The sequence below is a fragment of the Serinus canaria genome, chromosome 20, assembly GCF_022539315.1.
Source record: "Serinus canaria isolate serCan28SL12 chromosome 20, serCan2020, whole genome shotgun sequence".
NCBI lineage: Eukaryota > Metazoa > Chordata > Aves > Passeriformes > Fringillidae > Serinus > Serinus canaria.
In genome coordinates, this window is record NC_066333.1 from 2,653,476 (window position 1) to 2,941,833 (window position 288,358).

At 49.0% G+C, this 288,358-nt stretch overlaps 1 protein-coding gene across 1 annotated transcript; it reads right to left on the reverse strand.

Moving 5' to 3' along the window:
- Positions 1-5,645: 5,645 nt before the first annotated feature.
- Positions 5,646-173,534, reverse strand: TOX2 (TOX high mobility group box family member 2). The gene is made up of 9 exons (XM_030233377.2): positions 173,389-173,534; positions 105,173-105,238; positions 74,521-74,766; positions 31,533-31,772; positions 27,590-27,817; positions 16,811-16,891; positions 14,085-14,492; positions 12,165-12,295; positions 5,646-5,909 (listed from the first exon to the last, which is right to left on the reverse strand). The coding sequence occupies exons 1-9, from the start codon at positions 173,488-173,490 to the stop codon at positions 5,873-5,875; spliced, it is 1,539 nt and encodes a 512-aa protein (XP_030089237.2). The 5' UTR covers positions 173,491-173,534; the 3' UTR covers positions 5,646-5,872.
- Positions 173,535-288,358: the final 114,824 nt, after the last annotated feature.

Here is a 288,358-nt window from a genome sequence, read left to right on the forward strand (position 1 = left end):
CTGCCTTCCCTCCACAAGCAGCAGCTCTGAGGGAGATGGACAGCCCAGGGCACGCATGGCTCTCCTGGCTTTGCACAAGGCACTGACCTTTGGTCTGCACCCCATCTGAATTAAGTGTCATTTTATAGCCATGCCCACCTCCCGTGACCAAAAATGCATCTGGGAAGCAATGAGATGTGCATTAATTACACACTGAAGAGCAGTGGAAGTGTTACTCTCTCCCACAGACTCGCAGTACAAGAGGCTTCATTCACCATAAAATTTTAATGGGATCACAGGCTGAGGAATTGCATTTTGACTCTGTGACTGAGTGCATTCACTGACTTCAGGCAGCTGCAGGTCCCCACCTGGCTGGCCTTAAAGGCCATGAGGAGGGAGAGCACTGCAGCATCTCCCAGTCCTTGCTGCTGTCTCTGGGTGAGGCATCCTGTGTGTTCCCAGCTTTGGTGCCTCAGAGCCACAATGGGAGCATGAGCACAGGGAGAAGAGCAAGGCAGGGTGGGGGCAGGAGCCTTGGAGGTGGAGAGGGGGAGGCTGAGCTCTGCTGAGGGCACTCAGCTGCACAAACACCTGAAATGAGCTCACCAGTCTCATCTGCACAAACACCACCTCCTAAGCCCTGCTTTATCTGACCTCTGTCCCCACAATAATAATGGCAGTGCAACAGAAAGTTCTCTAATGTGATTGAAGCTGTAATAAAGTAACCCCACTAGGAATAAAATGTCCAGCAATTACCGTGCCAGGTATTGTGCTGATTTATCAAATTGCAGTTGAAAGTCAAGAAGAGTTGAGGAGACAGTGATAAAACATCTGATCTCAACTCTGACTCTCAATTACCCTCCTGGCCAGAACAGTATTTCATCCAGAGCAATTGTTATTCCTCTCTTCATCTTCAAAAATCATCACTCAAACTGGGAATTTTTCACTCCTGCTGAATTGCCTGCACTCTGTGATGAGCTGCCAAGGGGATGCTGAGTTTTTGGGACTCAGGCTCACAAACCTCCTGCTGCAGGGTGGAGCACATGGGGTGAAAGCAAACTGCCTTTGCTTCATCCCTGAGAGACACAGGCTCCTTTTTGGGCTCTCCAGTCTGCAGAAGGATGGCAAAGGTGCCTCTTGTCATGTTTGCTTGGTGGGCAGAGCCCTTCCAGCCCTTGGGGACAGCAGTGGGCAGAGGGCAGGAGAAGCACAGCTGGTCCTGCTGAGGAGGTTCCCATCCCAGCCCTTGTTCCATGCAGCACAGAGCCCAGCTGGAGCACTGGGTGCAGCTCTGGTGCCTGGATAAGGAGGATGTGGAACTGTTTGAGCAAGTCCAGAGGAGACCATGGAGTTTCTGGGGGCCCTGGAGCATCTTCCCTGTGGAGAGAGGCTGAGAGAGCTGGGGCTGTTCACCCTGGAGAAGAGAAGGTTGTGTGGAGACCTCCCAGCACCTTCCCAGAGTGTGGAGGAGCTACAGGGAATGGGAGAGTGACTCTTCCTCAGGAACTGCAGGGACAGGACAAGGGGAATGGGATCAAACTGAAAGAGGGGAAATTTAGATCATATGTTAGGAAGGAATTGTTCCCTGTGAGGGTGGGCAGGCCCTGGCACAGGGTGCCCAGAGCAGCTGGGGCTGCCCCTGGATCCCTGGCAGTGCCCAAGGCCAGGCTGGATGGGGCTTGGAGCAGCCTGGGACAGTGGGAGGTGTCCCTGCCATGGCAGGGCTGGAATGAGATGAGCTGTAAAGTCCCTCCCAGCCCCAACCATTCAGTGATTCTGTGATGCCACGCTTGTCTCTGTGGGCTGGGCCATGCCACAGTGGCAGTGTGGATGTTCTGGTGGCCCCACCTTGGAGAGGCACAGGAGGAGGAGCTGTGCAGCCTGTGCTGGGTCTGACACCCAACCTGTGCCTGGCACTGCCAGCCTGAGGGTCCTGGTGCCCAGAGCCAGCTCCCAGGGCTACAGCTCCTGTCCTTCACCATGGACTCGCTCTGCATCCAGACTCCAGCACCTTTGGGAACAGGGACACTTGCCAAGGTTCAGGTCTGCCCTGGGTGAGGACCAGGACCAAGGCAGGCACAAGGCTCCTGCTCCCAGCACGTGCTGCAGCTGTCAGGGACCTGCCTGGGGTTTGTCCTTTCCTTTCCTTGATCCTTCTCTCAGTATTGTTTGTCAGGGCTGTTTTCCATTCCATCACCTCAGCAATGATAACACAGATGTAGCAAAGTGTCCTCCCAGCCCTGCTGGGGCATTGGTGCCCACACAGCTCAGGGTGGTGCCACAGGAGGATCCACAGGTGGGGAGCAGACTCTCTCCACACACCCTGGCCCTGTCCTGGTGGGGCAGTGGGATTTGGGTGGATATTCCCCATTTCTGTGGGAGCCACCTGGGGCAGTGCTTGAAGGGTTAGCAGCACTGAGATGCTGCTGCTGAGCTTTGTTAAACCCCTTATTACACCCTGCAGCCCTGGTAATTACATGTTAATAAACCAAAGTCAATTAGCCAGGGCTCTCCCTGCTCCTGCCTCTTCAGATCCCTGTCCATCACTAGCCCAAAGTCTGGGAATGCCTGCCTTGGTCCTGCCCCCTGCCCTGCAAACCCTGCCCCCAAAGCTGTTCAGAGCCCTTTGAGGACCCAGCCCGTGCTCTTGGACTTGAACTGGGAGCTCCACAGCCCATTCTGCCCCAGAACACCACCCTGCCTTTGGGGCAGCTGGAGAGGAGGTGAAGGGGAGCCAATATCCTTCTTCAAATATGGAAAAAAATTACCGCAACAAGGAAAGCAATAAATTCTTCCCCACGTTCAAAAGCAAGGGATTTGCTTTGTAGGGAGAGAGATTTAGGTTATCTGCCTGGAATTTAAAGGTTTTTAAAGGGAGGTTAGGCACACAGGCAGGGTTTAGAGAGAGCTCACCCTGCCCTGAGGCTTCTTGAGACCCTGCTACTGAATTTTCCAGTGCTGTTAATTACAGACCAAGGGTTCAGAGCAGGGGGAAGCTCCCCCAGCCACACCAGCCCTGCCTGGCCTGGGGCCCCAGGTCCTGACCCTCCAGGCTGGGCTGAGCCCTCTTGTTGAGCTGGATGTGTCCTTCCAGCACATGAACAGGCAGGTAAAAATGGAGAACAGCTAATTGGAAAGGCAGAGAGTGACAGAACAAGTGGGAATGGATTTAAACTGAAAGAGAAGAAATTTAGGTTGGATATTGGGCAGGATTTTTTCCTTGTGAGGGTGGGCAGGCCCTGGCACAGGGTGCCCAGAGCAGTTGTGGCTGCCCCTGGATCCCTGGAAGTGCCCAAGACCAGGCTGAAGTACCCTGGGATAGTGGAAGGTGTCCTGCCCATGGCAGGGGGTGGGATGGGATGAGCTTTAAGGTCCCTTCAACCCAAACCACTCTGTCTCTGTGATGGTGGATGGCAGGCTCAGCTCCCAGTCACTTCCCTGGAGCAATTCCAGCTCCATGACAATTAGCCAACAGCTGGAATACCATTAAAGCACAGCTGCCATCATGCAAATTTAGATATTAGTAGGGATTAAAGTGGTTTGGAATGCCCCACAATTTCTCATTAATGCTCTGGGCTCTCTAATAGCCAACTGCCCTCCATTCCCCAGATGGCTGCACATGCCCAGGGCTGGAGCTGGGTCACTGTGCCCTCCGTGGTGCCCCAGAGCAGCCACCAGCCCTTGGAGAGAAGCAGAGGCACCCTGCAGGAATGTAGGGAGGTGGCCAGAAAGCTGTCAGAATGTGGTTATTGCTTTGCACAGCTGCCCCTAAATTGGCAAGGTCACCTTTCAGTGGCTCCCTGCACTGCTGCCCCACAAAGCTCCTCAGTGGAGGCCCCCAAAGGGCTCCAAACCCACAGTGGCCACAGTGACCCAGGGGTGACAGAGCTGGGGTTGGACATCAGGGGGATGGACATCATGGGTGGCACCTTCCTTCAGAGGGGACAAACCACAGGCACCTGGTGGCACCAAAACCCCCTGTGAGGATCCCTTGCAGACTTTCTCCCAAGGCTGGACACCTCCTCCCTGTGATTTCAGAGTCTCAGGGTCACTGACCTGCTGTCACCGACATGTTCTGTGAAAAATCCTTTCCTTAGGATTTTTCCCTCCTGAGTTGCCTCAGGAACAAACTGCAAACAATTCTTATCTGCTCTGTGGGATGCAGCAGGTGGGGCTGGGATTGGTCTCTGTGGTTGTTTCTCATCAATGGCCAATCCCAGCCCAGCTGTCCAGACTGTCTCAGTCACAGACAAACCTTTGTTATTCATTCCTTTTCTATTCTTAGCCAGCCTTCTGATGAAATCCTTTCTTCTGTTCTTTTAGTATAGTTTTTAATATAATATATATCATAAAATAATAAATCAGCCTTCTGAACATGGAGCCAACTTTCTCATCTCTCCCCTCATCCTGGTACCCCTGTGAACACCATCACAAACTGCCACACACACAAAAAAATAACATCTCAGAAGCTCTCCCCAGAGGAAATCCTGTCTCCTTGCCATGACAACTCCAGGAAGGTTTTTATAATATTCTATTTTCCCTCCTTATTTTAATCATTGTGTATTTATTATAAAATTAATTACTTTAATATTGATATTGAATGAGAAGAGGGCAGCCAGGTGAGGATGTGGTGGGAGAGGAGAGAGGGTTGGAAAGCTGAGGAGGACGAGGCAGAGGCCACATCCAGGATGTCCCCCAGAAAAAGGAGAGACTGCTTCAGCTCTACTTTTCAAATGTTTTATTATAAAGAAAGGTAAGATAAGCATTGTGAACCGAATGTGCCAGGTGCTGCCAAAGCAGCGCCCTCAAACAAAATAAAAAATAAAAAAAACCCCGAAAATGCACCTCATGAGAAACTGTAATTATGCTCTCTAATTTTTCATAAATAGACAAAAATCATTGTCAGCAATTTTTTAAATAGATGGACATATGGCCAGAAAAAAAATAATAATGCCATACAACATGGATATAAATTGTCCATTTCTTGCTGTACAAATAATAGAAACAAGTTTGGCAGGCTTTTTTTGTTGGTTTTTTATACACATCTCCCTTCTATGTATAACTAAAAAATGTGCTACAATAATATAAAATGCTTTTACTATAAAGTAAACTACTAATTTCTTTCACAAAAAAATCTTAAAGATGTCTTTAGCACAGCTCTAAAACACTTAGTAAACTACTTACAACTATCCAACAAATTATATTTTCATGATCTCTTTCACATTTGTCCTCTCATAGTTTGCCTTCTGCTCTCTCCCCCACCTACCTAGCAATAGTTTTTATTTATTTTTGTAATTTTTTTTTTTTGCCAGACCATCCAAGGCCTTTGCATGTACAATATTCACACAAACTTCACATTTTCTTGCACAAAGTTTAGTGCTGTTAGCAAGTCAAAAGAGTGCATCCTCCTACTGAGCTGGCCTAATGCTGCAGGACACCAGACCTGGGTTTATGCTGCGTCTAAAAGCAGTTCACTAGGAAAATAGTCCGTAGCTAAGCTGATGGCAAGCAGGAAAACGGTGTCCTTAGTTTAACTTCATCATTTTTTTGTTGGTTTTGCACTTATTTTATTATTTTTATTTGATTTTTCTCTCTTTATTGATTTTTTTGTTCTTTGCGATTTACGAGGTGGGGTATTTTTTTTTTTGTTTTTTGGGGTGGGGGGGGGGGCGGGAAACTTCCACAGAAAGTAGACTTATATATTTTTTTTTTAGAGTTCAAAAAGAAAAGGAAAAAAAAGAAAACTGCTCTTAGAGCCTGGAAACGAAGCCAGCGCCGAGGTGCGGCGGCAGCGGCGCCGCCCGTCCGACCCGCTCGTGCCTCCCGCGGGGCTGGAGCATTGACCCTCTCAAGTGTCCTTCTTCTGAGCCTCCTCCCAAAGGGGTGCTGAGCCTTAGGTGAGGTAGAGTGCCTTGTCCCTTGGCAGCATGCTGTAAGAGAAAGCAGAGGCAGTGAGACAGCAGGGAAGGGGCTGGCACAGCTGGCACAGCTGGCACACGGTTGGTGCCACGCCGTGGCTTTCAGGGTGATGCCCTTTTCATTTTTACATTTTTTTCTTTCATATTGATGCCTGAAGTGTTTAGCTTTTATATTTTCCAGATCCTGCATTAGTGTATAACTCTGAACTCCACGTGGAGTGTCAGTAAGCTCTCTTCACATTTCGGTCAGACAGAACAATCCTTTTCCAGATGGGAACCAAGGGCATGATTGCAGCATCAGGCCCAAAAATTATGAACAAAAGTGAATTGGGGGGAGCAAACTGGGGGAATGTGACTTCATTACCTGAAGCTGTAATTGGACAATTAACCCCTGATATGCAATTAGACCAAACTTAAATCTGTGTGAAAAACTCATGACCATCATCCGTCTTGGGTCTAGCCTCAGCCAGGCTCTTGCACAGCCCAAGATGTGTCCTTTGAAGGCCTTCAATAAATACCTACTTTGTTCTTGTAACTCTTTCTAGGTAGCCTCTCCAAGGCATCAATATGTTCTCTGTATTCCTTACACATGTTTTTGTAACCTGTTCTGTTAGTGGCTAGTTTTCCCTGTAGTTTTCCAAGCCCTTTCCCTAGGTAGAAAGACAAAACAGATTCCAAAGCTCCTGTCCTATCTTGGTTCCCCCTGGCAACCAAGGTAGAAAAACAGCTTTTCAGACACATTTTCATCAACAAAGTACCAATCCCATGTGAGGGAGGGGGAGACTTAGAAGGGGATTGATCCATGGACGGGAATTGCACCACCACTCGTGCTCCTAATTGGTGCTTCTTGTCAATTATGCTAATTAACCAAACATATAAAACTGCCTGCACCCCCATGGGGGTGGGCTTTTGTGGTTATTTTTCCATAACTGCCCTGAAGGCCTCCAACAAAGACCAGCTTTCATATCTCCTCCTGTACCAATATCATCTCAAATGTGAGTGTTGTTTCATGTGCAGATTGGAAAAGGGCACAAAACACTGAGGGACCACAGCAGGATCATTCAGGTTGGAAAACCCCTCTAAAATCAAGTCCAACCATTCTCCCAGCACTGACAACCCATGTCCCCAAGTGTCACATCCACATGGCTTTTAAAACCCCCCAGGGGTGGTGTCTCCACCACTGCCCTGGGCAGCTCTTCCAATGCTTGGCCACTCTTTCACTGCATATTTTTTTTACAAATACCCAATCTAAGGAGGGTACCCAATACCCTGGTGCAACTTGAGGCTGTTTCATCTTGTCCTGTCCCTTGTCACCTGGGAGAAGAGCCCAACCCTCACCTGGCTACACCCTCTATCAGGGGGTAGCCCTGACCTAACCCAAACTCTGGGGGGTAACCCTAACTCCAGCCCTAAATTTCAGGCTGTAGAGAGTGAGGAGGTCCCCCTGAGAGTTGGATGCAATTTTATTTCTGCTATAAGGGCTGCAACATCAGTTTCTTCCTCTGGCTTGGTGTGGCTGCAGGGCAGGGCCAGCTCTGGGGGTCCCTGCAGATCCCACCAGCAGGATGTTGGAATGCTCTACCTGGGAACAGCCCCAGGGCCACCATCCCCTGCTTCACCACACCTGAGGCTGAGCCAAGGAGATTTAGAGAGTTAATTTTGGATCAAATGTTTTCATTCTCACACTACAGAAGAAGAGCCCAAAGAGGGAGCCCAGACACTCTTTTATTTGGGACCTAGTAGAGAGAGAAGTGGCTGAAGCCCCCCTCCCCTGGCTGATGATCTGTGGAGGTTTTGCTCTGAGATTCAGGACTTTCAGTGGGGTTTATCACTTGCACATACACAATGGAAACCTCACCAGCTCCATAAAGACATCTTGGCCTTAAAAAGTGCTAAAAGTTAAAGTTAAAAGTCTTGGGAGGCTCTGGTGTGGGTGTGTTTGTGAGGGGAATAATAGGGAAGGGGCAGACAGCAGAGCAGGGCTGGTGTTGATAGAGCTGTCTTCTGAGAGAGTCAAGAGCCCCCCCTCTGCTAATCTCCACATTTTATAATCTGCATTTAAAATGCACAGTCTTCCCTCCTGCACTCAGAAAAGATTTAATGCCATGAGCAGCAGCGAGGTATTCCAGTCCTAAAACTTCATTAATTTTACACAGCACGCTGCAGAGCATTTCCCAGTTCATTACAAAGTATTACCATAAATAATTGAATCCAAACTAAGTGCAGTTGTGATGGGTTATCTCTGCCTTTTCATAGTGTTTGCTCATTTAGCTGCTGATTTGGAAAATTCCCCCCTTTGGAGAGGATCAGTTCATTGTTGGAAGGAATTAGGGAGGTTATAAATGTCTGGGTCTAGTGGCTGTACATGGGTTTTTGTGCCTGGACAAGGTGTAATGGACAGTGCCCCATCTTTTAGCCTAAATCAGAGTGGGAAAAGGGGGGGAAAGTTGCTAAAGGATGACAAAAAGGACCTAATCCATGCCTTAAAACAAGAGGAAATTCATAGAAAGATGAATCCAGTTCAGTGGTATCCCAAAAATACCTAAGTGTGAGGAGACAAAGGTAAATCATAGAATGTTTTAGGATGGAAAGGACACAACCCCCAGAGAAAGTTTTTTTTTGAGAGATTTGTAATCAGAAGAGGGATTGTGGAGAGATTTGTAATCAGAAAACAAGGCAGGAAAAACAAGGGAGGTGCTTTGAGGAGTTAAAATTGAATTGGGGATTAAGAAAGGTTTGCACGTGATTGTAAACCAAGCTGCACCTCTGGTGGAGGTGAGGCAGCTCCCTTGGAGAAAACCACTGTGGAACAGAGGAATTCAGTGTCTGGGAAAGAGCAAGTGCCAGAATCAGGCTGTCAGGTGAGGGAGACAGGGGACTAGGAAAGGAGTTTGTGATGGGGTGGCAAAAAAAGCATTGGAATTGTGTGCTGCAGTCACTTGTGGGAAGTGATAGTCAAACAGCAAGCAGGAGCTGAGAAACGCTCCCCATGTCTTTGCTCACAATCTAGGACAGCTTGGGCTTCTGCCCAGAAAGAGCCAGGAAAATTGGATGGAAGTCAGTAAGCACAAAGCTATTAAGAATAGGGAGAGCAGGAGGGAAGGAACATTTAAAACTCTCTCTCCAGCATGGCTGAGTTATGAATTAAGGAGTGTCTGCTCACAGGATCCCAGAGGTTGCAGGGCATGAGGGAAGAAGTGTCATTTGATGGCTTTTTAACTAGCAAGCATAGGCTGGGAAACAAAAATCCCTGCAGCAGTTCCCTTATTAGATAGAGGACAGAGAGAGAGACAACCTTGTCAGTTTTTCAGAAGTTATCTGGATGACAAACACAAAAGAAAACGAGGCTTGGGAGGTTTTACCCCAGCTAACCCAGTGCCAACAGATGTTGGAAGCTAAAAAAATATCAAGGTTGGACATGAAATAAAATTCATCACCCAACAGGGCTGTCTGTGTGCTGGGGAGGTTGGGATGATCCTCTCTTCCAGGAATCTGGGGCTCTGCAGCTGAGTCACATCCCACCAAGGAACAATCCCTTCTCTTTCCAGCCAGGCTTTGCTCCTCACAGGGCTGCTATAATTGCCATTAAGCTGAATGCACTTCTGGGGTTGAAATGGGCCATTACATGGTCCAGAGACTTCCCAAATATACCTAGGGCAGCACTGATGGACCAAACCCATGGAGACAACATCCCTTCATCACTGCTGTGCCCAAGAACTGCTGAGGGTTGGACCCACCCAGCCAATGAAAGGTGCTGTGGAGGAGCCCAGTGACAACTTTGAATGTCACTTGGACATTAGTGCAAAGTTCACTGGAGAAAGGAGAAGAGTCAGGGAGATCATGGAATCCTAGGGTGGATTGGGTGGGAATGGGCCTTAAATCTCATCTCGTTCCCAGGGACACCTTCCTCTGTCCCAGGCTGCTCCAAGCCCTGTCCAACCTGGCCTGGGACACTGCCAGGGATCCAGGGGCAGCCAGAGCTGCTCTGGGCACCCTGTGCCAGGGCCCAGTATCCCATCTAACCCTGCCCTGGCAGTGGGAAGCCATCCTCCCCTTGCCCCACCCCTCCTTGCCCTGGGTGAGGAGCTCCAGATCATCTCTTCTCTTGGCTTGTGAGCAGCCTTGGGGCACAGGAGCTGCGTCTGTCTGGGGCTGCTCCAGCTGATGCAGAGGGGACACTGAGGCTGCAAATCCCAGGGCAGCAGAAGCAGGAGGGGAGGGCACTGCTGGCACACCAAGCTTTACAATACGTGAGAACAATCCAGCTTTGGGCCCTGGCTGCCAGCAGCTGCTGGGCCTTTGGTCACAGGAGATGGCTCCTTCCTCAGCATACACTCTGACATTTTCAGTGCACTAAGCACTTTCTGCAGGACTGATCTCAATCCATCTGAGTTCCTTGCTATTATCTACTCTAGTAATTATCTGGAAGTCTCTGCATAATCTGTCTGGTTTTAGAATGGTTTCTTTTTTTTTCCAGGAAGCTGTGATAAACCCATGAAATTTGATATTTCTGCTGTGACAAAGGCATGAAATGCATGAGCTTTGATCAAGAATTGCATGGGCCCTCTGCTTACAGTGTGGCACTCCAGCCAGATGTCACAGAGCTTGTTTCAGCAGCAGAGGACTCAGTCCCCACAGCTGTGGGAACATTTCACCTGTTTCTGGAGTGCCCTGGGCTTCCTGCATGGGACCCAGGCAGTGGGATTTGCAGAGGGAATCAGATGTTTTCCCAGCTGATCCCTTAGAAGTGATGCTGATTTCAAGGGGAGTTCATTCCTGGGGTCTGCCCAGCACCAGAAATTGGCATCCATGTGCCACAGCCCTCCAAGCACCTTCAGCATTTTGCCCATGGCATGTGAAGTGACTTTTACAATCAGGTCCTGGTCATGTTGCCTCTTCCAGGCTGTCTGCAGAGACTTCAGGGAGGAGCATGCAAAGGTCAGACCTATCCATGTCCCTGAGCCCCTGGGGCAGGCAGACAGCAGGGATATCCTAATGGATCATGCAGTTATTTATTGCCCTGGAAGAAATAAATGTCTGTACATGCTGTGCCCAGCCCAGCAGTTGTGAGTGCTCTGCTGGCACAGACAGAGCTGTGCTCTGAAAAGCCTGGGAGCTGGTTATTATTTCTGGTGAAAGCACTGTGTTCCAGCACTTGAAGGAAATCAATACTCCAACCACATCCAGCCTCCTTCCCAGCCTGCTCCCACAGAGAACTCCAGGAATGTTCTAGAGAGCACAACAGAGCCTCCAAACCATTCGAGCTGAGCCAAGAGCAGGAGGCTAGGCAGAGGTTGGAAATGGCTTCCACACACTCCCTGCTCCCCAGCTTTGAGACCACCCTGATATTTTCATTTACTGGGGATTTCCAGAGGACCTTCATGCTGGCACATTCATCCCAGAGCTTGTAGGGCATAAGGAGAAGATGTGTGCAGATGTCAGTGGGGCTTTCCTGCACAGTGCAGGGGGATGGAGCATTGTGTGGCTCTTGGGAGGATGGAGGATTTGTACACCAACCCCAGGAATGGTAAGGGTCCTGCTGGTAGAGACGATTCCGGGAGGTTGTGGCCTCAGTGATAAGAGCAATTGCTTTAGGAACAGAAGGACATTGCTTATCATAGAACCACAGAATAGTCTGGGTTGGAAGGAGACTTAAAGCCCATCTCAATCCATTCCCTGCCATGGACAAGGACACTTTCCACTGTCCCAGGGTGCTCCAAGCCCTTTCCAGCCTGTCCTTGGACACTTCCACGGATCCAGGGGCAGCCACAACTTCTTTGGGCAGCCTGTGATAGGGCCTCAGCACCCTCAGAGAGAAGAATTCCTTCCCTTTCAGTTTAAAGCCATTCCCCCTTGTCCTAGAACTATCTGCCTTTGCAATTAGTTCTCTCCAGCTTTTAAATAAGACTCTTTAAGCACTGGAAGGCCACACTGGGGCCTGCCCTTTTGGACATGGCTGCTTTCAAACCTCTAGGAATTCTGCTGGGGGATTGCTCCGGAAAGAAATGTGTCTAACTCTCCCATGGAATGGAAATAAATAAAAAAGGGGATATAAAGACAACTTTTCATATCCAGTGAAGAATTTATCCATGATTTTTAAGCTACCTGCTTCCATAGCATCACTTCAGTGAGCCCACAGAGCTGAGGGAGCCTTGAGCTTCCCTGGGCACAGCTGGCCACACATTTTAGGGCAGGCAGTGAGCTGTGGGGCACTGTCACTGTCACAGCCCAGGTGTGCATGAGCAATGAGCTGTTTTGTCTACTGGCCTGCAGTGGTTGACCCCACAGTCCCTGCTGGGGTAGTCGTTGTCCCACTCAGTGCTTCCCGGGGGGTTTGATGCACCAGGAGAACGGGGTCCAACACTGTTCTGAAACTCAGACGAAATGTGGGAGAAGTCCTGCAGGGTGGAGAGGAAAAGGAGGGTTACAGGGGCATACAGAGCAGGAGAAGTGCAGATTTAATGACAGTGCACAATCACATTTACAGGCATTGTCCCCAGAACCTGTCACTTGAGAGCACAGGAGGAGCCCCAGGGACAGAGGGAGGTCCAAGCCCAGACATGGTGTCAGTGTAGCAGCACATCTGAAATCCCTTTTCCCTGCTCTTTTTGTCAGGACACCCCTCCTCGGGGCTGGCAATGGCTGTGGAGGGCACACAGCCACAAAAGCCTTTGGGTTTTTGCAGCCTGGCCACCAAAGCAGTGTCCAGTGCAGTGCTGAATTCCCCACCCCAGTCCTCAGGAACAAGGGACAGCCACACAAGTAACACTGTCCCCACGAGCTGCCACTCTGCAAAGACACTGAGGGGCTGCTCCAGCTGAAAGCTGATCAGTTTTCCCCATTTTTTTGGGTGGGTGTAATTAAATTTATATCCATTATGTATATAAACCAGATTCATGATAGTTACCTGGCAAAGAACTCGATTTTTTCCAAAGTACCCAAATTAGGGCAATGGGGGTATTTTTTATTTTTTTTAAATATGTTATTCACAAACTATGTGGAATGAGGTTTCACAAAACACTGCCCTCAGCAACAGCTCCTTCCCCAATGAGTGAGTGTGAGGATCCCCTAAAATGCTCTCACCAAATTACAGAAGCCACTTTGGCTGTGCAGAGCTGAAGCCCAGTCCCTGTGCTGGAGAAATCAGGATGATTTAGGCTGCAGAAGACTCCAAGATCATTGAGTGCAGCCATTAAGCCAGCACTGCCACCCCACCACTAAACCCCATCCCCAGTGCCACATCTACACATTGTCTGAATGCTTTCAGGAATGGTGATTCCACCACTTCTCTGGGCAGCTGTTCCACTGCCTGGTAACCCTTTCAACAAAGACATTTTGTTTAATTTTCAATCTAAGCATTCTCTGGCACGACTTGAGGCCGTTTCTTCTTGTGCTGTCCCTGTTCCCTGTGAGCAGAGCCCGACCTGGGGCTGTCCCCTCCTGACAGGGAGTCACAATGTGAAAAATGGGTATTTTATGATGGGCTTTTTGCAAATATTAAAATGAATATTAGATGTGTTCTGTTAGAAAGGTATGCTGTATTAATTTATTTAGTAGTGTGTTAAATATAGTTTTAGGTTATAACATAAGGTTAAAATAGGAGCTATGTGTGTGGGATATTTTTTTTTAAATAAAAGACTCCCAGTGAGACAGCAGCCACAGGACACCTGAATCTTTCAGAGTAAGAGAATTTATTGCCCCATTATCAGGAGAAATGAACTTCTTCCTGCCTCTTCAGCCCTGAAGATGCTGTCAGGATTCAGAGGCAGAAGCTGACACTGCCCAGACAGAATCCTGTGTTTGAATGGAATTGATGCAGCATGGATGAGGTGCATGAATATGCAGCAGGCTGTTGCTTTTAAGGGTTAATCCTCTGTTAATGTGGGGCCTTTTTGGGCTTATTTTGCCCAGAAAAAGCTACCCAGACTGTCCATAACTCTTTGTTTTTATTGTCTTGTATTGTCCTAATCCAAATTGTCCAAATTATTATTACTCTAATTGTATTACTATTTTAATAACCATTTTATTATCATAAATCTTATAAAATTTTAAAACCCAATTGATTGATGTTTTTCACACACAAGCTCCCTCCTGAGCCTCCTTTTCTCCAGGCTGAGCCCCTTTCCCTGCTCCCTCATCCCCTCCCTTGGGGACAGCCCCCCAGCCCAAGGGATCCCCAGCACTGACCTGCTGGCCGGGCGGCGAGGCGTTGATGGGGGGCTGTACCTGTAGTGCCATGGGGGGGGACAGGAGGGGCTGCTGGGGGACCTGCTGCATGCTGAGGGGCTGGGGCAGGAGCGAGCTCTGCGGGTGGTGCAAGGACAGCTGCTGGTGGAGCGGGGGGCTGATCTGGAAGGAGGGCGGGGGGGAGGCACTGATGCTGGGCAGCAGGGGCTTGGAGGGCAGCGTGCGGGACAGCCCCGCGTGGGGGTGCCCACGGTAGCTCTGCAGCTCCGATGGGGACAGGAAGGAGCCCAGGCCGGGGTAGGGAGAGGATGCCTGAGGAGGCATGGGGTACATGGGCTGCTTGGGGGGGATCATCTTGGAAGGGGGGTTGCTCTGGGTGCTTTTCGTCTCCCCCTGGTCGGCAGAGCTCTGTGGGGAAACAGAGTGGGAGGTGGTGAGGAAGGGAAAGAGGAAACATTGATATGCATCCCGAGGAATCCATCAGTGCAGACAGCCCCCCACGGATCCTGCTCCTCTCCCACCTGCCCCATGAACTGCCAGCCCTGCAGCAGCTGGGTGCCCACAGCCTGGGTGCAGCATCCATAGCTGGAAAATTAACCCCAGTAACTCAGCTGTGCCTTTGGCAGAGCCTGGAGCATCAGGGGGAAGGAACCCAGCGCTTCAGGTTTAGCTTTTATATTTCTCACACTCTGTGCTGCTTTAGTGTGTTGGTCTGGGCTCCATATTATGGGATGGTGAGCCCTGTGCACAGAGCAGGGAGACAAAACAATTCCTGCTCCAGCTGGGCACCAAGGACAAATGATCCAAATCTCAGCCCAGGAGCACAAACCCCGTGGGCTGGAGAGAGAAAAACAAGCAGGGTGGGACTGGCTGGGCTAAAGCTGGGCTGGGACAATGAACTGCAAGGTGGGAATGGAGCAGAGCTGATCCCAGGGAGAGACCCCGGGAGCGCTCGTGCATTTTGGGGCCATTTTGGTTCATCTTGGGTTCATTTTGGGGCCATTTTGGTTCATCTTGGATTCATTTTGGGACCATTTTGGTTCATCTTGGCTGCAGCCCTGGCTGGGCTCTGGTGCTGCCCAAGGTGGATCCATGGAGGCCTTTTAATAAATCCCTGCTTCATTCTTTAGCTCTGTCCAGCCTCTGCTCCAGCTCAGCTCTCACAAGGCATCAAGCCAGTGCAGAGGCAAACTGCCCCCCAGCAGCTCACTGCTCTGGGTGGCTGACAAACCCCTCCTGCCTCCAGCAGAGTACAAATGGGTCTATAAACCCTCTTTCCCCATCCTGTGCATCCCTGCAGCCCTGGTGGGTCTATAATGCACAGGACAATCGTTTTGGCAGGAAGGAGAGAAGGACAAGGGGAAATTTTCTGGCTTGGACAATCAGGGTTTTGTCCTGTGATGGGCCCTGTGATGATAGTCCTGATCCTTTCTCACCCAGCAGCCAGGATCACACTGTGTTGCTTTGCTCAAAACCAAGTTTTGCAGAAGAGCCAACTGGAGAAATTGGGAAAAACCCAAAGCCATAGAGCACATGCCTCCATGACTTCCATGCCTTCCACGGCTGCTGCCCCCCACTGCTGAGAGGGACGTTCAAGACAAGATCTTCAGAGGCTTCCAGAGAAACCAACAAGAGTTTTAAATCCTCAGCAAGCTCTTCCCATCCCATTTTTCTGTCCTTGCTGCTGTTCTGTTGAGAAGTTGGCAGCTCCTGGTCTGCACAGGGGCTCTGAGCCTTTCCAGCTCCCCATCAGCACAGGGATCCTGCAGCTGAGGGGTGGTTTGGGGATCACTTGATTTCCCAAGGCAGCTGGGTGTGATGATTAGGCCCTGAGGATGTGGTGTAGGACCAAGGAGTAGTTTTAAAGGGGCACCCCTCACTACCCAAGGGCAGCATTACCCCTGAGCCTGGAAGATTTTGTGCTCCACAGGAGCCCCCCCCAAACTCCCAGGCAGCAAATGCTGTGTCCCCTCTCTGGAGGAGGGTGAGGTGTGAGGTCCTTTGGGATGGCATCCCCATCGAGGAGGCTGGGCCCATCACTGCTCCCCAGGGTGGTCCTGCAGCTCTGGGAGCTCCTGTCTGAGCCTGAAATGCCCTGAAATGTCACTGTGAGACACTGGAATGGGCTCTCTGGGTTCAGCCTGGCTGCAGTGTGGTAAGCACCCACGTGCCCACATCTCATCAACCCACAGTTAAGGGGTTGATAAACTCCTTAAAACTCTCTAAAAACTCCCTAAAACTCCATAAAAATCTGGTCTAGGCTGAAGAAGCAACACCTGGGGTTCTGAGCAGGTGGGACAGCCCAAGTGCATGGAGCAGGGTGCAGCAGCATGCTGCCACCAGTGAGCCCAGCAATGGGTGTCACCTTCCCCTGGGCCAGTCCCTGGTGCCACCTTCTCCTCCTGACCCCTTTGCTGCACTCACACCCCAAAAGCAGGCAAGGCACAGTGGGGACAAGCAGCAGGAACCCCTTGACCCCACACAGGGACACTGATGAAACCCCCCTGCTGCTGAGCCCATCCAAAGTGGGTCTCACTGCAGGGCTCTAAAGGCAGATGACAGCCCAGCTGCTGCCCTAACCGTGCCACAGAGCCCCTCTTGCAGCCCCTTGGAAGGGGCTAATGCTGGTATCAGCTCTGATCTCACAATCAGACAGCATTTCTGATAAATGTGCTCCTCCCTGGAGGCTGCTGTGAGCTGTGCCCTGTCTGTGAGCGTGGCTGTACCTTGGAGACGAGGCTGGCCCGGTACGCAGCCAGGGCTTTCAGGTACTCCTTCTTGGCAGCTTCTGTTTTCCTCTTGTATGCCTGGAAGGACCAAGGGATGGAAAATCATTAGCAGAGGGAACAGGGGGCTGCTGGGCTTGGCTGCACCCCACCTGCTCAGTGGGAACCCCCTTCAGGGGGCTGTGTGCATGACAAACTGAATTCTGCTGCAGAGGAAATGACACAAAACCAAGAAAATGAAGCCCCTGGATTGGACCATGCTGGGAGTTTTGATCTGATCCCGTGCTGGGATCTCTGGTCAGAGTGGTCTGTGTGTTTAGACAGGGATTTGTAAGAGACACAGTCTGATTTTATAGGGTGAACTCCCTTCCCAAAAGGGAGCAGAGTAAAGAGTGATCCAGGCTCTTGGGAGAGCAAGACAAAAGCCCAAATCCTAAATGACAGGACTATCTTTAAAGTCCCTTCCAACTCAATCCATTCTATGATTCTGTGATGATGACCAGCTTAAAAACACGTGAGACAGTCAGAATTCCTAAATTATCCATTTGTTTTCTTGGCTTTCCCAATATTAATCCTTTAGAGCTCAAAACCCCAGCTCTTTCCTGCAGTCTGGACAGCTGGGAACTGCTTTCTGATCTTACAAAAACTGAGATTTTTGCCTCTTCTTATGACTTGGTGAGCTGGAGCTTGCAGGGAAGCAGCAAGTACCAGGAGAGTTTGCTTCCCTAAGGAAAAAAAAAATTTGGAAGAGTGAATTATGGTTTATTTTTCCCCATAATGAGAGATGCCTCTTGATCATGTCAGTGCTGGTCCCCTTCCTGCCTGGATCCTGGTTCTCCACATGGAGGTGAAGACCTTCACTAAATAATGGTGTGATCCAGTCTGCCCCCAGCAGTGAGTCCCCATGGGATTACACAGATTAAACATGCAAAGGAGTATTTTACAACTGAATAAATATTTCAGGATAAAAGCAGGAACTCCCATGAAAAATACCCACCAACCTTCTTCTCCACTGGAAACCCAAAGCCTTCCTCAAGTGATGCACTGAAAGTTGATTTCAATTAGAACAGATTTGCATGTATTTAATTCAGCTTTAAAACCAACAACAGCTTTCAGCAGTTGAAATGCTGAAGCCTGGTGAGCACATTCTCTGCTCAGGATGATTTAGATTGGATACTGGGAAGAATTTCTCCATGGAAAGGGTTGCCCAGCCCTAGAGCAGGTTGCCCAGGGAGGTGGTGGAGTCACCATTCCTGGAGGTGTATAAAAGACCTATGGATGTGGCACTTGGGGGCGTGGTGGCTGTGGCATTCCCATTCTCTGGAAAAAATCCTTCACTCAGGGTTTTTCTCCTGGGAAGCTGAGGATCCTCAGAGAAAAGGAAAACAATTCTGATCTCATTTGCTTCTCCTGTGCTGTGCTCACATGTGGAATGTGTTTGGAGATTGTTCACCCACAGGTGATTGTTCCATTGCATTCTGCTGGGAGTTGTTTTCACTCTTTGCCCACTCAGGGCCAGGCTGTGTCAGGGCTCTGGAGAGAGTCACCAGTTTGCATTGGTATCTTTTTAGCATTCTGTCTGTATCCTTTCTCTATTCTTTAGTGTAGTTTAGTATCCTTTAATATGATACAGTATCATAAAGTAATAGATGAGCCTTCTGAGCACATGGAGTCAGATTCACCATGCCTGCCTTTGTTGGGGGAAACCCAAATACCATTGTTGGCCATGGCAGTGCTGGGCTGACAGTTGGACAGGATGATCCTGAAGGTATTTTCCAACCAAAACAATCCCACAATTCTATGATTAACTTATTCCCCCTGCAAATTCCCATGGCCATGGCCAACTCCCTCCCAACGCTGACCTCTGAAGGGAGAGGAAGCTTCCAGCAGTTGAACTGAATGTGAGTTTAAAATCAGTACAGATAAATTCTATTAAAAATGGATTGAAAGCCTTATTTTCATTGCTAAATCACAGTGAGTCCTGTAATGAAACGTTTTGACTCGACACACTGGAGGTCTCAGATGGCAATTTTCTGAAATGGAGCATTTCTCTACGTTTGTCTTTGGCTTTATGGCATTCAGGAAATATTACATTTGCTCCATTCAGAACAAAATTACTTTTCAAAATGTCAGCCTGAAGAAGAGTTTGCCTGTGAAAAGTAACTATTTCTTCAAACAGTATCAGTTCCCTTAATAAAAGCTATTACCTTTCTCCACAATCTCCAGATCTTTTATTATAGACTCAAAGAGTGGTTTGGGTTGGAAGGGACCTTAAAGCTCCTCCAGTTCCATCCCCCTGCCATGGGCAGGGACACCTTCCACTGGAGCAGGTTTGTGCCCATCACAGCACCACAGAATTTACTGTGTTCAGCTGCAGAGCTGGTGGGTGCTCTTAAATGTGGTACCTGATGCCCTCACAGCAATGAAATAGGAATTCCTGTATCTCAGTGTTTTAGAGAGGCCACAGCTGGATGCTGCTCTATGGAGAACATTTTTGATTATTTTTCCTCTATAACAGCAAAATAAGAGTGGTTTTACCTTTTTTTTTTCCCAGTATGGTGGGAAAACAAAGTATTCAGAGCTATGCAGAGATAAATTTAATTATAGCAAGACTTGCCTGGAGCAAAACCTGCAATTTCTGGACAGTGAGAGGACAAGTAAATGAGACTTCCTAAAACTAAATGCAAATAAATAAAAAACCAATAAAGTCTGTGCCTATCTTCATCCCCATCACTTGCTTTTCCTCTGAACTCTTTCTTTTTTTATGCCACTCTTCATCTGTCCCTGTCTCTTTTAGAGATCTGGTATTGGGATGTGCTGCTGGGTGGGGTCTGGGGCAGGACTGGGCAGGGGCAGCCAGTGGCTCATTCTGCTGCAGGGAGGGGGGATTGCTCCAGGCAGGAGCCTCTGTGCTCCCTGGGCCAGCCCTGGCTCAAGCCTGGCCACCACAAGGGTGAGCTCAGGCATTGTGCTCTCTGATGTTTCTCTGGTGAACTGGAAGTTCTGGAAGATTCCTGGTGGATTATCTGGGTTTTGATCATAGAATCCCAGAATGGTTTGGGTTGAAGGCACAGTTTTGATCCACCCCTGCCATGGGCAGGAACCCCTTCCTCTGTCCCAGGGTGCTCCAAGCCCTGTCCAGCCTGGCCTTGGACACTTCCAGGGATCCAGGGGCAGCCACAGCTGCTCTGGGTGACCTGTGCCACCACCCTCATTGCAAAGAACCATCCCTAAGGGTCTCCTGTTGGGAATTTTGCAGTCCTGCCCTGCACCCACACAGGGCTCCATCAAGGACACTGAACTGCCTGTCCCCAGGAATCACCACGCTGACGTGGGATCTGAACAAAGCTCCTCACAAATCCTCTGTGTAAAGGCAGCTCTAGTGTAGCATTTATAACCTTTAAAATTTTAATTTAAACATTGACAAAACCACGTTACTTTCTAATTAAATCCCATTTTCTCCCAGGGATTTTAATTTTGAAGTAATTTATCAGATTTAAGGATCCTCAAAACATTTTGCATGTTTTTCTTCCTAACCTGCCATGCCCACTGATTTATTTTCCTTATTCATTAGCAGGAGGATTCATTAGTCATTAAGTGAGTGGGAGGGTTGGAGGGAAGGAGGGGGGAGGAAATAAAAATGGTTAGTGATTATGAAAACAAAAAAATCAGAGCTGTAAGAAGCATATGTCGGGATCGTAATCCTGACACCTCTGTGTCTCAGCAAAGCAGCCAGTAATTGTACCATAATGAAATGTTCTTGTTTGATAACAAGTTAATTAGAGAAGACAATTATTGCAAACCCTGCTGACGCCCACGAGCGGCTCCGTGTCGCGCAGGCACTGAGTGACAGCCGGAGCTCTTCTCTGTCACCTCTGCATCCCAGCCCTCCTGCTCCAGCAGGAATCCTGCTTCCCAAGCCTGGGGGACGAGGGGAAGGGCTCAAACTCTCCCCCAAAGAATCGAGGGGTGCACTGACCCCAAGCGGGAGGGTCTCTGCTGCAATCCCAGGTGGGGTTTGGGGCGTTTTGCTTCATAAAAAAGGTGGAATGTCAGGACAGGAGAGATGGGAAGTGCAGGAAAGGTGTCCAGGAGGAAAGCTGGGGGGGAAAGACCAAGAGGAGCCACCATGATGTAGCAAAGGAGGCACGGGGTGATGCTCTGCATGTAGGAAAAGAGGCAAAATGGGCTTAAATTGCACCAAGGGAAATGTTGGATAAGCACTGGGAAGCCTTGGGAGCAGTAAGGATAATTAAGCACGGGAAGACATTGCCTGGGGAGATGTGTAATCTCCACCACTGAGGGTTTAAGAACAGATTAGGAACACATCCATCAGGAATGGCTTAAGTAGAGATGATCCTGACTTCAGGCATCAGTATGGTCTGGCTGACCTCTTAAGTCTCTCCTTGCCCTTCTTTCTATGATTCCATGACTGGTTTTTTCTTCTCCTAAATGTGTAAATGTGGTTTTTATTCTGCTCGTAAGTCTGCAGGGTTTTTCTTGTAACTATTATACACTTTCCTGCAAGATATGTCTTCAGATCACCCTAACTTGTGGCTTATGCACAAGATGTCTCAAAGCACGTCCTCCCTTTCTCTCCACACATCCTTACCACAGCCACTGGAGAGGCAAATGGGAAACATGGACAGGTTATCCTTACTTCTTCCCAGATCTTCCTTTCCTCCTTGCATCCCATTCTGTATGCCCTTCAAGACTTATTCTGTCCCTCCCACCATTAAAACCAACTAACCAACCTACATTTCCAGAATAAAGCCTGTGGTCTGCATTGTAACTCTTGAGGTCAACATCCCTGAGGGTACCTCCAGGGAAGACTCTGGCTGTGGGAACTGTTTGAATGGTTTCAGGAGAGCTCCTGCTTTATCCTGGTGGAGACACAGTGCTGGGAAGCAATTCCTTTGGAGAATGTATGGAAGAGCCTGCAATGAAGCAGGAGATGCCATTGTTTAAAGATGAGAGAGATTCCTGCTCTCCACTGCCTCAACTTCATGGGGTGGCTGTGGCATTCATATTCTCTGGAAAAATCCCTTCACTCAGGATTTTTCCCCTGGGAAGCTGATGATCCTCAGAGAAAAGGAAAACAATTCTGATCTCATTTGCTTCTCCTGTGCTGTGCTCACATGTGGAATGTGTTTGGAGATTGTTCACCCACAGGTGGTTGTTCCATTGCATTCTGCTGGGAGTTGTTTTCACTCTTTGCCCACTCAGAGCCAGGCTGTGTCAGGGCTCTGGAGAGTCACCAGTTTGCATTGTTATCTTTTTAGCATTCTGTCTGTATCCTTTCTGTATTCTTTAGTACAGTTTAGTATTCTTTAATAGAATATAGTATCATAAAATAATAAATGAGTCTTCTGATTAGATGGAGTCAGATTCATCATTCCTTCATCAGGGCACCCCACAAATACATCAGGGTGGAAGTCATCCCCCTCTCCATGTGAGGGCACAAGAGTATTCCCAGGACAATCCACTGAAGAGTCCAAAGGGAACAGGAGGGTGACTAATCCAAACCTGAACCTCCAATGAAAACCACACACCATTGGCCTTCCAAACCTCTGATCTTGCTCTCCAGGAAGGACAGTAACACTCCTGGAGCTGTTAAAAGCAGATCTGACCTTTCCCATGCTCCCCATCATTATCCTGCTCTCCACCAGATCTCTCTTGAAGCCTTGTTTGGGGTTGGTGCTTTGATCCCTCTCTGGTGCAGGGCTTTCCTCAATGTCCAGAAGATGCTGAAACCTCCTTCCAGGTCAGGGTAACTGCCTGGACCCTTCCAGCCCTCACTGCCAGGGCTTTGGGGCTGCAGGAGGAAAGTGCATCCTGCTGTGGCTCTGGCTCTGACAGCTCGGTGCAAAGCTGCAGTTGGGCAGTTTGTAGCATGGCTGTTCCTGTAGGATCTCTCCCCTCTGGTGGCTCTTCCATGAAACAACTTCACAGCTGGTCCTCAATGCCTCTGTCCCACCACAGACCCTGCAGTGTCCAGTCAGCAGCTGAGGGTTCAGGTTCAATGAGCAGAGGGATCTGAATAAATGGGTGATCTATTACTTTCTGCTGAGCAATTCTTCTGCTGGGTAGTTTACCCCTGGAGTGTGATGATCCCTGGAGCTGTGTTGTTCTCCAGGCTGTACATTTGTGCCAGAAAATCCCATTTGTGTTTGGCCATGGAGTCACTCAGCATTACTGAACTGGTTCTGGTGAAGTATGAGCAAGAACTCATCTCTGGTACCTTTGTGTCCCAGTCTCAAAAACTCAACTGAAAATGCTGGCTTTGCCCAATCTCTGCTCATTTCAGATGGGAAGCTCTGGGTCAGCCTGGGATCACCCAGCAGATTGCTTGGGAGTTCCTTGGTTCCTCTGCTCTCAGTTCCCAGGGCCTATGGAAGCACCTGCCCTGGGCTTTGACTTTGTGGCTGGATTTGCTGACAAAAAGAGTCCAGAGACTCCCTCAGCTGCCACCTTGGCATTGATCTCTGTGGTCTCCACCATTCCTTGCCTCCAATCCAACCTCCTCTTCACCAAAAATACTGCAGGGAACAGAGAGGTGCTCGGAGAGGGAAGAGCAGAAATTGGCAGAGGAGAGTGAATCCCACCAGGCACTTCTCTGCAGTCTCCAGGCTTACCAGCCCCAGGAGATGCCCCTGAGGGAGGCAGTCACCAGGGCTGCTGTCACCTGCTCTTGAGCAGATGTGGCCCATGGTGGCCCTGTGGAGACAGAGGAAGGGCTGTGGGTGGCACAGACCGGGACCGGGCTGTCCGTGCCAGGGGAAAATCCTCCTGGGGAATTAGCAGAGCTTGCTCCAATCTAGAGCTCAATTTCTTCTAATTTCTGTCAAATCAGGCAGCCCTTTTAAACCTTGCTGGGGAACTCTGCTTGAGATCTGCTAACGGAAAAACTCCCACGGAGGCACAGGATTCTGGAGCTGGGACCTGGAGGATTCCTCTGACAGGAACCCCACTGGATGCTAATGGCTGAATTAGCATTTCACTCTGCAGCAAAGTCGGAGCTATCTCTGCAGGAACAGCTGCTAAACTATTTGCAAAGTTCAAAGAGGATGTATTCATTTTTAAATTTTTTTTTCCTCGAGTCACATTCTTCAGATTCCCATGTAAGCTCCTTAGGAAGGGCCACGGCAGCTGTTGAAGAATGAAGATTACAACGTCCTGCCAAGGCAGCGCTGGGGATATTTAGGGTATTGTTATTTATTCCTATTCTACAGCCACACTGGAAGGGGTTAAAATGGGGAAGAAAATGGTGCTTTGCCGAACAGGTGTCCTTGAGCAGTACCCAAGGACACGGAGATTGCTAATCCTGTATTCCACAGCATGATCAAATCACCAGGCAACAGATATAAATAAAAAAAGGCAGGAAATAAGGAAATTTAGATACAAGTGTGTCAGAGGGAAAATGAAGATTCATTGTGAAGAGGCTGAGAAGAGAAGAAGAAGAAGGAACAAAATGACAAAGCCACAAATGATAAACCAGTAAGAACAAAAGAAAGGGGGGAGAAAAAAGCCTCTCTGTGAAATGCATGTCTGTGACAGCAGCAGCCAAATCAAAGATGCTGCTAGATTATATGGTTTCTTGCATAATATGCATTCTGGTTCCCTTTCTGTGTTTGTCTTTCAGCTGGTGCACAGGGAAAAAAAAAACCATATCTGAAATGGGACGTGAGCAACCTTTATTTTCCTTGTTTCATCAGGAGGAGAAAGCAAATTTGCTTTGTGGGAGCAGCAGCACCTGCTCAATGGCAAATAAATAGCTCCAGCTTTGATATTACAGTGCATATAATCATTAGCAGCACAAATGGCAGAGGATTAACCCCCTGTGTGCTGGCCAGGACTACCTGGCAAAGGGCTGGCACGTCACTGCTGCCAGCAGAAAAGCTCCAGGAGGTGTCTGTGGAGAGGGGCTGGGGCTCTGGAGGGGGCACAGGACCACCCTTCCCTGTCTGGCAAGGCTACAAGCCACCAGCACTGGGCTTCCCCCAGCCCTTTGGCCCTGGCATGGGGGCCAGCCCAGCTCTGTGCACCCCAGATCTGTGTGCAGGATGGAGCAGGGCATGGCTGGACACGGGGCAGGCACAGCAGGAACGTGTCAGGGGCTGCTCACACGTGGGGGAATGACAAAGTGCTCTGGGTTTATGGAGCAGCTCCCCTGGAACCCCCTCCCTGCTGCTTTCCCACAAGGTGGAACCAAAACACCCCCAGGACTGGGCCCACTGGAGGGCAGAGGGTAAGGTTTGTAAACCTTCTCTGAGGAGAAACCCCAGGGATGTAAAGAACTGCTCAGTGACACCTTGGGGCTGGGCTCTGCTCCTCTGGGGATCCAAGTGTGGGACCAGCTCCAGAGCAGATCCCACAGCCTCACATCCACCCCTTCTCCAGCCAGGGAGAGGGGAACTGTTCTCTAACTAAACCTTTGGTCACAATTTAGCCAAAATACCCAGATTTGGCTCTTGCTTGCCTGCTGTGCCACCTCTGTGCTGGCTTTTCCCCAGGTTGCTTTCTGCAGTGAGGACATGAAGCCACAGTTGTCCACAAAGCTAAAAGCAGGGTCCTTGGTGAAACTCTTCCCTTCTCCAGCTTTTCCACCCCTTCTCAGAGCACAATCCTGCCTGCTGATGGGCTGGTGCAGCCATGTGGCAGGCTGGACCCCCAGGCTGCAGCAGGATTTTGGCCTGTGATGCTGCCTGTGCTGCTTGGACACCATCCCCTCTGCAGATGTGCCAGGAGAGCCCCTGGAATGCCTGCTTGCCTTCATCACAGGGAATGTGTGCACCACATCCTGCAGGAAACACCTACAGGACAGCCCCGGCACTTGTTTTCACTTGTTCAAGGCATTTCAAAATTTTCTTTTCCTTTTCCCCTTTCCATTGCGTTGCCTTGTGGATCTAAAAAAAGCTTCACCAGGGGTGTTGGCAGAGGAAAGCAAACAGGGGCTAAATAAACTCTCCTCCAGCCAGACACTTCCCGAGCGAACGTGCCACATCACACAAACCAGCCCCAGGCTGCCAGAGCCAAAGAGAAATCGTGTCCCTGCAGCCAGAGTCCCGAGCTAACTGTTGTGGGAGAGAAGTATCCAGCTGGAGACAAAGCCAGGAAGTTAATATTTAAGCATTCAGACAAGGAACAAATGACTTAATTAAATCAATTACAGTGGGAGAAATGGAGCCACTTAGAAAGCGTGTGTAAAGAGACGGGAGGCTGCTGCGAGCTCATGAAAGAGAGGGAGGAGGGAGAGTTAGCAGGGAAGATAAACGGGCTGGTTTAATCCCTGCTGTTAATTAAGAGCTGAGCGTTTGCACTGCGCTGAGTCAGGGCGGCAGCAGCGCTCCCCGAGCTGTGCTGGTATTTGTGACCTGGTGCGGTAAAGGAGGGCCAGGCTGAGATGCTGGGGGGATGCAGGCAGGAGAAAGGGGTGGCACAAAGCTTTTCCACACTCCTGAACCTCCCACACCCTGAAGCAAGAGCAGAAACCAAGCCCCCATCCTGCAGCTTGCCAGGGCTGGGGTCGCCCTCCTGACCTTCCTCCCCTCTTCAGATTTCTCTTTCTCTTTCAGATCCTGCCTGCATGATCCTACAGTGATCCTCCCGAAGAGGAGAAAAGGGAGCAGCAAAAGGGCTTTCATCCCTGGGGATCCTCTGCTCTTACTCCTGACTCAGTGTGGGGTGGAAATCAAGGTTCTATCCCAGCAGAATTTCCAGTTAAATGTTTTTTCCCCTCCCTGCTGCTCTCTCCCCAGATGAAGCTGCTTCCAGTGCTGGCCAGGGACACCCAGTGACACAAAGCTTTTTCACACTCCTGAACCTCCCACACCCTGAAGCAACAGCAGAAACCAAGCCCCCATCCTGTAGCTTGCCGGGGCTGGGGTCCCGCTCCTGACCTTCCTCCCCTGTTCAGATGGGGAATTTCTGCCTGCATGATCCTACAGTGATCCCCCCAAAGAGGAGAAAAGGGAGCAGCAAAAGAGCTGGAAACCCCTGGGGAGTGGAAATCAAGGTTCTCTCCCAGCAGAACTTCCAGTTAAATGCTTTTTCCCTCCCTGCTGCTCTCTCCCCAGATGAACCTGCTCCCATGCTGGCCAGGGACACCCAGCTGGAAAAGAGCTCCCAGCTAAAGCCTGTTTGGGTGCAGGACACATCACACACCGAGCCAGGTCTCACCCTGCCTGACAAACAGCCCTCCTTGCTCTGGGAAGTGTTCCCTGGGGTTCTCTCCATAGGAAATGAGCAATTACAGCTTTTGTAACTGACTCAGCAGCAGCCAAAGAGGGAAAGCAGGACCTGGAATTCTCCACGTGAAGCAGGCAAAGTGGCTGACAGCTTTGGGGCAGCAAGGTTTCCTCTGGGAGGCCACTTCAGACATCTCCTTCTGAAGCTTTTAAAGCCTGACTGCTGGGTTTGAAGCCAGCAGCACAGGGAGTTAATAGTGTTTAGCCTGTTGGCTGTCACTCCTTGTAAGTAAATAAGCAAATACAAACCCATCTCCTACCTCAAGCTGTAAAGCCCCACGTCAGGGAAAGGCCACTGATGGCTGTGCAGAGTTTGAGCTTTTCAAGAATAATTAGTTGTCATAAAAATTTGCTCTTCCCCATGCAACAACAGCAATTTTGCACAGTGGGCACTTCAGCACTGCTCCTAAAAACAGCTTTTCAGCTGCACTCCAGCCTGTGGAAGCCCCTGGCCATGCCCTGAACAGGCCTGCACCATGGAAATACACATTTCAACAGCTGAAAGACAAAAATAAATAACTCAGTAACTCACTTGCTTTTGTTCTTCTCCCAGGCTGTCCCACATGGATGCCACGATTTTCGACACGTCCCCGAAGGTGGCGTTGGGGTTTTGCCCTTTGATGGCTGCTTGTGTGTCTCTGAAAAACAGGGCATAGGCTGACACGGGCTTCTGGGGCTCATTGGGGTCCTTCTTCTTCTTCTTCTTTTGGCTTTTGGGCTTTTTGCCCAGGTCTGTCGAGGGTCTTTTCTCTCCAGTAGCCTGCAAAACCAAGAGATGAAGCTTAGCTAAGGTCTGATGCCAGCCCCTGCTACAGCTGCTGAGCCAAGGAGATCAGAGGGAATGGGAAGTGGAGATGTCCCAGTGTGGAGAGGGGGGCAGCAGCTCTGGAGGTCTCTTTGTCCCCCAGGAGGAAAACCTAAATACACCAGATGGTAGAGAATGAAAGCACTGGCTGGATCTCTGCATCCTGGAGGGCAAAGAGCACACCAGCCCCTCCACCTGCAGCCCTGAGCTCAAGGCACCACCATCAGCTGCACAGGTTGTTGAATTACTTGGAAAGACACAGCTCTAAACATCAAGATCTTGTGAAAACAATGCCTCCAGCTGAGCTGGGGACAAACAGCCCCTTCTCCTGATGGATTGGTCACTTTGAGCATGTGCCTTGGCCATTTTGGTCAATTTGAGCACGTGCTTGGCAGTGCCAGGATTTAAGAGGCTTCCCTTCAGCTGGCAGAGGCCAGGCATGGGGAGGAAAAGGGCAGCAGCGTTCCTGCTCTGCACTCTGTAGCTCTTGACTGATCATTAATTTCAGTATCAGTGCAGTGACATTTGTCAAACAGACAGTGACCATTAGTGAATGAGCAGAGAGACCACACAAATTGCATTTAATTTAAAATTGCCCAATTGGGCTTGAATGGGAGGCCTGGAGGTGAAAGGCCAGCTTATTAGGAGGGAAAAAAAAATGCATGACAGGGCTTCAGCCCATTAGGAAGTGAGATGGTATTTTAACTAACTGTGACTGAGTGGAGTGCTGTGGGGAACCTGCTCCCACACAGCCAGTGACCAAACCAGGAGCTGGAACAGCAGCAGCACAACCCCAGCTGCATTTACAGCTCAGGCAGCACCAAAGAGCACATGGGATTTAAGGAAAACAGCAGCAGGGAGCAGAGCAGAGCAGGATTTGGTATTCATGGGGTTTTCCAGGTGTGACACACCTGGGATGAGACAACAGCCTGGGCTTGGACCTCAGCAGGATTTTGACCAACCCAAGCCATGTTCATGGCTGAAGTCAACCCCCAGAGCCAGTGCCTCACTGCCCAGAGCATCTGCAGCCCCAAGGGTCATCCCCATGGTCAGGGGGACCAGGGAGGCTGGCCAGGGGGATGAAGACTTGGCCACCTGCCCATGGTGGCCACTGGCATTGGACCTGCCCTGGAGAGGCAGCAAAAGGTCAGTTTGGTGGCAGATGTGGACTGGGGCAAGGATGTGATCTCAAAACTTGGTGTCTTCTTAGATGTTGAACCCAGGAAGAGCTGAAACCTCATGGACACTGTGATTTTAATAACTGTGGAGAGTGGCCACTAATCCAGCTGGAATTTGGGCTGTACCCACCTGTCCCTCCCATTCATGTGCACCCACCCCCAAGCTACGGAGCAGGTAAATACACCAGTGAGGCTCAGACACCTCTGAAATTCAAAAGCCCCCTGGCTCAGAGGACCTGAAGGACTCATTTCTTTAACCTGTGACCTTCTAGCTCACAAGATTATTTTCTGCTTGTTAGATGTTGTTTTGATGCAGAAAAGCCCTTAATGGTCAGGTGGAAAAGCGACTGATGGGTGAAGGCAGCAGCTGTGCAGACAGAGAAAGCAAACAGAAACCTGCAGGCCACAGCGTGGGTCTGCTGTGATTTCACTCAGCATCTCCTCCTCCCTCAAACATCACTCCCACCTGCCTGGGGGGTTTACAGGGCAAAAAAATGAGAGGGGTTGCCTTAAGGATAGGAAAAATTCGAATCTCTGCAAGCTGTCATCATCTGGACATCTCCAAATTTCCTGCCCCATGGGCACCACTGGCTCAGGAAAGCAGAAGATCCAACCCCAAAGCTGTGCCCTGCTCAGGGACTCCTGGTGGCTGACAGGAAAGCTGGGTGATGCAGGTGGTGGAAGAGAGACAGAAGCTGGTGTGTCACTACCCTGAAACTCATTTTCTCCTGACATGAAAGATTTCAGCTCCCAGGTGCACAAAGCCTGGAGCTTTGTGACGCAGCCTTTGGGAGATGGCAGGCTGTGGGATCCAGCAGCACAACCCTCCCACAGTGTTCCCTGAACATGGAATCACAGAGTTTGAAAAATTCCATTTGTTTTTAACCTCATGTATCCCTTCTTTTTACAGTTTTATCCACTGAAGCTCTGTTTCCACCCACATGAGCACTCTGCTTTGAAATGCCCCAATCTGAAGTGAAATCTGCCAATGGATGAAAAAACTACAGGGTTGATGGGAATCCATTTTCCTGGATTTCCATGAAGAGAGAAAGGTTTTTGCTCAGTCCTATCATTTTCCTAGTTTTCCAGCCTGTGCACTGTTTGCTGCTCTGGTTATACACTCAGACCCTGTCACAACATCTATTTGGGTGGGACAAGGATGCAATACCAGTGCCTTCAGGAGAAGGTTTTCCATGGAAGGCTTTAACCAAAGTCCCCAGGGAGCCCAGTAATTCACCTGCAGGCACAGAGGCACTGTGTGTGCAGTTTGCCCTCAGTAAATAACAGCCACAGATTCCTGGAATATGGCACATGTTGTTTGGCTTTGCCGGTGCACTTGGAGAGAGATGGACAAAAACCAAGGTGTGCCCAAACCCCCAGGAATTCCTCGGGTTTGTTGGTGCCACAGCAGCAGTTGTGTTGGCTGTAGAGACCATTTGGGCACTGCTGAATACTAAAGACACCACCTTGGTGAACTAAAAGGCAGAAGACTCTTTGAATTCCTGTTTGCTTTCCTTAGCACATCCAATGAGCTCAGTTAAATCCCACCACGAGTTATTTTCCTTCCCTGTTTCAGTCTCCTCTAACCACCACCAGAAATCTAATTTAGCTCCAAGCATTTGCAGACTCTTAGCCCTGAAGCTGCTTTGCTCATTGTGATCTTCATCCCAGGAAATCCTGTGGCCTGATGGGACTGGTAAAACGTGGGGGCAGAAGAACAGCTCTGAGCTCCAAACCTGCTGTGTGAGTGCCAGCCTGCCATGCTAGACTCACCCTAGGCTGGCAACAGTGTCCTCATCCTTGGGAAAGTCTCTCACTACAAATGTCAAAACAAGGCTGTGGGGATACCAGCTGGTTTCTCTGGCTCTGGACTGAGGGTACTTGAGGCAGCAGTTCATGTTCAGACTCAGGTGTTTATTATTTCTTATCAGTGAAACAGTCTCACTGCTGTGAGTTCAGCAGCTTTGCATTAGAAGGCACAAAATGCCCAACAATCTCTTGTTCCAAGGGCTTTTAAGACTAAACTCCAATTAAGAGCTGACACCTGGATTATTTCCCCTTTTAACCCAATAACTGATCCCACAGAGCTGCAATGGAGACTTTCCCACCCAATTACAAAATGCCACCCAAACCCATGGAGAAGGAGGAAGAAGAAGCCCAGGATGACACCCTCTGCCCTCCATCTTGTCTTGCTTCCATCCACAACATGTTAAAAATCCCAAACCCTCAATTTCTCACCCAGTGACACACCTGCACTGCTCTCTATAATCTATTGCACACTTTTGTAGATTCTGGTTTATCTTGAAGTCTGGGAAACTTTCTCCATGGATGAGGGTCAGAGTCAGTGCTGCCCTGGGGATCAGGGCACCCCAGTGCAGACAGAGAAATATTCCTGTGCCCTGGGTTTGCACACAAGACCAGAAGTCTGTGGTTTTATTTAGCACAATTTGCCCCTCCCTGAAAAGCACCAAAGGCGGCGCGGCCGCGCGTACCTTGTAATGCGACTCGGTCTCCTCTTCCTGAGTGGAGCTGGAGGGAGATGGCGTGGCAGACTTGCTTCCCGGGGGTGAGGGGGAGCCATGGGTGACCCCGCTCCGGATGCCCATCTGGGAGATGAGCTGGGACTGGCTGAGGGCACCCATGGGGCCGCCCAGCATGCCGGGCCGGTTGAGCAGCGGCACTTGGCGGTTGGACTCGTAGGATGCGGCGTCCGAGTGCACCATCTCCTGGATCTAGGGGAGGAGGAGATCACTGTCACTGCAAAACTCATTCATTCATTCATTTGCCATACTGCCAAATCACTTTAAGGCTGATTTATTGTTTAAATTGCTCTAGATGGCTGGGAAAGTCTTCCTTGAGCTGGCTCCCAAGCGAGGTGAGGGCTGAGCACTGTGCACCCATTGCTGTGCCCATGAGCCTGACAGAGAGGGGCTAAATCAGCTTGGTGTGTGGGGCTGTGTGCCCAGAAGGTGCCCCTGACTGCCTCAGGGACCAATGGTGGCTGGCACCTATCAGGGATCTGGAAATGGTTCACAAACAAGTGATTTATGGCAAAATGACCAGGAGAAGGGAAGCACTTCCAAGCGTCATCCAGCCTGGCCTTGGACACTTCCAGGGATCCAGGGGCAGCCACAGCTTCTCTGGGTGACCTGTGCCAGGGCCTCAGCACCTTCACAGAGAAGAATTTCTTTCTAATATCCCATCTAAACCGACCCCCCTATAAATGAAAATCATTCCTCCTTGTCCTGTCCCTCCATCTCTTGTCCCAAGTCCCTCTCCAGCTCTCCTGGAGCCCCTTTAGGCACTGGAAGGGGCTCTAATGTTTTCCCAGAGGCTTCTCTTCCCCCGGTGAACACCCCCAGCTCTCCCAGCCTGGCTCCAGAGCAGAGGGGATCCAGCTTTTGGAGCATCTTCATGGCCTCCTCTGGACTCATTCCAGCAGGTCCAGCACCTCTACACCAAGAAGCAAATGAGAGATGAGAATGAGATGAGATGAGATGAGATGAGATGAGATGAGATGAGATGAGATGAGATGAGATGAGATGAGATGAGGACAAACCCTGCTGTTTTCTGCATAAAGACCCCATTCCCAGTTTGAATCGTTTTCCCCAAACCCCCATTTTCCCCCAGGGTCCATCCTTGCTGATCTGGTAGAGCTTGGTTCCTGCACAGCCTCATCCAACCATGGAGTGGGAGGGAGGCAAACCCTGCCTGAAACACTTGCCAGACTTTTCCCCTTTTACATTGATCTGATGAATGCTAGCACGAGTGTAAAGACCTGAGCTCCTGATCAGCCCACTGAGGTGCAATCCCTCGTTACCAGGGGAGCTTTGCCAGCTCCATCAGCAGCACACACAGAAGGAAACCCTGGGAAGACCTGTGAGGCCTCCAAAGGCTTCAGAGGACATAAATCCAAACACAAACCCAGATTTACTGCTGCAGGTCAGGAATCAAGAGCTTTACACCACACCTATACACAGATAGAATGCTCTGCTCTCCTTAGGACTCTCCAGCAGAAGAGAAGCAGTGTCAGCAGAGCAGCTTTCCCTGGATCTGCCCTTTTCCTCTGTTAGTTGTGAAGGGAAGGGATTGAACTCACAGGAATTAAATATATTCCTGCATTTCAACAGCACAAGTCAGACTGAGGCTGATTTAGGGGCCACACTGAATTGCTGCCCTTGTCTTTGGTGGTGTCAAGGAGGCAGCAGGGCTGGCTTTGCTTAGAGGCAGAGGGGCACAGAGCTTAATTATGCTTTGGTTAGGGGCATAGAGATTAACTATGGCAAGTGTTGTGTGCCCTTAAAACCTTATAATGTGCCCTTGAAACCTTACTGTGTGTCTTACTGCAGAGCTCTGGCTGTCCTGGTCATAAAGACATCGAGGATGAGGCAGCCACGGAGACAGACACCAGGCTTGGCCAGCACAGGAGGCACCAGAGATGCAAATTTTGCATTTAAACCGAATTTGCAAAAGTCATAGGAATGGTCTGGGTGAGACAGGCAGTGTCAGGGACTGTGCAAGGTGGGACACCGCTCCCATCTGCTGAGCAGCCAGCCATTCCCAAACTCCAGCCAAAAAAATGTACATTTGTCTTGGGTTTTGTCAGTTTAATCCAGACCTTTCATGTTGGAGAAGATCTGCCAGCTGCTAAGGAAAAGAATAATTTATTGTCCTTATTTTAAATTTAAATGAAGGGAAAGTTTAGAAGACGGGTGTTGGAGAAATGGGGCAGGCTATGAGATGTGGCTTAAAAAATTCTAAAATTTAAAATAGCTCGCTCACGTTTCAGCCACAGTAGTCTCCTGAGGAAATACTGTATTAAGACAATTTTTTTGAAACTTTTATTATGTGGCCAATGGACCACAACAGCTCTGTTTATCCATTAAATATGTAATCACACATTTTTCTTTACAGTGCATGTTATTTATGCATCAGAGCAGAACAAGTCCAGGAGTGCAATTATGGATATGGGCCACATGCTGTAAATGCCTCTGAAAATTTGTAGAAAAAACCAGGAACCTGAGCTTGGCTCAGAGAGCCCCTCCAGAAGCCCCATGCTCACAATAACCCCATCACAGAACCCTTTTAGTAGCAGAGACACAGCATTTTTCCTGGGACATTGTTCTCCAAGGATATCTTGGCCCAGATGCCTCCTCCCAACTTCTTTACATCACTAAAGGGACCCCAGAAGAAGGATGGGGACAGACCTTTATTCAGGTGAGAGGACAAGGGACAATGGTTTTAGACTAAAAGAGGGTTGGTTTAGGTTAGATATAATGTAGGAGGTTTTTACAATGGAGCTGGTAAAACACTGGCACAGATTTTCCAGAGCAGCTGTGGCTGCCCCTGGATCCCTGGAGGTGTCCAAGCCAGCAGGGACAGAGCACCCTGGGACAGTGGAAGGTGTCCCTGCCATGGCAGGGGTGGCACTGTGTGGCCTTTAAAGGTCCCTCCCAACCCAAAGCATTCTACAATTGTATGATATAAAAATGGTTTTAATTGAATACTGTTGGTCCTTCTCACCCTCTCCCACATCTCCATCTCTTCTCCCCCAGTCCAGGAGGTTCTGCAGGACATGCACAGCTCCTCACATGCACCCTGCTGGCCAGGAACTGCCCCCACCATTTGGCACTCACTGCATTTCTCTCCATTTCCCTTTTTTCCCTTTTTTTTATGCAATTTTAGAAGCTGGGCTGCCACCTCCCATCACTCCTGGTGACGACTCCTGGTGTCCCCAGGAGTGGTGGAAAAGCCACCTGAGTTTTCCAGCTGTGAAATATTTGGAGTGAAAATGAAGGTGGGTTGTCTGTGTGCAGCACTGGGGCTTCTTAGATAGGATTAAGGGTGAGGATGGCTCTCATTCCAGGCAAGGAAAGGGTTATTCCTGCTTCCCACTGTGGGATCCTGCTGACACTGGGCTATTTCAGGGGCACCCAAAGCAGGTGATCCCTCCAAAAACAGACCCAAGGAAAGAGAGACCTCCAGGAGCAGGATTTTGAGATGATTCCCTGCAGCAAACATCCTAATTAGCCAAGGAAGTGATGAATGAAACTGTGATCATGGCAAACCAAAGTGAAAGGAGGTAATGAATGCTGTGTGGAAGAAAACAGCCTGCTCCTGTGGGATGCAGTGCCAGCCCTGGGCTCAGTGGGGCTGTGCCATGCCTTTCCCTGCCCCAGAGCACTCAGCAGACCCACAGATGGAAACACAGGGGAATTAAACATCCCCCATAAATGTGATCAGCTCCTTCCCCGGGAGCAGAGGCTGGGAGAGGCAGGTCAGCTCCCCCTCCATCCCAGGAATTCAGCACTGCCAGCTCACCACGAGGTGCTGCAAAAGGCCCAGGATGGGTTTGCAGCCTGTGCTGGAAAGATGTTTTGCATCTCAGAGGAAACCCAGAGTGCAGTGTGATACAGTCATAGCTGAAGTAATTAAGTGCATCTTACTTAGCAGATTCCCAAAGGCTGTGCTAACTCAAAGACAGCTCCTTTTTCCCACAATATTTCAATTCTTTTAATGAATATGCATATCAGGCCCAGAAATGCTCCAGCTAATCCAGAGAAGGAGAGAAAAACAGGCAGACAAAGAGCACATGGTCCATGTTCCCTGTTCTGGGGAGAAGGGGAATTCAGGAGTGACAAATGCCTTGAGGAAGAGCCCAGCTGGGGACTGGGGTGCTCTGCTAACACAGGTCATGCCTCAAGCGTGTCAAGCCCAGCTTCAAGTGCACTGTTCCCCAAAATTCTGATGGAAAAAGCAGCTCTTGGGGCAGAGCCCCAGCCAACAGGGCTCAGCTCCCAGGGCCTGGCAGGGATGGCTGTGCCATGGAATGGCTTCCTGCTAAATCCTGACTCCCAACTGCAGCCTCCAGGCAGGTCCCACCCTTAAAATCACCTTCTGCCTCTGCTTTCCATGGGGTTTTTCTCCTCTGTGGGAAATGGATTTGTAAAGAATGCTTAAATTTTGATAGAAAGATTATATAGCATGTATTTGTATGTAAACTTTGAGGTAAGAAATGTTAACTTAGAAATATTATAGAAAAAGGTAGATATTGTTAAAAGAGAACTAGAACTAAGTTTTGAAAGATAGTTTTACAAATAATATTAGATAATTTAGAGAAATATAATTGCAAATATAACTTTAATATAATTAAAACTATAATTTTAAAATAGAACTATAATACTAAGTAGTTAAAATATTAAAGTAATATAAATTATTATATAATTATAAATATTAACATAGTATAATTATCACTATTTATTATATATAATTATTATTAATATTAAATAGTATAAATATTATAAATTATTATATAATTATAATATAATTACAAAATTTTATACTGTAATATAATTATATTGTAGTAGGATTTATAAAGATGTTAGATGATCAAAAGATCATAAGGCAAGAAATGCCTATAGTGTATTGTAATTAATAAATAATTAGCTTCTGGTTGTGATGGTGTGAGTTATAACATCTGTATTGCCTCACCCTTCACACGAGACTGAAAATGGAATAAAAGCTTTTTAAACACCTCTCAGTTGCCCCATCTCTGGGTCAGAAAAGGGCTTCACCATTCACTCCTCCTCCTCCTCCTCCTCCTCTCCCCTTCCTTGGTCTCAGGCACACCCTGCTCAAGCCCTTGCTCAGGAGGCAGAGGTACAAGCCCAGAGGTTCTGTGTGACTCCCCGTGGTGTGCTCTGCCCTGGGAGCAGTGATGCCCCAAATTCCCCAGCTCTGCTTGGCTGGGCTGCAGCCCTGGCTGGGATCCGTGCCAAACCACGTGTGCTCTTATCCAAGGGGCAGCAAAAGGAGGAATCTGGCTGGAGTTTGGCACACAGCACTGCACTGCATCCCCCTGGGATAAAGAGGGATGTGCAAAAGACAATGGCCAAGGTGAGCAGGAGTGGGCAGCCCCACTGAGGGGCATTGCTCCATGTGCCAGGCACCCAGCACCAGGCACCACCAGGCTTCCCTGTGGAGAAGGACCCTGGGGTGAGGGGCACGACCTGGGCTGGGCACTGGCAGCCCAGAAATCCAGCCCTGTCCTGGGCTCATCCCCCAGCGTGGGCAGCAGCACAGGGGGGTCCTGCCCCTCTGTCCCACTCAGGTGAGACCCCACCTGCAGAGCTGCCCCAGCCTGGGGGCTCCCAGATTCAGAAGGATGTGGAGCTGCTGGAGTGGGTCCAGAAGCCACAGAGATGCTCCAAGGGCTGCAGCACCTCTGTCATTGAGACAAGCTGGGGGTGCTCACCTGGGAAAGAGAAGGGTCCAGGGAGACCTGAGAGCCCCTTCCAGCTAAAGGAGCTTATCAGGAGGATGGAGACAGGCTTTCTAGCAGGGCCTGTTGTGACAGGACAAAGGGTGATGGTTTTAAACTAAAAGAAATGATTCAGAGTAGATAATACAGAATAAACTTTTTATGGTGAGGGTGTCAAACACTGGCACAGGGTGCCCAGAGCAGCTGTGGCTGCCCCTGCATCCCTGGCAGTGCCCAAGGCCAGGCTGGATGGGGCTTGGAGCACCCTGGGACAGTGGGAGATGTCCCTGCCATGGCAGGAGGTGGAATGGGATGTCCTTAAGGTTCCTTCCCACCGAACTCATTCCATGACTCCCACCCTGTAGCATTCCCATTCTCTGGAAAATCCCTTTGCCCAGGATTTTCCTCCTGGGAAGCTGAGGATCCTCAGAGAAAAGGAAAACAATTCTGATCTCATTTGCTTCTCCTGTGCTGTGCTCACATGTGGAATGTGTTTGGAGATTGTTCACCCACAGGTGATTGTTCCATTGCATTCTGCTGGGAGTTGTTCTCACTCTTTGGCCACTCAGGGCCAGGCTGTGTCAGGGCTCTGGAGAGAGTCACCAGTTTGCATTGTTATCTTTTTAGCATTCTGTCTGTATCCTTTCTGTATTCTTTAGTGTAGTTTAGTATTCTTTAATATAATATAGTATCATAAAGTAATAAATGAGCCTTCTGAGAACATGGAGTCAGATTCAGCATTCCTGCCTTCATTGGGGCATCCCTGTAAATACAATACCACCCTTCCCAGGGTCAGATAACACAGGTGGGCTGAGCTGTCAGAGCCTTCCTCACCCAGGGTCTTCCTCTCCAGGCAAGGCAAACAGCTACTCCAGGGGCAGCCACCAGGCTCATCCCCAGCACAGCTTCCCTCTCCTTGCTTTGTTCCCAAGAATAAGCCATTATAATCACAATCAGCCAGGGAGAGGAATTATCTGCTGAACAGCTTTGAAGCAAAGTTTTCCCAGCAGGCTTTTTCTGTATTGAAGTTTCAATGTAAACGCATCACCATAGCTGAAATACTTAAAGATGATTTACTTAAAAAGAGAGAGAGAGAGAGAGAGCAGGAGAGAGAGGAGCTGATAAGAAAATATATCCCCAATTACCACCCCTCCTCTTCCCGATTTGTAACTGCTCCTAATAAACTTTCATGGTCTGTGTAAAATGCTTTAGTGCAGTGACAAATTTCTGCTGGAATTTGAGATGTCTTGTTCAGAGTAATAGCTATCTCACACAGGTGCCCAGCTGCTATTGTAAAATCAGTAAGCATTTAATTGAAACAAATGACTATAATAATAGTACATTATCCCTGCAGGCTCATAGCCATAACAGTTTTAATTATTGAGTTAAGAGTCAAACTAATTTATCCTTTAAAGTAACAGCCACATCTTTGGTTCCACCGATCATCCTATTATGAACACGAGGGGAACAGTTGGAAAGGATTTAAAAAGGAAGTAATTTATTTTGGAGGAGGTGGGGGGGCATTTATCACATGGCAGAGGATTTCCCTGTGCACTGGCATTCCCAGCTGTGGTTGTCACTTCCCTCCTGGGTGTGTCCAGCTCCCAGAGGGACCAAGCACCCCTCTGCCAGCTCCTGGGGACCTGTACCCCCACCAGGATGCCATGGGGGGGGCTTTGCTGGCCCAGCAGCAGCACAGGAGCCCATGGGAACTGCTGGTGCCAGCTTAGGGGGTTTGGGCACACGGAATTTTTTTGGATCTATTCTGAAATCACAGTTTGTCTTCATTGAACCCAGTGGAAAAAAAAAGGTTTTACAGGTTCAAGCTCGCAAACATGACCTGAAGGAGCATCTCTGAACTCAGAGTCAGGCAGCAAAGAGGAAGAATCCACATCTATGGCTTTAAAAAAGCACTTCTGAGGCACAGACATGCCCTGGGGCAGGTTTGAAGGCACGGCTTTCCCCTGCCCTTGGTTTCATGAGCCTTCCTGCTTTTATTGTGGTGGCTGGGACATGGGGGATCTAAAGCACCTCTGAGAGCCTGTGGGGCACCACACAGGGAGGGGATGGGGAGAGGAGGGTGGCAAGGAGGTGGGGAACCCCTCCCTGTGGGGTTCAGAACCTGCCCAGGGGGTGGATTCACTTGTCACATCCCCCTGTGGGTGATCCCTGGAGCAAGTCCAGAATGCAGCCTCCGTGGAGCTCCATGGCCCAGCCTGGAGCTCCCAGCCCTGGAGCTCATAATGGCACTGGAGCTCACAGCCCAGCCCTGGAGCTCACAGCCCTGGAGCTCATAATGGCACTGGAGCTCCCAGCCCAGCCCTGGAGCTCACAGCCCTGGAGCTCACAGCCCTGAATCTCACAGCCCTGGAGCTCACAGTCCATGCCTAAAGCTCCCAGCCCAGCCCTGAAGCTTACAGCCCTGGAGCTCCCAGCCCTGGAGCTCATAGCCCTGGAGCTCCCAGCCCAGCCTGGAGCTCCTAGCCCATCCCTGGAGCTCCCAGTCCTGGAGCTCATAGCCCTGGAGCTCCATGGCCCAGCCTGGAGCTCCTAGCCCATCCCTGGAGCTCCCAGCCCTGGAGCTCCCAGCCCTGGAGCTCATAGCCCTGGAGCTCCATGGCCCAGCCTGGAGCTCCTAGCCCATCCCTGGAGCTCCCAGCCCTGGAGCTCCCAGCCCAGCCCTGGCCAGGCTGGAAGGCTCTCACAGTTTCTCCTTCCCCAGAGCACTTGTAGAGCCTCATATCTTCCTGCCCTGGCCAAAGACAGAGCTTTGCCCTCTCTCATGCTCCCCACCCTGCTCATTGCTCTGGATGCTTTTTGCACATCTCCCTCAGCAGCACTCACCCAAAGCATCTCCCAGCCCTTTTCCAGAGCCACCATCTCTAAGGAGAGGAATTCTCACCTTGAAAGACCTTTTGTGCTCCTGCAAAGGGGGCAATGCTGTTTTCCCAAACACACATTCTTCACTGGGGGTCAGTTTACCAGGCCATGCCAAAAGCTCTGCATCTCTGCCCTCTGCCACCTTCCTGCTCCCTGCAGCATCACCTGCCAAATCCACTGGCAGCTATTTAATGTTTCCTTTGGCAGAAACATAAAAAACCCTCCAGCAAGACAGAGTGACATCCAGCCCCCAGACCTGTGCAACACTGGGTTTGTAGTGTTCAACTTCCTCAAAGGATTTTGTGCTTCCAAGTCAAAAGCCTTGCAGATGTCTGGGTGTGTTATGCTAACACTGTTACCTCTATCACCCAAACCTGTAATCTCATCAAAAAAGATATCAAGTTAGTTTGACAAGATTTGTTTTCCATCAGCCCATGTTGATTGGCATTAATTATATTACCTTCCCTTAATTCTTTATTAATTGAGGCCTGGATCTGCCACTCCATTATTTTGCTGAGGATTGATGACAGACTGACAGGTCTGTAATTACCAGGGCTGTTCTGTTTCCCTTTTTAAATATTTGCACATTAGCTCTTTTCTAGTCCCCCAGAGCTACCCCAATATTCCAGGAATTATTAAATACCAGCATTAGCAGAGCTCCTCAGTTATCAGAAGCCATGTACAGACAAGCTCAGCCTGATGGCTTACAGGGAACCTGAGCAGACAAATTTGAGAAAAGAAACTTTTCAGCTTGAAGCTCTTCAAATAAAACCCAGATCTTTCCAGTGAATGTTGGCAGTTTCAAATGCAATGCTCTCAAACATGAAGCTTCACCTTAAAGCCACCCAGTGGCCCCAGACAGGGCTCCCAGGGCTTCTCCCAGTTGTGTTGATGTGGGAATGGACTGAAAGCAGCCCTGAGGAGGACGTGGGTTCCTGAGAAGCTGAGCCTGACCTGTCCATGAGCACTGGCAGCCCAGAAGCACAACTGCATCCTGGGGTGATCCCACAGGGAGGGCAGCAGGACAGGGGGGCTCCTGTCCCTCTGCTCTGGTGAGACCCCACCTGCAGAGCTGCCCCCAGCTCTGGGGACCCCAGAGAAGGAAGAATGTGGAGCCTGAAGTGATCCAGGAGGCCACAGAGATGCTCCAAGGGCTGGAGGCTCATGGCTCTGGAGCCAGGCTGGGAGAGCTGGGGGGGCTCACCTGGAGGAGAGAAGGATCCAGGGGGAGCTCAGAGCCCTTCCAGGGCTCCAGGGGCTCCAGGAGAGCTGGAGAGGGACTGGGGACAAGGCATGGAGGGACAGGACACAGGGAATGGCTCCCACTGCCAGAGGGCAGGGATCAGTGGGATAATGGGAAGGAAATGTTCCCTGGCACAGGGTGCCCAGAGCAGCTGGGGCTGCCCCTGGATCCCTGGCAGTGCCCAAGGCCAGGCTGGACAGGGCTTGGAGCACCCTGGGACAGTGGCAGATGTTCCTGCCATGGCAGGGGATGCAAGTGGACAGTTTTTAATTCTCTTCTAAGCCCGACCATTCCAGAATCCAGTGATCTGGAGGAGCAGGGGTGCCCCTGGCACTGGGAGAGCAGCTGGGCTGTGCCCGTGCCCCATCAGTGCTCCTGCAGCTCCCAGCTGGAGAACTGTCTGTAAATAACATCTTCAATAAACTCCTTTTTTTTTTTTTTTTTAAAGTACATTATTTTATGGATAAAGAACAAGCCTGATAACTCAGTGAACATGTTTGCAAATAATCTATCCCATTAATTTCCAGCCTGTTTTCTGAACACATTATTTAGCGATTTTGCAAAACCCATTTGTAAGAGGAAGGGAATTGATACTCATCCAGGCAGAACACCATAACACCACCACCAAAAGCTGGGGCAGAATTCCCTGGAATGGGCACTGGGAGGTAATGAAACAGCAGCAGACCCTGACCCCCCCTTTTTTTATAGCCCATGGGGGGAATAAAATGTAATAAAATTGTCACAGCCCGTTCATGTCTATTGGAAAGACAGGGAGAAGCAGCTGTGGAGGGGAATGGAAGCCAAAGGGGCAGATGATAAAAACTTCATGGGTGAAGGTGAGGGGCTGAGGGGGCCAAGAGGGTGCTGGGAGCTGAGAAGGGTCTGCACCAGCCCTGGAGCCCATCCAGAATGATTTCCTTAATCTGGATTTCTGTCTCCACACTCGAGGTGGATGGAGGAGCAGACAAACTGATCATGGAGTATTTTTGTTGCATTATTTTAGTGTAATGGTGAAGCAAAACCATCCCAAGCAAGGGGGAAATATCTTTCAGTATCAGACCTGTTTATCCATCAGATTTTCTTTCATTTTTGTTGTTCACCTTTGAATCCCAAAGGCACTGGTGAAACGTGGAGTCAGTGTTAAAACCTTCTGCAATAAGTACCCCTATAAACAGAACTTGCTGCTTCCAAGGCTGGGGTGAGACTCCACAGGTGGTGTGGGGCTAGAGGTGGTCCCTGGCCACATGTCTGTGGTGCCCTTTTGCTCAGGAATGGGAATTTAGGATCCTGCTGAGCTGTGCACTCCGTGGGACCATCACCTGCCCTGCAAAGCCATCCCACAGGTCAAGGACAGGATGTGAGACACAAATAAACTCCTGAGAAGCAGAGATCTGGTGTCATGTAAATAGCCTTAGGCATTAAAAGACAAAAGGGAAAGCAGGAAAACACTAGAGACAGAAAGATTTCCCCATCTTCAGCTCAACAGACATTCTTTGGGGGGTTTGCTTTTCCTGGTGAGTTGCCACATCCTTGGTGCTATTAGATATTTAACATCCTGTGTTACAGCTCAGCCTCCTCACAAGACTTTGAACTGCTGGGATGGACTAAAGTTCTGCTCCAGGTGGGTTGGGGGCCAATGATTTAATTTAATTTTTGTGGAAGCATGGGAAGGGCCAGAGAGTGCTCTGCTCTGTGTCATGCCAAGGCAGGATCACACTGAGCCCTTCCCCAGGGAGAGCACCCTGGCACACCCCTGGGCACCCCTTGGTGATCACCATGGAACTCTGCCCAGCCTGGCAGGGCAGCAAGAAGCTTCCCTTTGGCTGCAGAAGATGCTGGATTGTGTAAATCCAGGTGTTTCCTTCTCAGGGGGATGAGAACTCACATTGGCCAGAGCACCTCCACCTGCCATGGGACCCATCTCCCCACAGCAGCACAAACACTCCCCCAGCCCAACGCTGGCCCCTCTTCTCCCCCAGCATTTCTGCCCTCTCCCTGGGCTTGTGCAGCTGATTGAAGCCTTCCTGCACTCCCAGCTTCCCTTTGCTTTCTGTCTCTCCTGGCTCTTTTCACACATTTTAGATATTGCATTCACATAAAGCAATAGACCCACAGGTAATGAGAGACCTCCACGTTTTATTGCATGGAGCATTAAAAAAAAAAGGAGAAGGAGAAAAAGGCAAAAAGAAGCAATTTTAGAACACAACAGGAAACTGGGAAGACTAGATAGAAAACTCATCCCGGTGGGATTAAACTCAGGGAATGAATTTTAATAGGTTTTTTTTTGATTGCAAAGTCTCACAGCCCACTTTTCAAGCACCGTAAGAAATGCTGCAGCATTAGAAAGAGTTGGGTCCCCAGTGCTGATCCCACACAAACCACAGCTCCTCTGCACATCTGCAAGGAGCTGCTCCCTTTTTGCCCCCACTCAGTTTCCCTCTGCAGGCAGATATTGCTGGGATTATTGTGTTAGTTTGGGATAAGTGTTTCATAAGGGCCTCTTAATACCAGGAATACCAGCATGCAGGGAAGGATCATGGCTCTGTGGCTGGATATGAGTTGGGAAACTGTAGGATTTTCAAAACCCAGCTCTGCTGGAGCAATTTGAGACAAAACTGAACCTCCAGCCCACCAGTTGTCCACCAGCACAGTGATGCTCCTGCCCTGCAGGAGGGAACCTCAGAACTGCAGGATGTGCCTCGACCTTGCTGCATCACCCAAGCTGCTGCCAGGAGGCACAGACAGTTATCTCCCTGCCTTTAATTACAGCAAATGCTGAACACTCTTAAATTAGGTGGGAAAAGCCCAAATGACTCTGTACATACAAAATTAATTGCAGGAGGGAAGAGGGAAGGGAAATCCAGTGCTGACCCCACCACAAGAGCCAGATGCTGTAACTTCTGTTCTGACTCCTGACAATGGCAAACCCTTCTCATTTCTTAGCCAGCCAATGCAACTGCAGCTGCTCTTCCAAGTTACAGACAGGCCAAAATCTACCTCAATGCAGAATTGAAGCCATGCAGGTTGAGGAAGTGCTCCCTTATGTTCCAGCACAGCATTAACCTGAGCTGCTGCTCTGCCTGCCCTGTGCAGTGCAGTTTATCAGATTAAAGGTAGTGTATTAAGGGAGACCAGGGGAAGAATATTCAGTCCAGCAGCATCTCTGTCCTCTTGGGCTTCCTCATAATGGATAACAAACACCTCAGAGATTCATTTATTTCCTTCTAACACCCAGACAGGCACTCAGTTCCTGGAGGTGAGATATGCCATGTTAAATGAGGTTTGGGTCTGCCCACGACTGGGTTGCCACAATAACAAGTGTTCCTGCTGCCAGTCCTCATTTAATCCTGGTAACAGCAGGGACTCAGGCCATCACAAACACTTCCTTCCCTCCCAAAACACATAACCCCAAGTGGTAAACCAAGAGTAAAGCATGACCACATTACAGGCTTGATTCTTTCCCCTGGGATTACACAGCAGCACTGGGAGCTTGATCAATTGAGCCTTGAGGTTTAATCAATACGTGCCAACAACAACATTACTGCATTCCAGCCATGCTCTCCATTCATCACCTTAAGTAACTCCAGTCACCCAGAAGACAGAGGCACTAAAGCAGCAATTAAAGTCTTGGGGGAAGTTTGAGTGTGTGGTGGTGTTTGAGGGTCCCCAGCACGAGGGAAGAGATGAGAATCTTGACTCTATGTTTCAGAAGGCTGATTTATTATTTTATGATATATATTATATTGAAAGAAAATTATATACTAAAACTATACTAAGGAATAGAAACAAAGGAGACATCAGAAATTTAAAAAAAAATTAATAATAAAATCTTGTGACTGACTAGAGAGTCTGACACAGCTGGACTGGGATTGGCCATTGTTAAGTAAAAACAATTTACATGAGATTAATTAAAGATGCACTTGCTACATTTTACAGGAGCAGATAATTATTGTTTACATTTCATTTCTGAGGCCTCTCAGCTTCTCAGGAGAAAAATCCTGGCCAAGGTATTTTTCAGAAAATATCACAGTGACAGGAGCACAGACGGCAGCTCCTGGGACAGCCCTGGGTGTTCCCTGCTCCTGAAGGAGCTTCCACCTCCAGCTCAGGCACATCCCCCTCAGTGCCAGGCTGTTGATTAGATGGATATGGCAGAACTCAAATGCAACAGAAGACATCTCAATTAAAAAAAAAGTGATGGTTATTTTGTCTTGCACGTTGTGTCACCAAAACATTTTGGATGGCGCGCCACGCTCGGCGCCGCATTTGCATCTCCATCTGATCAGACACCGAGGACACGTGCCAGGCTCGTGTTTACATTCCAGATAAAGTCACAAATCCCAGCAATCTCATTAACCTGCTGCCCTGGAATTAAACAAAACCACCTGGAAAGGCAGGGCTTTCCTCCCCCACGTGCACCACAAGGCACCTTCGGAGCTTCCCAGACAGGCTTTGAGCATGGGTGGCTGCATGGAGGTGTGAGGATTTATGCTCCTTGGAATACTTCCCAAGATTTTTCTGGCCAGGGAGTTTCAGCACAAGTGTTGAGGTTCTGCAAGAGCTAAACTGTGCCTGTCCATATGGACAGGCTTTGGGGACAGCCAGCAAGGTGAAGGGATGGCTTAGGGAGAGCAGGCGGAGGGGAAAGAAATATTCACACTTTCTAGGGGCTGAGCATCAGCTGATGAGGAGCTCAGGCCTCTCTGCTGCTGAGGACATTGCTGTCCCCTTGTTACCCAAGGGGTCAAAACCACATTGCCAGTGCAGCCCCCAGCCCCTCACCCCGGATATGGACAAATGGCAGGGACTCTGCAGCCCTGTCCCTATGGGCAAAAGGGCCAATCTCCCCCAGGAAAAAGCCCTTTATAGGCTTGCCAAAAAGAGACAAAACCATCCCTGGTTGGCTCTGAAGAATGCAGCAATCTCAGCTCCAACTCTGAGGTTTACACTTGTTATCTACACACATCCTCCTTTCTGAAACAAAACCCTAAAGCTGCTTATAGGAGACAACTGCCAAAAACTTCCATCACTGTCACAGACTTGTTTGCCAGGAGCAGACAATACTGCCCAAGTAGCCAGGAGTGGATCAAAGAGGATGTGCAGCAGCACACAGATCTGGGAGAAGCTCCAGCAGGATTCTGGAATCCTTGTAGGAAGGGATTTGATCTCATTGGTCTCAGCCTCCAGAGCTGGAAATGGAAAAAAGGAATTGCTGCAGACCTGAGATGGGCAGGTACTAATGCTGTGTCATGATGGATGAGATTTGCAAAAATTAAGTCATTCCATACTTGCAATTCTCTCTTATTGAGATGCAGAAGGTGAAGAAGAGCCAAATATATTACCTTGGAAGAAAGGGTTACTTTTCAATCGAAAATTAATGCACTGAATTCTGAATTAACATGTGGGATAATTAAAACCATCTTTCCAATGAATTTATTATAGGATATACAAAGCTAATTATAAATTCTCTGTTGCTTAATCCCTTGCAGTTTGCTAATGCAGCGTTGAAATCTCTTTGGCCACACTTGTTTAAATTATTCATTAGACACAGCAACAGTTGTGAACTGTAATTTAAATTGGCATCTCATGAATATTCAATCAATACAATAAACATTGGAATGTTTTACTGCACACTGCTCGATAGTTTGTGCTGGAGCTTGTGTTGACACATTTTTATTAACTCTTTATAAAGGTGTTACCTATTTATGTCACTGATTACAATGAGAATTAAAAGTCCCACTCATAAATATTTGTGTCGTTTTCTTAAGAGAGACAAAGTAATTAGGCAAAGCTTCAAAAGTCATAATTAATGTTGGGTGGCTCTTTCCCTCCTGGTTGCTCTGAGCACGTGGACTGGCAGGATTTCAAAGCCTGGCACGTGTGGCCACGTCACAGCTTTGGCACCACAGCTCTCCCAACTGCCCAGAACAAATCTGGGTGTGTGAAAAATGCCTGTTTTATGATTGGCTTTTAGCAAATATTAAAGTGAATATTATCTGTGTTGTGTTAGAAAGTGATGCTGTATTAATTCTCTTAAGTAGTGTGTTAAATATTTAGGTTATAACACAAGGTTAAAATAGAAACTATGCTATGTGAGATACTTTTTTTAAGAGAGGACTCACACCAGATAGCAGCCACAGGACACCTGAATCTTTCAGAGAAAGAGAATTTATTGCTCCATTATTAGAAGAAATGAACTTCTTCTTGCCTCACTCAGTCCTGAAGACACTGTCAGGATTCAGAGGCAGAAGCTGACACTGCCCAGACAGAATCCTGTGTTGGAATGGAATTGATGCATCATGGATGAGGTGTATGAATATACAACAGGCTGCTGCTTTTAAGGGTTAATCCTCTGTTAATGTGGGGCCTTTTCGGGCTTATTTTGCCCAGAAGAAGGTACCCAGACTGCCCATAACTCTTTGTTCTTATTGTCTCACATTGTCCTAATCCAAATTGTCCAAATTATTATTACTCTAATTTTATTGCTATTTTTATAACCATTTTATTATCATTAAACATTTAAAATTTTAAAACCAAGCGACTGGCATTTTTCACAGGTGGCACTGTGTGGTGGCCTGAGTCTGAGCTGGCACCCCAGCAGTGCCTGCCCTGCTCCCACTGCACAGGAGATGGAAGCACAGGGATAACTGGAGATATTGTGAATATTTGCTCTCTGCTCGCCAGCCTTTGGCCCGTCAAAATTAGGAAATAATTGCAGCCACCATAAAATCCCTACATGTGGCAGCCTGATGGCTCTGCAGAACCTTATAGGCTCTTAATGGGGCATTTTTAGCAGCAGCCCTAAAAAGCCATTCTCAAGAGGCTGTACAGTTCTGTGTGGGTTTCTATTTTAAGCCTGAACGTTTTCATTTCAAAGTGAGATCCTGCTCTGACCAGAGACTGTAAAAATGACACCGTGGGACTTGGTGGCTGTGGCTTCTCAGCAGCACCATGTAACACACCAGGTTAGTTTAGGAACTGAAATATTCCCCCCCTGCCAACGGGGGCAATATTCCCTCCTTGCAAACAGGGCTGGTGCCATGAGCCCAAAGGTATCGGAGGCTCAGGCTCTCCCAGTGCTCCCAGCACTGTGGTGAGCTCCAGGAAAACCTCCAGACTCAAATGTTCCCTCCTGTGCACTGATTCCACCCTCTCAGATCAGAGCTGCCAGGTGGGAAATGGCAGCAGCCACTGCCTTATTTCCAGAAAAAAACAGGAATTTTCTTCCACCAACCCTGCTGCCTTGCTCAGGGGACAATATTGCTGTCCCTGAGTGGTGTGCAGTGATCTCATTAGCACGAGGGTGAAGGAAGGACCAGAGGCCAAGCAGTTTATCCCAGCAGGAGATGTGGCTGATGCTGCTGTGCCCAGGAGCTGCTGAGGGGAGCACGGGGAGAGGCACAGGAGGGTCCCCAGCAGCTCCCTCCAGACAGCCCTGCCAGGGGATATCCCTGATCCCAGATATCCCTGCCTTCACCCCCGACCCCTCCTGGATGCCAGGAGTGATTTTCCTCTGCCAGGAGGGCTGGCAAAGCTAATGAATATTCACAGAGTGTTTAAACACTAATTACCGATGGCTCAGCTGAATGAACAACTTCAAAAATCAGAAGTTAAACGAAACAATGTTTTTGCAAAGTTGTTTCTGCATTTTTGTGGCTTGGGATCATTTGAAGGATTTCAGGCCCAGCTTCAAGGGAAGTGAGGTCCACAGGTGTTTCTTCTCCTCCAGCACGGTGTTTGGATGTTCCTAACCCTGAAATGCATTCATGGTACCTGCTGCAGACACCCACAGGTATTTCACACACAGTTCTACTTCCACCCCTGGAGACAGAGGGTTGTTGCTGACCACCCACGGCTCCACTGGCAGTACTTACACTGCCTAATTTACACTCCACCACTGATCCTACTGAAAGATTTCAGGCACTAAGGTGATTTTGTATCTGCTCCTTTCCCCATGTTATGCCTCTGCCACGGGACTCAAGGTTCTGTGCAGCATTTGCCTGCTGGAATCTGAATGTGACTGCTGGTGGGGAAGATGATTTCCTCCTCTATTCCCTTGTGTGCACGGCAGGAATCACCATCTCCTCTGTGATCTTTGCCTTCCTTTTCCCCACCCCCTTGGAGGACAAAAGGCTGTTTTGGCATCTCTTAATTACGGCTTTGAGGCTGGCTGGCAGATCATCTGTTCACCTCAGCCTTTATTTCCAGTGACAGAAAGCATCCGACTGCTCCTCTCCTCTGTTGTGATCCCTCTTGTTCCAGATCAGCCGCCTGTGAGTCAGCTCAGGGCTCTGCACCCGCTGCACTTCCCCATAAATTAGTAAGTGATACCTTGGCTTCAGTTGCAAGGGTCTTTCAAGACTAATCTGTGCATTTTTTGTTGGTGTTTCCTCCAGCTGTTTCTCATGTACCACAGCTGGATCTCGTTTCAGCCCCGCCGTGGAACACAGACAATCCTGACACTTTGTACAGCTAATGCCTTTCCTTTTTTTGATCCATGAATAATTTTCTCTGCCACAGCAGCAGCAGCTCTCCCAGAATACCAAGAGCCACACACTCTGCTGTAACCATATCAATCCAGCTCTGACGGGAGTCGCTCCCAGTGATGTCAATGTGTGATTCAGACATGTTTTCCTGTATGCTCCCACACCCAGGGCTCCTTCTGCTTCCCTGAAAAATGAGGACCTGGCCGGGCTCCTCTCGGGACTTCTGCTGCTCACAGTGACCTCAGATGAGTTAGAAAGTCTCTTTTTCCAGCCTGGTGGTAGAAGAAGGAGTCAGAGCTCTTCAGTTCTCAGTCTCAAGGTTGTTTATTGTTCCTTATCTATGAAATTCTTTCTCCTGCCCTGCCAAGGTCCATCCAGCAGGTCAGACAGAGGCACTCTGCCTGCCCCCAGAGCAGTGTTATCTTTTTATACTAAAAGCTAGGTGTACAATATTTACCATAACTTCCCAATACCCATCACCTGTGTTAGACAGTGAGCTTCTACTCTAAACCAGGCTAAAAGTGCCACCATCCCAGCAGAAGATGGAGGTGAAGAAGGAGAAAGGCTGGACACGCCCAGATTCCTCCACCTTGCCCCCTGAACCCCCATTCTAAAAACTCCAAAAAATCTATTTTTCACCTTGTGACAAACTAACTATTATTCTACTTAAACTTTCGTGGCTTGCAGATCCTCATATAAGGTTGGTAATTTTTTCCATGGGTCATAATCAGTCACAGGTATCTTGGGCTCTGTGCCAGGGTCTCTGAGCCCCCTAGCAGGGGTCCTGGCAACCCAGGACAGCCAGAGGGATGGCCTGAACTCTGACAGGATCCTACAGACTCTGCCATCATTCACCCAGCCTTGCAATCTACACTGGGAAAAGGCACCTTGCTCAGCTGGAAGCCCTGAGGGTTGGGAGTGGGTGGATTCTTGTATCCAGCACCCTAAATGGGGTGGGTCATTCCTGTGTTCCCTTTGCATCTCCTCATCTCATGGCCCAAGTGAGACTGATGGCTTTAAGAGCTGCCTCCACCCCAGAAGCAGAGTCTGCAGAGGCAGGAAGGACAGTCCATTGAAAGTGAAATCTGCCAGGTTTTAAATGTAGGAGACAGTGGCAAGGAAACTCCCACTGTCCATGGATGAATTTTGCTCTTGAAATTTCAGTGAACAGGAGTGTCAATGTTTGCCTCTAAAAGTCTCCCTCAGCTGGATGGGATTGATGCACAGCCCCAGGCACACCTGGCACACCCAGCTCACCCAGGAGGGCTGTGCTGCCCCACCATGGTATGGACGAGGCTCTTGGCTGTCCCAACCCTTGAGAAACACGAGGTGAATTCAGGAAACCCCCCTTGCTGCAGAGCTGCAGGCTCGTGTCCTGCTGCTCTGCCTTTGCAGGGGATGATGCACCAAGGACTGTCCCTCAGGTGGCACCAGCAGGAATGCTGCCAAGATGTTTCAACTCTATTAATGGCAAAAGGCAGGGCAGAAATAAAGTCAGTGGATTCCAGGATGGGGAGGATGATGTCCCCTCTCAAGCAAGGACATGGACAAGGCAGAGGTGTTTCCTGCATTCTTTGCCTCTGTCTTCACCACAGATTCCACACTGAGACCAAGGGGGCCTTGGTGCCTGGAGCTGGAGGATCAGGACTGTGAGAATGATCAGCTGCCAGCTGATCTGGAATTGTGCAGGATTGGCTGCTCCAGCTTAATCTCTACCAATCCATGGGGTCTGCTGAAATTCATGGGAGAATCCTCAAATTGCTGCTGATGTCATCACAAAACCTCTCTCACTGATTTTTGAGCACTCTTGGGAATCCAGAGAGATGCCAGCTGACTGGAAGCTGGCAAATATCACCCTGATTTTCCATGATCCTATGAAGTTCCTTTCTTGTGTATCAGGTGAAGAGGTTGCAAATCACAGCTGTCCTCTGTCCCTTCAGCCCCTTCCCTCCTGCACCTCAGCCCCTGCTCATCCCACCCCACCACTGCCTTGCCCTCTGAGGACCAGGATTTCAGTCCCAACTCCACCTGTTCCTTGACATGTTCATGTCCACTCACATCTCTTCAGTGTGCTGCCAAGGCAGAATGTCAATTTTTTACTAACCTTCAACTCCAACATGAAACTCTTCCTGGAAAAATTACCATGTGTGCAAACAGAGCCACCCAAAATGTGGGTTAATGTGCCAGAGCTGGGGGTCTGGTCCTCCTCAAATCCCTGCAGGGACATTTGCTCCATCCCAGGGAAGGGATTTCAGACAGTTCAATGAATCACACTCCAGGAGAGCTTCTTACTGTGAAAGAAACCAGGGGGACTCATTCAGGCCCACCCTGGGCACCACTCCACAAAGTGGCTTATTTATGTGGTGTTTTACACCTCTGGAATGCTTCTAACAAAATACCCAGGCTCAGTACTTAGTATTTTTTATAGTCTACAGTAAACACTGACAATGCCCTGCACTTGGGAGTCCTGACTTTGGCTGCAAACCCTGTTTTTTTCAGTGTGATTTTTTTTTTCTAAGGACTCTGTAAGCTGCTATCTCTTAGAGATTTCTCATAACTCAGGAAGGGCCCTGGCTGTACTCAGTGCCTCTGGCCAAATTCCACCAGGGCAGGGGATTTCTCCTTCTTTCCTCTCTATTTCTTGTTTTGCACTGAAGAAATCCCCTAAATGTACAGTGACCTGGTGGCCTCAGGTCCCCATGGTGAAGAAACATCCTCAAGCACTAGAGGAGGCACAGGTTGGACAGCAGGAAGAATTTCTTCTCTGAAAGGGAGGGCAAGCATGAGAAGAAGCTGTCCAAGGAAATGCTGGAATCACCATCCCTGCAAGTGTTCAAAATCCAGATAGATGAGGTGTTTTGGGACGTGGGTTGGTGGTGGGCATGGCAGTGTCAGGTTAATGATTGGACTCGATGATCTTAGAAGTCTTTTTCAACCCAAATGATTCCATGATTATCTATATGTGGAAAATGGGAGGGACTTCCCAATTGCAGATTTCCATGGGCAGCTGCTACTCATGAAAAACACTGACAGCCACGAGAGAACTGTTATTTTCTTGTGGAGAAGTCTCCATGACATTAACAAGAGGGACTTCTCTCCCTAAGTGAACTGAAGAAAGACTATTCTAGAGGTGATAAAGTGACTGAAGTTTTAGGTTTTGTTTCTTGACCTTGTCAATGGGAAAAAAAAGGTTTTGGAGGAAGGAGAAGGGTTCTGAAGGTTTTGTTCTGATTCTTATTAATCTTTTAGTTACTGTTAATACATTTTTGCTTATACCCTTTTAAAGTTTTGAGCCTGCTTTGCCTTTCTCCTACTCCCATCTTCCAGGAGGAAGTGAGTGCACAGGTGATTGGCAGCACTGGACCCACCACACTCTTTGGGACATTGGCCAGGAAATCTCAAAATCTGCAAAATCTCAAATTGGCAAACTAAAACCACTAAAACAGTGAAATACTTGCATTCCTATTCAGTGATAAACACAGAGAAGAAGGGAACTAGGAAAGGGTTTCTTAGAGGAAAGAGTGAGTCCAACCTTCCCTGTGTCCTGTAACTTTGGCTGCCAGCTTTGACAGGACTGACATGTCTGTGAGAGCTCCCAAGGTCTGCTTGCAACATGTATTGATTTTAATGATCCACGATTTTAAATTACTGTAGATGATGGACTATAAAGAAGCCATCTTGCTACAGCCATAATTGCAGTTATTCCTCTAATTTGTCCCTGGTGAACCTTCAGTGTGAGCTATAACTGAGAGCCAGTTGTTGTTATTCATGGTGTACATGGCATCTGAGTGTGCCAAGTGATTGATTGGGTGCTAAAAATGTCACTGGTTGTTTCCTCACACCCATTTATAGTGATCATGTGGCAACAACAACACAAGCACTGCAGGAGTGTAAATTCAATGGAACATGATTAAAAATCACTGCAAGAACCCCAGTCCCAAATTGCAGTAACCTCCAGCCACATCCACTTCCACCCATGCATCCTCCAAGCACAGCTGGATAACTGAGTCCAGCATCACTCAGGGAACACCACAGCAAAAAACCTGGTTGTAATAACTAAAACCTTTGACCCCTCATGGGCAAGAGTAAAAAATCAACGTGAAATCCACGGGCACCAGCACTTCCAGAGCAGGGCAGAACTTCTCGGTGAATGGCTCAAATAAATCAGCATGGCTGAAATGCTGCTGACTGCACTAAAGTCATTGTACTGTTCATGACTTTTCTACTTCAGTGAGAAAGCAAAGCAAAAAGGAATGAAGCAAACTGTCACTCAGGAGAATTCCAGCTCCCATCAACCATTATGGATCAGGAAATCCAAATTGTCAAAGGGGCCTCAATTTAGTCCAGGATTTTTGAGGCGTAAGATGCAAAGCATAAAGTCAAAAGGCAGGGTTGGCACAGAGAGAAGTTCTTCTGTGCATGCCTGAAATCAGTGCACAACAGCCACGTGCACAGGCAGGCACACACAAACCAGCCCTGAGCACAGCTGTGTGTGATCCTGGCAGATCCAGGCTCTTTTCCACCAAATTCCTTGGAAATCCACATCAGGGAGGCTCTATCAGGTCTCATTTCATCAATGCTCTGAGACTGTGAGAAGCCAGAGAAAAACCACATTTAAAAGAAGTCCCACTTGCTGGAATTGCTGGCAGAATTCCACACGGGAGCCCTTCCACAAGCAGATGAATTTTACAGATCTTGACTGTAAAACGAGGAGCCACGGGGTGAGCAGGGGAAATGTTCACCTCATGCTGCTCAGCAGTGGAACTGCTCTTCCACTTGGCATCAATGCATTCTCCTCACCAGGGCAGAATGCTTTGTGCTGAACTCGGGCTTCCAGCCCTCCAGGAACTGCATTTCTGCCTTGTAAACCAGCATGGCCATGGCAGAACTACATAGAAAAGAAGGACACTCAGCATCAGCCATACCCCAGGTGGGACAGGGATGTCTAATCCACCGTGTGACGTTCTTGGAATTTCTTGGAATGAGTTGTAGGGACTCCTGGCAAAAGCAGGACTCCACCAATTCAGCATTTGCTTTGCTGGAAGGATTTAGCTCCCTTTTTTTTCTGTCTTGGTCTCTGCTCTTTGGGTTTTTTAATTCTTAAGACAACTCTCAGATTCTCTGTAGATGCTGTAGAGCATCTCCTGGCCTCCACGAGGGGGCTGAAATCCTGGTGGAACAGGCAGAAGATGAAGAAGAAATGAACCCCCTGAAGAGGACAAAGCTGAGCAAGAAGTGCTGGGTCCTCTTGGCGAGTTGATGGAATGGAGGCAATAAGGGGATCCATAAGCACAGATCTTTCTGTCCTTCAGCCTGCAGTGTGGAGGCCTTAAAATCAACCTTCTTCTTCACTTACAGCTGCCTGGCATCTAAGGCATCCCAGGAGAGCCCTGGAGTAATTCTCAGGCCATGAAGACATTTCTGTCACCAGCTGAATGTCCACAGAAGCTCTGATCTCCACAATGTGGTTTATTTCTGGACCTGTCACCTCCCACATCCCACAGAAGGGCCTTCTTGTACCTTCAGCTCTGTTAGGGAAAAACAACCCCAGATGTATTTCCTTATGGGGCAGTTGTAATGGCAGCGAGGCTGTGGTAGCCACAAATCCCACCACAGAATATCCTGAGCTGGAAGGGAGCCACAAGGACCACTGAAGTCCAACTCCTGGCACTGCACAGGACAACCCTAAGAATGCCACCCAGTGCCACCATGAGACATGAGCTTAAAAAGGAGCAGATTTCCCCACAGAGAGAATCAGCCAACACCACCAACCAAGCTGGCCTCAGCTGGCTGTGGAGGCTGAGCAGTGACCTGCCCCTGCCTCACCTGCTGGGTGAGGGGGCAGGCACCTCCACCTCAGCAAGGTGCCAAGCCATGGAAATCAATGCAAAAGTTACTGATCCCAGCTTTGGGTTGGGCAGGGACTGTGTCCCAGCTATCCCATTTTCTTCTCTCACCAGAACTGGATGTTGTTGGTTCAGCTCAACAGGAACATGAAAGTTGACAGCACTCATTTTGCAAGGGAAGTGATTTTCCTGCAGGTAAATGTGCCTCCTCCTCCCCCAGATTATTGCCAACTGCCTGCAGACTGCTGCTATGAAACACAGACTGAAATAATCTGAGAGCCTCTGGGACAGACACAGAGAACTGATTTAGAACTGGAAATGTGCCACGAAAATCCCAACCAGCGTGAAACGTGGAACTGTGTGCAGGATTGTCTGCAGCACTGGGCAGAAACCCTCTGTGGTGGAGCAGGAGGGTTGGCAGTGGCAGATGGATGTTTTGCACCAAGAGCACAAAACTTGTGCTAACAATTCAAGCTGGGCTCTTCCAGAGGCCAGTCCTGCACGTGCTGATGCCTTGTGAGGGCTGCCCTAGAGCAGAGGCTGGGCAGAGCTAAAGAATGAAGCAGGGATTTATCCAAAGGCCTCCATGGACCCACCTTGGGCAGCACCAGAGCCCAGCCAGGGCTGCACCCAAGATGATCCAAAATGGCCCCAAAATGCCCGGCCGGGCACGGGGTCTCTCCCTGGGATCAGCTCTGCTCCATTCCCACCTTGCAGTTCATTGTCCCAGCCCAGCTTTAGCCCAGGCACTCCCACCCTGCTTGTTTTTCTCTCTCCAGCCCACGGGGTTTGTGCTCCTGGGCTGAGATTTGGATCATTTGTCCTTGGTGCCCAGCTGGAGCAGGAATTGTTTTGTCTCCCTGCTCTGTGCACAGAGCTCACCATCCCATAATATGGAGCCCAGACCCACACACCAAATCAGCACAGAATGTGAGAAATATAAAAGCTGAACCTGAGGTATCAGTGCAAGCCTGGCCCATGTGGAAAGTGCACCTTCAAAGAGGTGGTTCAGGAAGGCTGCTCTGTCCCAAGGGGTTGGCAGCAGTGGGAACTGGAGAAAAGATATTGGGACAGACCTTCTCTCCATGTTAGAGAAGGTGATGTTGATGAGATTTATTAAAAATGTTTTGAGTAATAAGGAGTTATTAATACTATGAGGTTTAATTTGGGAATGCACCCCTACCCTGTCAAGGAAAAGAGGATCCAGGGCTTGGATGCACAGGGAACAGCACATTGCTTGCACTTCTGTGTAACACTGGTGCCAGAGCTGATTCAGCCACTGGTTTTTAACAATATCCTCTGGCAAAACCAGGACATATAAGGTGCTCCCAGCAGCCCAAAGCAGAGATAGTCCCATTCCAGCACACCTTCCCTGGAATGAGACACAGTACAGGTGAGATGGGACCTGGTGCTCAGCTTCAGATTAACTCCAGCCAGAAATCAGCTCTGGATTTATTGTGTATAACAACTACCTCCACCTCTCCACCAACCCACATTTTAACATCTGCTACAGCACCTCCCCATGTTTTTGGTAGATCCATGGACATTTTCAAAATATCTTTTTGGCATTTTCTTTTTCACCCTTAACTCAGCAAGTCACAGTGTTTATCCTTGCTTGTGTGGACAAAAGTATTCCCTTTTATTGCTCTGAAATTCCAAATCTCATTTCCCATGAAGCTTCCTGATGTAGCTGCTTTCACTTGTGTATTCCATGCCCTTTTATGCTTTCAGTTACTTTATTTGCCTCCCTCTTAAACTGAGCATCTGCCCATTATAATTTCTGTTTCTATTCTTTGAGCCTCTTTTTGCTCCTTCTTGCCTGAGAGGGGATGACCAACACAGTACAGAGTGTACAGCTCTCCAAACCACCCCCCTCCCTGAGGTTCTCCTGTCCTCTATCCCTGCACAAGGTTTTCTGAGGTTCTTCCTGGCAGTCAATCCAGAGCACTGCAAGCTTTATGAACAGTGAATATTTTTCTCCTCAAGATGCATTAATTCCACATTTATCAACACTGAACAAACTGCCTTTGCAATCTTGCAGTCCATTTCCCTCCTATGCTTACATCTCTATGAGCTTCCTTTCTCCTGTCCCAAATATGTCCAATTTCTTTGTGTCACCCTCCAGTTTTATCCCTCACTGCCTCCATTCAGCATCATTAATGCAAAAACATAAACAACAGAGCATCCAGGGTAATGACAAAACCTGGAGAGACCCCCCACAAATCATGAGGTGCACGAGTCTTTAATCACTGCTTTTCCTAGTGTTTGCAAATAACATCAAAAATGGAAGAGATTGGCAAAAACCACTTCTCCTCTACAGAAACTGTCCTGGTTCAGGGCAGACACTCCCTGACACTTTGCTAGTCCCTTTTTTGGTGGCAACACCTCAAAGTGCCCCGATTTCATCCAGCTCTGCCTCAGGAGGAGCACAAGGAGAAGAAATGTTCCTCCCAGTTTGCCACTTCCACTTCCATCGGCTCCACCTGCCCTGCTGCCCATTCCCACAGGGACCAGACAGGTGTCCATGGGGGGAACCATGTCCAGCACGTGGTGGGACAGGTGGGACAGAACTGCCCACATTGGTCACTAATACCCACCTCTGGGCTCTGTAACTCCAAACTGGTTCCCAGGCTTTGGACAAAAACACATTGGGGCCAGCCCTGGGAAAAGGGAGCAGATCCCACTCCCTCCAACAGCACCCTGGTGTCCCCCAGATGCCTGCTGCAGGTTCCAGGACAGCTGGGTCCCTGGTGAGGAATGCCCAGAGCAGCAGGGAGGAGTGAGAAGTACAGCAGGCGATCGCTGTGGGTGGTGAAGGATTGCAGCAATACCCGGCTCCCTCCTGGTGCTGCCCTCAGCAGAGACCAAACAATTTCCACTGTGTAAACTGGAGGTTCCTAATGGGATCCTGCAGAGCTGGGAGACAAATGGAACAGCCAGGCAGAGCATTAAGGAATGTTTTCCTGCCACAGAGCCCGAGTGGAACACTCGGACACATAACATTACAACTGGCTCGCTGCCATGCATCAGATGCAGAAATATTTTTCTCTGACAAGCTGCATCTGTAGCAATCATTATAATTTCTCTTGACATTGCATCCCACACCTCTTCACAGAGGCAGGACTCAAGTAGCACTCTTCATTTAAATGATAACTTTGATTTCTCAGGGCTGTGGGGATGTGAAGTGGTTCAGCCTGTACCACTCAGAGGCAGGGGCTGCCAGAGCTTTTCCCAGGGTGTGCTTCCCACACTCAGAGCTTTCAGTCCTCTGGGGTGGGGTCCGAATTTGGCAGCTGGACCTGGCCAGGTTCACGGCCAAAAGGCAGGTAGAGATGGGGAGTGTTTGTTGAAGAAAGGGAAATCTGCCTCAGGATTGCTGTTCGTGCTCTCCCTCGCTCTGCACCATCACTCACACTCACAGCAAACCCACCGAGGCCACTGGCAGGGGAAAACTCCTCTGAAAGGGCTGGGATTACCATTTCTATTTACCAGCTGAGGAAATGTTACCTACCAATTAGGGACCATTCCTCCTGTCACTCCGGGCTCAGCCGAGGGGCTGATGTGGCTCTTTGATCTCCTCATTGCATAACAAAGCCTGTTACAGCCCATTATTTTTATTGTAAGCCCTTTCTGCTATTTGCCTCTAAAAACGGCTCCCATTGAAATAATACAAAGAGACTCAGTCAACGTGCACACACCTACAGCAGTGAACAGTCATCATAACTTCTACAGCTGAAACAAAAGCCGTGGAAATTTCCATCCTTTTGTGCTCTCCTGCCCCAGGCAGGACAGGAATGGAAACAACCCCAGTCACTGCAAGGCCATTGGGGGCTGAAACTTCCAGAAAATGGAAAGCAAAGCAGGTGTGGGATTGGGAGTGAACCCCAAAGTTCCACAGCCCCTCCTTGTGTGGGGCAGTGAGTGATTGTGGAGCAGGTTAATGCACCTGGTAACGTGCAGAGGGGAGGACAGTGACAGCTGTGAGATAAATATGATTGATCTAAGGGATAAGGGCAATTAAAGATGGGCTGCAACATTGATCAAAATGCACAAGATGGATGGCAAAGAGTTGCCAGACACGCTGCTTTGGTTTTTCTTGTATCAGAGGTGACGCTGGTTAAAAAGTGGCAAGAAATTGTTCTGTTTACAGCTGCCTGATGCACTTCAAGGAAGACTTTATGTCACATTATGATGTGGGATATGAGCACACATGGGAATGTGAACACTTGATGGTGTGGCAGAGGTTATGATGAGAATTAAAACCCTTCTCTTGTCTTTTGGAGGCTCTTTGCATTGGCACTGACTCACAGCCACCCCATCTCATTATTCCCATGGAAATGAGAAAAGAGGGGAAAAAGGTGGGGCAGAAGGGACAGAAACAAGGGGGGCAGATGGTGCAAGCTCCAGGAGGATGCAGGAGCTCCCTCTCCTTGGCAGAACCACCTTCCTCACATTAGGGCCCTGCTGTCAGTCCAGAGGGGGCACTGAAAGCCCAGCTTTGTTGGCACAGTCAGGGAGCAGGGATGGGAGGCAGGAGAAGGTGCAGGGACATGTGCCTGGGGGATTATTCCTGCCTGGAAATGCCTCTGTTTGCCTTTCTGTGACCCAAACAAAACCAAGTCCTGGGATGACCTGTGCCATTGGGTCACATGTACAAAATAAGGCACAATGGCAGCATTTTGGGCAGGCTGAAGCAGCTTCTGGTTAATCAGCTGAGGGAGGGCTGAGTACATTCAGCAAGAGGCAAAGGAACCACAGAATGGCTGGGGTTGGAAAGGACCTTAAAGCTCATCTAGTTTCACTCTCCTGCCATGGGCAGGGACACTTTCCACCAGACAAGGTTGCTCCAAGCCTTCAAGGAAGGAGGAAGATCCTGCCTGCAGGTCTCACAGGAACCTTTTGCAGTCCCTGGCTGCTGCTGAAACCCATGTCCTGGTGAGCAGAGAGCCCCTGGAAACACATAATTGTTCACTTTACCTACTGTTCCCAAAGGGATTGGCATCCCTGAGGTTCAAACACACCTAAAGCTGCTGCATCAAATACAACCAGTCTTTAAGCAGAGATGATCTGGCATCATTTAGCTCACGCTGCAGCTAAAGGCAAGACATTCCACAATGCCCCAGATTAGTCAGCATGAACAAGGGTAATCCCAACACTTTCTGACCATCATTTGCCTATTCAATTTGTTTTTCTTTCCTCATGCCTATATTTGACATAACTTCCTGTGTTTTTATAAATTGGAGATGGTCCCACAGTACCCCAGAGCCCAAGTGGCTGGGGAAAAACCCATCCAGACACCAAGCCCAGCTCCTGGGGCTGAGTTGGCAAATCCTCCACCAGGAAATGGGGAATTGCCCATGCTGGCACACTCTTTCCCCAAAACCACATCATTGATTCCACAGAAACTCTTTTCCACATTTCAGTTTTGCAAAGCATGTTGCACGTTCTCATTTGCAGGATTGTTTTGATGGGGGCAAAATGGATTTTTAACCTCACTCAGGAAAATTGCTGAAGTAGGATTTTTTTTGCTAAGAAGGAGGAAAAAATTTCACCCCAAAGGTGGGCATGGCCTAAACTGAAAGGGTTAAAACTGGGCTAAGAACAGACATCCACCTGCATGTCTGTGCACTAGAGACAAATGCACCTGAGATCAGAATCAGATCTTAAAAAAGATCCATGCCATTCCTTGAACATATTTACTGAAGTTATTTGATATTGTTCTGCAAACCTCCTTCACGCTGCGTTCATCTCATCTGCTCCCATAATTCAGAGATTTTATTTTCCACTATATTTTTAATTTATATCATGTTTTATTTATACCACTGTCTTTCATGAAACCCCAAATTTCAAAACTGACACAGGCATTACGCACATAAAATAGACTTCTTATTATCAACATGGCAGAGGAGACAAAAAAATGACAGGAATAAATCTCAGGTTTTATGCCGGCGAGACGTTCTGCAAAGTAAGTGACATTTCTCAGCAATACAAATCGTACATTAAAAGATAATTTCCAGAACATGATACCAGCTCTGGAGCACGGCACCATTGCACAAAGTAATATCTCAGCTGGGCTTTAGCAAGGCTGGGCTCGTGTTTGGCACCACGACTGAGTCAGGTCTTGCAAGGAGACTTTGCAGTGATGAAGTTTAGTGCACACACCAGAGGCAGTTCTTTGGCGCCCTGTCAACACGGCGTAATTGATATTTTAATTACACTGCTGATACACAGGCACTGCTCACAGTGAACCTCCTCCTCCTCCTCCTCCTCCTCCTCCTCCTCCTCCTCCTCCTCCTCCTCCTCCCTGGCCTCACAAGACCTGACACAATTGTCCTATTGCTATCTGAAATTGTTGCGTTGTGATTTTGGGGTTTACCCCAGAACCTCGGGTCCCTCCCCTGATAATTCCCTCCCAGGTGTGTCAGTCACCTCTCCTTTCCCTTCCCTGACCCCTCCCAGCACTGTCTGTCAGTCCTGGCATTCCAGAAGGGCATTGAGTGATTGGCAGATCCAAAGGATGCCCTCTACCCCTGGGGGGCATTGGGCCATCCAGGTGTCCTCTGTCCCTTGAGACCTCCCCTCCTGTACCTGGCTGGTGGCTCCCTGCCCCATCCCTGCCCTCTCCCTGGGGTTAAAAGGAGCAGCACCCACGGGGTCAGGAGTTCTGCTGGAGCTGGTGCTGGGTTCAGAGGCTGTGGGCCAGAACAAAGCTCTGGATCCAAACCCTCCATCAGAACCCACTCCTTTCCTTCCCCATCACCTTAAAGCTTCTCCACAGAGGGAAACCTGAGGAGGGACCCTGTGATGGGGGGAAGCTCCATCCCAGCACCACCAGAGCTCCTGAACACCTGGACTTGTCCCCACGTGCCAGCTGGAGCACCCAGCCAGCCAAAAGTGTCCCTGGGGTGAAACACCACAGAGCCATGGCCAAAAGTGTCCCTGGGGTGAAACACCACCCAGCCATGGCCAAAAGTGTCCCTGGGGTGAAACACCACCCAGCCATGGCCAAAAGTGTCCCTGGGGTGAAACACCACACCCAGCCATGGCCAAAAGTGTCCCTGGGGTGAAACACCACCCAGCCATGGCCAAAAGTGTCCCTGGGGTGAAACACCACCCAGCCATGGCCAAAAGTGTCCCTGGGGTGAAACACCACAGTGCTGCTGTTGGGTTCAGCACCAAGGGCCAGACAAGCTCCTGTCTGGCTATATTGGTATTATTCCAATATAAAAGTCTAAAAGTCTATCCCCATATCTTTTATAGGCTCCTTTAGGCCCTGGGAGAGGCTCTGAGCTCTTTTGGATCCTTCTCCTCTCCACGAGAGCACTCCCAGCTCTCCCAGCCTGGCTCCAGAGCAGAGGGACTCCAGCTCCTGGGGCTGAGCTGGCAAATCCTCCACCAGGAAATGGGGAATTGCCCATGCTGGGACACTCTTTCCCCAAAACCACATTCCAGACCCCAGGGAAACTCGCTTCCAAATCTCTAGTTCATTTGCAAAGCATGTTGCACGTTCTCATTTGCAGGATTGTTTTGATGGGGGCAAAATGGATTTTTAACCTCACCCAGAAAAATTGCTGAAGTAGGATTTTTTTGCTAAGAAGGAGGAAAAAATGTTTCACCCCAAAGGTGGGCACAGTCTAAACCTAAAAACTGGGCTAAGAACAGACATCCACCTGCATGTCTGTGCACTGGAGACAAACACACCTGAGATCAGAATCAGATCTCAAAAAAGATCCATGCCATTCCTTGAACATATTTACTGGAGTTATTTGAGCTCCACGTGAGTTTGCTGGAGTGCAGCTTTAAGTGCAGTTGGGGCTCTCTGAAAGTGCTGTGAAAGCAAAGCAAATTGTGTCACAGGGCTCAATGACAGCTGTGGCAGGTACAGGAGGGACAAGAGGGACTGTCCCACTCTGTGCCCTCCCTGAGGATTGTAGGGCTGATCAGGGACTTTCCCTGCTGGGACTGTCCCCAGGGCACTGGCTTATCAGAGAGAGAGAGAGTGACCAACTCAAGGAGAGGAAAGTTTAGGAGGGTGAATTTTCATGGAATAGCTAAAAGGGGGAGTGCAAACAGTGAAGAAGAAGAGCTGCTGGTTCATTGGGAGCAGCAGGTGCACCTCGGGCTGGGACCTGCTGGCTTCTGGCCCAGAGATGAGTGCAGGGAGATAAGGACCCAGCTGGCAGCCTAAAAGCAAAGGGACACAGGCAGAGAGACAATTCTGCAGCCAGGCTTACACACATGCACACACGTTGGTTCTCTGTGCAGGTGATGCCTCAGGTTCAGCTTTTATATTTCTCACATTCTGTGCTGCTTTAGTGTGTGGGTCTGAGCTTCATATTATGGGATGGTGAGCTCTGTGCACAGAGCAGGGAGACAAAACAATTCCTGCTCCAGCTGGGCACCAAGGACAAATGAGCCAAATCTCAGCCCAGGAGCACAAACCCCGTGGGCTGGAGAGAGAAAAACAAGCAGGGTGGGAGTGCCTGGGCTAAAGCTGGGCTGGGACAATGAACTGCAAGGTGGGAATGGAGCAGAGCTGATCCCAGGGAGAGACCCCGTGCCCGGCCGTGCATTTTGGGGCCATTTTGGGTCATCTTGGGTGCAGCCCTGGCTGGGCTCTGGTGCTGCCCAAGGTGCATCCATGGAAGAGATCCTTTGGATAAATCCCTGCTTTATTCTTTAGCTCTGTCCAGGTCTGTTCTAGGGCAGCCCTCACAAGGCATCAGAGGGACCTTCCTGCAGGTGAGATGTGGTGCTGTGGGTAAGAGCACAGCTGAAGGCTCTCCTGCATCCCCCTGCTCTGGGACATAGACTCCTGGGGTGGTTTGGGTTGGAAGGGCTCTCCTGCTGAGGAGTTCTCCTGCAGGGAGGTGGCTATAAGGGGTTTCCAGGAGAAAAGGCTGGAAAATCCCATGTGAGATTCCCACCCTGGCAGGTGACAGTCACCCCCTGCCAGTTCAAGTGACACCTTGTCTTCTTCCTTTCCCTTCTTTAGGTATAAATTCTTTCATTACCAAGCTAAGCCCACATCTGCTTTGTTTCTCAGCTGTCACAACAGTTCCCTTGTGTGACAAGTGTATCATGACACCCTGGTTATTCAGATCTCAGAAATGGGATACCCACGAGTGAACCTAAAGACCAACCACCCAACCATCCAGGCTGCTCAGGTTCCCTGCCCTCCTGCACAGCCCAGTCCTCACAAGCTCTGCTGTTCTCTCAGCACTCACAGAGCCACGTCCTGAGGGTGACCCACATCCCCCCAGTTCTCTCACTTGGCAAGGCACCAGGCAGAAGCTGCCTCAGCCATGTGAAAAGAGGGGCTGCTGCTCCACAGGGAGCTTCTGCTGCTGTCCAGGATAACTGGGAAACTCAGGGAGGACCTCTCCCACAGAGCAGGACCTGTATTCATAGAACTGCAGAATTGTTTGGGCTGGAATGGGCCTTTAAAGCCCATCCAGTCCAACCCCCTGCCATGGGCAGGGACATCTTCCCCTGTCCCAGGATGCTCCAAGCTCCATCCAGCCTGGTCTTGGGCACTGCCAGGGATCCAGGGGCAGCCCCAGCTGCTCTGGGCACCCTGTGCCAGGGCCTGCCCACCCTCACTATAAAAAACTTCTTCCTTGTATCTAATTTAAACCAACTCTCAGCTTGAAATCTTTCCCATTTGTCCTATTGCTACAAGCCCTGACAGAAATTCATCCCCATATTTTTTATAGGCTCCTTTAGGCCCTGGAAGGAGCTCTGAGGTCTTTTGGATCCTCTTTCAGGTGAGCCCCCCCAGCCCTCCCAGCCTGGTTCCAGAGGGATTCCAGCCCTTGGAGCATCTCTGGTGCCTCCTCTGGGCTCTCTCCACAGCTCCAGCTCCTCCCTGTGCTGGGCCAGGGCTGGGGAAGCTCTGCAGGTGGGCTCTCACCTGAGCACAGGGGCAGAGGGGCAGAGCGCCCTGCCCTGCTGCCCACGCTGGGGGATCAGCCCAGGGCTTGGGGGGTTTCTGGGCACACACACCTGTCCAGCTCTCACCCACCAGCACCCCCAAATCCTCCTCCCAGGGCTGTTTTCCATCTGTTTTTTCCCAGCCCCAGCAGTGGCTCCTGCACTCCCTGGCTGTCCTGAGCACAGACAGCCCAGCCACCACACCTCAAACTTCAGAAAACACCTCTCCACACCAGCCCCTTGCTCTGAGCAAGCAAGTTCTGAACACACACAAGAACAATTTACTCTTTGATTGGGGATCTTGTCTCCCAGGCTCCGACCTGGAGTGAAATTTTATGACCAAGCCCTCCAGCTCAAGGAGGGAAGGGGCTTCCAAGTGAAAATGCCAACAGATACTTAGAGCCAGAAGTGCGTGTGGGTGTTGCTAAATTAAGCTCACAAGTAGGTGGGGCAAATGCCTTAAACGAGTTTGTGAAGGTAAAATAATGTTCATTAAAAATAGAAAAACAACTGAAAAAATACCCTTTGTATTCAACTTCACACTCGTACATCATAATGTTCCAGTAAAAGCCCATTTTCCCTTGAGATAATAAAAGAATTGAATTTTTCCTTATCGGTCATCTATTTTTCTAGCTAAAGCTATTACTCCCTCTCAGTGGTTGCCAGGCAACAAGAAATATTAATAGCAGCTTTTATTAGCTTAGCTTTAGCAGTGGAGTACCAGAATGAGAAAATGGAAAACATAAATGTGTTACATAAATCTTTCAACCTTTCAGGGTTTGTGTTAGTCTCTGTTTTCATAATGATTTATTGAAGTGATGGTTCATTTATGAGAAAAAGGAGTGTGAAATAAGAAAACGGAACATTACCCTGAAGGACTGTTTGAAAATAAATAATTATAGAAGGTGAAGAAAAGCTGTTTAAAACCATTTTTCTGAGTTTTATAAAATTTAAAAAGACATATTTCTTTCATTTATTGCCTCTGAGAAAAACACTAGCAGGGAATTGCAAACAGGGCTCTGCTTAATACAAAGAACCCTTCATGTAGGGTTGTGTTATTATTATTTTTCACCTCATGTTTGGGAGTTTAGTTTTTAAATACTGAACCATTAATAAACAGAAAGCCAAATTAGTCAAAACCTCAAAGCTCACAACACAAAATTTCCAGAGAAAACTCATCCAGGTCTGAAACAAGGGGAACTCAGGGAAGTTTTTGCTGTTGGTGACACAAGCAATGCTCTTGTTGGTTTGTTTATTTATAAAGGTTTTTCCGAGGAACAGGAACTTGCTTTGGAGGGCAGTGCTGCCTGTACACTGCACTGGGGTATGGATTATTTTAAATAACTTATTTTAGCAGGCAGTGACTCAAAATTATTGAAATATTGATGCATTGGAGGGATTTGCCCACAGCATGTAAACCACTCTGCCTGCTGGGATCGTGGATTTCCAGAGGCCTGCAGGAAAGGCTGGCACAGCTTCCTTGGTCTTTGTGACAATATTTAATTGACATAACGAGTGTTTTACAATGAGGGTGGCAAAGTCTGCCCCAGGTTGCCCAGAGCAGCTGTGGCTGCCCCATCCCTGAAGTGTCCCAGGCCAGTTTGGATGGGGTTTGGAGCAACCTGGGTTCTGGCCTTGCAATCTTCCTGCAGGACTGTGGTGTTTGTGAGGGTGCCCAGGACAAGGTGAGAGATGAGAATTTGACTCCTTGCTCACTGATTTATTATTTTATGATATGATATTATATTAAAGAATGCTACACTAAAACTGTATTAAAGAAAGAGGAAGGATACATCAGAAGGCTGGAAAAGAATGATAAAAAACCCCCATGACTCCTCAGAGCCTCGCCACAGCTGGACCATGACTGGTCATTAAATTAAAACAATTCATGTGAAATTAATCAAACATTCACCTGTAGGTAAACAATGCCCAAGCCCCATTCCAAAGCAGCAAACACAGGAGCAGCAATCAGATCATTGTTTTCATTCCTCTCTGAGGCTTCTCAGCTTCCCAGGAGAAAATCCTGGGCAAAGAGGATTTTTCAGAGAATGTCATGGTGACACAGGACAACCTCACTCTAGGCTGGTGAGCACCAAGCTTGTTCTTGGAGCCTACAGCATCCCAGGAATGCCCATCCCAGCTCTGGCAAAGGGCTACATTTCCTTTCCATATCTCACATGGGACACAGGCAGCTGGGCTCCTGCTGCTTTATTTTACTGCTCTCCTCTCTGTTCCACACCAAAGCCTCATTGTGTTGGGAAGCAGCTGTTCAAAGTCAACTGAAACCTTGGAAATTCAAACTGAAACCTCTGGAATTTCTGGGTGGCACTCACCTTTCTTCTACAATTCACCCCCATTCACCTTTTTACTCTCTCACCTCTACCTAACCACGCTCCCCAGCTCACTGGAAATGTGACATGTTACACCATGCATGTTCCTTTTTGCCTCAGAGGATTTTCAGTATTTTTCAAATAATTCCCTTCTACTCAACAAACTGAAACGAAACCTTTCAGGCTGTGGCTGAAGCATTTCTGCCCTTGCAGCAGCTGGCTGTGAGCATGAAAAGGCACCCCAGTGTGCTGAAGGAAATGCTAGTGCCTTTAGAGGAGTCACAAAAATCTCTCATCGTGAGGAGCAATGGGAAGAGCGAGACACAGGGAGAGGTGTCAGTCTCTCCAACCAACTCCATACACCTACAAAGCTCATGTTGGCTCACAGGAGCAGCCATGCCCAAAGGGATGCAGCCAAATGCCCAAAGGGATGCAGCCAAATGCCCAAAGGGATGCTTCCCACATGCCCTAAAGGATGCAGCCACATGCTCAAAAGGATGCAGCCACATACCCAAAAGGATGGCAGCCACATGCCCTAAAGGATGCAGCCACATGCCCTAAAGGATGCAGCCACATGCCCAAAGGGATGCAGCCACATGCCCAAAGGATGCAGCCACATGCCTAAAGGATGCAGCCAAATGCCCAAAGGATGCAGCCACATGCCTAAAGGATGCAGCCACATGCCCAAAGGGATGCAGCCACATGCCCTAAAGGATGCAGCCACATGCCCAAAGGGATGCAGCCAAATGCCCAAAGGATGCAGCCACATGCCTAAAGGATGCAGCCACATGCCCTAAAGGATGCAGCCACATGCCCAAAGGGATGCAGCCACATGCCCAAAGGATGCAGCCCCATGCCCAAAGGGATGCAGCCCCATGCCCAAAGGGATGCAGCCCCATGCCCAAAGGGATGCAGCCACATGCCCTAAAGGATGCAGCCACATGCCCAAAGGGATGCAGCCACATACCCAAAGGGATGCAGCCACATGCCCAAAGGGATGCAGCCACATGCCCTAAAGGATGCAGCCACATGCCCTAAAGGATGCAGCCACATGCCCAAAGGATGCAGCCCCATGCCCAAAGGGATGCAGCCACATGCCCAAAGGATGCAGCCCCATGCCCAAAGGGATGCAGCCCCATGCCCAAAGGGATGCAGCCACATGCCCAAAGGGATGCCAGCCCCCTGCAGAACTGCATGGCTGTGCCCTCACTGCCCCTGGCCAGGGCAGAGCAGGAGGGAGCAGGGTGGCTGTTTCTTGATGCATCCTGTGGCCAGGCTTGGGGGAGCACAATTTGGGGGTCCTGGAGCAGTGCTGGATGGCTCTGGGCATTGCTGTCCCCCAGTCAGGGGCTCCTGGCTCCCCCCAGCCCAGCACAGTCCCACCTGATAAGCAGAGGCACCCCCAGCCCTCTTGGCTGCTAGCCAATATTTATGGAAATATTTTTGTGCTGCGTTGGAGATTCCTGGGCTCTGACCTTGATCGCCCTTTGTTTCCATCAAAAATGTTCTGCCAAATCCACTCTGAAATCTCATTTATTCCCAGCAGCTCCTTAACCCAGAGCTCACCCACCTCCCCACTGATCCACAGCACATCTCTGCCCCCTCCCCTGCTTTCCCCACAGCCCCACATCCCAGCCCAGTGAGATCCCAGCCCAGCAGGACTCCCTGTGGATCCCTGGGAGGCTCAGCTGCTGCTGGGATGTTCACAGTGGACAAAGTTATTCTTTTCCCAAGGAAAACATGGTTTTTTTCCTCTTTGATTACTTTTCCCTAATTACTCCCATTTCTCAGTGACAGTCACACCTCTCCTATTTTCCCTCCATCCTGACATTCCTCCTCTTTCCCATCCCTTCCCTTCCTTTTTTCCCCACAGGAAAAGAGAGATCACTAGAAAACTCCACTGCAGTAAGAATTTTCTCTTTGTTTCTTGTCATCAGCACAAAAAAACCCCCCAAACAAGCCAGCTCTGCCTCCTCCCCACCCCTTCCAGCAGTTCTTCACTCCTCACATCCTGTGCCAAATCTTTGCCTACTCTTGTCCATCCATCCCTGCTTCCCTGCTCTGCAGCTCCCTGTGCCCCATTCAGGGATTGAAAACTCCTTTAACTTCTAAAATCTCATGGGAAATGAAGTGACAGAAAGAGCAGTGAAGAGCCATGAGATGGAAATGTGGAGCTGGTCCACGGGCAGATCCAAGTGGTGGTGTGTGTGTTTGAGAGGGTCCCCAGGGTCAGGGAGGAGATGAGGATCTGACTCCAATTTCTCAGAAGGTGATATAGAATATAATATAATATAATAGATAATATATAATATAATAATAGATAATATAATATAGATAATATAAGATAATATAATATAATATAAGATAATATAAGATAATATAGAATAGATATAATATAATATAAGATAATAAATATAATATATATCATATAGAATCACTATAATATAATGAATATAATCTAATATCATATAATATAAGTCTAATATAATTCCAATATACTATAGTCATATAACTAGAATATAATATACTATAATATCTCTAATATAATATACTATAATATAACTCTATAATATCATATCACTATACTACATATCGAATATAATCTATCATATAATATAATCTATATATCCAGCAACCTGCAGCTGGATTTTTTAAATTCTGAGCTCTCAGGAAAAAACACCAATCCTATGGCACTCGGTGAATCCTGGCTCATGTCTTAGCAGCAGTTAGAGATTTGTTCATTTTTTAATTTCTTTTTGACTTAAAAAAATCCTAAAGCTCAAGTTACATTTTTAGAGCAAAAGTCTGGCCAATGTCTAAACATTTTACCATGAATTGCTTGTTGTTTCTCATTGTATTCAAACATACAGACATGGCAACCAAGGCAGGAAAAAGCTGTGTGTGCAAAAACCTGCGTGAGCTACAGCGGGGAGCAGCAGGGAGGAGAGAGGGTCCAGGATTTGTGTCAGCAGTGCTGGTCCTGGAACAAACCCAAAACCCCTGCATGCTGAGCCACCTCCTCTGAGCTCTGAGCAGGCAAGGCTCACTCCCAGACTGGCCTCCCATCACTGCCTGGGTGAAATCATCCCTCTCTTTCTGGAAGTGTTGGCAAACAAGCCCCAGAATGGTTTGGGTTGGAAGGGACTTTAAAGATTCCACTCCTGCCATGGCAGGGACACCTGCCACTGTCCCAGGTGCTCCAACCCCTTCCAGCCTGGCCTTGGGCACTGCCAGGGATCCAGGGGCAGCCCCAGCTGCTCTGGGCACCCTGTGCCAGGGCCTGCCCACCCTCACAGGGAGCAATTCCTAATTCCCAATATCCCATCCATCCCTGTGGCAGTGGGAGCCATTCCCTGTGTCCTGTCCCTCCATGCCTTGTCCCCAGTGCCTCTCCAGCTCTCCTGGAGCCCCTGTGAGGGGCACAGGCACCTCTCCCTGCCCCTGCACTGGCAGGGTCTATTGGGTGTTAACCAGATGAGTTCACAGTGTGCTTCCTCTCCAGGACTCTTCTGTGCCCTGATGTGCACGTGCTGCTCCCTCAGCACCCCCAGGAGCTGCAGGTGTGCTCTGGGATCAGCACTGCCACTCTGGGCTGCTGCTGATTCCCCACCAAAAGGCACAGAAGGTGTCACCCTTCCGTGGAAATGAGGCTGTGATGGGAGCATAAGGCAGGATTTAATTCAGACCTAAAACTGAACACAGCTCCCTCCCTGACCCCTTTGCTGCTGGGACCTCTGAAGATGTATCATAGCTCTGAGGGTTTCCAAAACTGAACAGCTTCAGTTCACTCTCACCTGGGAAACTCAGGGTTCACTGGACTTTTTTTATTTTCATGGTTAAGGGGCAAAAAAAAATCTTAATCTCTCTATTCTACATTTACAGCCCACTAAGTCCTGTTCTTATCTTCTGTGGCTGAGCCCTGATTTATCATCACTGAGCTGCATGTGTAAAACAGTTCCATAAAGTAGGAAAGAGAACATTTCCCAAGGACTACTCCAAAATAAATTATTTCAGACACAGAGAAGCTGCTTAATAAATCCCCCTCTTCTTTTTTTCTTTAGGTATTTTAGAAAGTGATTTATAAGTGCAATATCACCCCTCAAAAATGAGACAATCAACACGGGATAAAATTATCCTGTTATGAAAATAAGGGTCAGGCAAAGGGGCTGTGCTTTAAATTAAACCAGGGAAAAATATTTCATCTGAAATTGACTCTTTCTGTCTCAGAAATGAATGTTTTAATCACCTAAGAACCTAAAAGGTAACACAGAGCCCTCAGTAATATTTAATTCCATAGAAATATGCCTCTGTTCAATATTGATGGGCAGAACATGATATTTCTCTTAAACACACTAACAATGAAACTCAGAGTCTCATCAAGACTTCAGAAAGCCTTGGGATTTTCCTAGACTAAGAGATAATATCCCATTTAAATATTTAAATATCACTACCTTTCAGACCCTTATCTATTGAAGCAATCAACACCAAGCCTTCCCCAGCCAGGCAGGGCCAGGCTCCCAGCCAGGCTCTTTAAGTGAAATTAACTCTGTTTGATATCAATGGCATTCAAGATCAATGATCTTAGAGAGAAACCACGTCAAAAACCAACCACGAGGCTGAAGCTGCTGGAGAGGAAAATGGTATTTAACAGCAGCAGTATGAATTCAATATCACTGCCAAAACCAAGCCCTTTCCTCGGTGCTGCTGATGAAGAAGCCCTGTGAGCTCTAATTAGCCCTGGAGTTTCTTCCCAGAGCTTCACTTTACTTCATTATCCCTGCCTTGTTTATCCCTGCACGAGTCATTTGAAACTTTGCAAGGTATCCCCTTCCCAGGGCGTGGGGCAGTTTGTGAGGGCAGGGAGGGATCCTGTTCCCCCTGGAATCAATAGCAGAGCTTCCCCTTCATCCCTGCTCCTCCTGCTGGTGCCACCCTGCCGTGGGACAGGGGGACAGGGAGGAAAACAAAGGGCACTGGGGCTTTGGCTGGCCACCCTGCCATGGGGGATGGGGCACATGCACTGTGCTTGCTTCAGGGAGTGATGCTGCTTTGGTTTTGCCTTTTTCCTTCTATATTCTCTATACTCTTCACACATCTATGTCACCATGATATTTTCTGAAAAATCCCTTCTCCAGGATTTCTTCTCCTGGCAAGATGAGAAGCTTCAGCTTCTCCCTGCTTTGCTGCTTTGGAATGTGATTTGGGGAATGGTTTACTCAGCATGGGAATTGTTTTAACTTCATGACCAATCCCAGTCCAGCTGTGTTGGGACTCACGAGTTTTTATTATTCATTCTTGCCTAGCTTCTGATGTCTCATTTCTTCTATTCTTTGGTATAGTTTTAGTATATCATTTAATATAATATAATAAATACAATATAATAAATATAATAAATATCATATCATATCATATATCATATATCATATCATATGTAATAAATCAGCCTTCTGAGAACTTGGAGTCAGATTCTCATCTCTCACCTCCTCCTGGGGACTCCTCACAACACCACAACACATATATTCATAGCTCTGTAACCCATTGTATTAGTGACTAGTTTTCCCAGTAATTTTCCAAGGTCTTTCCCCAGGCAGAAAACCCAAACAAATTCCAGAGCTCCAAGCCCTGAGGGGTACAGGACCCCAGTTCTGCCTTGGTTCTTCCTGGGAACCAAGGCTGAGAACAACTCTTGGAGATCCATTCCATGGACAGAGCACAGCCAGTGCCAAGGGGGGGACTCCAGAGAAGGGGCTTGACCTGGGGGGAGTTGCCTCACCACTTGTGCCCCTAATTGGTACTTTTTATCAATTATGCTAATTTCCTAAAACCTATAAAAATGTACTCACACCTGGGGGGGTGGTGGGCTTTTGTGGACACCTTTCCATGACTGCCCCTGAAATCCTTCAAATAAAAATCCACTTTTACATTCACAGAATTCATAGAATGGCCAGGTTGGAAGAGACCTCCAAGATCATTGAGTCCAACCCAGCCCCAAGCCCTCAACTCACCCCTGGCACCCAGTGCCACATCCAGGCTTTGTTAAACACCCCCAGGGATGGGAACTCCACCACCTCCCTGGGCAGCCATTCCACAACTTTATCACCCTTTCTGTAAAAAACATTTCCCAATATCCAACCTGTATTTCACTTGGTGCAGCCTGAGACTGTGTGCTCTGGTTGTGTCAGTGCTGCCTGGAGAAAGAGCCCAGCCCCAAAATATTACCTCCTTACTAAAATTACCTCGAGCTTCATTTCCAAACTGGGGAAAAAAGGGCAACAGGAAGATGTTCCACACAGGGAGGGAAAACCCCTTTGCCCTGCTCCTGAGTGGTTGATGGGGCTCAGGAGGACAGCAGAGGAAGCATGAAACTGCCACCATGAGCGCGGTGACCACGCTGACAGCCCAGCTCCTCCCACCCCCCATGGCAAACAGTGATGAGCTCAGCTCACTGCTGGAAACACAGAGTGCTTGGGATGGAAGGCAGAGGGAGGGGAGAGGCACTGACCGTGGGCAGCTGGCTGGAGAGGAGGTGCCCATCCTGGCTCAGCATGTTGGACACCATGATGGCAGGCAGGTCCATGTTCTGGTAGGGATAGGCTGGGATCAGGCTGTTGGGAGGGAGGCTGTGGCACAGAGAGTGGTATCCAGTTTCATGGTCCACCAAGTGCAGGAGGGACGGGTCGGGGAGATTGGGAGGTGTTATGGGAGGGATCTCGTAGTCCTCGTTGTTCTCACTCTGACTGTTGTATGTCTGAAACACCAAAGAGACAGTTTGCAACGTGGCACTGAAAATTCATGTATGAAAATCAGAATTTTAGAAGCATATAATGTACTTAGGCAGGTGGAGGAAAACAGAAATATATTTCACAAATTCATTTAACAAATCTGCTTATTTAACAAATCTGCAAAAGTACAGAACACAGTTTGCAACATGAATGTAACTTGCTAGGTAGAGAAACTTGTAACAGAACACATAAGAATTTAGTTGCTTGGTAAAGGCCATAAAGATAAGAAAACTCAGTAAAGCAAGACTTGGGTATTGTTGAAACCCATAAAGCAGAACCTTTTCCTTAAGGAGCTTGCAAGAACCAGGCTCCTGTTTTTGGCCAGCACAAACTGACCTGAGAGGAAGCCAAACCTCCACTGTGCCTGCCCAGAAGAAAGGGTCGAGCAGAGAACATCGAGGAAGATGATGTTACTTCATCAAAGATGCCCAGCCACGACCACCAGGAGGTGTGGCACCACCCAAGACTCTGGGCAGGGAATGGGTGGGCAGGGAGGTGAGGGCTTGGAGGGTCAATGTGTATTTAAACCTGAGATCTGTCTCACCAGGCATGCATGTCTTTGGTGGAAATATCCCATGTCCTTGGTGGAAATACCCACTGTGTCCTTGGTGGAAATATTCCCATGTCCTTGGTGGAAATACCCCCATGTCTTTGGTAGAAATATTCCCATGTCCTTGGTGGAAATATTCCCATGTCCTTGGTGGAAATATCCCCATGTCCTTGGTGGAAATACCCCCATGTCCTTGGTGGAAATATTCCCAAGTCTTTGGGGGAAATACCCCCATGTCCTTGGTGGAAATATTCCCATGTCCTTGGTGGAAATATTCCCAAGTCTTTGGGGGAAATACCCCCATGTCCTTGGTGGAAATGTTCCCATATCCTTGATGGAAATATTCCCATATCCTTGATGGAAATATTCCCATGTCCTTGGAGGAAATATCCCCATGTCCTTGGTGGAAATATTCCCATGTCCTTGGTGGAAATATTCCCATGTCCTTGGAGGAAATATCCCCCATCTGTCCCAGCTGGAATAAAACATACCTGCTTTATAATTTTTCATTGTAAAGTCCTTACTCCTCAAATCATCACTGCCTCGCTGCTTTGGCAAAGAAACAGGACTGTATCTCTAAGAAATACAGATTCCAGTGGAAATGGGTTTGTTGGGATAAAAAGGCACCTCCAGTCCTGCACACCAGGTTGTAAGGAGGTAGGAGCCAGGGTGTGAGTGTGGCAGCACTGCTCCATCCATCAGGAACACACCATGGAGCCCCTGGAGGCATCCCCTCACTCCCTGCTCCCTCACTGCATCCCTGCTCATCTCTGAGTCCCAAAGACCTCAGCAGAAACCCCCACATCTGGATCAAAGCCATGGAAGGGCAGGGCTGCCTCCTGAGCAGCTGCTGCCCTCCTAGCCCAAAGTCTCTCTCTGGGCACCCAGCTCAGCTCTCAACCTACTGCAGGCATTTTAAAGAGCTTTTCTGAGAATTAGAGCTGTAGAAATAACAATTACTTAGGATCAAAATTCACAGAATTATGAAAGATGTAACCCAAATTATGAAAATTTGGGTTCCAAGGGATGTTAAAGCCCTTAAAGCCCTTCCAGTCCTCTCCCTGGGATGGCAGGGACACCTTCCACTGTCCCAGGCTGCTCCCAGCCCTGTCCAGCCTGGCCTTGGGCACTGCCAGGGATCCAGGGGCAGCCACAGCTGCTCTGGGCACCCTGTTCCAGGGCCTGCCCACCCTCACAGGAAAGCATTTTCCCCTAATATCTAATCTAACCCTGCCCTCTGTCAGGTTAAAGCTGTTCTCTCTCATCCTAACTCCCTGAGAAGCCTCAAAAACTCCAGCACAGGAGCTACAACCAGGGAGGGGGATTTAGAAACACAGCCATCACTTTTAAAAACCCTTTGAAGAAAGCCTGTGTGACTCCACCACACATGGAGATTTGTCCTTCCTTACATCCCCTCCCAAATTTCATCTGGAAAAGCATTTCCTCACCTCCCTCCTAACACTCCCTCGAGGTGACACCAACATGCAGAGATGTTGGAACTCTGTCTGCTCCCCATGTTTTCTCATGGCTTGTTTACTTCTAAGCATTCCCATTTATATATTTTTATATGTTACCGCACCTGTGCAATCATTTTCATTTCAGACAAAACCATTTTTTCTTCATAACATGTGAATCTATCCAAAATTATTAATTACCCACATAGAATGTAATGAGTCTCTGGCAGAGGAGGCTTATTCTAAACATCTACTGTTTCACCCATTATTATAGCATATGAAATTCTGATTAGCTATAGCATTACACACATGCTAAAGCTAAATTTCCCAGATCACCTCGTTTCATGGTTGGATTTGGACTTAATACTTGATTTAAGAGCAAAACCCCAGATGTTAAAAAACCAGTTAAGCACTCTAGGCTTTAATAATGCATTGTCCCAGAGCTCAGCCCTGGATTCGTGCTCTTCATCACCACCCACTGTGGGGAGAAAGCCCTTAATGAAATAAAATAAAGCCAGTGTTTAACTGGAGCACAGCAGTCAGTGGGAGAGGGATCTGTGGATTGGTGAAAGGGCGCTGCCAGGGAGAACCATGGGGTGCCAGAGCAGGGGGCACTCCTGCCTCACCCCACAGCTGGGGCTGGAAGAGGCTCCTCCTCTGCTGAGGTGAGCCCACACCTCTCACCTCCTGCTGCAGAATGGAACTGGTAGAGCAGAAGGACAGGCTGACATCCAGGGGGACCTGGACAAACTGGCCAAGTGTGGCCACAGGAACTTAAAGAGGTTCAACAAGTCCAAGGTCAAGGAGCTGCTCCCGTGCCAGGGCAATCCAGGCAGTACAGACCAGGAGAGGTAAACACTGAGAACAGCCCTGTGAGAGAAGGACTTGGGGATTCTGCTGGAGGAAAGGCTGGACAGGAGCCAGCCCTGTGCCCTGGCAGCCAGAGCCCCCCGTGTGCCAGGCTCACCCCACACGTGGGCAGAGAGGGGACCCTGCCTCTCTGCCCCCCTCTCTGTACCTGTGGGGCTGCCTGCAGCTCTGGGGCTCCCATGGGAGAAGGACAGGGAACTGTTGGAGCTCCAGGAGGCCATGGAGATGCTCCAAGGGCTGGAGCCCCTCAGCTCTGGAGAACTGCAGTTTTTCAGCCTGGAGAAGGCTCCAGGGAGAGCTCAGAGCCCCTTCCAGTGCCTAAAGGGACTCCAAGAGCTGGAGAGACAGGAAGGAGTGCAGTGGCTTCACACTGAAATAGGGCAGGGGTAATATTGGGAAGAAATCCTTCCCTGTGAAGGTGCTGAGGGCCTGGCACAGGGTACCCAGAGCAGCTGTGGCTGCCCCTGGATCCCTGGGAGTGTCCAAGGCCAGGTTGGACATTGGGGCTTGGATCCACCTGGGATAGTGCCCATGGCAGGGAATTGGAATGAGGTGAGTGAGCCTCTAGATCCCTTCCAACCAAGTCATTTGATGATTCTGTGATTCAAGGGCAGGTTCTGCATATCTGAGCCAAACCTTTACATTTACCTGAGGTTCCCACTGGCTGTGGGGGAACAAGAGCACGACAGAAACACAAGAGAGAGCCTGGACCATGACAGCTCTGTACCCTCTGTCACTGTTCAGGGGAAATTCAAGCCCAGCTCTTTTTCCAGGCATCTTCTGTCATTGTTATGACACAGGGAAGGCAGTGGGCTGAGGGGATGTACTCAAGGCAGACAGACAGATCCCATTTAATACATCTCGTAGCTGGTTTCCATTTGGGCTCTGCTCCTCGAGGTACACTGATTCTTTCCCAGTTATTTAAGAGGATTTCTCTCCATGCTTTACAGCAAGGGATTTAAATAAATCAGCTCACAGCAAACTTGTTCCTCCAACTGGTTTATTTTGGTATCAGGTATATAAGCAAGTGGCTTTGCTGTACTTAACTAAATTATGTAAAACCCACTCAAAGTTTCCTAAAGCTCTCTTCCAAACTACCAGTCCCCTGTGTTGCTGCAGAGCAGCTCACCCAAGGGCTTTGAGGTGGTTTTGTACAGGGTGCCAAAGCCCCAGCACTCTGCTCACCCCCGGGCACGTTTCTGCCTCTGTTCTATTCAACCCAGGGGGAAAAAAAAAAAGAGAGAAAAGAAAAAATTAAGACCTGTTTAAATCACAAAGCTTTCAGAACAGCTACAGCATTTTGCAGACGTATCAAAATTACAATCAAAGCTGTACACAATCAAAATCAGATTAGACAATATCCAATCAACATAATCAGCGTCGGCGCCTGCCAGCGTTCACACCCTGTGCCACCCAGAGCAGGCTGCCCTCACTCCAGCCTGCTTGAAATAGATGGCCAGAGAGGTAAGGGAGGGAGATGAGGCAGACACTCAGAAGGCTGGGAAAGGGGTGGTTTATTGTCACACACGGCACATGTTGATGTGTCCACAGTGACACCTCTGTCCCCACAAGGAGCGGCATGCCCAGAGCCATCCCTCAACCCCTCTGCAGCAACACCCAGCTCCTCTCCACCACCGTGTGGGCTCTGTGGCAGATTATATTTCCTATTCTTATGTTAATTTGAATTAAATTAAACAGCCAATTATAGTTTCTAAGGGTACATTACAAATTAGATTAGCGGGCTGGTCTGAAGCCATTCATCCCACCAGGACTCCGAGGGTGGAGCAGCTCGTGCTGCTGAATGGCTGCCCATTTACTGTGCACAAAAAAGGATCCAGGATTTTCCACTGTCCAACAGATGACAGTTGTTGTGATTACACACTATTCCTCTTCGAATTAAAACACTGAAATCAGCTGAAACAACAAGGCTCTTCTTGCAAAGCCTCTCATGGCTGGGGCTGATGCCGGGGGCTGCTGGGAGCAGGGGAGCCCTGCAGTGGGGTGGGGACACAGGATGGAGCCTGGCAATGTCACAGAGGGGACACTGTCCCTCCTCTGAGTGCTCCCCTTGCCCTCAGCCCCATAGGGGAGCCCTGCAGTGGGGTGGGGACACAGGATGGAGCCTGGCCCTGCCCCAGAGGGGACACTGTCCCTCCTCTGAGTGCCACCCTTGCCCTCAGCCCCACAGGTTTCCCTGAGCACCAGCTGTAGGGGTTGTATAGGATTAAACTGCCCTGAGCACGGCCCCAGGGTTATCACAGAATCATAAAATAGTCTGGGAAGAGACCTGGAGGATCATCTCATTCCAAACCTCCTGCCATGGGCAGGGACATCTTCCACTCTCCCAGGGTGCTCCAAACTCCATCCAACCTGTCCTGGGGCACTCCCAGGGATCCAGGGGCAGCCCCAGCTGCTCTGGGCACCCTGTGCCAGGGCCTCAGCACCTCATAAACCTGGTTCTGCCCCATGCTTGCACAGGATGGCATCACACCAGGTACCACCAACCTCCAACAGCAGCAAAACTGTGCTTTAAAAACACTTTTTCCATCTTGAAATCCAAGTCTGAGCAGGAGTCCCTGCACCATCTCCATCCAACAGCAGATTCAGGGTCAGAAGACAGAGAACTGGAGGGGAGGTGGTGTGGGGGGGCTGTAATGGGGAGAGAGGCTCTGGTTCCTGGCAAGGTGACACCCAGGCCATGCCCAGGACACCCAGGCCATGTCCAGGACCAAGAGGAGTCAGAACTGAGCTCCCTCCCAGCTCACAGCACAGGGTGGGACATGAAATTGGGAATGATTTGAGAGGAAAGGCAGAATTCCTGAGGCCCTGGCAAGAGCAGGGGCTGGCCTGCCCAGCCAGGCCCCACTGCTGAGCTGCCAAGAGCACCTGCAGCTCTTGGAGACACCCAGCGTGGTCTCCTGCCAACACTGCTCCCCAGCACAGGGACAACCTGCCCAGATCTCCCAGACTTGCTACATTCCCTGATGCTTTTCAGGAGAGAGATGGACAGCAGGCATGTCCAGGAGCTGCAGGAGAGGGCTCTCAGGTGGGAGGCAGCTCTGGGGACATGTCTGTCCATGGCAGGTGGCTCCTCTGCTGCAAACACAGAGCACATCTGGGGCTTGTGGCCTGATGGGCACAGTGACCCTGCTCGCCCTCTGCCATGGACCCAAAGCCACCCTTGATGCTGCTGCTGCTGCTGCTTCACCTTTTGCTCCTGTGCTGCACCTCCTCCTGGACTGTAAATGAAGCCAAAGCCCAGCAAGCTCCCAGCAGCCATCCCATAATAGAACCCCTGAGCCTGGGGAGCACTGCAGCAAACAGGAGGATGGACCAAGGGACATCCAGGTGTCTGAATGCCACACAGCTCTTGGGGACCAGCTGAGACCCTGCTGGGACCGGCTGTGAGCCAGCCAAGGGATATCCAGGTGTGTGACTGTCACACAACTCTTGGGGACCAGCTGAGACCCTGCTGGGACCAGCTGTGAGCCAGCCAAGGGATATCCAGGTGTGTGACTGTCACACAGCTCTTAGGGACCAGCTGTGACCCTGCTGGGACCAGCTGTGAGCCAGCCAAGGGACATCCAGGTGTCTGACTGTCACACAGCTCTTAGGGACCAGCTGTGAGCCAGCCAAGGGACATCCAGGTGTCTGACTGTCACACAGCTCTTAGGGACCAGCTGTGAGCCAGCCAAGGGACATCCAGATGTGTGACTGTCACACAGCTCTTGGGGACCAGCTGTGAGCCAGCCAAAGCCATGTTCCAAAGGACACTGCAGATCCTCCTGCAGGTGACTCAGGAGGGAGGGACAAGTGCTGGGCATGTCTTTAATTGATGCCTTCAGCTTCCTCCTGCCTTTCCCTCCTGTCCTCCTTCACAAACCACCCCATGCCAGGCAGCACCATCTCTGTCTGCATGTTGGTGTTCATCACAGAGGACATGGCTTGACCAAGCACCTGGGAAACCTTTCCCTGGCAGCATGGCAAATGTCCAGTGACCCCAATTCTCCACTGAGCCATGTTCTGTGTGATTATCCCTCAGGATCCAGGAGTTGCAGCCAAGCATTGATTCAGAGAAATGTTCTTCACAGTGAGAGGGATAACGATTTGTAGTATTATTGCAGGTAAATATTTGCCCTGTCAAAAAGCATTCAGCAGTAAATGTGAGCCTGAGAGAGAACATTTGTTCTTGGGAAGGTACAAGGAAACAGGGAGGCTGCTGCAATCTATCCAGGTGACACAAACCACCACGGACTCTGTGCCATCCCTCATCTCACTGGGCTTCTCCTGAAGCTACTGCAAAAGCTCAGTGACACTCCTGACACTTTAGGGATGAGATGGGTCTAAAGAGACCCAAACCAGCCTGGCAAGTCTGCAAGTGAGGAAAACATTGATATTGGTGAGGCTGAGAGGTGCTGCAGCTTGGGCTCCTGGTGTGCACAAGGAGCACAGGGAGGTTATGGGGTGCCCACCCCATCCCACAAGCTGTGATGGCAATCCCCCCAACCCACTCCCTGCAGGACCCCAGTCCCAGGGACAGCACTGCCACCGGCCCCACACAGGGAGGGAGCTGCAGACAAGCAGCCAGGTGGTTTTGGGGGTATCCTGATTTATCCAAAGCTGGATGATGTGTCAGAGGGAGTCAGGAGACAGAGAAGCACACGGATGGATTTGCCATACACACACATTCCCTGTTCCCTACACACATCTCAAAGGTGCCTCTGGGCACAGCAACTGCAAGGATCACCAGGCTGAGAGAACACCTTGAGAGCCACAGAAAGAGTCCAAACACAAGGAAAAAGGTAAAATCCAAGCTTCCTGAGGACCAGCTGCCTGTATTTCCTCAGCAGCCTTTGGTCTCCTCTCCCACTGCACCCATTGCTCACACAGGCACAATCCTATTTGCAGGAAGGGGATTTTGGTACATTTCTCCAGCACAGAAAGCAGAGGGGGTTTCTGCTCATCTCATGGCACTGAAGCCACAGGGACAGAAATGTCAGCTGAGGTGGCAGGAGAAAGTGGAAGTCCCTTGGGACATTGCAAACTCCAGAGAAATGCTCTGGGGCCAGCACAGAATGGATGGGTGCTTGCTGTGGGGTGAGTCCTCCCTTCCATCACCCCTTCTGCAGGCAGGGATGGCAGAGGGCTCCTGTCCACACCTGGGATCTCCCAAATCCGGGCACTCTTGCCAAGAAGTGAAGCAGGGCTGATTTTCTGCATCAGCAGCTCTGGGTCTTAGGAATGGAAATTGATTTGCCTCATCCTCACACCCAGAGATCTGTGTGAACACCAGGGTCAATGAATTATGTGGGGAGAGGTGGATAAATACTGGAAAGAAGTATTTATTAACAGCCAGTCACATGCAATCTACAAATTGTCTTTGAAGTGTTCCCAGCCCCTGCTACATTAATTTTCACATGCTCAGGTTTTTTACTAGGGGAATGCTGTTGAAAAGGGAAAATGAGTTCTTGCCTGAACAGAAAAGTGCCCTGGAAGTGTCTGCACAATATTCAGCAAGAGGCTGGGGGCACAGCAGAGCAGCAGGGAACCCGTGGGAAAGTGGGCTCTTCCTCCTGTGTGTTCTCCTCTTCCATATCCAGAGTAGAGGGGTTTAAAATCATAAAATCACTGAATGGTTTGGGTTGGAAAGGACCTCAAAGTTCATCTTTTTTCCAAACTCCCTGCCATGGCAGGGACACCTGCCACTGTCCCAATTTGCTCCCAGCCCTGTCCAGCCTGGCCTTGGGCACTGCCAGGGATCCAGGGTCAGCCCCAGCTGCTCTGGGCACCCTGTGCCACGGCCTGCCCACCCTCACAGGGGAGAACTCCATCCCAATATCCCACCCATCCCTGCCCTCTGGCAGTGGAAGCCATTCCCTGTGTCCTGTCCCTCCATCCCTTGTCCCCAGTCCCTCTCCAGCTCTCCTGGAACCCCTTCAGGCCCTGCAAGGGCTCTGAGCTCTGCCTGGAGCCTCCTCCAGGTGAGCACCCCCAGCTCTGCCAGCCTGTCCCCAGAGCAAAGGACATTCTCTTCCAAAACCCCAAGCAAGTGCTGGTTGTCCCAAAGATCCAACCCCCCCTCCCCACTCCATGGGCACTGCTCTGCTGCAGACTCTGCACTGTAACTGCAGCACAAATCCATTCCCAGCTCAATCCCAGCTCTTCTGGATGGCTTCACCTTTGAATCAGCAGCATGTTTACACCTTTAAACTTTCCATGAGTGGAACCTCTCCCATCTCCTGTAGATCCCATGCAGTTCTGGAGCCACAGCTCTTCCCAAAGCCTGGATGGTTTCAACCAAATCTGACAGCTCAGACAGGTCTCTCTTGTACACATTTTACAAAAATGTCTGTTTCATAAAACCCTTTGTCCACAGAGGGTCCTAAACATCCTTGCTTGTCCTAATAACCTTGGGTGTCCTTGGGAAGTTGCCACAGTGGCAAAGGGAAGGCTGTGGTGTGTGGTGTGGTGCTCAGCAGGAGGGGGCTATGAAGGGAAAAATATCCACAGGGAGCAGAAAATCTCAGTTCACATCAAAATGAAATAAAAAATGTGGAGGCTTTCATCCAATTCTGCATCTTGGGGGGTTATTTTACATGCTACTGAGGCCAGAAACAACATTGTCAGGACCCTCTGGCCTCAACCTGGCTGCTGTGGGGGTGGGAAATGAAGAATAAGGTACCAATTATTTATAATTATCTGAAGGATGGAAAATCCCTGAGATGCAGCCTGGCCATTCTGCTGCATCCCCTCCCATGGCACCAGAAGCTCACAGTCAGGTTTGATATTGTCCAAACTGCTCTTGACCTGCATCACCACTTCACCAAAAAAAGCTAAAAATAATGGAGTTCTATGAACAATTTACAGCAAAAGAAATCAGCCTTATTGTAGGCTTTTAAAAAGGCTCCCAACTCTCTCTCTCCCCCTCTATTTTTTTTAATCAGTATCTTATCCAGAACTGGAATCCTGTCAAGAATAGTGGATAGCAGGGAACTATAACTTCTTATTATGTGTATAGTGATTTTATGAATTCAGTGGGGAATGAAATGCAATTTTGTCAGACTTGTCTGTGTTCATAATGACCAAGTCAAATTAATCATCATGGATAATACTCCTGTGTCAGCCATTCAAGAGATTTTTTAATAGAATTTTTCTGATTCATGTCTTGCAGTACATCAGATCTGTAGTAATGCAGGCACTTCTAAAAATCAGTGCAATTATGGCTTCTTGTTGGCCTGTCATTTTCCTGGAATAAAAATGTCTCTGCAGAAGTCATATACTGTACATAAACCAAAATGGAAAACAAAAATATAGTTACAATTAGGCTTGATTTTTTTCTAAAGATTTAATATCTTTTTGAGGCTATTATTTATAGGCAGTCCATAAAGCTCCAGAGCACAACGTGAAGATGGACGGGTTTATCACAACACAGACCAATTTTATCCTGCTTGTCATTCCTCCTTTGATTGCCCTGTGAGTTAGTGGCTTTTGCAGGCATGGAAATGACTATCCCATAGAACAAACAGGGGATAGGTAATGGGTTTGCAGTCAAATTATTGTGTTTATTAAAAATGTATCCAGGAAAGCCCACTCAGATCCCAAAGGGCTCTTGTTCAGGAAAATCTCTGGTTCAAGCAAAGGTTACGGTTTCCATAAAGGCAGATATGGATGGAAGGGGCAGCAGTGCAGCAGGCAGGGGTGCAGAGAGGATTAGGAGTGCTGTGTTTGTCCTCCTGAGGAAACAGAGACAGACAGACCCCTAATTCCCTGGTGACACAGACAAAAATGAGCTTTGGTAGTGGATACCCCCAGGAATAAAGAGGAAGGAAAATGTAATCACCCATCTCAGCCTTTCCTGCCTGCATGGCAAGGCAGCAGCTGCCTCGTAGGAGAGAGCAGGGCAGGACCCTGCCAGCACCCCACATGTCCCAGAGGCAGCTCCACAAGCTGTCCCTCCAGAGCCACCTCCCCATGCCACCAAGTGCCACCTCTGTATGGCAGCACAGAGATCTGCAACTGCTGGGCACAGAGATCCTGGGATCACCGAGGGGTTTGGGCTGGGACAGACCTGAAAGCTCCCCCAGCCCTGCTCCCTGCCACAGGCAGGGACACTCCTGGTACCCCAGGCTGCTCCAAGCCCTGTCCAGATGGGATATGAAGGCTCAATTCCTGCTGACAGCGTTTGCAGAGGAATTCAGTGTTGGTTTACACAAACATCAGCAATGCCCAGGGCTCTGCAAACCCTGGGTCGTGCTCCGTGTGCAGGGCTGGGCTGGGGGGCACCTTTGCTCCTGGGTGACCCAGAGCAGCAGCTCAGCTCACCCATGTTTTCCTTACCTCCCCAGGCTGCTCAGGGAGCTGTTTCCTTTCCCTGCCTGTTTCCTTTCCCTGCCTCTTTCCTTTGCCTGTTTCCTTTCCCTGCCTCTTTCCTTTCCCTGCCTGTTTCCATGGCTTTTTCCCCATGCTCTCAGGGCCAACGTGGCAGTGCTCCAGGCAAAGCCAGGAGATGTGCAAGCTCTGCTCCACCTTGGCAAAGAGCAGCCTCTGTCATCTGCCTCACAGTCAGCCTCCTTAAAATTGTTTATAATGATTTTTGCCTGGTTTTAAAATGTATTAAAGGCGCTGTACATCCAGTGAGGCAGCAGCCAATGGGATCTAAAATTAGACTGCCTAGGCCAGACAAATAGAAACCCATTTTTTTCTTTCCTAGGATCTCTCCTGGAAGTGAACACAAGGAATATCATATTCTACTCAAGAACATCACGCATTTCAGGGAATTATTTGAGTACAGGTTTTACATAATTGGCTTTTTTGTCTCATGGCATACTGAACTTGCATAATGAGCTCAGTGCACTCACAGCAATCCATTGTTGGGCTGGATGGATTTGGTGGAGGGTGCTGAGCCCGGCGTGTGTTACACAATGGTGGAAAATGCACTGTAAGCAGGTCAGGAGATAAGGCAGCCCAAAACCAGGCACAGGCAAGGAAGAATTAGCAAAAAGCACTCTAAGAAATTAATTCAACCTGGCTTCAGCTGAGCCAGAAGGACGCAGAGCAGGAAGGAAACTACACTCTGTACCCTTTCAGATTTTGTCTTGGAGTATTTCCCTTGTGCTCAAAACTGAAGGAGTGGAGTTTAGGGATTAAACAAATCCTTCGTGCCACACTTCACATGGATGATTTTTTTGCACCACATTTTCCAGAGTTTCATCTCAAAAGATGTCCTACGTGTGGCACGTGGCATTCACAGCCATGCTCTGCTCTGGAGCAAGGCCCCTCAGCAAAGCCACAATGGCAACACAACCCTTCTGTGGGGGGTCTTTCCTCACTCAGGGCCACCATTTGTGATGGTGCTCACAGGGGTCCCAGGATGAGGGGAAAGATGAGAAAGTTGACTCCATGTTCAGAAGGCTGATTTATTATTTTATGATATATATTATAATAAAAATGATACTAACAGAATAGAAGAAAGGATTTCATCAGAAGGCTGGCTAAGAATAGAAAAGGAATGAATAACAAAGGTTTGTCTGTGACCCAGACAGTCTGGACAGCTGGGCTGGGATTGGCCATGAATGAGAAACAACCACAGAGACCAATCCCAGACCCACCTGGTGCATTCCACAGCAGCAGATAAGAATTGTTTGCAGTTTGTTCCTGAGGCCTCTCAGCTTCTCAGGAGGGAAAAATCCTAAGGAAAGGATTTTTCATAAAACATGTTGGTGACACCCATCTGCAACCCAGACATTTTGCCCCAGACATCATACCCTGTTTGGGTTTTTTTCTCTCATCAGCAAAGAGGCATTTCCCAAAGAAGCCCTGCATGGCCCTCACCCCCCAGGGCACACCAGAAGTGGTGTGGGCAAGGCACCAGAGACACCACCAAGAGCACATCAGCAGTGCTGAGGATCCCACGCTGGAGCTAAAGGGACAGTTACAGTTTTTTCCTAAATCCCCCACACTACCCCTTGCTTTGCTCCTTCTTCCCACACAGAACCAAAGTCCTTAAACCCAGGCTCTGTTTCTAGTGTGGGAACTCCACAGCTCTTGGGATGTTGGTCCTGCTCATGGTCCCAGTCCTGTACCAGCAGAGCAAAGAGCAGGAGCAGCTCTTGGTACCCTTTCCTTCCCAGTGTGTGTATCAGCCAGATGAAATCATCACCAGCTGGGTCAGACCTGGTACTTTTGCTAAATTTCTTGTTATTTCCTGTTGCCAACACCTTTGAAGTACAAAGCATCATCACAAACCCACTCAGATTTGAGCTCTCACCCTTCCCAAGCCAGGCTTGGGACCCTAAAGCAAATTGACAGGAAAACTGTAGATATTAAAAATCCAAAAGCAATAAAGCCCAGCAGAAGCAGTGCCCCCCTTGCCACCAGCCAGATCTGATGTGTGTGATTAGCACGAGGAAGGCAGGGGTGTGGGGATGGCTTGCATAATGTGGTGCAATCTAGCACCTCCCCCAGGGTGCCCAGCTGCTGCAGAAGCAATTTCACAGCTCATCATCCATTATGAGATTAAAATAATTTTTTTTTTCATCCCGTGAAGTATTAATAAATTGTGCAGGCAGACCAGAGTTAGTGCCATTTACACAAATGGTACTGAATCACCCACCTAGTTATTTCTTAATGGACTGAGTATCTGTGTTCCTCCTTAGCCTGTAATTTAAAAACCTAAATACACAAACCTGTTTATTTGTCTCATCAGGCCTCTAGCCAGCACTTAGTGAGCCTGGGGACAGAGGGACAAAGGCAGAGCTGCTGCATCCCCTGGACCTGTCCCAGCCCTTTACAAGGGAAACAAAACATCCACATCCATGGATGGGAAAAGGGAAATGCACCACAAGAAAAGCCCAAGCCCACCCTGAAAGCCCTCCCTTCTGGGGGCAAAGCTCACTGAGGCATTGCTGATGCAGTGCAGGTTCTCTGGTACACGAGGGAAGACGTAAAGCTGCAGTCAGAGCACCACTAATGGCTCTTTGAACATCCCTGCTTTATTATGGTATCAGACGAAGAAGGCATGTTTAATGTTTAAACTTCCAACAACAAATGCCTTCAGCAAATATGTTTTATGTATTTATTCAGTGCTTCTTAAGTGCCTGTCACCTCAGCAGCTGAGGTGCTGCTTACCTTTTTTTTTTTTTAACATTTATTTTATTGAAATTAAGAATGTACCACAGCTTTGTAAAGCCACCTTCTTCCCTCCCTTCTCTGCTCTTTACCCCCAAGAACAGCTTGAAATTCTTCACCCACCCATCCACTGCCAAACATTTCAGGCTGCCAGGAAGTTGCTGAAATGGGGAAAGGAAATGAACTGAAATCACCAGGGTGATAAATCAGCTTCCCACGTTATCTCAAAGACCCTCAGCCCCCGAATCTGTTCTGGCACGTGGGACATGTGCCAAAGCCAAACACTCCTGAGTCAGCTCTGCCAAAGCAAACCCTGAGGTGGGACAGACAGAGCATGGACCCAGTGGCAGTGACAGGGTGTGGGTGGCCAAGGGAGGTCTGTGACAGATCAACCACGGGGCTGGGATGTCTCACCCTGTGCAGATCCTAAATATGCACAACTCAGCACAGACTCACAGAATCACTGAGGCTGGAAAAGACCTCTGAGACCATCAAACCCAACCTCTGGCTGCCCATAGCCCCTGAACCCAGTACTCCCAGTAGTCCCAGTACTCCCAGTCCATGTGATGTCAAGGTAAGAGCAGCTGTGGCTGCCCCTGGATCCCTGGCAGTGCCCAAGGCCGGGTTGGACAGAGCTTGGAGCAGCCTGGGATGGTGGAAGGTGTCCCTGTGCATGGCAGGGCTGGAACTTCAAGGTGAACTTCAATATCCCATCCCACCCAAAGCATTCCATGATGATCACACAGGATCTCTCTGTACCTCCTCTGCATTTGCTGAGAGCCACAATTATGACTCTTCCTTCACAACCACAGCTCCAAGAATTTTGTTCTTTTCCTCCCTTACCCAAAGCAGAAGCTGTCATGTCACAGGAGCACAAAGGTGCTGGGGCTGTTAGGGAAAGCAGGAAGCACCAAGAGACTCGTGACAGAGCTGTGAGAACTGGAATGTGGTGCATGGCCAAGCATCCAAATCCCCAGAGTAGGTGTGAAAATCTCAGCCCTAAGCCTCCAACATGTGAATTTTGGAAAACAAACAGATTTTATCTTTAACAATTTTAACAACTTTTTTTTTTTTTTTCCTTTAATAAAGCCAGGCTTATGTATGGTATCTAAAAAAAGGCAGGAACACACACATGGCTGGGAGAGGCTCATCTATGCCCTCAATCAGACACTCATCAAATTCCTTCTAAGGCATTAAACAACCTGGACAAAATGAGCAGTGAGAGTAGGAGCCATCCTTTCAAGAGGAAGGTAAAAAGGAAAACCACCACAATAATAATCAAAACAGCAATGTTTCCCTAAAGGGAGGACAACTGTCCATCTAGGAGGTCAGCCAGGGCATCAGACTGCTGCTCACAGCCAGGAGCTCCAGCTCTGGCAGATCCAGAGGCCATGGACAACATTTGTGCACACAGGGAATGGCTGTGCAGAGGAAAAGAAGGTGCAGGAGGGCTCACATCCACACCAGCCCAACCCTCATCACAGCACCAGAAGGCCCAGCCAAACACCCAAGGTCAGAAGAGAAACCCAGCCCCAGCTCCCCAGAGGCCAAACCACCTGAAACTCTCATTCACTGAGCAGCTTCAGAGGTGTTTCTGTTATTTTCACTGGTTTAGAAACACCAGGTAGAACCTGAACTGATCCAAAAGACTGGGCAGGAGTGGAAGAGTCAAAAAGAGAGGGAGAGATGCTGATGGAGAGGAGGGGGAGGCTCTGAGCACAACAGGGCTGCACATAACAAAGCCAAAACATCAACCCCATGGTAAAAATTCACATTTTCCCGGTGTACTCAAGGGCTGCAGCTGCTCTCTGTCAAACCCAAGCCCACACAAGGCCTAGATATTTCCACAAACCTGGGATGACTCAGAGCCAAGTGCTTCTGTTGCCAGTTCTAGCACCAAACTGGGCACCTCGAGTCCCACTTGGTGTTACCAAAAAGCATCAGCCCAGTCTGACCCCAAAACCAACCAAAAATGGACACATTGTCTGCAAGCTAGGCTGCATCAGCTTTCACCAATTCTTCTCTCATCCCTATTCTTGATATCAAATAACAGGAATCTCTTTCCAGACTGAAACAGAGTGAGAAAGAAATCAAAAATCAGGGATTGCATGGACAAAACGGGAGGAAAGCAGGTGTCTCTAACAGGGATATTGCAGCACTCCTCCATGCACAAGTCTGGAAATCAGGACAGCAGAATTCCACTGCATGTTCCACTCGCTGTGTTTCAAAAATTAAACACCATCACATGAGCTGCTCAGAGCACTCCAGAGTTTCCTGCACTTTACAGAGCATCTTTCCTTTTCTATTTTTTAAATTGGTTTTGGATCTCCAGCATCTCTGGATGCATCTCTGAGCATGGTAAGATCCCTCCTAGAGTTGCATTCAAGTGCATTCAGTAACTTGCTCTCAGTACCAGTGTGGGTTCTCAGCCTTGCAGCACCTTGGCTTGTACCCAAAAAATGTGACCTGTTGCTCCATCTGCTTGCCAAAGTGATGGGCATTGTCCTGCAGTTGGATCCAGCCTGGAAACAAGCACCTTTTGGATATTTGCTTCCAAAATGCACTAGGAATTCATGAAGCCTGGGAAAGAAAGCTTCTCAGGAGAAAAGCAGCTCCCATGGGGAGCCTGAGCCCTCAGCACCACGTAGGTGTGTGGTTTTGTTTAAAGTCATCTGGAACTCTTAAAATAAATTTGCTAAATTGTCTTCCAGAGACTGATGGCTTTTTTTTTTCTTTTTTCTCCCCTGCTTAATAAACTTTCAGGGGTATCTTTATTGTTATGTCTAATTTTAGCGAAAACTAACATTTCCTGAGATTCAATTTCTCTCATAATTGTTGGAAGGAAACTAAACTGTCTGCTGTAAACATTCACTGTATTGTGTGAAAAGTATCTTTATTACAGCCCACTGGGAATACTGATAAAATTCCCAATCCTAGACTTTCCTCACTTTTTTTTCTTGGAGCTCACTCTTTTCTCTTACATACCCATTAGTGTCAGTTCAAACATTCTGCAGGCGAGATATGAGAACTTAAAATATATTATTTAACAATCAAGGGTGGAATAAAGACTTGTGAGCAGTGAGATCCTTTCTGCCTTCCCTTTTGGTGCTTTCTATTATAGAAAATGAGGATGGCTATTCCATTTGTCTGCGTTCGTGCTCAGAGTTGATGTAAAAAATCTCATTAGTTTAGTCTGACATATATTCAATACAGTCTATGTACATATTTTTTTTTCATTCTATTCTACAGCTGCAAAATGATACTAAATTTCATCAGATTGGAATGAAAACTGTGGTCTTGGAACATTTCCCTTTAAGGGCCTTATATTTATTCAGAATTCATGAATCATTTTCCAGTAATACAACTATAATTATTCTTAAAGTGTTATGTTTGAAGGTTTAATATGAAATACTTGCAAAAAGCTCTTTTTCACTTTGATAGTTTGTAATCTTCATGGTAATCAGATCAGTTAGCTCCTTCCCACAGCAGCCAGGAAAATACAATTTAATATGAATCTCATACTCTTCACTCATGTTTTAATTAAAGTAATAAAAGCCAAGTCATATTTTGCCCTTTACGGTGTACACAGATCTATAGACCTGAGCCAGACAGCCTCAGACCCAGCACTCTTGATGGCAGCTGATGGATTTGCTACTTTGAGATAAGTTTAATTCAGGCTGGCTCAGGGGCTGCTGATCGTGGTGGCAGTGATGGGTGAGACCCAGCTCAGCCCCTGGCAGAACTGCCCAGCAGGTGATGGAACGTGGGCCAAACGTGGAGCTCATGGAGCTGCTGTGACCACCAGCCCTCAGCTGGGTCCTGTGTCACAGCTCAGCTCCCTGGCAAAGCTGCCTGCCCTGGTTTTTGGTTCCCACCATGGCTCTGACCAGCCTGGCCTGGTGTGTCACCTGAGAGGGACAGATCCCAGCCTTCCCCAAACACCTAAATAACTGTTTAGTGCAATGCAACATTCCCCAGAGGAGCAGGAGCACAAGGGCTGGTGGCATTCTCTCCCCAGCCAGCTCATATCCCCTGCCCTGACTTTTGGTTCTCACCATGGCTCTGACCAGCCTGGCTTGGTGTGTCACCTGAGAGGGACAGATCCCAGCCTCTTCCCAAAGGAGCAGGAGCACAGGGGCTGGTGGCATTCTCTCCCCAGCCAGCTCATGTCCCCTGCTCTGCCCAGCCTCGTGAGCGAGGGGAGGTTGGAGTGAACCAGAGCCTGGCTCTCAGCTGAAGGAGCTGGATGGCTGCACTTGGGATCCACAGCCCTCATCATCCTCCAGGGCCTGCAGGGCCCTGACATCATGGAATCCTCCAGGGTGGAAAAGCCCTCCAATAACATCAAGTCCAACCTTTCATCACCACCTTCTCCCCAGCCCAGAGCACTGAGTGCCATGGCCAGGTGTTCCTGGGACACCTCCAGGCACGGGGACTCCAAACCTCCCTGGGCAGCCCCTGCCAATGTCTGAGCACCCTTTCAGTGAAGAAATTCCTCCTGATATCCACTCTAAATCTCCCATGGCACAGTATGAGGCCATTTCCTCTTGTTCTAATGATGATTACCTGGAGCAGAGGCCAACCCACACCTGGCTGTCCCCTCCTGGCAGGAGCTGTGCAGAGACACAAGCTCCCCCTGAGCCTCCTTTGCTCCAGGCTGAGCCCCTCCCCAGCTCCCTCAGCCCTTCCTGGTGCTCCGGGCCCTTCCCAGCTCTGTTCCCTTCCCTGGACACTCCAGCCCCTCAATGCCTTTCCATGGGGCCCAGAATGGGGCACAGCACTCGAGGTGCCCCAGCAGTGCCAGCACAGGGGACAATCACTGTCCTAGTCCTGCTGGCCACTCTGTTTTGGGTACAGATGATGGTCCTGCCCTCGTGGGGCTGGAATGGAGCCCAACCTGCACGTGCCCAGGGCAGCCTCAGAGCTGGCACAGAGAGAAGGGCTCATTCTGTCACCAGCCAAGGCAGCAGAGGGGCTTTCCTTTCTGCCCAGGCCTTCATCCAAATGATGAAGTGGAAAATAACATTTTCCTGCTGGAAGTAAGTGGCTCCTCAGTTAATCACTGTGTTGTGACAGCAGAGCCAAACACCAGCTCGGGATGGGTCTCTGATGAGGAGGGAAGAAGTAATCAATCAGCTGGGAAAGGAAATCCCAAGAGCAATGGGCTGGGTATTTTCTTCCACACTGCTGCAGCCCACAGAGCTGCATTTCCACAAATAAACAGAGTTTTCCAGAGCAACTCCCCAGAGGTCCATTAGAGAAGCAAACCACCCTGTGCAGGAGCCAAACCCAGCCCCCCAACAGGACACGGGTGTAGGAGTGTCAGGGGTAGGAGGGTCAGGACAGACGGACACGAGAGATCTCTGAAGGCAGGTCAGGAACTTGGGGTTTATTGCAAAGGGCCTGGGGGCAGGGACCTGCTGGGAGCTGCCAGCCACAGCTCAGAGCAGGACTGAGAAGTAAAGAGAGTGGGAGAGAGGATGAGAGCACGAGGTTCCCATCACAATGCCATAAATCTTCTCCTGTGTTGAATATTCTAATTCTCACCAACCAATCTAGGACAAGATACAAATCCTACAGCATTTACATACAGCCTATAAGAATCATTACATCACCACACTGTGTTACATTTTAAACCCTAAAAACTCCTCTTTGGGCCCCTTCTGCCAGGCCAGCGGGGTCTGCTCTGACCCTTGGAGCTGCCTGCAAGCAGAGGGTGTTGTTCCATCAAAAGGGGATTTCCTTCAGCTGGCCATGCCATTGTTTTCCAGGTGTTCAGTAACTCAAAGTTCCAGGTATCTCAAAGCTGCTTTCATTTCAATCTCGCTTATATTTCCATATTCTCAAAATCTTTTGCCAGACAATCATATTTATAAGGCTTTCCTGTTTCACCTTCCCCAACACACAGGAGGAAATCCTTGCTGATCACAGCTCCCCCACAGCACTGGGGCTGTGCTGTCAGAGCTCAGCATCAGTCCCTGGCAGGCACAGGGCTCCCTGTCACGCTGTGTCACAGCAGGAATTCGGGACACACGCTGAGGAATCAGCTCAGCACAAGGAGCTGCAGGATCCAAAGGCACAAACAGCTTGTGGTGAAAGCTCTGGGATTGCCTTTGACTGCCACCACTCCAGGCCAGCCCAGGAGCAGCAGGAGTGGCCCTGGTGAGGGTTTAAAGCTCACATAAGCACCATACCAACCCAAGAGCTGTGCTTTAAGGGGGGTCTGCTCTCTCCAGGGCTGCTCCAGGCTGTCCCCCAGGCAGGTCTCCACCTTGCCCTGGGCCATGCTGACCATCAAGGACAGTGGCTCTCTTTACACCGTGTGCAGCCCCTGCACAGCAGTAAAAGCACATGGGGAATCCTTGATAAAGTGGCACTTTCTTGCCTAAAGAACATCACCTTCCTCTATCATTTGCTGCTCTTTTAGGATCCATTGGCTTTACAAGCCCAGCACATTGCTGGACAGCCAGGCCACTGTCCTCATGCCACAGGAGCCACCCTGCATTCCAGCAGACCCTGTGCAGTCTGACCCCAGCCAGGCCCCACAGTGCTCTGAAGCTGTCCCAGCCACCCCATCTCCTTCACCCTCCAGCACACAGGGAGCACTCCTGGACTCTGGGATTCACCTTTCCTGCAGCCCCACTGGTGGGCAGGGTGGAGCTTTGGCACCAAGAACCACCATGTCCAATCCTCTATCAGAACTCATCTTGGTTCCAGTATTTTCTATGTGGAACCCTTCAGATCAGGATGCAGCAGCAGCAAAGGCTGTTTCTCAGGGGGATGGACAGGGTCCTGCTGCTCCTTCTCTGCCACCCCCAGGTTCCCACCACCTCCCCAGCTCTGCTGCCTCCAGCCCTGGGCCAATCTCCTGCACAGACTGGATTTTTATTATTAACTTTTGAATGTTTCACTGCTTACAGACCTTTTCACTGCAAAAGAAATCCCAGCTCTGGCTGAAGATCCTTAGGCATGTTTTGATTCCTCATCTCACAGAGCAAGGGCTACAGCCAGATGTGCTGCTTAATACAGACACTCTTTTTTTGGGTCAAAAACATTCTCTGAGCTGATTCATATCCCAGAAAACCTTGGAAAGACAGGGAAAGGTAATTGCTGGGGCTGGCCAGAGCTGGCTATGGTCTCCAGGGGACCTTGGAGAGTGGTGGGTGCTGTGGCCAGCCCTCAGGCTGTCAAGTGTGGTGTGTGTCCTCTAGTGAGGATCTCCTGCTCCCTCCTTCCTTTGGCCCTAAACCTCTCAGCAATTTCCTTGATGAAATATCTGCACATGAAATCCAGCCACCACAACAGTTTCAGTGTTTGCCATCCCTACCAGGAGCTCTGTGCCACCTGACAGGTGACCTCAGCTGTTTGAGATGCTGTTTCTTTTTCCCTTTTTCCTCTGATTGGGTGCAGTAGAAGCAGAGACCATCCAGTTTGGTCTAGCAATGGCTCAACTGCATTAGTTTTTCACTCTGGGATGCTTGGTGGCTGTTTTTCAAACACCCCATTGCTAAAAACTTAGGAGTCCCTTGAGACCAAGGGTTGAAGATGATGTTCACTCTGCTTGTAATACGAAGGGATTTTTATTATTATTTTATTTAAACACTATAGCTGGCCCTGCACCAGCAGTAAACCCTCCTCTTGCTCTGACTAAGCTACAGGAATCACTTCCTGACTGCACCTTTGAAAAATTTTGCTGTCACACAGGAGTTCATGCAAAATTCACAAGCCTGGATCATCAGCTGTAGTTGTGCTCAAGTCCCAAGCCCCTCCTGGAAGGGTTTCCATTAGCTGCTGATTATAATAAATGACATGTAACACTCTATTGTTCATTCTAAAATAGCACATGAGATTCTTCCTGAACTGTCTGCTGAGAAAGGCATTTAGGATCTATCAATGTCTCCCCTCTATTTTTTCCTTCTCCAGCACAACATATGAAATTATACAGTATTACTCAAAGAACAGCAGGGAGAGAGCAAAAATCTGTATCTTAGCATGGGGGCCTGCAGTGCACACTCCCAAACTCTGTGTAATCCTCTTTCAACTCTGAGTCTATACAAACCTCTCTCTTCCCTTCACCAGGGGTCTTTTATACTCATAGATCTGTATGTTCCTGCAGGATTTGCAATGTATCCTTGTCAAGGGAGTGGGGAGTCAGCAGTTATTTACTGTCAGGTGTGCTCTGCCCCTGATGGGGCCAATTCCAGACTTCAAAAATACAGATTATTTGCAGATTGGAAGAGACCAAGATTCTGCAGGGGCACAAGAGAGTAAAGTCCAAAGAGCACAAGGCAGCTGGAGATTGAGGAGCACCAGAGCTCTCAAGCCAAAAATCAACAGAATATGGAGCCCCCAAGCCCTGCCTCCTCAGTTATTCACTCAGAGGGTTGTGAAACACTGGCACAGATTTCCCAAAGAAGCTGAGGATGTCCCATCCCTGGGAGCATCCAAGGTCAGCTTGGACAGGGCCCTGAGCAACCTGACCTCATGGGAGATGTCCCTGCTCCTTGCAGAGACTTTTAAGGGTGCCTTCCATCCCAATCCATTCTGTGAATCTGTGAATGTTAAAACAAGTTTCTTCACGTGCAAAGATTAATTAGAAACACCAAAGTCATTCATGGGCTTGAGTGGAAATTGCACAAAGAATAACCTCACCATAGGCTCTGATTTTCTGTGCCGACCTTTCTATAAGACTCAAGAGAAGGAGACCCTAAGGAATTGCTCAGCCAGGTTCAATGATCTCCTGGGCTCTTCCTGCCTTTCTTCCCAAGCAATTCCAGGTTTGAGGCAGTGGCTGTGGTGACCTTGAGCAACCTGCTGCACTTAATGGGACAAACAAAGTGCTGGAAGCTCCTCCAAATACACACATCTGGTAGACTAGGGTCCAGCTGCCCTAAGGACATCTCACACCTGAGCACTGCATGGTGTTGCTTCACTGTCAGTGGGAGAGCAGCACCACCACTGATGGATTGAAAACCACCTTGGTTCCAGCTCCTGATCTGGAGGGAGGAGCAAGAATGAGGGGAGGGTGACCCCACATTCAGTTACCCTCACTCTGCCCAGGGCTGCACGGCCACCTCAGTCACTGTGTTCTGCCTCCGTGGTCCCCAGCAGGGATGGGGAACCCCTGCACTCACAGGGGTCTGCCCCAGCCCCAGGTTTATTTTATCAAGTGTTGACATTTTGCTGTGATTCAGTCAAGACTGGTGGGAACAACACGTCTGCCAGTATTGTGACAAGGTTTGAAGGCATGTTTTATAGCAGAGGCTGCCAAGATGAGCTCTGTCTCGTCTGGAGCGTTAGCAGAACATGAGGAAGGTATCCATAGCTTCCCACACATCATTAATTTCTAATTATCCTATCTTTGCTTTCTGCATTATCACTTATTTACCAAACAAAGCTTTATTGGACCGCCCAGTTCCTTATAAGCAGCAGAGCCATTGTTATGTTAAAAGCAATGTTCTAAATGTTATTTATTATTTGATAAACCTCGTGTAACCCTGAATGAGGACATTAAACGGCAAGAACACTACTTCAAAATCCCATTTTAAATAAGTCACCAAGACAGCTGTGCCTTTATAAAACACATTAGAGTGGCACTCAGAGCACATATGGCTCAGGGATATATACAAATTATACAATTTCTGTCATTCGATCAAATAAGAGGGATGTTTTGACCCCAGAAATGAGTCAAATGTAAGTTGTAATTCCAGCCCCAGCAGAGGCCCTGGTGGTAATGGATCCTGACGGCTGATCAAAGAGCCCTGACCATTTGACCCACCAGATCAGTGACTCACTGTATCTATTATGGCTAATACAGACCCCAGCGTGGAGATATACAGAGGCAGGGAGGTAAAGGGCAATGGATACAGGAGATAAATGTTGATTTATCCACGTGCAGGCACAGGGGGACACCCGCAGATGGATCCCACGTGGGTGGGAAGGGATGGCCATGGCTCACCCCACACTCAGGTTCATACTGGAGCAGGGCTGCAGACAGATGCTGGGGATCTCTGTGCACATGATCAATATAATTAATCTCTCACAGCTGCATCTCCCTCAGGGTGTCAGCAAAGCCCCTGTGCCCAGCAGGGCTCCCCGAGTCACACACAGCCAGGGAAAATCCACCTTCTGTTTTACACATATCCACAGCCCCCAGAAACACATCCCTGCCCATGGATTTGATTTCTTGGCAGTGTAAGAGTTAACAGCCCATCCAAGAGTTACCCAGTCTCACCCTTGATGTCACCTGCAGCAGGTGTCTCACCAGGCTTGGGTGAAATCCTGCCTTTTTCTGTGTTAGGATCCCAAAATGGATGGATAGGAAAGGACCTTAAAGCTCATCCCATTCCACCCTGCACAGGCAGGGACACCTTCCACTGTCCCAGGGTGCTCCAAGCCCCACCTGATGCCTTGTGAGAGCTGCCCTAGAGCAGAGGCTGGACAGAGCTAAAGAATAAAGCAGGGATTTATCAAAAGGCCTCCATGGATCCACCTTGGGCAGCACCAGAGCCCAGCCAGAGCTGCACCCAAGATGACCCAAAATGGCCCCAAAATGCACGGCCGGGCACGGGGTCTCTCCCTGGGATCAGCTCTGCTCCATTCCCACCTTGCAGTTCATTGTCCCAGCCCAGCTTTAGCCCAGCCAGTCCCACCCTGCTTGTTTTTCTCTCTCCAGCCCACGGGGTTTGTGCTCCTGGGCTGAGATTTGGGTCCTTGGTGCCCAGCTGGAGCAGGAATTGTTTTGTCTCTCTACTCTGTGAAGAGAACTTACTCAGCCTATGATGCCCAGACCCACACACTAAAGCAGCACAGAAGGTGAAAAATATAAAAGCTGAACCTGAGGTATCCCCTCCAACCTGGCCTTGGCCATTTCTAAGGGGCAGCCACAACTTCTCCAGCCCTCCTGCTCTTTCAGTTGTAGAATCCTGGAATGGTTTGGGTTGGATCTTAAAGACCATCCAGTTCCTTCCCTGCCATGGGCAGAGACAACTTCCACTCCCCCAGGCTGCTCAGTGCTGCTGGGCAAACCTGGCAGCCAAGACCTGGCATTTTTGACACACAGATGGGCAGCATGAGCATGAGCCAGCAGGAGCTACACACAGGAACAGCTTTGGGAGGAGGAAATGATGTGCAAAGAACTTTGTCAATTTAACTCTCCTATTTTCAATTGAACTCTCAAATTTTCAACACTTCATAGCAGTGGGTCCTGTCAGTGCCCTCACCTCCAAAAGCAGAGCTGCTTTTACAGTCTCCCTGGCCTGAGCAAACCCCAGTGCTGTTGAACAGCCTTTCCATGAGGAGTCACACAAATTAACTTGTTGGGACAAACAACACTGGGCTGGTTGCTCAGCTGGAATAAGCCATGCACTGAAATCTCCTGGGATTAGGCAGGGCACAGGATCCCAACTGTCCTGTGATGAATAATCAGCTCTTTCCTTCTTCAAGCTGCCTGATGCCCTGCTAGCAGCCAGAGAGAATCATGGAGGGAGGGGAAATGCAGCAAACCCTCCCCTAAGGCTGTCCATAATGCCCCTGCACTGACCAGGGACACAGTCACCTCCCAAAGCCAGGGGACAGTGGTCCCCAAGGCCATGCCAGGGCCTGGCAGTCCCCACAACCTCATCACATCACCCCCAGCTCCCTGACAAGGCAGCTCCTGCATTTCTTCACCCAGAACGTGGGATGATGATCCCTTCTCACAGGGGATTCCCAGGCAGAATTAATCCATGTTTTTAAGGCACCCATGGACTCCTCCTGCAAGTGCAAAAGTCTCAATGCCAAATAAAACCAACCTCATTCCTCAACCTTTCCCTTCCCTGATGCTACTCTCCTTATCACAATGACCTTAATAAATATCTTTTCCCACTGATTTTGCAGGTGTTTTTATTTCTTTTGCCAGCACCATTGCATTTTTACTGATCTTTCAGAGCACTTCATATCTGTGTATTCCTTGGGATTTTTCACCTTACTTAATTCCTTGCCTTTGTTTGGGGAGGGGGGTGGGAAAGAAAGAAGGAAAATTGACAGGGGTGAGGAATGATGCTCTGCTGACTCCACAAGACACAAGAGATACCTCACTCATCTCGAGGGTCAAATGTCCACGATGGTTTGATCAGATGTCAGCTTGCATTTATACCCTGGCCTCTGCTGGAGGTTGAATTACATTTCACATTTGACTCACTTCTGGGGTCAAATGTCCCTCCTGTTTGATGGAACAAGAGGAATTATTTTCCCCAAGCAGGTTGTGCTGGTGTGAGCTGTCAGTGCTCCCATTATGTTTTAGGCTCCTTTATTTCTGCAGTTTGTCCTCAGCTGAGTCCAGCCCCTCTGGCATGACAAGAGCTGCAGCCATGGCACAAAAGCCATCCCAACAAGAAAGATCAGGGGAAGGAAGAGGGCACCTGGCTTCCATATGTTTTGGATGGTGTTTTGTGGGGGTTTTATTTTACACGGGCTTTGTTGGGGGGTTTTGTTTCTCCTTCCTCTCAAGCTGGCAGCTAGGCAGGGAATAATGAAGGAGAGGCAGGAGGACCCTGATCCTGGCTTTACCACACTCCTGCCATGAGAAACTGCAGAAACCCAGAAAAGGTTGGGTTGGAAGGGACCTTAAACCTCATCTCATCCCACCCCTGCCATGGCAGGGACACCTTCCACTGTCCCAGGTTGCTCCAAGCCCTGTCCAACCTGGCCTTGGCACTGCCAGGGATCCAGGGGCAGCCACAGCTGCTCTGGGCACCCTGTGCCAGGGCCTCAGCACCTTCACAGGGGAGAATTCCTGCCCAATATCCCATCCATCCCTGCCCTCTGGCAGTGGGAAGCCATTCCCTGTGTCCTGTCCCTCCATCCCCTGTTCCCAGTCCCTCCCCAGCTTTCCTGGAGCCCCTTTAGCCCTGGAAAGGCTCTGAGCCCTCCCTGGAGCCTCCTGCCCTGGGCTGAACAGAGCTTCCTGAGGATCAAAAACCAGGCAAGGGGCTGAGACAAAGCTGCTGTCAGGGAGCTGCAGGATCATGATGGAGATAAAACCCAACCCACCAGGCTCGTCTGCTGCAGAGTGATGGCTCCAGCCCTGAGTCTGTACAATTTGCCTTTGCCTTGAAGGAACCCAAGGGCTGTTGGATGTCCCTCTTGGGCTGTAAAGGAATCTCTCCAAGGTGAGATTGTGAGACCCCCCTCCTGCTGTTTAATGTACTCCTTCAGGTTATAACAGGTTTAGCAAACAATAAAAACCATCTGGAAGGCCGATTTAAATAACAGAGTTGTGTCATTAGTGCTGAAGTCATGGCTGGGGCTGTAAAACCAGTAAACAAATGCTGATGTGCAGGTAAATAAAGGGGGATGGTGCACTGAGGAGGGTGAGGAGGAAGCTGCTCCTCATCCTCCTTGGCCAAAGCTCATGCTGGGTGTGAACCACATCTCTGCAGGGCATGAACTGGGATCCTCACCTTCCCTCCTGTGGGAATCCACAAAATCAGGGGGTTTTGGGAAAGCTGCAGAAAGCAGGCTCAGAGACAGCAGAGCTGTGATTGGAGCTATGCAGCAGCCATGAGATTGGTCAGCAGGAAAATTATGTAAGAAGTAGAAAAGCAAGGACAAATAGAACAATGGTCTGTGTATTAATGCTTGTCTGGAATAACTCCCTAAGCTGCAGAAAAGTTTATCCAGGGAGATATTGGGGAGGTCTAAGCTTGATAATGGAGCTCTGTGCATTGTGTTTGAGGCTCACAAGCAGGTGTTGGATTTGAAATAAGCCAGCATTGTTTAACCAAAGGTACCTGTGCTTACAGTGGTGGGATGGAACCACTGTCAGTGTGCTTTGGCTTGGTGTGATTGGTCAGAAAACTCATAAAGTGAGTTGTAACATTGAGTTCTTGGTCTGCAGCCTGGGATGTGAGCTGATGGCATCTTCCCATTGCCATAACCATGGAATGAGAGTGATGCTGGGAAATCAAACAGCTCAAGGCACGTTCCCAGCAGTGCTGTCCTGTTTGGGATTTGTACAGAGACCCCTGGCTGGCAACACCTCCCAGCTGCACTCCTGCCACCCCAGATGAGGTTATGGGGGTCACTGCAGCCTCCCACGGAGCCCAGGTGCCCCCCTGCACCCTTGTGCTCCCAGCTCCCCTCTGACTGCCCCACAGCAGCCCAGGGAGGGAACTGGGCATGCCAAACAAGGCAAACACCCCCAGTCATTGTCCATGATACTCTCTACAGTGCTTTTGCTGGTGGAGAAAGAGCAGCACAGCCCCTGTGCACCATCTCTGCAGTGGGGGGTTCCTGCCCTCCTCTGCCAAGGGAAAGAACCTTCCTCCCTCTCCCCCCTCCTCCAAAATAAGAACTAGCAAGTAAACAGAGAGCAAATGAAGAGTGAGCTCCTCTTGCCCAGGTTACAGGGATCTAAGCTGGTTTGGTTGATTCTTCTCCAGGATCAACTCAGGCCATGACTCCTCTCCCTGCTTTCCTTTGGGAGCCAACCCTTCTCCCTGAGGGGCAGCAAACCATTCCCAGCCCCACAGCCCCCCTGCTGACCTCCCTCTCACGCCCACCTTGAGGGAAAAGGGGAAAAAGCTAAGCAGGAAACACCAGTGGCTCATGCTGGCCATGGCTCTGCCCAAACCCAGCCTGGTGCTGCAGGCACATCATGGCCAGGGACTGTGGCTGCTCCCTGTGCCAGTACTGCCAGCCCTTCCCAGGGAAATCCTGGCTGCTGTTGGAACTTTTGAGAGGGTATGAGCACACCTTCACCCCAGTTATTGCAATGGGATATGCTAACACAGCATGGAGGTGGGATTTTTTCAGTGAAATAAGGAAGGAATCACTCCAATTCAAAGAAATAATCCAGGTGTGTGAACCCACAGATCCACCCTGCAGCAAAGATCACCCAAAAGAAGCTGTTGCTAAAATTCCTACTAAACCATCAATCTGATATAAAAAGCCAACTTCCATCCTTGGGAGTTTTAAAGGCAAAGTATCTACAACATCCTTCCATCCTTGGGAGTTTTAAAGGCAAAGTATCTACAACATCCTTCCATCCTTGGGAGTTTAAAGGCAAAGTATCTACAACATCCTTCCATCCTTGGGAGTTTTTAAAGGCCAAGTATCTGCTGTGAACATCCCCAGCATGAGGCTCTGCACAGCTGGGGCACAGGGCTGACCCCTGGATGGGCACTCAGGGATCACCCCATTCTTTCCCTTATTTACTCACCCTCTGCCAATTCCTGGCTCTAAGGATCACCCCCACACTGTTGTTGGTTGAACACATATTTGTTTCTGCTGAATCACTCAGCAGCACAAAGTTTGCTGTTCCTTCCCCACCCTGGAATTCCTCCTCATGCAAGAACAGCCTGTCCCCACGCCACCATGGGGACAGCTGCCAGTGCCAGCTGCCACAGCAGGAACACCTCTCCTGAGCCATGAGCCAGTGCCCTGCCCTGCTCCAAGAGGCAAACTGCAGGATTTCAGCCCATTCCCAGTGTAACATGGACAGAGTTTAACCCCTGCTGCCATTGGAGCACCACAGTGTTGTCCCAAATCCCAGGCACTCTGTGGGGCTGGGGTCAACAAAACAGCCCAACACACCCAAAAATGGGGTGCTGGGATGTGTCACCCAGGAGCTGCCACCTCCCCTCCCCAGGCTGCATGGGATGAGATGCTTTGTGCTGAGGGTGCAGCACCTCTAAACATGCCAGGCCACCCCTGAGGGTGCACAGGGGACCAGCTCTCATCTCCAGGTCAGGGGGACAGAAAAAGAAAGAAAGAAAAAAAAGAAAAGCATGTGCTGAAGTCCTCCTGTCCCAGCAGGACCTAAATATGGACTTCACAGAATCACAGAACTGGGCTGGAAATCACCCTAAAGATCATATTCCAGCCCATACACAGCTTTAGGACCCCACTCCATGTATTTTCCATGTGTATCCAAGCCCAGAGAAGGCTCAGGCACCTGCAAGCCATGACTACTTCTATTCTGGTCCCTCCCACATGGGTTTCTAGCTCCAAAACAGGAACCCTTGGATTCCTTTTTCTCCCCTGTTAATCTATTTAGCTACAGGAAATACTCCACATGAGGGAAGGAGACACCTGAACTGCACACAATACTTGGAAACTTCACTGTGTCCAGAAACATTAAATGCACCTTCATTTGGAGTGAGGGATGCTGGGGCAAAGCTTTTCAGCAGAGCTTTTCAGCAGAGCCAGGCTCCAGTGGCAGGCAGCAGCAGGATGGAAATGCATCCCAACCCTTCCACCAAGTGCTGCATCTGGGCTCTGACCTCCTCCATGGACACTCCTGGTGTCCCAGGAGGGCAGAGTCACAGAGACCTCCTAGAATTTGTGCTTTAGTTCCCCCAAAAATCTCACCCCAAAAACAACTCTTACCTGATTGGCCGATAGAAACTCCTGGGCGTTGTCGTTCATCCCCATGTACATGTTCTCCCCATCAAACTAGAAAGGCAAAAGAGAGAGTTAATAAAATGCCATCTGCACACCATGCTGCTGTGCATCCCAAATACCTTCCTGGCTCTTCACATCAAGAGCTAGAATTTCCAAAGGAAAACCCTGAGCTGCTGTTGGAACACTTTGGAGAGGGTATGAGCACACCTTCACCCCAGTTATTGCAATGGGATATGCTAACACAGCATGGAGGTGGTTTTTTTTTCAGTGAAATAAGGAAGGAATCACTCCAATTCAAAGAAATAATTCAAATGTGTGAACCCACAGAAGCACCCTGCAGCAAAGATCACCCAAAAGAAGCTGTTGCTAAAATCCCTACTAGACCATCAATCTGATATAAAAAGCCAGCTTCCATCAGAGGAAATGTCCAGACTTGGGCAGGTCCCATTCAGTCCTCTTACAGACCTCAACACCAAAGCAAAGCTCCTGCAGCAATGCAGAATCACTCTGGAGCTGTGGAGGAGGTTTTACAGTGACTTCTGTCAGCCAGAGAGAAGTTTGAGAAGAGGATCCATGTTTACCCCTGAAAGAATTTTCTTCCAAGGATCCATGTTTACCCCTGAAAGAATTTTCTTCCAAGAATCTTCTACCAAGAAAATTTGGTCAAGAGACCAAGAAAGAAAGGAGGATAACTACAGAGAAACCTGCAGCTGTTCCAATGAGCACTTTGTCATTCCTGACCAATGAGTAAAGTGTCAAATTTGAAGTTCTGTAAGAGTGTATAAAAAGCAGGCATGGTATAATAAAACCAGGTTTGAAGCCTTCTGAAAATGGAGTGTTGCTTTGGATGGTGACCATCTCAACTATCCATGGAGCACTCAGGAGGTGTCTCTGTGCACAGCCTGGCACATCCATCCCCTCTTCTCATGCTCTTCCTGCTCTGCCAGGACTCTGCTCTGGGCAGCCCGAGCCCAGCCCATCCTCCTGTGCCCCCCAACTCCAGCACACACCCGATTCCCAGCTGCTAATCCACTTATCAGGCCACAAAACCCCCATGGAGAGCTACAACTCTTCTCACTAATTAGCTGCAACGGGAGCTTTTCACGGGCTCAGATTCCAAAGGAAGGAAAAAAGCCCTCCAGGATTGTCTGTGGCTCCAAGTACAGCTGGGGCAGGCCTCAAGGCTGAGTTCACAAATTAATTATGGCAATAAAAACGGGCTGAGCCATAAAACACTCCTGAGACGAGGGTGGAGGCACCAGCTGTGAGTGACACCTTGCACTTCACAAGAGGAAGAGCCAACCCTCCTGCCCTTACCAGCAGGATGATGAATTGGAGATTGTTCACCCCTCACCTGTCCTCCCACTCTCTGATACAAAGCTGGTTCCAGTTATGCCTGAACAGAAATTTGCCATATTAAGAGCAATAAAAGTGAAATCTAAATAAAGCCAGGTGAAGATTTTCAGCCTAGACAATTAATTCTGCTTCCATTTCTTAGAGTGCTGCAGGATTAGCTATTAAAGGCAGCAGAGTTAGTAAAGCCAAGTGGGGGTAACATGGCTCTGCTTGGCCTCAGACACCCTCTAATTGCCAAACTGTCCTCTGGCACAGCAAACCACTTAAAAGCTGTAAAATTGGAGCAGCTATTGTGGCATTCATTAAGCAATACCAGCAGCAGGTGGGAGAGGATTCCTGTGCAACTGCTGGATTCTGTGAGATCCACCAGGGAGGCAGGAGCTGTGGGATGCAGTGAGCACTGGGACAAACACCTCCCCCAGAAGGCAGCTGGGTACCATCCACTTGAACTGGATTTCCCTCCACCTGGCAGGTGATCACTGGCACAGCTGGAGCTTCCAGGAGCACAGACCCAACCAACTCTACAGCCTAAATACCCTCTGGCCCCACCTAAATACCCTCTGACCCACCTAAATATCCTCTGACAGCCCCACCAACCCCAGCAGACACACCTGGGCTGGCAGCAGAGGTGCCAGATGTTGGTGGAGAATCACAGAATCTCCAGGGTTGGAAAAGCCCTCGAGGATCACTGAGTCCAACACTCTCCCAGCACTGCCAAGGCCACCACTCAGTGATGTCCCCAAGTGCCACATCACCTCTCATGGATCCCTCCAGGGATGGTGACTTCAGCACTGTTCTGGGCTACCTGTTCCAGCAGCTGGCCACCGTTCAGTGAAGAAATGTTCCCTAATATCCAATCTAAACCTGCCCTGGTGCACTTGAGGCTGATTCCTCTCATTCTACCCCGGGTTCCTACCAGAAGACACCAACCCACACCTGGCCACCACCTTTTTCTCCAGGAAAAAAGAAATACCTTGAAAGTTACATTCAGCAAACCAAAAGTATCACTCAGTGGGGAGGCCCAGAGCAGGACAAACCCTCCCCTGCCTCCACATCCTTTTGTTTGTCAGAATGTATTTTTTTATGGCTTTCTACTGTTCCCCCACCTCCATTCCACAATTCCTTCTGCCCTTGATGCCTTCATAACAACTGTAATGAATCCTGCCTTCAAAATTACTGTTTCTCTGATTTCCAGGCTGAAAATCAGGACTCAAAATGCAATGGAAACTTTGGAATTTCCCCAGTGCTGATTGGATTTTTTTCCCCCTCTCCTCCAGGCTGTGAAGGTGCAAACAAATTTATTAGAATTTTTCCCATCAGGATATTTTTTCAGTTAGATGTTTGCCAGTTATGCAGCAGCCAGGTAGAGCAGATAAGTAATGTTCTCTCCCTCTTCTCATTATTGTTTTGCTACAGAATGCACTTCAAAACAATCAACACCATCACACCAAGTAGATTTATGATAGAAACAGAAATTTTAATATTTCCCCTTGGTTATAAATGCCTCCTCCCTTTTTCCTTCACTCCAGCTCCTGTTCAAACCTGGATAGAGCCCTTCATCACCCTCCTTACCCCAAAACCCAGCCTGCACTGAATGATGTGGCAGGGATCATTTTCAAGCCCTAACTCAAAAGAAACATCCTCTTGTGCAGTTGTCTTAATCACTTTATCACTTTTGCTCCGTGGCAATTAGTTAATTTTATTATTCTTTGGTTAATAGGAGCAGCCTGTTAAACAAATCAGTGCCTGTGGCTGATTCTCTCCTGCATGGAATGAGCAGGAAGCCAGGGAGGGAAGGGGAAAGAAAAGGGGGAAGTGAAAGGGAAGGGGTGAGAGAGGAGGGAAAGTGCCCCAAATTCCACCAATTGTGGCAACAAAGTCAAATGGACAGCACTGAACTGCCTTGGTGTGCAGGTGACAGGAGCTCCAGGCAGGATCCCATCTCGTGCCACGGGAGGTGGCTTTGCCTGGCACTGGGGGATGAGGACAGGGATGCTGCCAGCCCCATTCAGAGAGGGAGCTCCAAGGACATCAGAAAGCAAGCCACAACTGCACCTCTCCATGGGACAACCCACTGAGTATTTTGGGTCCAAGCAAAAGACAAAAGTGTGAGAAAACACCCTCTGAAATTCAGTTTTTCACGGAGAATTTAATTAAAAATATAATTCTTTTACTACAGCTCTTCCAGGAGAGCTGCAGCTGGCACTGTTCTATCAGCCCATACACGGATCTCAATTCAGATGTTGTTGTACAAAGCACTTTTAAAATCTTTACTGCTTTTCTAGACTCACTTTGGTTTGTTATTTTTGCTCCACAGCATTATTTTCAAACCTGTAAATGTGCCTAGAGGTCTCATGGGTCTCCTGTTAGCCAGATGAATATGAAAAGGAAAAACAAATGCAGGCAGCAGGCTGGGACAGACCCCAAAGTGCAGCAGCTGTGGGATCTCCAGCTCTGTGCAAACAGGGAGAACAAATGTTTGCTAACTGGGAAGGACCCAGTGGAAAGAAACACAACCTCCTGCCAAGATTCCAAGAAGGTGTTACTTTTTCCTGGATGGCACTGCCAGCTTGCACAATTTTATTATGAATCTCATCACATCATTTTTGTTTTGTGCGAGCCATGAACTGAGATGGAAACTTCAGCTCTGTAAGAAAATGTGGAATCACAGCTTGGTTTGGGTTGGAAGGGACCTTAAAGATCACCCAGTTCTACTCCCCTGACATGGGCAGGGCCACCTTCCATTAGACCAGAATAGTGGGCAAAATTCATTCCAGTAATACTTGCAAGATCTCAAAAGCCTTCCAAACTTTTTATGTAATTTTATTATATGTGTGGTGAGTTTGGTGGTTCTTTTGTTTTGTTTTTTTTTTTTTTTTCCTTGGAGGAGTTTTTCCTGAATTTTGACACTCATTTTTGGCAGGACTAGACCAGAGCACCTTAACTGCAAGTCCACTGAGGTTCTAGGGCTTGAAAATGTGACCTGTTAATACAAACCCAGCAGTAATTTAGAGCCATCACCATCAAGAAGCTACTGAATGACCAGTTCAGAACAAATTGGATGCCTCCACTGGTTCCTACTGCTCAGAGCTACAAACACTTGCCAGTGGTTTGCCCCCCTGTGCCAGGACACAGGAGATGGGCAGTGGATTCCCTCTCATGACAACCTCACTTCCAAACTGGGTGCACTGGGAATGCCACATTTCACTGGAAATTCTTGGAGTGCATCTGGGTTTGTTTCCCAGCAAGCTACAGCTCAGCCACCACCAGCACCAAGACAGAGTGACCTGATGACCTAGAGCAGAGGCTGGACAGAGCTAAAGAATAAAGCAGGGATTTATCCAAAGGCCTCCATGGATCTACCTTGGGCAGCACCAGAGCCCAGCCAGGGCTGCACCCAAGATGACCCAAAATGGCCCCAAAATGCACGGCCGGGCACGGGGTCTCTCCCTGGGATCAGCTCTGCTCCATTCCCACCTTGCAGTTCATTGTCCCAGCCCAGCTTTAGCCCAGCCAGTCCCACCCTGCTTGTTTTTCTCTCTCCAGCCCACGGGGTTTGTGCTCCTGGGCTGAGATTTGGATCATTTGTCCTTGGTGCCCAGCTGGAGCAGGAATTGTTTTGTCTCTCTACTCTGTGAAGAGAACTTACTCAGCCTATGAAGCCCAGACCCACACACTAAAGCAGCTCAGAAGGTGAAAAATATAAAAGCTGAACCTGAGGCGTCAGACCCAAAGAAATGCCATGCAAGGAATGCCTTTAGGTTTTTAGTGAGTAAAAGTTAACCCAAGAAAACTTGTGTAACACAGTTAATTTGTATTTAATACTCCTCATAAAAAAAATAAAATAAAAAAAACCAAATTGCAGCCCATGTGTTGCTGGGCTTCACTCAGCTGCTTCCAATTGCAGCATTGGAATGCACCATTCCCATCATGGGCAATGGGCATTGCAATGGCACCATTCCCATCATGGGCAACGGGCATTGCAGTGGCACCATTCCCATCATGGGCAATGGGCATTGCAGTGGCACCATTCCCATCATGGGCAATGGGCATTGCAATGGCACCATTCCCATCATGGGCAATGGGCATTGCAGTGGCACCATTCCCATCATGGGCAATGGGCATTGCAATGGCACCATTCCCATCATGGGCAATGGGCATTGCAGTGGCACCATTCCCATCATGGGCAATGGCATGAATGGCACCATTCCCATCATGGGCAATGGGCATTGCAATGGCACCATTCCCATCATGGGCAATGGGCATTGCAATGGCACCATTCCCATCATGGGCAATGGGCATTGCAATGGCACCATTCCCATCATGGGCAATGGGCATTGCAGTGGCACCATTCCCATCATGGGCAATGGGCATTGCAGTGGCACCATTCCCATCATGGGGAAACATAACTCTCCTTTAGAAAGTGTTACAGGAATAGTTTTATCCACAATTCATTTTTATCAGTATTATTTGAGTGGCACAATCTGCTGTAAGCTCACTTTGGCCATGGTGTTTCCCAGGCCTGCATCCCCACGATGCTGCTGCTGCATACCAGGCTCAGGGATCCACAGCCAAGGATGCTGGTCCTGGTGAGGATCTGTGGAAGAGGTTTTACAGTGACCTCTGTGAGCCAGAGAGAAGTTTGATAGGAGGATCCATGTTTACCCCTGAAAAAATTTTTTATCAAGGTTGTTTAATAGAGACCCAGAAATTTGTACCAAGAATTTTTTACCAAGGTCATTAGTAGAGACCAAGAAAGAAAGAAGGATAAATAAGAGAAACCTGCTGCCTGTTCCAATGAGCTCTTTGCTTGTCTTTCCTGACCAATGGGCAAAGTGTCAACTTAGGAGTTCTGTAAGAGTGTATAAAAAGCAGGCATGCTATAATAAAACCAGGTTTGGAGCCTTCTGAAAAGGGACTGTTGCTTTGGATTGTCTCTGTCTCAGCTATGACAAGGATGCTCTCTGTACACATCTCTGGGATGTGAAATCCTCACCTCAGCCCTGCCCCTGCTCCGTGGCTGAGCTGCCACTGCAAATTCCTGCAGGAGAAATTCAGCATCCACCTCTTCAGGGAATACACGGCTGAGGTTAGCTTAATCTCTTTAACTGCAGTTCCCCCATTAAGGGCTTTACACAACCTCTGGCCCGCAGTGATCTCCTTAGCATTATTTATTTGTGTGCTGAAATGCTTGGGTAGCCCCTGGGCTGATCCTGTCAGGGAGGGTCAGGAGTTCAGCAGGAGATTTACATTCCCCCAGGAGTGCCCTGCAGGGGCAGTCAGCGTGTCCATCCCCAATTTGTTTGGGGACAAATGGCATGAACAGGGAGCACGACCCCACAGCAGGAGTCAGAGGCACAACACAAACCTGGCTTTGAGGGGCTGGGTTTCCTACAAACACTGAATATTCTCACACATTACCCCAGGGGAAACTCAGCTTGATACAGTTGGAATCTTGAGGCTTAAAGCCTTACAGTAAAAGGTGGTTTGTTTGGTTGGTTTGTTTGTTTTAAGAACAGTTTACAAGTAGGATAAAAACCTGGTAGGAGTTTTTTTTTTCTCAATACACCAGGAGGAGGAAACCTGCAGAGCTGGTGGGGCCAAGGTATGGTAGAGGCTGTCAAGAAACTACAGCCAGGTGGGAAGGAAAGGAGTGACCTGCACCAGCCTGATGGACACTGGTGGAGTGAGTATTCAGAAATTCCTAAACTGGAGCATCTCCCTTGGAAAGACCCATCTGAGAAGAAGCTCTCACACAGGGATGGACAAAAGGAAAACATAAAACCAACCAAGGAAATCCTAAGGAACTCCCATGATCCACCTGCTCTAAAACAGTGTGAGGGAACTTTGGGACCATTATACAAGACAGACCTTGAGGGGCTGGAGCTTGTCCAGGGAAGGGAACAGAGCTGGGGAGGGGCTGGAGCACCAGGAGGAGCTGAGGGAGCTGGGAAGGGGCTCAGCCTGGAGAAAAGGAGACTCAGGGGGACCTTGTGGCTCTGGATAACTCCTCACAGGAGGGGACAGCCAGGTGAGGGTTGGGCTCTGCTCTCAGGGAACAGGGACAGGAGGAGAGGGAACAGCCTCAGGCTGGGCCACATCAGGTTTAGATTGGAGATTAGGCAAAGTTTCTTCACTGAAAAGGTTGTCCAGCTCTGGGACAGCTGCCCAGGGCATGGTGGAGCCACAATCCCTGGAGGGATTTAAAAGAGATATGGATGTGACTCTTGGGGACATGGGTTAGAGGTGGCCTTGGCAGTGCTGGGTCAATGGCTGGGCCCAACAATCCCAGAGTTCTTTCCCAACCTAAATGATTCAGTGATTTTAAAGGTCTGACCTTCTGTCTCTGTGCCCAAACAAACAGGAGTGGGAAGGGGAAGGTTCCAAACCAGCATGTCCAGCTCCCTCAGTGTGAACCCATCACACTCCAACACACCCCAAGGAGACCCAGAGGGAGCCAAGATGAGGGACCTTGTTCCTCACAGCCCCCTTAGACCTTGCTGAAGGGTCAGCAGGTCCCTAGGAAAGATGAGCTGAACTGTCTGGTTGAACTTCTCACAAGGCTCCTCAAAAACCAGCTCTAAACCCCAAAACCCAACACAGCATGGGACCCAGGGGAAGGCTCTTTTACTCACAGCCAGACACTCAGGAGGTTTTAGCAAGCAGAAGATCATGGTCCATGATCCATCTGCACTAAAATCTCCCCAGCTCACCATATAACTGCTCTGGAAGGGCTCAGTTTATTAATGAGACAGAAATTATTCAGGCCAGCCAAAACTAAAAGTGACTTTGAATAGCTCTGCAGTAGGACTCTCACTGCACTAAGTGGCACCAAGGAAATGGAAGATTAAATTTAATGTCAATAAATGCAAAGTAATGCACTGAAGAAAAGCAATCTGAATGACAGACATGACAATGAGCCTCAAAGTTGATGTTGCTGTCCAGAAGAGACACTTTTCTAGAGAGTTCCCTTCCAATTTTTTTCCAGTCCTCAGCAGCTGCCAAAGATGCCATTCGGGTTTTGGAAGCAGTCAGGAAAAGAGCAAAGAGGGAAAGACCAAGTGTTATTTTACCATCTGTACTGCTAGAAGGAGAGAGGGCAACTGTGAGGAGGATCCCAGGTGTGGGATGGCACACGTGGATGAGGAAGAAGGGGTGATGAAGGGATGAAGAAGGGGTGATGAAGGGATGAAGAAGGGGTGAAGAAGGGTGTTAGGTGGACTCAACAAAGACATATGTGAAAAACTGAAATGAGAGCAGGGCTCCAACAGCCTAAAATCAAGGAGACAGACACTGAGACTATCAGCAAGTGAAATTAAACCCTTCCAGAGAATTTCTTCATACTGGACCCAAAACCAAAACCAAAAGCCTGACCTGTGGGCTCCTGGAAGCACTGTAGGCAGATATAATCTCATTTTTTAGCATGTGGCTGATCAAATATCATTGTGGGACCTCCATCCCTGGAGACACTCAGAGCTCAGCTGGACCAGGCGCTGCACAACCCCACGTGGGCGGCCCAGCTTTGCCTGGGGGGCTCAGGACACACAGATGTCTCTCAGGACTGGCAGGATTTGGGGTCTGGGGGCTTCTGTGATATGTGACCATGTGATACTTATACAGACCTCCACCCCAAAAGCATCTCCAGCCTCCCCTTTTATTGTCCTGCAATGCCACCACTATTCGAGTGACAGCATTCATTTATCTGAGAGACTGGCTGGCTTTCTGTCAACACTGCACGCAATATTATTGTTATTACATTATTTGAGGGGGGACGAGGCCTTAAACTCATTTACCTGGATCTTTCAGAGCCTGCAGAGGAGTTCAAGCTCTTCACATACACACACAAAAAGCCCCGTCCACTGAAAGCTACAGGGAGCAGCAGAATTTAGTCTCAAGACTGACATGGAAATAGATTAATTTTTTTTTCCCATCTCATATTCTAATTACAATTCTTCTCCCCCTACTATTTTCTGTTCTCATTACAGTCTTAAAATTGCTCTGCAAATTCTGTACCTTATTCTGCTCTTCCTACCATCTTTGTCATGGAAATGAGAAACAGAATGTATAAGCATGAAAATATTGCAGAGATCAAAATTCTGCTTAACCCTTTCTTGTGCGACTCCAAAAAAGAAGTGAGAGCAGCACAGAGCAGCCAATCCTCCACACACCCAGCCTCCTTTTCTCCTCCCAGCTGCACTGAGGAGAAGGATGCTCAGAGAAAGGTGATTAATTTAAAGGCCAAAGTCACTCAGGGTTACACCTCGCGGTGCATGGAGGAGGGGTTGGGGTTTCAGCTGAGCAGGTTTTGCTCCTGAGGGCAGATGTTGATCTAATACATTTTGACTGTGCTCAGATGACTGTGTTTAGCTTTTAGCCTAGTGTAATAGTGCTGCTGGGGAGAGCTGGTGCATTGAGCTGCCCTGGTGCACACAGTGCTCAGCACATCTCCATCCATCTCCGTGGCACCGAGAGCTCACCAGAGCTGCAGCCAAAACCCAAATCCTCTCAGATTTCTCTCCAAATCTGGGCATGGAGCTGAGATCAGGCTGCTGAGAGGTGGGCAGCACCCCCTGCTCTCAGCCAGGAGCTCCCCAGCCCATTGCTGACCAGCTCAATGCTGTTTGTGTGCAGCGCTGCCGCTGCACGGCTCTGGCATGTACATCACTTCCTTCTCAAAACCAAACAACAGCCTCATCTGGAGCTGTTCCTCACAGCTGCTCAAGGAGTTTATCTGCAAAAAAAGTATAAATACCAGGAGGCTCTTGCTGAGCTGGTCCTTCAGCCATCAGCAGCTGAGTGAGAGGGAGAGCTGGGGAACCTGGTGAGGGGAGGGAGGAGGGCACAGGGATGCAGCACCATCCTGGCACCGGCCTGGTGTGTGTGAAATAAATACAGCAAGTGCTAAGGAGCAACAGCTGCACTGCCTGCCCCTCCAGCAACACTTGTAACACACAGGAAACCAAGAGAGACAGAAAACACACAAAGAGCTAAAAGAAGCCACAGAGACTCTGAGCTAGAACAGCCAAAGGCACCGAGAAACAATGTTTTCTGCAAGATAAAACCTCGGGGCTGAGATAAAAATAGAGCTGATACCTGTGTGCCTGGGAAGCAGCCACCAGCCTGGCTCTGCTCTGGGAGTGCTTTATGGAGGTGCTGATTTGCACAGCAGAACAGCAGCCAGAGGAAGCACTGCAGAGGGGCTCCACACAGCCCTGGCACAGCCCAGGAGGCCAGGGAGCAGCTGGGAATGAAGAAACCTTAAGCAGGGAAGCTTTCCCACCCTGTCATTTGGTTCCCTTTGCCCAGGGAGTGTGCAGCACAGGCAGTGATGCTGAGCCACACACCTGAGGTGAATTCCTGGATGGAATCAAAGCCATTCCCTGGGGAGTGAGGCAGCAGCAGCAGGGGCTGGGTGACGGTGGGTTTGACGCACACGGAGCAGGAATGGGTTTGGAAATCTCTGTCTTTTCTTGACTGCATGGTGAGTAAATAATGATGTGAGGAACAGAGCTGTCAGAGGAGTGAGGAGGGGATGCCTCAGTGCTGGGCACTTTTTAAAGACCATGTTTTTTGTTTCCAATGCCAATGCCTTGCTGGCAGCTGCACAGGTAAACAGCCTGGATCCCAAGGACCTCCTAACTCACTCCATAATTCCTAAAATCAGTTGATATTCACAAAGAAAAATAGGAGCTTTAATTCACCCCACAGCCCCTGCCCTTTCAGCACAGATTAAATATAACAAGGGAGTTCTTTACTCAGAGGATGGTGAAGCCCTGGCACAGGGTGCCCAGAGCAGCTGTGGCTGCCCCTGAATCCCTGGAAGTGCCCAAGGCCAGGTTGGAGCAACCTGGGATAGTGGAATGTGTCCCTGCCCATGGCAGGGGGTGGGATGAGATGAGCTTTCAGGTCCCTTCCAACTCAAACCTCTTTCCAAGCAAAAGGACATTTCTGCCCCCCAGATTCAAGATCTTGCCTATTTTCTTCTCTTGCAAAGCACAAGGGAAACGAATAATTGATTTTTCAAGACCATGGGGAACATTATGCAAAACCAGCTAGTTGGGAGGGAAAAAAAAATAAATCAGAGGTCTTCCATGCCAGTCATTTAGAAAATAGTTTCCAAGACTCAGATATCTGGCACCAGCAAAAACCTGCTTTCTGTGATTCTGCACTCCACTTTGTATGCAAATATACTCTTGCAGTGGTGCTTAGAATGACATGGGAAAAATAGAAAAAAAGGGCTGACAAAGTAAAATCCATTTCACAATGTCTGGACACATTCTGGACTCAAAAATAATAAAACCAATGAAAAGGGAGGTCTTTAAAGACTAAATAAAACCCAGCCCTAAACCAAGGATGATAGGAAGGTGGTTCCTGCTCCAGAGGAACCATGTGTTTCCATGTCCCTGAGAGGGGCAGAGCCCTGGGAAGCAGGGATGGAATGGTGTGGCCAGCAGGGGAAGCAGGGATGGAATGGTGTGGCCAGCAGGAGCAGCAGGGATGGAATGGTGTGGCCAGAAGGGGAAGCAGGGATGGAATGGTGTGGCCAGCAGGAGCAGCAGGGCTGGAATGGTGTGGCCAGCAGGGAAGCGGGCTGAATGGTGGCCAGGGAGCAGGGCTGGAATGGTGTGGCCAGAAGGGGCAGCAGGGATGGAATGGTGTGGGCAGCAGGATGGATGGTGTGGCCAGCAGGAGCAGCAGGGCTGGAATGGTGTGGCCAGCAGGAGCAGCAGGGCTGGAATGGTGTGGCCAGAAGGGGAAGCAGGGATGGAATGGTGTGGCCAGAAGGAGCAGCAGGGATGGAATGGTGTGGCCAGAAGGGGAAGCAGGGCTGGAATGGTGTGGCCAGAAGGGGAAGCAGGGCTGGAATGGTGTGGCCAGAAGGGGCAGCAGGGATGGAATGGTGTGGGCAGCAGGGATGGAATGGTGTGGCCAGAAGGGGAAGCAGGGATGGAATGGTGTGGGCAGAAGGGGCAGCAGGGCTGGAATGGTGTGGCCAGCAGGAGCAGCAGGGCTGGAATGGTGTGGCCAGCAGGAGCAGCAGGGCTGGAATGGTGTGGGCAGCAGGGATGGAATGGTGTGGGCAGCAGGGGCAGCAGGGCTGGAATGGTGTGGCCAGCAGGAGCAGCAGGGCTGGAATGGTGTGGCCAGCAGGGCAGCAGGGATGGAATGGTGTGGCCAGAAGGGGAAGCAGGGATGGAATGGTGTGGCCAGAAGGGGCAGCAGGGATGGAATGGTGTGGCCAGAAGGAGCAGCAGGGCTGGAATGGTGTGGCCAGCAGGAGCAGCAGGGATGGAATGGTGTGGCCAGAAGGAGCAGCAGGGATGGAATGGTGTGGCCAGAAGGGGAAGCAGGGATGGAATGGTGTGGCCAGCAGGAGCAGGGCAGTGATTTTCCCCCTGTGCTCAGCACTGGTTGGGCAGCACCTCAAGTGCTGTGTCCAGTTCTGGCCCCCCGAATTTGGGAAGGACATGGAGGGGCTGGAGGGTGTCCAGAGAAGGGAAACAAGGCTGGTGAGGGGTCTGGAGCACAAACCCTGTGGGGAGCTGGGGTTGTTTATCCTGGAGAAAAGGAGGCTCAGGGGAGACCTCATCCCTCTCTACAACTCCCTGACAGGAGGGTGCAGCCAGGGGGATTGGTCTCTTCTCCCAGGCAACCAGCATCAGGACAGGAGGACTGCATGAAGCTGCACCAGGGGAGGTTTAGGCTGGACAACAGGAAAAAAGTCTTCCCTGAAAGAGTGATTGGGCACTGGAATTGTGTGCCCAGGGAAGTGGTGGAGTCGCCATCCCTGGGTGTGTTGAACAAATGCCTGGATGTGGCACTCAGTGCCACGGTTTTGATGCTTTTTTGGGACTACCTAGAAACAGGTCCCAGACAAAGTTAAGGGAATAAAAAAGCAGTTATATTTATTGAAGGGCCTTCAGATGCATTTTGGGCAGACAAAGTCCCCCAGGTCCACCCATAGAATGGATCACAGGTTTTCACACATTTATAAGTTTGGTTCATTTGCATATTGGGGGTTCATCTTCCAATTACAGCTTCAGCTAATGAAGTCATTTACCCCAAGTTTGCTCCCCCAGCTCACTTTTGTTCCCATCTCTGGCCCTGAGGCAGTGAGGTGTCCTTGACTGCCAGGCCTGGAGAGGAATTGTTGTGTCTGCCCAAACTGGGAAAGCAGCAGCTCCCACTGTGTGTGGGGTTTAGAGCTATGCACTAAAGAACTGCAGGATTGTAAATATATAAAAAATAGAAAATCTCAAATCCTAAATCATCAGTTTAGTTGATGAGATGGTCTTAGGTCATAAGTTGGACTTGAGGATCTCAAAAATCCTTTCCAAGCTGGTTCATTCTGTGATCCTGTGATTCTGTGGGGCAGGACAGGATGGGCAGGTGCAGACCTGGGGATGCACAGGCTCCCATCACTGCTGGCAAGGCTGAGCTGGAGCTGCACCAGCCCAGCTGCAAACACAGCCCCAGGCTGGAGCTTCACACCCTGCAGGAGACCCAGGGCAGGCAGGGGCAGGGTTTGTCAGCAGCTCAGGCTCAGCAGGGCCTCCCCAGGCAGCAGCACCACATCCTTGTGGCCCTGTTCCCTCAAGTGCTGAGCTGGGCTGCTCACACAAAGCTGCTGAGCTGTGTTTCCAGGGGGTGTGCACGTCACAGCCCCAGCACCCCACTGCCCTGCCCTTAGTCCTCCTGTCACACCTAAATCTCCATTCCCAACCTCAGCTATTAAATATGAAAAAAACCCCAACCATCTCCCTCGAGCACTTCTAATTTCAGCTCCTCTTCCTTTTTTTGCTACCTGTCTGTTCAATTTATTCATCATTCCACCAGATTTTACTGCCCTCTAACATTTTCATTAGGGCTAAAGGTATTCTGTGCTTGCTGCAGCCAAGCTGACCTCAGGTTCACTTGTTCAACATCTCCCTTAGTGCTGAAAACTGGCAGCATCTTAAAAAGACAGTTAAAAACTCATTAAAATTAATGAAACTAACCAGAAAAAAGCACCTCTGATTATTATTATGCCCCTGCCTCACTGTAAATAATTGAATAAAGATATTATTATGACTATTATTATTACTATTATTAACCCTAAGAAGAAGTTTAGAGCATGTTGATGAGAAAGAGAAAAGACCAGCTTTGCTTGACTAATTAATGACTTAAATAAAAATAAACAAAGGGAGTCTTCCTGATTTTAGCAAAGTCCTGCCTTTTTCCAAGCAGTTAAAAGCAAGACTGACAGCTTTATAGATAGGGAAATGGGCAGATAAGATAAACACACACAATACAAACTTGTCCAAAGCTCTTACAGTCTTTCTCTGCACCACTTCCAGCTCATTAAATTACAGTATTACTATAGATTTGCAGCAAAATTATCTTTTATCCCGTCTTCTTTTAAAGCTATTTGGCATTTGCTGGTATTTTCTATTATAAATCTAATTGCAGATTCCAAACAGACAAGGGCTCATTAAGCCTTAATTATGCACATGTTGTTTTCAACAAACATTTTCATTTGGACTGCTGTGAGCTGTAATTGTTCTGAAGGCACTGCAGCCTCCCATTACCCACTTCCCTGGGATGGCAAAAGCTGCTTTCAAGTAGGTCAGGGCTGGGCTGGAAAATCCATTTGGAACCTGTGGAGTTGTTTGGGCTGTGCTGCTCCTGTGGGAGGGTTGGCAGGGAGCTGGTGGGATGCCCAGGTGATGGCTCCCACCTGCACCCAGCCCTGGGGTGGGTTAACCATGGACTCATGGAATGCTTGGGCTTGGGAGGCCTTTATTTATTTCCAACAGCTCCATCTTGGGCAGGTGGGGAGCAGGGAGGAGCTCTGGGCATGAGATGGGGTTTTGTCAGAATTCAGGCCATCCCTCTGGCTGTCCTGGATTGCCAGGACCCCTGCCAGGGGGCTCAGAGACCCTGGCACAGAGCCCAGGACACCTGTGACTTTGATTATGACCCATGGAAAAAATTACCAACCTTGTATGAGGATCTGCAAAGCACAAAAGTCTAAGTGGAATAATGGTTAGTTTGTCACAAGGTGAAAAAATAGATTTTTGGGTTTTTAGAATGGGAGTTCAGGGGGCAAGGTGGAGGAATCTGGGCATGCCCAGCCTTTCTCCTTCTTCTTCTTCACCTCCATCTTCTGCTGTGATGGTGGCACTTTTAGCCTGGTTTAGAGTAGCAGCTCACTGTCTAACACAGGTGATGGGGATTGGGAAGTTATGGTAAATAATGTACAGGTAGTTTTTAGTATAAAAAGATAACACTGCTCTGGGGGCAGGCAGAGTGCCTCTGTCTGACCTGCTGGATGGACCTTGGCAGGCCAGAGAAAGAATTTTATAGATAAGGAACAATAAACAACCTTGAGAATGAGAACTGAAAGTTCAGACTCCTTTTCTGACAGCCAGGCTGGGAAAAGAGACTTTCTAACTCATCTGGGGTCACTGTGAGCAGCAGGAATCCTGAGAGGGATTGGGATGGATGCCCACTCTTCATGGGCAGTAAAGCCAGAGGGGGGGTGTGCCACAGCTTGCCTTTGGCTCCAGCTGGGGAGCAGGACTGGAGCTTGGGAGCTCCTGCTGGGAGCAGCTGCCAGGGCACAGCTGGAGCCCCATGGCTGGGAGAGTTAAAAACATGAGAGATGTGGCACGGGCCAGGGTGGCATGTGACACTGTGGCATGTGCCAGGGTGGCATGTCCCAGGGTGTCATGTCCTAGGGTGTCATGCCCCAGGGTGGCACATCCCAGTGTGGCATGTGCCAGGATGGCATGTCCCACTGTGTATGTCCCACTGTGGCATGTCCCACTGTGGCATGTCCCAGTGTGGCATGTCCCAGAGTGTCATGTGCCAGTGTGACATGTGATACTGTGGCATGTCCCAGGGTGGCATGTCCCACTGTGGCATGTCCCATTGTGGCATGTCCCAGGGTGGCATGTCCCACTGTGGCATGTCTCAGTGTGGCATGTCCCAGGGTGGCTTTGTGGGCACGGTGGTACTCAGTGGATTTGATGACCTTGGAGGTCTTCTCCAGCCTTAAAGATTCCATGATTTGGGCACCTCTGAGGCTGCTGCCAGCTCAGCCCAGCATCTGGCCACAGCTGGGCTCCAGCCCAAGCCCAGCTCCTCAGGCAGCCACAGTCACAGCACGGCCACAAGCACCACAGGACAAAAAGGTTTCAGCCCAGCCCACAGCAGATGAGGGTGGTGAGGAGCCCTCTGCACTCCTTGTTGAAGCCCTGGCTCTGTTGTGTTCTGTTTGCACTCTGAAATAAGTGACCCACAAGAAGAGCTGAGCTTTTATTAGCAGCCCAGGCTTCCTCCCAACAGCACAAAATCTGCCTTTGCTCATGCTCAGGAGTTACCAGGGCAGGAAGGAGCTCCAGGATGACACCTTTGGGTCCTTCTAGCCCCAGCCACCCCTGTGGCTCCCAGGCTGGAGTGTCCAGGGCAGCAGAGTGTGGCTCTGCCCCACCCCAAAGCTCCAGTGAGGAGCCATCACATGCCAACCTCACCAGCCTCCTTTGAGCCTCTTCAGGGCAGAAAAAGCTCCTAATTAACAATCTCCCATCTCATGAAGGATTAGGGCTCCAAAGGCAGGCTGGAGGTGTGGTTGCTGCTGGACCCAGGAGTTTGAAAGGTTTCAGCACCACTGGAAACAGCACAGTGTGAATACAGTCAGTGTTGCAACTTCTGCCCTGAATTCCTGCCAGCCAGGTATCCAACATTCTGTCTCAGGACAACAGAGGTGGCCAGAAAAGGTCTTGCTTCATTAAGAAATTAGTGCCCCCCTTCTTCAGGTTACTTTCTTTCTTCTCAGTGTAGGACATGACAAATCCTGTCCTGAAGACTCATGTTGCACTTTCAGAAGGAAAATGTGTCAGAGTAAGCATGAAAACTTATGGCCTTGCCTTTGAGAAAGAGAAGTTTTCAAGCAATTATTTGACCTAGAAAGGTTTTCTAGGTCATCTTGACTTGGCATGTATATGTCTGACCCACTAAATCTCCCACAATAAAATTACAGAGTTCGTTCCAGCCTGTCGGTGTCAAATCATTCATAAATTCAGATGCACTGCTTACCCAAGTGCTATTCATATATTCACAGGGAAGGTCTTGCCAGGCTCCTTCTGGGGGGAAGGATTTGCCCTGTTCAACGTTAGCTCACGCTGACAAAGGGAAAATGCAAAAGCTGCCCTGACAAGCTGAGCTCCCATCTCCCTCCCACAGCCCTCACCCTCGGATCATGGAGGATTTCTGGCTGTGCCACCTTTCCAGGGTTGGTGACACTCCCCAAAGTGCCTGCTGCGGATTTGCCATGGGGAGGGGACACCAAGGCCTGGCTGCTGTCACCTGGCTGGGCGCAGGCACTAATCAGCACAGCCACCCTAACGAGGAACAATTAACCCCTGCTGAAATCCTTGTGCTCCAACGCTCTGTGCCTGCCTGAGAAAGCACAGAGGTGACACTGGAGCTGCCACCAGGATGGCCCTGAGGAGCCCAGCATGGGCTGTACAAGAAAAGAAGCTCATGTTCAGCCTGCCAGGACACACAGAGAGGAGCTGTGCTCAGTGGTGCTGGCTGCCAGTCACAATTACCAACACCAAAGGGTTTTCTTAAATCCACTTTCTAAAATCCACTCTAATATTTATTAATTCTTACAAATAATCCAAGCAACGCCTGTTAAAGGAACAATTGTGAGGAGTATTATGGGATATTGCTGCCCACCCAGTCCATGGCTGTGTGGGCTGGGTTGTCAGAGCAGTCACCTGCATGGCCTTCGTCCCCTCTCCAGAGGAGAAAACATCACCTGAGGAGCCACGGGGACTCCAGGGCTGGGTCCTTGCCAGGAGCCTTCCCCACCATGGGGCACTTCCCACCAGCACACGTGAGGGATGCTCTGTATGGACTTGCTGGGGCTGGTTTTCATCCATGTAGGCAAAGGTTTATCCTTGGGTTGGATCCTGGCCCCGAGCACACCTGCAGATAACAGCTCCAAACAGGGGCTGCAGGCCTGAGGAGATGGGTGCCCAGCCCCACTGCCCACCTCCCAGGGGGTCCACCCTGTTTGTGCCAGTGGGGTGAGCAACAGGGACTGCCCCATAACTGCTGTGCCCATGGCACTGCCCCTGTCCCATAACTGCTGTGCCCATGGCACTGCCCCTGTCCCATAACTGCTGTGCCCATGGCACTGTCCCTGTCCCATAACTGCTGTGGCCATGGACTGTCACTGTCCCTGTCCCATAACTGCTGTGTCCATGGCCCTGTCCCATAACTGCTGTGTCCATGCCCACTGTCCCATAACTGCTGTGTCCATGGCACTGCCCCTGTCCCATAACTGCTGTGCCCATGGCACTGCCCACTGTCCCATAACTGCTGTGCCCATGGCACTGCCCCTGTCCCATAACTGCTGTGTCCATGGCACTGCCCCCTGTCCCATAACTGCTGTGCCCATGGCACTGCCCCTGTCCCATAACTGCTGTGCCCATGGCACTGCCCCTGTCCCATAACTGCTGTGCCCATGGCACTGCCCCCTGTCCCATAACTGCTGTGGCCATGGCACTGCCCACTGTCCCATAACTGCTGTGTCCATGGCACTGCCCACTGCCCCATAACTGCTGTGTCCATGGCACTGCCCCTGCCCCATAACTGCTGTGGCCATGGACTGTCCCTGTCCCATAACTGCTGTGTCCATGGCACTGTCCCTGTCCCATAACTGCTGTGTCCATGGCACTGCCCACTGCCCCATAACTGCTGTGCCCATGGCACTGCCCCATAACTGCTGTGGCCATGGCACTGTCCCTGTCCCATAACTGCTGTGCCCATGGCACTGCCCCCTGTCCCATAACTGCTGTGTCCATGGCACTGTCCCATAACTGCTGTGGCCATGGACTGTCCCTGTCCCATAACTGCTGTGGCCATGGCACTGCCCCTGTCCCATAACTGCTGTGTCCATGCCCCACTGTCCCATAATTGCTGTGCCCATGGCACTGCCCCACTTGGTCAGCTTTGACATCTCATGAGATTATTTTGATCCCCATGTTTCCAGAGAAAAGGACTCTCTGCTCAGGTTTTCACCCTGCCCAAATCAGACACCTGAAAAAATCCCATTTACTAGCTAAGGATTAGTATCCCACACTTTCTCCAAAACCATTTAGTGGGGGAAAGTGATTTCCACCAATACTCTGCATCCTGATTCAGGAAGTCACACCAAGACTTCAGGCCCTCCAGTGAATATGTTCCATTTTGTATTTCACCTGCACCTCTGTAAAAAAAGCTTTTTCTTCCCCTTCCAAAATTTTCCTAACTGTCCAGAGAAAGAATTCTCCTAGTTCTGACAGAGAGCAGGAGGAATGATACCAGTGCTGCATTTATGTGGTACAACAGCCCCAGACTCTGTTTTGGTTGTACTCCTTTACATCAATGAAGGTTTTCTTTATTCAAATTTGTATTATAGAGATTTGAACATCCTGGAGAGATGAAAACACGTAATTTGTTACTGTCTGGGTCTAATCTTTGTTTCCCTTGGTGGCCCTGTAACCTGTCCCCTCTGATCCTCTAATGCTCCACGTGCAGCATCTTTTCCACCTGCTAATTACAGGCTCCATTGTGCCAGATAATTCAGCCCCAGTGAGGCTGCAGGGTGGTTCTGCATCTCCAGCCTGTGTTTTGCTGCAAAACCAGAGGAAATAATCACCTTCTCCAGTCTGTAAGTGGGATCAGACACTTGTGTGCTCATTGGAAAGGAAAACAACTTTGGTTGCTTTCAGCAAAACATAATGAATCTCCCAGAGAGCAGGAAGCTCATAGTTTATATTTCTTGGAAAAGAGTGTATTAATATATTAGGTCTAAAAATAGATCTATAAATCTTTGCAAGTCAGAGCGGAAACAAGCGGCAACGTGGCTGGCTCTGAAGGAGCTGCAAGTGCTGACACAGATGAGCCCCCAGCAAACACTTTCTGTGCAAATCACATTCACCTTTGCTGCCTGCCAGGGCTGGAGTTTAAACCTGCTGGAGATATTTACTGCAGGCAGCCCAGAGACCATCATTTTGGTACATGATTTCCATCCATCCATCCATCCATCCATCCATCCATCCATCCATCCATCCATCCATCCATCCATCCATCCATCCATCCATCCATCCATCCATCCATCACCTCCTGGCTCTCAGAGCAGTCTGGGCCACAGCACCTGACAACCCCCTGACACCTGAGGGCATTTAATTATTCCTGAATTCAGAAATGAGGCTCCTTGTGCCCCTCCTAGGGCGTTTCTGCTCTCCCACCACTGCTAAGCCCCAGTCCCATCAGCCAGTGAAGAGGATGACAGCAATCACATCCCTCTGCCCTTCTCTGAGGCTTCCCAGCCAGGGTTTGTGATGATGTTGGGGGATAGGGATTCACACCACCCACCCTAAATATCCCATTAGGACCAGCATTTTATCACCAGCCTAAACTCCAGCTAATGTCACAGCAAGAGCATCTTTAGCTTTGCCTCTCCAAGCACAGCAGTCCCAAAGGAGCCTGTAAAATGTGACAGGCACAAAATCACCAGCAAAAACAGCTGCTCTGAAAAAGAGCTCAGGGTTGGCAAATGCCACATCTGGCCCTAAGAGAGACTTGGAGAGCAAACTGAAAATAGGGACAACTGTGGTAGGGTCAGGAAGACTGGTGACAACAAAAGAGAGCCAGAGGAGCTGTAAGAGATCACAATGGTCCCAGAGAGCATCCAGGGGCTCACCCTCAGCCATGAGGGTTTTCAGAGAAACACTGTGTTGATGCTTTCCAAGGTTTCTTCTCAGAGTTCTCTACAAAGAAAGGGTAAAGCTTTGAACCCACCTCCATTCGAATTTCAGCCCATTTCAATGAAGGTGCATTTTCCACTGCCGTGGGTGCTCTCAACTGAAATTTCATTTCAGTACAGCTGCTCTGAGAGGAGATTACTTAAGCCTACGATATTACCAGGCTGATCTCAGCTGTGTGAAGACTTCCCATACCAAGCTGAGCTTTGGTTTAACCAAACTGGGCTTTAGATGTGGGTGACACTGCACACAGACCTGAGGGTGCTAAGGGCCTTGACAAAACTAAGCCTGGGACTTGTTTTTGGAGAGGGTAATAATTAACAACACACCAGCAGAAGTATTTAACCAGGTCTCCTGTTGCTCAAAATCTTTATTAATGACCTGAAAACTAGGCTGCAGACTGAAACAAAGTTTGCAGATGAAAAGAACATTATTTAGGTTAATTAAAAATGATGAAGTCTTGGGAATTTCTGAGCCACCTAACCAAGCAGAAGGGAACATCAGAGCAGGAGAAACCCTGTGCTGACAAATCCAAAGCAGTCCATGCAGGAGGGAGGGGTGTGAAATCCTTCTAGACTTTAGCAGGGGGTAAATTCACTGAGCAGCAAGTGGTAAGAACAACATCATGTCAGCTGCCCCACTCAAACCTGCACTGAGAGCATGGCAATATCGAAATGATAGAGAGCAAAAATAACAGGTCAGAAGAGAACACAGAAAATCCTGTAACGTTGTTACCCAAACTGTCAGCACACACTTGCTCCAGGTGCTGAATTCAGTTCCACTCCCCCCTTCTCAGCAGAGAGAGATGAGAAAACAAGGGAAGGAAGACAGGAAACCAAAGCCCTGGGGCGAGAGAGGACATTTGAAACACGGAGGTGTTTCATGGAGAAAAAAGGAAAAGGCTTTGTTTTCTCAAAAAAAGGGGGTGGCAGAGACCTATGACAAATATGAAATAATTAATTTGGGTAAATCATTCAATGCAGGGATGCAAGTCCCCAGCATAGGGGCTATTCCTGGGAAAGGGTGGCTTGAGGAGCTGGTGGGGGTCCCAGTGCCCCTAGGAAAAACTGGTCTGATCTTGCCCTAAATGGGATCATTTAGAAATCATCAGTGTCCCCCCGTGTGAAATCCAGATAACTGTGTTTATCTCCTGCACAGCCATCAATCCCTTCATGGTGCTCCAGGGGGGAGCAAAGCCTGGGGGTTCACTGGAAGAAGCATCCCCTGTCCTGCACTTCAGCCTCCCATCTCCAGTTTTGTACTGCAGGTGCAGCTCCCACTGGGGGCTGGGGCAGAGCCACAAATCACAGTGAAACAAATCAGGGCTCTGTACACTGACAGCAGAATTTCAGCCTAAAAAACTGCTTATACATCTTGAAGCAGAAGGTAATACTTATAGGAAAGCAAAGAGGGAGAAATTCACCTCTGGCTTTAGATTTCTCTCTATGAGCAGTTTCGCTACGCCAACCTAAACAACCAAAAAACCCCACAATGTTTTCAAGACAGTTTCATTTTGGAGCACTAAAATCACATTCTGAGCCAAGAGGCGTGAGAAACTCAAAAGCACCATGAAACCATCCCTGCCTCAGGTCGTTTTGGGGTCTTTGTTTCCGTGGTGGTTTCCTGAGCTTCAAGAATACAAAGCTCTTTGTTCCCACCGAGTGATGGGGCACCTCACACTGGGGAGCAAAGCCTAACTAGGAGGGAGAGGACAGGATCCAGGTGCCCAGCAGGGACACATGAAATCCCACCATGAGAATCAGGCTCCTGGTGCCCAGCACCATCTGCTTCCCCCATCCCAGGTGTGGGACAGAAGATGGAGCAGTGCAGGGTGATATCACAGAATCCCAGCATGGGTTGGGTTGGAAGGGACCTTAAAGCTCTTCTGGCTCCACCCCTGCCATGGGCAGGGATACCTTCCACCACACCAAGCTGCCCCAAGTCCTGTCCAACCTGGCCAATGGTCCTTGGAGACCAAGGAGCTGCTGGCCAAGGTGACTGTTCTTGCACCAACAACGCTCACACATCTTCACTCAGCGTGCCAGGGTGAGGAGCAGGGGCTGGGCCATGGCAAAGAGAGAGAATGCAAGGCAAAAATCCAGGGTTTAACTGGCTTGGCCAGGTTTCCTTGCACTCTTTCCCATGAGGACACTTTGAGAGTTCAGCCTGGAGGAGAGAAGGTTCTGGGGAGAGCTCAGAGCCCCTTCCAGTGCCTAAAGGGGCTCCAGGAGAGCTGGAGAGGGACTGGGAACAGGGATGGAGGGACAGGACACAGGGAATGGCTTCCACTGCCAGAGGGCAGGGGTGGATGGGATATTGGGCAGGAATTGTTCCCTGTGAGGGTGGGCAGGCCCTGGCACAGGGTGCCCAGAGCAGCTGTGGCTGCCCCTGGATCCCTGGCAGTGCCCAAGGCCAGGTTGGATGGGGCTGGGAGCACCCTGGGACAGTGGAAGGTGTCCCTGCCATGGCAGGGGATTAAAACAAGACCTTCAAGGTCTCTTCCAACCCAAACCATGCCAGGACTTCCCCAAACAGGGCAGCTCTTCCAGCATCACCCAAACACCTCACACCAAACCAACCCATCCCAGTGGCACTTCCCAAATGTGATTCCAGTAAAAACAAGGGGCAGGAGGAAAGGAGCAGAACAACTCAGTCCCACAGAGCCCAGGCTGCTGCTTGCAGGCTGTGCAGGCAAACCCTTCCCTGCACCCTGCAGTTGCAGCAGACTCCTGCCAGCTCCACATTCAACTTTCCATCAAGCAGCAACCTGAGTATTTTTAACAGACTCTTCTGTTTGAAGCTTAAATTTGCAAAACCCAACAAAAACAATGGCAACCACAAAAAAAACCCCAAACAAAACAACAAAAACCCAAAAATAACAAAGCACCAACACCCCAAGGAAGCACCAGCACCCTGGAGCTCAGAGACTGCTCAGCTCCTCAGCAGGTGAAAGCAAAGCCTATGTTTCCAAAAAAACCCAAACCAGCCTCCTGTCATTCAACTGGTATTTGAAAGTGAATGAGCTGCCAACCAATCAACTCCCTGTCAGGAATCAAAGAACAGCCAAACCTCAGGGCTGTGGCCAAGGGTGTATTTGCAAGGCAGGAACAGTGCAGCAGCAGCAGCAGAGCCGTTTGCAGGAGTAAATGAGGTTATTTTGGCAGCAGGGCGGATGTAGCAGACAAGCCACTTTAACTGAATATGGTAAACAGAGATGGAGTGATTATAGGAAGAATGAACGTAATCGGGTTCCGAGTTGCTCTGAATTGCCTCGACTGACCACAATATCTGATAAAACCAATGGAAAAAGTTCTGGTTTCCTCTTGCATGTAATTGATTATCTTGCTGAGATCTACTGGTTTATACACACACACACTCACAGCCCTCTGAAATTCAGTTACTTGGTGGTGCTGCCAGAAATAACCCAAAGCAGGAGCAGTTATATGCTATTTATTTTTGTCTGGGGTCACAAACTCCAGAAGTGAGAAAGGATGCAAAGCCCTCTCCCAAAATAGGCACCTGGGAGGTTTGCCTTGAGGAGCTGAGGTGTAACTGCTCTGATCCTTGCTCAGCCAACTCTGCTCCCTGCTTGCTTCTGAGACAGGGAGGGGGGAACATGCTGAGTGCCATTAATCAGATCTACCTCAGGGCTCTCTTCTTGACAGAGAAATGCTGTTTTTTTGATTTATTAAAAAACCTGGACAAATGTCTTTGGAATTTCCCCAGTCCTATGAGTGGGCAAATAAAGATGGTGGAACAGCCCTGTGCCTGGAGAGGGATGTGGGACACGGTCAGGGTGAGCTGTGATTTGGGATGCAGAGGGGACAGCAGCAATGGGCCATCCTCTGTCCTGGCTATTAGATTCCTTTCACACAGCTGTCTCAGGCCAGAGTTTTGTGGCATTCCCATTCTCTGAAAAATCCCTTCACCTAAGATTCTTTTCTTGGGAAGCTGAGAAGCCTCAGAGAAAAGGAAAACACTTTTGATCTCATTTGCTTCTCCTGTGCTGTGCTCACATGTGGAATGTGTTTGGAGATTGTTCACCCACAGGTGATTGTTCCATTGCATTCTGCTGGGAGTTGTTTTCACTCTTTGGCCACTCAGGGCCAGGCTGTGTCAGGGCTCTGGAGAAAGTCACAACTTTTTTTCATTATTATCTTTTTAGTATTCAATAAGTATCCTTTCTATATTCTTTAGTGAATTATTGTATTCTTTAATATAACATAGTATCATAAAATATTAATTAGCCTTCTGAGAACATGGAGTCAGATTCATCACTCTGCTATTGTCGGGACACTCCCTGCAAATACAATAGAGTTTTGCAAAGACCAGGTTGGATTTTTGCAGCATCCCACGGCTGCTTCCACCTCCTGCCCCAGACAGACTCAGCATCTCTTGCCTTGGCTTCTGCCAGAAGTTATTGAAGAACAAAAACTAAACGAAAACAAGCAAAAGAAAACCCAAGGGGACCTGCAATCTCTTCTTGCTGTGTTGACAGTGAATCCTGAAGAAAAATGTGCCAAAAAGTCGGGCAGGGGGTGGCTGGGGCTCAGCAGGGCGTCGGGAAGCACGGCGAGCTCGCCTGCCGACAGCGGGAAGGAGCCAAATATCCACAAACAAGTTTCCTGTCTGAAATTAATTTACTTACTGAAACAGCACTCAGCAAAACCTGTGATTAATATTTTCCTCCCCAGGCTCCTAACATGACAAAACAATAATTAATGAAATATGAAACTGAACCCGAGTTACAGTAAGTGTAAAAATATTATTGTTTCTTTTATCTTCCCTTCTCTTTATCCCTCCCAGTGGTGGGAGACACCGAGCCCTGTGCTCTGCTTTCCAGGACAGTGCTCTGCACTGGCAGGAACATGGGGCTGATTTCATGGCACCTGTCCCTGGTCACCTGGCATCCTGCTCGACAGGAAATCCAACTGGGAGCTCAGGAGGAGGGTGTAGGGACAGGTGTAGGGAAAGCAGCATGGTGGGGAGTGATCCCGTTCCTTTTGGTCATCTCCATCCCAGTGGGATAGTGATTAAATGCAGTAAAGCAGCCAGAAGGCAGCTGGAAGATTCAAACCTAAATGCCAAGGGCTGTGTAATTTTGCCCAATGTTTTCAACACCCACCTTCCTTTAATCTATTCCCAGCTATGGCACAGCACTCCCTGGCCCTGCTCGGGTCCCACGCTGCCTCCATCCCAAAAGCACTCACAGGCAAAGCAGCCTGTGGTTCTTAAGGGATCCCTCACAGCTGGAATTAACCAGCAGAAGAGGGTTTTAAACAACAGCTTTAGCAGCACAAAAATTCCTCTCTAGAAAGCTGAGAGGGGACATGCTGGGAGAGAGTGCCAGCCCCAGGAGAGAGTGGTGGCAAGGTGCCCACAGTTACTCCTGCCATGATGGATGGCAAGGTTGGGATGCTTTGTCCTAAACCCATCCTTTGTCCTTCTCAAGGCAGGGACACCTCCCACTATCCCACGTTGCTCAAAGTTCCATCCAGCCTGTCCTTGGACACTTCCAGGGATCCAGGGGCAGCCACAGCCTCTCTGGGGACCCTGTGCCAGGGCCTCACCTGACACTCTGTGTAAAGAACTTCCTTATATCTAATCTAAATCTCCCCTCTTTTAAATCTAAAAATCTCAATATAATGTAATCTAAATATAAGGTCACCTTGAGTCCTGTTTACAGAGCAACTAACTATTTAAATAATTTGTTAAGTCCTTTGTTAAGTTAAATAATTGTTTAAGTCCTCCAGTGGATTTTCATTTTTGTCTGCATCTCTAAAGCACAAATTGATTGTGTTTCTATGATTAGAGTACAACTGTAAGTGAGGTTGAGCTAAAGTACTGTAGAAATTAGACTGTACACACAAGCAAATGCACACACACAGACTTGGTGTTATACACTCGTATATTTGTATGCACACACAGAGATAACACAAGAGCCACACACATGTATGAATATGAACATTGAGCCTGGGGGCTCAATTTGCTGCCTTGGTGTCATCATCATATTTTCTGAAAAATCCCCTTGCCCAGGATTTTTCTCCTGGGAAGCTGAGAAGCCTCAGAGAAAAAGGAGAACAATTTTTCTCCTTTTTCTCTTTTCTCCTTTTTCTCCTGTGTTTTGCTCCTTTGGAATGTGTTTGGAGATTGTATACCCACAGTGATTGTTTCATTGGTTTCATGTGAATTGTTTTGACTTAATGGCCAGTCATGGTCAGGCTGTGTTGGGGCTCTGGAAGGAGTCATGAGTTGTCATTATTATCTTTTAGCCTTCTGTCTGTATCCTTTCTCTATTCTTTAAAATAGTTTAGTGTAGCATTCTTTAATATAATATCAATCATAAAGTAATAACTGAGCCTTCTGAGAACATGGAGTCAGATTCACCATTCCTCCCTTTGACAGGGGTCTCAGAAAACACCACACCTTGGTGCTGGAGCAGCCTGGCAGGCACAGAGCTGGGACACCAGGAGCTGTGGGACTGGGGGGGTGCTGCCCTGAGCCTCCTGCACCCCACTGCCCCCCCTCCCTGCAGCCACAGGCACCCAACTGTAAAACCACAAACCCCAGCTCGAAGGCAGCAGAGCAGAGCCCACCCGTGGGAGTCAGCTCCAAAACCAGGGCAGGGGGAACTGTTGGGGAAAATTGACTGAATCTGTACAGGTCCCACAACTCCTCTTTGTTCTTTTTCCTCGTAGTGGTTTGGGACGAGCCCAGCCCAGTGTGAGTCACAGAAATAAAGCACCTGCTGCTGCAGGTTGGGCTCCCTGAGGGCTGTGCCAGGCAGGGGACGTGTCACTGTGGTGCCTTGTACCTCCACTAATGACTCTGAGATCAATGGCATGGAAGATGAAGAAGAAAATGATTTAATTTTCAGATCAACGGATTACACAAGAACATGAAGTATTCCCTGGCAAACAAATGTGTTACCTTGATTCCTTCCATCCTTCAGCTGAGGGAGCAGCAGAATGCTGTTGCAGTGCCCATTTTTCATTCCTGCACTCCTTCTGAGACCCTGGAATGTGGAAGACCCCACCAGATTTTTACGTAAAAGAGACACAAAGCTGGGTCACTTCCAACTCGGAATATTATGTGAATATTTCCCTTATTAGTAGGGCACTTTGATTGCCCTGTTAAAAAATTACCCAGGTTTGCAAAACACTCGGAACACAAAGCAAGAGGAAGACTAAAAACTTTAAAAAACCAAACTCCAAAGCAATTAAATCTTGGCATGTGGGTCACAGGCAGGGTAAGGAGCAAACCTAAAGGTGAGATGGACACAGAAAAAGTGGAACTAGGGCGAGACTACAGTGGAGCACCAGGAGTAGGGCTGGGTGATGAACTGGAGACAGGGCTTCACTCCCTGCCCCTCACAGGACCTGCTCTAACTCACCTGCACCAGGGGAGCAGCCAGGTGAGGAACACAGCTTCTCACCACCCTGAGCCTCTGCTCATCATCTGAGAGCTTTCTGGAAGCCTCATCCAGGAACTGATTCAGTTGAAAACATCAGGTTCAGCACCCAACCCTTCCAGTCAGCACCAACTTCTACTCAGCATTGGGCTGGGAGATTTTTTGAGCTTGGTAATTCAAACCCACTTAAAAGAGTTTCCTCCATCCTCAAGAGCCTCGTGATTTACTGTAGCTCCTACTTGAACTCATACATGTCTTGTATTTCCAGACATTAGGTAATGAGGTTTTTGTGGTCCATAGAGCTTTCTCACTGATTCTCTGAGTTTGCAGCCAACAGCGACGACTGCACGCACCAACACTGAGAGAAAAGTTGTCAGGATTTTCCATCAGATACTCCAGAAACTGTCAGATCACACACAAACCTCACCCCAGTCTATCTTAAAGCCACAGTTAGAATGATCCAGGCACAACAGGCTGATGTTCTGGTGGACCCTAGCTGTGTGATATGTGTTGGCTTCTCACACCACTGATCCCTAAATCTGACAGAGATGTGGCAGACCCCACCAAACCCCAGGAGGTGACAGGCTACCCAAAGTGCCTGTCGAAGGTCACAAGGAGCTGGGGAGAAGCATTTCACAGGATTCCTCTCCAGCAGCACAGCCTCTGTGCTGACAGGACCACTGCTTCTGTGTGGACTCACAAGGAAGAACAGGAACTCATCTATTCCACTTCCCCCCGCAGCTGCTTCTTCTTAGAGAGCACCTAATTCTTGAGAAAAGCATGTGAACTCAAACCTTTCCTTGAGTCTAACAGGTGTCAAAAGAGGAGATCACAGACACAAAAATGCAGAGTGAGTGACACTTGCAAGTACCTGTTGATGCCCAAGGCTGGAATCCAGTTTGGCCATGCACAGGGAACACCTGGCTCCCACAGATTCCTTCACAAACCCCTGGAAACTGGAATCTGACACAGAGAGATAACTGGGCTGATTTGGTCATGCTAAAATGGCACTGAACTTCCTGCATGAACCCATGGCATTGGAATCCAACAGGGAACAGGCCACTCCATCCCCCACACAGCTTGAGCTCCTTCATCTTTTTGCTGGGAATAGTAAGGCTCTAGATTTTGAAAGTATCAAAAATTTAAGCTCTACTCAGGCCAGGAAGCACAAGCAGAGCTCCCAATACATAGGAAGGAGCTTGGAATTAAAGGGGTTTCCTAGAGTGTTGTCTCAACAAACTCAAACCTCCATGGACAAAGGGGTTAATTTACAGAATTTTCATAGAATAATTTGGGCTGGAAAGCACCTTAAATATAATCTCATTCCAACCATGCCATGGACAGAGACACCTTCCACTAGACCAGGCTGTTCCAAGCCCAGTCCAGCCTGGCCTTGGACACTGCCAGGGATGAAACAAACACCCTTGAGGAACCACCAGGCCTCTCAGGTTTCTGTGGCTGAGATGACCCCAAGGTATCAGAAAGTCTCTTTTTTTTTTCAGCCCCGCGACTGAAGAAGTAGTCGAGGTTCCTCGGTTCTGCTTTTCAAGGTTGTTTATTTTCTCCCATCTATCACATTCTTTCTCTGACCTGCTGAGATCTGTCCAGCAGGTCAGGTTGTGGCACAGTCCCTGCCCTTGGGGTGCTGTTGGCTTCTTATACTAAGAACTAGGTGTGCTTTATTTACAATAATTTTCCAATACCTGTCACCTATGTCAGACAGTCTGTCTCTGCTCTAAACCAATCCAGAAGTGTCACCATCACAGCAGAAGATGGAGGACAAGAAGAAGAAGGACAGGACATGCCCAGATTCCTCCATCTTGCTTCTTGAACCCCCATTCTAAAACCCCAAAATTCTACATTTTCACCCTGTGACAAATTCACTGTCATTCTACTCAAACTCTTGTGGCTTGTAACTCCTCACACAAAGTTGGGAATTGTTTCCATGGCTAAAATCAAAGGCACAGGTGTCTGTGACTCCGTGCCAAGGTCTCTGAGCCCCTGCCAGGGTCTGGAATCACCCAGGGCAGCCAGAGGAATCTCCTGGGTTCTGACACAGGCCCATCGTGCCTCACCTTGCACTGACAGCTCCCCAGTGCTCTGTCTCAGCTGGGGTAAGCAGCTGTCACTCTTTCCTTTCCTTACCTGTCTATTGAAAGCAAGTCTTTCCCCCTCTCTCTGCTGGAGCAGGGCCCAAGGCATGGCCCTTTGGTGACAATGGGGACGTGGGGTCTGTGCCACCCCAGCTGTGATGCTCTAACCAGTATGGCTCGTGGCAGGTGATAAATCAGATGCCCTTTAACTCCCCAGATGAGCTCTGCACACACCACAGCACTGGAAGCACAAGCTACAACCAATATTTTTACTGACAGGTGATAAATCACATGCCCTTTAACTTGTGTGTACCAGCTGCAAATTTAGTTAATTAGAAATTCATGCTGCCTCCTTCCCATGTATTATTTCCTGCCCATGATTTACATGGGCTGTTGCTGTTGGAATCTTGCTGGGGTTAAGGCTCCTGGAAGCCAAGGGAGCACAGAAATTTGCTGCAGAGCACCACGACCTCTAGTGCTGTGCAGCCTGGAGAAGTTATTGGCAGCAGGAAGAGTAGCAGCAATGAAGAGGGACCAAAATGTTTTCTGGACACTCCATGGGTCCCTGCCAGCACAATGGACAGGTATGGCTGGCACATGAAAACCCCGGGCTACCACTGGGAGCCTTCCCTGAAAACACAAAAAAGAGCAGAAAAGTCTTCCCCAAGCCAGTAGAATTCTGCATTTTCACGCATTGTGCTGCAAATAGATACAAAAGGCTCTTTTTGAACTGCCTCTGGAGGTTCCTGTCACCCCTGGGCAGCCCCTTGGAGCAGCACTGTGACACCCAGCCAGCCCCAGGGCTCTCCCATGGGATCAGGGAAGGAGAGCTGGCCAGTGCCCACCGTGCTGGGAGCTGGTGAGGGAGACAGCCACTCACTCCAGCCATGCTGCCTTCCACCAGAATTTGCTATTCTCCCCATTTTGGCAAATTAAACCAACTCTCTTTTCCAACTATTTTGTCCCTATTTTTCTGTGAACGCTTTCATGCTACTGATAGTATTTTCAGCTGTGCTACAAAAGGGCATTTATTAAAATATTCCATGACTGCAGAAGACTCATAACAGATTCAGAAACCCAGTGATAATCATAATAATTTTTTAGCACTTGTCTGCCAGACAGAATTATCAGCAAAAGCAGGGCCCTGTTATCTGCAGGAGCAGTATATGATACGTTCATTTCTTTTTTTCTCCCCCCCCTCTATAAACTTCAATTATTAATGATGGAAATTTTTCCTTGCCTATTCTTCCCTTGGTGGGAAAAACAGCCATTACTGACATTTGCCAATTTAAATCTAATCCTCCTCATCTGCATATAGACGAGGCTCTGTTTGACTCTGCCTATTGATCCAGCCAGGAAAAGGGACTCCATAACTTAATCTGATGTCAAAGGCTGATGGGTCCTGTAGGAAATCGGTGCTGTAGATCTCCCTGCTATAAATATGTCACCAGAATTAACTGGAAGCACTAATAGGTCACTCAATGAGCTCCAAGGAGCACGCAGGGCACACTGAGGCTGCTGGCTGGCTGCTTGTGATGGATGACACCAAAAATTAGCCAGAACAGAGGGTTGTCAGCCAGCCCAGGGACAAGGGACTCGCTGACATGCTTTGTTCTCCTGCATGTGCTGGGTCCCAGCCTAGCCCTGTCACTTCTGAAACATTTAACACTCTTTACATGAAAAGGAAAAAAAATATCCTACTACAAGGCTAAAACAATAGAAAATAAGTAGGATCTCTTCCAACTCTTCCTTCCTGCAGTTTGTCCTGCTGCAGCACTGCCTTTGGTGAGCAAAGAGAGCCAAGAGAGAAATTCTGGTGTCTTATTGCAGAAAGAACCCAATGGAGGATGGCAGGGATGACATCAGGACCTGGAAATGCAGCTCTGCATGCTTTGGGGATCAAAGTGATCCCAGCTTGCTCACTCTGGGCTGGTTCCTGCACACCAGGCTCCAGCCAAAACACCCCAACCCAGGAAAATGCCTTCCCTGTTTAGCTGTGTCCCTTCTTCACTCACTCTTTATTATCATATAATTGTGGAAAGGTTGGGTTGGAGGAGACCTTAAAGATCACCTCATTCCACCCCCTGCCACGGGCAGGGACATCCTCCACTCTCCCAGGCTGCCCCAAGCCCCACTGGACTGTCCCAGATGAAAACCCCACACCTGGGGTGGGCAAGGATGGACCATGAGCCCCTCAGCACTGGGACTAATGGCACAGAAAATTGAACTGGAGTCACCTTCTGGGTAATGGCTCAGGTGGTCCTGCTCTCACTGGCACCCTGAAAAGCAGCAGGTTTTGTCCCAAAAACATTCACATTGCTCATGGGGGTGCAGGGCAGGACCACGGGGCTCACACACAGAGAGCTGCCAACTTCTTCACACCTGAATGGGCCTCACACATGAATAAAGCCCTGGAGCAGCCTCTGACCCAGCCCTGATCTACTGCCCTCCCTGTGCCTGAGGAGCAGCCTGGAACATTCTCCCCATCCAGCTAGAGCTTTGTTCTCTGGCCAAGAGGCAGCTTGGACCAGGCTGTCCTGCTTGTCCTGCACTGAAGGGGACAGTGCCACGTGGTGTGTCACCAAGGAGGCAGGAGGGGAGGCTGCCCTCCAAAGGCACACACGATCCCACACGTCCTGCTGGAGTCACAAGGCTGATGCACCTCCACTCATCTTCACAAAACTGAAAAGCAACCAGAAGACCTCAGAGGCCACAGGGCTGCCATGTCCAAAGCCAGTGTGAAGCTTCCAGCACTCCTGAGTGAGAAGGGCTCTTTTCCAGAGTTGTTTTTATGGCTATAAATTATTTATGCTGGATGCCTGCAAAACGGTGATGCTGAATATTTCACTTCTGCAGCCAGCTGAGGTCTTCAGAGGGGACCTTTCAGGACTTCTTCAGCTCGTGAGCTGAGCCTCCTTATGAAAAGCAAACAAACCCAAGACAGATTCAAGAGACATAAGAAGAGAAAATTTGTTCAGATTTAAACCCTGACCTGAAACAGTCAGCTGGAACAGTGAACATACCAAAACAGAATCCAGACTTGAACTTGCTGTAATCTCACCCATTTTCATTGATTCACAGCTTGGCTTGGGTTAGAAGAGACCTCAAAGCTCATCTGGTTGCCACAGGCAGGGACACCTCCCACTAGACCAAGTTACTCCAAGTCCTGTTCAAGCTGGCTTTGAACAATTCCAGGGATGGGGCAGCCACAGCTGCTCTGGGCAACCTGTGCCAGGGCTAACACCTAATCTAAATCTCTCTTCTTTTAGTCTAAAACCCCTCCCCAGCTCTCTGGCCATCCATCATCCCTAACACGAGGGGCGGGGTTATCCTCGGGCTGCAGTTAATGTGGGAGCCAGGTGTTCCCTAATCCCCAAGCTCAGAGGATGTTATAATTGTGAGCACTGTAACCAGCACAGGTGCTTTTAGCAGGCAGAGAACATTAACAGGCTCACCTCAAGCAGGGGAGCAGGCAGCCTTTCCAAACAGTAACTGGATTCATCCCCATTATTTACCTGAACAGATGTTCACTGTGATACGTCTTGAATCCTGGAGCTGGATATTTGTCAGCATTAATGGGATCTCCAGGAGCTAGTTTGCTTTAGGAGCTTGTTTCCTCATTCAGATTGTAAGCATCACTGTTTTGTGGTGTGTGTGTTGCCTCTTTGGCTCACGATTATCTTCCCGGGTTTTCCCTTTTCCCTGGGTCACTGAGTGCAGATCCATTCTAATTACTGTCATTTTAGCTTTTGTGCCGTCACACCGGGATCCGGGCTGCATAAATAATGCATGTGCTCTTTGTAGGCTTTGCTAGCAGAAACAGAGCCCTGCTCATCTGCCACGGGCTCACCTGAGGCCCAGCCAGGGAGGATCCCCCATGCTCAGCACCGTGCCCCCCTCCCAGGCTTTTAGCATCATTTCATTCATCTCTGCTCAGACATTCAGGGATCATTTCATTCAGGGATGCCCTCCTTCCACTGCCACTCCTGGGCTGGACGGTGATCTGCCTGCCCAAGGGGATGTTGTTATCCTAAGGTGGCTGGCAGGGCAGCAATCACTCCAAAGGTTTGTTAAATTAACAGGATCACAGCAAATGCCTCGTGCCCCATGGAAAGGCTTAAACCAGCACTGAAACCTGCCCAGCTGGGGGCTGCTGCCCTCTGAGTCCCACCCTAGTGGCACACACAGAAGAATCAAAGCTAATTGTGTTCGAGCCCTCAAACCCTCTGTCTTTGGGAAGCCCCTGCCCTGCCCGATCTGACTGTGCTGCTGCAGGAGGGTACAGGACGTGACAGAAGCACAGGATAACAATCTGCAAGTGATGACTTGGGCTGCCTGGGTTGTGTGGTGGCCAGAACAATGAAGGTGCTGCACCCTGGCCGCTCTCACAGGGTGCATCCTTCCCACTGAGAGAGAGAGAGAACCTCAGAACGAAACCGCACTGACAGTGTGGCTCTGCACCTCGGGCTGCAGGGCACACAGCTCCTGCCAGGGCTCTCCATGCACACAGCTCCTGCCAGGGCTCTCCCTGCCCACAGCTCTTGCCAGGGCTCTCCCTGCACACCCCAGCAGGGTACAGGGACTCCCATGTACCCCAGGAACAGGGCAAGGACTGGCACAGGGAGTTTTGAAGGAGGATGGTGAGCTGTTTGTGAGTGAGGGGAGCAGAGCTGTGTCAGCCAGACACGGAGCTCTGCAGCTGTGAGGGACTCACAACAAGGTAGGGTGATCAAATATTTGGTGACCACGACATAATTTGATGGCCTTATGACTCCTAATTATCTTTCCCTTTCTTGTTTTCCATAATAAATAGTATCTCCATTTACAGAAATTGATGGGGCCAGCAGATGCAGCCACTGCTGCCAGGGGTGGGAGGATGCCCCAGGTGGGACCTGCCCCAGCTGTCAGGGCTGACCCCACATCCCAGGCTGGCCAGGGGGAACAGCCATGACCCAGCTCAGGGCATATGGCAACAACACCTCTGAGCAAAACTGGCAGGGCTACAGAGTGGTAATCTGTGTCAGGAGTCTTCAAAGAAAGACTAAAAATTACATAACATTACAAAGAAAGTTTAAAAATTACATTAGAGAAAGTTTAAAAATTACATCATTTGCCAACTGACTTATTAATGAGACAACTACTATTTTTTCCACTCTCCTTTGCAGGAAGGGACTTTGCTTTCCCCTCTCCTGGTGCAGCCCAGGACAGCTGACAGGATGCAGAGCAAGGCTGAGGCTGCTCGTTCAAGCTGGCTCCGAGGTGCTTCATGCAAAAACCCTCCAAGGAAGGAGCACTCGTTTGCTCAGCTGTGCACAAGCCCCAGGGAAAGCAATAAATAACCAGGCCAAAGTGCCTGCAAACAGCCAGCAGGCTGCAAGGCACACAGGCTGCTCCTCAAACACCTCGAGGGGGTCACAGTGAAACCCAGCAGCACTGCCAGCTTGTGAGCAGAGCAGCCAGGGGAACAGTGGCACAGGGAGCTCGCCCAGGTGCCAGGCCTGGCCAGTTGTGCTGGCACAGGGAGCCAGAGGAGCTCAGCACATCCTTCAGCTGACATCTGAGCACAAGGACTCTGCCTTGCATCATGCAAACCTTCTAAGAACAAGCTGTTTCCAGAGGCCCCACAATTCACACACATCTTATCTAAAGGACTTTGTCTTCATATCTTTATCAGAAATGTTCTCTGCTTATCTGATAAGGCTTGGCTGTGGTTCTTTGTCAGGAGATGCCAATGACAGAGGGGGCTGGCATCTCTTTGGGCAAGAGCAGAGTCAGCACAGCTCAGTGCCCCAGGGCTGAGCTGGCCTCAGCACAGGGCAGGACACCGAGGTCCCTGTGTGTTATGGACATACTTTCTGAAAAATACTTCTGCTAAGATTTTTCTCTTGAGAAGCTGAGAGGCTTCAGAAATGAAATGTAAATAATAATTATTTGTTGCTGTGGAATGCAACAGGTGCATCTTTGATTGGTTTAATGTGGATGTTTTTAATTAAGGACAAATCAAAGGTCTAGCTGGATTGAGACTGGTCAATCACAAGATTTTATTATTATTTTATTCTTTTTTGTTAGTTTTCTGATGAAATATTTTTCTTCTATTCTTTTAGTATAGTTTATTATATAATTTTCTTTTAATATAATATATATCATAAAATAATAAATCAGCCTTCTGAAACATGGAGCCAAGATTCTCATCTATTCCCACGTCCTAGGACCCCTGTGAACAGCACCACACCTGTGCTGGGGACATACCCACCTGTATGTGGGGACATACCCACCTGCAGAGGTGAGCTCCTGCCTCTGCTCACCATCCACCAAGCCATCCACCAGCTCCTCCCTGAGCCTGTTTCAATGCCAGCCACAAATTATGATCAACCCTGAGCATGGCCCCAGCAGAACAATGCAGAAACCACAACCAAGTGCTGGAAATACTAAGCTGTGAGTCTGTGCTCCATCAGTTGCTGGCAATATGGTTTTAAAATGAAAGAGAAGAGATTTGGATTACATATAAGGAAGAAATTCTTTACTCAGAGAGTGCTGAGGCCCTGGCACAGGGTGCCCAGAGAAACTGTGGCTGCCCCTGGACCCCTGGAAGTGTCCCAGGCCAGGTTTGACAGGGCTTGGAGAATCCTGGGGTAGTGGAAGATGTCTTTGCCCATGGCAGCATGGTGGAACCAGATGCTCTTCAAGGTTTCTTCAAGCTCAAGCCATTCTGTGATTCCCTGATTACCAGATTCAAAGGTTTAGACAGGACTTGGGCATTTTTAATCCATGGTTGAAGCTGGTAGTTGGGTATTGTGACTTTGAGATGCTGCAAGGAAGACAGAACTGAAAACCAGCTGGAATTTCACTCCCCAAAAGCTGCTGACCCCTTTCTCAAGGAGATCTAGGTTTGCAACCAGGGAAATATTTGTTGCATTTCCTTTGCTTCTAGAAAAGGGCATCATCTTATCATCATTTAATAGCAGAATATTGAAGAGAAGAAGTGTCTCCCATTGTCCAGCCAGATCTTCCTCCCTGCTCCAGCTTTCCCCTCCATACCCACATGCTAACTTCACCAAGCAATCACATCAGTCTGGTTTCAGAGAATCCTGCTCTGCAGGATCTGCTGCAGCTGGTCAGGCCAATTAGCTCAATACCTTTTCTTTGGAAAGAACCCTTGTTTTGGGAAGGCTTAAAAAAGCCCAAACTCCCCAAATAGGAAGATATCTGGATAATGACAAATTAAACTCACATATTGCCTAAAACTGCTGAAACAACTCTGGGGAGCAGCTCTGACAAGCCTTTGCTGGGTTTTAGCAGTCCCTGGGCAGCACAGCCCACGAGTGACAAGGAACAGGAACAGCAAGTCCAAAGGAACACAAAAATGGAGAGAAAAGCCTGTGAAGCAGAAGTGTTCACTGTAACAGCCAAATCCAACTCATGGATCAGTTACTGGTTGTCCCTCTGAGCTGGGCACAGGTCTGTCTCTCCTTGGTACTAAGAGTGAGTGGACATTTATTTAACTCCTAGCAGAGATTTAGTTGTGGCAGGTATGTGGTGATTTAACCCCAGAGAACATCTCAGCACCGTGAAGCTGCCACCTCAGTGGGATGGGGAGGAGGATCAGAAAGAAGTAAAACCCATGGGTTGAGATAAGAACAGTTTCATAATTGAAATGAAGCTAAATTTAATAGTAATAATAATTGTGATGAACAGGAGAGAGAGAGAAAGGAATGAAACCCAAGAAAGAAAGTGGTGCCCAATACTGTCATTTGTCACCTGCTGGCCAGTGCCCAGTGCACCTGGTCCCTCCTGGCCAACTTCCTCCCAGTTTCTATAGTGGGCATGGTGGCCTGTGGTGTGGAATATCCCCCTGGCCAGTCTGGGTCACTTGTCCTGGCCGTTCTCCCTCGCTGGCAGAGCCTGGGAAACTGCAAAGTCCTTAATTTAGGTAAGCACTGCTTAGCAACAACTAAAACATCAGTGTGTTATCAGCATTACAGGCACACTGGACCCAAAACACAGCACTGTTTTGTGCTACTAAGAAGCAAATTAACTCTATCCCAGCCAAAACCAGGACACAGAGGAGTGGACAGGACCTTATGCCCATGTGGAGGTACTTGACTCCCACTGGCACTTGGGAATTCCAGTGCAGCTGAGCAGGCACTGCAGCCCTCACCCTGCAGCTCATGTTGTTGCCATCAGTGAGAGCTAAGAGCAAATCCAGGGTGTGCTACACCTGCAGTGCTGCAGAAAGGCTTTTAGAGTGATTTAAAATCCTCCCTGGAGGTCACATCCAGCCCTGGCACGTGCACGTGGATTTGGGGCACACTCGCTTGCACCCGGGATGAACACAGCTGCTAATGGCAAAAGCTGGGAGCAGCAGAGTTACAAACAGGCCAGGAAAAAAAATGCAGCCTTTCTTCACGCAGGGAAAATAGAAAAAGAAAAAAAAAATAGAAAAGAAACCCAGCAGAAACGGTTCATCAGATAGTTATAAGTAGCTAGAAACAAAAACCACAGCCACTTCAAGCTTGTGCACTGTGAAATTCTGGGGCACTCACCTCCTGTTTTTGTTTCAATTAAGACAAAAGCAGGTTTTATTTTCAGATCTGTATTAAAAATAAAACACGAAAGGCCAAGCTGCTCTGAGCCCACAGCCAGCCAGTGAGCTTTACTGGTCTCACTGGAGGCCAGAAGTTGCTGTGTGCAGCTCTTCCACAGCTCCTCAAAACCCCATTCAGTCTTGCTTTTGGTGCAGCAAGGTCCCATCTCCACTGCCAGAGGAAACTCTCCACCCTCACACTGGTCTCATCTGGCTTTCTTCCCCTCATTCCTGATCCCACCATGTTCACAATGATTTTTCTCAATACAAAACTGGTCCAGAGGCATCAGGGTTTGTTCTTTCTTGGGAAGGGAATAGGATCATCCAATATTTACTTAGAGAAAGAAACAGAAATGGGATGGAGCAAGGTCCTACCTGCCCAACCTGCCACGTGCAATGCAGGGAAGAACCTCTCCTGCTTGCAGGTTCCAGGTTGGTTTTTAAATACTCAGCATCTCTGTCTAATACAAAATCACTTTGTAGACACTGTGCTTCACCTTTAGTTACAGCTGGGGAAGCCTCAGCCTGCTGGGGCAGAAAATCAGAGCTGGCAGGAAGAACATGCAGGAAGAAAAGGCAGGAGAGGGTTGGGCAAGAGTACAAAAGCAGCAATGTAATCAGTCTAACAGGAAATTAATGCAACTTCTCCTCCCAGCCCTACAAGTCTCCCTTCCCCACCAGCAGCAGGTCCCACAGGGGTGCAAAGCAGCTCATTCCCTCAGCCCAGGTGCCAAACAGGTGATGCTGCAGCATAGCCCCTGTGCCACAGGCAGGCACCCAGGCTGGGGCTCAGCCTGTGCCCAACATGTGCCAGGGGCTGGCACCACACTGGAGTCTCCTCCTGGAAGGATCCAGGCAGGCCAGAGGTCAGGAGCTGCCCTGCTCATCAGAGCCCACTGGTTTTTAGGTTTTACAGTTTGGAGACACCAACAAAGACAGCAAGAGCTGGAACACACTGCATTTTAGGGCATTTGAAGACCATGTGGTGACCTCAGCTGCTGGGACATGCAGTGCAGTGGCACAGGTTGGCACATGCTGCTGGACACCCCAAATCATTGCAGGACACCTCGCTGCATCTGCCCCTCTGGCCATGGCAGTCAGAGCTGCCAGAATCCAGCTTCCACTTCTGGCAAAGGCAGGCATATAACAGAGTTATCCTGAGCTACTCCAAAACCCAGTTATATTCAAATTTCACACATTCAGACTCTCCATCCTGACCTTGGTTGATTTTTAAATCACCATGTCGCCCTTTCTGTACCTCCCACCTGAAAAATAACGAGAGGCAGGGCCACAGAGCTTTCCTTCCTCCTCCCCATCAATATTTTATCACAGCAAACACCTGCTACCAAAACAAGCCCTGGGAGAAACAGAAGGTTCGTGGAACTGCCTCAACAGCAGCACAGACACCACAGGAAACAAAACAACCTGTGCACAGAGAGGAGCAGAGCCCACAGAGCAAATGTTTGTGTGCTCCATGGACAGGACAAATTCTGCTTTTGCTTGCACAGAGGTGTGACTGCTCTGCCCCCCCAGTTTCTGCAAAGGGCCATGCAGGCAGGGCAAAACCTTTCCCAAATATGCTCAGGTCTGGGGGTTTCACTGTAGCCAAAGGCAGGAAAGTGATTCCCTGCATGGAGTCACAGGTTTGCAGCAGGAATGTCCCTGTGAAAGCACTGGGATTCACAGCCAGATGGTGTTGGGGACAAGGGACATCAAAGAATAAGAAACATGGGGAATTGTGGCATTCATATTCTCTGGAAAAATCCCTTCACCCAGGATTTTACTCCTGGGAAGCTGAGGAGCCTCAGAGAAAAGGAAAACAATTCTGATCTCATTTGCTTCTCCTGTGCTGTGCTCACATGTGGAATGTGTTTGGAGATTGTTCACCCACAGGTGATTGTTCCATTGCATTCTGCTGGGAGTTGTTCTCACTCTTAGGTCAATCAGGGCCAGGCTGTGTCAGGGCTCTGGAGAGAGTCACCAGTTTGCATTGTTATCTTTTTAGCATTCAGTAAGTATCCTTCCTGTATTCTTTAGTGTAGTATAGTAATATAGCTTAGTATAATATAGTATCATAAAGTAATAAATGAGCCTTCTGAGCACATGGAGTCAGATGCATCATTCCTGCCTGCATTGGGACATTCCCTGCAAATACAACAGAGAACCCCTCACATTTGCCTATGGAGGATTCAGACAGCTTGCAAGAGCTGATCAGGCCCCCCTGCCCAGGCACAAAGAGATCATCACCTTTCCTTTTTGTTTTAACCTTTGGAAAACAGAGCCAGGACCAAAATATACCTACTGCTGCCAGCTTCTCCAGGAGCAGGAGGTGCAGGGGAACCATCCTGACTCCTGAATTTCATCCCTGAGAGAAGCACTCCTCACACCAGCACTGCCAGGGTGACACCTCCAGGGAAGCACCATTGGTTTATTACAGAGCACGCAGGGATGGCAGCAATTGGAGGTTATTATTGCCATTGGAGATGTGATTTCAGGCTGTGAGAAAATTTTAGGCTTCACAAGCCTGAAATAACTCCCTAGGCCAAATTTGCAACTGGTAACAGGCAGAACTATCATAGGCACTTGTCATTTTATTAAAGGCCAGCACGACCCCTTGACCTGCACAGGCTCTGGAGCTGCCAGCCCAGGAACTGAAAGCAGAGCTGTCAGAGAGGCCAGGCCCTTCTCACAGAATCAGTTTTGTCTCAGCATGGATTTTAAGGCACTAAACACCCCGGTGGGATGGCTGTTCTCACAGCCACATCTCCCCTGAGGGGCACACCAAGATACTCTGAGGGCTGGAGCTCCACTGCTCTGAGCCAGGCTGGGAGAGCTGGGGGTGTTCACCTGCAGAAGACTCAGGCGAGACCTTAGAACCCCTTCCAGTGCCTGAAGGGGCTCCAGGAGAGCTGGAGAGGGATTGTGGACAAGGGATGGAGGGACAGGACACAGGGAATGGCTTCTCACTGCCACAGGGTCAACTTAGATAAAACAGAAAAGTTTATTACAATGAGGGTGGTACAACACTGGTTGCCTGGAGAGAACAAAGATGCCCCAACCCTTGAACCCCAAGTGTTCAAGGCCAGACTGGATGGAGCCCCAAGCAGTCTGGTCTCCTGGAAGGTGCCCATGGCAGGGGGTTGGCCTAGGTGACCTTTAAAGGTCCCCTCCAAGCCCAACCACTGATTCTATGATGAAATGCACATTCCTGCACCTCGCTGGGGTGGGATCCTGCACAGGGCCTTATTTAGTGGAAATAATCCCTCCTGTCTCCATGCCTTTCTGTGGTGTTTGTGAGGGTCCCAGGACGAGGTGAGAGATGAGAATTTGACTCCATGTTCTCAGAAGGCTGATTTATTATTATATTGTATTGTATTGTATTGTATGGTATCTATACTAAAGAAAGAGAAAGGATACATCAGAAGGCTGGAAAAGAATAATAAAGAAAACCCCATGACTCCTCAGAGCCTCGCCACAGCTGGACCATGACTGGTCATTAAATTAAAACAATTAATGTGAAATTAATCAAACATTCACCTGTAGGTAAACAATGCCCAAACCCCATTCCAAAGCAGCAAACACAGGAGCAGCAATCAGATCATTGTTTTCATTCCTCTCTGAGGCTTCTCAGCTTCCCAGGAGAAAATCCTGGGCAAAGAGGATTTTTCAGAAAATGTCATGGTGACACCTTTCCCACTCCAGCTATCCACCTGGATTGCCCCCCCCCAGACTATCAGCATATCTGGCCTATGCCGGAAAAAACCCCAAACACTTCAATAAAGTCATACTGGAGGGTGTAACAAGCACCAGAGCATGTCCTGTAGATACACTGCACACTTAGCAGTGCTGGAAGGAGGCTGAAACACCACAGCATGTTTTGGGCAGAAACCTGTCCTTTTCTCGAAGCTGGAATTTGGCATCTCCCAGGACACAGCCTGGTCACTGGAGCCATTTCTGCTCAGTCCAGGCCAGGGCTGACACACAGGGACACCCATGGCTCATGTGGGAGGCTCTTCTTGGGCCCACCATGGAGATGAGAAAAGTCCCTCTTGGTTTACAGTGTTTATTTCACCTTCTCCATCAAAATAAATCCAAACATGAAGTTGTGGTCATGGACTGCAGCAAGTTCATCTGCAGCAGGAATTGTCCTCATGGCTGTGACCCCACCCAGCCTCCCCTGGCTGCTGACAAGGACAGACCCTTCTCTCTGAGCTCCCTCTCCCCAGGCTGGGCAGAGTGGGGACAAGGCTAAATTCCTGCACAGGTTGAAAGGGGAGCTAATCCATCAATCATGGCCCTGTGGTTTCCGTGCTTAGCAAGGATCACTTCACCAAAGAGACTGTATTTCTCAATATTTCCTGTCATATTTTCTGAAAAAATCCCTTTGCCAGGATTTCTTCTCCTGGAAGCTGAGAAGCCTCAGAGAAAAAAGAAAACAATAATTACTTGATTTGCTTCTCCTGTGTTTGCTGCTTTGGAATGTGGTTTGGAGATTGTTTATTCAGTAGGTGATTGTTTGATTGGTTTCATGTGAATTGTTTTGACTTAATGACCAATCACAACCAGCTGTGTCAGGACTCTGGAGAGTCATGAGTTTTTCATTAGTATCTTGTTAAATCTTCTGTCTGTATCCTTTCTCTAGTATAGTTTAGTATAGCATTATATGATAGAAATATAATATAATGTGATAGTAATATATGTGATAGTAATATAATATAATATGAATATATGATATAATATGATATAATGATATAATATGATATAATATAATATAATATAATATAATATAATATAATATCATATAATATAATCTAATATAATATATATATAATATAATATAATAATATATATTAGTCTTCTAAGAACATGGAGTCAGATTCATTCCTTCCGGCCATGGGGGACCCCAGAAAATGCCAGACCAGCTCATGCAGACAATCCCAAAAACCAGGAGCAGAGCCCAGAGCAGCACATCCAGCTGCCTGCAGAGCCAAGGGTTAACAGTCTTATCTGGGGTCACCAGAAGAAATTCCAAGTAAAACCCACAGCACACAGATTTCCTGCTTTCTAACCCAGTGCCCTATTTATACCTCTCTTTCTTCACAATGCCAGTGACAGCTTTTTCCTCACTCACAGGCATGTTTCCTGCCTTCTGAATTGTGACTTTCATTTGTAGTTCATTTCCATAACCTCCGAAATAGAGTTTCAGTGGAAGTGTTAAATGTACTGATAAATTCTTCATGAATCTTAAAGTTATTGGCAGAGAGAATGGGGGCAATTTACCCTGTACCAGTCAATTGAAAATTATATATTTCAAAACCCTCTAATGGGATGCAGCAAGGTTTAACTCTGACTGATAAAGGAAGGAGGCCAATCACAGAGCCTGTTTCCAAAATGCAAAGTCCCCAGTGCGATGGCAAACAGGCTCATCAGTGCACAGTGACCTTCACAGCCTTCAGTCCTCAGCACAGACTCTGTGATCACGTGAGGGCAGCACCCAAACAGCCCCTGCTGGTCACCTCTCCATCCCTCTGGGCTCATCCCACAGTGGGGACAGCCAGGGGCTTCTGCCCCTTCACTGCTCTCCTCAGACTCCACCTCCAGTGCTGCATCCACCAGTGAAGCCCCCAGTGTGAGAAGGATGTGGAGGTCAGAGGAATGAGTTCAGAGGAAGCCACTGAGATGCTCTGAGGGCTGGAGCCCCTCTGCTCTGAGCCAGGCTGGGAGAGCTGGGGGTGCTCACCTGGAGAAGAGAGGGATCCAGGGAGAGCTCAGAGCACCTTGCAGGTACTGAAGGGCTCCAGGGGAGCTGGAGAGAGACTGGGGACAAGGCATGGAGGGACAGGACAAGGGACAATGACTTCATGGGGGCAGTGCTAGATGGGATATTGGGAAGGGATTCCTCCCTGTGAGGGTGGGCAGGCCCTGGCACAGGGTGCCCAGAGAAGCTGTGGCTGCCCCTGGATCCCTGGCAGTGCCCAAGGCCAGGCTGGGCAGGCAGGGTCACCTTCCACAACCTGGGCTAGAGGAAAGTGTCCCTGCCCCTGGTAGGGTTGGAACGAGGTGAGCCCCAAGGTCCTTTTGAACCCAAGCCATTCTGTGACTCTGTAATTCCTTTTGATCAGGCTGCACTTTGATTAACAAAGCATCTTCTGTGTGCACTTTGCCAGGAGCATGGCACGGTCCAGCTGCTGCCACTGCTCTGGCTCCTCTATTTTAAAAAGCAAGAGAGAAAGAGGAGGGGAAAAAAAAGAGAAAGAGAGAAAAACCAGTCTCATCTGATCCTTATCCCTGCCAGAGCAGGAGCATCTTCAAAACCACTGGCTGAGCAAGTTGCACTAAATAATTAGGACACATGGGGGGACTAAAAGTAAAGAAAGACTGAAGCACAGATTTGCTGCAACGTTTCCACTTCACTGGAGTCAGAAACAAGACACAAGGTGCCTGTTCTGGAAAACCAGATGTGGTTGTGGCTGAACAAAACAGTATGGACAGGAGGCAAGCAGGGAAAGGAAACCCACAAAAGCCATGGTGACTTCTGTGGGAATCTGAAGGTCAGACATGCAGAGAGCAAAGCCAGGGGTGCAGCTGCCTTGCAGGAGAGCTGGGGATGCTGTGGGGTATGAGGGCTCAGCCTGAGCTGGGGGGAAGGTAAGGAAAAAAAGATTCCAGCTAGGAAACCCCATCAGCCTGCAGCCCTGGAACAGGGAAGAGGAACAAACCAGGGACTGAGGTGTTTGAAATGAGACCAGGTGCCAGAGCATCCTTTAGGAGCAGCCCAGGGCAGGCTGAGAGCCCGAGGGGACTGTGCCACCTCCTCCATCACTCTGAGCCTGGGGGCTCGTTCAGAATCACCCTGGGACAGGGACAGCAAAAGCCACAAGCACCAGGTCCCTGTGACCAGAAGAGGTGACACGTGTGACATGTCCCTGGCACTCAGCAAGGGGCACAGACCCTGCTGCAGGCACCTGCCTGTCCCCACCCTTCTAGGGAGCCTTCAGAGGTGACAAACCTCTGAAGCCTCATCACAGCTGGGTGTCACTGAGACCAAGCCAGAGTTAATTCCAAAATGGAGCTAAAAACTTTGCTGTGAAACAGAGGGATGGGGGAACAGGACTGGACAGGGCAACAGCCACCTGCAGAGCTGCTCCCAGCTCCTACAGAAACACACACAGCTCCCTGCCCCACATAAAATATTTGTGCATCCTACATAATTTAGAATCCTATTAAATAACTTGACTCCCCTATTTTTCATAGCAGCAAATTCCATGAATTTTGCATGGAATAAAAATTTAGCAATCATAGCAGTTGCTAATTTCTGTGCTGTGCTCAGAGCAGCCTTTCACTTCCCTGTAATGATTTTTAAACATTATCCTGCTGTTTCCTTTTTTCTATGCCTGGCATTGAAGAGCTCTGCGAACTATTTGAATTGCTCTGCTCTGAAAAAAAAATCTTGTAGGGGAGGAAAAATTAAATTCAATCATCACTCTACCCTCTGTGAACTGTGAAAGTCTTGGGAACATGAAAAGGTGCTTTGGAAAGGATGTTAAGCATTCAAAAGATTAGACAGCAATGTGCAATTAAATGTGTTCCACAACCCTTTGTCAGAGTATCCAAAACCTTACTTCTGCATGAACTTCAAATCCTCCCACTGGGAGCTTGTTCAAGTGGTTTACTTTAAACCTGTACTTTAGATATTCCATACCTTTCACTTTTATAATTCTTCAGCATATGCTAACACTGGCAGAGTTAATAGTAACTGACTAATTTTAAACCCTGTGATTACTGGAGCTGATTTATATAGTAGCTTCACTTCACAATACTGCGAATCAGGCACGCAGTAATTGCCAAGTTCAATTTTAGCTCTGTCACACTGAAGCATTAGTTTTTATGCCTCAGCTGTTGCCTCCTCCATGCTATAGAGGTAAGTTGATAATGCAGTAGGTTTTGCTGTTAAATATCATAATATTGTGATACCCAGTGTCAGATTCTTGCAAGCTTTGTGAGCTATGCATAATCTATTAACTAAATACTTTTATTAAGGGAATGGTTTGAAAAGGCTCCTATTCTAATTTAGCTCAGAGCACTGGAAAGGGAGTGGGGGGGATGCCATGATTTAATTCAGCACCAAAAGTGACATGGTGGAGAGAAGCACTCATCATCATCATCATCATCATCATCATCATCATAAAGGAGCTGTGATGAGAAATGTGAAGGGATTAAACTAAAGCCAGTGAGCACAAACCTTTCAGCTGAGGCTCCTCACCCTGACCTCAGGCCTGGCACATGTAGGAGCAGTGCCAGGAGCTTCTGACTCCTTGAAATCTGGAGCTCTAGGGCTGAGGGTCCATGTCCAACAGCAAGGGGCACCTTGACCAAAGAATGGGCATCCCAAGGAAACCTTCCTTGCCATCCCTGTGGATGCTGCTGGCAGGGCTCATGGAGCCTGCTGGGACCAGCAGAGAGGAAAAGATGGAGATGGGGACACCAGATAAACTTTGCTAAGAAGAGATGAGGCTCCACAGCTCAGGGATGAGCTGCACTTGAAAGAAGAATTGAGGCTGTGGAACTGCTGCTGCTGCCTCACAGCTGAACCAACACACACAGCTGGGCATTACCAGTAATCCCTTAATAGCACTTAAATCCACCCATCTCGTGGGCCTCAGGCTGGAAGATTTTCTTTGGTTGTTTTTTGGTGTATTTTTGGGGTTTTTTTTTCCTTATTAAAGTCTGCTCATATCAAATTTACAAATGTGGTAAACTGGAACTGCTTTCCTTCCCGTTCACACTTTCCTTGGTGCTCAGGATCAGTGAAGGTGGGAACATGAACTGGAGCCCCAAAGTATCAGAGAAGGCTTCTTGAAGGACCAGACCCAGCCTGGGAGTGGATCTGGGTACCTCCTCTGTGCCAGGGGCACAGGAGTGGGGGCTCTGCTCTGGTCCATGTTGACCTTTGCAATCCTTTGTCTGGGAAGAGCACAGTGCATCACAAGAGTCTCTGCCCAGCCAGGTGCTTGCTCCTGTTGGACAAGCTGCACTGGTTTAACCCCTTCCTCCCCTCCACGGCTCCCCCATCCCCAGGCAGATGCAGAGACACCAATCCCAGCCAACACCCAGGTCTGGCCCCTGTGGGGGCTCCAGGGAGCCTCCTCTGATCCACCCCTCAGCAGCCACTTGGCCACTCTGAGGAAATGCCTTCTATTAGCACTACCCTGGCCTCCTGAACCAGGGGTTTATGGGCACAGCTGTGCCACCCCTGATCTTCAGTGACAGCATGGATCTCAGCCCAGCTCTGAAATTCATTGCTTGGGAACTCAGCAAAACCCACGGGGACAGTGGTGACCAGTCCAGTGGCCACCTCTCCATTAACCCTCTCACCACTGGAGCAGGGCAAGAGCCTGAAAATGGGTAAAAGTTCCTCTTTTACTATTTTTTTCCCCCCAGATTTCCAATAGGAAAAGAACCAGATGAGATGCTGAACAGGGAGCACCCTGGCAGCCTGGAGAGCTGGAGCTCCATTCCATCGTGGCTCAGAGCAGTGCCCAGGGCTCCCACAGCACAGGCAGCATCCTCATCCCTTCATGTGGGAAGGTGGCACACCTCACACAGAGAAAGGGGAAGGAAAAGAGGGGGAATTCTGCCAAGTGTGTGGTCACTGGGAGGAAGGAATAGGATTGATGAATTTTTCAGCTTTGTTGATTTGGGTAAAACCAAAGCCACGAGTCTCAGCATGCTCCAGGAACCCACTCCACAAATTAATCAACCACAGTGCCCAGGGATTCAGAGGTGGAATTGACTCTTTGATGTCTGAAGTCACATTTTTGGCCAGCCACCAGGGGTGTGTGTCCAGTCCCATTTGTTTCAGAGACTCTTCCAATGTCAGTGCTGCTGACTGATGCTGCAGCCCCTGGGTGACACAGCTGATGGCACTGATGTTCCCAGAGGTCTTCTGGAGCTAAAGCTGAGCTTAAACCACATTTTCTCACCTGCATCACCCCTGTGCTTCCCTGTGCTTACCTAATGACTGCCCAGAGTGCAAGCTCCCCATGAGAGCAGAGGAGAGGCCACAGCCCAGCTGCAATCCCACCAAGCCCATGGCCTGCAAGGACATGGATTTCCCTGGCAGCAGGACAGGGAGGAGCAGGCTGGTGTCAGACACCTCTCCCAGCACACAGGGCAGGGCCCTGCTCTGCTCTGGGGTGCCATGTGTCACACACACTGCTAATGCAGAACCCCCAGCACTGAGATTCTTCTGAAAAATAATCCTGGAGAGAAACCCCCTGGTAGCAGCATGATTTCTGTCCCTTACACACCCACACATCCACACTCTTTGTCCACCTTGGCTATGTTTTTTAGGAGCCATCCTTTCTTAGCTGGCCAGCAGGACATTTTTCAGCTGTGGCCTCAAAACCCTGCTGGCCACCCATCATTGCAGTGGTGCCCAACAGGCCAGGTCAAAGTTTAACCAGAGCTTTGTACCCACAGGTGCCACAGAGGGAGCCAGCAGAGCTCACCTGTATCCTCTGCTCATGCAGAGCTGCAGACTCCAGAGCCAGCACCACACATCTGCCTGCAAAGCAGCCAGGGAGGTTTGCATCCTCTGGGCACATCCTTGCCTGAAAAAATGGTTTGAGTTGGAAAGGACCTTAAAGCCCACCCAGTTTCACTCCTCTACCACGGTCAGGGACCTTCCACTATCCCAGGCTGCTCCAAACCCCAGCTTGGCATTGAACATGTCTAGGGATGGGGCAGCTCTCTGGGCAACCTGTGCCAGTGTTTTACTGCAGGAAATGAATTTATAGAAAAGTTATAATTCATCTGTATGAATGATAACATCTGCATTGCATGAATTATAAGATCTATATTGTCTCACCCTTCACATAAGACTGAAAATAGAATAAAAGTTTCTAAAATGCCTCTCAGTTGCCCCATCTCTGGGTCAGAAAAGGGCATAATCTGACATTTTACCACTGTCATTGTAAAAAAACCAAACAAAACCCCCTTCCTTATATCCAGTTTAATTTGTCCCTCTTTTAGTTTAAAAACATCATCCCTTGTCCTGTAGCAACAGGCCCTGCCTAAAAAGTTTGTCCTCATCTTTCTGACCCCCTTTAAGAACTGGATATGGAATGGCAGGAGCTTGCACAGCATTTTATCCCCCAAATTCATGTCTTCACACCAGCCAGGAGCTCTGTTTTGCTTTGGAACAGAAAAGGGGCATTGCCACAGCCAACACTGGGATGCTGCATCCTGAGGGAAGCTGTGGGACAAAGCTCCAGAGTCCAGACCTGCCCCAGCAGCACATCCCACCAGCTCTGCACAGAAAACACCTCCTGCTCTAATCCCTCCAGCAGCATGGCAGAGTCATCCCCACCCACATTTTATAGTTTGGAGATTGTGGCAGTCATATCTTCTGAAAATCCCCTTGCCTAGGATTTTTCTCCTGGGAAGCTGAGGAGCCTCAGAGAAAAGGAAAACAATTCTGATCTCATTTGCTTCTCCTGTGCTGTGCTCACATGTGGAATGTGTTTGGAGATTGTTCACCCACAGGTGATTGTTCCATTGCATTCTGCTGGGAGTTGTTTTCACTCTTTGGCCACTCAGGGCCAGGCTGTGTCAGGGCTCTGGAGAGAGTCACCAGTTTGCATTGTTATCCTTTTAGCATTCTGTCTGTATCCTTTCTGTATTCCTTAGTATAGTATATTCATATACATAGTATTATATATAGAATTTTATATAATATATATATATAGAATAATATAGTATTCTTTATTATAATATAGTATTATAAATAATAAATGAGCCTTCTGAGAACATGGAGTCAGATTCACCATTCCTCCCTGCCACAAGGCACCCCACAAATACAGTATTAGAAAACAAACTGAATGCAACATTCAGCTTAAAATAAAAAAAAAAAAAAAGCATTGACACCTTTGCACAGAGAGCTCTTGGCTTCTCTTTCTAATGCATTCAACTGCTTTTTATGAAAACATCCTCATTATTTTCTTTGAAAAGAGGCAAGCAGGTGGCCCTGATTTCATGTGTCATGTGTCCCTACCACGCTGTTATGTGACTAAACTGAACACTGAGGTCTGAGCAGCTGCTTGCAGTGGGCATGGGGACAGCAGAGCCCTCAGATGCTGTGGTCCTAATTCCTGCTGTGTCACAAAGACTCATCCCAGAATGGTTTGGGTTGGAAAGAACTTAAAACTCATCTCATCCCACCCCCTGCCATGGGCAGGGACACCTTCCACTGTCCCAGGGTGCTCCAATCCCCACCCAGCCCGGCCTTGGGCACTTCCAGAGGTGCAGGGGCAGCCACATCATTGGGTACTGCTGGAAATCCAAAGTGTGCTGAGTTTCCAGCAGCCTCAGCTCACGCCCTGTGTGTGCATCTGCAGCTCTGGGAGCTGCCTCTGGTGCTTGTGCAAGGCACCTCACACACCCCAGAGCTACTCCTGCAATTCCTGGCACACCCAGCACCACCAGGGAGCACTTTCCTACTGCTTCCTGTTTTCCCATCACAGGTAGGAAAAAAGAAAGCCAAGAAATCCCCCAAACTGCAAGTGTTTGTTGGTGTTCAGATGAGAAAATAAAAGATATTTCACCAAAGTCTGTTTACTCATGTGCTGACACATGAGAAGCTTTATTTAAAGCACTGAAAAGCTTCTTGGCCCCCTCCTCACGCTGCCCAGTGCCCCCAGTTTCAGCTGCAAACGTGAAACCAGTTTGTTGGGGTGAGATGCTGCATCACTGAGTGAGTGAAGGGAGGAGGGAAGACAAGGAGCATGAAGAATTACATCAAGAACTGGCCCCCAGAGGTCTCTGTGATGCACATCCCCACATCACACTGGCAGCTCCCAGCATCCAGCCCCACTGGGGTTTATTTGCTCCAGAGCTGGAATTCATTTTGCACTCAACTAATGTAAGCCCAAAGTGCTTTCAAACAATACTCCTCTAATAGAGACATTACAAAAGCCATTATTTTCCTGTTTGGAGTCAAACTAAGCAAATACAAAGGTAACTTTTAAACAGACTAGCATCATCACAAACAACGGATACCAAATATTCTTTTCCAATATACAAGGAATTTAGGTTTCATTTCTGCTCTTCTTGAAGGAGTCAAGAATACCAGCTTGGCAGACACCAGCTTGTGCAGCAACACGATAAAGAAACTGGAAAACACTTCCCTCCAAATCCTCTTCCTTAATGAGACTTAAGAAAGGTCTGTTTAATAATACATTTAATTTCAAGCTCTCTTTCCTCCTACTTTCTAGAAAAGCATACATTCCAATGACACACTGAAAAAAAAAAATCTTTCTTTCAAAATGATTTCTAAATGCTTCCCAGTTATGTTCTTGAAAGTATTCCCAGTTGTCTGTGACATTATCAGGCTTCCTACCCACCCCAGCAGCATCCCTAAGGACTGGGAGGGGGCTGTGTTTGCTGCTATCGCTGCATAAATCCAAAGCAGCTCACAGGATTTGCTCCACAGGGAGCAAGCCTGATCCTGGTATCCTCCCTGCCACAACTCTGCTTGCTCAGCCCATCCCTGACTTCAGCCCTGTTTTACAGAGCCTGCAGCTCCAGGTCACACTCAGCATCAGCCACCTGGCACCTTCACCTGCACCCAGGTGATTTCTAAATCTCAGTTTTGCTGAGCAGCACAGAGAGACCTGCAAAGCTCTCTGTTGTTCCAGGGCACGAATAAAATGACATGGACACTGGATTCTCCAAGGTAAAAAAGAGGGAAAGTTTAATTTTGACTTTAACATTTATAGATTTCCAAAAGTGATGGTGGATTGGAGGGTAACAATGCCACCTCTCCAATGACACAGGACAAGCCAACAGTCCATCAAATTTCTCTTCTTCCATAAAAGAATGCAAAACAATAAGTTATTTTCCTTAAATAATTTGTTATAAAAATGTAAACATAAAAAAACCTTTAAAAAACCTTAAAAAACCAGGGTGATAGCTCTCCCAAAGTTACCACTCTTTCTAGCAGGGAAACTGAGAGCTGAGCTGGGCACAGGGGGGATGGAATGCTGAGGTGACCAGGCCATGTCCTCTGGAATGGGCAGGCTCAGGGGAACCTCCAAGCAGGGCAGCAGTGGGAGCTCTTCCCCAAAACCACCCCCGTGGCTCTGCACAGAGCTCTTCCCCTGTGCCTTGCCCTGGATGCCACGGGCAGTGCAGAGCTCTGGCAGCAATGCCCTGCCCTGCTTCCTAAAGCTCCCCAAGGCTGGAGGCTCCACGTTGCTCTCCTGCCCCCCCAGCAGATCTTCCTGCACCTCAGGGACTTCATCTGACCATGGAGAACACAGAGCAGTGAGGATTGTTCCTCCCAGCACCAGGACAGTCACTCAGGACTGATGCTGAGCCTTGCTCCAAGTATATCCTTGGAACAGGAATCCTCTCCTGCAGCCCCAGCACCACACCCAGCACAGTGCTGCCAGTCCCAGCACTGCTCCCAAATGGCAGCACTGCAGGGTTCAGAGCTCCTCTGAGGACAATCTTCTGGATGCTGGGACACCTGGCAGGAACACCCTCTGGAGTCCCACCATCCCTGCTCCCATGCTCTAGGATGCATGGAGGACCAGAAGATCCAAGAGCTGCTGGAGGCTGCCAGAACATCCTCTTCACCTCCAGTTCCACTGCAGTGCCATCACAAACTGTGCCAGAACACCAGGACAGCTCTGGCTGGATGTAGCCCCTGAGCCCCAGTCCACAGCTGTGTCCATCCCGTGCCATCCTAGTTTGAGAATTGGCATTTTTTGGTGGGAACTCGGGTCCCATATGGAAACAGTGTCCTCCAGAGGCAGGTTGGTTGTTGCAGAGCATCTCACAGCTGTGCTGCACTACAGCAGGAGCTTCAGGCCAGACTCCCCCAGCCAAGGAGCCAGCCTGGGCATCCTCTAATTCTGTGGCAGTGAGGATTAACTGGACACTGCACCACTTGTAGATGCACAGCAATCTAAAGCCCTCATCAGCCTTACAAAGGCTAATTCATTATCCTTTCTGCTCCAAAACCAAGCTCTGCCTTCATTTACACCTTCACTGGCTCAAAGGAGGCTTCAGAGGTAAAACCTGGACAAATTTTATCAATGAGTTCAAATCTTGAGCTAAATCACAAGGAGGAATGGATTTACCCTAATCCCTTCCAAACATTCATCAACATCACCTGCCAGCTCAGCAGGATTTAATCTCTTTTTAAGCTCTCAAAAGCAGTGGAGTGGATGGGGAAGAGGTTGGGCACACAGCAATGGTGGATCTCTCTCTCTCTCTCTCTTTTATTTTCTTTCTTTTTTGAGAGAATCCTGGCTGCCAAATCACACAAAGCAGCACTTGGAAATTCATTAGGATTTTGCTGATGTCACTTTCCAGGTAAATAACTGGTTTGGACAGAACACCACCTGGCTGAGGAGAAGAGGTGCCCACCCAGAGCCTTGGAGGAACACAGTGTCTCCATGAAGAAGCTCCAGGAGCTCCAACTCCACCAGCAAGGCCAGGGACTGCTCAGGCAGGCTCTGCTCTGGACTGAGGGCAGGGGTGGGGTGGAGATGCACCAAGGGGTAGCAGAACCCTCCCACAGCATCTGCCAACACCACTACAAAAAACACAAAATGTGCCCAAAATGCAGCTTTGCTCTGTGGGTACCTGTTGTGTTGTGATTTTGGGGTTTACCCCAGAACCTCGGGTCCCTCCCCTGATAATTCCCTCCCAGGTGTGTCAGTCACCTCTCCTTTCCCTTCCCTGACCCCTCCCAGCACTGTCTGTCAGTCCTGGCATTCCAGAAGGGTGTCAGTGACTGGCAGATCCAAAGGATGCCCTCCACCCCCGGGGGGCATTGGGCCATCCAGGTGTCCTCTGTCCCTTGAGACCTCCCCTCCTGTACCTGGCTGGTGGCTCCCTGCCCCATCCCTGCCCTCTCCCTGGGGTTAAAAGGAGCAGCACCCACGGGGTCAGGAATTCTGCTGGAGCTGGTGCTGGATCAGAGGCTGCGGGCCAGAACAAAGCTCTGGATCCAAACCCTCCATCAGAACCCACTCCTTTCCTTCCCCATCACCTTAAAGCTTCTCCACAGAGGGAAACCTGAGGAGGGACCCTGTGATGGGGGGAAGCTCCATCCCAGCACCACCAGAGCTCCTGCACACCTGGACTTGTCCCCACGTGCCAGCTGGAGCACCCAGCCAGCCAAAAGTGTCCTTGGGGTGAAACACCACACCCAGCCATGGCCAAAAGTGTCCTTGGGGTGAAACACCACACCCAGCCATGGCCAAAAGTGACTATGGGGTGAAACAGCACAGAGCCACGGCCAAAAGTGTCCCTGGGGTGAAACACCACCCAGCCATGGCCAAAAGTGTCCCTGGGGTGAAACACCACCCAGCCATGGCCAAAAGTGTCCTGGGGTGAAACACCACACACCCATGGCCAAAAGTGTCTGTGGGGTGAAACACCACAGTGCCGCTGTTGGGTTCAGCACCAAGGCCAGACAAGCTCAGGCACGTCCTGTCCTGCTATATTGGTAATTATTCCAATAGGTACCGCACCCACGAACAGCACCAGGAGGTCTCCTGCCCCCACCAAAGCAGCGAGAGCAGCGATGCAGGCTCGGAGGGCCGGGGCTGTGGCGGGCAGTGCCAGCCCACAGGGCCCAGGCCTGGCACAGCGCGGGGCTGGCGGCAGCGGAGCCGGCGCGGGGGCGAATCCCGGCAGCGCCTCTGGGAGCCCCCGGCGGGAGCGTTAGCGTGTGATTCGAGGTTTACATAACACCAGCGAGCGCTCTTGGCAGGAACAATCGGTATTAGCGAGGAAAAGGAAGCATCAGGAACAGCCGGCAGAGCAAAGAGACACCTCTCGCAGCAGCCCCCGGGCTAGGAAGAAAATAAATAACAAATGCAAAAGAAGCAACACTTGGACAGCAGAGAGGGAGAGGGGAAGCCTCTGCAGGGGGAAACCAAGCCCGAATCGTGGCTGAGACGAGAAGGGAATGAAACTTTCTGTTGTCACCTCCTTCCCACCCCGTGGGACCGAGCTTTGTGCTTCACCGAGGCGCTCCAGTCACGCCTGCCACGCTCAGTCCTGACCAGGGGAAAGCTGAGCCTCACGGGGCTGCAGGGCTGTGAGGGATGAGCAGCTCCCACTACCTCTGGGGCTCAGAGGGGCCCAGGAGGGTCCCAAAGGCATGGAGCTCAGTGGCCAGCCCACCCTGCAGAGCCTGGCCCCATCACTGCACCCAGCAACACACCATGCTCCCAAACCTTCAGTCACACAAACTTCTTCATTTTTAACTCAACTCAGCCTGGTGTTGCTGGGTTTCACTCTGGGAAGTTCAGTTTATCACAGAATATTCCGAGTTGGAAGTGACCCAAAAGGATGATCAAAGTCCAGCTCCTGGCCTGGCATGGGACAGCCCCAAGAATCCCAACCCAAATCCAGAAAAGCCCCAGAGAAGGCTGGGTTGCCCCACCAGCCTCGTGAGTGGCTCCACAATGGCCAAAGGGATGAGTTTCACGTCACTCAGCTTGCCCCTGTCCTACTGTATGTCCCACACTGCCACCAGAGAATGAGAGAATCCCAGAGGTGGGAAAGATCCCAACAATCCCAAGATCACAGAGTCCAACCCCCAACTCAGCACTGCCAAGGCCAGCATCAAACCATGTCCCCAGGCACCACACCTCTGGGATTTTGGGAGCACATGCCCTCACCCAGAGCAGCACAGCAACCACCAGCCCTCTCTCACAGCTCCTGAGGACATCTGGTCCCTCAGCACCGTGGCCTGGTGTCCCAGTGATGGGAAGAGCCCCAGCAGCTCTCCAGGAGCCTGTGGTTGCTGCAGCCTGCCTGCTGTGTGTGTGTTCAGCAAGGCAGCAGCCTGCTCTCCAGACCTTCTTGTGCCAAGCAGAGCATCCCTTCCAAGCTGGCACCGTCCCCGTGCTCGTGGCACTATGACAGTGACACAAGCTCCAGCCCCACATCCAGCACCAGGCTCTTCCTGCCTCTGAGCTAGCCAAGATTCCCAGCTCTGGCCCCAAATGAGAGGCTCCAGCTGAGCTTCAGAACATCCAAAGACAATTCCTCAAAACAAGAGGATGTTAAAATCCACATTTCCCAGAGAATTCAGCAGTGCTTTCCTGGAAATGGGAACTACCTGTGGCTTCTGGAAGGCAGCTCTGGATAGCAGGACTTAAAATCAAACTTACCAGGAAAGTTTCCATGATAAACTTGGATTTACCTGTGATATAGGGATCCTGGTTTAGAATCCAAATGGGGTTGGAAGGGACCTTAAAGATCATCTCCCTGCCATGCACAGCACAGGAAGGTGAAGGAGTGGGAAAAGAGGATGATAATTTTGTGCAAGGCTGCCCTTGATTCCAGCTCTTTGCCTATTTCCTCTCCAGCTTGAACATTGTGACCTTTCCAGGCAAAAAATAAAATTAAAAAAATATAATAAATAAATGAATAATATTAATGCATGCAGGGAAAGGATGCCAGAGTCAGATCTAGAGCCTGCAGTCCAGATCCCTGCTCCCAGGACATTTTCTAAATCTCAGTCAATACCACATGTTTTCCAAAGAATGAGGCATTTCACATTTTATTAATTCTAACTAAAGCCCTTTTTATTGCAAACTTTCTATTTAGCATTTGATTGCAGCCACCACCACTGAGACTCTCACTGTATTAGAGCAGAAAATCTATTGATATTTTTCTTTCCTGCCATCTCAATCCCAGAAGGTGCTATTGAAATTAGTGCAAATACACTTTCAGAGGTCCCTTCCAGCCTGAGTTACTTTATGATTCTTAACATGTATTTTTTTCTTTGGTGCTCTCACACAAATTTGGTACCCCACTTCCACAGGTGATTGAAGCTCCATGTTGTTATTCCCACCAGGATTTGGCCTCTCCTAAATAGAAGGCCAAATATGCAAAAAAAAAACTCACTTAAAGGCCTGCAAGTTTATGAACTAAAAAGACCATTTCAATACTTTTCACCTTTTCAAAGCCCAGCTCTTAAATGGAAAACCCAACTTAATAAAGTGTTCAAAAAGCCACCATTCTGGTCTGATTTAAATCAAATGGTTAAATACTCCACATGTTTGGCACAGCCAGAACTATCTGCTTTGCAAACAGATGGCCACCCACTATTAATTTGCAACCTTGACACAGAAATGCAGGTTGTCAATTAATTAAAAAACAAATGCCAGCAGTCTTCAGTTCACATTATGACCTGCAGCCTTTCCTCTTTATCTTAAATGAAGGAAAAAAAATAGATATATAAAGCTACCACCTACTAATGCAAACTCTTGGCATGGAATAAATGCTGGTCTCAGCTTGAACAGATTTATCAAGTTTAAACCACAGTGTCACCAACATCCGTCTGGGGTGGAGAGCCCAGACCATAATTCCAGTGTCAGTCCCTAAATATCCCTGCATTGAAGGCTGACCTCACTGTCTGGCTGCAGGGCTGGACCCACGGTGCTTGCTGGAAGTTTTTTCTTCCAGGGCTGTTTGATCTTCAATCAACAATGCTTATCAGTGCTAAAGTCTGCCAGCCATTCCCAAAAGTTTGATATTTTTAACAGCACATTCTTCTTCTCCTTTGAACACTATTTAGAGACAAGATAATGTGGCAGGGGAAAAGTTGCCTCCCCGGGTTGAGCATGAACAAACAGAGAAGGATCTGATGGGGGGGAATAGTTTCCATTCCTACAAGCCCCAGTTTCTGTTCTTTGTGTCCCCTCCCCCCATTATTTCTGCTTTTTCTTCTTCATAGGGTATTCCAGTGTTTTTTTGGGACACTGCATAAGCTGAAACAAACCAAGATAATTCAGCTGGAATTCACTAAGGTTTTCATACATTTCATTCCCATGCTGTCAAAGTTTCTCTTCTTTTTGTTGAGGACTCCAGGGTACACTGCCCCTCTTCTGACAATAGGGACAACAGATCTAATTCCCTAAAAATACATCATTTTTCCACTGCAGGCACAATGTTCTGAGGTGGCTCAGTGTATAAAACCCCTGGATTCAAAGAGGCACCCAAGAAAATAAAGAAACAGGGAATAGATCTGTTATTTATTGACAAAAAAGAAATAAAAATCTTAGGGTTTAGTAACTGTAAGTGATGCAACAAAAGCACAGAATGGTTTGGGTTGGATCTCATGCCACCCACTGCCATGGGCAGGGACACTCCCCACTGTCCTAGAGTGCTCCAAGCCCTGTCCAGCCTTGTCTTGGGCACTGCCAGGGATCCAGGAGCAGCCCCAGCTGCTCTGGGCACCCTGTGCCAGGGCCTGCCCACCCTCACAGGGAGGAATCCCTTCCCAATATCCCATCTAGCACTGCCCCCATGAAGTCATTGTCCCTTGTCCTGTCCCTCTACCCCTTGTCCCCAGTCCCTCTCCAGCTCTCCTGGAGCCCCTTTAGGCCCTGCAAGGGGCTCTGAGCTCTCCCAGGATCCTTCTCCTCTCCAGGTGAGCACCCCCAGCTCTCCCAGCCTGGCTCAGAGCAGAGAGGCTCCAGCCCTTGGAGGGTCTCCATGGACCCCTCTGGATTCACTCCAGCAGCTCCAGGTCCTTCTCATGTTGGGAGCCTTCAGCAGTCCACCCTGTGCCCTCCCACAGCACCACAGAGGTCCCTGGGAGCATCTTCCCCTCTGCATAAAGGTGAGGTGAGGGTGGAATAAAGGGATGGACTCAAACAGCTCATCCTTGGCCAAGGGTTTGGCTCTCAGGGGAGAAGGGAGCTCAGCCTGCACTGCTGGAACAGGGCTGAGCTCCACCAGCTCCACACGAGGCCAAGCTCTCCATGACAATCCCCTCCCCTTCCCAGCATCATCCTTCACACTAAAACTGTTTCCTTGAGGGTTTTCAAAAGGCTTGAGAACTCCTAAAGAGCCTGCATAGCCCTACCACCTTCCCAGGGAGAGGGAGAGGTTCAGGGATAAACAATAAGGGTGAACCTGGCTGGAAAGGTGAAACTTCCTTCAGGATATGAATGTGGAGATCCACAGCTTTGGAGGAGAGAAGCCTTTCAGATGTCCCAGGCTCTGCTTGCACTTCTTCACAGGCCTGGATCTCCTGCAATTGAGTGCTCAGGGTGGCTCAAATTGTTCCTAAAGTAACCCCCACGTGTCTGGGGGACTCTGAAATGAGCTGCTGCTTCTGGAGAGGGAGAGCCTGGCCAGTTCCTGGAGGGGACAAAAGGCAGAGCCATGACACAGCTCTTATCTCCCAAGCTTGGCCACTGGCAAGAGCAGAGATGGAGAGGAAGGTGATTGTTTTTCCTAGAGTGGAGAGGAAAAGCACCAAGCACATGCAGGCAGCAGGGAAGAAAGGGGATGGAGCCTCCCTGAGGAGCCCAGATGGGGATGGAAATTCTGACTCACCAGTAGGTTTTGTGGGAAGAGAAACCTGCTGATGTGATCCATCCAATGGGATAAAAAAGGGTTCCTGGCCACTGGGGGTGGAACAGGATCCATGGGGTCGTGGGGAAACACAACCTGGGTGACAGTGAGGATGGTGGCATGTCACCAGAAGAGAGGGTGGCGCGTGCCAGGGCTCATCCCCCCCCTCCCCTGAGCACCACAGTGCCAGGGCTGCCCCCGACCTTCTCCTCCAGGCTGGGGGGCTCCTCTGCCTGGAAGATGATGCTCGTTGGGAATGGAGAGGAGAGGCTCAGAGTGGCAAGTTCTGCCACCTGCCCCACCGGTCCTTAAAATGTCACACCCCCTTTCCTAGCACCTGCTAAGTCATGAGATCCTTAGAAACCCAGGGAAAAAAGGCAGCATGGGAGCAAGGGGCTGAGTCCTCAAACCAACAGAAAAAATGAAATCTTCTACATTTTAAACACTGGCAAAACTCTCCTGAGCCCAGGTGGAGCCCAGAATTAGAGGTCAAGAAGCTGCCTGGGACCAAGGCTGGGCTGATTTCTGCAGATCAGGTTCCTCTGAAGCCACATGCAGCAACCAACACAACCCAATAATCTCCCCACAAGAGCAATTCCTGGCTCAGGCCCCGTTTAACACTTCCCTCCCTGTTCTCCTCACCACAGAGCCGAGCTGCAATCTCACAGTCGTCAGGAAGAGATTTAATTATATCTGCAGAGGTCAAGCAATCCATGCAAAAGATGGGGGAGGCGGGGAGAGGTTCTGTGGCACAAGGCAGAGATTCTGCCTGCAGCACCACGGCAGCCAGGGCCATTTTTCAGGGAAGAAATGGCATCCATCAGAACAAAACCTCCAGAGGGAAACAATAGGAAAAGGTGGGGGGGAGGCAGATAATTAAGATATTTAAATCTGGTCATACAGCTGTAAAATCAGGTGATTAAAAGCTGTTTTCTTTATTTCTTTTGTTATTTTTTTTTAAAGAGTGGTGTGATCAGTGCTTGTTCCAGTAAGTTTTGTTGAGAGATTTCTTCCTGCTGAAGCTGAGCTGTGCATCCCCAATTACTATAATTATATATAATATATAATGCATAATATAATTTCTATCATATATTAGATAATAGATAATTTATGTACACCATAGAATATAGTATATGCCATCTATAATTTACGTGCAATATTACAGAACATACATTATGCATTATTTAATTATATTAAAACGAGTGTAAAATCACAAAGGTGGAACATTAGAGCTCAAACCTCCAATTAGGAATTAATAGTTTGAAAGCTCTACTCACACTAACACTTCAGCCTGACTTGAGGAATACTGAATAAGATCTCAAGAGGAGGCAGAGGTGCTGCTACACGGCAGTTCAGACAGAAGCCTCACACTCACCGGATGGAAAATTGTCAGGAAAAACACATTAGCAACACAATAACTTATTTTTAATGTGGAGCTGTTAGGAAAACACAATTATATGCTTCATTTATACTGCAAGATATAACCCAACTTATGGTAAAAGCATTTAGAGCTCGTTTTGTAAAAAAAAAAAAAAAACAGAGGAATACAAAGGTAATAGGGAAAAATTGCACCTCGAGGGGAAAATGCTCCCCCCTCCTCCCAGTGGGGCCAGTCTGGGGTGGTGGAGCATCCTCACCTCCTGCTCCTTGCAGCCAGCAGGAAGGAGATGCAAAGTAAAGGCAGCATGAAAGCAGAGATTTTTCTGCAAATGCTGCAGAAAGATCACAATGTTAACAATGACCCCCAGGAAAGGAGCTGGCACTGCCTGTCCCTACAAGGAGGAGAAGCTGGAAGAGCTCTGCAGGGTTCCAGGTGCTCTCCCACCGCCCTGGCACAAGGACCAGCCATGCACCCTCCCAATACTGGATGCTCTGGTTTGTACAAGAAAATACAGTTTATTGACAGGATGTTTTCTCTGTTATGGGTGCACAAACTGATCCTGGTGCCTGCTGCAGGCTCTGAGGTCCAAGGCAGAGCTGATCATGGATTTACTCTGCACTTAGGGTGGTGTAACACCCAAACCTCTGGAACACTGATTCAGGGGACAGTCATAAATAAATCAGAGAAACTTGTACAGTTTTGATCCTGAATTTTTTGTCTCTTGATGTCTCCTCTGCTACAAGGACTTCCAGGGATGAGGTCCTTGACAAGGTTATTCAGAAGCAGCCCAAACAAACATGTTGTTACACACAAGCCAGATCAGTCTTCAAAACATCTCCCATTGTTCCCAAAACAACCAGATTAAAGCCTCCCCTCCGTGCATGCAGAGAGAACAACATTTTCTATGAATGGATGGACATTCATTATTTAGCTCCCAATCCCTGACTTAAAGCCCAAGGCAAGAAAATGGAGCTTCAAACACTTTCTGCTGTGCAGCCCATCAAAGACCACTCTGGAGAAGGCAGGGTTGTCCCACTGAGTAACTCAACCACTTTTCAGAGGAAGCCCTTGCCCATATCCAGGGCCTAAAAGAAAAAAAAAATTAAAAATTTACATTTGCAAATCAACAGGAGCTGCCTGCCAAATGAGAATGAAATGGGCCTCAAATTAAAAATCTGCAGGACTTTGTTCTCCATCCAAAATCCTCCATCTCCAAAGAAAGATTTATGCTACTTCAAAACAGAGCTGGCTTTGGAAGTAGGAAGGGAAAGAATGTATTTTATCTTCCAGAATGGCAAAGCAGTGCTGGAACAAGGAAAAAGGGACCATGTTTATCACTACAATGTACAATTTATTGTAAAAATCAAACCAGAACATTTCACAGAAATGCATTTGCTGCATCCACTCGGGCTCACACCAGCTCAGATCCCATTTCTGAAGGGTTCTTAAAAGAAGAGAGCACTGGTTACAGACTAATACCCATCACATGACTAGTAGATTTTAATGGTGTGTTGGTAAAATAGCTTTTGTCAATTGATCAGCCTAAAAGGCAAGAGAGAGGCTGTGTTTGGAGAGGCAAAGCCACAGGATCCTACAAGGAAAATTCGGGAAGAGGTTTGATGGTGTTGATGAATCCTACAGAAATCCTGCAGGGTTAATAACAGGGCCCCCAGCACGGGGGTTCCCAAGGACCACAGGCACTCCCAGGGTCTCTCAGCAGTGTGGATTTGGTATTCCCAGGCTGGGTCCTCCTCCTCCTCAATCCCCATCAATTCCACTGGCTCCAAACTGGGCATCGTGCTAACCCAGTCTGACCATTGCAGCAGCAGAAGCAAGCAGGAAGAATTTATATTTAAATGTATTTCTTCAGGAAGAGTAGAGATGATAATTCACTCCCCAAAAATGCCCCTGGGGAGCAGGATCACTCCTCCTGCATCCCTGCACACCCTGCATGAAAGAGCTCAGGGTATCTTGCTCTGGCAGGATTCCTGTCACAGGCCTCCCTTGCCAAGGCAATTTTGCTTGGGCTGAGAAGGAAACACTCCCTCCTGAGCTTCATGGACCCACACACACAATTCAGGATCTAGGAAAAAACCTTTGCATGCTACTGGATCAGCCAGCACACCAGATCCTGTCACTAAAGCTCTGCTAAGAGCAGAACAAGCCTTGGTGTTACTAAAATGCACATTTTTTTACTGTACCGTGGTTTACTTATTGTGAAATAGAGCTGCAGAATCTCCCTAGAGCTCAAGTGGGATAAATCCCCACATTTTCTAAAAGCAATTGGAGGGTAGGAAAATGCACCCCCCAGGGAGCAACACCCCCTTAGGTGGTGCAGGAACACCCTGCTCTCCCCAAAACACCGGCACCACACACGAGCAGCTCAAAGCTCTGTGAAAGCTTTCCTGGCAAGTGAGCAGGAAGGGGAATGCAGCAGGTACCAATGCCCCAGGGAGATGGCCAGAGGGGACAGGAAAAGGGGTTTAGACCCAAATTTAAACAAGCAATCCAAACCAGAGGTGGGTGTTTCCTTTAGCAGCACTCAGGTGGTTGATGACAGGGATGGGTGTCTCAGTTTGGATGAGGGCTCCTCACACTTTCAGCTGAACTTCCCCAGTCCCTGTGGCCACTGTGCAGACACCAGAGGTGTTCCTGCTGTCCCAGAGGTGGAGCAGGTCCTGGATCCAGCCCGCAGGATGGGGGGGCAGTACTCCAGAGTGAGAAATGCTCATTGCAACTTGTCCTCCCAGGTGGCTCCTCATCACCCCCACACCCTGGGCTGAGCCCTCTGCAGCCCTAAAAATCCTGCCAAGGAGCATCAGGCCGTGAGCAGCAGCTCCCTGGGCACCAGGAAGTTTGGGGCTGGCTCCTCTCCCCAGCTGCCCTGGCAGGCTGCTCCATGCAGGATCACCAGTAGCAGGGACTGGTTTACACAGGGAGCCCTTTTCCCCAGCTTCGATGCCAGCAGTACTGCTGATCCATCAGAACTGCTCACCAAACGCAGTCAGCAGCAAAAAGGGCTCATTCTCACCCTGCCTGATGGGGCAGGAAGGCTCTCATTGTCCACTTTGCATGTCCAGCCCCTCACCACCTTCTCCATCCCTCCCAGTGGCCAGTCCTTCCAGGGAAAACAGGGATACTGTGGAGATAGTTAAAGAAAAGGTGCAAATTCCCCCCTTCTTGGGAGGCCTAGCTGTGAGCTGAGCATACACTCCCATTTCATTATCCCTCTAAACATGCCTTGTCCTTTCAGAAATGGAAATGCTGATGTGCAATAGGCCCCTACGTAGCTGCAGAGAGGAATTGTGGCTGACTGCAGCGTGCAGGCGAGATTGGAGACCTCCTGGTAACAATATCATGTCCAGTAAGTGCACAAAACAATTCCATTAACATTTCAGGCTGCTCTGGGCTAAGGCAGCTCATGGCAATGGCAGAGCTCTGCTGTGCTCCCAGCGAGTTATTTATGCACAGTGACACTGCACAGCCCAGCTTTGCTGCCTCCCCCTAAAGAAATAAATAAATAAAGGGGAAAAAAAACCAACCAAACAAAAATACCCTGAACAAAACAAGCCTTTTAAATCAAAGGGATTTAGAGCATCTTCAAGAACTCAGCGAAGCAGGAGGACAGCAAAGAGCCTGTAAGTGCTCCTTGCCCAGGTCCTTCCCAGAGGTGGATTTTATCTGGGATATCTGCACACATTGGTGGGAGAATTCTGATTTTTCCAGTCCACCCTGCCCTCCTCTGCAGTTTTTTAAAGTGGAAATGCTGTGAGGCAGACCCTGTCACAGCCCAGCCCTGGGCTGAGCCACCAGCACCGGACAGGAGCGATGGGGTTGGGATTGGTGTGAGGTTCTGGAGTTTCCCAGAGAATCCTATGTGGCTCCAGGAAGCAGGAGAGCTCTTGCTCCATGGCAGGAGCAAGAGAGCAGCACACTGCTGGTGATCCTCGGCCGGATCCCACCCCGCACCTGCCGGAGTTCTCCGAAGGAAAAGCAGCAGGAGACAGCTCCTCCCGTGCCACTCGGGGCCCCGGTTTGATGCTGAAGTTACAGCCGCTATACCTGCAGCCTGGCAGGGAAACTGAGTCAGCCCGTTCCATCCCTGGCTTCATCCCAGCGGCCTCCTGCCACGGACAAACGTGCACGGCTGTGCATAAGCAAATGTCATTTGATAACTCAGAAAAGAAAAGAAGGGGGGGATGGAAAAAGCACCCAGCAAAGGGTAAGTCACTTCCTTTCTTCTGCCGCTGCCTTAAGCTCGCCGGTAGCAGTGACAACAGCAGCATCTGGTGGCAGTGGTCAGTACCTGGGGCGCTCCTCTGCGCTGTCCCATCCGCCCGGGCCAGCAGCAGCGCCCATCGCACCCGCTCGCCCGCCGGCCTCAGCTCGCTGCACCCCAGGAGAGGCGATTTCCCGCAGCCTCCCGGCCGCAGCGGCAGCGAGGAGCCGCGGATCAATTGCCAGAGCCTAATCCGGGACTAATCTCAGGGATTCAGGCCACGGATGAGCTGACGACGAGGGGCCCCGCTCCCCAAGGCTCGGGGGGATGCGGCACCACGCAGCCCCAAGGCTGAGACACTGCGAGCGCGGCCACCAGCCCCAGCTCCCGCACCAAACACTGCAAAGCAAAGTAAATCATGTTGGCATCCAACAACTTCTTGGTCAAAGCGAGTTCCGAAAGCCAGCAGGATTCGGGGGCAGCCGCAGTTGCCAGTGGCTCACGCTCACATGATCCCAGATTTCTGCTCTCACACACGACGGGCGGATGTTTCAGCAGGACAAATGTCCTGCTCCCAGGTGATCGGGCTCCCGTTAGTATTTTAAGAGCTTATTTAGTGTTTTAAGAGCAACGGCAATGATAATAAAACACTTTGAAGCCAGCAGTACGCAGATACAGGCGAAAACAACGAAAGTTGTTTCCTTTCAGTATAATCCGGCGTCTCAAAATAAACGAGAACTATTAGGTTTGCTACAACTTAATAAAAAGAGATAAATAACCCACTGACAGAGAAACAGTTAAATACATCTCTTGATACATTAAGATTAATTTGCCGCGTCTGGGAAGCCGCACGCATTTCCCTCTGCTTGTGTTTTAAGAGTTTGATCCCAAAGTATCGAAACAGTGAGGTGAGCCGAGAGCATCCTGAGCTGCTGTACCGACGCAGGAGAGCATTTTCTCCTTTTATTAACTTTTTTTCGACGCAATTACCCGAATTTGGCTCGAAAGGCAGCAAGGATTACGTCTGGGATGATTCCCCTTCCTCCAAAGAGATCTGGATCCCAGGGCTTTGTAGCTGAAACATCAGCACTGTTTACCCACGGCGAGTAAGGCGACACTCGCAGAAAACTCCTTATCCCTGAAGTAGCATCTATCTATCCCCTTCGGTTCTCTTTCTCCAGGATGAGGGAAATTTCCTAGAGGACCTCCGCGCTCTCAAATATCCCCTGCGCATCCCTCTCCCGTTACAAGTGCAGGCTGCTTCGCCTCGCAGCTGCAGCGAGCGGGGAAAATGGGAGTGACGGAGGACTCCCCGCCGTGCTGCGGACCTGGGGGCACACGGACACCCCCAGCCCGGAGCTGGGTGCCCCCTCCGCGGGAGCGCAGCGGCGGGTGAGGGACGGAGGCGAGGGACGGGACCGGACCCCGCTCGGGAGGAGCCGCGACCCGGCCCGGCTCCGCAGCTCGTGAAGAAGGTGCAAAACAACAACACGGCGAAGAACAACAGGAAAAAAGTACCCGACAACAACCGCAACAACAACACCCCCACCGCGCGCATCGCCCCGGGCCGAGCGCTCCCGGAGCGGAGAAGGTTAAACAGAGCCTGCATGGTCACACGGACACCGCACGGACACACGGACACCGCGCTCCGCTCCCGGAGCGGAGGAGGTTAAACCCAGCCCTCACGGACACACGGACACACGGACACCGCGCTCCGCTCCCGGCCCGCCCCGCCGAGCAGCGCCCGGGCTCGGGCTTTCCCCCCCGCCCGCTGCGGGCGGCCCGGCCACCCGACGGCTCCCCCCGCTCCTCTTCCAGACCACTTTCAAAATTCCCTCCCGCAGGAGCGGGCGCCGCCGGCACTTTCCTTCCCCGTGCCCGTGCCCGTGCCCGTGCCCGTCTCCGCGGAGCAGCGCGGGACGCGCCGAGCCCGCGGTCCCCCCGCGCCCCCGGTACCTTGTTGCAGTGATAATAATCCAGCGGGCCGAGGCAAGTGGGGTCCGCGCCGGGCAGCGAGCCCACGGCGGGGGGGGCGGAGGGGTAGAACCGAACGTCCATGCCGGGGCTGCGGGCGGCGGCAGGCGGGGGCTCCAGCGGGCATGGACCCGGCTGCGGCGGCGGCGGTGCCTCTGGCGCGGGGAGAGGGCGGGGAGAGGGCGGGCGGCGGCGCGGGGGGGCGGGCGGCGGCCCCCGGCCCGCCCCGCTCCGCACCGCCCCGCGCCGGGGCCGCTATTGTTCGCGGCGGGGCCGGGCGGCTCCTCCCGCGGCCGCCACCGCCGGGGGCTCGGGCACCGCGGGCAGCGCCGCCGAGGAGCCCGGTGCGCTCCCCGGCCCACATCCCCGGCCGCCCCGGCGAGGGGAAGGCTGCCACAGCCGCCCGCCGGTTCCCGCTGCCCGCTGGGGACCCTGGCGCGTCTTCCGTGCCCCACGGCCCGCAGCGTGCCCGGTGTGCCCGCTCCCGACGCGGGACGGTGCCCAGGAGCTTCGTTTCCCTCCTCACCTGGTGCCCACCCGCTGGTGAAGGATGCTGTCCGGCGCGCTGATCCACCCTCACAGGAACCCCGAAGAGGTGCCCCGTTTAGAAGCCCTAACTGCGCCCTATTTCTGGGAGGCCCGTGCCTCTCCCAGCCTGGAGAGAACAGCCAGGCTCAACCTCTACCCCTGGTGGTGCCTTCCTGTTCCCCAGGGCACGGACACCCCCATTGTCCCCCCACCTCGGCTTTCCACATATCCCATCCATGTATCTTTATAATTCCCGCTGCTGGAAGGCAGCTCCATCCATGACCACTCTCCCGGCCATCCCCTCCGGTTCCCACGGGCCGGGATTTTTAGGGCATGGCAGCATGGAAAACCCAAAGGTGTCCGTGGGGAGGGAGGATGCTCGGAGGTGAGCAGGCTGGGCGGGCAGGGCTCCCCCTCCCTTCCCCGCTGCCGCAGGCTCCGCTCTCTCCCGCTCCCTTCCAGCGGCTCCCAACAGATCCCTCTGGAAAAGCAGCCCATGGCAGAGAATGTTATGTACAGAGAGGTTTTGCAGCACGTTATCCCATCCCCAGGCAAAGGGAAACGCTTGAAAGTTGCAACAACCCGTCCATAGGCTGGCAAAGAGCTGGGACAGCGCTGGTAGAGTCAGTTTGCGGGCAAATCTCCAAGAGAAATTGTCTTTTTTTTTTTTTTTTTTCCTTTCTTTTCTTAGAAAAAGCCCTTCTGACTGACTCCGAAGGCTTATTTCCAACATGCACCCTTTGGACTCTCTGGAGCTGGAAAACTGAGCTAAATAAATGCTGAGTTTTCCTCCAGTGTCTTTCCTTGTAAGAGTGGGGCCAATTCCTGCCAAATTCAGGGAGCAGGAGGCGGGCTGGGGTTTCGAGGGAATGCCAGCTCCAGGAATCAAGTGATTATGTAAAAATCGCAGCTCTCATTTAAATTAAAAACAAGGTTTCAGCTGTCGTGGTGGTGGAAAAAATCGATTTAAGGATAAAAATTGACTTGGGCACAAAAACTACTTCACATTTATTATTATTTTTCAAACTGGGTGATTTTTTTCTGGAGAACCAGCATTGATCCTTTTGCATTTAGCAGTGAAGCAGGTTGGCTTCAGGAGTTCTCCACCAGGGAAGCTGCTCCGAGGGCCCCCAGTCAAAGGCATAATAGAGATGTCCAATATTTTGCATTAAAACTTTGAATATCTGAGCTCCACTGATCTGTGCTCTTCCTGATTTACACACCCCCTGAAAGGACCGGTTTTCCTGTCTCCCTGTTTCAGCAAATACTGAACTGACATGTCACATTATTAGAGCTTCATTATTTTTGTAAAACCTTCCCAAGTAGAGTGACTGGTATATTACGAAGTATAAATAATTAAAATAATAGAGATGTCAAAATAATGGAACAAAGTGTATTATATGATGCATTATTCTGGCTTGTTTATCCACAAAGTCAGTATTTAGTAAGCAGCCTCTGAGTCATTAGCAAGGTTTGACTGTATTATTATCTTTATTAATTATCATAATTATATTTCTTATATTGTGGAGTCATTGCTAGTGGCTTTGCAGTTAAGGTGGAATTGACTTTCCCACTAATAGCAGGATTTAATTCTGTTGTTTCCTACAAAAATGAACACATTTCCTCACCAAACATGCAGCACCTCCCTGGCTGATACAACCCAATTTATTTGCAGTGCCTGAGCCACCCCATTGCTCCCTTTCAGACCCTCTCAAAGCTCATTTTGTCCCCAATGAAGCCCCTTTTTTTCAGATTTACACAGCTCAGCCCTGTCCAACTTTGCACATTCATCTGCCTCCGTTAGAGACCGATCTGAGACACCCAACATCACAAAGAGTTATTGCTATTAATAGCCAGAATGCTTTTATATATATATATTTATATATTTGTATATATATATATATACACATATATGTGCCAAGGGAAGCTGGCAGAGGGAGTGCTCCTCATCAGAGCAATGTTCTCACAGCTCACCTTGTGTCTCCAGTGCTTCTCCTCCTCAGACTGAAGAAGACAACCTAGTGGAGTGAGCCTCACCCTGTCCAGGGCCTGGATGGCCGTGGGTGCCTCCAGCCTCCCTCCAGGGCTCTCTGCCCATGCCTCAGCAGCTCCTGCCCTTGCCCAGCCTCACCATGCATCCAGGAGGCCTCCAGCTTGTGCCTGCTGCTGAATCCTCCTTCAGCCTGTTTTACCCTGTGTTTCAATGTGTTTTGTCCTGGTGGCACTTTGCTGTGGGGCAGATGTGGGTCTGCCAGGGGATGCAGGTTTGTGTGAACTCCTGCTCTCACAGGGGATGCAGGTTTGTGTGAACTCCTGCTCTCACAGGGGATGCAGGTTTGTGTGAACTCCTGCTCTCACAGGGGATGCAGGTTTGTGTGAACTCCTGCTCTCACAGGGGATGCAGATTTGTGTGAGCTCCTGCTCTTGCCAGAGGATGCAGATTTGTGTGAGCTCCTGCTCTTGCCAGGGAATGCAGGGTTGTGTGAACTCCTGCTCTTCTCCAGCCCCTCTCCACACAGCATCAACAGTGCATCATGGAGGTGGCCCCATGCTGGAGCTCCTCTGCTCTGGAGCCAGGCTGGGAGAGCTGGAGGTGTCCAGCCTGGAGAAAAGAAGGCTCCAGGGAGACTTTAGTGCTGAAGGGAGCCTGTAAGAAAGATTGGGGCAGGCCTATTTTCAGGGCTTGCTGTGATACCACAACAGGTCAAGACTTTGGGTTTTGCCCAGGTATGCACAGGTGACAGGAGTGCTCTGGGATGGCTGAAGGGAGCCAGCAATTTCACTGGAGCTGCAGGATCCCCAAGAGTACTGGGCCAAGCAGCCAAACAGGCTGCAAACACCAGGATCTTTCCCTTCCTTGTCCCAGAGACCCCCAAAACCCCAGAATGTTTGCAGTTGCTTTGGCTGGGCAGCTGAAAGAAGAGCTCCCAACATGACAACTCACATTTCATGGCTAACATTAGCTCTGGAACAGAAACAGCAGAGTGTGATTATCTCAGCAATCCCATTTAAGCCACACGGACTCCTCACAAAGAAGGGAAAACTCTACAGTGAGTATTTCTAAATATTGGCTAAACCTGAACAATCATCATTTCAAAGGCACCTTTCAGAAGCAGGAAAAAGCCTCCAAATCTATCAGTTTCATTATTTGTTTCAAAGTGGTCCTCCTCCTCTCAACAAACCATCTAAAAAGCCTGCTGAACAATTTTTAAAATTATTTAGCACAGTGCAGTTTATTACTTTAAAATACTGATATCATTTCCCCCACTCTATTATGCAGCTATATTTTGACATTTTAGTCTTATCCCCAGTTTATGTCTGAGAATGATTTAATTCAGAGATACACTCCTCGTTCCCACTTGGAAGTAGAGGGATCTCTAAATATTCAGTAGTTTCAGTGGTCATAAAAAATGCTGAACAAATGGATAAAGCCAATTGCCAATAAACACAATGCAAATGTGTACATTTAAATGCAGTGAAATTGGATTAATTAAATCCACATTGCATCTGGATTTACATGTAATACAAAACAAAATTAAATGCAGCTCAAGAGCTTCCTGTGACTTTAAAATGGGGTTGGTTGAAAACATCATCATTTACCTGTGTGGGCTCTGGGTCAGGAACTGTGCTGGTAAATAGAAACATTCACAATCTAGATAAGCTAGATCTGACCCACAAATCAAGGTTATGAATTTGGCATTCCATGTCGTTTAAAACTAATGTAAAATTGCATCTCTCTGCTAACAAAACAGATGGTATTAGGCCTTCTTTTTGGCATTGGGTTTTGGTACCTGTCCAAAAAATCTTCTTGACATCCTTTAAATGCAGCTATTTAACCACCTGTCACTTTGCTTTAGATGCCCATTGAATTTCTGACAGGAAAAACATTATTTTGTCTACACGTTATCTCATGACACAAGAAACGTAGCACATATACAGCAAAGTTTACACATTGTGTGAAAATCTCTTTGGGGAAAAAAAAGAAGAGAGTTGTTGCTACTAAGGCAATTACTCCATAATTAATGTCATTGATAGGATAAAACATTCCAGAAACCCAAATACAACAAAACAAAACAAGCTCAAACATGACAGGGAAGTATTAAGGACACACAACATCGACTGACAATTTTCTTCTGCCTGAGTGAAAACATCTCACCTTTGGTCAAACACCAACCTGACTGTGCATATGAGCAAATAATTTCCTCCCCAGAAAAATCGTCATTAGCAGGAATATGCTAAAGACAAAATATATATTTATGTCCCAGTAAAATATATCAGCAAGCTTCTTCTCGTGTTCAAGAGGATACAAGTGCTTGATGCATCAAGCCTTGGAACCATTCTTCATAAAATCATGGAATGGTTTGGGTTGGAAAAGACCTTTAAAAGCATCTCATTTCACCCCCTGCCATGGGCAGGAACACCTTCCATCATCCCAGGTTGCTCCAAGCCCCATCCAACCTTGCCTGGAACACTCCCAGGGATGGGGCAACCACAGATTCCTAGGGCAACCTTCCTCCTGACCTTCAGGATCTTCTCAAAAGTCACATGTATTCACTTCTGCTGCCCAGAGGTTTCAACACATGAGACAAGGGAGGACCTTGTCATTAACCTCACCTGCTTAAACCCATACCCAGAGCCATTCCTGATTTTTCAAAGCCTCCCAAATGTGTAGAAAATAGATTTACTTGCCAGCAGCAGCCTTGGGAGGCAGCTGCAGGTGGCTTCCTTGAAACCCTGACCTTGGTCTCTGTGCTCACACGTGTCCTGAGTTTGCATTTGACTTTGGTCATTATTTGCCTGGGATCCTCATCTCCCAGGGAAGTGTAACAGCTTACCTCCTTCCTTGTGCTTCTCCATGGGACTGAAAATCTGAATGGTTTGTGCTTGTTGAAACCTGACCTGGCCTGGGATGATCCTCCAAATGTGGGGCAGCAAAATAAGGATGGCTGCAGAGGAGAGAGGAGTTTGCATTCTGGGGAGGAGGGAGGACCCAGGACTGTTTGGAGATGATGGCTGGACCCATCTGGGGGAATTTTGGGAGAGCATTGTCCCAGCTCTCATTTTGGCACACTGAGCACTGGCACACCACGCTGCTGTTCAGAATTCCTCCAGGAAAACATAAACTTTCCACGGGGCCAGGGATGGGAATGCAGTCCAGGAGCAGAAATGCATGCTGCACAGAGTTTGCAAGGTCTTCCCCAAAGCCAGACAGAAGGATTGCAGGAACAGAGAGGTGAGTGAGCTCTGTCACCCTTTGGGGAAGGTGCCATGGGATAACCCAGGAGTTTGGGGCAAGAGCAACAATCCACCCAGATCCAGTCAAAGACTGTCCCTTCCCCAAGGCAGACGTGCCCTCCTTGATCACCTGTTTCCCCTTGGAGGCATTTTTACTTTGTGAGAAATCAGTAATTCACACGGGCCTCCCACTTCCTGCCCACGTGAAGGGGATGGGAGCTGCACTCCACCCCAGATCCCATCCTCAGCCAGGCAGATTCAGAGCCACTGCATTTCCCAGGCGTGGGACACGTTGTGAATAAGGTTTCTGTTAACTAAGTGCTACGAAAAACATTCAAAATAATTTGTCAGGGTCTTGTGCCACTTGTATAATAGAGGAGATTAATCCCAGGTGCCACCCCAGCCACTGGCAAGAGAATTACTCCAGAGACGAATTTGGCTTCGTGTCTTTAATTTTACTGAGCAGTCGCTGAGAAGAAGTATTGCTTTTGATTTCAAGGATGTCACACACTGTGACCAAGTTTAACAGTTTCTTCAGGTTCTTCCTCCTGAAGTGAAGGAGTCATTTCTTGTCACCATGCTCTGCGTGAGCGTCTCGGGCTCGCGCCCGCAAAGTGAAGCAATTGAATCATCCTTTAGGTTCATTTTGGGGGTGAAGCCAAGCTCCCCTCCTCTACCCAGAGAATTCATCTTTCTCAGAGCAGCTCTCAGACTCCTCAATGCAGGAGAGTGGCTTTTGTTTTATAAATGATGGCCTGAGCTTGTAAAAGTTGGGTTTTCTCAAAACGTACTCAATATTTCAACAGTGCAGGAGAGCTCCCGTGCTCACCCTCAGCCCAGGGAGAAGATTGGCAGCTGATCTCCAAAATTAATTTTTTTTTTTTTTAAAGTTAGTTTTCCATGGCTCTGCTTTGCCAAGGTGACAAGAAAAAAAAACCTATTGTGAGATTTGCCAATTGATCTAGGATTAAATGTCAAAATGCATTTTAGCTCAGTTTCATCGCTGTGGTTTTTTTCTGGTGTTTCCAAGTCTCTTCTTTTGCTTTCACCCAACAAATCATCGCTGGGCATTTTGGGGCAGGGTGGGAATTTCCCAGGGTAACCTCTGAGCTCAAGTACAGCACATGTAGTACACTTTAAAAATGGTTTTGCATGTATTCCCACACATGAAGACAGGCTGCACCCCTGCTCAACAGCCCAGAATACACTGCCTCAAGAATCAAGGCTAAAATTACATCCCAGCTTCCACTTGCTCTCTCTATATATATTATACATTCCTAGTGACAGAAAGTTACCTTTTTAAAAACAAAAATGTTAATGAACCTGGAGATTACCAGAGGTTTTTAGCTCTTTCAGCCTGACCTGGGATGACTCCTGCTTCCTCTGATGGTTTGTCACCATCCTTGCAGGGCTAATGGAGTGAGGGAGAGGAGAGGCTGGGCTCAGGTCTGACATTAGGCATTTGTAATGGCATTGCTAAAGCATTTCAGAGCTGAAGCTTTGAACATGAAAAGGAACTCTGACTCTCTGGGCTTTTGGCAGCCTCCCTCCAGGGTTTCTGCTGCCCATGGAAATGCTGGTTGGTGTTATTAGCTGAGCTGCACAAATAATGGATTTTCATTTCAATGGCAGAACTAAAGACTCCAGCAATGCCAGGGAGGGTGTGGGGAATTATCACGGGTTAACCCCAAAATGTCCCCGCCTGACACAGCACTTGCAGCTCAGTGTCAGGTTACTTCCTGCCTCTCTGTCATGAGATAATTACATTGCTGAGGAGACGGAGGCCTTCTTTCCTAGTGGAAACTGGAAATGGTTCATTTTTCAAATGTGAAATGAGATATTGTGAATATTCTCAATTTGTTTGTCGCACCTCTCTTTCTCTACAGAAAGAAGTTGCAAAATTAATACAAATCACAAGCTGGTTAACCTTGGTAGGTCCAGATTTCACTACAAAGGTTGCAGGATGAGCTTTGTCTTCTTCAGGCCCAGCTGAGGAGACCTCAGTGCCCAGCTCTGGGCAGCCTGGTGAAACACAACCCATACTCCTCCTCTCAGTTTCTGCTCCTGGTTTTCTTCCCCTACTCACTGCTGCTCCCTCACTGCCCTCTTCTCCATCCTGCCTTTAGTTCCTGCCTCCTCTCCTTGGTCTTCTAAGCTGCAGTTCCAGCTTCTCTATGTTATTTTACAAGACATCCCCCCCAAACAGAAGCAGCATCACTGCTCCTGACAAAGTTTCTTTCTGAGTTTCCTAAATTCTGTATGTTTCTTAGGAAACTTGCACAACACTGATGTTGTACAGCTTCCTCCAAGATGGATTTTTGCTTTGATTCTTAATAAATTTCATCCCAGATTCTGCCTTTTTATCACTAATTTCCTCCATGTGGTTAAAAAAGGCAAGATGCCCATCCCTGAGCAAGGCAAAGAGCCTGGAATCAGCTGGGCTGTGCAGGCTGAGCCCCTCAGAGCCTCCTTTGGATCAAACCAAAACACAGTTTCAGAAAGCCAAACCCCACCACTCAGCAGCTCTTCTTCTGGTAACCTCACCTTCCAGAAGAGTCTGCTCTGACAGCATGGGCTATGGTTCTGGGAGAAGTTAGGATGTGGGTAATGAAAATCAGAATTTTAGAGGGAGATTAAGTTAAATGCAAATGAGCAGTGGAGCTGGGGGTGTTCACCTGGAGAAGAGAGGGATCCACTGAGACCTCAGAGCCCTTCCAGTGCCCAAAGGGGCTCCAGGAGAGCTGAGAGAGACTTTGGGCTGGACCTGGAGTGACAGGCCACAGGGAATGGCTTCCCACTGACAGAGTTTGGGGTTAGATGGGATTTTGGGAAGAATTCCTTCCCTGGGAGGGTGGGCAGGCCCTGGCACAGGTGCCCAGAGCAGGTGGGGCTGCCCCTGGATCCCTGGCAGTGTCCAAGGCCAGGCTGGACAGGGCTGGGAGCACCTGGGACAGTGGGAGGTGTCCCTGCCATGGCAAGAGGATGGAACTGAATAATCTTTAGTGTCTCTTACAACCCCAGCCACTCTCTGATTCTCATCCTGATATTCCTGGGGGAATTTCAGGGGTTCCCACATTACAATGACACAACTGCCACTCACCATGTCAGCAGGCAGGACATCAAGGCCTCAGGGGGATGTGTCCCTCACTCTCTGCATCCAAAAATCTTTGGAGAAAGCAAGATTTTCACCCCATGGGATCACCTTAACAAAATGCCAGTGAAGTAAAACACTGGCAATGAGCTGGGGAGAGGGATCCTCTACAAAATAAATTTAAATCACTCCTTTTTCTTTTTTTCTCTCTCTCTTTTTTTTTTTTTTTAATTTAAGCAGATTAAATCAAGCTAAATACAAAGAATAAAAAGTAGAAATCTTTTTCCTGTGGCTGAGGGCTGGCTGAGCCCCCTGGCTGGCTGGGCTGTGTCCTGGGCCAGGGCAGCCCCAGGCTGTGATGCAGAGCAGAGCCCACATCTCTGGAAATTCACGTTTTCCCTGAAAGGGGAGAGTCTCGAGATTTCAAACAACCCTTTGCCAGCTGACTGTGCAACTAAAGAAAACACTGATGTAATTCAATGAACAATGAGGAACCCAAACTTAGCACAATGACGGCTCTGGCTTTGTTTTCAGTTTCAGCAGCTCTGCACAATGTTGATTACATTCACAGGGGCCACGTTTGCAGAAACCAAGGTCTGCAAGGCAGGGCATTCTTCACTTGTGGGAAGAACACTCCCCTGCTCCACCAGAATGCAGGCATGAGGAGGCTTCAGCAAGGTGAATCCCACCTGCATGAATTCAATCAGTGTGAGCTCTGCTTTTGCCCCTGCCCTTCCATCCTTGCCCTGAGCCAACTGGTTTAGTGCAAGGTGCTCCTGCCCATGGCAGAGGGTTGAACAAGATGGGCTTTAATGGCCCTTCCAGCCCAAACCATTCTGGGATTTCATGATTCTTCACAAATGCTGCCCCAAACAATGTCCAAAGGTTTCCCTCAGCACACAGGCTCTCACATTCCTCAGGGCAGAGAGCCCTGGGCAGGAGAAAATGCATCACTGGGGAATGTTCAGGAATAAACCACTTTGTTTCAGCCCTGATGACTGTGGCTGCAGACCCCAGCCACTAAATCCAGGCTAAACAAGAAACTCAGTCTGAATTTAGGACAACACACATTTGGGGTTTTTTTCTTTGCAAAGAAATGTTGTTCTCTCTCAGCTTTTACATAGGGGCTAAAACTGATAATGTATCTTTAAATAACAATGGAATCTCTGCATGAATTTCTTTTCCCTGCCTGCTAAAACAAGGCTCCCAGTCTGGCCAGCTATGAATTGTGCTATTTCAGGTGCTTGTAACAGTATTAAAGACATGGCATAAGAGGATGTGAGAATGATAGGAAAAAATCCCCAATTAAAAAAAAATAAATATTCAAGTCCAGAGATATTTTTCCCCCTACTAATCTTTCCCTGTCTTTCTGGCGAATGCAAGTTTGACATCATTGGGAGAGGAAAACACAGTCACACTGTGGCTCTGGCCAGTGACATGGACTAGGAGCAGGTTGCCTTGTGGAGATGAAGAATTTGTTTAGAGATGGGAAACAAAGACAGGAAAAAGGAGATGGTCTCACCTGAGCAAGAGGTGGAACCCCACAGGGACGTGGGCTGGGGCTTGTGTGGCTTGAAAAGGAGATCAATTAAACACAACAAAGATGTTTGCACACAAGTCAAAGTGTCCAGGTATTTCCCTAGAGCAGCCTTGCTGCTGGAGGAGATGTTGTGGGACAGACAGACACCCAAATAACAGAGCCAGATGCAGCAGCAGAGGGAATTCAGAGGCAAGAAATGCCACATTCTGCAAATGAGAGCACAGCAACTCCAACCCTGAGACAGGCTGGGGCTGTTTGTGTCACCAAGACCTCAGTTTTCCAAAACCCTCATCAGCTCAGCAATCAGGGGTGGTCAAAAATGTAACAGGAATGCCAGACTTTGTGGGATGAGACACTGAACAGAAAAAGTCATTTTTCCAGTGCATAAATTCCTGCTGCACCATCTCGTAAATATTGCAGGCAGCCCTAATGTTCTCTTTCAGAAAAAGGATGTTAGAGAACTGGAAAATTTATAGAGACAGGTTTAAAGCATCAGAGTTGTAAGCAGCTTCCACAGGAGCAGCTCCTAATAGGGTAGGTAGATACATAAGAATATTTGCTTGGAGATGAGACTGTTGAGGGAGTTCTGACACAGGCTCCTAAAATAATGAGCAGCATGGAGAAGGATGTTCAGAAATATATATTTTAATAACTCTTATAATGGAAAAAACAGTATGCATCAAGAGCATTAAATTTTTTAAATTCAAGTAGTTGTCCACAGGAAATTAAATTTTGACACCCATTGCCATGTTGGGGGAGCAAATGTGCAGCTGGGTTTGAAAGGGACAAGTTCTTGAAAGGAATTAGTCGGACATGACATCAGGAAGTCTCTATATCCAGATCTTCCTAAATCTAAGATAACACTCTTGTGAAATGTCATTGAGTACAAGCTCTGTCTCTTTTCCAGTTTCCTGAAGCAGTCTTTGTTGGAGACGGGATATTGGGCTATATGGATAGCCAGAAAACATTTCTGGCTTTAAAATAATGAAAGCAATAGGAAGAACTTTGCTGATTTTGCAGAATTTTGCTGATATGGGCCCTGACCTCAGAAAGTGAACACAAGGTGATCAACTTCAGCAAGCTCTGCCTTCAGTATGACAAGAACACAGGTGTTGAGCAATGAATCGGGGAAAGTGCTATAAAAACTACAAATTCCATTGTTATCAGTGAGTGCTGTGGTTGTTCATTAATAACTGAGAAATGTTTGCACCAGAGCTGATCCAAAACCATATAAAGATACTCATGCTCTGGTTCACTAAGTAAGATCATGAAGCAGCATTGCAGCACATGGATCAGGCCAAGCCCCCAGAACAGGGTTGTCCCTCCACAAATCACTCCTGCAAACTCTGGCCCAAAGGTCTCACCTGGGCAAGGCTGGGACATCCTGGGCTGGCTGGGAGCAGGGTTTGTGTGGCTTTGCAGAGTTCTGCCTTCACAGCCTTCCTGCTGTTGAGTGGAGTCAGAGCCTTGCCTGGGGACAGAGATGTCACCAAGGGTCAGGTTCTGCCCCAAACTGAGCCTGTCCCCTCTACATCAGCACATTTCCCAGAGCCACAGACTGGTTTGATTTGGAAGAGACCTCAAAGCCCATCTCATTCCAACCCCCTGCCACAGACACCTTCCACTAGACCAGGGTGCTCAAAGCCTCATCACGTGGCCTTGAGTTGGTACTTCTGTTTTACTCTATCAACTAAAATACTCTATCTTAATTAAAAACCTGCAGACAAGGTCATTGCCCTTATTTATTGAGTGACAAGTGACAGGTTTTTGTTGGAGCATTGAAGCAGGCACTGCTCAGGGTGTAAGTTCTTTGTTCAGGGTGGCTCAGCCCTGCTCTGTGCTAATCCCAAGTGATCTGCCTCAGGAGGAAAGGGCTTGGGAAGCTCAGGCAAGGCAAGACCTCAGAAAGTCAAACCATTCATGAGCCTACAGGTCATTTCCTGACTGCAAGTGTTCACTATCAGAAAAAAAAATTAAAAAATAATGACATCTGAATTACTGCTCTGCTATTAAGAGCAGTTTGTTGTTGCTTCCAGTCTTTGAGGCAGGGAACAAGCAGGGAGAGCAGCAGAAGCTGCGTGAAGCTCTCTGGTTTTACATTTGCAGAGCTGTGGATCTGAGGCGAGACTTAAGCTGGGCATGTGGAGAGATGCAGAAATCTTTAGATTTGCATATACAATATTGAGATCATGAGAATGTCACATTTAAATGCAAAACTCACGTGTCTCATGAATAAATCATGAATGGTGGCAAGACTGATTTCTTCTTTTTTTTTTTTTCCTCCCTCCAATTGTCATCCCCCCTCCCACTGATCTGCAAAGCAGACAATTCCTCCTTCCCTTCCCAAGGAAACACAGTGAGAGATGAGACTCGATAAGAAGCTGAAAGCTCTTCCAAAACAAAAACATGTGCGTGTGTTTCTTGTTTATACTTGGCTAGGAAGTAAAGAAGCATCATTTCCTCTCTCTCTCTCTCCCTCTCTCTCTCTCTCTCTCTTATTTTTTTTTCCCCCCTTCCTCTTTCTCAAGAGATACCTCAATGCCATGGCAACAGCCTTCAACCCTTCTCTTGTATGACACAAGCAGATTTGGAAAAGGTTAGCTGTGTGTTGTAATCAAACCCAGGCAGGTCAATCATGTAAAGAGATGACTTCCCATGCACCGTGGAATAATGAATGAATAGATCACGCAGGTCTTCCTTCCTTCCCCTCCTTCTCTCCCTCACCATGTGAAGTGCCAGCAGATTAGCATTTTTGTCTCTGGTGAATAAAATTGAAGTGAACAATTTCCAAAGGTTACTGGAAAACACGGAGCGTGGCAGGAGCAGAGATGAACTGATGGTTGTAAACCCTAAACCCAAAAGTCACCCAGGTGGACAAGGCCCTCCTGGTGTCATTAAAGAGGTTTTGTGGACAAAACACAGCAAATAAGACCCATCAATGCTGTGAAACATAACCCCCCTCTCAAACTAAACAGGGCTTGATGCCTGTGTATCGTTTTCAGTCTTGAGATATCACCACCAATTTCACGCTTTGAAAGCAACAATTCAGGTCTCATTAACATCAGGCTGGGCCTGGGGTTGGGGTTCTGGATGGCACTTCTTAAAAATCAGACATTTAGGATTCATCTAAATGTTAGGAATGTATTGATTCTGGCAAAATTTTTCTTGAGAAAAGGTTTCTCTGATCAGCAGGGAAAATTTGGATCAAAGACAGGAGCACACAGCATGAATGATGTTGGGTGAGGACAGACACTGGAAAATGGGGACCAGGGGGCTCTTCATCCCCTGACTCCTGTGCAAGCACCTCCACTTAGGAAATAAGCCCTTCAATGGCTCTGTGGCTTCACCCTTCATTTTCCACACCAGCTGCTGCAAGTCCTGGCATTCCACCCTCATGGATTTACCTCTCCTGAAAATGAAGTTCCATGGGAAAAGCTGCAGCCACAGGTCCTACACCAGCAACCTCACAGTCCTTCATGCATCTGCTCTGTCCATCACATGGGTCCAAGTTCCTGGTCAGACACCTGACCTAAGGTGTCCCATAGTTTCTAAGGGAATATATGATTTTTCTGGGTCTGAGGGTTAGTCTTTGCCTACCTCAGCATTGCTAAACCCCAAAATGCTGGTTAAGACCTTTGTGCTGCTTTGACAATAAACTGGGGGGGCGGGGGGGGGAGTAATGAACCTACACAAATGCCTTGAGAGAGATCTCAGGTCAGAGTTACAATTTAATAGAAAGATTACAATAAATGCAGCGGTATAGAAAAACTGGCTTGAACTCACAAATTCAGAGTACAACCCTGTTGGGTTGGTCAGGGTGGTGGTCACAGCCCTACCAAGTGGTGATTGCAGTCCTGTTGAAATGAGTGATCCTGTGAAAGTTCTGCTCCCCCTTGATCCATCCAGTGGTGGTGGTGGTGGTGTCTCCAGACCCTAAACATCCTGATTATACATGCACAAATTCAGGCAGGAATCTGGCATTTGGGCTGGACTGGGGGGCTCACAGTGGAATGATGGAATCCTGTGAGTTACAGGATATTTTGGGGAGTCCTTGATGTCCTCAGTGGTTGCAGCTGCCCATTGTGCTGGTGCCATGATGGCCCATTAGCAGAGAACCCCTCTGTCCTGGGGCTTCCCCAACTCCTATCAGAGCTGGGTTCTTTGAAAAAGAAACACTGCTCTGCCTCATGGGGTTTGCCTCTTCTTCCTTCTCCCATCTAACACCCAGCTCTGGGCCTGAGGGTTGGGATTGCACAGGAAAATGACCCATCATCAACAATTTGTCAGAAAATGGGTAGAGGGGAGTAGAATACACAGATTGGTTACATCCCCACTGGCACTCTTCTCTTGTAACCACAACACCCTCTTGTCCTCCTGCAGGAACATTTTGGGGGCATCAGAAGGTTTGGTGGGGCAGAGGTGATCCCCAGAACTACACAATATTCTTGGTGCACAGCATTCACCAGGACAACTTCAAGCAATGCAGGACTTTGCCAGCTTTTTACAAATCTGGTGTTGGCTGCAGCTGTACTTGGAGTTAAAGAAAAGAGCTTCCAGCCTGGCTGTGAGCTTCCAGGACTATTTACCCCTTGGATTTGCAATATGGTGCTGCTAACGGCAGTTTGTAGCTGGAGACCAGTTGATGGAAATGCTTTAGCCATGGACAAGTGGCCCCAAGCCTTCCAGAAAAGAAGCATTTGGAAAACACCCTGAGGCACTTGGTGGAATTCTTGGGGCTGTCCTGTGCAGGGCCAGGGGTTGGACTCACTGATCCTTGAGTGTCACTTCCAGCTCAGGCTGTTCTATGGTTCCAGGTGGGCAGGATGCCGTGGCAGTGACCTGTGGGGCTGCTCATGGTAGGCTGTGGTTTGGCATGGTCCTGCTGGGACTATGTTCCATGGCCATGTTTGGCCATCCAAACAGGGCCAGGAGAACTCCAGAGAAACCTCTGCTGAGGTTTTTTGGCTGTTGAACAAGGTACAAGCAGCCCAGAGGCACTGAGTTTGTCTCTGGCTCTTTGCAGGCTCTAGTTGCATCTAAGTGCCCATTAGGGAATGGAGAGACAGGGTGAGTGTGGTGGTGTTCACAGGGACCCCAGGATGAGGGAAGAGATGAGAATCCTGACTCCATGTTTCAGAAGGTTCATTTATTATTTTAAAATATGTATTATATTAAAAGAAAATGATATATTAAATTATACTAAAGAATAGAAGAAAGGATTTCATCAGGAGGCTTGAAAGGAAAAGAATGAAATGATAATAAAATCTTGTGACTGACCAGAGTCCCAACACAGCTGGACTGGGATTGGTCATCAAGTAGAAACAATCCACATGAGACCAATCAAAGATTCACCTGTTGCATTCCTCAGCAGCAGATAATTATTATTATAAATATTCCGTTGCAGCAGATAATTATTGTTTACATTTCCTTTCTGAGGCCTCTCAGCTTCTCAGGAGAAAAATCCTATAAAAAGGATTTTTCTTAAAATATATCCGTGACAGGGGAGGGAAAGTGGAAGCCCCAGAACCACCTCTCCCTCCTTGGGTTAACACTTCCCTGATGATATTAAGGATGCAGAAAACTTTATATTTGATATTAATCCATGTATGCTAGCCTGTAGGCCCAGCTCGTGGCTGGTGTGTGGACACATTGTCAGGGATGCTTTGCTTCATCCCCAAAACTAAGTAAAACAGCCAGAGCATAAACAGAGCAGACCTTCCACCCTCTGGTTCCATCAGAACATGCACATTTAACTAAATCTGTGTTATAACCCACATTTTCATATGATTTTTGCTTCAGCACTCCCAGCTGGTGATGCTATTGACTCTTGTGAAACTGTTCCAGATCAGACCCATAAAAAAACCCAAAAATTCTACACTGGGCCAGTTCATTCCAATATAGACAAGACAATTTCTTCTGAGCCCTTGGGCAGAGCTTTTTGGATGTTACCTGGAAGCACTCCCAGCCTTGACTCCAAAACAAACAGTACTGAAAGAGAGTGGAATTTACATAGAAAAGTGCTCAAGCCCACTTGTGAATTCTTTTTTAAACTCTTTTTGTCAGTGTGTCTGACCTGTTTAAGTCCAGTTTTTAAGTGCCAGTTTTTAAGACAGGGAGGCTTTAAGCACCTTAAAAATAGTCTTAGATCAAACCCAGCTACCAATTAAACCTAAGTTCACCTAAAGCTTTCTCACCCACTGGAAGTATCCCAGTTTTCCTACTTTTGATTGAATTTATAATTATAAAGCTGGGTTTGATGTCTGAATGTTCTTTACTATAGAAAGACAATTCTTAGAAGTGGAAACATAGAATGAAGAAGGAGAGTTAGAAAAGTATGAGCTCTTATTTCAGGAGAAGGCCTTTTAGCTAATATGCTTTGTTCAATCTGCAGAAGGGAAGGACCTATAAAAATGGCAATATTAACCAGTGCTTGAAATCCATGATTTTATTTTGAAACAGCTTATCTTTCAGCACTGGATCCGAGTTCTGTGTCAGAAAAATTTTTATCATTTCCCTTCAGCAAAGGATAAGAATGGAGAGAGTAAGAGGGATTAGGATGAAACCATTGCAGGCTTGATAATGGCAGAGAGGTTTTTAAAGATTGACTTTGAAGTGAAAAATTAAGCAAACCTTTAGAAAAATACTTCTCCTTAATCAGAAACAGTGTATTTATGAGAGGCATCAAATGTAAACAACAGAAATAGCTGAATGCCAGAGTGAGTGAATGTCATCTATCCCAGGAACCTGAAAGCTGACTTCATTTTTCTTCATTTGCATCCCAAAACTGATGGAGGCAAAGTGGGGTTGTTCTGAGCAAAGCTGGGCACCAACTGACCTGTGCTTGTGCTCCTGTCCCATCCCATTCCTGTTCATCTCCAGCAGCCACTGGCATTTCCTCTTGAGCATCTTTTTCAAATGGATTATTATGGGAAAACTCGATTTAGCCCAATTGCCACAGAGTGCCCCAAGTACCAACCCAAGCCAGGCCACAGGAGGAAGAGTTTCCTACCACTGAGCAAAGCTTCCAACCTGCCTGGCATCAGGTGGGCCCTGACTCTGAGGTCACTTCTGTTCCCCTGCTGTGGCCAGAAGCCATTTGGACACACCCTAAAGCACTCATAGAGCCTCAGCTGGAGTAAGGCTCTGGGCTGGGGATGGCGTGGCTGGACAGTGCCCAGGCACAAAGGGGCTGGGGGCACTGATGGGCAGCAGGCTGGGCATGAGCCAGCAGTGAGCCCTGCGGGCTAGGAAGGCCAAGGGATCCTGGCTTTTGTCAGGAATGGAGTGGCCAGCAGGAGCAGGGAGCTCATTCTGCACCTGTACCTGGCACTGGTGAGGGCACACCTGGAGTGCTGTGCCCAGCTCTGGCCCCTCAGTTTGGAAAGGACATTGAGGGTCTGGAGCGCATCCAGAGGGGGCAACGAGGCTGGAGAGGGGCTGGGAGCACAAACCCTGTGAGGAACCCCTGAGGGAGCTGGGGGTGCTCAGCCTGGAGAAAAGGAGACTCAGGGCTGCCCCCATCCCTCTCACAGCTCCTGAAAGGTGCCTGTGCTCAGCTGGGCTGGGCTCTGTCTGCAGCAGCACTGACACAACCAGAGCTCACAGCCTCAGGCTGCACCAGGGGAAATACAGGCTGGAGATTGGGAAAAAGTTCTTTCCAGAAAGAGTGATAAAGTTGTGGAATGGCTGCCCAGGGAGGTGGTGGAGTCCCCATCCCTGGGGGTGTTTAACAAAGCCTGGATGTGGCACTGGGTGCCAGGTTTGAGTTGAGGGCTTGGGGCTGGGTTGGACTCTATGATCTTGGAGGTCTCTTTCAACCCAGTGATTCTGTGAATTTCTCTGACTGTTTTCCAGAGCTTTATGACTAGACACCTCAACCACATGGAATTTGGTTTTTTCTCTAATTAGATGTCCCAAATTCCTTAATCGGGAGAAGTTTTTCTACTCTTGAATTACCTGCAAACAATATTAATTGTTCAGTAGCAGCCTGGTGTGTGGCTGATGGCAACAGCAGAGAGAGATTTGCATGCTGGCTGCAGGAATTCTTCCAACCCAGACACTTCAGGGAATAAACATTCCTGGTATTCTTCAGGGGCCTCTTCTCTTCCAGGAGGGAGAAGGCCTTTCCCTTCCATGGCCTTTTTACTGGACAAGTTATCCCCTCAGCTCTCTACTCCCAAACTTACTGCTCCATCTCCATTTTTTTTTTCTTTTTAAAATGACACATGGCAGCCTGATTTTCCCTTCTCTGGACCAGGTTTTATCACCTGACCTGGAACCCAGAAGAGGTAAAACAGTCCCAAAACAACAGATAATCAGCAGCTTGCACCTACCTGGCATCCAAGAAAAGGACTCACACACACTGACAAAGCTGGAGAACTAACCCCTTTAATACTTTATATTTTATCCTTTTATATTTTAGAGGATGGAGCTTTTTTAAAACACTGGGATATAAAACACCCAATCCCCCACCAGGTGGACACTGCTAAAATCCTCGTTTTCAGGCCCTGCCTGGGACAGTACCCACCCAGTGCTCCCCAGCAGCAGCTGAGTCAGAGCTCACAGGTGAAAGTTTTGAGTAATCCACTCATAAAAGCCCCTAAATCTTGTTCTTGCTGTTTGCTTCCTATTCTTCTCTGTGCTTCATCATCCATCACCTCTTCACCTCACTTTGGGGCTTTTAGGAACAGTTCTATGAGATGAATAGTTTAGTCCCTTGTAGATAATTAAAAAGATTTTTGTCATTTAAGCTGTGTGGCTTTCTCATTTTTAGCCTCACTTAGCACCAAGAGCTGCTCCCTGTGGCTGGAGGGAGCAGTGCTGGGCACAGGAAAACACTTCAAGACTCTTAATTCTAAGGCTGTGATTAAATCATGGTGATTTCAGAAAGCTATCATGAAAATCAAGTTTTGTACAGGATTGTTATCCTGAATAAGAGATGTAACAGGTATGGCACAGGAGATGATTTTGTTTCTAGCAATGTTATAAATAAATATAAATAGATATTTTTGTAGCTGAACATATGAATAAAACAGAAATAACTATATAAAATAAATTAAATTAACAGATGTAAAGAAATAAATGGAATCCTTTGTTTCTAGCAATATTGTCTCCTATGGTTAAATAACAAACACCTCTTGAACTGATCAGCCATGCTCTTAGGCACAGTGTAGGAGTCCTCTTCCATTGAGGTTTGGCCTTTCCCACAGCTGAAACTAGATTTAATTTATTTTCCCAAATTTTAACATTCCAAATTGCTGTTCAGCTTTAGAAGTAATGATTATGTGGAAGCATAAGGTATTTTGAGACCTCGAACAGATGCTCTGCTGTTCTTTCACATCCACCTACAGCACTGCAGCCTCTTAGGCATTAATGAGCAGTGTCTCCAAAGGGGAATTATGAGCAGCCATGTGGGAAGGAAGCAATTTCCTAGGCTTGATCCCTCAATAAATGCAGAACTCATCCTGGGTATTTGCTCCTCCCTTTGGGTTGGCTTCATTCCATTCTCATTTCCAAAGGATCACTGCATCAGAGATGGAGGAGAAGATCCAGACTGGAAGTATTGGTTTCAATATTCAAGTCCAGGACCCATGAGCAGGATTTCCAGCCCAGTTAAGAACCACAGACACCAAAGCTGCCCCTGAGACTCATTCTCCAGTGAGCTCCCCCTTGCACTGGATGGAGATGTTTAGATGTCTGTGTTCTTCTCCAGTTCTTGGATTTGTTTAGCAAACTGCTTTTCCCATGGTTTCTCCAACCAAGACATCCTTGTGGGACCAGAGCTGTCATTACTTGTGGGCACAGGAGGGTTAGAGCAGCTTTACTCACAGCTGAGATTGGAATGGAATGGAATGGAATGGAATGGAATGGAATGGAATGGAATGCCATTCCCCCCTGTGGCTACTTCTGTGCAGCTCTCTGCAGTCACTGGTGAGGAATCTGGGTCCCTTCTCAGCACTCAACTGCATTTTAATGGAATTAAGCTCTGTCACAGCAATCCAGCCATCCTATCACCAAACTCCAGCCCTGCCCTGAAATAGCTCTCTGAGTGATTTACAAGTCATGCTCTCAAGTAAAAAGGACAAAAATTAATTTCTCCCTCATTTCCAGGCTGAAAAGTTTTGAAACTTGATTTTTTCCAGCAGTTATTTGCTACATTCAAAACTTGCTAGCAGTAAGGAAGCAGATGAAGAGTGGGACATGGCCATTCACCCAGAGGCAGGCCCTCTTTCCTTCCTTCAGCTCTTTCTGCTTCCTGAAGGCCTGGAGAACGTCTCATTTTTAGCTTTTATTTGCACCTTTCCCATTGATTTTCAGTCCATCAAGCTCTCCTGAGCAGCAGCTGCAGTAAACAAGGCCAGGCTGGTGGAGCAGCCTGCTCTAGTGGAAGGTGTCCCTCCCCAAGATGATTTTTTTAAGCTCCTGGAGTTTGGTGATGGGATGGCTGGATTGCTGTGGCAGAGCTTAATTCAATTAAAATGCAGTTGAGTGCTGAGAAGGGACCCAGATTCCTCTCCAGTGCCTGGGGAGCATTGCACAGGAGTAGCCACAGGAGGAAATGAGACTTTTTTTAGATTCCCCAGACACCATTCTGTAAAATCCTGGGGGAGCACAGGGTCAGCTCCCTCAGTTTCTGAGCAATTGCACCACAGGCACCAGGCAGGCCTGGAAACTCTTTCCTGTCAATTTCAAACCTCACCTCTGGGTTTCATTTTCACATGTGCCTTTACAAGAGAAGCTCAGCAGGAACTAAATCCCTGTGGGGTGAATGCTGGCTGGTCAGTGCTGCCCCAAAATCCCTCCTAGAGCAAAGCAGGGTCACTCTGCTCCTCTGCCCTGAGTGTCACCTCCCCAGTGAATGCCTGTCACCCCTCGGGGGTCACAGACAGTGTGTGTGCAAACCCAGGGCACCACAGGGAATATTTCTGTGTCTGCTCTGGGGTGCCCTGACCCCAGGGGAGTTCTGACTCTGACCCTCATCCATGGAGAAAGTTTCCCAGACTTCAAGACAGACTGGAATCCACAGAAGTGTGCAATAGATTCTAGAGAGCAGTGCAGGTGTGTCACTGGGTGAGAAATTGAGGGTTTGGGGGTTTTAGTGTGTTGTGGGTGGAAGCAAGATGGAGGGCACAGGGTGTCATCCTGGGCTTCTTCTTCCTCCTTCTCCATGGGTTTGGGTGGCATTTTGTAATTGGGCGGGAAAGTCCCCATTGCAGCTCTGTGGGATCAGTTATTGGGTTAAAAGGGAAATAATCCAGGTGTCAGCTCTTAATTGGATGGTTTAGCTTTAAAAGACCTTGGAACAAGAGATTGTTGGGCATTTTGTGCCTTCTAATGCAAAGCTGCTGAACTCCCAGCAGTGAGACTGTTTCACTGATAAGAAATAATAAACACCTGAGTCTGAACATGAACTGCTGCCTCAAGTGCCCTCAGTCCAGAGCCAGAGAAACCAGCTGGGACCCCCACAAGTGTGTGACAGCTGTGAGGCACCAGAAGGCTTTGGGGGTGACCTCTCCATGGGGATGTCCCTTCCCTCTGCTCAGAGGTGCTGTGGCACCCCAAGACCATTGTGCCCTCAGCTGTGGGGGCTCTGCTGCCCTCAGGACCCCCTGGCAGTGGTGCTGGTAACCCTCAGCCCCACACCACGGCAGCTCCATCAGCCTGGGGCAGATAAACCAACACCATCAGGCCACGTTTCCCTGCCAGCTGGAGAAAGTGCCCAGATTGGCCTCCCCCCTGCTCCCTGCAGAAAGGAGGCATTTGGGATTTATCCCCTTTTTAGTGTACTTTCTGCTGAGGAATTCAATCTGATTATCCCAGAGCTTTGGCCTTCCACTCCTAACCTGGATCCTTGGCCTCCTTCTTTGGTGAAAGGGTGCTTTTAGCTCTTGGGCCTACTGCGAGCCCTCAGGGATAATCCCTCTGCAGCACTTGGCCAGCTGCCAGCAGGATTAAAATCTGCTGCGTTTATTTACTCTCCTGATGAAATGCAACGTACCCAAGTATATCAGGTCTAATTAACACCCTGTCTGCAACATCCCTCCTTAGCTCTGATAATTATTTAAAAAAAAAGAAAAAGAAAAAATCCATGCCACCCTGGCCATTAGAGAGGAAATGAATTTCAGTAGGGATTGGGGTTTTTTTTCCCTCAGTTTTATTACTGCAAATAGATCTCTTCCCAAACTTCATGCTGGCTCACTCCTCCTTCTCTGAGATGAATTGTTGCCAGGAGTTGTCTGACACTTTTTAGTTTTATTTAGGTTTGGCTGGAATGGGATGTGGGTGACGAGTGGAAACTCAGCCCACCCTGGGCCACAAAGGGAAGGTGGCACAGGCTTGGCAGGGGGGAGAGGGGGGCAATCCCAGGCAGGGCTCCCAAGGGCCTTTGGGAGGAGGGGAACCAAGTTCTGCCTGAGCACTGAACCTGGATATTACAGCATTTCCTGGACAAGGGCCTGCAGGGATGGGATCCTGCAGGCAGGGATGGGATATTGGGATGGAATTGCTCCTTGTGCGGGTGCTGAGGCCCTGGCACAGGGTGCCCAGAGCAGCTGGGGCTGCCCCTGGATCCCTGGCAGTGCCCAAGGCCAGGCTGGACAGGGCTTGGAGCACCCTGGGATAGAGGAAGGTGTCCCTGCCATGGCAGGGGGTGGAACAAGATGAATTTTTAAGGTCCCTTCCAACCCAAGCCATTCTGGGATGATGCTGTGGGTACACCTGGCAAGGGAGCAGTGACACCAGAGTGGGGCACTGGAGTCAGGAGAAAGGAATTCCCTGCTAGCTGAGTTAAAAATCAGGTCTGAGGAGGTCTGGCAGATGTGGACACCAGGGCTGCCTCCAGCCTTTCTCAGCAGGCCTTGCTGCCTTGCTGTGTGGGTGAAACAAGTCTGACACAGGGATCCTGGAAAAGGACTCCAAGGTTGCTTTACAAAGTCTGGAAAGGCTGTCTTAACTTTTCACTGTCACAGCTGGTGAAACACTAATATATTTTTAATTCAGAAGAGAATAACTCCAAATAAGCACTGCAGCCTCTCAGAAGCCCTCATCTGTGCTAGATTACGTCAAGGGCTCTTGAATTAAACAAATCTGAAGTTTCTAGGCCAAGCCATTTCTGAGCTATGACATGAAAAAGCATTAGGAGATGCTTCAAACACTCTGAATTACACTTATTTTCCCTAAGACCCATGTCTCAGAAATGGATTGTCTGATATGCTTCAGGTTTTGCCAAAAACATTCCTCCCCTGGCTTTCCACCACATCTGTGCAGCCTGAGGATGTGTCCAGCCTTTTTGGAGGGCTCCAGCAGCAGGGCCAAGGCCAGACTTTGGGAAGCTCATTTGAGCAGGGAGAACAGGGAAAGCCAATCTTTATGTAACCCTTTGCAGCCCCCCAGCTCTGAGCCAGCAGCTCCTCATGCCCTGATTGCCCTGCCAGCTTTTCCCACAGCATTTTGGTAGTTATCACTTTGTCATAGTGATAAATATCAGGGGAAGGTTCTTCCCCAGAGGGTGCTGGCACTGCCCAGGCTGCCCAGGGAATGGGCACGGCCCCGAGGCTGCCAGAGCTCCAGGAGCTGCCAGGGATGCCCAGGGTGGTGTTGTTGGGGGGTCTGGGCAGGGCTGGGGCTGCCCTGGGTAATCCTGGGGGTCCCTCCCAGCTCAGGATATTCCATTATTCTGTAAAACAATAACTGCATGCACCAAAGTTTTCTACTTTCAACCTGCTCCCATCAGATTAAACAGAGGTTAAAATAATTCCATAAAGATTCTATGAAGGGAGGAGTGCATGGACTGAACCCTGCCCACAGGAAGATGTCACATCATCCAGACTGGCAGGTAATAGAGGATTATTTCTTTATACACATGGGTAACTCTTCCTTCACTCTGCAATCCCTGAAGCCAAGGATGGGGTACAGATTCAAGCCAGGGCTGCATCAGGTGGATGGAGAGAAGAATTCACCCTGTGTCTCTAAGATCCCCCCACCTCGCCAGACAGAGGCAGAACTGGGCAAATTTCTTGTGCAAAACTTGTCTGATAACACTCATCCCTCTTGTTGAAAAAAAACAGAAGTGATGGCAGCCCTTGGCTTCATGCAGGGCCCTGTCTTGGCAGCAGCAGTTGCTCCCCATCCTGCCTGGTTGCAGCAGGATTTGAGGCTACTCAGCATTTTGCTAAAGCAGGTACCTGTGTTGTTATAGCAGAAGAGGATGTTGCTGCTAAGATGCCTGAAGGAGAATCTGCACCCCCCATTTCTGATGAGCTGCCTCCAAGGGAGCCTTTAGGGAGGCAGGTGAAAGCAGACATCAGTTTATTATCCATGTTCCCTTGCATTTATATCTTTTCCATTAGTGAACTGCTGGAAGAGGCCCAAAATCTGATGCCACAGAGGAAAACAGTGACAAACAGAGCAAAAGTCTTCCTGGGTTGATCCATCTCAGCACAAGGGAGGGCACATTCCAGATTTATCCCTCGTGCTAGGTGTGCTCCATGCCTTAGCACCAACTGTGATGGAGCTAGACTAATGCCTTGAAAAAATCAGCTGTTGGAGGCTGAGAAAGAGGAGGGATGATGCTCCAGAAGAGTTGTTTCTCTGCTGATGATTTTCAGCTCCTGTCTAATCCAGAATATGTAGGAGACAGTTGGGAAAGCAGGTGCTTAAAGAAGACCTGGAAGAGTTTCCCATGCAGTGGCCGTGGGCTCACTTCTGGGTGCTCCTTCCAGAGAGCTCCTGGTGTCCACCTGGAAGTGGTCTCCAGGCTGGGACAGGTTCCCAGAGCCCTGGGGACACCAGCAGGTCCCCCAGAAGATTGTGCCAAGGTGGGGGACCAAGGGAAGCCTGGAACAAGGAGGGGAGAAGCTGTAACTAAATTTGAAACGTGCTTGAATGGACAAGGTCTCTCTGGTAGTCTTGCAGCTCCAGCTGGACTCAGTGCAGGCAAATCCATTGCCAAGGAGTGCATGGAAGAGGGTTTGGGCTCTGTGTGGGAGATGGGTTTTGCTGAGAATTCCTTTGCACTAGAGGGGTGTGCCCATGTCCCAAGGACACCCCTGTGTGTACCAGCAGCATCTCCCTCCTGCCCTGCAGCAAGATGAACCAGCCTTGGGAGCCTTGCCCACAGTTCATCACCTCCCTGCCAACCCTGGAGCCCCCATCCTCCTCTGCAGCTCCACAGCTCCTCCCCAAGCCTTGGAGTGCTGGGGGAAATCTGGGCTGGCATCCCTTAGCACCTCCAGGGGCAAGGGTGTGCCCAGGAGGAGAAAGAGGAGCCAAAGGTCACAATGAAGAAGAGGAGCTGGGCAGAAATGGTGGCCAGAGAGAGCAAGGGAAGGCTGAGACACCCCAGCACAACCCCCTGTGCTTGGCTCAGGGTGACAAGTCCGTGCCAAGCTCTGGCAGGGCCCACACAGTTGGATGCCATGATTATTTAACTGAGCTTCAGCCTGGCTATTTATGGACAGGAATCATGTCCAGGATCCAGGCTCCTCAAGGGTTTGAGTGCTCTTTGGGAATCTTCCAGGAAATGTCAGAAAATTCTGATTAGGCAAAATCAAGGTTTTTTTCCACAGTAACCTCCCAGGCTGTTCAGCTGTGGCATGTGAGGAACCTGTGATGAAAAGCAGAGACAGACAGAGGCAGGGCAGGAGCTGCCTGCAGGAGTGAATCACAGAATGACCAGGTTGGAAGAGACCTTCTAGATCATCGAGTCCAACTCAGCCCCAACCCCTCAGCTAAACCCTGGCACCCAGTGCCACATCCAGGCTTTGTTAAACACAGAGAGGCTGTGTTTAACAAAGTCCTCCTGGCCAGCAAGGACTCCAGCCTGGGAGCAGGGATCCTTCTTGCCCCCTGGGAACAGCTTCCACTGGGCTCCATTGATGTTCAACCCCATCCCTGTTGTGGTGCTGTTGAGGGTCCCCAGGACGAGGTGAGAGATGAGAATCTGACTCCAAGTTCTCAGAAGGCTGATTTATTATGTGATGATAGTATATTATACTAAAAGAAAATTATATACTAAAACCATACTAAAGAAAGAGAAAGGAAACATCAGAAGGCTGGAAAAGAATGAATAATAAAAACCCATGACTGACCAGAGGGTCTGACACAGCTGGACTGGGATTGGTCATTAATTAAAAACAATTCACATGGAACCAATCAAAGATGCACCTGTTGGTAAGCAACCTCCAGACCACATTCCAAGCAATCAGATAATTATTATTTTCCTTCTTTTCTGAGGCTTCTCAGGAGAAAAATCCTGGTGAAGGGATTTTTCAGAAAATATCATGGTGACACATCCCTGGGAGCAGTTATCCACAAAAGCTTCATCAGGGAGTGCTGGGATTCTTTTTGCCCCCTGGGAACAGCTTCCACTGGACTCCATTGATGTTCAGTCCCATCCCTGAGAGCAGTTGTCCATAAAAGCTCCATCAGGGAGGTGAGTTTGAAGATCACACCATTGGAGAACTTCTCCCAGCTCCCATTCCAGCTGCTGCAGAAGGCAAGGAGGAGAAAATGAAATACGAAAACAAACTAAAAAATCCAGCTTGCTGTGAATGTTAGGGGAAAGCTGCAGCTTGAGGAGGTGGTGCAAAATTCCCCTCCACTGCAGCCCTGAGGATTCAAAAATTGGGAGTTGTATCTCCCCAAACTGGGTCTCTGCCTTACAAAAAAAAATCCATGAGTATTTATCTGTATCTCAGTGTGAATAAAGAATGGGAAGGGGCTTTAAATGTTCTTTCTGAATTTTGAAGAACATATTTTGAATCTTTTCTCTGCAATGCTGAGATTCAATTTTTTTTTTTTTTTTTTTTTTGATTAGTGGCTGACATTGCTGGGCAGTGTCCAGCTCCAGGAGCCACAGCTTCCAAAGGACTCCTGTGATGAAAAAACAGCAACACCAGGGGAGATTGTCAGCATTCACAGAATCAAAAAAGGATTTCATTTGAGAGACAACTTCCAAATGAACTGTGAGCCAGGTGTATAAATAAAGTGCATGTGAAAAACCTTGTGGAGGAGAAGGATTTGCTTTCTTCTTTGCCTGTTAAATACTTCCCTCAAATCCATCTGTCCCAAAATTAGGCAGGTGGGTGGTAGGGAGCTTGGCTGGGTTGGGATCTCAGTCCAGGCTGGACACCCAGGCCTGCTGAGATACCTGCACCATCAGAAGGGAGGAGGAGCTGTCAGGGGCAACATCTCTTGGAGGTGGGATCTTGGAGCTGTCAGGGGCAACATCTCTTGGAGGTGGGATCTTGGAGCTGTCAGGGGCAACATCTCTTGGAGGGGGGATCTTGGAGCTGTCAGGGGCAACATCTCCTGGAGGTGGGATCTTGGAGCTCTGGGGCAACATCTCCTCTATGTGGGATCTTGGAGCTGTCAGGGGCAACATCTCCTGGAGGTGGGATCTTGGAGCTCTGGGGCAACATCTCCTCTATGTGGGATCTTGGAGCTGGAGGGGCAACATCTCCTGGAGGTGGGATCTTCCACCATTAAGGAATCCTTGGCATCTATTTCAAAGTCCGATGTAGGATGATCAGGGCCTGACATCCCTGCAGGCTGAGGTCTCTCCTGGAGACAGCCTCTCTGGATCTGTTCTCATTTCAGCCTCAGCTGGGTCCAGCAAGGGAAAAGAGGCCAACAGTGAATGCTGTCTCCAGCCCTCCCTAGATGGGTGCCAAATCTCACAAACAACTTCAGCCTCAAGCTGCAAATGCACCATTCAGGGGGGCAGATATGAAGCTGTAATCATCTGGGATTTGCTTGTTGCCTATATGGTCACTTGGTCACAGAGTGGTTTGGCCTGGAAGGGATTTTAAAGTTCATCTCATTCCACCCCTGCCATGGGCAGGGACACTTTCCACTGTCCCAGGGTGCTGCAAACCTTATCCAAACTGGCCTTGGACACTGCCAGGGATCCAGGGGCAGCCACAGCTGTTCTGGGCACCCTGTGCCAGTGTTTTACCACTTTCACTGTAAAAAATATCCAGTTTAAATTGACCCTCTTTTAGTTTAAAAATCATTCTCCCTTGTCCTACTTCAACCGCTCCTTCCAAAAAGTTTGTCCCCATCTTTCTTACAGAACCCCCACAAGTACTTCATCCTTTAATCCTGCTGAAATCAGTGGGAATGCCCCTCTGGAAAATTAGACCTGAAAGAATATTTTGCCTTGAATTTTAGCAGGGCAGCCTCCCAAGAGAGCAGAACCCCGGGCTGTCAGAGCCCTGCCCCGTACCCATGAGAGCTGCTCTACCCCCTGCTCCTCCCCAGGTAGAGATAATTACCTTCCCCTAATTGCCATCTCCTGGTCATTAGCTGTGTGAGCTGTTTACCCCAAAACACGAAGGCAGGGTAGGAGTGCTTCATCCTAGGAGAGGGTTAATCTCCCGCTGGATGCAGGATGCCCTCATGGGAATGGAATGTGTAGTGTTGGTAAGTGGTTGTGCCCCAGAAGCCTTTGAGAGCCCACTGACTACTGCATGCTAACGATTGGTATTATTAAAGAACAATTGATGGCCTGTAACCAAACAACAGAAACTAATTACTGGAAAACTTTTATTGTCCTTTAATTACTGGGCCTCTTTGTCAATTAGCAGAAGAGAGAGGGAGAGAGAAGAGAGAGAGAGAGAGAGAGAGAGACTCGTTTTATAGCAACAATAAATTTTCCAAAACTACACTCATCAGTAGCTGCAGAAGCGAGTCTATTAACACACAATATTAAGGCCTGATATTTACTCTGGCTGCTAAATGTAGGTGCTTCTCTCCTGAAAAAGTGCAGAGCTCTAGGAATACTAATCAGGGGGTTCTTGCTCTGGCTCTGCTGATGCCTGGCATGGCAGCTCTCACTCCCAAGGAATTTTACCCCTTGACCAAAGGTTTCTTTCTGCAAGGCTCCTCCAGCAAGCTGGCCCCGTGCCCACCAGGGAGCATGGAAACTCAGGGAGGGTGAGGGTGGGAGGGAGACAGGGCTGGGCACTCCAGGGACAGAATCCAAGGGGGGCCAGCTCCTGCTTGTCCCTGAAATGTTCTGGGGGTGCAGGTATGTGTGGGACCCACCACCCCATTGGGGTTTGGCTGCACAGACCCATCCTTTTGTTCTGCTCCTTGGTCCTGGCTGTCCAGCACTATCCAAAAATACTTTATTCAACTTTTTTTTTTTTAATCTTTTCTCATCTGCTGCCAAATAAATTATTTCTGGGCATATTGTCACAAGTAGTTAACCTTCTCTGAGGAGCTTTGAACTACAGTTACCCCCTGAAATGAATCACCAATCTTTTTTCTGTCACTTGGCAAAGAGTGCTCACCAATATAATTTTTTCCTAGTCGACTTTCTCTCATTAACTAGTTCATGCCTCAGCCAAAGGAAGTGATTTGGGCACCACCACTCCTCCCATAGCATGTGATTTACCAGGGAACCAGTCCCCATCCCAAAAGGTCCTTCCAGGTTCCTTCTCCCACTGGGGAGATAGATAAGAGAGCAGAGAGAGGCACGAGGCCAAACAGCACTTTTCTCAGGGATGAGATGCTTTGTGAGACACAGTCATTGCCAGAATCCTAAAAGCTACAGCTGTAATGGCTTTCACTTGGGATGGACTTTCATTTGGGATGGACCTTTCTTCCCCTCAATGAGGGGATCTGGATGCCTTTGCCTTTGAGTATTCAGGAACTTCACCAGTTTTTATGACATCTCTATGGGCAGAGGCAGGGACAGAGCTTATTGGAAGGAGTTAAATCCCTCCCTGGAGTACCTGCTTTTAAAAACACCTTGCAAAAGAGCAAAGTACCAACCTTTTTATCAGAAAACAAATATCATTCCCACTCCTGTCGGCAAACACTGCAGCCACCGGGTTTTCCCGAACGTTGGCTGTGCCCACCCTGGCAGCCCCTGCTCCCTGTGCTCAGCACACCAATGGTGGGGATTCATGGCTGAGGCAGGATAAGCACTGGGGAAGTAGCTTAGAAATTTGTCACAGGCTGTCTTACTTTATGTTGCTTGAATAGACTCGGGGTTTGTGCTATCAGAGGGAATCCGGAGTAGCTCCCGCAGGTGACCTTAATAGCGACAGTAATCTGTGCTGGTTTGACACATCTATCCCTGTGTGATGATGCAGAGGAATAGCTAATCCTATAAAAAGCAAGCCAAGCTACATGGGATTTCTGGAGTTTACCCACAGAGCATTTTTATTCTATTTATCTCCCAAATTTCCCTCCTTTCCCTCTTCAGCCAGCCCGAGCAGAGGAGAATGGCACACCTCTGTCCTCACAGGTGGTTTACAAACACTGTGTGCCTGGGGTTGCACACCCAGAGATCCTCTGGGGACAGGACAGAGCCATAAACTCCAGGATGAGGCCCTTGGCAGGGGTCCTGGGGGCTGTTATCACCGAGCAGGGCAGGATGTGGGATCAAAGAAGCACCTGCTGCAGAGCCATGGAGTAACGGAGCCCAGGCACCGCCCACAGGGACAGGTGGCTTTGCCTTCCCCCACCTTTATCCCTGGTTTCTTTCCTTCTCTATATCCTTGTTTCTTTCCCCCTTTTATTTTTTCTTTTCTGCTACTCACACAACCCCCTTTCTCTTCCTGCTTTGCAACTTTTTTTCTCTCTCTGAAAAATAACAAGGGAAGGTGTAGTATCTCCCTTTGTCCTAATTTCCTGGTAGGGCTGATTTCAGAGCTCCTGTTCCTGAGAATTTCTGTGTTACACACACACCTGGTACTGATGGGGAGATGCACTGCAGGGTGAGTGACCTTAAACAAGAAGGGAAGTCCTTACAGCAGCATGTATTCTTAGGAAATTGTACAAATAATGGTATCTAAAGTCAGGTTTCTGCCAGGAGAGGTGTTTCAGTTGAAAACTGTTGTGACAGATTCTTGAAAGCTGGGAGGAAAAGCAAGAAAAAGCACATATGGAGAGAGCCAAGGTTACACAGTCACTGAAATTCTGTTTTGCCTTCACCTACCTCATGGCCTTTTGCTCCCTGACTCCTTCTTCAAGGCCTGGGTCTTGTCACTGCTTAGAGAAGGGGTCTCTGCTGGGAAAAACCTCATTGCTCTGGGCAGGTGCTGAAGCAGCCTGACAGAAAGAGCTGTAATGACAAAGCAGCCCCAAAGGCCAAGGCATCCCATCCCCAGGGCCATGGCTGTCTGTCTCAGAGAGCTGTCTGCAGGTCCTGGGGTTCCTGAGCAAATCTGGGCTTTCTCTGTCCTCTGGAGTTTGCTACTCCTGCCTTTCATCCAGCCTTTCCCAGGAATGCCTGTCTCCAGAAGCAGCAGAGGGGGAAGCTGAGGCACAGAGGTGCAGCTTTTCCCACAGCACCTTGGGGGATCCCATTCCAGCCCCTCCATCACTGGGAGTGGGCACTGCCCACCTTAACCCCTGAAGGTCTCATTTTCCACTCATGCTCCCCCCACGTGCTCATCCCAGACTCGTGACCATGCCTTGTGCAGGAGTTACTGCTAGAGACAAAGGAGACCTGGGACCTGTTTTCCCTCATTTTCTGAGGAAAGGGACACGAGCCAAGCTCTGTCCCCTGGCAGGGCACTCTAACCCTTGCTTGTATGTCCTAGCTGGTGGGTCTGTGGGAGCAAACCTCTGCTTGTCTCCAGAAGCAGAGCTGAGAGCCTGACCTGTGGTTTGAGCACAGGAAGAAGCACAGAGAGGCTCAAACCTCACTTCTGAAACACCGTGGTTGGGTGGTGTTTGCTTTCAGTGCCCCTAAAACACAGAGAACTCTGTGAGAGTTCTGGAGAGGGTCTCTGGAGAGACCATCCCTGTTAGGCAACAAGCAATTACAAAAACGAATCACCTCCCTCTGGGGCTCTTCCTGAGGGGTTTTCTAGCAATTCTGGCCTTGAGCACCAATATCAATCACATGCCTTGGGCTGGCCACCTCTGCTGGCAGCAGAGCTCAGCAGCAGAGGTGAGATCCACACCCTCCCTGTCACACGTCCCCTGCTCTCACAGCAGGGACGTGTGAACTTCACAGCTCTCTCTGACCCACTTCAATGCAGGTGCTTTTCTCAGAGAGCAGGAGGAGTGATTTCCTCCCACAGAGCTGCCCTGGCTCTCCCTGGGAAAGGACAAAGCTGCCTTGGGGTCCGTGTTCCCCTCTGAGAGCAGCAGAGCTGAGGAGCCGTGTGAGACAGGCACGGGAAGCAAAGAGGCACCTGCTCCTCTCTGGGGCTGTTGTCAGGATGCTCCCCCCTCTCTGACATTTTAGAAACCCCATTTCTAAGAGAGACACACGTGATGGAGAGATATTTGGGTTTCACTTCTGAAACCCAGAGATTTTGTGCTTCGTCGTGACTTTTCCTTGCAAATGAGAGCAGGTCCCAAACCCAGGCTCAAAAACCAGAAGGAAAATAAGGAGGAGTTGCAATTAAAAGTGAAAACCTTGTGACAGTTTGGCTGGTTTTGTGGTTTGGGAACCTCAGAAGTTTTTAACAGTTGGGGTTGGCAATACTTTTAAATTACAGGGAATAACTTGCCTTTTTATAGAGTCTTTCATCTGGGGGATCCCAGCTGGCTTCAGCAGCTAAACCCACAACTATAACCACCATGACACGGCCACTTGGAAGGTGAGGCTGGCAGAGCCAGCCAGAGGTTCCCAAAGAACCTTTACCAAGGGAATGGGACCTTCATCAGCCCCACCTGACCAGGGCTTTTCAGAATCATTGCAAAATGCAAAATCCAGCACAGATCCCAGCACCAGGGACACTCAGGTGACACCAGGGACTTTGCAGCCTGGGTCTGTCTTCCACCCTGCTCCCTCAATAGCTGTTTCCAAACCAGCCTGTTGCTGTTTCACCTGGATGAAGGGGATATTTCATGTTTTCTCAGGCAGGAAGCAGAATTCTAGCAGCAGGCTTGATTTTTAGGCAAGTCTGTCCTGTGTTGTCAGAGTGGGAAAGCTGGGAGATGGTTTATATGCAGGGATATGGATGGTGCATCTTCTGGAGATCATTTTCAACACAAACAAACACATTATTGTGCTATTATGCAATAATGAACACGATTTACTGGTTCTATTTATACAAAATTAAATCATTAACTAATGAGACTACAATTTAATCTTAATTTTCAGTGATGTTTTTAACTACAGGAAATTGCCAGAAACACACAAAATTCCCCCTTTTCTATGGTTAAATGATTCAGAGCCTGGGTGGCTCCCCCATGCCAACCTAAGGGCAGTAGTTTAGTGACACATTCTTTCTACCACGTTTGAGGGCATGAGAAATATCTCCAGAAATTAGGAAGGCACAGGTGCTCACCACTTCTCACAAGAAACTGGTTTCAGGCCAGCCACCAAAGAACTCTTCAAAGAAATCCATCAAACCTGGGCAAGGAAGAGCCACCCAGTGCCAACTCCCAGCACAGAAGAGCCCTGGTCCAGGGTCTGGAGCATTCTGAGATGCTGCTGACATAAATCCATCCAGCAGCAAGGTTCCCCATTTGAACCAGGCTGGTTTGCTCCTGGAATCCCATATGGAACACAGTGGTACAATAGACCTGCAGTATATAATTATCAGGCTGTATCTGCTTTCATATCACAGGTATTTTTAGATGTGTCAGTTTGAAATCTGGGATTTAGTGCACAGAGCCTAATGGATTGTTCTTTCTTTCCCTCCTCTTTTAATGTCAACTCTCAATATGCATGAAGCAGACATAAAAGCACTTTTGTGCAGGTGCTGTGAATCTCTCAGCACAGATGACAAGGGGAGATGGTTTTCTAGATTCATTGAGCTTCAGAGGAGACAGAGCTCAATGATCCAGCCTGAGCTCCTGCACAGACACAGCTCAGGTTTCCCCCACAGCCCCTCCAGGAGCCCAGCAGCTCTGCACATCCCAGAGAAGGCACAGTGGATCTCTTTCCTCCAGGGGTGGCTCCATCCTCCCATGTGGGGCCACACTCAGGGCCCAGAAAGGACGAGAGGGGGAAGTCACACTTCAATTCTGTGCAGCACTTCCAGAGCTCCATTCTGCCCAGCTCAAATCTGGCAGCATCACAAAGGGAGCCAGAGCAGCCAGGTCCAGGCTCCTCTGAGAGGGGACATCCTCCACCTGCCTGAGGCTGGGTTTGGCCTCAGAGGCTGAAATGCTGATTTACTCCAGCCTGCAGGCACTTACTCCTGTCTGGAAGGCAAAATATTGGCTGGGACATGACTCAGGGCCAAGTGGGTCCATACCTGCTCCCACCTAAGGCAGGGAGGGTTTGCAGCATCCCCCCAGCAATGGGTGACCCAGAGGCCTCCTGAGCCCTCAGAGGCTCCGTGGTGAGCTGCAGAAGGGGACAGGCTGGGGACAGCCCTCCCTGTAGCTGAGGGCTCTCATGGTGGGATGCAGGGAGAAGAAGGAGCTGAGGTGGTGTTTGATCAAGTGACACCAATGGCAAAAAGGAAAAACAGCTGGAGCATGTTATCCTCTGAGTTTTAATTTATCAAAGTGGCATTGCTACAGCATAGTTCTGGATGTGCTCTGCTGTTGGATTAGATTCTGTTCTGATTCAGAGATGGGGTAGCTGAGAGGTGTTTTAAAAACTTTTATTCCATTTTTAGTCTCACGAGAAGGGTGAGACAATACAGATGTTATAACTCACACCATCACAACCAGAAGCCAACTATTTCCTAATTCCAAAACACTATAAGTGTTTCTTGGCCTATCAGCTTTAGCTACACCATGCTGTAGATGCCTTAAAGCCAATCATTTAAAATCCCCCCTCACGGGTCCTACTGCAAAGCATCTTTCATAGCTGTACCCACACAACACAGTCCCCCCTAGGTACTGACCTCTGAGGGGTTTTTGGCAGACACATGAGAAATCCCTTGTCTTGGAGCTGACCCTCTAATAGCCCAGCTGTCTGAATTACTGGATTATATTACACTGGTTATATTTTACACCACTGCATCTGGCTCCTGGCCACGGCTCCAGAGAGATCTGCAGGGCTCTGCAAGCACAGAAACATATCACTGGGCTCACAGAGGGGGGCAGACCCCATTAAGGTGGGGTGCAGTCAGGTTAACACACCTTTCCTCTCAGCAGAGCTCCACAAACATGACCCCAGGTCCATCCCAGGGATCCAGGGAGGCTCAGCATGGCTCACTCCAAGGCCAGGCAACCAAAACCAGATCAATTCACCCTGACCCAACGTTGCCACCTGGTTATTTTGCTGCTGGTTTATTGTTTCTTAGTACAAACTTCAAGTAAGAATCACAGAGGCTTTTTTTGATCTGATTTTTTTTTAAACTAACTCAGTGTCAGCACAGCATCAGAGTAAATAGAGGGGCAGCTCTGACTGCAATTGTAGTACCTGGCACACTGGCAATTTTTGATTGTGTGAATGATGCTCTGGGATTGTAGGAGAGGCATAACTGAGACAAAAAAGAAAATCCTTCAGCTTATTTAAGCTGTCACTACCATAGAACAGAAGCCCTTGTGGAAACCAGTAATTCATGGGAGCAGATTTTCAAAGTCCCCCTATTCAGGCATTTCAGCCCAAGGTAAACAACTCAGTTCTGGGAGTTAACTCCACCCTGTTTGAGGTTGAAATGAAGTATTTTGTTCCAGTGTGTGGTATTTACTTAATAGCTGTTATCAAGTTATTAAGAGATCCCCCTTGCACCACCTGCAGTGGCGTGCTGGATGTGTCACCACGGGTTCCACAGCAGAGCCAGCCCTGCAGAGAGGAGTCACTGAGCAAACAAGTAAAGAAAAAGGCAGTCAAAGATAAGGGGGAGATGGGCGAGGGCAAAAATGTCTATTTTCATGAAGGCATCAGATTGTGAGGAAATAAATTCATAGAATTGTAGAATCACAGAGAGGTTTGGGTTGGAAGGGACCATAAATGCCATGGGCAGGGACATCCAGGCTGCTCCAAGCCCCATCCAACTTGGCCTTGGACACTTCCAGGGATCCAGGGGCAGCCACAGCTTCTCTGGGCACCCTGTGCCAGGGCCTCAGCACCCTCACAGAGAGGTAAAATCCATCTGGAGCAGGTTTTGTGTGCTGGACCAGCAGACAGCCCTAAAGCGGATTTGACACTTCCCAGCTTTGACCCAAGGAGCTCATGAGTGACACTGTGCTCCAGCACACCAGGAAAAGCCTTATCTGGGAGATACTGGAGCTTAGGCACGGCAGACAGCCCCGTGAGGTCCTCCTGGGGTATCCTCTGTGGTGGCAGGCAGGGCCATGGCTGGGACAGCTCATTGCCCAGGGCAGTGGGTTTGGTGGGACCATGTCGTTCAGCTGCTGTGGGGAAGGGAAGGCAGGTCCCAAACCCACCTCTCTGCCCCTGGGGTCTGCCCCAGCCCTGCCCCTCAGCCCTTAGAGCCCTCCAGGCTCCTGCTGGGGCTCCCAGGAGCAGAGATGTCCCACCAGCTGTACCATGCTGTGGGTGATGCCAAGTGCATTCTTCAGGAGAGATAACAATAGCAGTTGGTCTATTTTTAATTCGGTTCCTTGACAGAACATTTAGCTGTTCCTCTTAGAGAAGAATTTTGTAATGGGTTCCTATCATGTCAATTTGGAAAGTGTTCCAGCCTCCCACTACTGAGAAGTGTAAAACTATTGGCAACATATGGCATCCCTGTGGAGCTATTTAATTGTACAAAGGGCTGCCAAAAGATAAAAAGGGACTGGGAAAAAAAATAAAAAACAACAACCAACCAACACAACTACTACAGCTCTGTTCTTCCCCTTTCAGCATCTAACAGCAAAACAGCTTGTTACATTTCCTAAATCCTCTCTCAAACAAAGCTGGGCTGCTGCTTCCCTGCTTAATAAGCTGGGGACTCTCATGGTGTAACCAGGGATTTGACTCCAACCCAAGTTTCCAGTGGCTGAATTTTGATGCCAGTTGGGGGTGGAGGCTGCCCAGAGTGGGACCCTGCCCTACAGCCCCAGGGCTTCTAGTCGGGCTCAGCCTTGGGGATGGGCAGGTTGTGGGGCAGGAAGAGCCATGGGCAAGGTGGGGGGGGGGGGGCATGTGGAGCCTGGAGGGGGCAGGGGCAGTGCCAGGGCAGCTGAGGGTGCCCCTGATGTGTCTGCAGCTCAAACTGCACCCCAAGGACAACCTCCAGGGGCTGCTTCTCAGGGCTTGTGGATATGCTGTTGTTGAACTCACTGTCATACAAACAGAACACATCTTAAGGGTCCCAAGGAGCTACATCAATTTTATGGGGGTTTTTAGGAGGGTTTGAAGGGTTTTCTTGAGAGCAGCTGGCAAAAATCAGCTTCTGAATGTCTGACTGACCTTCAGGCTCTGCCTCACTGGGTGTGGGCATGGCCTTCTTTCACCCCTGCACCCCATGCTGGGCAAAATTGGTTCTGGATTGAGGGTCTCTGCCCAAAACAGCCATCAGCACCATCCCTGGGTGTGTGGTACCTTCACCTGCAGCAGCACATCCCTGCTCCAGACCCAGGCACGTGCACAACACCCTTCCAGGGTGGAGGCAAAGCAGAGCATGCAACAGAACTCTTTATTTGCTTTTTGTGCAAATTGGAGAAGTTTCCACACCTTGGGGACACTCTGGAGGTGTTAGGGTCTCACATCCATCAGTGATCCCTGGCCTGGGGAAACGCCTCTCCTGCCCTGTAGAAACTTCATGAACAGAGAGAACAAACCACCCTGGTGAAGGATGTGAGGGGACTTGAGGCCAAAACAACCCCCAGTGAAACAGGCAGCAAGAGAACTTCTTGTGTCAGAGACTGGAAGGCTGCAAAAAATTGTGGCACTGTTGAAATGCCAGTGAAGGGAAGGAAAAGCATGAAAACTCCAAGGAATCTCCATGATTCATGTTGAATGGTACAAACCACACACAGCTGTGGCACGTCTGTGGCTAGAAAGGTCAAAGCCCCATCAAGGTTTTGTAAGGGGACACAAGAGGGGGTTGTCTGAAAGAATAAGGAGGGGAAAAAAAAGCAAAACACACAAGGCAGGGAAGGTGTCAGCCAAGATCTCTTCAGATTCTTGAGAGAGAAGAGGTGGAAGAGAAACCAAAAATATCCAGTCTGTCACCAAAACCGCCCCTGTGCTAGAAACCTGGAGAGGCACAGACTGCACAGCTCTGTGGGAGCAGCTCCAGGTTTCATCCTCACTACACAGGCAGTGCTAGAGCAGGAAGACTGGATCACCTGGATCCTCCTCTTGGATGGGGAAAAACATGCATTCAGATGGATTTTCAGAAAAACTTCAGACCCCATTTCTCATAGTCAATTTACCAATGATTTTCTCATTTTGCTGGTGTTGGACTAAGGCTGTGATGAGTCCTCATCCCCATCCCTGCCAAGAGCAGCCTGAGGGTCTCTAGGGACAGTGCAGCTGTGACCATTCTTATCCTGCCCTCCACTGCTGGCCCTCACTGGAGTGACTGGAAAACCCCACAGGGAACCCATCTCATCCCCATGGAATATCTAAACAGATCTTTTGCCTGCTTTCTGCTGTTCAGCCAGCCTTTCCTGACAATAAAGGAAGGAATAGCCTGACAGACATACAAATACCTTGACTGAGATGTAAGATCTGAATCCCAGATCTTTCCTCTCCTGAGCTGAAGTCACCAGGGTGATTTTGGAAAGTTCTCCTGCGATCCCAGCACACACATGGGGCTTGGCCTCTGTGGGAGGAAGAAGCCTGAGTGCATTACTCCATGAAGGGCTGTTCAGCTCTCCACTGGATGCATTATTTATAGCAGGACCTGCAGTAAATTAGTGTGTGATGAGCTCTCAGATGGAGCCTTTGTGCTGGCTCAGTCCCACTAATGCAGCCTGTGGAAAATCCCACACAAAGGGAGCTCCAGCAACAGCACCCACAGAACTTCCCTGTGCTCCTAAGATCATTCTCTGGTGGTTTTTGCATGAATTGGAGCAAAAGGTGGCATTGTCAAGGCCAATCTAGTCTTTATTAGTGCATGTTGGATTTCATTAGTAAAAGATTTTATTGCGTAGCAAATAATCACATCTGGGAAGTCTGACAGGGAAAAATCACTACCTAAAATCACATTTTTGGGTAATCAGAGGAGTAACAAATGCTGAATTAACTCATTCTCTTTTCCTAAGTTGGGCTGGACTTCATTAGTAAAGGAATTATTTCACTGTGAAAGAAGTTAACAGCTCAGACAAAAGCTAGAACTCTTTTCTTGACCAAATGCTTTTCAAGAACTCATCTCTGTCCTCACTCCCTTTTGCAGCAGAGCTGACTTATCATTCCAAAGACAGAGGTTTCTGAGGTTGTCCTAACAGCTTTGTGTTATGGCTTGGACTCAGCATTTGGGAAACCCACAATGGGACCTGCAGGATGTACCTGGCAGGACCCTCAGGACCACCAGCACAGCTTGGGCTGGACTGGGCCCCCCAGAATAATTCTTCAGTGAGAGTGCCCCATGTGGAAAAGCAAGAGCTGGGGAATCTCTGGGCACCAGAGATGGTGAGTTCATGTGTTTCTCTATTTCTATGATCCTCCCCTGCCTTCCAGCCATCCCTTTCTGCTGCTCCCACAGCGTCCCCTTCTCCCTGAGATGCCTGCTCCCATCCACCCCAGCCCCACAGCCACTGGAATTCCCTCTTTCCCTGGTTTCACCCCCAGCTCTGTGTGACACTGTCCCTCCTGGAACATCTCAGAAGTGTTGGGGACAGCACAATCCTGAGGGAACACGGGACTGGGTTGGACATGAGGTGCTGGATTAGCTCAAGGAAAAGCCAGAGCTGGCTTTGTGTGGCCCTGAACTCAGGGATATCATGTTTCCTTCTTTTTAATAAGAATGGGTTTTAAAATGGTTTCATCTCAATATAAACTGGGAAAGTCTTTGGCATGTCAACACTTTTCACTGAAATGAGAAATGCTTTCCACTGGACACTAAAAATGAGTGGATCCTGCTGTCTCACCCTAGACTTAATATTTCAGTGAAATAAGGAATCTCATTGAAACCAAACCAAATCAAACCAACCAACCAAAAACTAAACAAAAAAAAAATGAACAGCCCAAACCAGATGAGAAACACTCAAACAGAAGAGAGGATGAGAAAGGCTGATGCAGGATGTCCTATTTTGCTGCAGAATATCTTTGTGTGGAACAAATCTCTCCAGGCTCTCCTCTTTTACACTGGCTCCCCTTAAAACTGCTTTTTCTTTCTTTGGTTGAGCTATTTAGAACCCATCCAGAGACACTGCACTTGTAGGCACCTGAGGAATCTTCAAGTAGAAGAAATGCAGAGGACAAACCTCAGCTTTTTGCAGAGAGGTGTTTTTTTTTAGTCAGATCTAAATTGCAATATCAGTAACCTGAGGTCTTTTAAATAAAAATCCAACCACAGGAACTACGTGTGCAGGGGAAAAGGTTGCTGATTTCTCAGAAAAGTTTCTTGTTTCGGTTCTTATTTTATTGTTGCCATAAGATTTTGCTGTTAGGTGAGCAGGGGGACAAGGTTGTTCTTATTGTCACAATATAAGAGCAGAAGAAGGGACTCTTACTACTTTTTCTTCAGCACAGTAATGTTAAAAGTAGTGTTTAGAGTATTGCCAGGGGGAGAGGGGCTGTGGTCATCTGCAGACCCTGGGAACAAAGGTCGTTCCATCAAATTTCTGGCAGATATTCCTGGTGCTGGAGAAGAGAATGCTCCAGGGACACCTTAGACCTGACAGATCCTCAAGAGGCTCCAGGAGAACTGGAGAGGGACTTGGGAGAAGGGATGGAGGGACAGGACAAGGGGAATGGCTCCCACTGCCAGAGGGCAGAGTTGGATGGGATATTGGGAAGGAATTTCTCTCTGTGAGGGTGGGCAGGCCCTGGCACAGAGTGCCCAGAGCAGCTGTGGCTGCCCCTGGATCCCTGGCAGTGCCCAAGGCCAGGCTGGACACGGCTTGGAGCAGCCTGGGACAGTGGGAGGTGTCCCTGCCATGGCAGGGGTGGGACCTGAAAGACATAGAGGAAGAGATGGATCAGCAAACTCCCTCTGAGTGCAGAGATTGCAAGACTAAAATAAAAGTTCCCAAAACTCAAGCAGAGTTACAACTTGCAAATTTATTTTAAATTAAAAATCCCAGGTCACACAGACAAAAAAAGAAAGCAAGATGGATGAAATAAAAACCCAGAAAAATTAGTATTTTGCTTCAATTTTCAATAAAGAAGCTGCTACAGGACACAAGGGCACAGGGACGATCACTAATGAGCATGAGATTTATAAAAATGGAAATTTCAGCATCCAAGGTGAAAGCAAAAGTGAAGGAGCTTTAATGCACTGAAGCCAGGGGGAACAAATAATCCAACCCAGACTCCTGAAAGAACTGGCACACGAAATCATGAGTCCACTCTCCAGGATTTTTAACACATAAGTCAAGCAGAAAAATGACAAGCCAGTTTTAAAAAAGAAATAAAGGATCCAGGCAACTAGAGACATCAACGGTATGCAAAGCTCAGAATCAATTTGCAAGGAAAGAATAATTAAAGACCCGAAGGTAAATGGAAAATCGGATCAAATATAACAAATAAAACACTTGGATGATCCTGACAAGGGAAGTAATAGAAGCAGAATGAAATGTAATAGTACAAAGTGCAGAGCTGTGCACTCTGGGAGTAATAACACGAATTTCTGCTTGGAGCTTGGGTCTCATCACTTGGAAATGGCAGAAGAGAGAAAGAGAGAAAGTTGTTTGCACTCCTCTGTCACAGGGGATGGGGAGCTGCCAGCATGGAGCAGCTCTGGAAAAGGCTTATCCCAGCTTTTCCCACTGGGAATGGGTGAGGGTGAGAACTGTCCCTGCCCAGGTGTGACCACAGCCAGGAGCTCTGCAGACCTCTCCCCCCTTGAAGGGGCAGGGAAAGGCTCTGGAAGGGGCTGAGCTCATCTGCCCAGAGAGAGGGAGGCTTGGCTGGTGCAGGAGGGGCAAACAATGGCCAAAAAAACCTGAGTGCAACGAGAGAAGGGGGAATAAACAGAGAGGAGGAAGGAAAGCTTAAGCTAAAGGACTGTCTTGGAACAAGAACAAATGCAGCATGCAGGCCATGAAAGCATTCAGGGAGTTATGAGAAGATTTTTAATAGAAGAGCAGCAGTAATGGTGTGGAAAAGTCTCCTGAAGATGAGGGGAAGGAGAAAACCAAACCCTGGCTTGGAGAAGAGATGGAGACATTCCTGGTGGGCTGTGTGGTGTGGGTGCTGGAGGTCTTTTCTCATCTTCTGGCTGGGGAGGGTGATGTGAGAAAAGGGGATGAGCAGGAGGTGACAGGTGTGGCTCAGCATTCCTGCAGCACAGCCAGACTTGCCTGCTTGCTTCTCCTGGAGGGGCAGCAATGATGGGCACCACAAAGTGCCTCTGGGATCTCTGAATGTTCAACCTTTCACATGATTCTCTTAGGAAAATCACCTGGTTTGTGGGAACTTTATTATTCCTTTGCCACTGAAGTAATGTTTGAGTGTTAGTGTTGATTGTACAGACAAAATAACACTGAAAGTGAGAAAATGGGGAAAATTAGAGCTGCCAGCAGATTTTCATCTGGAAGAGACAAGAAAGACAGATTTGGGCAATATTAAGCTAGAAGGGACAGAGCTGGGAAAGTCCATTCTAACCTCCACAAGCACCTGCTTTCACCCCAGGTATTGGTGCTTGGCTGTGGTGTTTCTGAAAGGCTGCAGCAGAAGAGATTCCCCATCACATCCTGGATAAAATGTTAGTTCTTTGTAGAAGGGCAGTGCTTTGAGACTGGACATCAACCCAGGAGCTTTCTCTGTGTGAATATTAACTCATCTTTCTCCCATGTGCATGGCTCAGAGTCTGCTCCACTGACAGATTAAATCCTCATGGTGCTGAGCTGTGTCCAGCAGTGCAGGCTGGGCACAACCTCTCTGCAGGGCCCCTGGCAGCTCCTGGTGTTGAGAGGGTTAATTGTGCAGGGAGTTGGGAGACAGGCTCAGCTCTCACCTGCCCTTCCCTTGCCCTGGTGCACTTCCCACTCTAAACACACCTCTAAGGCACGGGCAGGGTTTGCTGATGTGCTGCTGGAGCAGGAGGCAGAGCAGAGCCTGGATTTTTAACTGTCCCTGGGATCACCGGTCACCTGAGGTGGGGACACCATAGCTGGACAGGCAGGATGAACCCCCTGCAGTGTTCCTGTGGTCTGAAGGCACATCTACATTCCATCTGTTTGCTGCTGGCCTGTGAAATCAGAAAGTGCTGCTCTCCATCATGGCTGGAGCCACTATTCAAATCCACTTGGATCACAGAGTAATTTTTCCACTCTGTTTAAGGTTTCTTTTGCAAGTGCCACTCCATGTCTCTTGATTTGATTTCCTTGTACCTTTTTAAATCCATTTTTAATAGGTTTCCAGATTTTTAATGGCTTTAGAGATTTCTTTTCTCCTTCATGTCTATGTTGTTGATTGTAAGACTGGCTTTTGGATGTCTCCTTTCTTTGATACCTCGCTTGCCTGGGTCGTCTTTGCACTTATCCTTTAAACACATTCCCAATGTACTTGGTTTACTTCATTGAGCATTTTTGAAAGCATTGCCTTTGCTTTTCCTCTCAACTCTGTTATCTGAATACATCTTAGGTAATTAATCAGCTCCCATTGATCTGAACATAAATTTCCAGATTTTTCAGACATTCATTACATGTGCTGAATAGAAGTGAGAGTGGCTGGATGAGAGAATTCATACCTGACAAACAGCCCATCCAGATCTGAGCTGTTCCTTCTCCTTGTGCTCTTCTCATTGAGTAGCTCAGGGCAGGGGGGGGAGTGATGTTTTTCAGACAGCTGTGAGTCAGAAGCAAAAGCTCAGAATATAAATTCACTCTCTTAAGGGCTCTTCTTTCCAGTTCCTCTGGATCAGCAGCCATTTCTGAATTGGATACAACCAGGATTAGCAGGTCCTGAGAGCTGCTGTTTCATTCCTGAGCCCACCTTCTGTTTAACACATCTGGATCCCAAAGCCTGGCCATGGGAAGCTGGACTGGGTGACCCTGAGCTCCTCTCTGCTTGCTGGAGCACCAGTTACCTCCCCTCACCCTGAAACCCAGCCCAGAGCTCTTCAGCTGTGCCCTGAGAACTGAAAACGGGCAGCAAAAAACAGCTTTAGGTCCAAATTAAAGGACACAGTCTCAAGCTATGTCAGGGATGGTATAGGTTGAATATTAGAAAGAAATTTTTCAGCAAAAGAATAATAAAATACTGGAATGCTCTTCCCAGGGAGTGGTAGAATCACCATCTCTGGATGTGTTTAAAAACAGACTGGCCATGGCACTTGGTGCTATGGTCTGGTTGAGGTGCTAGGGCACAGGTTGGACTCGATGATCTTAGAGGTCTCCTCCAGCCTCGTTATTCTGTGATTCTGTGACTCTGTGACATAGGTGGAGAGGCAGGAAATCATGCCACAGCTTTCTCTCCACTGTCATGGGGGACTGAGGACAGGTAGTAAAAAACAACTTTAGGTCCACATTAAAGGACATAGGGGGAAAGGCAGTAAGTCATGCCATAGCTTTGTCTCCACTGTCCTGGGGGAGGAGGTTGCCAAGGCAGAAAGACGTGGATGTGATTCACTGAGAGGTGGTAGAAGTGCAGCCAGCCAGCAAAGCCACACAGCATTGACATGAGGGGCCCCAAGACCCCACCTGTTTAATCTCAGGGTGTCCTGGTGTGGGTTTTTCATTGAGTTATATCAAGCTGCACAACATTATCCTCCTTGCTACTATAATCAGTACTCCTGGAGGTGCAGGATTTGCTCAGAACTGGGTTAAAAAGCAGCCCCAGCCCTCACATGGCTGGACCAGCTGCTGCCACCTTTACCCCAAGCACAATCACCCATCCCAATGACACTGAATTCAGAAAAGCCACTCTTCTACCACTGGAAATTTGCAGAGCAGTTCCCAAATAGTGAAGGCTTGTTAGGGGAACATTTTCTGCATATTTAAAGAGCTTTGAGCCCTATATGCACGTACCTCATTGGGCTTCACTGCCAAAAGTGCAATTAATGGGTTTTGTGCTGCAGTGCAGGGCAGGAATAGCACTGCCTCCTCTTTGTGCTCTGTGTGGTCTCCTGCTGTGAAGAAGGAGGGAAGTATTGGTAAGCAGGATGAAAAAAAAGTATGAATTGCACCTCTCAGTGAGTGGCCATGAAGGATGTAGGCCGTGGGTAGGGCATGGATCAGATAAACTCATCCTGCAACAACTCATCCTCATCTCCCTGGCAAATCACATGGAAGGTGTTTGTAATGCAAAGAGCTCAGGTTAATCAAATCCTCCCTCTCTGTGGATATATTTATGTGGTCACTCCTTAGTTTATCCCCACACTTTGGTTTCAGCTGGGAGATTTTCAGAGTAAGCTGCAAACCAGCCTGAAAGAAGGGTGTTGAAACTACATCTGAATGAAAACCTAATTACTTCTGCTAGGAAAACACAGTTGTGGGTCAGAGAGAGCAGAGGAAAACACTGTTATGGGTCAGGGGGAGCAGAGCAGTCCAGGATCATGGCCAGCACCATGTTTCAGAGGGATCATTCTTTCAATGCTTAGTTATTATGAACTCTACCTCTTATTTACCCTGTCTCTTGATCCTTTTTCCCCAAGCATGGAATTTGCTCATGCAGTACAACTGTCTATCAGAAATCACTGTAGCAAACTGATTTCCAGTTGTCAGGCCTAAAGATATTTTTATTTTAGTCAAATATTCTGTTCCACTAATTCAGTCAGCTCACCCACAAGTTTAACAACTGCTCCAAAGAATGTGCATGTGAATATGATTTGCTGGTATTCCTGCTTTTTGAGATGGGCTGTGTCTGGTGTGTGCATGAGAATGATTTAATATTTAAAGGGACTGAAGAGGATTTGAAGAATCTTCAGAGCTGAAGAAGTTTGTGAAAAAAAATCTTCTTTCTGGTTTAAAATGGATTAGAAATATGGATTCTGTTTATTGCTGCAGACTCAGTTTTCCCAGTGTTCAATGCAGCCTAGGGAAAAATTTTATTTCATCATGCAGTATGGATCTAATCCTACAAGGTCTCAAATAACCAGGAAAAAGCCACTGAAATTAGCAGGATGGCTGCTGTGCATGGCAATAATATGTTAGTGCAGGCATTGGTGTGCAGAAACTGGACTGTTCAACACAGAAAATCAAACCCCAGCTTGAGCTGGGGGTCAGGAGCTAAAGGCAGCTTGTGGGTTGCTCTTGCCTCGTGCCCATCTCCAGCCCAGCCTCACATGGAGCCAGCCCTGCCCTCTGCAGAGTGCCTGCTCTGTGTGCCCAGAGAGCTCCTGTCCCTCTGGACAGGGCTGTGGACACTGCACCATGGTTGTCCATCTGTGTCTGGCACAGGAGAGGACATCTCTGCTGCTGCCTGGGTCCCTCTGGGTCAGCACCCCTGGCTCTTCTGGGCCCTGGCAGGGCCTCTGCTTTTGCTGGGCCCTTATGGGATGTGACCCTGCCCCTGTGTCCAGCCCTGGGGGCACCTCTGGGTGCTGTGCCCAGCCCTGGGGGCACCTCTGGGTGCTGTGTCCAGCTCTGGGGGCACCTCTGGGTGCTGTGCCCAGCTCTGGGGGCACCTCTGGGTGCCGTGTCCAGCCCTGGAGGCACCTCTGGGTGCCGTGTCCAGCCCTGGGGGCACCTCTGGGTGCTGTGCCCAGCCCTGGGGGCACCTCTGGGTGCTGTGCCCAGCCCTGGGGGCACCTCTGGGTGCTGTGTCCAGCCCTGGGGGCACCTCTGGGTGCTGTGTCCAGCCCTGGGGGCACCTCTGGGTGCTGTGTCCAGCCCTGGGGGCACCTCTGGGTGCTGTGTCCAGCTCTGGGAGCTCCTGGAGCTGGGGCAGGGCCTGGAGCAGCTCCATGCCCAGGAAAGGCTGAGGGAGCTGGGGCTGCTCAGCCTGGAGAGGGGAGAGCCAGGGAGAGGGGCCTCAGCCCTATCTGTCCCAGTCTGTCCCTGTCTGGCTGTCCCTGTCCCTCTCTTTGTGCCCCAGGCCCAGCCATGGCCCCAGAGCCTGGGCAGGGCTGAGCCCAGCCCAGTCTGTCCCTGTCTGTCTGTCCTGTCTGTCCTGTCTCTCCTGTCTGTCTGTCCCAGTCTGTCCCTGTCTGTCCCAGTCTGTCCCTGTCTGTCTGTCCCTGTCCCTCCCTGTGTGCCCCATGGCCCCAGAGCCCCGGGCAGGGCTGAGCCCAGCCCAGTCTGTCCCTGTCTGTCCCTGTCTGTCCCTGTCTGTCCCTGTCTGTCTGTCCCTGTCTGTCTGTCCCTGTCTGTCTGTCCCTGTCCCTCCCTGTGTGCCCCTTGGTCCCAGAGCAGGCCTGAGCCCAGCAATTCCCCTGCCCAGGAGGCAGAGCTGCTGCCCTGGGCAGAGCCAGCCCTGAGCAGAGCCCAGAGGGGCTCTGGGGGCTCCTCCCTGGGCTATTCCAGAGCCACATGGACACTCTGCTGTGCCCTGGGCTCTGGGCTGGCCCTGCCTGAGCAGGGAGGTGCCACCAGATGAGCCCACCGTGGTCCCTTCCAGCCTGACCCACCCTGGGATTCTGTGCTGAAGGTGGAAGGAGCTGACATCCCTCTCCACCACGCTGGGTCCCCCTGTCCATCCCTCAGGAACTCCCTTTTCCTCTGGCTCATGCAGACTCCTATTCCCTGGTCTCTATGTCCTCTAATCAGCTTAGCAAAAGCCCTCCACTGCATATGGTCAGATTGTAATTTTTGAATACTTCTAGCATGGGCAAATCAAACCCAATTTCCTGCAATACAAAGCCCTGCACTGCTCCCCAGTGAGGGCAATTTTCCTGCCAAATTGCATCTTTCAAACCACAGCCAATTCGGCTGTAGAGCTGCCAAGAAAAAAGGTCAGAAAGACTTAAAAAAAAAAAAGAAGATATTTTCTTCTTTACTGTATTCAAAAGCAGATCTCCTAATTCTGCACAAACTTTCAAAACAAGGGAGAAATCACTGTGGGATAGGTGCTGATTATAGGCAATTTCAGCCAAAAGGACAACATTTTGCAAGCTTTTAAATAGGACCTGAAAATAGCAATTTCTAATGTGGCCAGTGCTGGAAACACTTTCCATCTACCCTGGTTCCTCTGAAGACCTACTCCAGTGAAGCCAGTGGAATTATACAGATTTGGAGTTATACTTCCTTAATGGAGTTATCACTGCTGCTTGTACAATATTTCATATACATCCATTTTATTGAAGGATTTGACCACGAGCATTTGCTTAGCCACAGACTTCATGAGACAAAAACACAATAAATGGGGTGATGGGAAAATCATCTCTCCTCTTCTATACAGGAGAAAAAGACTGGACTGGGAGGTGATAGGAACAAACAATAAAATATGTAGAAAGAACAGAGTAATGGAAGATTTTAAGTGCCCAGGCAGGGAGTGGAGGACATTAGGGAGAGAATGCTAGCTGGAAGCTTGTTTATGGAATGGGCATGAGATTGGATTTTAACTTGGTGCATGGAGCAGCTGAAAAGGAAGAGAGCTACAGGATGTGTATTGAGTGCTGCACTATGAGGAAGGGGTTTGAAGACAAGCTGTACTCCAAGGAAAATGCTCTGCCAAACATCCATGTCCACCATGGCAGGCTTAGGGTAAGGGAAGGTTCTGAAGCAGGAAACTTGGAGAAGGAAACTTCTGACAGCTGCTCAAAGAGCCAGCACAGAAAGCCAGCACTGAGTTCAGGGTTGGAGGAAATCATATGTAAAGTTTTACATTCCCCAACACCCAAATCAAACACATCTCATGGGTGTGAAAGCAACCCAAGGGCAATCAGGGGTCGGGGCAGGTGAGGGAAGAGCCTCTTCTCCTACAGAAAATGTGAAATTTATTGGTGGCTGAGGTGAGGGGAAGAAAAGACTTGTGAAAACACTGGAGGCAGAGACAGCAGCAGACCAAGTGATGGAAGAATCCATGTGCAAAGGAGTGAGATACAAGATCCATGCTGCTGCCTGGGATTTGCAGCTGCACAGGGGGGATGTTCATGCAGGAATCACAAAATTCCCCCCTCACAATGGGTAGGCATTTTCCAAAAGAAGGAGCCTGGGGAAGTGGGATTAAAACATTAAAATGGTTCAGCACAGTGAGTGAGCAGGTAATTAGTGCTGTTAGAGCAAGACAAGGCACCTGGATTACTGAAGGACATTGCTGGGTCCCAGGGCCGGTGGCGAGAGGGAGGGAAGAACCTCCAGCTCTGGAAGAGGTTTTGGGGCAGCTTCCTCTGTGCTGGCTGCTGGTTTGGTACTAGCAGTGCACAGGGCTGATGGCTGCTGTCCTGAGCTCTTTTATGGAAGGTCAGGGTGGGAAACACCAGGAGCAGAAGTGGCACCTGGGGTCATGAGACAGTGGTGGGCTTGGCAGTGCTGGATAATGGCTGAACTCAATGTTTTCGGAGGTCTCTTCCAGCCTAAAGGATTCTGTGAATAATCCCCCTGTGCAGGAAGGGATCTCACCTTATGGCAGGGATTACATGCTTGGGTCAGAGCTGGAAAACAGGGACTTCTCCCAGACAGTGGTGGACTGAGGTTTGAAAGTTTTCAAGTTTGGAAAGGTTTGGAGAAGTTTTTTTCAGGTTTGGAAAGTTTTGGGGCTGTCTTTCCCAGGCTCCTGCAGGTCCAAGCTGGGGAGGTGACAGCAGTGGGTTTGCAGTGCTCTGGGGGCTGGGGATGAGCATCCAAGCACAGAGGTCTCTGGCAGTGTGACCCTCCAGGACCTTGCTTCATTTCATGTCTTCCTTGTTCCCTTTCTTAGCTCCCAAATGTTGTTTTCTCTTTGACAGCTTCTGCCCACCACACCAGGCAGATGATCCCATCGCATTTCACATTGATGATTGTTGTGGTGGGAAGCAATATCCTGTCCCAGATCCTTCTCAGGTGTGCCAGCCTCTCCCTTCCCTTCCCCCTTGCCCCCTTCCTAACTGCTGTCCATCAAGCTCCACATTCCAGCAAGGGCATCGTGTGAGTGGCAGAAGTTCCAAAGATGCTTCTCAGACCTGGGGTCATTGGCCTGTCCAGGTGTCACTGTCCCCTGAGACCCTCCCCCTCTCACCTGGTTGGTAGCTCACCTATCCCTTCCCTCCCCCCTCCTGGTGGGCTTAAAAGACACAGAGACCATGTGGTCTTTATTTTGTTGGAGCTGTTACCAAGATTCAGAGCTCTGTGACCCTGGAATAAACTCTGGATTTAACCCTGTGGCAGAATCCTCTCCTTTTCCTCTTCATTGTCGCCTGAACCCTTTCCACCAGAGGTAAACTGAGTTTCTACCATGCCTGGGCTTGTTCTGAGTGCCCAACTGCAACTTCCAGCCCGCCAAAGGTGTCTCTGAGGTGAAACACCACAGCTGCCACCTTTGGTCCAGCAGCAAGGGCCCAACAAGCCCAGGAACATTCCACCCAGCAATATTGGGATTTTATTCCAGTAGATGATGAGCTTTTATTGGGCAGTTACAGTCAATTTAGAACCCATTAATGGACACAAATAGTCCAGATTGTCCCTTCCAATTCCCATTACTTTGCCTTTTATGCACCAAATTCATTCAGCCACTGCACTGCCCCATCATGGAACTCGTGGAATTTCCTCCTCAAGCTTTCAAGACTTGAGCAGTTCACGTAGTTTCATATTTATCCACAAATTTTCTTTTCACTGCCCATGCACTGAGATGAATGCTCAGGCATCCAGGCTATTAATAAATACACTTGATAACAATGGTCCTCATGTGAGCCATTAAGACACTGCAGTATTAATAGCCTTTCCTTTTGGAGAAAGACTATTTATTCTTCCCCTTTTCCTTTCTTCAGGCTGGAGCAGATTGAATTGTTCATTGTGAGTAATCTCCTTGGAGAGTATAGTTCTTCTTTCTCTATGAAAATCATTCATTAATTCATCTTGTGAACTTTATGCTGAGATTCTCAGCCTTTTGCTTTCACTCTTTGCTCCTCATTACTCACATGGTCATGGTTCACCTCTGTGTTGTAGCACGGATGCTCCAGTGTGTCTGGATGCTGAGATGACTAAGCAAGGAATGACAGCTAGCCAGGAGCTAAAACTGCATTTCTTCTGTGATTGAATCAGCCTTTAGCAAAGACATAAAACTTGAGAGGCCCTTGAACTTTCTTGGAATGGCCAAGTTGTCATTTTGTCACAAAAAACCAACTTGATGACTCTGGTAGCAAATCCATGGATTCTCTCAGCCTTCTCCCTTTCCAAACCACAGGTCCTCTTGGACATGGAAACCTCTTGGGCAATTTCCTTGTGTTTGCAAGCACATTTTTTGGGAGAGAGTTACCATGACACAAGAGTCAAGTGGTGTTGGGTGATGGTGACCTCAGGAACAAATTTCACCCACTTCACCCCCACTTTTTACACTTTTTCCACTGCCCACTGCAGGGCTGAACTAGGAGCACCTTGACACCTCTGAGCATCCAATCCCAGAAATCACTGTTCAAAAGTGAGCACCTGTTTCTGTTCACTTCCTTGCTGCTCCACAGCCACCCTTCCCAAACCCCACATGATCATGCTGTCTGCCTGCTCCTTGGGAAAGCCCATCTGCTGCTTCTCACATTATCTCTGCTGATTATTCATCTTATTTTATGGGAAGGGGCTGGATAAAATCTGTCCCCAGCACACAGAGAGACCTGAGAGCTCCAGATCTGCTGCAGTTCATTTTTTTACCCCTGTAACTCAGAGCACCAGTTGGTAAGAATTCCTTTACAATCAATAAATTCCAATTTCCCAAACTTGCCAAAAAAAAGCAAGGTTAAGAGCATCTTCTCTTCACTAGGACTGATGCTGTCTGAGCCCTCACAAGGGAAATTACTAATAAAGAGATATCCTTAATTAATAGCAGAGTAAGCACTGGACTTACAGGCTCAAATTCCTGCAGCTTTTCAGCTTACATTCATATAAATTATCATTTGTCTTTGCACGTGGATGGTGGTTTGGGATGATCAGCATCTTGAGTCAAGGAGCCTTTAGGCTCCCAAAGCTGACAATTTAGGCCACAGCTCTCAGAAATAACAATGGACATGGCAGTGTTGATTCAGCAGTAACTGAGCTCAGTGCTTGTGCCTCCAAATTATATTACAAGACAAGGCAGCACCTGTGGAAAAGAAAGGAAAATTTCCTAGAGATTCCAGTGGGATGTAACCTAAACATTTATTACCCATCATCCTCCTGTGTAGATTCACCAATCAAAATCTGTCCCAACTCATTAGAAATGTGTATTGTCAAATTATTATTATCATTGTTATTGTTTTTAGGAATTTGATTAAAAGACAGCACCTCCAAAGCTTACAATTTAACCATAAACCAAGGAAACTAAAACAGGGGGTAGAGAGAGAGCAGGGAACACAACCAAACAGCCTGGTTTTATTGGTCAATGTGATTGATGGTGCTTTTAATGCACCCAGGACCTGTGGGTGCCTGCCAGAGGAAAGGAAAGTCTTCAGCATGGATTTGCAGAATGATATTGGGGTGGGTTTAAGGATATTTCTGAAGATAATTGCATAAAACAGAGGGGTCAAGTTAATTGTGTTTCTCAAGGTCTTCCTTTCTCTTGCCAGCTAAGGATGCTCACTGGGCTGGATGTGTCCAAACTCTGCACCTCACAAAAAATGAGATGGACCTCAGGCAAGACTATCCAAGGCAGAAAGATAGGTGTGGTGTGTGGGTGTGGAAGGAAAGGCTGGGCAAAACCTGGCCAAAGTGGGCACCCCCATGGATACCCCGTGGGAGGAGGCAGTGTCCTGAGCAATGCAAAGAAAGGGGAGTTGTGGGGCCAGGAGAAAATCCCAACAAGGAAACACAAGCAGACAAGATTTGAAGGAGATGAACTTGTTCCACCCTGACAAGAGAGGGCTGTGATTTATCCAGAAGAATAAAGATGGTGTCCTGCGTCAGAAGGAGGAGGGTTTTGGGTTGCTGAGTGGGTTTTTTTTGATCAGAGATGTTTTCATCAATAACCCCTTCTCATCAAGCCCAGTCTCCAGCACAGCCATCCATAACTCTCAATCCCAGTCAGCCCTGGACCTCTCTGCACAAAAGGTTCTCATCCAGGCCAGAGAGTCATGTGAGAGACTTTTGAGAACTTTGAGAGATTTAAAATGTGGAATCCACTTTTCTCTGGGCTTAAAAATCCCATTTTGTAATAAAAAGACCTTATATAGTCCTTCTAACCTTGCACTTTCAGGGGCACCAAGCATAGCTGGATCATTTTAGAATAAGAAAAGCAAAGACAAGAGTGAACAGGAGCTGACTTACTATTTAAAGAATTTAATTTTCGTTTTGAGGAAAAGTGTAAGTCTAAATTTGCTGTTATGTAACAAACTGCATTTAAAAGCAATTGCTTTTGAAAATACACTATTGAACTTTGAAATTACTGTGATAATGCAGCTTTAGTCTGTGAATGCTCCAGTCTGGGAGGAAGCACAACAGCAGTCTTTGATGAGGACATGAATTTGTTATGACAGGCTAATTTTACAAATCCAAGGCTGCCTTACAGCAGAATTATAAAGATGTAGATTAAAAAAAAAACCAAAAGCCCAAGAAGCAAGAAATGTATCATGTTGCTGCTGAGAAAATGTTCTCACATGGTCAACTCCCACAGGTCAATTCAAGGTAGTATCCAGCCACCTCTGATAGCCCAGGGAGCAAAATATTGTGAATATTGGGCATGTTTAGACTGATGGGTGACTTCAGCTGTTTGATCTGTGCCTGTGTGTGTGTCTGGGAGTGCTGAGATATGAACTGCCTCACTATCCTGGTTTAGGGCAAGTTTGGGAGAAAGCCTCCACAGGGCCCCTCCAGAAAGCAAACCCACACAGTCCCTCCCCCCAGCCGGTTCAGGAAGGATTCCTCAGAGAGAAGAGGGAAGAACCTGTTTGTTTAACAGGCACAGCACCCCCAGCACACAAAATGAACAATACCAGATGAGAACACTCTGTCACTGCTCTGACAAAGATGACAAATTCAGAAAGTCTCTCCTGGGGTGGTGGCTCTGTTCTCAGCCCCTGGCTCTGGGGCAGCTGCTGCAGCCTCAAGGTGCAAACTCTCTCTCTTGGTGTTTGCCAGGGCCCAGTCCAGAGCAGGCTTGAGAGGTTCCAAAAAAGGGAAAGGAAAAACAGTCCAGGGAAAATTCACACTGCTTAGCTAAACTGACTAATGAGCAGGAGCAAAAGCAAGAGCAAAGCAGGAGCAAGAGCAGAGCCAAAAGCCAAAGCAGCACTATGTACTGCCCTGTCTGTGTGTCCCACCAGCTGTGGGGGAGCAGGCTGGTAACAAAACCAAACAAAACTACACTTTTCAGAGCCAGTCTTGAAGGCACAGAACAAAATATCCAGCATGAACAGAGCAATGACTGGGGACACAAGCATGATAACGTCACCCTAGGACACTCATGTGAAGAGCCAAAGACAGATCTTGGGGACAAAGCAATGAGGAAAAAACAAAATGAATCTCCCAGGCCTCCCTGCCCTCCAATAAAATGAGAAACAATGGAAATGCTGCCTGGAACCTCGGTGCAGCCTGGCTGTGCCTGAGCAGAGCTGACACAGGGAGTTAACATCAGGCCCTGGCAGAAGTCTCCTGGAAATAATCTCACTGCAGATATCCCCACCAATCCTCCACAGGAAGGGCAGGAAGGACCTCCTGCATGGGGCTGGCAGAGATATCTGCTGGAGATGGGGGAAATCAGGAGGTGGAGGAGGGCATTTGGAGCCACAGCTGGGAGATGCAGGGAGAAGGGTGGATCCTGGAGGAATGGGGAGAGGGAAGCTGAGGAATGGGCTGAGAGGTCTGTGCAGGAATGGAGGAGAAGCCTGGCACAGCTGGGGGTGTCCACCTTAGCCAGAGTCATCAGCAAATAGGAACAGCCTTCCAGCACCTGAAGGGAACCTACAGGAAGGCTGAGAGGGACATTTTGCCAGGGCAAGCAGTGATAGGACAAGGGAGAATGGTTTAAGGTGAAAGAAGGCAGATTCACCTGGGATATTGGGGAGGAATTGTTCCCTGTGAGGGTGGGCAGGCCCTGGCACAGGGTGCCCAGAGCAGCTGGGGCTGGCCCTGGATCCCTGGAAGTGCCCAAGGCCTGGGATAGTGGAAGGTGTCCCTGCCCATGGCAGGGGATGGAACTGGATGAGCTTTGAAGCCCCTTCCATTCTAGGACACTATGAACTGTGGGAAGCACATGGAAGGGAGGAGGAATCATGTGGTGGGGCTCTTCTGGGGTGCTGCTTGCTCCTGTGAAGCTCTTGTGACCAAGGACTCACCAAAACACCTCCCACAACGTTTGAGGAAGAGGCAAACAGAGCTTTGGGACTAAGGAAATCCTCTATGGACAGATGCCAAATGCACTGAAGCCTTTGGCACAGATTTTGTGTGGTGCTGTACCAGCCAGTGGCCAAAGGAGCCCAGTTTGTGCTTCTGGCAAACCCTGGAAGGCTCCAACACTGCCAGGGGAGCTCTTACAGCAGCTCACATCTCAGTGTCACTGTGTAAATCTCTGCAGCCTGTCACTGATGGATGGCTCTATGTGACAGGTGTCACCCATAAATCCCATTTAAATACATCCATTACCACACACTGTATCACTCACAATCACCCATGAAATGTCTCTTTGGAGTCCAGAATCAGACAGGGATGATTTAGGGCCATTTCACTGGTGAGATGGGATTAGCTGGATCTTGCAGCTGTTAGGATGTCAGGCCCAGCACTGGCCCCAGAAGGGATGAGGGAGAGCAGGCAGAGACAGCTCCAGCAGCCTTTCCCACACAGCCTGGAGCTGCTTCAGTCAGAACTTAAAGTTGTCCACAGAGACTTCAAAACCCACTTCCCATGGGAATACATGCAAGAGTCCTGTAGGTACCTTAAGTTTTAGAGCCAATGAGACCTTTCTCTGGCTTTCTGTCATCATTTCCCCTTGGCAAGTGGAGTTCACAGAGCTTTACACACACACACACACATACATGTGCACACAGAGTTCTGCCTGAGACACAGACAGAGTGAGGGTTTTTTTGCCACTCAGCAGGTGGGGTTTTTTTCCTAGTTTCTTCTCCAAAAGGAACAGGCAGATTGAGAGATCAAACCTGCTCCAAAAAGAAAATTGATGTCTCATTAAATTCAGGATAACATGGGAACATCTGCAAAATAAACAGGGCAATTTAGACAGGCAAATGCTTATTGGGAGACATCAGTGCTGGCTGCTGTTTCAGCCTGTGCCAGAGAGGAGCTGTGCTGACAGAAGGGGCTGGGACACACCCCAGATGAACAACACTTTTGGTATTGCTGAGTAAAAGTAGAAGAGGAGGGGTGCCCACATATTTTGTGTCTGAGCAGTCTGCAGGAGCAGGTTCGAAGGAAGAAGGGCTGAGACAGTCCCAGTGCCACAGAGACACCAGAGGCTTCCTGGCCCAAATATTCTTTTATGTTTCCACATGTTTCCAGTGTTTCTGCTCTGAGCACTCTGCTCCAGTCCCAACAACAGGAGAACTTCACTCCCCCATAGGGACTTTTGTCATTACCCACAGAAATATTCCATCCTTTTGGCTTTGATGGCCTTGATAAGAGCTCTGGCACTGGGATCAAGTGAGGAGCATTGGTATAGGGGGGAGCAGTTGGAATTAGGATTGGGTCCAAACAGCAGCAAGAGGCAGCCAGAGATGGTCTGAGGTTCCTGGGTGCAGCTCTGCCTTCATTTCCCAGAAAGGGCACGAGAAGGACGAGCCATCACCACTTCTCCCTGTCCGTGGTGCTGCTGGAGAGGGATCAGCTCGCTCAGCCAGGAGCAGGAGGAGATGAGAGGGAATGTCAGAGCAGGAGGAGAGGACGTGGGTGAAACAAGGAGCTGCAGCTCTGTCACTTTTAATGAGCTGGGTGATTATGTACTGGCAGCTGTTTGCAGATTAGAGACTGAGGACTTGGTCAGGGATAATTATCTCTCACTGGAATTAAGAGATTTTTCTCTCTTCTGGCAGAGAAGGAAGTGCTGGGCAGTGCCCAGCATCCAGACCTGCAGCCCCAGGAGGGGAGGGCCGTGATATCTCTTTCCCCCACCCCAGCAAAGGAGGATTCCTGTCCTCAAAGCAGCCCAGAAGGATTGGATTACAATCCATGGATTAAACCAGTGTCCTAGGATGTCCTTAGCTCCTTACCCAGTGTGGTGTAACTGGCTTCCAGGCAGCTCCCTGCAGGATCCAGTGCTGGGTGTTTTCCAACCTAATAAAATGTTCTGAAAACTGGATATTGGAGTGATCTGCTACAGAGGTCACACACCTGTGAGAGCCAGTAAGGGGAGAGGGCAAAAATCAGCATTCCCCAAACTGCACCCAAAGGCTGTTTCTGCATCTGCCCTGAGATGAAAAAATAAGCCTGCTCTCTGCAGCTAAAAACTGGTATTAACAACAATAACTGACTTTTCAAAATGAAATATTCAGCTGCAGAAAATATTTCTTGAAAGCAATGCCATTGCCTTCAGCTCTGCCAGCAACACAAACTGGCACTAAAATCATGGCTCACAGAGAGCACTGCAACCAGCTCTTGCTAAAATCCCAATCCAACCCCACAGGAGGTGTGGAACTGGGGAATATGATCTTCCCAACCTACAAGTTTTAAGTTTATCAGCCAAAAAAGTGACTAGAAGATATCTTTTAAATATGCTTTCATAGCAGCTTATGGGTGCTTGATGATCCATTTTCAGCTTTAATAAAGGAGGTTAAATTGATTATCAGGGAATGCCCAGGGTGGCTGCAATTATTTTCTAGTGCTGAGGCTGCAGTGTGAAAGTGGCAGTAGTGGTGGGAATGTTACCTACATGTGACCTCTTTTATTCACCTCCTCCTGGTATGAAAACATAAATTATGCAAAGGTTGTAATGCTGATCTCCTCACAGAGGGGAGAACAGCCTGGGCCAGCTATTAAAGCCTTCATACAAAAAAAACCCCCAAGTATTCATAGCAAAATGTACTGCACCTGGAAGCTTCAAACCTTCCTCAGGCTGGCTTGGAAAGGCTGGTGGTGAATCCAGGCTGGTTCCAAGTGACCTTGCTCTTGGGGCAGGATGAACACAGGGATCTGGGAGCAAGACAATGCCTGTTGGAATATCATTGTGGATGTACTGCATGGCACTGCTCTGGAAGGCAAAGCCCTTGGTGGCTTAAACTGAGAGTCAGACAAGATGGTCAGATAGCCCAGAGTGTTGCCACCAGAGCTTCTGTGACAAGGGACAGTAGCCAGCAAAGTGATCTGTCCCTCTTCTCTCTCCTATGAGGCACCACTTCAACACAAAGCTCTGATATGACGGGAAATTTTTCTACTAAAAGCACAGGAGGTGCTCGGGATGGAGACCCTGAGAGGTGGAATGGATCAGGCAGAACAGAGGGGAGCAGGTGGCTTGGTGGGAGCTTGTCCTTGTGTCCTCATCCTCCTGTGTCCCACAAGTGCCAAGTGCTCACCAGGAGCAGCGTGCTCCAGGCATCTGACACAAACTGGGTTAAAAATTATTCTGTGGTCACAAAAATTAATGTCTCAGGAAAATAAACGGGATTTTCTGAAGTGAGTGGGATAATCATAAATTAGACTCAAAAGGCAAGAGTTTCTGTGAGCACTGTGTGGCACACTGAGCAAGCCCTCAGGGATTTCTGCCTTCCATGTGCAGCAGCTCAGCTCCTGCCTGCCCTCACAGACCTGCACAGGACATGCCAGCCCTGCCAGGTACAATTGCCCTGCATTTTAAAGGTGCACACCAGGCCCCAGTGCAGGTTGTGGACTCTCCTGCACATGGCAGAGCTGTGTTCAGCAGGTTTTGTTATTCCAGAGTCCAGAGCTTGCCTATCAGGTGCCCAAGGAGTGAGTTGAAGGTGTAAGAGGAGCAGTGGCCTGAATCAGGCACATGACACCTGGTCACACAAATTTACCTACTGGCAAAACCCCCAAAGAGGAGGGCTAGAAGGGACCTCACAAAGTGAATCCCAAACAATATCACCTTTATGTTTGCTCTTTCTGACAGGAACCTAAAAAAACCCCTATTTCTTTTAAAGTTCTGTAATGGACCCTCCTGTTCTCCTCCTCTTCCCTCTCTCCCCAGCCCTGCTGGCTGATCCACCCCAGTGCTTCACTATCTTTGTGTTACTGTTATGTTTTCTGGAAAAAATCCTTTCACCAGGATTTCTTCTCCTGGGAAGCTAAGAAGCTTCAGAGGAAAAGGAAAATAATAATATCTCATTGCCTCTCTTGTGTTTGCTGCTTTAAAATGTGGTTTGGAGACTGTTTACCAACAGGTGGTTGTTTGACTGGTTTTGTGTGAATTGTTCTGACTCAATGACCAATCCCTGTCCAGCTGTGTCAGAACTCTAGAAGACACGAGTTTATAATTAATGTCTCATTAAGCCTTCTCCTTCTAAAAACACAGAGTCAAATTCCTCAATTTATCTTTTGTCTTAAGAACCCCAAAATTACCACATCCTTGGAGCCAAGAGCCATTTTTCCTCAATTCCTGACTGCATTCCTGACCCTTCCCAGCATGAGAGAAGCCCTCTGAATTCAGCTCTCTCCACCCCCAGAGTTGTTATGTTCCTCTTCACAACTCTTCCCTTGAGTTACATTTACTTGAGGAACATTTTCCCTGTCTTTCCTCTCCTTAGACAGGTTTAATCAGCTGCAGGTTTTTGGCTCCCCAACAGCCCAGAAAACTGTAGAAAATAGTCTAAAAATAATAGGGAAAAACCATTTGTAGAAGCCCTTGCCTTGTTTGGGATCCATTCCCACATGGATGACAAGTTGTTGTGAGCGCTGACGCGGAGGCGGAATTGGCAATGCCTGATGAAAATGCTTCTAATTACCACACTCAAGTTAGGATTTTGTAAAACAATAACATTTTGCTTGTCTGAAAGCTGAGTATTTATTATTCTCCAACTGTCAAATATTAGTCTGAGTACAAGCAACAGCCCTTGGATTTCTCTCAAAAGGCCTGGGTGATCTTTTGCTAGCAACAGGCGAGGGGATACAGGTGCAGAGCAAATAATCTCTGGTTTTACACTTTTCCCAGATTTTTTTTTTAATCTGTCCATTTCAGGGCTCCAATCTGAGCTCTCTTTTATGTCCTTTATCTCCTGGAGGTTTCTGGGCAGCAAAGGACACCTGGGGATCCACCAGCACTGGGGAACTCCTCTTGCTTTTCCCAGGTACACTCCTGTTGTACATCCCTTCTGCTTTGTTTTTTTTTGCACCAGCACCAAAACTCTCCCCCCTTGAAATCCACTCTTTCTTTAGTTCTTTCCCATTACCTTTCATTTGGTATAAAATACAGGACTAAGGGGTACTGGAAAAGCCAAACTTTGCTTTTTCTGGTCTGCAAAAAAGATATTTTGCCTCTTCTCCAACTTAAAAGGTCAGGGTGTCACCACTTTTCTCCCCAGTCTTTTGGAGCTGATTGATTGGAAGAGAAACAGCCCCAAAACTTTGACAGATGGGTGAGTGGAAGTGCTAAGCCTGTGTTGTCAGTGAGGGCCAGAGTCAATGTTGCAGCCTTATGGTGTTGAAATCCTGGGATTTTTCCTTTTCTGGGGCAAACACACTCACCTGGAAGGGGCCTTTCCACACAGGTCAGGACATTTGGGGGTGGGTATGCAGCAATCACAGCCCCAAGGCTGACAGAGCTCCAGGAGCATTTGGACAATGCTCTGTGACAGAGGGAGGGATTTTTGGGGTGCCTGTGCACGGCCAGGAGCTGGAGTGGATGATCCCTGTGGGTCCCTTTCCTCCGAGGATGTTCCATGATTTTATCATGGGCCAGCCCAGAAAGCCAAGGAGTTCAATTCCAGTTCCAAACTGGAGAATTTGACTTATTCCTTCCTTGGAGCAAATCAGATCTGAGATGACCCAGCAGCATGGCAAGAGACACTAAGAAAACTGCCACTTAGGAGTTCTTCTCTTCCACAAATACGTGGCTCCTGCTGGAAAATAATGAGAGAAAAACTAGCACAGGACATTATGCATGACAGTGTCTGATCTCAGAGAGGGAAGGGTTTGGGAGAAAGAAGAGTTTACATTTGTGAGGCTGGCAAACCCACGTGATTTGCAAATTCCTCTCGTGTTCAGTTAAATAAGCTCATGGCCTCCTTGGTGCCTGACAAGAAATGCTCTGTCAGGAAGGCATGGGTGTGTTTTCTGCCTCTGTCACACACACATGGACACAAAGAAGTGCCTGTCTGCAGCATTTTCTCTGCATTTTGGTGTATGACTTGTGGCTTGTAGAGAAGAAATGGTACATAATTCTCTTCCTTCTATCCTTTCTACCAGGACAGCAAGAAAGTCTGGGAGACTACATCTGCAGCCAGTATATACTGCAAAAGTGACCTAAATTACTATTAATTGTAGTGGCAGGACTAAATAGCTGCTTTCAGTGTGTTTACAACTGGCGAGACAAACAGTTTGTTCTCAAGATAATGACAAACCACTTATATTTGGTCTACAAAAGGACTGTTTGTTCCCTAAATACCTGCACCAGGAACTGTGTTTGTGAAGGAAAAACAAAATGTCTTCATGAGCAGTGCCCTGCCTGGAGCTGCCCTCTCTGGGATGCTCACCCAGCTCTAGTCAAAGCAAAAAAAAATTTTAGAAAACTAAATCTAAAAAGATTTAGTTTTCTGCCAAGGAATGGGGACTTGGGAGCAAGCCCTGATCAGGTCAGAGATGTAAACATGTAAATAGAAAAGCCACTTGGCTTGTTAGAGCTTTCTAACATTGCCCCAAATTTCTCAAGGCCTGCTAGCCACCAAAAGCATCCTGTATTTCTGCCTTGGACTTTCTCACTGGTTTTGCTTTCAAAGCAGAACAAGGATGTACAAGAACATGAGACATGGGCAGCAGGATGGTCTGTGAGAGAAACAGCTCCTGTTCCTGGATCTCACTGCTCCCAGCAGTGCATTCCCCCTGCTCAACCCAGGCACAGGAGGAGATTCTTCACCTGGATTCACACATGGGATGATCCATATTATATATATCCATATATCAATATTATCCATCACCAGGCAAAGCTGCTCTGCTGAGCTCTATAAATAAGCAGCTTCCTCATAGCCTCATGCACCAGGCTGCTGGAGATTATTTCTGCCAGAGGTCTTCAGTGCTTCCTTAGCATGAATTCTGTTTTTGAGAGGATTCACCTTGAACAGGGAATGTTTTCTGGAGTATCTCCTTCTGATCAGAGTGGTCCCCCTGACCTTATAATCTGCAGCTCTGTTAATGCCTTAATGGCACCTGGTTATCCTGACCCAGCAGGACAGTGCTGGATCCACGTGCCACCCAGGATTATGAGTCTTCTGGGCTTCCTGGGAAAGCCTTGCTGCTGTTTGTAGAACAGTGGGATTCCTTTCTTCCTTACTGCAAAGTACAGGCTTACAGACCCCTCACTACTGCCTGTAAAAAAACCTCAATCACTCAGTCAGGTTCAACTCTTCAGAACTTCTCTTTTGTTTCTTTTTTTTTATTCTCCTTTCTAAAATTGCCTCTTTTGCAGAAAAGAGCTTTGCTTTTCTCCATTCTGCTGGTCTGTCCATATCCATGCTTCACGAGGCTTTTCAGGCACATTCCTTTGAAACCAGCAAAAAATTTAGTACAAATAAGCACCTTTTGCATTTTTAACAACACCTTCCTGGGAAAGGAGGGCTGAACTTCTTCTTGCTGCTGCTCCTGCTTGGACTGGCTTTCCAAAGCAGGCTGCAGTGGCCCAGGTCACTGGAGTTTTCCAGCAGAGCTACTGCATTATCAAGGTCCTACAAGCTGTAACCCTCTAATGAGCACTCAATATGTGTTTAGGACCCTTCCTTTCATTTCCTGTTTTCTGAAAGAATTTTGGGTACCTTGAATGTGAAAACTTTGCAAGTTCTTAGCTCTTACTGAGAAGAAATGCAAAGCACTGAGTAGGACCAGCTGAGTTGATAATTTCTCTCTCTGTCTTTATCATTTGTTTTCCTAGCCCTGTTTTCACTGTGGTCAAAAGAAAACCTTGAACCAGTTTGTTTTTTTTCTAAAAAGCAGAGACTTGCTGGCCTTGCAGACCCACATTTACTTTGCACACTCAACTTTTCCAGTGTTTGCCCAAGCTTCCTGACACCCAGCAGCAGGAGCCAGGAGCAGTTTGGCTGCAGGAATCACTCCCAGGGCTGGGCTGGCAACTGTGGTGTCAGATGTTCTGCAGGGCTTGGTTGGATCCCCCAGGACAGTGCAGCTGTGTGTGTTCCACAAAGCCCTGTGACAGTCCCTGGGATTTTATAACATCCCTACATTGCAGCATTTACACCTACAGGGAAACTGAATATCTCTGGCATTCAGAGTCACACACTCTCAGGGAAAAGTGCAAATGCACATTATATGCAGAATTATTACACCAGAATTTTTTGACTGTTGAAAAAGGAGTGAAGTCATACTTGGCAAAGATATTCACTGGTCATATGCAATTACAACCACTGAAAATGTAAAGGTTTTCTCTGCATTTTCCAGGACATATTAAAAAATGCTTTGGAGAGGGACTTTGGACAAGGGAAAGAGTGACAGCACACAGGGAATGGCTTCACACTGACAGAGGGCAGGAATAGATGGGATATTGGGGAGGAACTGTTCCCTGGGAGGGTGGGCAGGCCCTGGCACAGGGTGCCCAGAGCAGCTCTGGCTGCCCCTGGATCCCTGGCAGTGCCCAAGGCCAGGCTGGACAGGGTTTGGGGCACCCTGGGACAGTGGAAGGTGTCCCTGCCATGGCAGAGGAGGGACTGAAATGATCTTTAAAGTGCCATCCAACCCAAACCATTCTGGGATTCTGGGATTCTATGTCTCTGCCCCATCCTCCCCACTAATGGTGCTTCAATTGGCAGAAAACAGATGGGATTAAATCTGAAATTTACAGGCAGAATCTGAACTGGGGAATCCTGGTGTTTATAGAGCACAGACCATCCTGCCCTCACTGCCTCTCAAGGCCCCTCAGCTTGAAATTCCCCATTGTGTGGCAGGTCAGCCCCAAGTGCAGGTAACATGGAGGGGCACAGTGCATCATCTGCTGGCCAGGAGTGGGAGGAATTGATTTCTGACTAATAAAGAAAATTCATTACCCAGACTGAATGAGTCAGATGGAAAGGAAGGCTGGTGTAAAGAGGGAGGATGGACTCATGCACTCTGTTATTGCTTGGTTGCAGTGAAGGTCTGTCTGTGCAGCATCTCCATCTGCCCAGCCTTGGCCCAGGTCCTGTGGCACAATTTCAGCTCACAGACTGCTGCTGCTCTTCATGGGGAGAGGCCTTTGGTGGAGGCAGGCCTTCAGCACAATTTGTTCTCCCTTTGGCAAACTAACACCTTTTTAACCTGCCCATCCCTCCCAGGGCTGGGAGAAGGGGACATGGCAGTGGCCAAGCAGAGCCAGCACACACAGAGGAGAGGGACAGCCAGGAAGGGCTGAATCCTCAGGGACACAGCTGTGCTGGTGACAAATTGTCAGGACCCAGGACATTGCTCTGGCTGCCCTGGGTGACTCCAGACCCTGGCAGGGGCTCAGAGACCTTGGCACAGAGTCACAGACACCTGTGCCTTTGATTTTAGCCCATGGAAACAATTCCCAACTTTGTGTGAGGAGTTACAAGCCACAAGGGTTTGGGTAGAATGATGGTGAATTTGTCACAGGGTGAAAAAGTAGAATTTTGGGGATTTAGAATGGGGGCTCCAGAGGAAAGATGGGTGTGCCTTGTCCTTCTCCTTCTTCTTCTTGTCCTCCATGTTCTGCTGTGATGGTGACACTTCAGGATTGGTTTAGAGCAGAGACAGACTGTCTGACATAGGTGACAGGGATTGGAAAATTATTATAAATAAAGCACACCTAGTTCTTAGTATAAAAAGCCAACAGCACCCCAAGGGCAGGGACTGTGCCACAACCTGACCTGCTGGACAGATCTCATAGAAAGAATGTATTAAATAAAAGAAAATAACCAACCTTGTAAACCAGAGCTGAAGAATCCTGACTTTTTCTTCGGTCACGGGGCTGGGGGGGAAAAACTCTTTAATACCTCAGGAGCCATTTCAGCAACACAAAACCCAAGAACAAATGCCTGCTTGTCCTTGGCTCCAGAGCAAAGTAGCAAGGCAGGCTCAGAGATGCACTCAGATGAGAGCAGGTCCTGGTCCAAGGAGCTCCCACCATGCCTGGATTTGCCTCCTGGTGCAGCTTTACTTCCCCAGCCACCTTACCAAGCTGGAGAACCAGAGCAGACTGCCAAGCCAGAGGGACAACAGACCAGGGCAAGGTTTGGGGGGTCCAGGAACAAGAGTAACCCTGGGATTTGTCTTGATCAGCTCTTGATGCTCCTTGCAGGCCTGCACTTTTCAGGGCAGCCTCTGTGGGAGGCAGGAGGAGCAGAAGGGACGTGTGGGAGGCAGAGGATGCTGCAATGACTGCCATGGGCTCTGTGGCAGCAGTGTGGGCATCACCTTGTCACCCAACATGGGGCACGGGTCTTGTCACCTCTGACCTGGGCAGGAGAGGTTCACCTTTATCAAGAGGCCATGGGATTTTTTAACAGAAGCCTCTTTTCCTTTTCCTTTTCCTTTTCCTTTTCCTTTCCTTTTTTTCTTTTTTTTCCTGTTTTTTCCTTTTCCTTTCCTTTTCCCTTTTCCTTTTCTCTTTCCTTTCCTTTTCTTTTCCCATTTCCTTTCTCCCCCTTTCCTCTCCTCTCTCTCCTCTCCTCCCCTCTCCATCCCTCTCCTCCCCTCTCCTCCCCTCTCCTCCCCCTCTCCTCCCCTCTCTCTGCTCCTCCCTCTCTCCTCTCCTCTCCTCTCCTCTCCTCTACTCTCCTATCCTCTCGCTCTCCTGCTCCTCTCCTCTCCTCTCCTTCTCTCCGCTCTCCTCTCCTCAGGTCCTCTCCTCTTCCTCTCCTCTCCTCTCCCTCCTCTCCTCTGCCTCTCTCTCCTTCTCCTCTCCCTGGTCCTCCTGCTCTCTCTCCTCGCCTCAAATCCTCATACCTCTCCTCGCTGCTCCTCGTCCTCGCACGTGGTCCTCGAGTTCCTCTCCTCCTCTCCTTCCTCAATCCCTCCTTCCTCTTGCCTCTCCCCTGGCCTCTTTCCGCTCCTGCTCCTCGGACTCCTACGTCCAAAGTGTCTCCTCCCTCTCCGTCAGGTCCTCTCCTTCATGGCTCGATCCTAGCATCCTCTACCTCGTCCGGCTCGCTCCTCAGATCACGAGACTTCCGGCGTCTGACTCTTTAGCGTCTTCTCCTCACCTGGGCGCGTGGCGTCATGCGCGTCGCTCGGTTCCTACTACCTCTCCGCCTCTCCTCCTCGCTCGTCGCTCTCCTGCTCCGTCATCCGTCTCGTCCTCTTCCGTCGTTCGACGTTACGTCGCTCGGATGCCCTGCTAATCCTCTCCTGCGTCCTCTGGATGGCCTACCCGCGAGTCGGGGTAGTGCGACCTCAGGGATCTAATCCTCCGTCGACCTCGACTCCTGCCGTCCTCTGCCCTCACTACCTCCGTCATCCTTGCGTCTCTGCCAATCGATCCTTCTCCTCTCCCCGATCATCCTCATCTACCTCTCTCTACCTCTTCCTCTCCAGGCTGGGGGAGGGGCGCATCTCGGTCCTCTACCTCTCCCTCACTGGGCGGGTCGCTCACTCCTCGTCCTCTCCTCGGGGGGTCTCTCCCTCTCCGTGCGCAGTCCGTCTGCCCTCAGGTCCTCCGTGCCTCTCCTTGCCGTCCGTCGGCTCCAACTTCAGATTCCCTCTCCATTCGGCTACCTTCTCCTCTCGCTCTCCCGGTCCTCGTCCTACTCCTCTCCGTCCCGAGTCCCCTCCCCGTCCCCTCCCCTCCCCTCCCTCCCCTCTCCCTCCCCTCCCCTCACCCTCCCCTCCCCTCCCCTCCCCTCCCCGTCCCCTCGCGCCTCCCTCTCCCCTCAGGGCCCTCCCCTCCCCCTACCCGCTCACCCTCTCCCGTCCCGCTCTCCCATCGACATATCGCCTCCCCTCCCCTTGCCCGCCTTCCCGTTCCCCCCTTCCCCTTCCCGCTTCACCCTTCCCCTTTCCCCTTGTCCCCGCCTTCACCCTTGGGTACCCCTCGCCCTTCCCTTCCCCTCGTCCCCTGTCCCCTTGCCCCTTCGCCCTTCCCCTTCCACCTTCGGCCGTTCCCCCCGTCTGAAGCTAACTCCTTGGTAGGCAATCTTCCCTGTCCCTCACTGCTGTGTGTGCCAGGACTGACAGCATCTTCCATGGCAGGGAATGATATCTCCGTTAGGAGCCTCCTTGTTTAGTCTTACAGCTGTCAATTAATCCCACATTTTTGCTATTCAAACTAGCTGTGGGTAGCAACATTTCCTGCTGCAGTGAAAATTTGTTGTGAATAAGAGCTGGGAGGGGAACTGCATTAATATTTGACAGCAGTTAGTGCTGAGGGAGGCTTTGCACTTCACAACCTGAGACCCAGAGGGGTTTCTCAAACCAGCAGTAGTTTAACAGCTTTTAACCACACTTTTGCCACATGCAGCCCAGCTGGGGATTGCTGCTGGCCCAGGCATGCTTGTGCCATCCCCAGCTCAGCTGAGCTTCCTATCTTGGGCTTGTCATGCAGAGCAGAGATTTTTTTGGGGGCATTGAGAGAATAAAAGCAGCTGATCACAGAATCACAGAATCACAGAATCACAGAGTGGTTTGTGTGGGATCTTAAAGATCATCTCACTCCCCTTTCTGCCATGGGCAGGGACACCTTGCACTATCCCAGGCTGCTTCCAGCCCCATCCAACCTGACCTTGGGCGCTGCCAGGGATCCAGGGGCAGCCAGAGCTGCTCTGGGCACCCTGTGCCAGGGCCTGCCCACCCTCACAGGGAAGAATTTCCTCCCTAATATCCAACATAACCACGCCCTCTGGCAGTGAGAAGCCATTGCCCTGTGTCCTGTCCTTCCATGCCCTGTCCCAAGTCCCTCTCCAGCTCTCCTGGAGCCCCTTTAGGCACGGGAAGCTCTAAGGTTTCCCCTTCACCTTCTCCTCTCCAGGCTGAGCACTCCCAGCTGTCCCAGCCTGGCTCCACAGCAGTGCTTCTCCAGCCCTTGGATCCTGTTTGTGGCCCCTTCTGGACTCCCTCCAATGCGTTCATGCCTTTCTTCTCTTGGGAACCCAGTGAATTAGCATTGCCCACCTCTGGTCCTGGTGGCCCAGCACAGACACCCACAGCCATCAGTACATCACCCCTGTCCTCCCTCAGCTGCACCAGCCTTGCAGGTCCCTCCCCACTGACATCCTGATCAGCCCGTGCCAGCAGACCTCCATGGCACAGGGATCCATCACAAAAGCCACCCAGCAGTACTGCAACTGTAAATATCAGGGGGAAAAAATCTTTGTGGGGAAAACAGAATGCTTTCGGTGGTCCAAAACAGAGCTGTTCATTTTATATTTTTCTTCATTTTTTTACAATGTTTTCAATAAAACTACATTAACTTCAAATCATGAAAGGGACGTATTTCATATTTTGCAGAGTTTGAGGATGGTTACATAACCATAATGAGCCTGAACACATTCTGTGTTTTTAGATGCCTGCAATTTTTTCACCCAAATTAGGCTTTCTCAAAAACTGCTCCCCAGTGGGGCTGCCAACACAGTAGTGTTAATGTTGAGAGAAAATGCACTAAATCCACATGCAAGCTCCATGAGCAGAGTGGTGACATCCTGAACACCCAGAGGAACAAAGCCAAACCAGCACTGAGCCTGCACTTAGCAGGTCCTCAAGGCAGAAAAGGTTGTAGGGTGATTGTCCTGGGTTGTAAGGTCTGTGTGCATTCTGTCCCCATGTGTCAGAGCTGGGCAGTTCTCTGCTGTTCCTGGGGCAGTTTTCTTTCTCTCTCCCACAGCCCATCCTCCCTCCAGGAGATCTCTGCTGTCCATGGCCACTGAGTGTCCCTGCAGGGCTGATCAAATTCCACCATCCCATGGGGAGATGCTGCACCCAGGGGAGGAGCCAAGCATTCCTCCCTGGATCCAATCTGCCCTGGGAACAGCCCAGCAGCCTTTGCCCCCTGCATTCCCAGAGGAGCAGCTTTCTGCTGCCCTGCATTCCCAGAGGGAGAGCAGGCCCATCTCCAGCAGCCCTGGAGCTGCAGAGGAAAACTCCCCCCTTGTGCAGGATCCCTGCTCCAGCAGAGCCACAGCTGGCACTGCAGGAGGGCTGAGCCCCCCTGGGATGGGACTGTGCCACCACCCTGAGCCCCCCTGGGATGGGACTGTGCCACCACCCTGAGCCCCCTGGGATGGGACTGTGCCACCACCCTGAGCCCCCTGGGATGGGACTGTGCCACCACCCTGAGCCCCCCTGGGATGGGACTGTGCCACCACCCTGAGCCCCCCTGGGATGGGACTGTGCCACCACCCTGACACACAGGGGCCAGGGCCTGTCTGACTCTGGCAGTGGTTTGTTCTCTTTCTTCTTTTTTTACTATTGCGTTTGTATTTTTACTTTTCCTAATAAAGAACTGTTATTCCTACTCCCATATCTTTGCCTGAGAGCTCCTGAATTTACAAATTATAATAATTAATAGGGAGGAGGTTTGCATTTTCTATTTCAAGGGAGGCTCCTGCCTTCCTTAGCAGACACCTGGCTGTTCAAACCAAGGCAGTGATGCTTGCCCACAGTCCCTCCACTCCAGCAATACTCCAGCAATACTCCAGCCCACTTTTCCATGGAAAACTCCCTCCCAGAATCTCCTGTGGCTGTTATGGAGAAGCAGAGCTGGTGCTGCCTCCCCAGCCTTGCCAGGCGTCTCCAGCACCTGCACGCCCCCGAGGCAGGCAGCCCAGGGGGTGCAGACAGTGTGTGTGAACCCACTGCCCTCCCACATCCCTGCTCCCCTGGGCACAGATAACAGCCCCCAGGAAGGACCTTGGGAGACAAGGCACAGATTTATTTGGTCTTTCAGCTGCGAGAGGCTGCTGGCTGCTGTGTGATCTTTGATAAACTTGGCGAGTTTGCACGAGTCCCTGCCAGCAGCTGACACAGATGCTGCCTGGCACGGCACCAGGGAGCTGTGACACTCATTTGATCATATGTTTATCCACATGTCCCTCACATACTGATAGGCACAGCGATAGCCCCTGGGCCTGCCCTCACAAAGCAGCTGAATTTCTGTGTTGCACACAGGGTTTAGAAATGATGGTACAATGTTTTTTTCAAAGGCCTCTCTGCGTGCTGTAGGAACTTTCCAGATGTTGCTGCCACCCAAGACATGGAGCTTACAGAACAGGTTTTGTCTTGCTGTGAAAGAAATCATGTCAAGTCTGCACTTTGTGACTCCCTAGTCCAGATCTGCCCCACAGCATTTCTGCCTGCTTGGCCAAACATTTTTTACCCTGGCTGTCTTCAAGCCCTCCTGGCTGAGAGCTCTCAGTCCAAAGTAGCCCCATCAAGGTGTTCCGTCTGTCCCATGGCATGAAAACAAGACAGCAGCCACTTGTGGGTTCAGAGGGACTTCTCCCTTCTCCCCAAGAGTGCTGGCACTGCCTGCAGTGAGCCCTCTGCCCAGTGACTCCCCTCTGTCAAACTTTGGTCTCTCTTAGTGCTCTAACTCTGTATTTAATTTCCCATATCCCATCCATTTCCCATACCCTTTTGCAGACACAGCCCATCCCAGCAGGGCTGGAGCTGGGGAAGAGCTCCCAGGAGTGTTCAGGGCTGCAGCTCTGCTCTCCCCAGCCCTACTGTGGTGCTCTCCCAGAGCAAACACGTGCTGTGGCTCTGTATCACTTGCATGACCAGCTTCATTTTGTTCTGCTTATGAATTATTCCTGGCCCCTGTGGCTCTTGTCAGCGCTTCCCCCTGTCTCACAGAGACATTGATTCATACACCCATGAATGTTCCCAGGCTTAATCAAACTCCTGCTCCCTTCCTGAAATTCTCCTTCGAGTGCACAAAGGTGGCTGATCAGCTCTGGGTGGGCTGGGGATGTGCCCACCTCCCCTGCTTTGTGCCTCCTCTGCGCTCAGACCCCATCAAATATCAGATGTCTCCTCCCCACCTTGAAATGGATCCACCCCTTTTCTTGCTCTGCAGTTCAGTGTGCTAAATTCTGTTCCCCTTGGCTCTCCTGTCCACCCAAGCTCAGGGCCTGTGTGTGGCCCTGTTGTCCAGGCTCCAGCCACACTGGCCTTTCATCCCTGGTAGGATTATTCTCCGGCTCTCTTCCACCAGCCATAAAAAGCAGTATATCACCAGCAAACTTGAGATCAAAACTGACAAGCAGGCTTTTTAGATGAGCCTGTTCTTCTGTATGTAATTAATGTGTCTTGTTTTCTTCATTTATATTTTATTTATAGGCTTTTATGTATTGTGAGAACCTCTGAGAGGGTTTTCTTTTTATGAATTACGCTTTGTAAAACAGGAGAACTGATGTTGATGAAATAGTTATTATCAGCTAAAGACTGCACTCCCAGACTGTGTCTCCCTTCCAACTGGCAATCTGTCACTCTTCCAAACGTGACCGACAGACAGACAGCCAGGCAGCTACCAGCCAGGAGCCAGGAGGAGGAGGAGGAGGAGGAGAGAGCAGGGATTGTGAGGAAGGTGATTAAAAATAGAGAAAGATTCCTTCACCACAAATCACAGCGAGAAGTTTCAGGGAAGAAAATAGCAAACCTAAAAGATATTGCCTAAGGGGGCTTTTACTGATCTTAGACTGTGCTGCTCAGATCAGTTCGCTTCAGTGAGTGTCTGTACCAGTTTTTTTAGGATGGAAGAAATAATTGCCAGCATGGGGGCTGGAGGGAGACTTTTTTATTTTTAATTTAGTTTCCCTAAAAAGCCTTTCTTCATTTAAATCTCGGAAGCAGGAGCGTATCTGAGGGAGAAGCTGATTGAAAATGGATCATTTAGAGCTTAGCTCCCATCTTTGTGTTGATTAAGTGTTTACCAAGCTACTGCCCCAAAGGGAATTTCGCTGTTTTTTATAATAAATCCCTGAAAAACAAGTTTCACTAGGACCACTGAGATGGCAATCAAAGCTTGAGTGCTGGAATCAGGGAGTAGGAGCACAGAGGCTCCTGTACATTATTCACTCAAAGAAATCAGGAAACAACTCTACCAGTTCAGCAGCATCCTTCCTGCCAAATATGAGGATTAACTGGGACAAATGATCTCCCAATGAAAAACCAGGAATGCAAGAGGGATCCCTGCCCACCTGGGTGCTGAGGAGCATGGACTGAGGCTGGGCTGTGCTAGGGGTGCTGTCTGGAGCCTTTGGGGTGAGAGTACAATGAAAAGAGTGGATTCTACCCACCCTCCACAAGCATCCATGAAGTTCTCCACAGAATCAGAGAATCCCAGAATGGTTTGGGCGGGAAGGGACTTTGAAGACCATCCAACCCAACCTTCCACCCTCCACTAGCCCAGGTTGCTCCAAGCCCCATCTGGCCTTGGACACTCCCAGGGATGGAGCATCCATGAGCTGCCCAAAGTGTCCCGAGGTGCCACCAAGCTGTCCCAAAGCACTGAGGCAGCTCAAGGCAAGGAAATGGTGAGAGATCCCTGGGAACACCCCAGGGAAGATGTGTGTGCTGTGACTGAGCCTGAAACACCTCAGATTTTGGCACAGTTTTGTTTATTTGGTGTCCTTTACCACACATCTTCTGATGAGTGATTTGGATCCTCTGATAAGCTCCTGCAAGTCCTCCCTATCACCATCACTGGCTTGAATAATGCTCTAAATGTCACTGCTGGGACAGGAATTGCAGCAGTTTTGATACTCTTGCTTCTGTCCTGATGATTCACGTTGACATTTACATGACCAAGCAGAGGGGGGGAAGCTGCTGAGTGCATCACTGAGCCTGCAGAAATCTTCACAGTAACAGGATTCAAACCACAGAGCCTCCAGAACTTCCAGGAAACACTCTCACAAAGGGAGAGGAGCTTGAGCAGGCTCTAGAGAGCTACAGCTACATCTCTGGAGGATGAGCTCCATGCCCATCCTGGACTCCCCTTTCTGGAGGATGCTGAGTGCAGGTACCTGGTGTCCAGGACCATGAACACCAAGCTGTTAATGGGGTGTGAAAGATCATAAAAGGAGGTTTAGCATGTGGGATGCCATTTTTCCTTTTAAGATGTTTTTCATTTATCATTTTAGGAGCTGTACATGAGGGCAGGTAATCCCATTCTCTTCAAGAGACAGAATCAAGGAGCTTAACTCACCACCTGGAGGTTGCTGACAAATTGTCCAGCCTCACCATTCTCATTACATAAAGTTTCCATTGTGAAAAAAAAGATTTTCTATCTCCACTGCAGCTCATGGGCACCCATGGAAAAACCTGCAGCTCATGATGAACCCTTTATAAAGAATGTGAAGCAGAGTCACAAACCCCATATTTCCAGGTTGTGATGGAGCCTGGGAGGGACAAGGCTCTGCAAATTCCTGCCCTGAAGGCCATTATTGTATTTTCAGGGAAATGCCCCAACAAAGGCAGGAATGATGAATCTGACTCCATGTGCTCAGAAGGATATTTTATTACTTTATGATACTATATTATATTAAAGTATATTACTATACTACACTAAAGAATAGAGAAAGGATACAGACAGAATGCTAAAAAGATAACAATGCAAACTGGTGACTCTCTCCAGAGCCCTGACACAGCCTGGCCCTGAGTGGGCAAAGAGTGAAAACAACTCCCAGCAGAATGCAATGGAACAATCACCTGTGGGTGAACAATCTCCAAACACATTCCACATGTGAGCACAGCACAGGAGAAGCAAATGAGATCAGAATTGTTTTCCTTTTCTCTGAGGCTCCTCAGCTTCCCAGGAGAAAATCCTGGGTGAAGGGATTTTTCCAGAGAATGGGAATGCCACAGCCATGGCCTCGTGTTCTGAGCTGGCCCCTTGTCCTTGGTGCCAGTGCTGGCTGTGCCCCTGCTTTGAGGACGTTACTGCAGTGTTTGTTTGGCTTCCTGCATGCAGGGATGCTATTTTGGGTGCTTTCTGTGAGACAGGTTATTCCCACAGGCTTTACAACATCAACAATGCCTCTAATCAACCCAACTTACCAGCTTCTTGGTGGAGTTCTGTGCTGTGTAAATACACAAAGATTCCATGTTAGATGTGTTGTGTGGGCCCTGGAGAACACATCCCAAGGATCTCCATGCTTAGAAACTTTTCAAAACTTGACTGAATATGACCATGAGCAACTTCACTCAACTTTCAGGTGGGTCCTGCTCTGAGCTGTGAGTGACACTGAAAACTTTCAGGAAGCCTTTCCAAACTGGATTATTTTGTAACATTTATTTGAGGTTACCCACAAACGAGTTATAGGTAGACAAAGGGATCCAAGCTGGTTCCAAATATATTTTAGGAAATATTGTTGGAAATTGATGGACTTCCTACCCATGACCCTGTGAGAAAGTGTTCTTGTGACAAATCCTGTTGTGCACTGTTCACTGCCTTTCCAATAAGTTACTGGCAATATTCCTGGGTTCCAGCACAAACTGAAGGAATGGTGGCAAAACCAGCCCTGCCAGACAGCAGTGCAGAAAGAGGCTCTGTGACTGCTGCTGATGCCTTGGAGTGGCTGCCTAGAACAGAGGCTAGACAAGATAAAGAGAATAAAAAGTAGGTATTTATTAAATAAATAAATCAGACAGGTACACCCTGGACAGCCAAAAGCTTCCTTGGGGTTACATGCAAGAGGAACAATCTTCCATGTTCCATCACGACTTTTTCAGACAGTTGTAAGTTTGGTCCATTTACATATCAGGTAAATATTTGGTCCATTTACGTGTCATAAATAATCCTCTAATTACAGCTGCAGGTAATGAAGTCATTTACCCCCAGTTTGCTCCCCACCCCACAACTCACTTTTATTTATACTTTTCAGGGCCTGAGGCAGAGTGTCCTTGAATTTCAGGCCCACAGGGATTGTTTGGTCAGAGCAAAATGTGAAGAGAGTTGGCCAACACTCTGTATGGAGTTTGGAGTTCTAAAGCAGAACTGGATTTGAGAAATATAAAAGCTAAATTCCTAAGGCATCCCTACCAGCAATGAGGGAATCATCCATCCACTGGTGCTTCTGATTATTCCCCAGCTGATTCTGTGACAAATGCATCTGTTCCCACAGCTGTCTCTGGGAGACCAGGGCTAAGAATCACCTGGAGGTGTTGTGCTCCTGCTTTGCCATGCCCACATCTGTCTCACATCTGTGTGCACAGTACCTAACTTCACATCTTTGTGGGTACAGAATCCTGGGCTTCTGCTGTTCAGAAGATGGAAGTGCTCAGGGAGAGAAGGGTGAGCTCCTGCAGCCCTCAGGAAAGCCTGGTGTTCAAAGGTTTTATGGAGCTAGATGCACAAGAAGGTTCCAAGCAGCTCCAATAGCTTAATGAGGCACAAACTCAAAATATAACTGCTCATAATCCTAAAATTTCCCCCCACATGCTCACTGAGCTTGAGACTGAGGGTGCAGGGGAGACTCAGTGCCCAGCTGGAGGCCTTGGGGCTGCCTCCTCCTCTCAGCATGGAGACAGCCCCATGGCTTGGGTGCTGCCCTCGAAGGATGGACCTGAACCCTCAGTGGAGAAGCCTTTATGATCCTGCAGTGGTGGAGACACATCTTCAGAGGGTCTGCTAACCCTGCAGGCCTCTCCCCAGTGCCTCCTGCCCTTCAGCAGCTCTGGTTTGCTCTTTGCTTGCCCCGTGCACCCCTTGGGGCTGCAGAGGGCTCCTCATAAGGTGCCCAGCTCCTGTGCCACAGGGAGCAGCACTAAAATGTAATCATTGCATCTCTGAGTCCTGCTGAATTTAGGGCCCTGTCTCCACTCCCAGCTCTATATTTAGCACGTTGAGCAATCCCAAACACACCAGTTCCTGAGCCATCTGCATCAGTTGCTCCAAAATAAAGCAGCCGAATGGCAAAGGGTGCTGTGCTCCAGCAAGAGGAGTGCTTTTGGCATATTGTGAAGAGTCCTCCTTCTTCTGCTCACTTCTTTATTTATTCCGCTCCAAAAGAAGGATCCAAAGATACAGAAAGATTTGGTTCAGGCAGCAGCCCCAGCAGTTGTGTTTGTCAATATGTGAAGAGTGTCTGAAAGTGATGTATTTGCAACATATATGGTCCATTGCCTGATTAACTCAGAATGAAAACCACCCAAGCTTCACACTGAAATCAGTTAGCAATACAATATCTCCAAAGATTGTGCAATTACTTTTATTTTTTTTTTCTGAATGGCTGCCAATAACTGCAACTTTCACAGAAGATAAAGATCTTTTCTGCTTCATTATTTCTGAGATGGCACATTAGGATCAAATGTAGCATCCTATTAAATAAAACTCCAGGAACACTATATATAGCACCATGGCAAATGTGGCCTGCAAAGCAGCATTGATCAGATCAGCACAGCAGCCTGTTTGCATGTTGAACAGTTAAAATATTCCTGCTATTAAAATTTATCCCCTTCTTGGTAAACCTGTATGTACACGTTGCACATTGTGCTCCCACAGCTGCTGCTCCATGGGCACAGACTTCAGCAGCCTCCTCCAGCCTGTGTCAGGGGCAGAGGTTGTGCTTTATTTACCTCATCCAAGGGACTCTTGAGATGCACTCTCAATTCTCATGGACCTACAGGTCCTACCCATCCAAACTCCCCAGCAGCTCAAGGCAGAGGTGAGGGCAGGGTTGAGGTTTTTTGGTAGCTGGACAGGCTGAGGCCCTCCTGTCCTCAGGGGCATGTCAAGGACACCAAGGACTGTTACCTGGGGTTTTTTGCCTAAGAGGAATTTATATCACCTGAGGGCAGTGGGTGAGAGCCAAGGTTTGAGTGACAGCCTAATCTTTCTCAGGACAGTCATGGAACCACCTCCCTGTACAGAGCTCTCAGCTTTAACACCCAAACCTTGTTCTGGTACAAGACCAAAGCCCAAATCTGCCCTGGGTTTTGGCTGATGGGAGATCCCACTTCCATCAGGAGGGTTATACCCCCATCAGGGGGTTCCTGGAACCACCCTGAGCTCACACAAGGCAGCAGCTGGAGGTGCTCTGATCCCTCGGTGCTGGGAGTCAGAGAGAAATCCTCCAGGAGATGAGATAGCAGCTCTCTCTCATCCAGGGAGAGACAGCAGCTCATGCAGGGTGCAGGCCACTCTTCCAGGGTCCTGCTTCCCTGGCACAACCCAGGGAATGGCTCTGCCCAGGACAGACCCCTGTCCCTTGCTGGCCCCAGCTCCCGCCCCAGCAGAGCCCAGCCCGTGGTTGGCACTCTGGGATCCTTGCATTCACTTATCAAGGAAATGGTTTAAAAATGCAGAAAACCCCTCTGAAATGATATTCCAGTGCATTCACAAATTAAGTGAAGGCACATTTGACTGGATGGGCATTTACATATAAATTGCTGCCTAATTGCACTAATTGCACACGTTCACAGATGCGCTATTGCACAGACAGGTTCTGCACATGGATATCAGGTGTCTGCTTTGTTTTGTAGCAAGGATGGCTTCAAATCAATATGAATTATTGCTTCCTCTCTAGCCAGACCATGGCTTAGATCAACCACTGTCCCAGTCAGGGTTAGGGAGAGCTTTTGAAGTGATTTTCCAGCTCCTGTTCTGAGTCATCCTGATTTCATACCCTCAGGCTTGCAAGCTTTCCCTTCCTTTCCAGGTCATAAATACTTGTCTTGTCTCAGGGAAACATTTGGTGCTGTTAGGTACTAAGGACAAAGTGTAAAAATCAAATATCTTGGCATTTTACTTTTATATTGGAAACTGATCAAATAGTAAAAATGAATCTTGGATGAAGAAAATTTGAAAGATAGTAAGCAGAATTTAATGTATTTCAATAACATCTTTTTTGTAGACTCGTTACCTCTTTATTTACCCTTCAAGATATTTGCTTCTGTTTTATAGCACAATATGTATTGAAGAGAGACATAAACTGGGCAGGGAAATGCCATTGAAATGAGAAAATAGAAAGTTAATGGTGAAACTAGAGTAGGCTAAATTAATTTACTGATTATATGACCATATCCCATCAGTAAGACATGAATTATTTTGTTTACAGTCTTCAGGTTGTTGCCTGGCCCTGCTACCCTTCGCTGTTTTCAATTTAAACTGCAGTGATTGTAAAGAGAAGAGAAAATAAACCAAATGTTCCCATTCCACTTATAAATTTTATGTTTATAATCTTGTAGCCATCCATGGAAACCATGCCTGTTATTCAAGTGCCTTGCCTCCCCAAGCTGAGCATAATTATTACTGATACATCTGGATGTTTAACTACCTACTACAGACTCTTGAATTCCTTCCAGATATAAAATATCCATTAATACAGGAGTGGAGAAGAGTGGAGTCACAGGGGGAAGAAGAGAGGGGAGGGTTTATGTCTATTACTTCAATTCTCAGAGGATTTATGCCTTGCTTAGCACCACAGGGAGTAAAACACTATTACCTAAGCTGGTGTCATTCAGATAAAAGGATGTAATGTGCCTCTTTCCACTTTGTTTTGCAAAGAATCCTTCGTGCACAGTGGGGCAGATCCACTCTAGCTCGGTGTCCTCAGAAGATGGAGATACCCTCCCATGGTGCAGCCCTCCCCCAGCCCAGGGGCATCACTGAGTCATGGTTTTTAAAGCCCTTTGGGTTGGGCTTTCACTCAAAACCCACACAGTTTTGTAGCCAATGGGTCCATCTGTAAAAGCAGAGCTTGGGCTTTAATCCCACGCAATGTTTCTTGCTCTGGTGTCAGCTCTTGAGGGAAGTCCCAAAGGAGCAGGTGGGTCTGCTGGTGAGGAGCCCAGCAAGCACCAAAAGAGCTGGTGTGAAGAAAGGGGCTCAAAGTGTCACCAGAGATGTTGGTCTCTGAGTAAAAGGTGGGTGTCTTACCTGAGGGAAGAGCCAGCATTCCAGGAACATCCATAAATCCCTTCTCTGGGGGCTGCATCCCCAGGGGCACAGCATCCTGCTCCATCGCTCCTGAAGGCAGCTCTGAAACACCATTTAGGAATTTCAGCTGTTTTGCAAAGATAGTTCTGCCACACAGCATTTCCCCACTGTATCAGCTCCATTAAGGCTCCAGCCCAGACTTATTGATTACTCTCTAATCTGTGCCCTATTAAATTCACACATCCATCTCACAATTACACACGTGGCATCAGTCACTCTCCAGCAATGCCCCATTAGTCCCTATTATGAAGAACACGGTGGTAGTTGTGTTGCTGCTGCCTCATTACCCTCAGGATGTACCTGATCCGTGGCACATGGGGCTGGCTCTGGTCCAGGGAGAAGCTTCCCCACAAAAAGCCAGGGCTGACTCCTCGCCTCGCACTCGCCACTTGAATCGTGGTTTTCAAATGTTCCAACGTGTGTGAGAAACACTTAGGTACAGAGAGTGTCAGATCCCTTTCTGTGAAACTATTATTTGCCTCCAGATAGAATGGGAAACAACTTGTCTCTGATCATAGCAGTTACTTATAAGCTGCCAGACTGGAGGGATAAGTGAGATAAATTAAACTGTGAGTGCTCGCTTTCCAAGAACAGCTCACTCTATTTGCTCAGGCGTTTAAGTACACACGCAGCTTTTAGCCTGTAATCAAAGCACAGAGCTCGAGCAGAAGGATCATATTTAGTGCACCAGATCAAAGAGGGAGAGCTCAGAGTCATGTACCAGTGCAGTCCCTCCTGGTGCTCCAGCCCTCTGCCACAGCCTCTGCTCTCAGGAGCCTGAGCACAGCTGCCCTTTGCTGCAAACAGGACATAACCACACTCAGTGACAGAACAGAGCAACCAAAACCTTCTTCCTTCACCCCCTCCACCTCCCACAGCCCCATAAAACCCCCATTCTGCCAATCCCCATTTGCAGAGGGTGCCACTGGTATTGCTCTGTCTCCTGTGCCCCTTCTTCTGGCGGCACCACGAGCAGAGCTTCTGCAGTGCCTCCCACAGCTCTGCCATCCCTCTTCCCACAAATGTGCTTGGAGTGCTCATGGCTGGCAGATGGAATTTCACATTCCACACATGAAGGGGACCAGATGAGCACAAGAGGCTGCACAGGCTGTGCATTGTGCTTCCGATTCTTGTGGATTCCCTCTCACGGAGGAAGTGGCCCAGAATGGGAAGCCCCATCTGTCACTGAGATACTTGTTGAAATTGAATGTTCTGATTGGGTTTTTTAGTATTTTTTTTCCAAGATTGGAAGTGTTTTGGTCCCATCATCTCTGCCTTTAGCTCTGGTCACACAGTGGAGGTACAGAAAAAACATAAGAATATTTGGTTTGCTGTGTTTACTGAAAAGGATGATATTTTGTTACTAATGGGTAGAATTTTAAGACCTTCAATATAATCACCTTGGAATGACCTGGAAAACTTTCATATAGGGCAGATTTATGCACTTTTGACTGGACCTCCTGTGGCTTTAATTTTTAAATGAGATTTTCAGATGCACCTCTGAAGAAAAGCCAGGAATGATCTTAAGCTAAAAAAAAAAAAAAAAAAAAGAGGATGTGAAGGTGAGTGTTTAAACCCAAAGAGTCTGAAGGTGCAGAAAGAGGATGGGAAGACAGGAGTGTCAGGAGACTGCTCTTAGCAAACAACAAAGCTAATGGGAACATTAAAAACATAATTAAGTCAAATTTGGATCAAAACTGCACACTCTGTGATCCCAAGTCATTTTTGAAGATGCTGTGGAACCAGAACTCCAATATCTGAGTTCATCCTGGATTAATTTTATCCTTATTTTTGGTTTGTGTTTGGAATAGGGAAAATTACTGTGAGCAGAAAGACAACATCACAGCAAGGATTTGGTGAGGGTAAAATATCATCTGTGAACCAAATCTGGCCATCCCACCCAAACCCTTCCAGCAGGCCTTGCTTCATCCATTCAAGGGTGTGCTTCCCTTTCTGCAAGGTGTCCCTGGCCAGCCAACATCACACTTGGCTGACTCACAACTGAAAACTCATTTTGCAGTGATGATGATGATGATGATGATGATGATGATGAGCATCTTCTCCTGACTCACCAGCACAAAACCAAAACCCCAGTGACTGAGGAAAGGTTACCTCAGTGACACAGCAGCATCTGAAAGCCAAGGCAAGGCTGTCACCACCCACCAGTGTGAGCAGTGCTGGGACAGTCCCCAGGTGGTGAGAGGCTGCTGAGCTGTGCAGTCACTGCTGGTGGTGGGCAGAGCTTGCTGTGCACCTCAGGCAGGCTGACCTCACAGCCTGGCACAGCTCCTCCTGCAGACGGGACACCACTGCCACTGTGAGACCTGGCAGTGCTGGCACCTCTGCCACCCTGTCCCTGCACTGCCTGGGCTCTGCTGGGCTCCTCAAGGTCCCTCTGCAGAGTCTGGCACTGCAGCCAGGGTTGGTGCCATGCAGGACAGCCCTGCCCAGAACAGGAATGCCACTGCATGGAGAATCCCCTCCACCTCTTTGCTTCCTCTCTCCCAGTGCTTCCTGCATTGTGATTCCGTTGAAATAGGGCTGGGCAGCATTCTTGTGCCCTAATCTGTGTGGAATGCAACTCCACTTCTTCCTTGAATGTCCTACAATTTCCTTTTCTCTGAGGACTCACAGGCACCTTCTGTTCCCACAAGGATACTGGCATGGCCCTGCTGTCTGCTTTCCTCCTTTCTTTCCTCTTTTCCTTTGGAGCTGTGCCCTCACAGCTCAGCTGGAGGGACAATTCCCAAGGCACAGCCAGTGTGATCATTTCTGGTTCTGTCAGCATCAAGTGATCATGGCTCATGCTCCAGATGAGTGGGTTTAAGATATCATGGGATTTAAAAGTAGTAAAAAAAAAAAAGGCATTTCTCTCTTGGTGTCAGGCTGTCCAAGGATGTTGTTTTCAGAACCCTCTGGGTGGGTGGAACTGCAAAAAGAAGCATGGGCTGATAACACCTGAGCAGCACTCTGGGAGTGAGAAGGACCCATCCCACCCTGAGAACCAAGAGCACTGCCCTCTGCCTGGCTCTTACCTTCCATTTCCCTTAGCTTGGAAGGGCAAAATCAAGCAGGAGATCCCACACCCACGTGTGTTCTGCAGCTTGGAATTCACAGGACTGTTGTCTTGGTTTGAGTGATGTTTGGTGGTGTATCATGAGTCCCCTGGGTGCTGGTGAGGCTGCTCCTATTCCCTGGTGAACTGATGTGGGTACCAGGGTGGCACAGGGTGTTCCCATCAGGGTACAGGATAGCACAGGGTGTCCCATCAGGGTACCAGGGTGGCACAGGGTGTGCCATCAGGGTAAGGGTGGCACAGGGTGTTCCCATCAGGGTACCAGGATGGCACAGGGTGTCCCATCAGGGTACCAGAATGGCACAGGATGTCCCTCAGGGGTACCAGATGGCACAGGGTGGGCATCAGGGTACCATGGTGGCACAGGGTGTTCCCTCAGGGTACCAGGATACACGGGTGTCCCATCAGGTACCAGGATGGGACAGGATGTCCCCATCAGGTACAGACTGCACAGGGTGTCCATCAGGTACAGATGGCACAGGGTGTGCCATCAGGGTACAGGATGGCACAGGGTGTCCCATCAGGGTACCAGGATGGCACAGGGTGTTCCATCAGGGTACCAGGATGGCACAGGAAGTTCCCCATCAGGTACCAAATGGCACATGGTGTGGCCATCCGGGTACAGGATGCACATGGTGTTCCCTAGGGTACCAGGATGGCACCGGAGGTCCCATCAGGGTACCAGAATGGCACAGGGTGTTCCATCAGGGTACCAGGATGGCACAGGGTGTCCCATCAGGGTACCAGGATGGCACAGGGTGTTCCATCAGGGTACCAGGGTGGCACAGGGTGTTCCCATCAGGGTACCAGGGTGGCACAGGGTGTTCCCATCAGGGATACAGGATGGCACAGGGTGTGCCATCAGGGTACCAGCATGGCACAGGGTGTTCCATCAGGGTACCAGCATGGCACAGGGTGTGCCATCAGGGTACCAGCATGGCACAGGGTGTCCCATCAGGGTACCAGCATGGCACAGGGTGTGCCATCAGACCCATCCTGTCCAGTGGGAGCAGCAGGGTGAGTCCCTCCCCAGCTGCCTTAGCCTGTGTCCCCAGCCTGTGCAGGAGGAAATGAACCCCCAGGCTGGGCTCGAGCCTGAGGAATCCCTGGTTTTCCAGGGAGGACTGACAAGTGCACCAGCTCTGGAAACTGCTGATTGCAGACACTTGTGACTTTCCATTCAGGCAGGATTTCTGTGGCTGAAAGTCTGCTCTGTGAAGGTGCCTATTTCATATTCCTAACGCACCCACACCTATTTTTGATTAATACTTTCATCTCAATCCAATACTGAAACCCTCTATTAATATCTGAGGCCCTTGTGCACTGTTTGGGGCTGGTGTTAACTTATTAGCAGTTTCTAGTCAAGTGAAAATGGGTGTGTGGGAAGCAAGTATTGTATTACCAAATGACCTTTTACTCCGTGCCTGGGCTCAGCTCAGTGTCTCAGGCACTGCTGAACAATGCTGCAAAAACCTCTGGCAGGGGAGAGGGATTATGGTCTGTTCTGTGTTACTGGGGTGGTCCCACCTGGCCTGGAACATTTCCAGGGATGAGCAGCCTGTGCTAGGGCCTCACCACCCTCCCAGGGAAATATTTCTCGTGGCTGTCTAGCCTGAATTTCCCCTCTTTCAGTTTGAACTTCTTGTCCTATCATTACAGTTGCTGATGAAAAGTCTTTCTTTGACTTCCTTGGAGGTCCCCTTCAGGTACTGGAAGGTGCTGTGAGGTCTCCTGAGCAGCCCCAGCTGTCCCAGCCTGTCTTCATTTCTGTTGCTGTTGGCTTTCTCCCACACTTACAACCACCACTGCCCTCCACCACAACCCAGAAACATTTTTAATCTGCTTTATTGTGAAGTAGTTGACTTAATCAATCATTAAACACATATTTCCTACTCTTAAAAATCTATTTTCTCCCTTTTAGACTTGTTTATTCAATGATGGAATTCCTTCTTTCAAAGCTTCTGTGAAGAAAATGGAGGTGAGGGAGGGACATTTTAAAATAAAACCAAATCTGCTTCCTGGATTGAAGTGTTGATGAAATGGTCTTAAAATTCACATGTTGCCTCTGAGAGTTTGAGGTCTCTGCACAGGGAAGGAGGTTTCCTACCTCACCTGGCAGCTGATGTAGGGCAAGGAACTCAAGGTGTGCATCCAGCTCCACCTGCTCCTCTTGAGATTCCTCTGAAGCCTTGAGCTCACTCTCCCTCCTTTAAAGCTGTACTTGAGGAGTGGAACCAGAACCTTCAAGGTCCCTTCCAACACAAACCATTCTGTGATTCTGTGATTTCCAGGTTCTCCTAACTCTGTCACCACGAACGTTCATGCTTTGGTGCTCTCCTGGAGGAACTCTGGTGCCCTGAGCATCTGCAAACCTGCACAGGCACTCCACGAGGTCCCAGGGCACTGAGGCAAACCAAATCCCTCCCAACACAAACCATTCTGTGATTTCCAGGTTCTCTGTCACCAGGAACATTCATGCCTTGGTGCTCACCTGGAGGAACTCTGGTGCCCTGAGCATCTGCAAACCTGCACAGGCACTCCACCCTCCACCGAGGCAAACCTTGGGATCAGATTCCTGCCTTAGGAACAACCCCAGTGCCCCTAAACCTGTGCAGGCCCCTGGAGCAGCAGGGCTGCCTGGAGCACACCCACCCTCACAGCTGGGCTGTGCTTTGCACCTCAGCAAGTCCCTAATTTCCAGTTTCCAGGGAGAGACACGCAGGGATAACGAGCCGAAGTGAGGGAGGAAGGGGAAGAGGACACTGATTTTCTGGGCTGTCTTCACTGCACATTTTCCACCCAGGAGCTGAGGCACAAGCAGCTCATCCCCGTGGCTTGTGGCACATCTTCCTGACAAGGCTGCTGTGCCCCTGGATGGGCTGGATCTGCTGGGCATGGCCCTGCAGGGACAGGGATGGGGTGGCCATGTGAGGAGTCGTGAGGAGCACAGGCGTGGGGAAGCTTTGTCTCTCTGGAAAAAGCAAAGGCTGAGTTTGATGCAAACACAGATTTTCAAGCTCCATGGAGGGATCTGTGCGTGGCTTATTAGTGAGTTTTCCATTTGCAGCCAACACCAATGATACTCTCTTAAGTCTGTGTGGGCTACTGCCCTGCTTTATTATTTTCCATTGTCTTTTCTCACTCACATTTTTAAGTCTTTAGCACCTTTTATGTACTTGAGAAAAGAGTCCCACACAAATGTCTCAGAGCCTTGCAAAAGAAAAAAAAATCAAACACCTATTGTCTTCAAAGTTGCCTTTTTGGGGATTTTTCTTGTGTTTTCTCAGTAGTTTGGGGAAAAATGTCTTTGGCTTAGGAAGATTTAATAGAGGCAAGTCATGGTGCTGGGAGTTAATCCAAGACAACTCTTTATCTTTCCAGAGCCCCTTGTTGAGGTGATTTGTTCCATTGTGCAGTCAGACAGGCACAGCACACTCCAAAGGGAGACTCTTTTCACCCCTTTCAGTGAGGGAGTGAAATGGACTTTTTGGAGTGCTGGAACTCCCGGCTTGAGGGAGTTTTTAATTCTCTAGTGGGCCTTCAAAACACTCAGGTTGTCATCTGTGCCTTGTTCTTCTCTTTCCTGACCTCCTCATCTACTTCAGTCCAAGGCTCTGCAGATTTTCCTTGTCACAGACTCTGGGGAAAAGTTGGGATGGGTGGCTCTAGATCAGGTCCCATCACTCACCCTTGAGCTTCAGATTCCCACACAATGTCAGGGCTCCTTGGCATTCAGAGCACAGAACTGGCTTAAAAGACAGAATCTCAAATATTGTGAATGCGAAGTTCACTTTGGGTTAGTTACAGCTTTATAAGTATTTTGCAACTCTGTTTCAGATTTCTTAATAAAAACCTTGATGATTACAGGACTTCCACAATTTGAAACCCAACCTTTTATGTGAGGAGTGCATTTTCTCCAATGAAGTTTTCATGCACAAGATACACCAAAACAGATCTTTAGACCCTGCAAAGACAATTTTTTACCATTAAAAATGCTTATCTTTAGTAATATTTTCCCTGTGAGTGGAGCCAAGAAGAAAAAACAGATCCTTGCAAATTAAAAAGTCAGAAGAAGGCTAAAGAGAGTAGCAGGACTTAATTCTCTTATAAGTCACTCAGCACCTTTGTGGCAGTGAAGAGAGGGAAACCAACACCTTCCAAGGCTGTTCTGGTGTTATAATAATTGCACACAGTAGGATGGGATATTCAATTTTTTCTGCAATTTAATTGAATCTGACTTCTCCCTCCAGTCCATAACCTCATTTTAGTGGTTCCAATCCTATTCTTTCAGAGAGTTTATGTTTATGGAAGTTTTCCAGACCAGGGAGAAGCTGGGTGATCCCAGAGCAGGCAGGAACTCAGGCTGGTGGCCAGCCACTGTCAGTGTCCTTATTCCAGGACAGACTGGAAGGATGGTTTCTGTGAACATTAAAAAATCTATGGAAATAACTAAAAAAAAAACCAAACCAACCCAGACTTTCTGCTCCAGGCCATGACCTGCATAAAAAACTTTCTGCCTGTGTTTTACACTCAATAGGTAATTTCACACTGTCTGTCTCAGGCAGAGCTGTCTGATATGAGCTGTTACACCACTGCCTTCAGCTGCTGGAGGCTCTGAGTCTCACCCCACCTATAAGTCTGCAGATATTGATTGACTTCAGGATGATTTCTAATAATAACTGGAGAATAACCTCCATCCTGTGCCCAAAGTGTTGGAGCCAGATGATCTTTAAGGTCCCTTCCAGCCCAATCCATTCTGCAGCTCTCCCACCTGTGGAGGCAGGACTGAAACTGTGCTGTGACTCTCAACTGGCCAGGGAGAAAAAGCTGCCAGAGAGGAGCCACTGGTGGGCACGGGGAGAAGGATGAGCTTTTGGTGGCAGGGACAGCTGGCTGAGAGCTGGCCAGTTCCAGTCCTTCCACCAAATTCCTGGAGGAATCTTGCTGGTCAGAGTTGCAGGTGACACACAGCCTGGGGAGCTGGTGAGTAGCACAGAGCTGGTGCCACACTGTCACTGCAGACATTGGTGTCACCTGGAAAACAGGCACTGATCAAAAGGAACAGAAAGGAAATCATTTAAATCCAGCCTAGTGCAAAGTTGCATTAGGGAAAAAAAAAAAAAGCCTGAGAAAGGGGAGCTCCAGGCAGGATCTACCCCCAGCCAAAGCTCTTTGAGGGATGGTGGAACAATTGAACTTCTGCAGCAGCACTTGGGGTGTCTCTGACAAGGAATGGAGGAGAGAGGGAGACAGGGAATGCTGTCCTTCCTCTCCTCCCAGCACTCCCTGAAACTCGTGCAGCCAAACTGCAGAGCTCTGGCATCCCATACATTAAGTCAGATGGTGGGAACAGCCAAATAAATCATAACAGAGCAAGAAAAATATCTTGAAATGAGACATTTATGGAAATCAAAGAAAAGAATAAAAATATTAAGCTGGGATAGAAATGTCTGATACTAAAGAGTTTACATTTCTGCCAAGGAAAGGCAGAACAAGAAGAGGCTGGAAGGTGAATGTGAACATTTTCCACTCAGGAACAAGGCACACACTTTTGGGACAGATGACAGTTAACAGCACTGGGACAAATTCATAAAGGAAGAGGCCAGCCTTCCACTTTTGGTATCTTTAGGTGGGGCCTGAGATCCTTGGTAGCAGCCATGCAGGACCCCACAGGACTCTGCAGGAGCTGGGCAGAGGGAGCTGAGCTGGAATAGCTCAGGCTGCTGTCATGGAGATAACCACTGCCACCCACAGCAGCATGACTTGGGAAGGCTTCCAGCTTGGGAAGGTGGTGTGGGGGCTGCTCTTCCCGTGATTTACACCTTCCAGGCTGCCCAGACAGCTGATGGCAGAGAGATTCAAGGGGGTGCAAAGAATGGTGGGATCCTCCATGCAGCCCCTCCCCCAGGATGTGCAGTGCCTCGGCAGAGGGAAATGGGGCATTTATGGACCAACACTTCCCTCAGAAGAGAATAGAGTGGGGCAGGAACAAGATGAAGAAAGAGAAGGGTAAAAGGAGAAGTGGAGAAAAGCAAGGACTGAAAGGGAGAGCAGGAGAGCAGCCAGCTCAGTGCCAGGGCAGCACGGCAGCAGCAGGCAGGGCACCAGTGACAGTGGCATCACTCGGCCTGAGGTGCCAGCACGGGCACGAGTGGCTTTGCAGAGCTGCCCGGGCTGGGGTAGCCCCAGGAGCTGTTCCCCATCCCTGCCCGGGAGGTTCCCGTGCCAGCAGGGCTGAATCAGCCTCCCACAGCCGGGCTGAGGGCGAGGTGGGCTGGCTGAGAACGGAGCCCTGGGAGGGAGGGAGGGAGGGAGGGCGGTGTTGGGGCTGCAAATCACTCTTTCGAGTTTTCATTTCCTCGCAGCCACGGGCTGCCCTGCTCAGAAATGAAACCTAGAGAGACGTGCCAGCGCTTTCTGAGATGGAGAGAGCCACAGGGACAAGTCATAGGGTGCAGGGACAGGGTGGCTGCTGCCTTGGGTGTGCTCAAAGCAAACACAGCTCGGGGCAGCATTCAGGGCTGGCTGAGCCCCCACTCTGCTCGGAAGGAGAGGGGAAATGTAGGTAAGAGATTTACAAGTGCAGAGAAGGGGTCCAGGAAGGCAGAGAGGCGATGAGAGAAGGGGAAGAGCTTCCCTCCTGCTGGCTTTGCAGAAAGCAGCGCTGGAGGGGATGAGCCTGTTCTCGCTTTGGAGCTGTTATGGGCATGGAGCAGCTTTCACAAGCCCTGGAGCATCCCATGTGTACTTCTGTCTGTGCCTCAGGCTGCTGCCCTGGGCAAGTGCCTGTTTGCCCGTGCTCCAGTCATCTCCCATTCCTCACCAGGCCGAAGCTCTTGCTCTGCTTTGTTCCAAGGCAAGGAACAGCCTTAGCCCTGATAAAAATTGCATTGCAAAGCTCCTTTTCCATAAGCAACTCCCGTGCATCAAAGGTTCTCTTCCTCACACAGCTGGAGCTGAACGTGGAGACCCTGAGGCAGAGCTGAGCCAGGCAGGGGTTCAGCCCAGACTGCCCTCACAGAATCTGCCTGGTTTCTACAACGAGAATGAGCAGGTAAAGAAAGCAGAGACTTCCAGCTTCTACCTAGGGATAGAGGGAGAAGTCAGTCAGGTTTGGCTGGATAACTCAATCTGGATGGAGCTGTGTCCTGTTGGAGTGGTGAAGAGCTAAATCTTCATCACTTCATCTGCTAAGGAAGGACCATCGATGTTTCTCATCAAGGACAGTGACTTCTTTTGTAATGCAAAGGAAGTGTCTGTGTTCTGTGTTTGTGCAGTGCTCCAACAACAGAGCATTTAAAACACAAACCAAAGTGAGCACTGGAGACCTCAGACAGCCTGGACAGGAGCTCTTGCTCCCAACCCCAAACCATTGGGATAAATTTGGGTGGTTAGCTTACAGAAGCAATGGACTTGCTCATGTGAAGCAAGAGGATAAAAGTAGAAAACATGAATTAAAATCAAGTTGAAATGCCCATCCCATCCCAAAAACATCCCAAAGATCTCTGTGCTGCCCATCAAGAGTCAGACAAAGTGTCATGGCTGCTGATGTCCACCAACTTTGAGCTGGTTTCAACCTCCCTTGCACCCACTTTCATTCAGAAAGAACAGAGGCTAAAATATTTGTCCAAATGATTTCAAGGGTTCTTTAGAGGATTAAACAAATCTAGTGTTCAGAAATGAGCATTTTAATTGTAGAGCCACGAGGCAGGCTGAGGTGTTCAGCGATGCTTCATAAATCCAGCCAATTTGTACAGTTAGCTTAAAACGAAAGTGGTAATTAAAAGCAAAGGAACAGCTAGTCCGTTACAGACTAAATGGTTAGATTAAATATTACCCTGGATCTGATTATTAATGTGCAGGAGAGCTGTTTAGTGGCTCGGTATTTGTTCAGCAGGTTTTATTAATAGCTCCACGGCAAACATTTCCCGTAACGCAGGATCCTCGCACCAAAGCCGAGCGTGGAAACTTGCACGCTTCTCCTCCGCTGCTTTCACCCAGAATTTCCACAGATTTTGTGCCTTTTTTTGCTCTCAGGTTTAGTCAGTGTGACCCCTCGGCACGGCTGGGTTTTTCACTGCCCCATTCCTGCATGGCAGAGCCGCAAAACAACTGATTGAGATTTTCCCCCTGCGTCACGGGAAGGTCCCGCTCCCCGTGATGCACCATCCCTGGCTGCAAGAAAAAGTCACCCCAGGTGCCCATCCCAGCCTGCCCTGGCCACCCACCACCTCCAGGCAGGAGCTGTGCCCCCCAAGGTGTGAAACCCCAAGTGAGAAGCAGCACAAAAGCTCCAGGCAAGGAGGAAGAGTGAGGAGGGCACAGGGCTGCTTGCCTCCATGCAGCTTAGGTGAGTTCAGTTTCAGGAAGCTCAGACTCAGCATCTCAGATGTCAGTAGTTTCCACTGAGAGCTCAGGCCAAGTCAGTGAGGGATGCATATTAATAGGGGTAAAAAACGGTGCTCAGTTGATGGAAAAGTCCCATTAAACAGCAAACTGACCCAGATGAATGTTCACAGCCCCCAGCCTGTGCTTCTCAAGCCATGTTCTGTAGAATGCCAGAACATGGCTTGCCCAAGGAAAGGCAGACAACTGACGTGGGTGGAAGGGCTTAGACCCCCCTGGGTCCTGCAGAGCTGGGGTGTGCTGGTGGAGCACTCAGTGGCACTGCAGGAGCACCCTGTTCTTGCATCACCACAACTCAGAATGATAGAATCATCAAATTCTTCATTTCCTTCTTCTCCTTTTTCTTTGTCTTCAGCAGAGATTCCTTCTCCCTTTCTTTACTTCTAATACCACAGGGAAAGGAGCTGGAATCCTTCTTCCAGCACATATGTTTGGGGTTTTTTCCCTGTGAAACCTCTGAAAAACCAATGCTGACAACAACATTAATGCAGGATTCCAGGGATGAACTTTATTGATTTGTCATGGATGTGTGGGAAGAACACAGTGCAACCAGAGTGTCCCAGATTGAGACTGTGAGGTGTGCAATGGTTGGACTCCCCCCACCTTTCTTTCTTTAAAGTAAAAAGCATCTCTTTGCTCTCTTTGCCTTGTTATCAGTTGATGAGATTAATTCAGAGCCTACCTCTCACTGCTAGCCCTGCAGGAATCCAGGTTGCCTGCAATGTCAAGCAAGTCTAATAAATAATTTGGATGGAGTCAGTGCATTTAGTCAAACAAATAACTTCATTCAAAGGGCAGAATGGATTTTGTCAAAAGCCTTTTTTCATTATGTCAGGATGAAGAAAAAATTGTGCAGCCCTTTCACTCTGTCACCACAAAGGCATTTGTTCAAGCTTCTGGCTTTGCTTGATGTAAAAAATGTAGTTGTCAAGGCCCCCACAGTGAATTGCTCTTCCCCACCCTGTCAGCATGAACCACTCCTGCACAGGGATGGAGGGACATGAGTCCTGTCACTCCCCAGAGACACTCCTTGGATGGGCTGTGTGTGAGAACAGACACTGGGTGGTCCCTGAGGAAGAGGAAGCAGCATTCCAGCTCTCCTAGGCTTGTTTGTGTCCCTTCCCTGTGCCCCAGGTCACCTCCAGCAGCATCCTGGGACATGTTCTGCAGCAGGATGCAACACCCTGAGAGCCCAGAAGAAATTCAGACATCCCAGAGTGTTCTGAAAAAGCCCTTTCCTGTTCTCTGAAATCACTTGGCTAATTTAAGCATGTACACATCAAACATACATAAAAACAGGGGAATGGGAAATGTGGGCATTTTAGCCATATCTTCATTATATTTATTAAAAGTAATTAAACAAAAGACTAGAACCCAGGGGCAAAATGCTGGGTGCTAGAAGCTCATTGATTTACAGTCAAAATGAGAGACCAAGAGGGTGTTCAGAGCAGAGTCATGGGCTGTATCTCCTGAGTGCTCTCAGAGAAGATGGAGCCACCCACGGGCACCATCTCAGAATCACAGAGTGGTTTGGGTTGGAAGGGACCTTGAAGATCATCTGGTCCAAGCCCCTGCCTAGGGCAGGGACACCTTCCCCTTGCCCACTCTTGGAGTGATGTGTGCTACAGTTTGCCACAGCAATCTCCACACTCACTGCAATCCGTAGCCACGCTCCCACCCCGACATTCCAAACCAGCAGCCCCCCCTGAGGTCTCCCAGTTTGGATGCTACAGGTGCCCAGCTAAGCTCTGTCAGTCACAGGAGTGGGGTGGTCACCATGCAGCTCCCCTGGCACAGAACTGTGAATCCACAGGGACATCACATCCACAGAAACCTGTCTACCTTCATGCCATGGACTCCTCCGACAGAAAAGATGCTCCACACACAGCAGCAGCCTAATCAGGCAGCTGACTCATAGCTGCTGGGGAAAAGAGAGAGAAGACATCAATACAAGAGGCTATTTTTGTATTTTGAGTGGTGCTCTGTTGCTGCAGGGTACACAGAGAGCTCTGTGAGGCTCATTCTTGTATTTCACCAGCTCAAGTTCATGTTATGCTGTTCTTCCACCTCACCTGAGCTCCAACACCTTCATCCCTCTCCAACCTCTCACTTCCCACACCCCAGAGCAGCCTCAGCCAGCTGTCCCTTTCCTCCCAGCCCAGGAGGAATGGGACATTCCTCTCCATCCTTCCTCAGACCCTCTCTGGGTGTGGCTGCTGGGTCCGTGCTGAGCCCTGCACGCTGCAGGAGGTTGGAGCAGTGACACACCCAGCCTCCCAAAACAGCGTGGATGGGAGCACAGGCACACCCAGCCTCCCAAAACAGCGTGGATGGGAGCACAGGCACACCCAGCCTCCCAAAACAGCGTGGATGGGAGCACAGGGACTGCTCATCAGGCTGGGATCGTGGCATGTCCCAGCCCTGTGGGAGCCCTGGGGGTGGCAAACCCACAGAGCCCCACATCCAGGCTGGGATCCATCCAGGAGAATGGCAGAGGAGAGTTTTATTCAGAGGTAGCAAAAGAATAATGAGTTTATTAGATACCAATTGATTGATAAAGAGGGATTTACTGAAAGGTCTAATGTGTGTAGCCAAAATTAGTTTGCCATGTAATTAACTAAAAATGACTTAAGCAATGCATTCTTAATTATTATCTTAGTACAGCCAACTTGTAAGAAATTTCAAGCATTTAATTGGCATTTGATAGAATAGCTATAGCAAGCTAATTAGGTACCAAATTATGGAATGCGCTAATTGATATTTAATAAGTATGTCAATTGGTATCTAACTAGCCAATATGTTATAGCTATCTTGGAATGTGTCAATTAAGTGCCTAAAGATCTCTTTCAAGTAGATTATAAATGTAATCTATTAAGGATGTAATTTGCAACATTTTTTGATTATGGATTGTAACTTATTTGCTTCCTGAATATGTTATTGCTATTCACAGCTCATTCACACAATATCATGTGCAGCGTTTTGCCTACTCCAGCAACTTTGACAACTGGTATTTTCCTCAGCTCTACTCCCCTCTTGCTGTGGTGCAAAGAGATTTTCACTCTCTCCACAGATCCCAGGAGGGGACAGCTGAGAGGCACACCACCCAACAGCCATGGGTGAATTTGTCAGCATTATCTTGGTTTAGTGGCAGTTGGAGTCTACCCACAGTGTTTTGGTTATTTCAAGGGGTGGCACAGTCCAAGCTCTTTGATGTGTGGTCCTGTTCAAAGAATCACAGAATGGTTTGGGCTGGAAAGGACATTAAAGCTCAGCCCTGCCATGACAGGGACACCTGCCACCATCCCAGGCTGCTCCAAGCCCTGCCCAGCCTGGCCTTGGGCACTGCCAGGGATCCAGGGGCAGCCACAGCTGCTCTGGGCACCCTGTGCCAGGGCCTGCCCATCCTCACAGAGAAGAATCTCTCCCTAAAATCTGATCTAAACCTACTCCTTTTCAGTTTAAAAAAAGTCCTCTGGAGAATTCAGAGGGATGCTTTTACAGGCAGAGCCATTGCATGGGTCTGAACCAGGGGAGAGTTTTTCTCTCCCAAGTTTGTTCATAAATATCATAAAAATTGCTTCTCTCAGGACAGGAACAAGAGGGGGGAGTGCATGAGAAGCAGCTGAACCTAAAGGGTGAGATGTCCTTGGTGTCCCTTGGGGGGCTGGCATCACATTTGGGGGTGTCAGGCTGACTTGATTAGCTCCTAACAGGATTTGCCCATTCCTTGAACTCCCTAGTCAGGCTGAATCCCCCAGGAATTTCACCAAAGGGTTAATTTAAAGCACGGTGATGATGTGCTTATTTTCTTTTGATTTCTTTGATACAAGTTGCCATTTACAGCGAGCCTGGGGAGGTTTTTCCCTGAAGCAATGCTCCCGTTTCTTTGTGTCATGTGTGAGTACAAGGCTGGTGCAGTGAGAGGTGCAGCACACAACATTAGTGCCTCAGCGATCTGAGCACTTTATCTTCATGAGTAAAGTACCCAGCTGCTCTTGAATTCAACTGAAAAAAAAAAAAAAATATGCTGCCACTCGTAAGAGCAATACATTTTCAGTTACTAATAACAACTGTTGTCATGGAAACAGCCGGTCCAGCATGAATGTAAGGATTTGCTTTCAGGTCAGTGCTGTATTAGTCAGCAGCCTTTCAAAACCACATCTCCCCAGCACACAAGTCTCCTGTCCAATTTACTCTTTGCAGCACTTTTTCTCCATTGTGAATTACTCCAAATTAATTACATTTTATGACAATTGTGCACGGCTCCTTTTCAACTCAGCTCGCTCTATAATTACTTGGAAATGGTTTATGGAGGCCAAAAGAAAATTTCATAACTGTATCCAGGTTTGGGAGTTCTGGTGGTTTTTTTTTTTTTTTTCAAAAGAACAGTAAGACTAGAATAGCCTGAATTATCATTATGATCATTAATGATAATTGAGCATCAGGCACTTGGGATGTTTCCAGGTTCCTGACCATTTTTGGGGGCTGTGGTGAAAGGGGCAGTGCAGGGGGTGCCGGCAGCTGGGAGGGGTGTGAGGGTGTGCAGGTTTCCCCTGCTCTAAGGCTCATTTTGAGCTCCTGGCATGGATGAAGGCAAAAGGAATCTGCCCCAATCCAGCCCTGGGGCTCCTTTCTGCAATTTCCATCAACCCCAAGGACAATCAGCTGGAAGAAGCTGATATCCTTCAGCTCCCAGCTGGCCACATCACAGCCCCAAAAGGCTCCTTCCCCACTAGGCAAGCAATGCCAAAGGAGGCTGGCTGTGGGGTTTTCACCAGAGGAACCTCCAGGCTGGAACTGGGCTCCCAGGAACCACTTTGGGGCCGTTTCTCCTGGCTTTCCTAAGTGTCCAACACCTAGAGCTCCTGTTGGTGCCAGCAGGAGGAAGAGGGGTTTCACCTTTTTTGGACTCTGCTTTGATTCTCCATTAAATGCTTTGCCTCTCCCCGCAGGGAGAAGCAGCCCCAGACACATCCCTGCTGCTTCCTCAGAGGAAGAGCAAAAATGTGCTTTAAATTTCCACCATTCTGGGACAAAACTTGCTGTAAAAACATCCCCAGACAAAGGGGCTGATGCTACTCCCAGGCACAACTGGTGGCTGTGGTGCAGATTTTTCCTGCAGTGAGGAGCAGAGTTTGATTCTTCTTCCTCCACAATCCTGGTCCTTCCAGCTCCTTTCCTTGCAGAATTGCTGCTGTCCCTGACCTCATGCATTTCTCTTCTTGTTGGTGCTTTTGCTTGTCTCCACATTTTTTCCTATCTATCACCATAGCCTGAAAATGAAATGAAATTATTGCAGGGATGGACAGACAGCCTTGGCTGGAGGGTGAAGTCCTTGCCTTGCTGTGGGGATAACTGCAAGGATCTGGGAAAAAGAAGAAATGAATTTGTGGTTCAGGAAGGTTTCTGAAAAGAAAGGCAGAATACAGTTTTGGGAGGAAGGACAGATTTCAGGGAGCTGCAGATCTCAGCACCCTGTGGTGCTTTGGGACATTTTGGGTGCTTTCCCTGGTGGGGTTCCCCATGGTGGGGACACATCCCTGCCTTGGAGCCTCTCTGGAGAGCAGGTCCCAGCTCTGCATGGCAGGAGGGGAGGGACAAAGATGAAAGCCATCAAGAGGCTCAGTCAGAGCATTCCTGGCATGCAGTCAAACTTCTCCAAAGGCACAGCTGGAGTGGAGGGCAGGATTTTGAGTCAAAAGCTGCAGAGGGAGGATGGGCTCTGACTTTCAGGGTCTGGATGCTTCCAGGAAAGAGGGGACAAGAAGGGAGCTGATCTCAGAGCAAAGGGAGCTTGTTGAACACCTCTGTACCTGCCCTGCCTCCTTCCACCCAGCCCAGCAAGGCTGAACAGTGGGCACAGTTTGCTTAACCTTGAATGCTGTGTCCAAAATCAGTCCTGATAATGATAATGGAAAGGGAAGGAGCCTGGCAGAGATTGCTGAAGAAATGTTTGATTTCTGCTTTCACTCCAGTCCTGCTCAGCCACACACAGTCTCACTGTTTGCTCATTAACCTGGCCCTGAGAATTTATTCATGGATGCTTCAGGGGGCTGGGGGTCTCCAGAGCTGCTCCTGCATCCCTGGGCATGCACAGTGCACTGTCCCCAAAATCAGGCCCAGCACCTGGGGACTTGGAGCAGCAGGCTCAGCTTTGGTTTGATGCTGTTCAGATGATCTGAACCACAAAAAGTCCTTCTGCTTTAAGGGGTCTGCTCTCAGCCATCATCCCCCCACCCTGAGCGAATCACCCATCCCAAGGAAACGTGGGTGGCTGGAGCTGCCCAGAGATTTTAATGAGAGCATTTCAAGCTTGCACACAGAGCTTTTGCCCAAAGCTGAGATGCACATCCCACCTGGGAGGTCCCTGCCACCCTGCCCAGAGGCCATCCCAGCCCCCAGCCCACCCAGAGCTCCACCTCCTGCTCCCCAGAGCTTCTCCTTTCTCTGCATGGCCAGCCCAAGCTTTTCAACTTGCCTGCTAGCTAAAATAGATAAATGTAGGGTGAACATGATGGTTTCAATGGTCAGACTGTAACATTTCCTTCTCTGGGTCACTGTCAGGATCTCCAGCAGATGCTGTGGGTCTCTCTGTGCCCATTTATTAAGAGGAAATGAGCTGGGTCAGTGCCTGCTCACGAGATGCTCAGGCACATCCACAGGATGGTGAAGGTTTCCCCTGTAGCTTTTCCCCCTGGTGCATCAGCCTGGGCAGGAAAGAAGGTGCCAACCTAAACTTTGGGCTCTTTGTGCTGATGGGAGATTCTGCCAAGAGGGTCCTGGTGTCCTGGCTCAGCACAGCTCCAAAACCACACTCAGCCTCCTCCGTGCTCCTCCTTGTGAGAACCATCAGAGAGCCAGCCAGCTGAAACTCCTGCAGCTTTGGGCTGCCCTGCAGGGGTGAGCTTGGCAAAATAAAAGTATCAAAAATGCTTTGGGAACATTTTGGGAAAGGAAAAAAAGAGGCATGGGAAATATTAGACATTATCTCATTCTGGAATTACAGAGGCCAGATCCAGAAGGCCATCAAGATAATTCTGAAGACTTCCCAAAGCTCTGGGGGAGATCCCCAGGGTGCTGGACTACCCTGTAAACTGAAAAGAGCCGTGTGCTTGTGGGGCCAGTGGTGCTCCCAGGCAGCAGGGCAGGAGCCTGGCTGATCTCACCCCCTCCAGGGATCACCTCCATGCTCACTGCCTGTTTGGGACCCCACACCTCATATCACTGGTGAAGAGAAACCTCTGAACTTGCTGCAGCTTTGAAACCCCTTTGTCAGGCCACAGAGTCACGGATAGAGGCTGGCCCCAGGAGATATTTAATAAATAAAATTTGGAGGCTTAGAAATCCCTGCTCATTCCTGTGTTACTTATTGTTTACTCAGAGTACTCAGGCCAACCATGAAACAATCTGATATAAAGTGTGGAAACTGAAGGCTCTAAAAGACCTCTCCTAGAATTATGTAAGATCCATTTCAGGCTGTCCAAAATCTTTCCACAGACTAGTCAAAAGCAAGAGGAAAAGTTAGCCTAGAAAATACACCCAGCATGCCCCCCCTCAGCCAGGAGAGCTGTATCTTACAAGCCAGGCACATTAAGAACCTAAAAATACAGTCAGAGCATGACAATAATAATATAATGAATAAATAAATTAAACTAATAAGAATAATAAATATAAAAATTAATAAAACAAATCTAATAAGAGCATGAGAGCCATCCCAAAAGGATTGGGATACCCACATACCCCAACAGGCTCAGACAGACCTGCCCTTGTCACGTCTCAGCTGTTTCTCTGTGCCTTTCCTGCTGAGTACCCCTCATGTTGGGGAAGATACAGATTTTATTCATAGCCCACCACTCTCTACCTTTTTATTATTCTGTTGTGCCCTCTGAGAAGTGTGTCCTGTGTAGGGCTGCAGATGAAGTTGTGCTCTTACCAATATATGGTGCCTTGAAAAACAAGATGACAACCAATCGAGAGCTGAAAGAAGTCTGGCTCTTATATAACACACAGTGTGTGCTGATATAAATGAGTCTTCAAAATGGTAATGTCCTTCTCCCCCAGGCCTGCTCTGCCGTGAAGTTGGATTTCCTGAGCCAGAGTTCCATTTGCAGCTCATTGTGTATGCTGGAGTTTTCCCCTTTTCCCCATTTTTGAATTTGTTTGCAGGCTGTAATGGGCCCCTTTCTGGTTCTTCCTCATATCCTTTGAATTGTTTTACAGGAGTGAAATGGAGGTTTTTGATGTATTGAATATATTTAATATTTTAATGCTGAGAATTTGCAGGACAGAGCAGAGACTGCCTCTTGTGATAAGAGACATTATTATTGTTGTGAAGAATTCCTTTAAGATTCCATCTTAATCATTCTGCTATTGAAATGGAAGAATAAAGTAATAAATGGTTTGAATAGACTTGATTAAAAAGAATAATTATATTCTTGGTGTGGGTTAAATATATAAACTCTTTGTGGTTTTGCATTCTTCCAGCATTTGCCTGGTAGAGCGAGCTTTTCTCTTCAATAAGGAGAAGGGAAGGAGAGAGTCCTCTTGGCAAGGAGGTTTGGATCCTGGTGGCCCCTCACCTGAAGCCAAGCACTGCCCATGTTTTTCTGCACTGCTTTGGGGCCAGATTTCTGCCAGAAGTCTTCTCTGACCCCTGGGAGATGCTCCACGTCCTCTGGGATCTTCCCTCTTTCCTCACCTCTCTGGAGCACCCACAGTGGGTCCAGAGGCCTGTGGTGGGATGTGCTCCTGGGAGGACACAGCCATGGAGCTCCTGACTCCCTGGGGAGAACATGCTCAGGAATTTGGGCAAAAAAGGACAAATTTCCCATTGGCAAAGGCTCCCTTGTGTCCTGGGCTGTAAGATATCTGTGTGTGTTCTATTTACCATCTGTCAGAGCTGGGCAGCTCTCTGCTGTTCCTGGGGCAGTTTTCTTTCTCTCTCCCACAGCCCATCCTCCCTCCAGGAGATCTCTGCTGTCCATGGCCACTGAGTGTCCCTGCAGGGCTGATCAAATTCCACCATCCCATGGGGAGATGCTGCACCCAGGGGAGGAGCCAAGCATTCCTCCCTGGATCCAATCTGCCCTGGGAACAGCCCAGCAGCCTTTGCCCCCTGCATTCCCAGAGGAGCAGCTTTCTGCTGCCCTGCATTCCCAGAGGGAGAGCAGGCCCATCTCCAGCAGCCCTGGAGCTGCAGAGGAAAACTCCCCCCTTGGGCAGGATCCCTGCTCCAGCAGAGCCACAGCTGGCACTGCAGGAGGGCTGAGCCCCCCTGGGATGGGACTGTGCCACCACCCTGAGCCCCCCTGGGATGGGACTGTGCCACCACCCTGAGCCCCCCTGGGATGGGACTGTGCCACCACCCTGAGCCCCCCTGGGATGGGACTGTGCCACCACCCTGAGCCCCCCTGGGATGGGACTGTGCCACCACCCTGACACACAGGGGCCAGGGCCTGTCTGACTCTGGCAGTGGCTTTGTTTTGTACTATTGCATTTGTATTTTTAATTTTCCTAGTGAACTGTTATTCCTACTCCCACACCTTTGCCTGAGAGCCCTTTAATTTACAAATTATAATAATTCAGAGGGAGGGGGTTTGCATTTTCCTTTTCAGGGGAGGCTCCTGCCTTCCTCAGCAGACACCTGGCTGTTCAAACCTTGCCAATGTCAGCCAGGTGTAGAGGTAGCAAACCTTGGGGTGCTCACCTGTGCACCCTGTGCCAGGCACAGCCTCCACTGTCCCCTGGAAGGGATGGGGAAAAGCATTTGGTTCCTGCTGGAATCCTGAGATGTGACATCACATAGTCCCCTGGCTCAGGAGGGAATTCAGCCCTCTGTCCAACATCAAGTGTTTCAAGGTGTTTCTCACCAGCATTCTGGAATTCATGGAGGATGGTGCTTCAAGTGGAGCACTCTCCCCTACCTGCAGTGGTGTGAGCACCTTGTGGAGCCACTTGCTGTCACCTTGCTGAGGTGCTCACCTGCTGCCTGCCAGAGCTTCCTTTTGCACCTCACTCCCCTCTGATGGCATTCCAAACCTCACCTCCCCCCTGACAGCATTCCAGAGACAAACAATGCCATTGGATCCACATTCCCTGAAGGAAGCTGCTCTTCTGGAGCCCAGCTTCACCCCCAAAATCTCCTTTTAACCCTTGCAGTGCTGGGTCTCACAGGTCTGCTCTCTCCTGCAGAGTTCTTGAAAACTTTCCTAAGTGAAGAAGACTTTGCTTCCAACCTAAATTTTCCTTTCCCCTCACGTCAGAGAGCAGCTGCCTGCCTCCCCCTTCCCCTGCAGATGTGATCATAGATGCTATACTACTAAGGCTTCATTATTTTTACAAAAATCTACTCCAGTAAGAAGTGTTATAAATAATTAAAGAAACACTAGAGTTGTCAAAATAAATGAACAAAGTACACTTTGAGATGCATGCTCTTGGCTTATTTGGGGTTTGTTCAGTTGGCAGCTGAATTTCAGAATTCAGTCCCTAGAAATACCCAGCAGAAATGCAACCAGTGAGGCTCAGCCATCCACCAACAAGGAACCTTTGTGCTTCCCCCAGAGTCATCTAGGAACAGGGCTGGACATCTAATATCATGTATAAAACACCAAGCTCCAGTCCTCCTCTTGGCCTTTCCAGGCAAAGCCAGGACCCAAAACCCATCCAGCCATGCATCCAGAAGTTAGCAAGACCACTTGTATGGCCTGCTTTGTGTGATGCTAATGTTCCAAGTGAATGCCTCATTGCTCTGCACAATAAACCTTCTTCTCTTCATTCAATGCTCTTTTCCAGAAGGTCTTCTTTGTCTCCATGACGACAAATAAATTGCTTCTTGTTCACTGAAATCTGCTAAAAAGCTCGTTATTAAGCTAATGTGCCCAGGGTGACAACGCAGCCCAGGAAGACAGTCCTGCTCCAGCAAAGGATGCTTTTCTTCTTGGTTTCCCATGTGGACACCACTTCTCTGGGCTCTCAGGACGGCGTTGCTCTCATTTGCTGTCAGAGATGCTTCAAAAAATCGAAGGCATTTGAGAGAGGAGGAGAAAGAACTCTTGAGTGCCAGCCAAAGACACTGATAATTGTCTGCCTGCCCTTTCCATCTGCCTCTCTGCCTGCTCTTGTACTCCTTCCAAGCTCACTGGAACTCCCACCCCGGGGTTTGTGCTTGCCTCGGGCACATGGAGATCCAGGCGGTGCCCCCAGTGCTGGGTGCCACCAGTGTCCTGCTCCTGTCACCTCCAGGGAGCTGCCAGGGGGACAGGCCAGGGTGGGCAGGTGCCATGGAATGAAGGGATGGTGGGAGTGCTGCCAGGCTGTGCTCTGGGCTCCCCAGGTCTCCCACGCTTTGCCTTGGAGAAAGCCACTGTGTGATTCCACAGGTTTTGGGCTTTCTGTGACTGAAATGGTTCTTGAGGTATCAGAAAGTCTCTTTTTTCCCAGCCCCTGACTGAAGGAGACGTTGAGATTCATCGGTTCTACTCTTCAAGGTTGTTTATTTTCTTTTATCTATAACATTCTTTTTTTGACTTGCTGAGATTTTTTTGGTTGGTCACTTTGTGACACACTGACTGCCCTTGGGGTGCTGTTGGCTTTTTATACTAAGAACTACGTGCACTTTATTTACAATAATTTTCCAATCACTATCACCTATGTCAGACAGTCTGTCTCTGCTCTAAACCAATCCAAAAGTGCCACCATCACAGCAGAAGATGGAGGCCAAGAAGAAGAAGGACAGAACACACCCAGATTCCTCCATCTTGCCTCTTGAATCCCCATTCTAAATCCCCAAAATTCTACATTTTCACCCTGTGACAAATTCACCATCATTCTACTCAAACTCTTGTGGCTTGTAACTCCTCACACAAAGTTGGGAATTGTTTCCATGGGCTAAAATCAAAGGCACAGGTGTCTGTGACTCTGTGCCAAGGTCTCTGAGCCCCTGCCAGGGTCTGGAATCACCCAGGGCAGCCAGAGAAATCTCCTGGGTTCTGACACACAGGATCCTCAGGAAAACCCCCAGGAGCTGCTGGTGGCTTCTCATGGGCTGCCAACACCATTTAGCATTTCAGTGTTCTCCTGCTGCTCCTTTTCCAACCACAGCATTTTTTTTACCGTTTCTTGCTCTCTCCACAATCCAAAGTGCTAAAAGGTCCCGTGAGAGTAAACGGTGAGAGCTTTCATGTGGTTACTGTCACTAGGGAAACCACTTCCTTGTGATTCACATCTTCTCTGAGCCTCTCCTCCTTTCCCTCTGCATTCAGAAAGGTAATATTGTGCTGGTACATGTTGGGGGGATGGGGCAGGGAGCAGGAAAATGGATGAACATGCAATTGACTGCAGGGTTTTGGGGGAAAAAACCAGCATTGTGCCAGGGTGGGGTAGAGGTCATCATTGGAAAAGGATAAGTATTCAGAATTGGTTAAAAAGACCCCAAACTGACTCAACATGACAGTCCCACAAAAAAAAAAAAAAAAAAAGAGAAGAAAGAAAAGAACAAATAAATAAAAATAAAAAGCCTTTTTTTCCCTTCTGATATTACTTTACTTTTCCCTTTGACCTGATCACAAAAGAGCTCACCATTAAGACAGGTGGACAAATTACCACCATTTCTCTTCTCCTGAAGTGGAAGAGCCTGGTGGGAAGGGCCCTCTGCCCCCCAGGTAAGTGGGGCAGGACAGGGGGGTTTGCCCAGCAGGTCAGAGAGGGGCAGACACAGGGCTGGGGTGTGAGACAGTCTGGTGGAATCAGCCAGGAGGAGAAATTACACCCAGGCAGCAGAAACCCAGGGTGTGGAGAACATCCCAAAGGTCCCACAGAATGACAGAACAGTTTGGGTTGGAAGGGACCTTAAGAAATCATCTTGTTCCACTCCCTGCCATGGGCAGGGGCGCCTTCCACCATCCCAGGGTGTTCCAAGCCCTGTCCAGCCTGGCCTTGGGCACTGCCAGGGATCCAGGGGCAGCCCCAGCTGCTCTGGGCACCCTGTGCCAGGGCCTGCCCACCCTCACAAGGAAGAATTTATTCCCTATATTTGACCTAAATCTACCCTCCTTCAGCTTAAAGCCATTTTTTCCTGCACCTGTCACCACCAGTGTTTGTCCCAAGTCCCTCTCCAGCTCCTGGAGCCCTCCTAGGCACTGGGAGGGGCTCTGAGCTCAACCTGCAGCCTGCTCTTCTCCAGGCTGATCAGCCCCAGCTCTCTCAGTCTGGGCTCATGTTCTGGGAGTTTGGAGCCCAGGAACACAGAAGAAACCTGAAAGCCTCTGGTTATTCCATGTACCTGAGCCTTCAGACTGTGGCCAGGATAAAGAGCTGCAGAAATGGAGGCTTTCTTCCAGCACAAATTAACACACTTCTTCTTGCTTAAAGTAAAAATAAAACATTACTACCCTTTGCATTAAGAGAAAAAAAATTTAATGTAGATTAATTTTGATCTAACCCCAGTTTTCAATTTATGTTAATTTTTACAAAACATGATTTCATTCAGAAGAAAGGGATGATTTAGGGGAGGTAGAAGAATGAAACCTCTGGAAACAGAAAGGCTGCAGTCAGCTCTAACTCAGTCAGTTCCTGGTGTGCTCCAAGCATGAGAGAAGTCACAGGTCTTTGGAAGAGTTCCCGTGCAGAGCTGGGGTGGGAATGTCCATCCTGGAGCTTCCTCCCATCTGTGCTCCTGCTCTGTCCCTCACCTCCCTTTGAGCTCCTCGCTGGAATCCCATCTGTGCTGGCTCAATTTGCTGCCCCACAAATTGAGTTAACATTCCAATCCCTTTTATAGCCATGCAAGGTGGGTGCTTACATCAAATGAAGATGAATATATTTGCTGACATATAATTGTTTTCTTTAGTAATTGGTCTCTTTGTATCCCATGGTTAATGCTGGCCCAGGATTGTTTGTGAAATGTCTCATTGTTTCTGATGGATCCTATGAAAAGTGACATTCCTGATTATTTTGCCATGCAGGAGATTACACCAGGCTCTACTGCTAAGCAGTATTGATAGACCCTGGGCTGTCTTTTACTGTTTAGTTCTACTAATAAATCAGAACTTGGTTTCTTCTCCACGTGCTGAATCTGTCATCAAAGGCAAATGTAGAAAAGAGCTTTGGATGTGGCACCTTCCCAGGGGTGTCACATGCAGGGGTGGAGATGCTGGTGCTGCTCCAACACGGGGCTTGAGGAGGGGGTCCTGAACACCTTCCTGGTGTTGGGAGCAAGATGTGACCACCCATGGTGGCAGCAGGACCTGGCTCCTTGCTCTCTCATGGAATGCCAAGCTGTTCTGCTGGTGCTGGGAGGGAAGGGGCTTGGCAGAGGCATGGCCTGGTCCCAAAAGGGAGAGGAGGCAATCACAGCTGCCTGAGCTGAAACACTGTGAGCAGGAGGTGACAGAAATATCACATCTGAGAGTTGCTGTGCTCTGAGATCCCCCTCTCCCATGACAAACCCACAGCCAAAGGGAGCACAGAGGCAGGGAAGTGTGAGGGGTAGGAGGGCAAGATGTGCCCCATGCCAGGGGACAGGGACATGCTCCCTCCAGCCCTGGTGCCATGGAGCCTCCCATGTGTGCCTGGCTTGGTGCCCAGGTGGCAACATCCAGGGACAGGATCCCATGGGCAGGTGGGAAATATCCCCGATGCCAAAAATCCCAGCCCAGCTGGGAGAAGGAAGGTGTTCAGGGGGCAGGAATCCCAAAGCTCAGGCTGCAGCATTCCCAGTGCTCCCAGACACACTGGGGCTGGGGTAAGCCCTGGGTGCCACTGGGGATGGCCACAAACCCCAACCATGCCCTGGGGATGGCCACAGACCCCAACCATGCCCTGGGGGATGGCCACAGACCCCAACCATGCCCTGGGGGATGGGCACAAACCCCAACCATGCCCTGGGGGATGGGCACAAACCCCAACCATCCCCTAGGGATGGCCACAGACCCCAACCATGCCCTGGGGATGGCCACAGACCCCAGGGCCTGCCGGAGGAGGTGAGGGATCAAACAGGGAGAGTGAGAAGAAGCGCGCACACACACACACACACACACACACACACAGACACACACAGACACACACAGACACACAGACACACACACACACACACACACACAGACACAGACACAGACACACACACACAGACACACACACACACAGGCGCACACACACACAGACACACACGCACAGACAGACACACACACACAGACACAGACACACGCACACACACGCGCACACACACACACGCGCACACACACACGCGCACACACACACAGACACACACACACACAGACAGACACACACACACGCGCGCGCACACACACACAGACAGACACACACACACAGACACACACGCACACACGCACACACACACACAGACACACACACACACCACACACAGACACACACACGACAACACACACACACACACACGCACACACAAACACACACACACAGACAGACACACCACACACACACACACACGCACACACACACAGACAGACACACACACACGCGCGCGCACACACAGACAGACACACACACACAGACACACACGCACACACGCACACACACACACAGACACACACACAGACAGACACACACACACAGACACACACACACAGACAGACACACACACACAGACACACAGACACACAGACACACACACACACACACACACACACACACAGACAGACACACACACACACACACACACGCACACACAGACACACACACACACGCACGCACACACACACGCCTCTGCATTCCCCCCCCCAGCCTAATTGAGCTAATTAATTTAACCAAGAGACAGCACTCTGTAATTTGCCTAATTCAGTGAGAAGAGAGGCAGCAGCAGCAGCCAGTCCTGCTGCCCTGGATCCTGTCCTGCTCCTGCCAGGGGCTCAGCACCCCGGGGCAGCTCCCACCAGTCACACCAGCGCTGGCCACAGGCTCAGCACCAGCAGCACCCAGACCATGAGGAATCAGAATCCCACCAACATTCCTCATGGCTGCAATTCCCAACAGGAACAGAGGGACTCCAAACCCAGCTCCTGATTGTCAGGAGCAGTGAAATCTCTGTTTATTCTCCCAGGGTTCGGGTCCCCTTCCTGTTGTGGTGAGAAAGCTCCTGGAGAAGGGGTTTTTCACAGATTCCCCTCTCCCAGAAGCTGCTTTCCTGCCTGCCTTGCTTTTTTCTCTCTGTCTCCTAATGAAGGTGCTGTGTGCTGGTTGCTGAAGTGGTTCTGGGTATGGATGAAGATGTGGAAAGTGCCATAACAGGAGGTGAAGTGAGCAGGCACTGCAGGTTGATGAGGAACCATTCAGAGCCCTCCTGGCAGGGCCCGGCGGGAGCGGGAGGGACTTCTACGCTGAAAGGGAATGCCAAATCAAAATTGCATCTGGCTGAGGTCATTTCTTGCATGATATATCTTGGGAGAAGAGGGCTTTCTCTTCTTTCCCTGAGATATTCAGAAATTCAAAATAAAAGCTTTTCACTGAGGTGAGCAGCACGGCAGAGCAGCACAGGCAGGAGCTAAGAGCGCTGTTAATTTTGCCTTGATTTTTTTTTCCCCCCCTTCCTATCTGGCAATCTTTAGGAAGAAAAAAAATATCTTGACATTTTTGTTTCCTTATTTGCTTGTCTTCTCAATATGTCAGGAAAGAGACAAGATCATAACACAATCCCTGCTTGCAGCAGACATATATTTGCCATCCAAACAGGTTTTCCCCTTTTAATGTAAGCTATTAGCCCAAGTTGTTGCTATAAATGTAGCAAACCCCATCTATTTTAATCAGCTTGTTTATGAGCATCTTTCCATTCCCAAATTGCGCAGGAGCTCTCCTGCTAAATACCCCTTTCTTTTTCAGGTAAGATAATTTCTGGGACAAAATGTCAGGGAGCTCAACACATCCCTTCAATTACTGCTGCACAGATTTTCTCTGAGCTTCTGGACAATAAGTAGCTTTCAGGGAAGCATTAAGTAGATTTACCCTCAAGGGTTTGCATTTCAGTGGAGTGACAGTTATTTTTGTAAATACAAAATAAAAAAGAGGAAAGAAAAGAAGGAAAAAACCATACATGCACCTTCCCCCAGCTCCCAGAAAATAGACAGACACGGGCTAGACAACTGCTTATTATCTGAGAACCTTGAATCAGATAGGAAAACCAGAGTTCCTAATGTCTTCAAATGTCACAGCATTATGATTTATACCAGAACACAGTGTACCATGCTTCATTACAGAGAAAAAAATAAAGAAAAATTGAATTACCAAACTAATGTCTTCCCCTTTTTTTTTTTTTTTTTCAGACCACTCCGAGGATATAAAATCCATCATTAGTTGTTTTTAAGCTTGTCTCTAATGATGAAAAAAATAATGGGGCATGAAACTCAGACTTAACAAAACAAAAATACAAAACACAGCATTTTACAGACTTTACGTAAACATAATGTGACAATGCACTTCCTTTCATTCTCTGCTATGACAGTTAATTCCAGACCAGGAAAACTGTCAAAAATGTTTAGTTCTGCTTGGCTTGAGTTAATTACAGGCCCTGGGGCTGTGTTGACTTTCTCCTGCTAATGGCACTGTGCTACAGGTAAAAATCCATTTGCAAGAATGTTTTCAGAGCTACAGATCTAATTTACTGAATATCAAATATTTATGCCATTGCAATTAAAGTGACAACGTTCCACCCCTCTTCAGCATACAAGCTTGGGCTTTTTAATAGAATTTATTATACAGTAAACATTTGGTAAAAAGTTTTGCCGGAGCTTATAATGTGAAAGCTTTGAATATTTTATTAATTTTATTTCTTTTGCACTCTATCCCTATCAGTGCTGGGATGTTATGAACTTCAGCAGCACATAAAATACCATTTTTTACTGTCAGAGCTCCCAGATAAAGGCTGGCACTGAGGGATGGAGCTGTGTTGTCACTGTCACATGAGGAGGAAGAGGAGGGACAGCAGCAGGGAGGGACAAAGTGCCAGGCCAAATCTGCCAAGGCAGGAGCTGGAGCACAAAGGAAATGAATTTTCCTCGTTGGATGAATGGCTGAGGGGATTGTTCCTGGTTTATATCCACAGCCACTTCTTTTTTTTTTTTCCTTTTTTCATCTGAATGATCTGACAAACCTGCTCAGGTTTATTTGCTTCTGCTGAAGGTATTTTTATTTCCAGGGAGAAAATCAACAACAACAACAAAAAATATTGTTTCTGAGTACGTGTTTTAAAAAGCCACGTTTGGTTAAGATCCTAAACACTTCCTGCAAAGAAAAGAGCTGTGCAAAAGGGAAAAGTGGGTGAGGAGCCACTAAAATTGCTAGTTCTGCCTTAGGGGCAGCACCCAGGCTTGCCTGGATTAGGGAACAGAAAATAACAGAATTATGGAATTGCAGAATCATTTGGGTTGGAAAGGATATTAAAGCTCACCCAGCCCTACCCTCTGCCATGGGAAGGGACACCTTCCCCAGGACCTGGAGCTCCAAGCTCCATCCAGCCTGGATTTGAGCACTTCCAGGAGAGATCACCCTGTCCTGTCCACCCCCTCAGTGACTTTGCTGCCCAGGAATTTGTGCCAGCCCCTCCTGACCCTGCTGGGAAAAGCACCTCTGACTCAGTTTTAAACCAATCCCCACCAGTTCATTGAACTCCCCTGGAGCTGCTCTGCAGCTTCCTGCTCTCTGCACAGCTCTGGTGTCCTTTTCCCTCATTTTTAGGCTGTCCCTTTCTTGAAGACAGCACAGGGGACAGGGTGGTTCACCCTGCTGCCCCTCCCTGCCAAGCCTGACCGAGGACAGGGCATGCCCCAGCAGCAGCTGCATCAAGACTAACCCAGACCAGCATTGCCTCTCACAGGCTGTAAATCTGTCAGTCCCAGGGTCCTCCTGGGACACAGATTTTGTCACAGAGATGTTGTCAAAAGTGCAGTCACTGACCTGGGCCGTGTGTGAGCATCTGACATTTCCCACCCTCTTCACCTGGCCAAATTTGCAGCTTTGCTCATCCCATTTAACCTTTCCCCAGCCCTTCTCTCAGGGTAGAATCACCCCTGCAGCATATTTGTGCTGTTAGACCTTGGGTTTGCCACCCACAGGGATCCCCTCGGGCTCCTCTTCCCACCTGGTGTTTTTATTATGCTCTTCCTTCTATTCCACATGTCCTGCCACCATCCTGTGTGTTCCCATTGTGCCAGGAAAGCACCAAGCCATGGATTATCTCCCTCCCCTGGATGCCCATGGAGCTGGGATCAGAGGTGATGCCAAGCAGGAGGCCTCATTCACCTCCCTCCTCCATGGTCATTGTTGTGTCCAGCTGGTCCTTTTGGAGGAGCACTGAGCTCCATCCCTAAGCCAAACAGGTCACCTGGACCAGGCACTCCTCCTCCAGCTGTGCCCAGGATAAACATGGCCCAGGATCTCTTTGGACCATGCCAAGCCTCATGGGGCTGTGCCAAGGTTAAGGTGCAGAACACCTGTCCTGTGCTGGGTGCTCCTCCTGCCTCTGCCCCTTCTCTGCTCTGGGCACCATCATCTCACCAGCACTCCTGGTTCCTGCCTGCCCATCACTTTGGGGAGCTCTGAGGGTGCTGCTGCAGCAGCCCTGGGTGTCAGCCCCTGCCAGGCAGCCTGTGTGAGCCTCCCAGAGCAGTCTCTGCACTCCTGGTACCCAGCTGGACCACAACAGCTGGCAGTCATTATCTGGTTTTTCCTGTCCTCTCTGTACCCAGCAGGTAAATGCTCAGAGTCTGCTTCCACAGACCAACAGCCATGGGCAAGGTGCCCTCGGGGTGAGGGTGCTCAGAGAGTGCCCAGCTCTGTCCTGCCAGCCCAGGGCCCTGCAGTGCCCACCACGGGGATCCCTGTGCTCTGCCAGCCCTTGCAGCCACTCGACCTTCAGCCTCCTGCCTCTCTGCACAGCCAGCACGGGCACTAATCACTTCAAACCCAACTGCTGTCATGTCTTATTGCTTAAACACCAGCTCTGCCAGCTGCACATTTACATCCTCAGCATTGACTCAGCTAATGTAGCTGTCATTTAAGCACCAGTGATCTGCCAGAAATATTACTGGGTACAGCAGCTAGCGAGGGTCGGGGCTTGGGGCTTCTGCTTGCAGGGAGCAGTCCCTGGATGCCCCAAGGAGGGCTTGTGGCTGCTCCCACTGATGGATATTTATTGGATGCAGGTGAGCAGTGCATCCTCACACTTTGTCAGGGAGCTGTCCCCAGCCCCTGAGCCCTCCTGGCAAGGGAGCCCAAAAAGATGTGGGATGAGCTCTTCCTGGAGGGGCTGTCAAGGTTCAGGGTTGAGGTGAGTGTGGTGGGATCCCTGGGATGGGATGTGGGCAGAGGCAGAATTCCTGATGGACAATTCCTCTGGTCTGCTGGGGTCTGAAGGTGGCTGGCTGTTCAAAGCTGCTGTGGAAGCTGCTCCAACACAGCACTCACAGGAATTTGTTCTCTCCATCCCACCCCTCTCCTCTCCCACTCTCAGCTCTATTTAGTCTAGAACTGAATAGAGCTGAGGGCAGCACAGCCTCTGAGCTGAGGCAGAGGAGGCTGACAGGCTTTACAGGAGGATCCCAACCTGGAAAAGGGTCTCTGCATGGACTCAGACTCCCTCTGACTGCACCCCTAGCAGTGGAGGTCACATCCTGCAGTGAGCCTCTGCAGAGCTCAGCAGCTGCTCCCAAACCTGCCCAGAGCTCAGGCTCCCCCCAGGCTCTCCCCTCTGGCTGTCTCAGCACATCCTGGGGGCTGGAACCCCACCCTGCTGGGACACAGGGGGTCTCAGAGAGCACACCTGGAGGTGCCATGGCCACATGGACATGCCTTGGAGCAGGAATCAGACCTGCTGTGAGACTCTGCCCTTCCTGCCATCAGTGCCTGGCCCCTGTGCTGCAGGGCTGGGCCTGGAGGCTCCTCCCGAGCTGCTGCCAGGGGAAGAGCTCATGTTCTGCCTTTGTCACTGACTTGTTGCCATGAAAGTTTAATGCACCCCCTCTCTCTCCCTGGAAGTGAGACTCCTCCTGTGTCCCTGCACAGCACGGGCTGGGGAGGATGAACTCAGCCTTGCCTTCTGCAGCCCCTGGGTCTGAGCAGCACAGTGGAGATCAGAGTGTGAGAAATGATCCTCACTTCCAAAAACATTTAAAAGGTTCATTAAAACCCTATCAAAAATACAACAGAAGACTGAATAGAGAAAATATTACAGCAGCAGGAGCAGAGGATTTTCCCTACCATGTGCTCACCCACACCATGGAGGTTCCACCTTTTAACCCTTTAGCCCCCCCAAAGTTCTGTCCATTGACTCCTCCTTCACTGTCCTGTGGTGGAGTTCACTGCCTTAAATCCTGATTGGAGGTCAGCTGCTGCCAGAGTGACAAACTGACCCTCCCAAATGTCCCAAACCCAGGTCACCCCTGATAACAACACAAGGGAGTAAAACATAACTAGAAATCTATACAACTTCTCTTTATATACATGCAGGATATTTGCCTTTTAATTGTGAGAGTCACCCATGGCATTGCTCATCTGTCACAAGAGCTAAACCCTCCCCACAGGTGAGGGGAGTGTGTGTAAGGAGGTCCAGCCCTGGCACTGAAATAATCGGGGCCAGGGCTCAGGGGAGCTTGTCCGAGCTCTTGCTGAGCTTGAGGAAGCAGGCAGACATAATGAAATCTTTCATTCGTCAGTAAATGTCACTGTATGAAGTGTAATTAATGGATTTACCAGGGCTGGATGTAGCCCAAACTGAAATAGAAGCACTCAGGGAGCTGGCTGGGAGCAGTGTCCTCTACACTGCTTAATTATAAGGTCACTGCCAGAGCCCTGCTCTCACTCTGGCCCAGGGAAATCCTGCCAGTTTGGAAAAACTCCCCAGCAAAACCATGGCTTTTGGTGGCAGGGGAGCAGATGGGAGTGTGCAGGCAGGCCCTGGGTAGGGAGGTGGTGCTGGGCTGTGGGCAGAGCTGGAGGGGCTGGCAGACCCCTGGGATGGGGCTGCAGGGCTGTGGGATGTGGCTGTGGAATCACCCAGCCTGGCAGCAGGGAGCCCAGCTCTGGGCAGGGGGGGATGTCTGCACTGGCATCAAAATTTGTCCCCATCTGGGAGTTTTTCTGCTGGTGCCTCTGTCTTGGTTTGAACAGCCAGGTGTCTCCTAAAGAAGGCAGGAGTCTCCCCTGAAATAGAGAATGTAAACCCTCTCCCTCTGAATAGCTATAATTTTGAAATTAAGGGGCTCTCAGGCAAAGATATGGGAGTAGGAATAATAGTTTTTTATTAGGGAAAAAATAAAAATAAAATAAAAATGCAGTAATACAAACCAACCCTGCCAGAGTCAGACAGGCCCTGGCCCCTGTGTGTCAGGGTGGTGGCACAGTCCCATCCCAGGGGGGCTCAGGGTGGTGGCACAGTCCCATCCCAGGGGGGCTCAGCCCTCCTGCAGTGCCAGCTGTGGCTCTGCTGGAGCAGGGATCCTGCACAAGGGGGGAGTTTTCCTCTGCAGCTCCAGGGCTGCTGGAGATGGGCCTGCTCTCCCTCTGGGAATGCAGGGCAGCAGAAAGCTGCTCCTCTGGGAATGCAGAACCTGGAGCTGTAATTGAACAATTAACCCCAATATGGAAATGGACCAAATCCTATAAAAGTGTGAAAATTTGTGATCCGTGCCCATCTTGGCCAGGCTCTTGTGATGCCCAAGGTGTATCCCTTGAAGGCCTTTTAATAAATCCCTACTTTATTCTTTAACACTGTCTAGCTCTGTTCCAGGTTACCTCTCACAAGCATCACATGTCTCCAGCTGGAGAGTTTATCCAGCCAGGACATATTTAACTCCCATTGAGCCCCAGCTGCAATGGATCTCCAGTTATTCTGCTCTGAAAATAAGAAATAATGGCCAAAAGAAGCCTGGCAATGGGCAAGAGACAGAAACAAGCACAAGTAACCTGTTCTACTCCTGATGAGGATGTGGACCCTCTGCAGCATATTTCAAAAAACCCCAAGCCCATTATGAGGAACAATCAGCAGCAGATTTTAATAGATGCATTCTGCACTCAGCTGTCACCATCTGTGTTTCCCCATTAGAAATGCAGAATGAAGGAGCTGCACAATTACAGCTGGGAGGCTCTGGGAGGCCCAGCACAGCTCTGAGTGCAGCCACCCCTGCTCTCCTCCTCCTGGGGAGATCCTGTCCCTCCAGCACAGCCACTTGCAGCTGGGGCCAGTGCTTGGGCAGACCTGCCCCCACCCCATGGGCCAGGAGGGGGTCCCAGGCATGGAGCATCCTCCTGGCTGTCCTGGTCAGGGGTGTGCAGGCTGTGGGGACCCCAGCCCCAGTTTGTCACCCAGAAATGGCACATGATGCCATGAGACTCTTCCAAAGATGGGCTGGGGGTGCTGCCTGAGTGCCCCAGACTTCACAGGGTTCCTGTGCAGGACCCCACAGGCTGGTGAAGCCACAAAGCAGGAATTGAAGTGCTAGAGGATGCTGTGCCTTTCCCTCCAGCCTTTCCCTGCCTGCAGGAGGGTCTGGAGGGCACCTGAGGGCACCAGCCCAGCCCCACCCGTGGGCACCCAGAGCTGCCAGGGCAGGATGGGATGTGTGGGGCTGCTTGGTCTCTGCCTGGGCTGGGAAGAGAGGAAGGACAGAGCCAGGGAATGTCCTGTGTTGGAAGGGGCTCAGAAGGCTCCAGTCCAGCTCTGTACTCTGCCCAGAACACCCCAGAACCAGCCCCAGGACAGCCCCAAATCATGCCCAGAGGGAGAAGAGCAGAAGCAGCTGTGCCTTGGAGATGGCCTGGCACAAAGTTGCTCATTCCCAGGGGATTGTGCAGAGGAGCTGGGCGAGGAGAGGGCCCGAGCTGGAGGAACCTGGCAGGACGTGGGAATCCACGAGCTGGCAGGATAATTACTTTTTTAATCAAGTCTTTTCAAAACATCTAATTTTATTACTTTATTCTTCCATTTCAATAGCAGAACGATTAAGATGGAATCTTAAAGGAATTCTTCACAACAGTAATAATGTCTCTTATCGCAAGAGGCAGTCTCTGTCTGCTCCATCCTGCAAATTCACAGCATTTGAATATTAAATATATTCAATATAGCAAAAAAAAATCCATTTCAGTCCAGAAAAATAATAAAAAAGAGAGGGAAAAAAAATCTACCCACAACAGAAATTTTCCTCTCTTTCTGCTGAAAAAAATTAAAATTAAATAGCTCTCAATTATTTTCCCCTCCAAACTGCCCTCTCCAGG

Coding starts and splice junctions, on each gene's coding strand:
- TOX2 (XM_030233377.2), bottom strand. CDS start 173,490: ATGGACGTTCGGTTCTACCCCTCCGCCCCCCCCGCCGTGGGCTCGCTG. Junction 74,767..105,172: donor AGTTTCTATCGGCCAATCAG/GTAAGAGTTGTT, acceptor TTGGTGTTTCAG/ACATACAACAGTCAGAGTGA. Junction 27,818..31,532: donor AGACCGAGTCGCATTACAAG/GTACGCGCGGCC, acceptor TTGGTTTTGCAG/GCTACTGGAGAGAAAAGACC.